The 259,461-nt window shown below is 34.1% G+C and overlaps 14 protein-coding genes and 1 pseudogene across 22 annotated transcripts; 6 read left to right on the top strand and 9 right to left on the bottom strand.

The window, feature by feature from the left end:
• Positions 1-26,752: 26,752 nt before the first annotated feature.
• On the bottom strand, positions 26,753-31,776 carry LOC144567488 (peroxisomal membrane protein 11-5-like). 2 transcript variants are annotated; one of them, XM_078317635.1, is made up of 8 exons: positions 31,265-31,776; positions 30,332-30,544; positions 29,802-29,876; positions 29,230-29,304; positions 29,051-29,131; positions 28,886-28,957; positions 27,795-27,959; positions 26,753-27,191 (listed from the first exon to the last, which is right to left on the bottom strand). In XM_078317635.1, exons 1-8 carry the CDS (start codon positions 31,430-31,432, stop codon positions 27,117-27,119), a joined length of 924 nt encoding a protein of 307 aa, XP_078173761.1. In that variant the 5' UTR covers positions 31,433-31,776; the 3' UTR covers positions 26,753-27,116. The 2 variants fall into 2 exon arrangements, with proteins under 2 accessions (XP_078173761.1, XP_078173760.1); XM_078317634.1 differs by having other exon boundaries at positions 28,835-28,957.
• Positions 31,777-35,049: 3,273 nt separating this feature from the next.
• Positions 35,050-41,469, bottom strand: LOC144567391 (F-box protein At5g39250 pseudogene; annotated as a pseudogene). Its single transcript, XR_013515407.1, has 3 exons — positions 41,264-41,469; positions 39,996-40,777; positions 35,050-35,320 (listed from the first exon to the last, which is right to left on the bottom strand). The product of XR_013515407.1 is annotated as an F-box protein At5g39250 pseudogene (transcript).
• Positions 38,079-39,825, top strand: LOC144567392 (two-component response regulator ORR5-like). The gene is made up of 3 exons (XM_078317517.1): positions 38,079-38,677; positions 39,185-39,388; positions 39,465-39,825. The coding sequence occupies exons 2-3, from the start codon at positions 39,194-39,196 to the stop codon at positions 39,633-39,635; spliced, it is 366 nt and encodes a 121-aa protein (XP_078173643.1). The 5' UTR covers positions 38,079-38,677; positions 39,185-39,193; the 3' UTR covers positions 39,636-39,825.
• Positions 41,470-52,398: 10,929 nt separating the features above from the next.
• Positions 52,399-55,104, bottom strand: BAG1 (BCL-2-associated athanogene 1). The gene is made up of 4 exons (XM_078317093.1): positions 54,388-55,104; positions 53,644-53,900; positions 53,053-53,199; positions 52,399-52,962 (listed from the first exon to the last, which is right to left on the bottom strand). The coding sequence occupies exons 1-4, from the start codon at positions 54,638-54,640 to the stop codon at positions 52,618-52,620; spliced, it is 1,002 nt and encodes a 333-aa protein (XP_078173219.1). The 5' UTR covers positions 54,641-55,104; the 3' UTR covers positions 52,399-52,617.
• Positions 55,105-80,341: 25,237 nt separating this feature from the next.
• LOC144567835 (rRNA biogenesis RRP36-like protein) lies at positions 80,342-148,596 on the top strand. Of its 2 annotated transcripts, XR_013515519.1 has the most exons (9): positions 80,342-80,659; positions 80,747-80,813; positions 81,400-81,452; positions 81,790-81,844; positions 81,987-82,061; positions 82,168-82,285; positions 83,395-83,441; positions 83,544-83,754; positions 148,586-148,596. XR_013515519.1 is itself a non-coding variant. In XM_078318013.1 (8 exons), exons 1-8 carry the CDS (start codon positions 80,394-80,396, stop codon positions 83,655-83,657), a joined length of 795 nt encoding a protein of 264 aa, XP_078174139.1. In that variant the 5' UTR covers positions 80,342-80,393; the 3' UTR covers positions 83,658-83,866. The 2 variants fall into 2 exon arrangements, 1 of the variants encoding a protein (XP_078174139.1); XM_078318013.1 differs by lacking the exon at positions 148,586-148,596 and having other exon boundaries at positions 83,544-83,866.
• On the bottom strand, positions 83,966-85,875 carry LOC144567834 (F-box protein PP2-A13-like). Its single transcript, XM_078318012.1, has 3 exons — positions 85,213-85,875; positions 84,811-84,929; positions 83,966-84,617 (listed from the first exon to the last, which is right to left on the bottom strand). Exons 1-3 carry the CDS (start codon positions 85,558-85,560, stop codon positions 84,194-84,196), a joined length of 891 nt encoding a protein of 296 aa, XP_078174138.1. The 5' UTR covers positions 85,561-85,875; the 3' UTR covers positions 83,966-84,193.
• On the bottom strand, positions 120,898-123,218 carry LOC144567836 (E3 ubiquitin-protein ligase BIG BROTHER-like). 3 transcript variants are annotated; one of them, XM_078318015.1, is made up of 7 exons: positions 123,027-123,218; positions 122,729-122,914; positions 122,519-122,637; positions 122,212-122,244; positions 122,004-122,125; positions 121,368-121,476; positions 120,898-121,173 (listed from the first exon to the last, which is right to left on the bottom strand). In XM_078318015.1, the coding sequence occupies exons 2-7, from the start codon at positions 122,901-122,903 to the stop codon at positions 121,135-121,137; spliced, it is 597 nt and encodes a 198-aa protein (XP_078174141.1). In that variant the 5' UTR covers positions 122,904-122,914; positions 123,027-123,218; the 3' UTR covers positions 120,898-121,134. The 3 variants fall into 3 exon arrangements, with proteins under 3 accessions (XP_078174141.1, XP_078174140.1, XP_078174142.1); XM_078318014.1 differs by having other exon boundaries at positions 122,212-122,247; XM_078318016.1 differs by lacking the exon at positions 122,212-122,244.
• LOC144567004 (uncharacterized) lies at positions 125,999-127,128 on the top strand. The gene has a single exon (XM_078317025.1). The coding sequence runs from the start codon at positions 126,172-126,174 to the stop codon at positions 127,126-127,128; it is 957 nt and encodes a 318-aa protein (XP_078173151.1). The 5' UTR covers positions 125,999-126,171.
• Positions 131,060-146,129, bottom strand: LOC144567833 (ABC transporter G family member 45-like). Of its 2 annotated transcripts, XM_078318010.1 has the most exons (22): positions 145,990-146,129; positions 145,694-145,814; positions 140,301-140,389; positions 140,074-140,158; positions 139,813-139,972; positions 138,697-138,773; positions 138,553-138,603; positions 138,385-138,475; positions 137,968-138,269; positions 137,177-137,766; positions 136,879-137,039; positions 136,395-136,498; positions 135,932-136,097; positions 135,587-135,747; positions 135,188-135,520; positions 134,467-134,757; positions 133,447-133,530; positions 133,201-133,334; positions 132,876-133,103; positions 132,242-132,413; positions 131,871-132,125; positions 131,060-131,488 (listed from the first exon to the last, which is right to left on the bottom strand). In XM_078318010.1, exons 1-22 carry the CDS (start codon positions 146,067-146,069, stop codon positions 131,219-131,221), a joined length of 4,005 nt encoding a protein of 1,334 aa, XP_078174136.1. In that variant the 5' UTR covers positions 146,070-146,129; the 3' UTR covers positions 131,060-131,218. The 2 variants fall into 2 exon arrangements, with proteins under 2 accessions (XP_078174136.1, XP_078174137.1); XM_078318011.1 differs by lacking the exons at positions 145,694-145,814; positions 145,990-146,129 and adding an exon at positions 141,832-141,972.
• A 21,701-nt stretch (positions 148,597-170,297) lies between the features above and the next one.
• On the bottom strand, positions 170,298-171,071 carry LOC144567686 (uncharacterized). Its single transcript, XM_078317851.1, has one exon. It carries the CDS (start codon positions 171,069-171,071, stop codon positions 170,298-170,300), a length of 774 nt encoding a protein of 257 aa, XP_078173977.1.
• Positions 171,072-179,687: 8,616 nt separating this feature from the next.
• Positions 179,688-181,713, bottom strand: LOC144567625 (uncharacterized). Of its 3 annotated transcripts, XM_078317802.1 has the most exons (4): positions 181,659-181,713; positions 181,401-181,496; positions 180,021-180,516; positions 179,688-179,812 (listed from the first exon to the last, which is right to left on the bottom strand). In XM_078317802.1, the coding sequence occupies exons 2-4, from the start codon at positions 181,483-181,485 to the stop codon at positions 179,722-179,724; spliced, it is 672 nt and encodes a 223-aa protein (XP_078173928.1). In that variant the 5' UTR covers positions 181,486-181,496; positions 181,659-181,713; the 3' UTR covers positions 179,688-179,721. The 3 variants fall into 3 exon arrangements, with proteins under 3 accessions (XP_078173928.1, XP_078173927.1, XP_078173929.1); XM_078317801.1 differs by lacking the exon at positions 181,659-181,713 and having other exon boundaries at positions 181,401-181,624; XM_078317803.1 differs by lacking the exon at positions 181,659-181,713 and having other exon boundaries at positions 179,735-180,516; positions 181,401-181,624.
• Positions 181,714-182,108: 395 nt separating this feature from the next.
• Positions 182,109-184,832, top strand: LOC144567448 (putative sodium/metabolite cotransporter BASS5, chloroplastic). The gene is made up of 9 exons (XM_078317588.1): positions 182,109-182,403; positions 182,481-182,519; positions 182,633-182,733; positions 182,847-182,968; positions 183,044-183,237; positions 183,509-183,761; positions 184,084-184,337; positions 184,448-184,530; positions 184,627-184,832. The coding sequence occupies exons 1-9, from the start codon at positions 182,283-182,285 to the stop codon at positions 184,690-184,692; spliced, it is 1,233 nt and encodes a 410-aa protein (XP_078173714.1). The 5' UTR covers positions 182,109-182,282; the 3' UTR covers positions 184,693-184,832.
• A 710-nt stretch (positions 184,833-185,542) lies between these two features.
• On the top strand, positions 185,543-187,157 carry LOC144567450 (YCF49-like protein). The gene is made up of 4 exons (XM_078317589.1): positions 185,543-185,927; positions 186,164-186,242; positions 186,614-186,682; positions 186,869-187,157. Exons 1-4 carry the CDS (start codon positions 185,635-185,637, stop codon positions 186,974-186,976), a joined length of 549 nt encoding a protein of 182 aa, XP_078173715.1. The 5' UTR covers positions 185,543-185,634; the 3' UTR covers positions 186,977-187,157.
• Positions 187,158-202,348: 15,191 nt separating this feature from the next.
• On the top strand, positions 202,349-205,200 carry LOC144567390 (bZIP transcription factor 29-like). Its single transcript, XM_078317516.1, has 4 exons — positions 202,349-203,323; positions 203,723-203,855; positions 204,169-204,253; positions 204,760-205,200. The coding sequence occupies exons 1-4, from the start codon at positions 202,461-202,463 to the stop codon at positions 204,987-204,989; spliced, it is 1,311 nt and encodes a 436-aa protein (XP_078173642.1). The 5' UTR covers positions 202,349-202,460; the 3' UTR covers positions 204,990-205,200.
• A 47,963-nt stretch (positions 205,201-253,163) lies between these two features.
• On the bottom strand, positions 253,164-257,778 carry LOC144567176 (putative 1-acylglycerol-3-phosphate O-acyltransferase). The gene is made up of 9 exons (XM_078317236.1): positions 257,484-257,778; positions 256,790-257,029; positions 256,338-256,384; positions 256,089-256,207; positions 255,556-255,716; positions 255,167-255,276; positions 254,205-254,304; positions 253,987-254,110; positions 253,164-253,444 (listed from the first exon to the last, which is right to left on the bottom strand). The coding sequence occupies exons 1-9, from the start codon at positions 257,672-257,674 to the stop codon at positions 253,313-253,315; spliced, it is 1,224 nt and encodes a 407-aa protein (XP_078173362.1). The 5' UTR covers positions 257,675-257,778; the 3' UTR covers positions 253,164-253,312.
• Between the last annotated feature and the right edge of the window lie 1,683 nt (positions 257,779-259,461).

Consider the following 259,461-nt stretch of genomic DNA (forward strand, 5'->3'; position numbering starts at 1 on the left):
CATATTTTCACGAATATGCACTCACTAAGAGGAAGTTACGCAATAAGGAAGTACAACTCCGAGTTGGAAACGGAGCACAAGTTGCAGCCATTACAGTCGGTATGATAGAATTGTACTTGCCTAGCGGGTTTATTCTGGAACTAGAAAATGTTTATTTTGTTCCTACCATTTCTAGAAATATCATATCAATCTCATGTTTAGAGATGAATGGTTTCTCGTTTGTTATAAAGGACAATAGATGTTCTATTTATAAAAATGAGACATATTATGGATCATCTTACTTGTTAAATGATCTTTATATGCTAGAAATGGAAAACCACGTGTTTAACATCAATAACAAAAGACTCAAAACGTTTCATGAAAGTATTGACTTACATGAGACATAAGTCTGAATCCTTTGACGAGTTCAAGGAATTTAAGACTAAAGTAGAAAATCAACTGAACAAAAGTATTAAGGCATTACGGTAGGACCGTGGAGGCGAATATTTGAGTTATGGTTTTCAAAACGTACTTAAAGGAATGTGAGATAGTCTCACAACTCACACCTCTAGGGACACCGCAATGATTACGGTGTTGCCAAGAAAATGAAACAAACTATGCTGGACATAATTCGTTCCATGATGAGTGACGCCACCCTTCCAAAATCATTTTGGGGACACGCACTAGATACTGCTGCACTAACGATAAATATGGTTCCATCCAAGTCAGTTGAAAAGACTCCATACGAGTTATGGTTTGGGAAATCCCAAATATGTCTTATCTTAAAAATAGGGTTGCGAAGTATTTGTCAAACGCCTGACGTCTGACAAACTTGGTCCCAAATCTGACAAGTGTTTTTTCGTAGGGTATCCTAAGGAAACGAAAGGATATTACTTCATTTACCAGTCCGAGAACAAATTAGTTGTTGCTCGTCATGGTATACTTTTGGAGAATGAGTTTCTTGCAAAAGGAAGTAGTGGGAGTAATGTAATACTTGAAGAAATTCAAGATACATCACACAATATAATATCTGAAACAGATCAGATAATCCCACCACTTGATACTTCGGCTGATAAGCATTTGGAAGAACCAAATCCACAAGTAGCTGTGGAAGAGGTTCTAGTCCCGAGCTCAAGTGCTTCAACGCAAGTTGAAGAACAACTAAATCCGCACACTGTTGTGGATGAAGTTCGACAGCCAGAAGAACAAGTGCTACGTAGGTCAGCAAGGATAGTCCATGCACCCGAGAGGTACATGGGACTACACGAGATCTCAGTTTTTGACACTGAAGATCCTCTGACCTATGCGGAAGCAATGGATAGGCCTGACTCTGATAAATGGCTGGAGGCCATGAGATCCGAAATACAGTCCATGTATGACAACACGGTCTGGAACCTAGTTGTACCACTTGATGGGGTGAAACCCATAGCTAACAAGTGGGTTTTCAAAAGGAAAACAGACATGGATGACAATATGACTATTTACAAAGCACGGCTAGTAGCGAAAAAGTTTCAAACAAATTCTGGGAATTGATGAAACTTTTTCACCCGTGGCTATGTTTAAGTCAATTCGGATACTCCTAGCAATTGCCGCATTTCATGATGATGAAATATGGCAAATGGATGTCAAAACCGCCTTCTTAAATGAAAATTTAAGAAGAGGATGTGTACATGACACAGCCGACGGGTTTTGAAGATCCAGAGAATGTTGGGAATGTATGCAAGCTTCTTGAATCCATTTATGGATTGAAGCATGCATCACGGAGTTGGAATCTTCGATTTGGCGAAGAAGTCAAAAAGCTTGACTTCGTCAGATGCGAAGAAGAATATTATGTGTACAGAAAAACTAGTGGGAGTGCCATCGCCTTTCTTAAATCTTATATGTAGATAACATACTTTTAATAGGAAACGATATTCCTCTTTTGCAATTAGCCAAGTCTTCATTAAAGAAAAGTTTTCTCGATGAAGGACTTGGGCGAGGATGTCTATATACTAGGCATAAAGATCTACTGAGGTAGATCAAAGAGACTTATAGGATTAAGTCAAAGCACGTACATTGACAAAGTGCTGAATCGGTTCAGCATGCAGGATTCTAAGAGAGAATTCCTGCCAATGAATCATGGTGCACTGCTTAGCAAGACTCAGTTTCCTTCGACAACTGATGAGCAAAGCACTATGAGTAGAGTACCATACGCTTCGGCTATTGGCTCTATCATATGCGCCATGTTGTGCACTCGCCCAGATGTCTCGTATGCTTTGAGTATAACGAGTAGATATCAGGCTAATCCAGGCATAAAGCACTGGAATGCTGTAAATAATATCCTTAAGTTCTTGAGGAGAACTAAGGATATGTTTCTCGTCTACAACGTTATCACCTAATACGAGAGATCGTAAACATCATAAGATGCTTATAATTAATTATAAAAGATATAATTAATATAAAGGTGATGTAAAGATAAGTAGAGTTGACACAGTCAGCAACACAGCTGATCCACTCACAAAATCTCTTCCTCAAGCCAAGCACGAGATGCTTAATGCTTCTATGGGTCTGGAACACATAGAAGATTGGCTGTGAGATTTTCTCAGGATCTGCGAGATCTTAGAGAATAAAGAGTTTTGTATATAAGTAGGGTCTACGATGATTGACTCCTAGCTTAAGTGGGAGATTGTTAGTTTGTAATAATCTAGAAGTCAATAATACGATAATTTATCATAAAGCTTTGTTCATGAATTGAATGTTTATTTATATAGCATTTTGTTGCTTATTGAATTTATGGATCATTTCGAGTTCATGACTGAAATTGTGAAACTCCATAATATAGATGATATATACTCTTAAAAGGTCACTGACCAAGGTAATTAGCAGGAACACTAATTACCGCGATAAGGTTAGTATGTGGATTAAAAGATGGTTAAGTTTTACAAACCACCTGACACGAGATGTCATTTTAATCACATAGATACATGTTTTAGAAACATGGTATTTGACAGACCTCGAATGAAACATTAAATAGAATTGTGTTCGTGTCATTTATGTTTTCATTCAGTGTCACGTTCTACAGTATGAGGTATTTATCGTTCCCACTGAGAAATATGTATGTGTGATTGTTATCCACCGCTGTCCGTAAAAAGCAGTCATAACGGTAGCTTTTCCATATGTATAGCTTAGCTGAGGAAGTGATAGTTTACCAAGAATACTATTTGTCCCTCGTATCTCTATACGAGCTATAGCATCACTGGGCCCCTTGATAGAGTAAGATTATCTGCTAGCGGTATAATTACAAGAGTAATTATATTTGATAATCTGCTCAAGATCAAGAAAAGATTAAGTTAGCAAGGATGACACACATCTACCTTGAAACTAATCTGATAGCTATGAGACAGAAGAACAGACACAAGTAAATTGTTTACTGGATCGTGATATTGTACAGTACAGCATCATCTGTGTAATTGGATGGTCATGATGTGTTGCCAGATGCCACCCATGACTAACAGAAGTTAAAACAGTTTTAACTCTGTTTACCAACATAACACAGATCCTATTGGGTCACACCATATAGGAGCTACTCGGAGAATCTTACTGATTAATTATAAATTGATTATAATTAATATTAAGATGGTTATAATTAATTATACGTGTTATAATTAAATTATAAATGTTATGTAAAAATAACAAGCAAAAACATTGGTTAATTTATAAACGTGTATGACACGTTGTATAAAAGTTAACCGGTTAATTTATAAATGTGCAGGACACATTGTATAAATTATCGAAACAACAAATAACCGCAAGAAAAATATATATAATTATTCAGAATAATTATACGAATATTATTTGTGTTCGGGCCGAGGGCATTCGAGTCTTTTCAGATTCGTCCTTATCCGCATGACACGTCATCGATCCTATCCAGATGACACGTCATCGATACCGAAACAAATAACCGAAAGAAAAATATATATATAATTGTTCAGAATAATTATACGAATATTATTTGTGTTCGGGCCGAGGGCATTCGGGTCTTTTCAGATTCGTGCTTATCCGCATGACACGTCATTGATCCTATCCAGATGACATGTCATCAATCCTATCCACAAGGGCAAAATGGTCATTTCACACCTATGCCACCTTGCATGTGTAGAAGCATGGAGAAGAATGTGGAAGGGTGTGGAAGGGGTATTTTGGTCATTTCACGTATAAAAGGATGAGGTGTCAATGGCATATCTTGTAAATAGGCCGAACTTGGAGGGCATTTTGGTCTTTTGCAACCGAATCTAAACACTATAAATAGGGGTGGAGGGGTAGAGAGAGAAAGACATATTCACATATATACATATGCACATTCACATGTATCTTTTCGTGCAGAAACGAATCGGTATTTTCTCTCTTTCTCGGTTTCTCTCCCAAATAGTGTTTCGGTTGAGAAAAGAAAGTTATACGTAGTTGACGTATAATCTTGCGGGTTGTTGTGGAGAATATTTACGGGATCGATGAATAGTGTTTTACCGAATTTAGCGGTATGTCAGTTTTGCATATTGATGAAACTGAGCAACCGAAAATTCGTGTTTACGGGTTTTCGTCTTTTCCTCGTGAATAGTGTTTTTGCAGAATTCCGCGGTTTACGGTATTTCTGGCAGAAGAAATAAACCGCTCTCCGGTTAGTCCTGGTGGACAACCGATAGAGGCATCAGACGTCTGATGCTCCGTTCCGAGTCGATTCCTTCCCTGGTGAGGCTCTACTCGCTCGGTCTGCATTCCAACTGTGATTTGGAAACAAGGTATAAATATGTTATATTAATCTATTTAATTTGTAAGTAGATTAAAGTTTTAGAAATCAATCATGGAGTAGATCTGTAAAAGGATTAAATTGGGTTTTGATGCCAAAGGAATACTGAAGGTGGACCGCCTTGGAAAGTTTCCTGACATACCCCGTTTAATCCTGAGCTTAAGTTGGCCATAGAAATTTTTGTTCTGCGGTCATTCCGCACCTTAAGCCTAAAAGGGGTTTTGGTTAGAACCGCGAAACCCCAACACAATCACACAAGTTCAACATTAGATCAAAACATCATTCAACTCAAAGAAAAGGTTTGGAGATTACATCTTAACCCTAAGAAACAGGGATCTACTCAAGCATAACAAAAGTAAACATGAAAGAGAGAGAGAATAAGCAAATCATGATGGAGCTCGAAGATCCAAAGTATATTGGAGAGGATCTTGAAATCTTCCCTTCTCTTCTTCTTCAATCAAGCTCCAATCTCCTTCTTCTCTCTTGATCTTCGCTCTTTTTGTGTTCTGGAATGTAGAGGGGGAAAAAGCTCCCCAATTTCTGGCTTAGGACCTCTTTATATAGGCATTAGATCTGACTTGGAGCTTATCAGGTCGAATTTGAATTGGGCGGCAACAGTTGATGTGACTCGCATCAACTGGATGCGACTCGCATCAGATGGTCTTCAAGAGAGAGCAGTGAGGGTCGCATCGCAGGTCGCTTTGGGCTTGGATGCGACTCGCACCAGGTGAATGCGACTCGCATCAGAGCTTCCTGAAGTCTGCCTTTTGCCTGATTTCACCTGATTCCTGCAAAGTAGGAACCAAAACATAGCAGTACCACATTCTAGGGATATTCAATGTAAAAGGTGCTATTTGTTGGTTCAAAATATCATTTTCTGTATGGAAACAAGTCAATATAATAGGTCTAATAATGTGACATCAACCATTAAGCATGATCTCTCATATAAAAATGTATTGCCAATCAAATTATATATTTTTTTAGAATCTTCTAACTATTTTTATTAGATAGGTACGTAGAAAATCATTGCTATCGGATGGTTTAGATTTTTAGATGAACTGATTTTCTACCAATCAAAAAGATAGTAAAATAATTAAAAATTATAAAATTTAGTCTCCAAATATATTTTCATATAGCAGTTCAGATTGACTATTTTAACATTTACTTCAAACCACACTCAAATTATAATTATAAACTACTTAAATGAATGTGAACTGTATAATGGGGTGAGGGGGACAGTTTGTACAAAAGAGAAAATTAAAGGAAAAAAAAAGAAAAATCTAGAAATGGTAAGAGCTAGCAGGCTGTGGAGAAGCAGTGGCGGAGCCACAGTGTTTCAGGGGTCCTGGAAATTTTTTTTCATCTTTTGACTAGATTTTTCAATGGGTTTTGTTTACTTCTGGATTTGATTTTGTCTATCTCTGAATTCAATTCGGAGTAGCAATTGTCAATTCAGACTTCAGAGATGGTTTGTGAGTCGTTTAATCTAACTAAAAAAGAAAGATATTTTTAAATCTTGGTTCAATTCGGTGTAGTGATTTCCCTCTGCTCAATTAATACCAATTGTTTTATAAATTACAAGTAATTGTTTTAGTAGTTTTGGTATCAATTAATAATTTATTAAAAACAACCGATTCGATAGGCAGAGATACAATTTGGTAGGCGGGCGGAGGCGGGAAGAGAATTATCGAGGCGATTCAAATTCGAACCCGTTAAGAAAAAATATCCGAACCCGATTGCTGCCCACCCCTGACTCAAATCCTGGCTACGCCACTGTGGAGAAGCAGCGGTGCACATCCAAATAAGGATAAAAGGGGAGATGGGGGGTCACGTAGAGAACATGGGAGCCAGTACATCAATATGACCAACTTGTTTTTCCAGAACGTACGGCCAACCTCTTCTTTTAAGATCACTTCAAATTCAAACCATAGATTAAACTTTTAAAGAAACAAAAAAATAAATGAAAGAAAATCTACTAAAGAAGGCTGTCACGATTTGGTGCAGGAAATACATGTGCTTATGGTAGATAGGATATGCACATTCTGACTTTTTGGGGGTGATGCGTTTGTTATTTTCCTCTGATCTCTGTGTCTCCATAATGTGTGCATGCGTGGTTCGTATCCAACCTTAAACAGAAACCGATCAGCCTCTGGCTTTTCGGATTTCGGATTGTCTAAGCTCCAGCTAAGAGACAGAGAGAAGCGAAGAAAGATATATATTGGTTCCCGAACAATTCCAGATAAATTAAGGCTCACAGCTTAATTTTGTTTACATCAAATTAAATTAAATATGTACTTTCGGTAAAGACTAAAGACTAAAGAGTTTTTTTTTATTATTATAATTATTATTAAGGATAGATGGATGTCAAACCTTTAAATTTCATACTTTATTTTTATAACAAGGATTTTTATTCTATTTGAATTTAGAACTCATGACTTCTCATTTTATCACTAAATTAAATGTTAATTCTCTAAAAGATTATAGAGTTTGTTATTCTGTCAATTTAAATTATTTTTTTGTTGTTTATAGAAGCGGTTTAAAAGCAGAGCCGAAATATATAGTAAGTTGCGACAAAATATCAGGATGAGATATCAATTATTTTGAATATTAAGTATATTCTTATAAATAAAAATTAGAAAAGTATCCAAATTGAAGCATTTTTCGAAAAAAAAAATTAGGGTGAAGTATAATTTTAAATATGTTTTTACAAATTAATCTGAGAAAAAGTATAAAAATAAAACATATTTTTGAAGCATTTCTAAGCAAAAAAGCAAGTGCCCCTGGCTTTATGTGGCTGCGCCCGATTTTTTTATTTTTATCCAAAAATTAAATTTAATTTCAAAACTTAACCGGTTTGATTGTTAATTTATATTTCTACCCAAACCGGTTCATGGTTAACCGAACCAATGGATCCGGTTAACGGTTAACCGAACCCATTTAAAAGGGTCCGGTTAACCGTTAACCGGAAATTATGTTTTGGTCCGGTTAACGGTTAACCGGATCCATTGGTTCGGTTAGCCATGAACCGGAAAGAGTGGTTCGGTTAGCGGTGCACCGGAAACGGTATTTTTTTTTTCCGCGTGTGGGTCTCGAACTGGGGTGTTGACACTTGGCATTTCGGGCCTTTTTTTTTTTCCGCGTGGGGGTCAGGAACTGGGCCGTTGACACCTGGCCCGAGTACTGTAGACCCGTGGTTATTTGAAGGTTATTTAAGTTGAGTTGAGTTGAGTTTCGGCAGAGGCAATTTTAGCAGAGGCAGAGGCAGAGGTGATTTTGGCAGAGGAGAAGAAGAGTTCTGATTTGAATCAGGTTTTTTTTTTTTAATTAAAAAATATTAGAATCGTTTATGATATTGATTAGATTGTTTAGTATTATTTGAAATATTGTTTAGATTGTTTATAATTATTTAGAATATTGTTTAAGATTATTTTAAATATTTTTTGAAAAATATTTATTTCGAAAATTATTAAAATAATTATTTGAAATAACACAAAATGTTAAATTTTTGTTAGAATAATTATTTTTCCTAAAAAAATCGACGAAGTAGACATGTCTAATGTGTATTGTTTGTGTGAAAAAGTTTTGTTACATGCATATAATTATCCCATTGATTTATTTTTATTAATTTGAATTTTCAATTTATTTTAAATATTTGTGTTATAATATTGTTTTGCAAAATGTTCCATCAGCTAGTACTTTGACTACGCACTCCCAATTTTTAAATATGATATCTACCATAAAATGTTACCCATGTCTAATTTTTAATTTTTCAAAAATAAGGCATATTGGCAAAATTAATTGTTTTGTTCTATAAACAAAAAGTATAGAAGTTGGAAAACATAAAATTTAATTTTGGAAAGGATTAATTTATAAATCACATTGAACGGTTGAATTGGTCAATCAAAACACTTATATTGAATTTCAGAACAACATGCGCAACACTGGATGATTGCTATATTATTATTTATAGGAAAAAAATTAAATTTGGGTCACCAAATAGTGTAGATTATTTTCAAAATAGTGTAGAATAATTTAGAAAGTTCCAAAATAGTGTAGATTAATTTAGAAAATTTTAAAGTGGTGCCCGAATAATTTAGAAACTTCCAAAATAGTGTAGAATAATTTAGAAAAGTTACAAAATAGCTTAGAGTAATTTAGAAAGTTCCAAAATAGAGTAATTTGTAAAATTCTAAAATGGTGAAAAATAATTTAGGAAGTTGTAAAATAGTGTAGAATAATTTATAAAATTTTAAAATCGTGACCGAATAATTTAGAAAGTTCCAAAATAGTCGATAATAATTTAGAAAAGTTCCAAAACGGTCTAGAATAATTTATAAAATTTTAAAATAGTGTAAAATAGTTTAGAAAAATGCAAATTCGTTTCGAAACATTTTAGAATGATTTAGGTAATCTGAATTGGTTTAGAAATAATTAGAAACATCCAAAACGGTTTAGATTAGTTTAAAAATTTCGAAAACAATGAATTGACTTTGAATGAATTTTGTAGCATGACAGACGAAATCAATGATGAAGTACCTATGGCGCGGGATACTTTTAGTGATCTGTTGTGGATACCGCATAGCAGTCACAGGGTGTGTCAGGCTTCTGAGGAGGTAAGCAATTACTTATTTATTTTTTTCTGACTTGTTCAGGAATATCATCCTGTTTTAATTTCTAGTGTTTATTTTCGGTATTGTAGAAAAAGGAGGTTATAAACGTGAAGCACTACCGTTGCATGACCGCGTACCACGCTGCATACGCGCCATTCTTGATTCGATTGGGTTTATACCAGATCGCAGTCATGCCTCAAGGAAAAATCGATGCGGCGCTGATACACGGACTTGTGGAGCGGTGGCGTCCTGAGACACACACCTTTCATCTTCCCTTCGGAGAGATGACCGGTATTAACTTCGAAACTATTTCAAATAAATCTGTTCTTTGTGATAATTTACTGACAATTCAAATGAATAAATTTATATTTTTTTATTTGATAAATTACAGTTACTTCGGAGGATGTGAGCTGTTTATGGGGTTTGCCCATTACGGGAGTCCCAGTGACGGGGAGTACAGACGGGAGGAATGCAAAAGGCAGGCTATTCGAATTGTTAGGAATCAAAGAGCATGAACAGAGTGAACTTTTCAAAAAACGGGGCACGGAGAGAAATGAAAGAAGCATGGAGTTGACTTTCCTGAAATCTAAGTTTCGTGAACGATTTGGGAAGCTACCGGCAGATCGCGACGAGCAGATGCTGAAGTGGTAAGTATATATATATATATATATATATATATATATATATCAATTTATTCGTTCTTTAGCCTATCAATAATGTACTCACCTTGTCTTGAATTTTGCTAGGTATGTCCGTGCATATATCTTAGACCTGATGTCGTCCAGTTTGTACCCAGACAGTGGCGGGGACGGGATACCGTTGTGGTATCTCGATCTAATTGTGGATTTGGACACGCCGGTACAGTACAATTGGGGTGGAGCAGTTCTTGCATATCTGTATCGGCATCTATGTCTCGCTACCGAGCCCGGGAGAGGATCTATGCATGGTCCGGTAATGCTTCTGCAGCACTGGTCGTGGACCCGCTTTCCAATTCTCCGGCCTGAGCCGCAAACTAAAAACTGGGAACCTATCTGGGGCGCTCCATCGCTTGATACATGTGCATCTTTTGCGTACAAATGGTGTTGTCCGCACAAATACGTGTCATCCTCCCACTTCAAGACCCAGGGTGCACGTATCCCGCGGGGCCAGTTTCAGAGTTTGACGGAGGATCATGTGAATTGGGAGCCGTACGGGGGGGTCTACAGCAAGCTCCCGACAGTGACCCAGCAGGGAAGGGTATGTTTCAATCTATTTATTTATTTAGTTATATGTTACCGTATTTATAAATTATAACTCACATTCTTGATAAATTTATCAGCCCTACTACTTGTATCGCGGTCCACTGATATTTTATTGGATCATTGAGCATACCTATCCGGATCGCTGCATGCGCCAATTCGGATTGTTTCAAGAGATTCCGGTGCCAGAACCACTGAATAGGCACACGCATGTTGAGTTGCACAAGTAAGGTTTACTCACCGTCATTTTCCTTATTTATGTTACTTACCTTTGGGCGTTAAGTTCTTATAAAATTATGAACAGGTTCATGTTGGGCTTAAAGAAGAACGAGTCCTGGGCCACAAGACACGTGGAATATGTTCAGTTGGCTACTGCATATGAGGCGCAAGTAATCAGAGAAGGTCGCTCGTTTGACCAAAACGACCTTCCGCGTTATCGCAAGTGGTACCAGAAGAGATGTATGGCATCTATCTATCTGTTTAGTCAGCACGTGGAAGGAATGGATCGTACAACGTGGCTCCCCAGAGCAGAGCACGGGCCGAGTGGATACATTCCCAGCGGACCACTTGTCACGCGAACTGTAAATAATTTTAATTGCTATCCTCGTTGATTCAGTTATTTAAGACTCCTAATTGCTAAAATTGAAACTGTTTGTGTATAGGCATCGACTGGGATTGGAGAGTTGGCACACGGCGTCAAGATGTTCTTTACCAAGGGGTGGCGAAGGCTTGGTAAAAAACTGATGAGAACCGGCTGGCGTCTCTGCTGTGATACAGGTTTCGGTCCACGTGCCCGGCAAATGATGGATGAGGCGGGGATTCCAGAAAACTGGGAAGCGGTCCCATCGGACGAGCCTACTCCTATTGGGGCGTATCCATATCCAGAACCGCCTATATTCGAAGGCCCAGATCCTTTTAAGGGATGGTTATACGACGGCACCGAATGGAGAAAGTACATCCCATCACAAGCATTTGCACCGGTAAATCCACCACATCCAGTCGCAGACCCTGGACAGGTAATTTGTAATTTTACTTAAAAAAATTGTTTGTAAACCACAAATTATCAAACTAAATTCTAATTATAGGTATCTCAGGATCAGGGGACGCAAGCTTGGAATCCGGACAGTCTTTTGCAGACGCATGGGCCGAGTTACGGCCTACATCAGGACGTTGATCTCGGACATGTATGTTTTTCGTTTTGAACAAGTATTTTTTTATGAATTACAATTATTTTTTTAGGAATTAAAGATGTGTATGAATTGCAGGTGAATCAGGATCAGAGTGGACGCAATCCGTCTTGGGAGGATTATCAGAGACAGGGAATAGGCACAGGCACCATAGAAGATTTGTTGGATTTGCAGGAGCAGGAGGATATCGAGGTTGCACGACGAGTATCTATGGAGACTTTGCGCCGTGAGCATCCGAGGACGAGTTGGTTATTTGAAGGGTCACCTTTTGATACTGGTGACGCAGGGGCATCCACATCTCATCCACGTCCATCTATCGATACTGGTGACGCAGGGGCATCCGCATCCCATGCACGTCCATCTGATGGTAGCGCAGGCGAGAGAAGCCCAGAAGAAGAACTAGGAAGGGGTCATAGGCGCCGCCGGGCGACACGGCGCTTCACGTATGCAGATTATCCCGGCCATATGCCCGGCCTTTGATCTATTTTCTTATCTTTTATCTATGTCTGTACAATTCATATATTTTAGTTGTATCTATGTCGATTTCAGTTTTATCTATGTCTATTTTATCTATGTCGGTTTTAATTATTTTTATTTCCTCCTGTCTTTAAACAATTCCATCGAAACCGTCTACATGCTTAAAAAATAACACTCGAAAAATAAATAGAATAACAATAATAAATGTATTAGAATTAAAAATGCAGAAATTTAACAACATAATTCTCAAATACAAACTAAACTAAAATAGTTCCCAACACATACAAAAAAAATAGTTCTTAGCACATACTTAATAACAATGCTAAACTTAATTTAACAACATACTTAATAACAATGCTAGCCAGACTTTTTTATCTCTCCCAGAGGACGTGCTAGCCAGGTTTTTTTATCTACGAAATCATCATCAGATATTTCAACTTGAAAATATTCTTTTATGTGCACACATCTCAAACAGTCCTTTTTAGGTCTTCCAGTGAATTGGCATTTGTTTTTATTTTCCTCGGTCTTTTCTCGATTGTTGCTGTCCATCTTGATCGTCTACAATTTCATAATCAGCAACATTAAAAAATTACAGAATAAAATAGTTCTCAACACATACAGAATAAGATAGTTCTCAACACATACAAATAAAATAACACACAAGTTAATTTCTACGACGCAGACTTAAATGTTGTCCGAAGGTGCGCCAAACAGTTGTACTTCCTCTTGCCGGTTGCTCTGCCGATGCTTGCGCCTGTCTTGCTACCTCCTCTACATGTAGTGCATACCATGTATTAATTTGTGAATTTAGTTAAAACAAGTATTTATAATTGATTGATCAGTTATACCTGCAGCATTCCGATCAATTGTCTCACGATGAGGCTGGTGTCCGAGTCTCCGACCACGCATTTTGTCCATTTCCATCGGTATGCGGTCGTGCTGTCTCCATCCTTTCTTGATCAGATTCGAATCAGGTTTAATTTTTGGGCCATTATATGCAGGCCATTCACATTGGTTGCCTTTCGGTTCCCAACGTCCGCTCCATGTTTGTAACACTATTGACATACGGTACAAGGGGTTGACGTATAAATTTTCATCATATCTCATTTCGCGGACAACTGCCATGAAATGAGAACATGGTATGCCGGTCAGTTGAGGCTTCTGACATTCACATTCAACCTTGTTGTTGTCCATAACAACAACCCTATAACCGAAATCCCTACGAGTATACTCAAGTCTCGGTTGATTACGCCTTGCTGTTATTTTTCGCCCTTAACCATTACCTCAAAAAGACCATGTCTTCCACGGTAAGGAATCACAGTCATGTCCCTTCCTTTTTCGATACGCTTTTGCAATAACTTAGTTACCCTGTCGGACCACACCTGACCGTCCTGAAATCTCATTTGAGCTTTGTTCCATCGGTCAAAAAACCACTTATTCAACTTATAAAACGTGTCCTCCACGACCGCTGCAACCGGTAATCGCCGACTAATTTTGAACACGGCGTTCAGTAACTCTGACCCATTTGTTGTCATTATCCCCCATCGGTGACCTCCGTCCTCTGCTTGATACAACTTCTCTGGACATGGAAGCTCGTCTTCATCATTAGGGTTCCTCTTACCCACCTTGTTAAGGTAGTCGATAGCCTTCGGACAACCAATTTCAAAGTCTTGTAACATCTCCTGCAACCTCCTAGGTTTGCATTTGTTCACTCCAGCTATGAACCTATCGCTAACCTCTCTCTTACGGCCCACGTGCTTGTAGAGATTTTCAGCAACATGTTGAGAGCAATACCGGTGCACACATTGATCGGTAGTCTCATCCCACCCGAGATTTGGATCCTGGAACACGGCTTTAATTCCCAAATGTCTATCAGATATGACACAAAAGAATCGATTATCTCCAATTACTTCCAGCCTCAACCATCTCATAAAAAAACCCCAGTTGTCAGCACTTTCTTTCTCCACAATTGCAAAAACTACTGGAAGTAATTGGTTTTCGGCATCGTACATACATGCCATCAGCAGCCTACCTTGGTACCGTCCCGACATGAAACATGCATCGATACTAATCACTGGTCTGAGGAACGGTATCGCTGCAATACAAGCTCCAAATGCCCATGCCGCTCTGTGGAAAAGCCTGTCAGTTTCTCCATCAATCGGGGTCGACATCACACAATACTTGGTTCCTGGATTGTTTCTTCTGATGGCTTCTAATAGTGGAGTAAGCAAGTTGTACGAGTTCTCCCAACTCCCAAACAGATTTGCAATAGCAAGCTCACGGCCTCTCCATAATTTATTGTACTTGGGGGTTACCTTATTATATCTCTGCATGACGATATCTCGGATATGATTTATAGGAGAGCACACATCCCTTCTAATAGTCTTATCAATTGCAAGGGCAATCATCTCTGCTGTCAGCTGACAATGATCAGTACGTGTTGCTGATACTCTGCACGTATGAGGATACGCTTGTTTGGTAATAATCCAAGATTCTGAAAGACTGTTTTGCTTGGCGCATAACTTAAATTTACAAAAAACATCTCTGCACACCACCTCGTAACATCTGGGTTCGCTTCTAAGAATCTTGCACTCAGAGTTCTTATCAAGATGGAACTCATTGATTGCTATCCTTAGAGCCGTTTTTGACTCATAAACTACACCCTTAGCCAACGGATTATCGAATGTTTTTTTTGAGCTGCCGAAAAAATCGACATCTGCAGGCTGAAAACCGGATATGTCATTGAAACTATCAACCGGATGTGTCATATTTTCTCGACCAGTTATCGGGTACTGTGATTGACGGGATTTTGTTTGACGAGACTTTGATTGTGACTGGCTGAGCGGTTCAATATCATCGTCGGAACCCAATGACTCATCTGAGAGCATCTCATCTCCACTTTCCAAACTGTCAGAATCAATTGCATCCACAGGTACATGCGAATAATCACGTACCTGTCTACGGACCCGACTGGTACTGGGTCGGGGTCTAACCGGTAAATCCACAGAGTTTCGACTGGTACTGAGTCGGGGTATAACTGGTTGATCCATAGAGTTGCTACCGATACTGGGTCGGTGTCTCATTGGTACATCCACAGAGTGTCGACCGGTACTGGGTCGGGATCTAACTGGTATTGGGTCGGGATCCACAGGATTTCGACTGGTACTGGGTCGGGATCGAGGTTCAGGAATCTGACTGGTACAGTTCAATTCCAATTCTACATATAACTCCAGAATTGGTAACCTTTGTGAAAAAGACGACACAACTCCTAACATGAATTCGAACGATTGTTGGTCCATTACCGGTACTAATTGATAGTCACGTTGTCCATCGGTGGACATATTAAACCTGGCTTGAATTTCCAGATTTGCTTGACTAGCATTGTACCCAACAAATTTATAAATCTCATTCTGAAGATAATCAAAATTGTGGTTCACGGTAAGCGGTATTGAGTATTTAGCTCGGATACTGTAAAGGACCCCGTCATCATTGTATTGGATTTCCCCTCCAATAAAAATTTTCGCACAAATGGTTGTCATTTTTAGTTTCGATTGGTCTGGCAATTTAAAAAATAACAACATATAAGTAATTAAAACTTCTCTGGACCTCTAAAAATTATTCTATATCATTTTACATTTTTCTAAATTATTCTAGACCATTTTGGATATTCCTAAATTATTCTACACTGTTTTGGAATGTTCTAAAAAATTCTAAATTATTTCGAAAATATTCTGAACCGTTTAAAATGAACTAATTAATTATATTATCAATTAAAATAAATAAAAAATAAAAAATACCTGAATCGAAGAGCAAATTGATCAGACAGTCAGAGCTCCGTAAGGATTCCTAAAACAATTCTAAATCATTTTAGAATTTTTTTGTCATATTCTAAACTATTTTGGAACCTTGGTAGCTACTACCAAGTTTTCAAAAAAATAGAATCCGTAATTTGTTATTAATTTTGATTATTTATAAAAATATCAGTATTATTTATCTGTTTTGAATATTTTCTGAATTAAATAAAATTGATTATAAAAAAATAATAAACTATAATTTATAAAAAAATTAAATAATAAGTAACATTCTTTCTCCATTACTTTTGATTTATATTTTTTATAACAATAATTAATAATTTGTCAATTTATTTTATTTATAACAAGTTGGTCAAAAAAAAAATTTGTGGTACATATTGAATAACAGTAATATATGCAAAAATCGATACTTAAAAAAATTTTAAAAATTTATAACAATTTATTTTATTTATAACAAGTTGGTCAATTTATTTTATTTTAACTTCTTCTTCTCCAACAAAAAAATTTCAAAAATCGATACTTAAAAAATTAACTTATATAATTTACAAATTAATTATAAAAAAATTACCTTCTTTTTTCTTCTTTTCTTCCGTTCGTATCTCAAACTAGTTTTTTATTTTTTTTCTTCCGTTCGTCTCTCAAACAACGCTCTGTCGGTTGATATATATAGAGCAAAATAATTTCGGCATACCATAAACCGAACCAAAATGTCCGGTTCACAGCTAACCGAACCCATATTTCCGCTACACAGCTAACCGAACCAATGGATCCGGTTAACTGTTAACCGGACCGAAACACAATTTCCTGTTAACAGTTAACCGAACCCATTTAAAAGGGTCCGGTTAACCGTTAACCGGATCCATTGGTTCGGTAAGCTGTGAACCGGTTTGGGTAGAAATATAAATTAACAATCAAACCGGTTAAGTTTTGAAATTAAATTTAATTTTTGGATAAAAATAAAAAAATCTGTGGCTGCGCTCTTGCTTAAAATTAAGAAGAGTAAATGAAATACATTAATCAAAAGCCAAATTTTTTTGTTAACTAAATTCTAAGATAAATCTAAATCTAAGATCAATTATCCAATAATAATAATAACAAGTATCACAAGCAATATAAATAATGAAATAACTAAGTGACACAAACTTATTAACAGAGTACCAAGTTTATAATCGATTTACACCTCACAGATGTCTTTCTATTCTTAAAAAAAGTCTTTAAAATTTAAAACCTGTGATCCATAATCACAAACTAATAGGTAGTAATTATTTTGTTGAAAAGAAAAAAATCACGATAACTTGTACAAAATACCATCTCTTGAGGCTACGGAAATATCAACAGGAACCGAAGGATAAGAGCTGTAAAAACCTATTGAGCAAGGTTAAAAAAATATATCACATGTTGGTAAGAATGCATATTTAATTTATAAATAATGTACAAGTGATCGAAGAGTTGCATTTTTAAAGAGTACTGATTGTTATAACAATCTCAACCATTATCTATGTTATTCTGATATTCCAAAATAGACTCCGTATTTGAATCAGGTACGTATCAGATACTAATACACATCTGATACAGTCACGATAAGTATCAGATATGTCAGTTGGTGCATCGGATAAGTTGGCATATCTTAACCTTCTGATATTGTTGTCGATACGTGTTGAAACGTATCGATACAGCTAGATACGTCTGAATCAAATCCAGAAAACACTCGTACCCATGAGCCGCGCATACACCGGCAGAAATATCCTTTTTTCTGCCGTCTGTGTGAATCAAATCTGAGAAGTCCGATTAAGCATCAAAACCTTTAACAACTACACTATAATATATATGATATATACTAATAATATTATTTAATTTATATTTAGGTTAAGCTTTTATTTTTTGTACAAATTTAATTTAAGTTATGATTATCTAAATATAATATATAAAATAATAAAATATATATATATATATAGGCTGTGGCTAATTTGCTGCCGGCAGCATTTCTGCCGGCGGTGCTGCCACTGTTTTTTCTATTTTTTGATATTCAAACGACAAATCTAAACCGTTAGATGTTTAATATATATTATAATATACTTGGAGACCAAATTTTACATTTTTTGGAATTTTTTTACTATATATTAAGCTGGTTTGAAAACCGCTGATTTCAATGCTGCAGAAATTTACTGAAATCAGCGGTTTTCAAACCAGCTTAATATATAGTAAAAAAATTCCAAAAAATGTAAAATTTGGTCTCCAAGTAGATTATAATATAGATTAAACATCTAATGGTTTGGATTTGTTGTTTGGACATCACACGGCTAAATATAGCCCCGGCAGCACCTCTGCCAAAATGCTGCCAGCAGCAATTTAGACAGACCCTATATATATATATATATATATATAAAAAAATAGACGAATTGTATTGTATTCTAGATTTTTTAAAATTAGCATATCACTGTATATATCCGATACAGTATCTGTATCCGTATCCATGCAACATAGACTACTGTATATAACAGTTCATGTATAAAACAGTTGCGCAACTAGCATGTATCACGTTAAGTGAGAGTGAATGGTTATTTAATTAAGATACCCACCTATAAAACAGTTCTAGTAGTACGTACAACAGACATATATATAATCTAACTATTGTAACGATCGACGGGATTAATTATCTGTAAAATTGTTGTTAATTGAAAATCAAAATGACGGTCGATCTCAGAACCAATTTTTCGGTATTAATTTATGTATTATACACTTATTTTTTAAGTCAATCGACCAAAATAAGCATGTAGCGGTCAGAACGATTAATTACCACGCATTCTAACCATTATACGGTCAGTTTCATCAAACAAAACTAGAGATCTAGCAACTTAATTAAGTAACGGTGGTAATCGTTGCTAACGGTATTTCACCATTAAGCATTAATTTTAATTATAATTACAAAATACTTTGAGGGATGACAATTAATGGCTGTAACTGTTGTAAAAGTTATTGATAGTTATACATTCATTTTTATGGAAAAATATACATATGTAATTTTTCTTACGTATTCTAACTTTCTTATGTGATCAATAAATTAAGTGCAATCGCCTCAAATATATCATCCAAAAGTGTTGTAAATTTAATCTAAAGGGATAATGGCATGGATAATACTTTACACAAATTAATTTGTTGGCACTTAATAATTAATAACATGTCGTAGTAGACACTTTAGACAAGTTCGGTAAACACTTATTAATGTAAGGACCTATATAAAACAACTTAATTAGCTAGGGCTGATGTTAAGCAAGGTTGACACTTAAACAATCTAAGGATTGATACTTAAGCAAGCTAATTAAGTCCTTAGTTGATCTGATTCGTAAGCATCAAAAAAAGCGAATAATGGCAACTAGCAGCAATGAGGAGCAAGGACGAGTCATTTTCTTACAACCAATTATCTTTTTTTTCTTCTTCTTTTTACCAATGCATGATCCACATGCAATATCAAACTTTATGCCATAACATCGAAACTTTAGCATGCAACTTTATGTCATTTTATTAAGAGTGAGTCTATGGTACTATGTATATTACGATTTGGCACTGTGTTACGGCTCTATATTCGAGTTTTCAAATCCTAACCGTCGATCCGAACCGTTCATTTTGTTCTCCATATTAATATTTTTGGAGACCAAATTTTACATTTTTTGAAATTTTTTTACTAATTTTTAAAATTTATTGAAAATCACTGTTTTTGGATGGTCCAGAATTTTCAAATCAAGTGATTTTCTAAATATCTAAACAAATAGTAAAAAAATTTAAAAAAATGTAAAATTTGGTCTCCAAACACATATTAATATGGAGAACAAGATGAACGGTTCGGATCGACCGTTAGAATTTGAAAACTCGAATATAAAGCCGTAGCACAGTGCCAAATCATAATATGCATAGTACCATAGACTCACTCTTTTATTAATATATATATAGATGTTTGATTGCGTAATCTTTGTATCAATTACACATTAGTGACACTGATGATGTGTGCACGTACTACCACTTATTTTGGATTTGAAGCGTTGAAACAATATATATAATGTGGGGTTTCCAATATCTTTGGATCAATAGCCAATAGGTGTCCCTAGCTAGCATGTTTTCGTTCCAAAACTCCTTGGTGCTGTTCGGCTAGACAAGATTAAGGCTTCTTAAGGTTCCTTTAGCTCTTAATTCATGTTAATCTTTTCGAACAACAACTCCTTTTGCAAGATTAAATCTCCTCCTTAGCTCAACACCTTAATCCAGGGGACCCCCTTCCTTAAGATTTTGGACTCCAAATTGCTTCCTTAAGGTCAAAAAGTGTATATTTATTTTACAACTATGCCCTCACCAGCTGATAATGACCTTTACTCTCTCCAAAAGGCACGTCAGTCATTCTAAGTCTTCCCAATATCAAGGAAAAGAGATATATAAAGAAGGCGGTAAATATTATTAAAGCCCTGTTCCTCCAGTTTGAGTGAGAAAGAGCAGTTTTTTTATGAAACACTCAATTAAAATTCGTGATACTTTGATTGCAAATTAGTGGGATGAGCAGTGCGGATATTCTAGGGGTGACTAAGTACCTTGATGATGTCTAGAATCTTTAATCATGTATATTATAATTTAATTGACCTTTCATTTTTTTTGCATGTAATAGCCCATATTTTGTTGGTATGCATTAGCCCCTATATTTTTGGTGAAAAAATAAATATTCTTTCAATTTATTTTCTGGTGCACCGACAGTAACAAATTTTCGTTATTGAAACCTTGATATTTAATTTAATGACATTAATGTAAAATTTATTATGACTCTTCAGTTTCCTCAAATATCTTCATTTTTATTTTCAAATTCAGAAAGCAACCAAGAAGAATCACTAATCAAAATAATATATATCTGAGGGATTCCATAGACTGCATGCTTAGAAACAAGATGGATCTCATAATTAATTAAGCTCAATACAAAGTAAAAAATATTTTTCATCATAGTAGGGGATCTCATTAAGCTCGTTAAAATTGTACTTCAAAACAAGATGGGTGACAAGTTTTTCAGATATTGCATGCATGCTTGCTTATATTGAGAAAAAAAAACAAAAACTAATAATGTTACTTCCAATTATATCATTGTTGAATTTGAAATTTGATTTTGTTAGGAATGACACTTTACTGATATTTGTCTGTTGTATTTCTTATAAAATCAAAAATTTGAAAACTCTTGTTATATATCTTGTGTTATCTAGAATTATTGATCGTGCAGAGAGTAAATTCAATGTTGTTAAAAGAGAATGCAAAAATGACTTAGGTTATATATTGACACACGCACACAGATACTGAGATTGTCTGAGATACATATATAATGGCGGCATTTCTATTTATAGGGTTGTATTGAATAAGTCCAATCATTCTTTTATAAATTGAATGAATTTATGCTGCAAATAGTTTAAAAAATATCTATATGGAAAATATGACTTAATCTATAAAATATAGATGTCAAAGCCTAGCATCACATAATGAAATTTCACTACAACAATGTAAATACTTTTTGCGAGAGAAAAAACAAATTTATGACGGTACTCCCTCGCGAAAAGTACCGTCGCAAAAAGAAAAAGCTGAAGAATGAGAGTAGTCCGTCGCAAAAAGTCACTTTTTTATCCTCGCGAAAGGTGTCTCATTCTTGTTGTGAATTTATTGATATCTTCCAACATAATTTTTTTTATTTATATCCGCAGAGCATTATTAAAAAAGTAAAAATAAATAAAGCATGATATATGAAATAAAGTAATCTTCTCTTTTACATTAACAGGGAGGATTTAATATGTAATTTTTTTAATTTAATAAGAAAAAAATACCTTAAGAATTCATGTGACGACTACTAAATTTGATATAAAATAATATTTTTTTTCTTTGAGTTGCGCATTTAGCTCTCAAAATAGCAATGCGAACTATAAAAAAAATTAAAAAGACAATAAACCAAGTCATTCTATTATTTTTTTTTCAATAGCATTTATTAGTTTCCTTTTATATATTCGATATAACCTTTAATTAAATTTATATCATAATTAGAAGAATCTATAGAATAATAAATTAAGTATATGAAGAAAGAGAAAAACAATTCTCTACGCTCAATAATTTAAGAATAATTATTTTAGTACCCGCGCTACAGTACTCGCAATACAGTTAACGCACTATAGTACCCGCACTTAGAGAAATAATGTATTATGGTCCCCACTAATTATATAGTTTCAACTAATTATTATTCTAAAATCTAGCAGCATCATTTCTCTGTGGTCTCCACTAATTATATAGTTTCTTTTTTACAATACCTGCACTCGTTCTCGCGTCAACATTTCTCTAACAAAAATAGTTGACTTCATAGAAATAAATACTTCAATGCATAGATATAAATACTTTCAGCACTTAGATATTAATACTTTCAGTGGCATATATAAAAAATACTTAGATATGTATACATTTGTAGTTATAAATACTTAGAAAATAATATATTAACACCTAAAAAAATATTAATACTTTGATGCGTGATTTGTTATGATTATCAATTTTTGAGTTCCCCAATCATTCCCGCGTTAGCCTTCGTCTAACAAAAATAGTTGATCTCATATGTATAAATACTTTAGTGTATACTTTCAATACTTAAATATTTATACTTTCAGTGTCATATGTAAAAGAATACTTGCAAGTATAGGTATAAATACTTGCATGACGACGAGTCTGAAAATACGTCATCATGGATCTCATTTAAAATAAAAAATTGCGTAGGTTTAAAAATATGGAAAAAAAAAATTGTAGAGATTTTGCAGTCCCTGTAGGAAGTTATCTTCCTGCATTTAATTTTCGGTGGTTCCCCCTCGGGTACAGTGTGGGTACAGTGCTGCGGGTACTATTATCTTCGCGCTACAGTACCTGCACAATAAATAATAATTGTTTACCTCATAGCTATAAATACTTTCATGCATAGATATAAATACTTCCATGCATAGATATTAATACTTTAGAAAAAAAATTCAAATTATGAAATTTTTGCGATCCCCACAAAAAAATTATTTTCCACATTTAATTTTCGGTGGTCCCCCTGCGAGTACTGTAGCACAGATACTGTTATCATCTTCCATAATTTAATTGTTGCTCTTAAAATAACACAATCTCTGCGCATAATCTAGTTCTGTTCTTTTTTTTTGTGACACCTTCAATGTGCACTTGCATTAATGTTTATTCATACTATCGTTCAAAAGTAGATATACCTGTTGACATGGATTTTCACCTGCTTCTTTTTAACAAATGAGTGTACGATCAATTTAGTGCAAGCTAAAGTTTTCATGAGGCTAAATCAAAAATCTAAAACTTTATGGACCAAAGCAGAAAAACGACAATATTTGCATCATATGTGTAGCATTATTTTATTCGACTGTAGCATGGGCCCAGATAGGCGAGGAGTGTATGTGGCATGGCATGGCATGGCTTGTGGATTTATTGAAAGGTACAAATGAGATGTTATAGGTTGTCTCCTCAGAGAGTGGAAGGTCTTTCTTGCTTTGATACATGGCACTAGCAAATTTATTAAGTGCTGGTACGCGGAAATTGGCATATCTGATATGATATGCAAACTTACCCAGCAAAAAAAAACTTGATATATTTTCTACTATATTAATTGACTAATTTCAATACCATTTTCACATTATTTGGGCTATTTATAATCCATTATAAGATTTTAACAATGAACTCAAAATTGGCAAATTCTAATAACACACTAATCTGAGATTATATGAAACAAAGGGCTAGCCTATAATCCAAGCGAAGTACTTCAAATATTACCCTTGGTAAGTACTGTTAAATACAATTGATTGAAATTCAAACCCGACCTGGTTTGAAGCATGATGGAGCGTTCCAAATAGGGGTGTCAATGGCACTCTTTTATCCGTTTACCCAATCCATAACGCATTCGATAAGACGGATATGATTAAAAAAAATTTCATTTAGCTTATCGGGTGCGGCAAGGATAAAGTTTTTTTTTAATAACAGGTAAGAATACAGGTAAAGACTATTCCTTACCGATTATCTTATACAGTAATAACTAAAAATAAAATTTATAAAATTATACTTATAGATATATATTTATATGAAGATGATAAATGATATGATATAGTTTTATTTATGGCTCATATAAATCTATTCAATGGTACATTTTTATCTGTTTTTCCAACCCGTAACGTATATATTCAATAAAACGGTTACAGATAAGGTTTTTTTTGTTAGCTTATCAGGTATGGTTAAAAATAAAGTTTTTATCGTTAACATAATGGGTAAGGGTATGAAATTGCTTCCAACCGATCCGTTTTGTACCCTTTGACACCCCCAGTTCCAAATGGGAAAATCCAAAAGAACCCTGGACACAGTTGACCTGTCTATTGGCCACCTCCAAGTGCCAAACGTACATTAGAAAAGAGAATCCAGATTTTAAGGGATTTTAGTATTTTTTATTTATAAGATTTTGATTCCTTTGAAATCTAATATATGGTGACAATTGTGTAAGAGCTGCAGCTCTGGGATTTCTCGGTACAATTTTCAATTATTTTTTCAGGTTATTTGTGCGCTCTGTTTCGGTTCAAGTTGGGAAATTCTGTTTTGGTTTTGACTTGTTTTTGGTTGCTTGACTTTAGATCTCATCAGATTCTAGATCATGGGTTGATCCCAGTTTTAAATAAATTTTATTTGGTCAAAATCTGGTTCCGGTGGATTAATCTCTTACGTGGCGCAGTTGGCCTCACGAAATGAGACAAGGAAATTTTGAAATTTTAAAACCTCAGATTTTGACCTGAAAGAAAAAACTAAACATATATATATGGTCCCTTGCTTCTTAATTTGTATGTTACAGCCAACTTGATACTAACATATGAAACTAGATTTCTGTTTGCATCTTGCCTTTTACTATATTACTATTTGACATTTAGAGGCTGCAAATAATATGGTTCAAGTTTCGATAAATTCATAAAAGTCGTCGCATCAAGCTTGATTAAAATAATTTTGACCTGATACTTATAGTGGCTTGATTGTGAGACAATATTAAATTGTTCAACTTATCTGAAGTCAACTTGAACTTGATGAACCGAAAACAGAGGTGATGTGAAACTGGAATCTTAATCTGATTTTAGAGCCCTGCAGATCAGATTAAAAAAAGAATTATATTTTGTTAGATATTTGAAGCCATTTTTAGAAAATTGGCTATATTTTGATTGGTTCATTCATTTGAAAAAGACATCAAAGCATTTCATTCATATTCACAAACTTGTGGTGGCGTTCAATAAGTCGAGATTCAATGATCTCAACCTCTCGTCCTATCATAGTTTGACACAATATCAAGATAGTCTGTTTCAACAAAAAAAATATTCCAAATTATCCATTTTTGTTTTTGAAAGTGCTACACCGATGATGAATTGTTGTTTTTTTCTGACTAAGTTGGCTTCTTGAAATGAGACAAGAAAAAGTTTTCACTACTTTCAAATCACATGATTCTGATCCAAAGAAAAAGATTTGATATGGTCCCTTAATTAGTACTCTTGCAAGTTGCATGTAACAACCAACTTTGATGCTAACATCTAAGGCTACATTTTCATTGGCAGCTCGCCTTTTACTGTTCTAAATGTTTGACAGTTGTAGGAAGATGAGGAAGCTTAACAAGTGGTACATGCTGGTTCAACGCTATTTTCTTTGGTTCTCTATAAATGAGGTTAGATAGAGGTTCTTATATATATCAGCATTCTCTGTGACATATATCATGGTAGTACTAATGGTCCCATATTGTAATTATTGTATATAATGTAACCGAACTTCTAGCTCTGATGGAGGACAAAGTACTAATAAATGAATGTGGCTAATAAAACCAAATGACTGATTTGCATAAAGTTCAAAAGGACAAAGTACTTGGATTCTAATTGATCCTCCCATCAAATGATTGTACAGGTATAATAACAAGGGGGGAAATATCTACTATATAGAGTTACCTCTCAAAAGATATCCACATCGTTTTCACATGTTTTTTTCACACTTAGTATTTGAATTACTTCAAGTGGAAAGGTTTGCATAGTAAGAACCAGATGGTGAAGCATACCAGACATACAGGTACTAGATATTACTGGCAAACTGCTAAAGATAACAAACATTTATTTTGTAAAGTCCATAGAAGTGGGAAAAAAATTATTATATGTGGATTACTGTACTAAAAAGGGAAAAGCCTGATAGAAAAGCATAAATCAAATGCATTATTATCACTTATGGATAAAGGGTTGGCACTGGTACAGTATTAATGTCAAATGCATTGTACCAACATAGAAATTGACTTTTTCACTGACAAGATATATATCATGACAATGGTATGACTTTTCCTCTGATACAACAGCTGTGCAAAGAAGTATGTGTTTGTCTCCTTTAAAAGTATGAGGAAAAATGTGACAAATTATCGGTACTGATTAACAGCCTAAGATCAATCCAGATCTCGATGTCAGCAAGAACCACCAGCACATTGCAAGTTATATGATGCCTAACATAACTTTTACTTCAAATGGTTGTTAGTAATCTAATATAATTATGGGACCATTACATGATTAAAATGCTAGCAGCCTACTTTAAAAGTACTCAATCAGGAGGTTATCATGTCACAATCTTCCAACAGAACTTAATTAATTGACCACAAAATTCAAATAAAGTAACACATTGTTTAGATTAGTAGAGGCAAGATAAGCAAGTTACTACTAGACCAGTATTGGACTCCTGACTTAGCATTAATCGATAGTTACTTGAGCAATTTAAACCACACAAACACACACAAAAAGTAACTTCTATGAGAGTTATTGAGACTTTGCAAGGTTGAAACTTCAGAATCTCTATAATGTAAAGGTCATTAAAGATAACAAAAATTCAAGAAGTTTATTCAAAATCAAAACTTGTATCCATATTGGGCCTTGATCCTTCAAGAGTATTTGAGCTACCCCTTATTATCACAGAAAAGGTCGCTGAAAAATTGGGTCTTATTGTGGCGATTCATATGCTTCGATACGATAAATGGGAGTCTTCTTCTTTGCCTCTTCAACCTTAGGGATTAACTGCAAAAACAAGAAAATGGATGTAATTACAAGAAAATTTATTTAAAATAAATGAATGTAATAGAAAGATTAAAACTAAAAACACCCAGAATGCCCAGTAGAAAGATTTTGAGGGTACACTTGGTTAACATCTAAATTAAATATGGAATTACAGAGAGGCAGTGAGAAGGCTCTCTCAAAATTTGCATTGCACCAGAGGCGAAACTGACAATTGCTTCCAAGGAGTTCCAATTAACAAACAAAATGGAATTAAATTAAAGGGGCAGTAGCAAAATAAATGCCAACAACGAGCATCAGGCTGCTGGTAGTTTGTTTAAACAAAAAATTTAATATTTTTAATGGATCATTCATTTGGTTTTGGGCTTGGCTCTAGGGGGGTCTCTTTACTGGCCTTTTTAGTTGAACTAGGTCCAAGGCCTTGCAACCAAATGGGCTGACTTCATAATTTTCTTTTTATGTCTAGCTTTTTACAAAACAAGAATAAATGAAAAATTAAACAGAACAAAACAAAGAAAATTTGATCAGTATCCTATTTTCCTCAAAGCAAAATGTGCCTACAATCTCTTGGTTTGTAAAAGGGACTAATGGAGAAAGATGACATACCTTGTAGCAGGAAATAAGTGAGCTAAGAAACCCTAAAACACCCATCACCCGAGGAGTGATAATTTTAGGTTTTAATTTCAGAAGTCCCACACCAACAGTGAGATCCATAAATGCCTTTATAAGGGTAATCATCTTATCCCTGTACGCCAATTCCAAGCGGCGGATCTGAAAAGAGAATGGAAATAGTTATTATAATTGTCTGGTAAAATAAATTTACATTTTTATACTACCAAGTGTTGTGGTTAAATCACTTAACATTTAATAACTAAATACTCTGCTTGCTCTAAGCTATCTTTAAAAAAGGACGATTTAACATGTTAGCTGCTTATACTGAGCCTGGATCACTAACAAAGTAGCACCTAATAACGTAAGAAAGATATCAAGAGAAGTACCAATAAAGTATCATCAGTGCATAGGATGTGCATTTACTAGTCTCTACCTAGCAATGACACTCACTCTGTTGGCATCGATTGACTATGATTACCGCTTGTTCAATATTATCAGTACCTATATCTACTGTAATTTTATTTGGTTTTTTTTTTCTTGATTTTGAAGGAATTTAGTGACATACATGTTTCTTGCCATACTGGCTATTTCTGATACTCATGCAAATTGGCTGAAATGTGATGTAGTGAAATGAAAATAAAAAATAAAATAATTCCACGAGCTCCTGCAAACTATTATGACGCGTTGAATCCTACAATAATAGATATTTGGCAAAAATCTTTCATTAAAGCACTGTGGATAGTGCATGGCTTAATGTAAGGTTGTAATTATCAGAAGGAACATTCAGGTCCCTCAACTATATTCAATTTCCAAAAACATGCAGAAGTTTGATAAATTCTCATTTGAAGAATATTATATTTTATTTCATATTTCCTAGAGAAAAGAATTAAAAAAATAGGTAGACAACTGAGGTTTGCAGTGCCAATTTCTCTGCAAGCCCACTGTATTGCTTTCTGCTTGGATTACATATCTATAGCTATCTTAAGGTGTTAGAATTAGGCATATCAAATAACCATGAAAGTAAGATAAATTACTTTTTTGAGTTTTTTCCTATGTTCCTTTTGAATAGGTAGAGTATGACGTACTTCGAACTTATCTATGCTTCTCATAGAGGGCAAATGAGAAATTTGGTTGTATTGCTTCCAAAATGCTGCACACTATATCACAAAATTTTGATCAGAAATATGGTAAAAAGTTATAAACAGGAAGACAAAATTTATTATGGTACAAAGAAGTCGAAAAATACAAACCTCCATAATGGTATTGGCTACACAAGAAACAAACCATGAATAAAGTGATATCTTGCCTATTTGCTCAGCCCGTTTCTTGTCCTACAAAGGGATACCAGGTTCACTTCAGTATTTGTATTTAAAAGTTCATGAAAATAGAATCATAAGTTGATAAAAATAGAGCCAGATAATGTTTAAACCTTATATAATCCCGTCTTTGCTGCCCAGGAAAATTGGTCTAGAAATAGAAAAGTGCCTTGAGTCAAATTTTTCACCTGTAAAACAAAATATGTATAAAATGACAAATAACACTATTTCACAATTGCAACAATATAATAGTATAAACAATTTCTGCATGAATCGCAAATTTGTTTCTTCACCATCCAATATTAATTTGACATTGGTACATGCTGGTGCATGCCAGCAGTGGTTTGTCTTTTGGTAAAACGATCATGCTTGACTTATTGTTATGCAAAGAAGCTTTTGTAACATCAAGGATCAAATTACAACTAAGAACAATTATATGAATTTCATTTTTATTCCTTTGTGGCCGGGTGATGAAGCGTTTTCCCACGTCTTCTTTTTGCCTAAAACCTCACTCAAGGTCCACAGAGGAACTGGGGATTCTACCAAATCTACCAAATTAATTGTTCAGTAGCATGCGCCAGTATACCAATTTTATGATATGTTGAATCCCTATGCTAATGATACTTTCAGATCAGATAATAAAATTAAGCTCAGAAAGTAGCATCACAGAGGAAAGTGTTCTGACCTTTCCAAGTATAATCATAAGGATACTGACTCTCTCTGGAGGAGGGGTGAGAAAGGCATATAGATCATTCACAAACTGCAAGTGTTCCCAAAAATTAAAAATTTATAATTACTGTATAATACTTGCGTATATAATAGTACTCTAGTACATAAACTAATATTACATAACAGTTCTGTACTGGTTTCAGTTAACTGATTCACATCATCTGGAGGTCAATACCGCTAAGGCACAAGTTTTAGTGCTCAGGTACTTGCATTATTTACTTCATTTTTTATTTTGATTACCAATAGGTAGGGGCAGAGCTAGACTTTCAAACTATGGTCAATCAAATAAAATTTTCATGCTAAGAATGGATGTCAATTCTACAATACCCATGACAATTTACTCTAAATTATACATAAAATCATACAAAAATACAAAAAAAAAATGTAAAAATTGGAGATCAATTGACCCTTATTCATTCTACTTGAATCTGCCCTTGACTACAGGTCTGATGGATGGATGGATAAAATAAAAGGAAAAGATATGACCTTAAAAATACGAAAAGCTTTTCTCGCAAGGCTGGATGATTTCTCGATATCGTATGCAATGCCAGGTTGTCCATTATTGATGAACTTGCAAAAATATTGGATGGCTCTGCAAAACTTATCGCGTGCTTCAGCCTTGTTGAAATAGAGTGCCAGAACGGCAACATCGAATCTTGCCACCTCTAGCGTGTGCATTGTGTGTTGCGCAAGCCGACCCTGATAAATACAGACAACTTACAATGAGTAAAGGAAATTTTCTCTCTCTTACTTTCTCTCTACTAATTAATGGAAGCATTTTTTTTCTCGCTCTTTTGAAATTTTGCTTGATGGATCAATTTTGTTTGCGCTACAACACGATATTGTTTCAAAAACCCAAAAAGGAACAATAGCGTGGATACATTTCCATCTCCTGTTAATCTGTCCTACTTGTAATTGAGGAATTTAAGTTCCTAAACATATTTGTTAATTGTTGGATTGTTGAGATGATTCTTCATTTAGTAATAATTAGTTTTTTTTTTTTTGTTGAATAAATATACCCAGTTCCGCAATTAAATGAAAATTACATAGCTCATGCATCATTATCCTGCAATTAACAGAGCTATGAGTGCTGGTGCTAACAATTTTTAAGAGAATATGGCAAAATGAATCCAATTCGATGGTAAGTGCTACAGAACTGTGTGATGCGCACAGAAAGGCTTTTATGGGAATTACAAGTTTGAAAGGTGTTATATGCATAAAACGCAGAAGCGGTTAACAACAAGGCATAGCGGACAAAATTGTAGCTTGGTAAATAAATAAAAAATTCATTCGAAGGGTCATATCCATATTAGCAGAAATTCTCTGGGTCATTCAAGCAAAAAAATAAAAGTAATACCAGGCAAACTAACAGATTTGCTATCAAAAAATTTACAAGATATTGAAATAAGACGAACATACCTTGTGGGTTGACCCATGGCTGTGGCCGTGGTGGCTATGGCTATGGCGTGTGCCATGGAGATGGAATACATGGTGGCCATGACCGCGTGTGCCATGGCCGTGTGTGCCGTGGCCATGGCCATGATGATGCTTGTGATGAAGGGATTCGCTCTTCTCGCTGTTCGGCATGAATTTTCACTCCTCCCTCTCTAGTTTGTAGGAATGGTTTGGAAAAGCAAAGGTATTACTGTTTAATTTGTCTTTCTGAGATCTCAGAGGGATTTACATGCTTCCATCTCTTTCTTGCTTCTCCTCTGCCTCACGCCGCTGGTTTTGGTTTGTTTGGTTTTTTGGCCTTGATTTTCTTCCCTTTGACTTGAGGTCCCATTGGTCAATGCGCTGGTATTCATTGTAGAAACGACGAGACGACACCAACGAAGATTTCTCTCTGGTTTTCCCCTCTTTTTTTTTCATTTGCTTCTTTCTGCATTCATTTACTTTTTCTTCCTATTATTAATATTCTTGTTTCTTTCCTCTGCTCCATGAAGAACGACGTGTTTCTCTTTATACTATTGTCACTGCTGGTGGGACCAGACCACCATAGAGATATTTGCACATTTGACCTTAAAACTTCGCCATTTGCACCAAGAAAAATAGATTTTTGAAAGAACTATGTTACTTTTGCTCTTCAATAAATTATGTGAATTGTGAACCAGCACTGGATATTTAAATTTGGAATTTTCTTTAGCCACAAAAACTGCACTCGTTGAAAAAGAAAATTAATAATTTGCCGTTAAATTATGATAATGAATTCAAAAGGTTAACGTTACAGGTTAATCCTATTTTACAATATTTATGTAGAAAAATTTCTTTGGTGGCTGCCTAGATATTTGTATGGTAGGTCACTAGGTCTGGTGAAGGTTTGCACTAAATTATTTTTTCTTCAGAATTTCCGAAGTAAGTTATCAGATTGATTTCGTTTACAAAACAGTGGTCTAGAATTGTGCTTTTTGCTGACGGTCAAGGAATGCAGTACAGGTAATATTTTGTTTTTTTTTTTTTAAATTAAAAATGAAGAGAAGGAATTGTAATAGTAGACCTCTATTATCAAGCCGTTTAAATTAGGAAAAGGTTATTTAATATTAATGTGAAAGACTCGGACAAAATTAAGCTTAATTTGATGTGGAAAAGAGATCTCATGTGCAATGTAATAATAAAATAAATATCAGTTGATAACATGCATTCAGAGCACTAGCTCGCCTGTAGAATGTGAATATCTTTTTAACCTCTAAATTAAAATATGGATTAGTTGATCTTACATTTTTTTTTCTTTACGGTGTATCTATTTAAAATTTTAAGTAATATAATCTAATTTAAAAAATGAAAATTACATAAGTGTTTTATTTATATATCTAGAGTAGCTATCAAAATGTAGACAATTCTGAAAGTTGTTAATCATCTAAAAAAATATTTTAAATGTTTTCTATTTAAATCTTCGCAGATGCTGCGAAGTCGTGAGCGGGGCTCGAACTCTCGACCTTTGGGTACTAAAGTCCTAGAACATTTTTTCTAGGCAGCTAAGCTATCGCCCCCATCTAATAATTTTAAATGTTAAATAAATGAAAAAAAAAAAAAAAGCTTTCAAATGAACAAATAAAGTACATCAAAATGGATGTTTAAATTAGAATCTTTGAGTAATGGATGTTTAAAGGATATTTTAGATAGAATTGAAAGAAGAAATTTCATAAAAATCATTTTCGTAGAGCATTTCACATTTTAATATATAGTCCTTGCATTCTTCAAGAGATTGAAATCACATGATTTCTTTTATCAGCTAACAAAATATGAAAGCGAAAAGGCTGCCGGAATAAATAGTGTGATTTTCACAATTTTTATCAGAAAATTGCAAGGCCTGTGTATTAAAATGCGATATACTCTACTGAATGATTTTAAATATTTACCCACCAGAAGTGTCATACAGAATTCTGAATTTTAATGCTTGCTTAATTAAAATAAAATAAATTTAAATTGGACTGGTGAGACTGTTCAAAGATTGCCTTTATTATTAATATAACATGATGAATGAGATAGGAAATCTAAAACAAAGCCCCAATTGGAAGCCAGAAGCCAGTATAACCCAGATGGAGATTTTAGCACCAGAAGTTGCACAAATTCTCTTTAAACAAATTTGGATCTTAAACAAAGGTCTCGACCACATATTTTGATTTTTGCTGTAAGAAATTTAGCGAGTTCTAGAGATCATCGGGGATAAAATTGTTGGGTTGGTCAAGATAAACAACTAGGATTTTTTTTGTTTGAGATTTAGATTTTGAAATAATAACTGTGAAAAAGAAAATTTATGGTCACTTAAAAAGTTAAAATGTTGGTTTCATTCAATTTGGATCAGGTCATGACTCGTTACTCGTATAAAATACGTCTAAGAGTTGTATAACATTTTTGTGTGCTGGTGGTGTATTTTAATGAAAAGAAGAAGAAATAAATCAAACAAAAGGAAAAAAATTAAGCAAAACATTGGGATTTGATTCAACACTCTCCCAATTGGATACCAAAACTTTTTAACTACTTTACTATTTTGTTTAGTAAAGATAGTAGAAATAAATTAAATTACTGGCACTCTAATTTATACAGATCGAGTTGAGTCCAAATGGCCTGTTACCTAACTCAGCCCAATCAGGGCCCACATTTTATGATATTGACCGAACCGATCAAACCATGCAGTAATTTATTATCAAATAATATTAACCTAACCATTGAGATTTCTATTTTAAGTTAGTAACCAATCGAGATAGAACTTTTTTTTCCTTTGGGGTGTTATTGAAACAAAAAAAACAAAAAAACAAAAAAATTGAGAGAAGTATCTTATTTATCTTGCTTCTCAGTTCGAATTACCGTAATTGAAATACTGCATCCTGAGAAATGAGAGGTAGCACAATTGGCTAGGAAAATGTCCTAGAGTTGTTATACCCAAAGGTCGAGAGTTTGATTCCCCCTCACGTACCTTGGTAGCTACTACCAAGTTTTCAAAAAGAAATACTGCATCTAAAGAATTTTGCAACAAAAGCGTGATTAATACTCTTCGAATTGGTACTCTTCCGTAACACTCCCCAGACAAATCAAACTAGCACTTTTGTTATACTATTCTTGCACACTGATCCTAAATAGCACTTTTGTTTGACGATCCAAACGCACCTGTAGAATCATGCCAAATCTGGCAGCTTTCATTAATTGTTGTGACTATAAAGCCTGATCCCGAGTAATTAATGCAATCTGTCTACGCTGCTTTAAGGCCAAACCAAGTAGGCCAACATGGTCAAAGAGATGATCTGTCCTTCCTGTGTAATGTAAATTATCTGACAGTTGTACTTAACAAATCACACACATTATATTCTCCATTTATCACAAAACTAGGAGAGCGTCTTTCCTTTGTGAAATTAGTTTTCATCATAGACAACATTACTGGTAGCACAGTGTTTATACTGTTACTGAACACCAATGACTGCGGTATTTTGCATCTCAATTTCAGTATCAACAAGCAATCTTTTTTGTATGTTACTGAGCACCGCAGACTGAAGTATCTTGCATCTGAATTTCAGTATGAATAATAAATCTTTTAGTAGAATTACTACAACCAAAAGATAAAAACATAAAAATGATGTATTTTATTCGTTAACAAAAACAATTAAAGTGGAAAGCAAGTCTCAGGTTTGGACTTTATTCCACATAAGCCAAAATAATTAAATCAAATACTAATGAACTAGGGGCTTTCTGTTTCCACGTAACGGAGATGATTCAAAACACTGGATAAAATAAATTTCGAAACAGGAACAGCACTATTTTACAGATCCAACTGCACGCCAAACAAAATGCATTAACTACACCATGTATTTAAAAATAAACTGTTGCTTTCCCCACAGATTAGACCCATACCAAGTCAAGCCAATGTTACCAGTTTTGTTTCTTCTGTGAAAATTATTGTATGGTACACTACAAATGTCATGCATTCTGACTTCTAGTCCAAGACTCCATGTACAAAGCATCCACCTCTCTCAAAAGAAACTGCAAAAACACAAAAATGATTACAAACAAAAGTTAATATCGCTACCCCAAAATAACAAGAGAAAAAAATTTAAGAACTTGGCATACTATTTCAATAGAAAAGAATTGATGAGAATGCCTATTTTAATCTTTCAAAGAAAATATGAGGGTCAAATTATCCATATTCATTTCAGCAAAAAGAAATGAAGTATAAGGATAAAAGAATCTGTAAATGACAGGAGCGTCACAGAAAAGAGCAACCCTATAACAGCCTAAAACAGCTACATAACTACAGTAGACAATAGTTATAGAAACAATTAGGTGGTAGAGTGTCATTCCTGTATTGCTTAGTTATAGAAACAACTAGGTGGTAGAGTGTCATTCCTGTATTGCTTCTTTCAGAAAGAAAATAGGTTTAAATTAGTAAATGTATGTTCTGATCATAAAATTTGATATTACACAACAAATAATCCAGTTGTTTCTGATCGTGAATGTGATTTAAGGATAGAGGATGGTGAAGGTTATACGTAAACTTGAACAAAATTACAATTATCAAGTTCACTATTGACATCCAAGTTAAAATGGTACATCAAAAAGAAAATTCTCTATGGAAGTACAAAAGATTATAACGTAACAACTATAGTGACTATGTCATTACCCAAAACAGCAATTTAGTATGGACATATTACATTATATTAATCCATGGGATCTTACGAAAAAGTATATATTAGTCTACTCTCATAAAAATTATCGAATTAGCACTTTAGTTGACTGGATCTGTGTACCGCAGCGGATCTGAAATAAAAGGAGTCGGATAGATACAGATTTCCGCTCCGTTTACGGTTCACAAATTTTATCCGAATCCGTATTCCAGGAACTATTCTCCATATGGGGTAATTATCCAAATCCGGATCCGGAAATTATCTGATCCGTTTATCTGGCTCGGATTCGGATCGGATTATCCGGATCCGTTTTCAGCGCTAGTACTGGTACATATGTAAATAGAGGCATTGTACAGAAACTTCTTTTATTATATTAATGAAATAGTTGGTGAGACTTCTCACTGACCATCAGAAAAAATAGATTGGACCAGTTTGGTATGCTCTGGTGACCTTAACACTGACAATAGTAAGTTGATTTGAAAGTGCTAATGCTAGATGTCAACATAAAAGATGTACTGCGCAAACTAAAGATCTAAGAATCAATATATATCCACCAGACAATTGAACTTTGATGCAAAAATTAATCTTCCGTGGCAATTAACAGACACAATGTTTAGTTCAAATTAAACATAGCTGGTCATGCATGAGTGCATAACATTAATTTTCTTTAATAAATGCGCATGTCAATCAAATTATATGCATTCAAAGAACCAACATTTGTGCTAGCTACATAAAGAGGTAATAGATCAAACAAATGTGTAGCAGATTAAAGAAATCAATAATACTAATTAGGCAGCTTTAATATATAATGGGTACATTGTGTAATCATAAACCAGCTTCTACTGGGTATATAAAATGCTTGCATTAAGTATAGAACCAACACGTGGAAAGGATGCATTTCAGATAACTATGACGGAAGTAATATTGAAAGATATGCTACGTAAATGAAAGAATCTAAGAATTAAAATCTATCCGAGATATAGTCAAACTTTGGATGAAAAATAAAAATAAAAAAAATCCTTCTCGACAAAACAGGGGCGGATTCACTTGTAGTGAATGGGGGGTCAACTGACCCCCATTAATTTTCAAATTTTTCTGTATTTAATTATTTATATATGATTTTCTATATTAGTTTATTGTAAAATGTGAAGGAAAATGTAAAATTGACCCCCATACCTTGAAAGTCTGGCTCCCTGATTATATCCAACAACCATTTTTCTTTAGAAGTTCTTCAATAATGGTATAACAATTTATTTAGAAGCGCATCTCTAGAATAATCTAGCTAACTGAAAATTGTACCTATACTTAAATATGGTATGTAGCATAGTCACAAGATTCGCAAATAATTCGTTTTTTTGGTGATGCCGAACGGAACACCGAATTATTCGGTTGTCCAAACTTTGACCGAAAATTTTACGATTTTTTCCCGAATTTTACAAATTATTCGCGAATTTTTCCCATAACTTTTTTTTTCCTTTTTTTTGCTCTCTTGCAGGACTGAGATCTCTGGTCTGGATAATTCTGAATCATTCCTGAATTATTCCCGAATTATTCCCGAATCACGAATTTTTGACCTCGCCGAACCAAACCCGAATAATTAATTTGTCACTATGGTATGTAGTAGAGTAGGATTGACCCACAAACGAAGATGCAACAAAAGTAACATATTATAAACAAGAAATATATTTAAATACTGTAGCCAAACAATACTAGAAGCAACACATTATGTGTGAAAAAGTATATACTTGTAGAATAGAACATTTTCATGTATCTTTCACTTTGAACTCTCAACCATCCAACATAGCATTTGTATTTTTCCTTGTTCAAGAAAAATAGTCAGAATTTGTATGTACTGAAGAAGTTAATTTCTTTATGGATAGTTATATAAGGATTTTAGAATGATAAAACAAAAACTTTAATTTGCAAAATTGATAACCAACCTACATATACTATTTGATATCCATAAATAGTTAACAAGTAAATAAAATACAAGATAATTTCAACAAAAGAAGAAACTTGAAATTCATTTAAGGGACTAAATTATCCATATCAACATCACTTAGATAATCCATTTAAGGGACTAAATTATCCATATCAACATCATTGCCCTGCGTAACAATTATCCATATGGATATAGGATATATATATACGGTACAAATAATTTATTTATGGATATTATGGATTCGGAGATGGATTTCCCAAATAATATCCATTCCGTTTACACCACTATCTGGCTTATCTTAACACTGACAACAACATAATCTGTACGTATTAAGTGTGTATAATTATGCATGGAATAAATATGCATGACACAACCATGAGTAGAGAGCTATTAGAAAATTCAATACACAAATGAAAGAATCCAAGAATTAATATCTATCCAAGATAAAAATGAATTACGAATGCACATAATAATATTCTACAGATATAAATAGGAAAAATAACCAAGTTGGTATTGAATGTAGTTGGATTTGTATAACGCAAGCTTATTCGATAAATGTCCATATCTTTGCTTTCTCAAAAAAAAAAAAAAAAAGAGCATATCTTTGATTTTCTCAAACAAATGAGCATATCTTTGAATAACGTAACGCTTAATGCAAATTATCATTGCATTAAATTCAACAAGCGCTTTTCCTTCTATAAATAACCACACCCAGTGAGGGAAAGAGTCATCAAAGTCAAGAGCAGTTCAGACTTATCTCCAAACTTTCCTCAGGTCTTTGCCCTCTTCATTCCTTTTTATTTCTTTTAAACTCTACTTACAATTTTTGCTTTCTCTTATATTTAATTGACAACCTTCTCAACTGTAAATATATTCAGGGGAGGATCTACATGGAGTGAATGGGGGGTCAATTTTGACCCCCATCCATTTTCAAAATTTCTGTGCTTATACATGATTTGTATATAGTTTAGAGTAAAATGCTATGAAACTGTAAAATTGACCCCCATGCTCAGCATGAAAATTTTATATGATTGACCCACTGTGTGTGTTTGACTGTATCTTGAAAGTATAGCTCTGCCCCCTGTATGTTCTACATCTACAAGTGTTTTTGAAGGATGTGATAATATATATGTATCAATTCATTTTTATTTCAACATGATGACGAATAAACATACAATATATTAGTTTTGGGAAATACTATCTAGATGGATAAAGTCTTCCTCTATTTGACATAATTTTATTGAAATAGACATTAGGATGTTACAATTTGATTATTTGCAGGTAAGGACAATGGCAGACAGAATCACAGCCTTGTTAGTTGAATGCAGTGTGCTAGTGAGATGCTTGTACTATCAGATCCTGACAAATCTCAATTTTGAGGTTGTTTCAGTTCAGTATGCACATGAAGCACTGGAGCTTCTCCAAACAGACAATGACTTTGATTTCATTATCATTGATGCTGGAAGACCTGACATCAATGGAGAAGTACTTCTCCCTTCTGTGTTTGTTAATAAGCCTACTTTCTAATAGATTATAATTCGATTCACTTTTGTTCTAACAGGTCATCATGAGTTTGAAGGACTTGGCACCTCACATGAAAATCATTGTCAGCACTTTCAACATAGGCCTTGCTGATGGCCTCCTGGCTGCTGGAGCAGATGCATTCATCATCAAGCCTGCCCAACCTGAAGACATCGTGGACACTCTGATAGAGCTCGGCATTATTGGCTGAACCTAAGTAACTCTATATCCCATGTTCAATTGTCTTAAATTGCTATCTTTGTAATTGAACTGAGGATTGTTATGTGAGTGTCTCAGCCTCCATTTCAGTAATGAAGAATAATTAATAATGTGTATTGTGTGGTTATTTGAGTTTGAATATTAGCTTGTCTTTTCATAATTATTGAAAGTTTCAAGGTCGTGATACTAGTTTAAAATAGGAACTCAACCTCCTCAAGTGTTGATAATATTAAGACTAAATTCTAGTACTGTTGAATACCTAATAACAACATGTTGATAATAAATGACTGAAGATTATCCAATATATAAGAAATAAGTATTATTTAAAAGTGACATAAATCAAACCACTTACTTGTTACGCCCCCGCTTTATTTCCAATCAAGCATGTCCAAGAGCCACAGAAACTCAACCTCTGTGGTTGCCGCATCACAAAAATCGATCTCAACCCCAAAAACCTCCAAAATTGCATGGCCCCCACCCGCCTGAAACAGCAACGACACCCACACCCTTATGTCAGATATGAATGGACGCCTCGGTGAAAACCTCAGATACTCATATGCCAATGCCCTTGATGCGGTGACATCCACGTAATCAAATATAGCTCTACTTGCAACACAAGCCATTTTGTTTGTATCCCTTCTGCTAACCAGAATGGACACAGTCGCTGTGTTCCCATATGCTATCGCCACACTAGGGTTCACCGGCATCATCATCTTACAATCCGGGCTGTCCAAATGGGTTCTAAGACTCTCCGCAATGCCATCTGGGACATTGGCCAAACCGGCACGAAGCACAGATCCCGAGGCGGCAGATGAGAGGAGAATTTTCTTTTCTTCAGTCCAAACATCAACGTAAAAGACCAGGTCTTCAAAGGAGAGACTAGGGAGGGGGAGAGGTTGCTGACGTGGCGGGGGTGGTTGGGAGAAAGTAGCGAAGAGACGGTGGTAGCTGGTGCCTGGAGGGGCATTTTTTGAAACTGAGGGCCACTTCCGGGTACAGATACATTTCCAGAAATAGTCATCTTTTACAACGTCTCTCCACTGACGGCACACGAGCATGCATGAAATAAGGTCTTTTCCATCTAGAAGGGGAAATACATCTTTGAGGGCTTCACCATGGAACCAGTTCTCCATTCTATTCAGAATTTTATTGGCAAAAAATCAATATTAGCAAATCTATGAAATTGCATTTCACATGGATATGGCAGTTTTGATTAACCCCGCAGTTTTGATTAAACACAAAGCAATACCAAAGCAATTTTATAGCTTCAGTCTCCAAATGTTCGAATTATGCATTTTTTTTCTATGAATTGAAACTTAAGAGGAACTAAAGTCCTAACAATTAATACCGAAAATGACTCCTGATGATCAGAAAAACGGACAAATATTACTAGATTACTGAAACATACAATCATCTATCCAATAATTCCGCTTCATTTTCTTTAATTTTCTCTATGAAGAACAAATCCTTATAAAGAATTTAATCCAAAAAATAATATTTATAAAGAAAACACCAATTTGCATTTTTTTTTTTTAATTTGATCTTGCACCCCAGAAGCGCCAGAGTAACCGACTATCCGGTCAAAACAGGGAGAGAGAGAGAGAGAGAGAGAGAGGGTACCTGAGCTTCCGGGAGGAGTAAAGAGAACCTCCGATCTGATTTCCTCAATTTTTAGGTCGTTACGGCACCTTCGGTGTAGGTGGGAGAGAGAGAGAGAGAGAGAGAGAGCAGAGGATATTTCGAGAGATTGGGAATTTGGGATACGGATCGATCGAGAAACGACGGGTGAGAGGCTGAGAGCCCCACAGAGGTCGAGATCGTAGTGAAACTGGAATCGGGTCGGGCCAAATTTCACAAGAAAAAAAAATATTACCCATCGCGGGATTGCGGGTCGAAGTATCCAACCAACAAACAGTACAGGAATTTCCCCAGCTGCCTCTGAGGTCCAATTGAAAATACCTGGGGGTGATACGGGATTCGCGAAAACTAGGTTCTAACGGTGGCTCGGGCACAACGTTTGGTTCAGGACGAACAGCGGTAAATATTGGGTGCAATATCGCTTGCAGGCTTGCAGCCCCAGAAGCAACACAAGTACAGAACCGTTCGTTTTTAATCTGACACGAAAAAGTGGATCGGTCTCGTTGAACGGTTGGATTGTCAAATACATTCACTGTCTAAAGGTCCGTGGCAAATTAGATCGTTTTCCGCTTGTGGTTCTCTTTTAATAGAAAATAAAATTCTCATATTTCTTTGACGTCTCTTTCGTTTTTAGGTTCTTGTAATTTTCCTGAAAATATAGTAATGTAAAAAAGACGATAATTCTGCTGAAAATGTTCGCATAATTGATGAAATGATATGTCAAATGCAAAAATATAGTTGTAAAGTTTAAAATATTGTTCTTATCACCCTGCAATGTCAAAACTAATTTGAATCTAGCTGAAAAAAGTTATAATTACTATTTTTATGATCCTACAATTCAATTATGATTAGAATATGTGATTCTATACTGTTAGCTTTGTCTCATGATTGTTTAAATTCGTGCATAATTTTTTTTGTTTATATATTTAGGCTTCTAATTTGATGAAAGGATACTAAAACTCATAAAATATCAGCTTTTGATGTTTTCCAACATCAAAAATTTTAATTTGTCAGGATTTTGCCACTCGTGTGTTACATTTTATTGTACAAGTTTCAATTTTGTGATGAAATAAAAATATGCTGGAATTACAAACTAAATCCTAGCAAAAATAAAGCATGAGTGCAGAAAGCTCTGTATTTTTGAAATTATTCTCCATATATAGTTTTTCGCTGAAAAAAAAAAACGATAGGATTAAATTATACTCATTGCTCTTGAAAAAATGCATTTATCATTTACTCGTGCTAGCTATATCTCAAGTGGACCGAAACGTAATTTTCAATGCCCAACCGACACTAATTTTATATGGCAGATTATAATTGAAATCTGCTTCATATAAAGAATGTATATTGCAGATAAAAGTGTTATTAAAGTACAACATATCAACAATACGATTTTTTTTTGTTTTGCATCAAATAATGATCCATATGCATATGATTAAAATGTAAAGTGCTCTAAGTTTAATTATTAACTTTGTGTGACCATTATTTTCGTTTTCAATATATATTGCACAATAAACATTATGTTTCATATGCAAGAATGGATATATTAGTTTATCACCGATTGAACATTTCAGTCATCTTTTTTTTCTCTACCTACATTATGTTTCCTCCTTTTTTAAAGATGGAGAACACTTTGAAATAAGACTCTCGTATATGTTAAATAGTACATTTTTTTTTTTTGCTTGTGCAGAGAGAAAATCCAAATATAATTCAAAGGTTAGAAACATTTTATAATGTAACCCATTTGTCCTGAAACTAAATGAAATAGCTAATCTCACCACTAGTTTTAAATATATTTAACTTAATTTTGAGAGAGGGTACATTAAAGGAATTTATTCTTATACTATTCTCGTTTTTAGTTTCAAGCACTAAATGCATTGTCGTAATTTATTCGTCTAAATTGAGTGTAAATCATTGATTTATTCCTGATGAGAAGTAGGGCTATCAAAAAAGCTCGTGGCTTGCCTCTAGCTCGCTCGCTAACAGCTCGCTCGATAGTGGACCGAGCTGTTAACGAGCCAGCTCGGCTTAGGCTCGAGCCAAAATAAACAAGCTGAGCCAAAAGTCAGCTCAAACCGAGCCAGCTCGGTCCATAACCAGCTCGGCCCATTAGCTGATTTTTGTGTTGATTTATATGTTGTATGAATTTAATTGTATGAATTGGCTTGGTTGTTGCATGAATTTATAATATTTAGTGAGTTGTTGCATGTATTTATAATATTTAGTGGACTTGGCTGTTGCATGTATGAATGAGTTTTCTTATTTTATATTTTTGAATTTGTATAATAGCAGTCCAATAAAGTCCAGTGAGCCAGCTCGCCAGCTCGTGAGCTAGTTCGAGCTGGCTTGTCACAAGCTGAGCCAGCTCATTTACAGCCCTATTGAGAAGTATGCAATGCTGAATTTTAAAAGTTATGTAGCTTATTAACGTAGAGATTGAGTATACATATTTTATTGTAATGGTTTGAAACACACAAACGAAACTTTTGGATGCAAGCTGATGGTTTCAAAATTATGCTTTTGCAAAATTGATAAAATGACGTATCTTTGTTAAATATTAATGTCCTTATAAGGATAAGCATATTTGATTGTGTCACATGATTTAATTTATATCTAAAGAATACCAGTAATTTTTTTTTTTTTTTTGAGTAAAGATTACATGTCAAGCCACTCAACTATTTAATATTTACAAAAGATTGTCTCTAACTCCCTTCCGAATTTCAAACCTACAATCTCCCACACGGAGAACATTCCCTTTGCCATTAGACTAAAGATTGGTTCTAAAGAATGCAAGTAAGTTTGATAAATGTCCCAATTAACAATATCTTGTTGTTTACCACATATTTTTAGTAGATATGTTATCTGATTATCGAGAATAAGTTTGGGGTTTAAAAGTGATCTAAATTAATGTTCTCTTCTTAAGATGGAAGGTCAAGAACATTATTTTTTGCCCACCACCTTGACAATTTTGTGTCATAATATTCGAACTTGGAAGTGACAATTAAGATGAGCTAATTTAATAAATTGGCCCTAACACTGCTCGAAATGCAGGGGATGGTATTCGGGCATGCATGTCAACACCGGTACCAGTGTTGGTCGATCTGATGGTTCATTGGACAGGTTTGAAAATGGGGGGGCCGCATACATTCTTCAATCAAAAGGAATTTTGATGAGGTACGAATTTGTGTCTTTTGTTGGTGCCGTGTCTCCTTTTCACATGGAAGTAGCTGCTCTGTTAATGGTTTTAGAGGTTGTATCGAAGTTTTGCATTACCAATTGCGTCTTTTATTCGGATTCACTGTTACTGCTACAAATGGTTAATCCAAGAGGAGCTGTTAATAACCTTCAAGCTAAAGATGCATTATTCAGAACTTGTCCGTATCTCTAATCTTCTAAAGATGCATCAGGGATATTGTTGTTCGTATATACCAAGAGAAGAGAATGAAAAAAACCCACATATTGGCCAATCTAGCATGATCAGGTGCTATACACTTTGTAATGTTGTAATAAATCCACCGAATAATGAAATGCCTAAGGCCCTTTTCAACCAAAAGAAAAGACACTGTTTTTGTACCATAATATTTTTGCTTGAAAGTGTGATGCTTGCTTTATGGAAGTAAATGAAACTCTGAATAATACGATGAAGCCAAAAATTTATTCAGAAAGAAAAACATGATTTAAAGATTGCGAAGATTATTTTGATGTGAAAAAATTGTTGCATATAAAGATGAGAGAACTTAATAATGATTGAATCTGTCACTATATGTGAAGGTAAAAGTATTTTTTTTGCCGAAGGTATCTTCGCTCTGTCACTATATGTGAAGGTAAAAGTATTTTTTTGCTGACAGTATCTTCGCTCACAAATAGCATGTTTATGTCGGTGTACTCTCGAAAATAGTCACTTTGTTACCCTCGCGGATAGATGATAGTGGTCAATTTTTATAGTTAACATTTTGTGATGCGATAATGATTGAAATCAGAACTTGGAACCCTTTCTTTTCGGCTCAATAAAATTCTCTCTGTCCTTGAGACAATTTCTTTTTTACAACAGTTATAATTTATACTGTGCTTTAGATATATTTTTCCAAATACAAAAATAAGTCATTTATAATTAATTGGATGATTTCTTTACTCAATTAAAACCATTTGGACAGAAACAAATTCTTCTTAAATGAACAATACATCGATCCGTTAGTTTTTACCATGAACAAATTCTTCTTTTGATATATATAAATGTATTATTTTTACCATGCATGAAGATATTTTTCCGGAATTAAAGAAAACTAAAGTGCATCTTAAAGCATAAATATTAACACTAGCAGAAAGATTAGGTTTTTGAAGCATACAGATTACATCTTTAATCCTTGAATATATATATATATATATATATATATATATATATATATATAGAGGTGGGCTACGGTGAGTTGCGAAGTAAAACGCGTTTCTACTTCACGCCGTATTTTTATTTTGAAAGTCCAAATGACCGATCCGAACCGTTAGATGTTTAATCCATATTGAAATGTGCTTGGAGACCAAATTTTACATTTTTTGGAATTTTTTTGCTATTTATTAAGCATTTTTTAAAATTGCTGTTTTGCTGTGAACAGTAAAAAACAGTAAAATTTTCTGGACCATCAGATCATTAACTTTCAAAATTGCTTAATAAATAGTAAAAAAATTCCAAAAAATGTAAAATTTGGTCTCCAAGCACATTTCAATATGGAGAACAAGATGAACGGTTCGGATCGACGTTTTGAACTTTAAAATCACAAAATATGAGCGTGAAGTAAAATAGTCGCTTTACTTCGCAACTCACCGTAGCCTAGCTCTATATATATATATTTGCGTTTGTGCAAATGCATAATTCATTACCAAGATTGTTCAATTTGAGTGTCTTCTAAAGAGTGAGAATTAAATAAATGAGACTCATAAAGATATAATTATTATTTTTATTCTTTTTCCCAACAAAAAATAACAAAACCTTTAGATTTGCAACAACTGCACTTGTAGGGCTCCAATATGGGTACCTGTCCCTCTTTCATCCAGCAACAGTGCATGATATGCAGCCTCCCAAATCCAGCTAATAACAGTTGAACCAAACCGGACCATGCATTTGGCTCACAAAAGACAAGTTAATTGCCTCTTGCCTAGCTAGCCTTGCTCCTTTCATTTGTATCACAAGCTCACTAGGAACAATCAGTGTTGGGTCCCCATGACCTAAAAGATTTGAGCATATAGTTGATTTAACTTCCAAGTCGTACGTATGATCCAATTGAATTTGAGAAATAATTTGGTAATTATTCTAAGATATGTCTATATCATAAAGTGATTGAGCAACATGCCCCTCCAATTATTCAACTATATAATTAGGTGCTGTTAACATAGGTGGAACTCAGCAAAAACACTAATGTGATATGAAATTTTTAAATATAATAGAATCTTACAATTATTTTGGGTTACATGCATACTATTTTGTATTTAAGAAAATCACAAAAAATAGAACATTTCTTTTTAGTGAGAGGAAAAGGGCAAATGATCTTTCCTATCATAAATTTGCTTCGTTCCTGAAAATTTATCAACATTTTCAGAAAATAAATTTTAGTTTTTTTTTTCCAATGAAAATAATATTAAAATTATTTTTAACAAAAGTTGATCCAAGAAGTATATTTAATTACAAATAAAAAATATTCTAATTCTTCAAAAGAGAAAATTTTAAGCAGATTTCATCACTCAAACAAACTTCGTTGCGTTGGATCAATAAAGGGAGCAAGAACAAAAAGATAAAATAAAATATAAAAGAACAATCAGAGAAAACAGAGGACTCGCTAATATGATTGGGGAACAAGGGACCACCAGTCCTGGATTGAAATTACACAGGCAGATTACTTTAAGGGTCTGTTCAGACGAATCACTGTTCACGTGGAAAAAAAAAATTCAGTTCAACTGAATTTTTTTTTCCACGTGAACAGTGTTTTTCAGTTCAATTCCCGTATCCATGCTCATTCCCATTTGTCGGCCGAACAGGGCCTAATATTTTTAAGTTACAAAAACCATTTATTATATTCTTTGATAAATAGATTAAATTAAACCATTGATTCGATCCACCGAAGACAAGATAATGGGACCCACCTAGTGATTCAATCCCATGATTTTCACAATTTATCACACAAAAACAACACAATGTAAAAAATTAATGAGATCTAACTAACGAGAGGAGAGGAGAGGGTCTAATAGTTTTCAGTATGTGACAAATACACATTGCAGCTTACATAAACAACTGAGATCGAATTATTGATTAGATCCAAACAAAAATACTCTGATAAAACAGAATCATTAGCTCAGTTTCATCTATGAGATCAAAAAAAATAATCAACCTTGTTTCTTATGATTTAATTTTATAATTCTAGAAATAAAAAAGTTAGACATACGAATTACGCCTGTGGTATTGGGGAACGCCACGTAGGCCTCTTCTCTTTTCTGTTCAATTTTCTGAATTCGTATCCTCTGAGATATCTCAAGCTTTGCGTGACTTTATGGAAAATTCCAACTGTTTAAATACGTTCTGCACGAATCTCAAAGCACACATAATACTGACCCCCTACATTATTCCCGAATAGGCACCGGACACGTCGGTCACGCAAAAGTTGAGATATCTCAGAGGAAACGCACTCCAATTTTCTCGACTAATATTTTGGGATTTATTGTGTCCCAGAATCTGCAAATGATGTTGTGACATGTTAAAAAGGAGGTTTGCACAGTTAAGGCCGTGATTTTTATAAAAAAATATCAAATTTACTCTCCAAATCAAAAAAAAAAAAAAAAATCGAAACTACACTAACCACCTCACAATTGGACGGTTTTTTTTTTATTACAGATTTTTTTTAACAAATCTTTAGCAGACTACCCTACAGTGGGGCAGTCTGCTATATTTTTTTTATTACAGAAGTATGCTATAAAAATTTTACTTTTTAGATATGTTTAGTGTGTATATAATGAATATATTAAACTAACCAATTTGAAACATTTCAATGTATTAAAGATACAGCAATTAACGAACACTGAGAAAAATACAAGAAAAAATAATATAACTGAACACTAAATGAACATTACAGTCAACCACAATAAAGCGGAGAGTTGGAACCCGCATCATAGTTTCTAACTGTTACAACATTAATTATCTACTTAATTATAATATAAAATACATAAAAATATAAGATTGGCCACACTTTATGCCCTTCTATCTATCCATATGCATATAGAGATCTTAAGGGCCTGTTCGGCCGACAAATGGGAATGGACATGGGCACGGGAATTGAACTGAAAAACACTGTTCCCGTGGGAAAAAAAAAATCAGTTCAACTGAATTTTTTTTTCCCACGTGAACAGTGATTTGTCCGAACAGGCCCTAAATGAAAAGATAGAAAGAAATAAAATTGGCCTTAAAGAGGTACATGCACATCCCTCCAATACATTACATTTTCCTACTATGTAAGTACTCAACGAGCTGATTTACCTCGTTAACAATAAAAAAAAAATAATTACCTGGATTCATGCAAAGTTTACTTGACATACCTTATTGGATCCAACAGAGATCCAACTGTAATTCTATACACACTAAACATATCTAAAAAAACATTATAACAAACCACCCCACTGTGAAGCAGTCTGCTAAACATCTGGAAAAAAAAAATTACAGCAAACATCTAAAATTTTTTATAGCAAACACATGTAAAAAATGACAAGAGGTCAGGCATATATATTTTATAGCAAACACATGTAAAACAAAAATTCTACGCATCTTATCTTTTTTAAGCATTTTCAAATTATCGAATACGAAAAATATTATATTTATATAATTATCTACTACAGTTGAAAGAGGTCAGGCATATATATTTTATTATTTTTTTACATTTGCAATTCACAAGAGATATCATTTTACTAAAGTACTGTATGGCATATATATCAAAGTAACATTAAGCTATTCCTAGTTTCTATGTCCTTGTCGATTGCAACAAAAGACAAATTTAAACAAACAAACTAATAAACGAATAAATTTATAGATAAATGGTACAAATACACATGGTTGATGAGTTCAATTAACTGGTAATTTAAATTGTGAGGTACAATATCTTTATCAATTCTATAGAAAGCCAGTTGTCTTGTCTTCCAGAGAGACCTTAGGTTACACTTCACTTCAAGAGGACAATTCTTTGATATAGTTTTTATGATTTTGATCTGTCACCTGCACATGTGCAAAACATATTCTTTTTTCCAATTTGGATGATTGGCATTTGGTCAGAAATATACATTTTTTTTTCCTCACACCATTTATTGCTGCATTCAAAATTTCAAATTATAAAAGACTGGAATTAAATTCTTTGATCAGGAGGTTGAAGCTCCCGGATAACTAATAAGCAAATATTATTTTATTTTCAGAATACTTGGTTATTGTATTTTTCTTGGTAAAACATTATTTGATTATTGACCAATTTGGAATGTAACTAATGGAATTTTTTTTTCCTTCAGTGAATCTCATTTTTAAACTTGATCACTTCATATTTTGGATAATTTACCAATTGGCTTTCGAAAATTGGCTTGATCGCTCACATAACGAAAAAATAATAATTTTTTTCTTCATATTTGCACCAAACACAAATTTCTTGCCTTTTAGTTTATAAATTAATTGAAGCTTAATTTTAATTACTTCTTTTCATACACATTGGTATGATAATTCCAAAACTCACTTACAATTACTCTAAATCTTAATTTTCTTCGATCAAATATAATTTAGAATAATTATACTAATCCCCCCACCCCTGTCCCCCCATTTATCTCCGCACTCTCTCTCTCCAAATTAACTTCCTTAATTGCATTTTATCCCCTCATTAATTCCGCTAAGAATTTCTATTTATCCCCGCATTAATTACTGTGAATTAATAACAATCCCCGCATTAATTATACTGTCCTTTTATTAACAATCCCCGCATTAATTATACTGTCATCTAATAACAATCCCCGCATTAATTATACTTTCCTTTAATAACAATCACTGCTAACAATTATTTATCTGTTTATTGATGTTCAAGAAAGTATTTATCATTGTTCTGACAAGTATTTATCCTTATATCTGAGAAGTATTTATCATTGTCTCTGACATATTAATACTTTGATTTGATTAAACATTACTTATTGACAAGTTCAAGAACAAAGTTCAAGAAAGTATTTATCATTGTTCTGACAAGTATTTATCATTATATCTTAGAAGTATTTATCATTGTCACAGACATTTTACTGTAAGTTACAATTATGTCTGAGAAGTATTTATCCATGTAACATAAAATATTTATCATTATGCCTGAAAAGTATTTATTATTGATGTTTTACTGAAAGTTACAATTATGTCTGAGAAGTTTTTATCCATGTAACATAAAGTATTTATCCATGTAACATAAAATATTTATCATTGGGTGAGAGGATTGTTTATTTAATGGTCCCTAGTTGTGTGGAGACAATCCAAAAAAATAAAGAAATTTTGTGCGGGGATAACTGATAAGTATTTATGAGATGATTGTTTATTTAATGGTCCCCAGTTGTGCGGGGACAATTCAAAAAAAAAAGAAATTTTGTGCGGGGATAATTGATGGATTGATTTGTTCAGTCATAAATAGAGATCATTGCATAGGGATTAATACTTTGCAAATCCAAAATAAATACTTTGATGCTTCAAGTTAAATACTAACAGTTTCTGCGGAGTATTAATGATTGAGCGGTCCCCCATGACTTTTTTGGCAGTTAGTGCAGAATTTTTTGCGGGGATAGACCTGCGGAGATTGTTAACATCATCCTATAATTTATATGAGTAACCTAACCTAGCTAGTAGGAAATATAAATGAATCTTTAAGCTTAATAACCTTACAAGAAAAGCACAAGGTGACAAGACAAAGAAAGCATAATTAATTATATATAATTGTTAGTTGAGAATAAAAGGCCAACTAGCTAATAAGAGTATTACACGTGGCACAAAATTCCCTTCCAATGAAAGCATGCACATACCACATACCACATACTATTTCTATAAATAAATAAACAAATTATTTATACCTGCTATAATTATAATACTGTTACCAGCATAAAAATATACATAAAAAGCATCCTCACTCTTTCATGTTTAACATGGCATGAAGCTTCTGAGGTCCACTGTGCAAATCATTGGCATCCACTGGCAGTGCCAGCTGGCCATCTTTGCATGTTGCTGTACCAGGTTTTCTGTGTATATCATCTCTGTGCCTTTTGTGCTAACAAATCATTCAAGTCAATTCAAAGACCTTGATTTCAACATAAAGATCTTTTAATAATTGAACATTCAAATGAGATTTTCTTTTCCTTATTTGTATTGAACAGATTGAAATTGCTAAAATATGTACGAAAGAGATTTCATGTAAAAATAATTCTTCTAATTGACATACAAAAATAAAATTCAACGAAAAATACCCATAGAGATAGAATATAAATTACATAATAAAAAAGGGCATAGAAGAACAGGAGACCGTTTTCCTAACCCCACTAATCAAAGAAGAAAAGCATCTTAGGTTTCTGTAGACAACCAATAGAAAGATCCCTCTAAACTCAAAGATTTATTATTTATTTATCAAGATAAAAGAAAATGATTAGCCTATAATACCTCCAACAAGAACTGTTATGCTTGAGTGATTGACCTCCAAAGTCCCACTACCTACCCTTCATCTCATCTCCATTATTAATAAAACTGGAGGTATCCATTTTATTTAAAGCGTTTGTGTTGATGTAAATTTGTAACCAGCTGTTGTCAAAAACTTTTTCTAAAGAACCTTTAAAAGTTGTCAGGCACACCATTATAGAAGCTGCACTTAATAAAATCCAGAAACAAGTTATGTCCCAGTTATGTTTGGCATCAAACCCACAGCCGGGACAGCTATTATAGCACATTTTCAAAAGCAAAAAGACCAACCAATTCCATTAGTCATCAAAGCCCTTTTAACCTTTCAGAAACTTTGGTAAAATGCATGTCCACCTTGTATGACCATCTATTATATTTTCCAACAAATTCTATATAGCAATGATGGTAACATATCATAGGACCACTTATTTCTTCACCATTTCATCTTAATGAAGAAAAGAACAGTAACTGAATACACACGCATACACATCCATCAAAGTTTGTAATATACACCCCCAGAATAAAACCAAAAATAAAATAGAAAAAAAGAAAGAAAGAAAGATGGAACAAAAAGAACCAACCAATCCCCATCAACTCCATTTTAACTTTTTTTTTTTCTTTTTCTTTTCATTTTCCCCTAGAATAACTCCCAATCAAATCTTGGTGCCACTGGTACAGCAGTATGAGAGGTGGTAGAGGAAGCCATGGTAGTAGTAATGGTAGAAGAGGAAGTAGAAGGCAACGAAGAAAGAAGATCAAATGGTTCCCAATTTGTGGTTACCGCTGTTGCGGGTTGGAATTCACGCCGCTGCTGTTGCGCACGCACCTGTGGGGAATGCGCGTGTGGGGATTGTGCTTGTGGTGAATACACTGGTGGTGATTGGGGTAGCGGCGGTTTTGGTGCACGATCATTTGCTCTAGGAGTTGCATTCTTAAGTCTTACCGCATCGAGCCGTTCCACATATTTCTGTATTCTCTTCTCCTACAAAATCAAAATCAACACAAATAAATAAATCTATATATAGAACAACCAAACTGAAATATATGTATACCAACCAAACAGAATAGGTACCTGAATTTTCTTTTGTTCCTTGACATCTCCATCAACTGCAATTGCATCCAATTTGATTAATTCATTCATCAAAGTTTCAGTAAGAGTAACTACATCCGCCCCCACCACATTCCCTCCTTTATTCACTATGTTCTCGAGTGCCGTCACCTACACAAAAACATACCATGAGAACAAATTATTCAATGTAATTATCTTACAGCTAATGCTATATTTTTTGTATATGAAAGAACTCTTGTTCAGAAATGATTACTTGGGAACTAAGCAAAAACCAAAAATGGACATCTCAGTTTCCATTTATGTTTAGATTGTTTTATGGAATCGACATGCAATGATTGTATGAAACTAAAATAATTAGTGCCATCTCACTCTAGAGAAAAAAGTAGGAATTAGTTGTTCGGGAAGGCTTATGTTGCTTAAATAGAAGATATTTCACTTTAATTTGTTCAGAATAGAAGCAAAGATATACCTTAAAACACATCTTCCTACCAATTATATTCCTACCTAATTCCACAACCAAAATTTTCACCAATCATACAAACAAGACAGTTAATCCTCAGAAAGAAGAAATTAAGAACTCATTTACAAATGTACCTTGGTGGCAAGTTTATCAACATCTAGGCTAATTCTTGAAATCGACTTGGCTGCCTTTTCTAATTTATCGGTACGACGCTGTTCGATGAGTCGTTTCGCCTTAGCAGTGGGGTCCTCTAACAAAACCATTTTTGACCGGTCTTTTACGCCCGATATATCCAAGAATGCTTTTGAATCCCTCTCTTTATCTTTGAAAACCAATTTCTGATCCTCTGGGTGTAGTCCGGTTTTTTCAGAGAGCATCTTCTTTAATTCACCTGTATTAAATTTAGATTGACTGGATTAATTTATTTGAATCTAGTTTTGACAATTTATCGGAGTTTGATCTTCCAAAAATTTGTTTCTTTTTAAATTCCATATGATTCAGTGTTACATGTCGAATCTCTAGATGCAATAAATTTGAGGATTTGAAAAACTGTGCTGAGTGCTGACAAAGCAGGTTATTATAAAATGCATCCACAATTCCACACAACTATATAAAAATACTATTTCCTCTTCCATCCTTTATAACAATACCAATTAACATATTGGCAAATTTTTATATTTGGAAAATTGAAATAGGAAAGAGGTCGGACAAAAATTCATGAATTATATTACCAACACTCCTCAATTCAGGCAATTTGACTTAATTTTACCCCAATCAAAAATCCAAGCCAAAAAAGTTCAAATCTTTTTCACCAAAAAGAACACTTTCAAAACTACCACAATGTAACTAATCTAATCAAAATCTGAGACAAGTCTTACCAAAGGAGGCCTGAGAGCTGATGTAAACCTCATGGTAGCCACCGGCATATTTAACCTTGACACGAATCGCCGGAACAGGCGCTCCGGCCGGTGCGTCTGAATCCGGGGTCCGCTTCTGTACCAGCATACCACCAGGCCGTACCTCCCATACCTCCTTCTCTGTGGCGCCGGCACGTGGAGAAGACTCCTTCATTGGCGAGAACTTCTCACCATTAATCGGCGACATCGTGTTGTTTACCTTTGTTCGCATCATCTCTCTTATATCATAACTCTTTTACAATCCTCTGTTTGTCCTCCGACAAAGTCCCCTCTGAACTGAAAGACTCGAGCTTTTCTGCAAAAATGGGGTGTGCTGGAGCCGTCTACTTTCTGCTTTGGAGAGAGAGAGAGAGAGAGAGAGAGAGAGAGATACAACTCAGGGACAGAGAAGCAGAATATATTTATATCGAAGAAACAAAAGGGCGTCCCCTCCAAAAGCAACTAATGGATGGTGTAGAGAGAAAATAAATACAAAAGAAGGGAATAGAAACAAGGATGTAATACAAGTATTTGTTACGTGACAAATGTATTAATTAATGAATTGATGGGGAGAGAAGAAATGGAGGGGGGGCTTTCGCAGTTCGCTCTCACGGTCTCACCTCGTTCTGACGCTCAAACTAAAATGAAAGCGGCGTAGTGAGAGGGGAGTGGGGCAAAGAAAGAAATGGAGGTGTCGTGGGGTAAAGTGAAAGGAGATGTTTTACCCAACTTAAAACGATCTCTCCAGTAAAACAGTCTCTTATCTTTAATTAAGGAATTATTGCCAGGATGGACCTAGATTAGAAGTCAGATCCAGTACAGTACCGGACCGTGTGGAATGTCATCTGACTGTCCGTTTTAACATTTAATTGACACAAGAATTTTAAAACGAACCCTCTCATATTTTAAATAGGTTTCGAATTTCTTTTTCTTTTTTTTGCTTGATGATAGGTTTCGAAATTACTTAGTTTATTTTATAAAAGTAATTTAAAGAAGATTTATTAGAAGAGGTTTTCTTAGTAAATATTAGAGGTCAAGTCACTTTAATTTTTAATATTGACAGGGAATTAATTCATTCAGATTTTAAACTTGCAACCTCCTACACCAAAGACATTGCCTTTACTATTAGATTAAATACTGGCTCTCAATTACAAGGTGTCTTCTAATAAGCGATTTGAAAATATTTTCATTAATTTTCTAAATTAATTCCTTCCCCTGAGAATTAGTTAATTCAAAGTTGTGATTTTAATTTTACTTTTTTTTTCCCCAGAGTTTGATGTTTCTAGATTTTTTTTTTGTTGGACTAACTTCACTTTTTTGTTGAACTAAAATAACAATTAGTAATAAAACAACACATCATTTTTCTAATTAAAAAAGATTTACGGTCTTTAAATAATTCTTAGGTATCTTGAAAAATTATAATTATCAGCACATTGATAGTGCATTACACATGTTTTCATGTTGCTACTCCACGTTATAAGTATTGAAATTTTGGCATGCTGTTAATTAACATCTGTATAGGTTTCTTCTGGAAAAGGACAATTCAGATAGCGGTGCTATTAAAGGAGTAATGTCATTAGCTTTGTTTATATGCATAGAAATATACAAAAAAAATATATATAATAAATATTTACTATAATCAACAGAAAAAGTTATTACCAAAAAACTATCATTTGAAGTGGTTTCAAATGGCTAAATAGTGAATTAGAATTTAATGTCAATTTGTAACAAGGACTTTGTATCAAACTTACCTAAAGCCTTACAATGTAAAAAAATATAGATGTAAAATTTTAATTGATGAAATGGTCCGTAAATTGTTAAGTTTATGGAAGCTGATAATTGTACCTCAAACAAAGTATTCGCCCGTGTTCTCCAACCTTCTAGAATGTGGACGAAAAAAAGATCAAGTTTTACTTCATACAGCGCAATAACAGTACCAATATTTCTTTATTATATAAAATTTCGCTGCATGAAGAGAAAAACACTTTGTTAAAAAAATTTAACAAAAGCACAACCAAATGCAACGAAACAATCGTATAATTTAAACATATAAAGGAAAGTGTTTAATCAACTGCATTCAAGTGTTTAACTTTCATTGTAAATGAGTTAAATTTTTATTTTTTAAAACAAAAATGAATCCCCGAATTCGTCCCCGAGCAAAAATTTACAGCTCTAAATTTGAACCAATCCCCAAGCGCGTCCCCGAGCACGAAATTTACAACTCTAAATTTGTACTAATCCCCGAGGGCATCCCCCAGCACATTTTTTTTTTCATTTGTGCAGAATGTGCCAGGAACAGTGCCTGTGAACAAGTAAAGCATGCAAACCAATATGTACTGGCAAGCAAACAACATAAACAAAGCATTGAAAATTCTCTGATTAATATCAATACCTGTGAATTGTTTCAGGTTCTAAGACATGCCTAACACCAAGACCAATACTTGTGAACAAGTATCAATAAGAAGTCTGCAATTTTTTATAGAAGTTTGCATCAAGAAGAATGTTATCGGGTTTTGACAATTCCATCTTCTATATATATATATCTAGAAATATGAACAAAAAAGAAAGAAAATTGGAATACAAAGGAAAAAGGAAATAATGTACCTCCAAATAATGGATTCGATATAAGAAATGTCGAAGGCACAAAGAGGATGGAGTCAGTTCTGTAAGCCAAAAAGAAATGCAGACTTGTATACGAATGTGTCAGGAACAATACCTATGAACAAGTAAAGCATGTAAACCAATATGTACTGGCAAGCAAACAACATAAACAAAAGTATTAAAAATTTGTGCATATAAACATGTGTTTACAAACATTGAAAAATCTGTATTTACAAACATATAAACATGTATTTACAAACACATTTTAAAGCTTATTCTTCAAACACATTTTAAAGCATATAAATCTGTGTTTACAAACATTGAAAAATCTTCATTTAATATATTAATTATTCAAAATGAAGACTATTTTTTTAGTTATTAAATATCAAAAGCTATTAATTTGCATAATTAAAATTAGAACAAATCCCCCACTGCTTCCCGAGCTAACTGGGTTTAAATTGTACTTTAAAGTACGTTCAAGTACTTATAACTAGTTTAACTAGTTAAAGTACTTAAGTAGTTAATTAATGATTACAGGACTATTAACAAGCTGGGGGACTAGCTCGGGGATTAGTGATTACAACTCCTCGTAACAGACTGTTCACGAAATTAAAATGTAGGACAAAACCATGCAAAGCTAACATTTAAAACAATCAACATAAAACAACAATTCGTTAATTAATAACAAATTAACAAATTTCCGTTATTAGCGGACGGTTAAACCCAGTTAAACCAGTTCGGGGACAAGCTCGGGTTTGATGGCTCAGGGTACCAGAACATTTCTCTAAATTTATTTATAAAGGATGATATTATTTTACTAGTGATGACTTCAATAATTAACATATGAGGTGTGTTTTATTTGATAAGTCGAATTTTTATATGAAGTTATTAGATATAATGAATCAATTAAGTCATCAAAAGAGTATGTAAGCTTGGTAAAAGATGAATCCTCAATCAATGCAACTGACGTGCTTCAATTATCCATTTGAACACTGTATCAAAGATTACACCTATAAGATCGCTAATGCGGATTAATTAATTGTATTTAATTAGTGTCATAAAATAGGAAAAGAGAACGGAAATTTCACGGAATGATATAAGAAGATGCATATTATCCATCAAATACGGCCATGACCTCTATTTTTTTTTTCAAAAAGAAAAATGCATATTTAAATGGCGGTGAATTGTCAAAAAATATAATTTTCCAAAAAAAAATGTAAGGAATGATATTTAGAAAAAGTTATATTCTCCTCGTGTTGAAATCTTGGCGAAGATTTTAGAAATAAAAAAATTTCCTGCACTATTAAAGAACAAACTTATTTTGTACCACATTGCATATATGTTCGTAATTTATTTTTTGAGTAAATTACATAGGTCCTGAAAATATCAATCGTTTATCATTTTCTTAAAAGTTGTAGAAATATCATTTTCATCTTTAATATTTTTAACATATAACAAATCAGTTCTATCCAGGGGCGGAACTAGGTACAAGCAAAGGGGGCCAGGCACCACCTATAAAATCGAAAGTTGCTCATTGGGGTGGTTATTTTCATATGATTTTTTACAAATGCATACCGATTGGCACCCTCCATGCGGTTATTCTTTCGTCTTTCGGGAGCTCGGCCCCTCCTAAATTCAAATCTTGATTCTACCCCTGATCCTATCCTTCTCACGATAGATGAAGATTCACATTTTAATTCATGTCATTTTTAATGATATTTACGACGAGATGTCTAGATGTATATGTATATATTAATTTTAATTAATATTGATGATAGCGTGAATGTTGACTTGATGGTAGTATCAATTTATTTGATAATTAATGTCATGAAAATTATAATACTTTTCACACTATTTTAAATTATTTGATGACTACATCCGCATTAATTTTGATGGTGAAAATTGATGTTACGATTGATTTAACTTAAATACTTTATAATCAAATTAATAATTCTCAAATTTAAGAGTCAAAATATTATATGAATAATATTTTAAAGATTATTTTCATGAAAAATGTTTTAATGATTATTTGCGTAAAAATCTTTAACATTGCATTTGACATCCTGTATAGAACCAGTTTACGTACAAAGTGGTGCAGAGTAGGTACAATAGATTTCAAGACCATTCGATCCGCTTTAAGATTTCTGTTTTAATATTTGTGCACCTTACTTTAATTTTTGTACGTACTTATTTTAAAGCGAATTAGACGGTTTTAGAGCTCATCAAATCTAAAAAGGTAGGTCTGCCCGGTCTATGCAAAGATTCTCTTCTCTATTACCAAATTTATTTATTTATTTTTTTTTTTCTTTTGATATAATATTACCGGAGGAGAACAATGAAATCTTGTGCAAGAAGAGGCACACTGGTCACCTTTGCCTCCAAGCAATCCTCTCCTGCTCTCCAACCAAACCACAAATCGTGGTGCATTGGTATTGCCTCCTCTTTGAGTATGGTACCAAACCAAACCTTTATTATTTTCACTTTTTCTTTTTCTGGGGCTTTCTTGTATCTTACTGTTCTGTGACTTACGCTAGGTGCAGTCGGCCCGTGAAATGGGTTGAATTGAACGAATGAATGTCCTCGATTTTTGTATAGATTTCTTCGATTTTACTAAGAAATTAGAGTGAGTCTATGGTACTATGCATATCACGGATTGTTACCGTGCTACGGCTCTACAGGCCCGGCCCTGGGGCTGTGCAGCCAGGGCGACCGCTCCGGGCCCCAAAATTCTAGGGGCCTCAAAAAAGAAAAATTAGTTTGTATATATATATTAAAAATAAATAAACTATTATAGCTCAATTTTTGTATATATAAATGGTTCAAATTTTTCTATAAATAAATATGATTTATTGGCATATCAATAAAAAATCTGACCGGCTAATTGCTTCTAGGGGTGTTTATTGGGTTCGGTTTAGTCGGTTTTGAACCAAATCAAATTAGTTTGGACTAAACAGTTTGATTTATTCAGTTTGCTTTTTAAAACCGAATTATAACTTCGGTTCGGTTTGATTTGGAAATTTTCAAAATCGAAAAAATCGAACCGGTCGAATTTTTATATATTATGAATTTGGTCCGGACTACCCCCCGTTTATTTCTTAATCAATTGCTTTAAATACTTTAGTTTATTTCTTAATACCCTAGTTTATTTCTTAATATACTTCGGTTTATTATAAATCAATTACTTTAAATAAAAAAAATTAATATCTTTCGATTTGAACCGAAGAAACTGAAGAAACCGAAATAAAACTTTAGTTCGGTTCGGTTCAGTTCGGTTGTATTTTTAAAACCAAATTATAACTTTGGTTTGCCTAGTTCGGTTCAATTGAAACCGAACCGAACCGATGAACACCCCTAATTGCTTCCATAAGTACTTCAGCACCATATGTTTATAAGTAGTTTTTGCGTTTTAAAAGTCCAAATAGTCGATCCAAACCATTCAACCTAATATCCATATTAAAACATGCTTGGAGACCTAATTTTACATTTTTTTTGAATTTTTTATTAGTTTTTAAGGTAAGAAGAATTTTTTTTATGAATCAGAATCTTCTAAATTAATGGATTTTCTACCTATCTTAAAAAAAGTAAAAAAGATTAAAAAAATGTAAAATTTGGTCTCCAAGCACGTTTTAATATGGATATCATATTGAACGGTTCGGATCGACTATTTGAATTTTATAAATACAAAAATGACTTAAAGCATATATATATTGTTGAAGTACTTATCGAAGTGTATTGGCTGGTCTCATAAAAATTTTGTATATATAAAAGAGTCCCAAATTTTCTTCCGCCCCGGGCCCCAAAATCTTCAGGACCGGCCTTGCGGCTCTATATTCGAGTTTTCAAATCCTAACGGTTGATCCGAACCGTTCATCTTGTTCTCCATATTAATATGTGTTTGGAGACCAAATTTTACATTTTTGAAAATTTTTTACTATTTTTTTAGATATTTAGAAAATCACTTGATCTGAAAATTCTGGACCATCCAAAAACAATGATTTTCAATAAATCTAAAAAAATAGTAAAAAAATTTCAAAAAATATAAAATTTGGTCTCCAAACACATTAATACGAAGAACAAGATGAACGGTTCGGATCGACCGTTAGAATTTGAAAACTTGAATATAGAGTTGTAGCACAGTAACAAATCAAAATATGCATAGTACCATAGACTCACTCAAGAAATTATACATTGCTTCTATTGGGCATTGGTTTGTGTTCCTCTGTGGTACTTCAAGTACCTAACATTGATTTTTTTAAAGATGTATGTGCGGAGAAAATATAAAATTGGATGAAATGGGTTGTGATGAATGAGTTGACTTTTCTCAGTATTAATGAATGTGCTTAATTGTCTAGGACCAGATTAAATTAATAAACTATGTTATGGAGATGTCATAATGGAATTGGGTGCAAATTTATTTTTTATTCATTGAGCTTTAGACAAATCAGGAGAAGAGGCCAGTTGATTGATTATGAATCCATGATAGGATGTACTAACTGGCGACTGATAAATGCATATTAGTATTTGTGAATTGCTTCTTATTATTTTATTTATTTATGGCAGGCACTAAGTATAGGAAACGGAAATGATAATATATAGACTATGATACTATATTTGAAGCAAATTGGTATGTATCATAAATTAATATTTTTATTTTTAAAAGTCAAACAATTGGTCAAAATTATTCAACGTGATATCTATATGTATATGAAAATGTATGTGTAAATCAAATTTTACAACTTTTACCAAAAAAAAAATCTTTTTTATTTTTTAGATGAGAAGGTTCAAATATCTTCATTTTTTGTACCTCTTTTTAAACTTTAATAATTTCAAATTTCAAATTAACTTAAATGACAAAATAAAATAGTTACATATGAGTCATATCATTTTTCTTATGCACATGTAAAATAAAGAATATAACATTTCAACATTATTTTGATTATTATCAAGAGTTTGCAAAAATAAACTTATACATAACATTTTTGGATGATAATTTTTCAACTTATTGATTCATATAAATATAAAATCGAAAGTAATAATTTATTATGTGCATGTAAAAAATAGTATAGATCACATCTGACTGTCTCATTTTAACATATAAGTTTTAGAATTTTTATTATTAGAAAATTTAAAAGTAGAAGTATGATGGAGGCACAAAAAATAAAGGCATTTGAATTCTCCTCTTTTTTTGATAGATAGAAAATCATTAGATCTAAAGATTATAGATTATTCAAAAATAGTGATTTTCTACATATCTAAAAAAAAAGATTTTAAAAAATATAAAATTTAATCTGCAAATTACATTATCATATGAAAATCATATTGAACAGTTTATATCAACTATTTAAACTTTGAAAATAGAAGTATATATTAATCTATAGTATAGACAAATCTACGCTATGCATAGTACCATAGCCTCACGCTATCAATGCTTGCTTAGTTTTATTAGTAACATGTATATTTCAAGGTAACATGCATCCTAGTTGGATAATAAAAAAGAATAACCAATTCTTCTGTTGTATCCTTTGTTAATCCACTCCGTTTACACCACTAAAAAGGAATTATTTTTCTATCATATTAGTACTAAAATGTCTTTTTTGAAAAACTTAACCGAGACTATCAAAATATTTTTAAATAAATGTGATTACAACTACAAGTCTAAAAAAATTCCAACAATAATTACAAACTCCTAAAATGTAAAATGCACTGTTACATCATTGTAACTTGCTTGCAGCCTCTACAACATCTCTTCCATAACGCACTGAGTACTAAACCGTTATTAAAAGAAAGCAGAACGAGAGGTTTCTTACTAATTGAACTGAGTTGATCAACTTCAACATGATTTTGTCATCCACTATTAGTCCATCTAATCATTGCACTAGCACGCAAGTCAATACAAATGATACGGGGTAACTCGGGTGAGTAGACCGTATGCTCGAAGAGGCTAGGGCTTCGAAGTTGCTCGAGGTCACAGGCTGCGATGAGAAAAAGATATTTGGACTTAGTTGTGATTTCGAAAATATCGTACTCTAACATGTGTGATATCTCTCCGTGTGTAAGCGTGAATAGCTTGAATTTTGCTCCTTTTCTGTCGAATGAGAGGCTTTATATATATAGTCTGACTTACATCCTATAAACCGCGCCACGTTGAGTGGTTTTACATGATGTAGTGAGATCGTGGGATCATGAGGTCGTCATAACCGACTTGTGAACGGTTATGTCGCATAAAGGCGGCATTTTGATACCCAGAGTCAAGTGGGCTGTTGGCTTGGCCCATATGTCTCGGGCTTTCTAATATTACGATTTGGGCTTCAACATAGATTTTTTTATTCTTATTCCATGTTGGCCTTTCAACGAGGTCCGAATTCCAGCCTTATTCATAGCCTATGCTAGCATTTAAAGGGTCTTGGGAACATGATCCTATCAAGTATACACTAGTGAAAAAACTGGAATTAGGATCGGTTATTTACGCACATTAGTATCAGATTTTAACCGATCCTGATTAAGGCGATACTAATACTACACTAATCTGGATCGGTTAAACAACCGATCCTAAAAGTTTGAATTAGGATCGGTTGTTTCAAATAACCGATCCTAATAGTACTAATTAGGATCAATTATTTGAAACAACCGAACATAATTCGAGTTTCTGTCGAAAAAAAGAAATTAGGATCGGTTGTTTCAAAAAACTGATCCTAATAGTACTATTAAGATCGGTTATTTGAAATAACCGATTCTAATACTTTTTTTTTGCAGAACCATTAAAAAAAAGAATTAGGATTGGTTGTTTCAAAAAACCGATCCTAATAGTACTATTAGGATCGGTTATTTGAAACAACTGAACCTAATTCTTTTTTTTCTTTTTTTGCAGAACCAACATTTTGTGAATCCAGATTATAATGCATTACATATTATAACAAGAAATTTAAATCTAAAAAAATTAATTAACAAACATACAAGTGACTGATTGAGCAATTTATGCAATATACACACATTTATGCAATTAATGTAAAGCACAACAATTAAAAAATAATAATAATTACCTCTTTTGCAATCACATCACTTGAGATTAGAAAAGACCCGAAAAAAAAAACAAATGAAACAATTAGATGGAAAAACATTTTCCAATGAAAAATACAAAAAAAAATGTGTTTTAAAAGTATAATAATGAGAAAATTAGATAAAGCTAATACCGTGATAGTTGATCGGCCGGATGATTAAGTAACTTGAGCGAGATGTCCTCAAGACTGTAAAACAATATACAAACACCATTAATTAATTTTTGAAGCAATAAAAAAAATTAAAAGACGGAGACAAACTTGAGCTGTGATGTAAAACAATATACAAACTTTAGCCAAGATGTCCTCAGCTTTGAGAGGGAGAGACGGAGACAGAGAGAGAGAGACACGGAGGAGAGGGAGAGACAGAGAGATGTTACACTTAGGGGCACCTCTAATTGCTCAAAAACTGAAATTAAATTGCAATTGAAAGTAAAGAGATGAGTTTAGAGAAATTTGACACGCGGGGTGATAACGGAGTTCGGCAAAACAAAGGCCTACGTCTCCGGGGTTTCGCAACCTTGTGAGGTGCGCCTTTCTATTACCCAATACGAAAGGATTACAACTTGTGAACCGTTGAGCCCTTACACACCAAGCGGGAAGTCAAACGGCCAACTCAAAGAGATGAGAACAAGGTCTCGATTGTCTAGAAACACAAGAGAAACACTCAATAGATCACTCTAACCTAATCTATATCAAGATTAGTGAAGTAGGTTTGAGGTTGCTTGAGGGATTTTGAAGTTTTAAGCTCTCACAACAATGGAGTAGGCTAAGCTCTCAGAAAATCGCTTTTGAATTAATTAGGGTCGGCTAAGATATTTGGGAAGAGATCCCATCACTCTATTTATAGTGTCAGCTCAAAAATGAGCTGTTTGACATAAAACGTTACCAACGTTTTATGAAACGTTACAACGTTTTATTCAAATGCGATTTTAGGGTTTTAATTCTCTGACAGCTTAGTAAAACGTTACCAACGTTTTATCAAACGTTACAACGTTTTAACCTGTAAAAACTTGATCAAAATAGAAGTTATTTGAAACTTTAAAACGTTACAACGTTTTATAAACGTTACAACGTTTCTAGTTGGTACTGAACAGTTGTGCTTCAGCAGTTCTGTAGTTGTTAAACGTTACAACGTTTGTATAACGTTATGACGTTTATAAAACGTCACAACGTTTGTATAACGTTATAACGCTGTAACATAGTTTCTTCTTTTGATCAGTTTATTGTTTCAGACCAATGTAAAACGTTACAACGTTTTGAAAACGTTACCAACGTTTTATCCCATTTTAATCAACCTCATACATACTTTACCAAGTTTCTGATTTTACAATTTGTATTCTTGATAAAAGTCTTCGTGATTTCTTCAGTCCAAGCACATTATACTGCAGTTCTTACTCTTCTTGGACCTACATATTCTCAAAATAGAAGAAATCGTAAAATTCAATAATTGTATGTTTTTGCAAATTAGTCAAATAGACGTAAAAGATTATTGTACGAACAACAAGAGAGAGAGATGCTAAGTTGAAAATGAGAGGTGCAGAATGAAAATAAGAACCCTAGGCAGGTTATATAGGGAGTTATCAGGATCGGTTATTTATTGAACCGATCCTAATAGTATTGAGACTCAAAAATTTTAGCTAAGTACAGAGGTGCGAAATGAAAATAAACCATAGCGCCAAATTAGAATTAGGATCAATTATTTCAAAAAACCCGATCCTAATTATTTTTTTTAATGTTGGTTCTGCAAAAAAAAGAAAAATAAAAAGAAAAAAGAATTATGATCGGTTGTTTCAAAAAATTGATCCTAATTTTTTTTTGTAGAACCAACATTAAAAAAAAAGAATTAGGATCGATTAATTCGAAAAAACAAAATGTAAATAAATAAATAAAAATAGAACCTTCTTTATGCTCAGTGTAACAAAGTAATCATTTTCATTATATGTGGAGAGTGGTGCAACCTTTCCACCTGGAACATGTGCCCCAGAAACATTTGAAACAATAAATCTTTGGCACAGGGGCTAAAGCAATCATCTCCATTATTTATGAAGTGATGTTGTAACTCTTTATAACTTTGATTTAATTTGTCAGTTGGATATCACAAGTCTAAAGATAACACTAATTAAGGGCTTGGCCTTGATTCTTAATAATTTGTTTTATTCAAATATACAAAAGAAAATATAGTTAGATTGCCTCAATGATGTCAACTTCTATTTTTTTTTAGAGAATAATTGGAGAGCGAGAGAGAGAATAATTGAATTATTTGATTATTGTCGACATATACCATTTGCTCGGAGATAGGCAAACAAACATAATAAATAGTAAATGCATTTTAAAATAATTATATGAATAATTCTTGAATAATCTCTTAGGCTTTTGACTAAACAAAATACCGATCATTGTACGTCTACCGTCAAATGAAAATTTAAACTGGATTTTTGAGGCCCTAAATGACGTTTTTTTGAAATTTTGATGCTTCAAGTATCCGTATATGATCCCCTTGGTGATATTCGGATCCATCTCGTCCCCCCCCTTTCCGAAAAGTGGTCATACGCGCAAATCCGACTTTCCTAGCAAAAGTTATGGCTGTTTAAAGTTTTTTCGACAGCTGAACTTTGGAAATTCATAACTAATTGTAAAAAAATCCAAATAAATTAAAATTTGTGTCAATTCTACGTATTTTTGAATGCTCTACATGCTGGTGTAATTATTTTTTCAGTTTGGTCCCTATATCAGTTCAGACTTGCTGATTTACCAGAAGAGGTCAAATTTGATGTTTTTAGTGAATTGCAATATACCAGTGGCCTGTGCTTAGTGCTTGGTTGCTGAGTTTGGACTTAGTACCATACCAGAGGTCAGTCTAGGGTGCTTTGCGCCGCTATAGCGCGCTATTTAGAACCTTGTTTTTGGCATACAAGAAAACTTTTTCTTCACAAAATTATTTAAATCAAAATATTAATATCTCTAAAAAAATAGTATTATGATCGGTTATTATAAAGAACTGATCCTTATTCTTCTTTTTTTTGCAGAATTAGGATTGGTTAATTAGAAAAAACCGATCCTAAAAGTATTAGGATCGGTTATTATAAAGAACCAATCCTAGTTCCTTTTTTTTTTGCAAAACCAACATTTTTTTTGCAGAATTAGGATCAGTTCTTGGTAAAAACCGATCCTAATAATGCATACATTAGGATCGATTATTTATCTAACTGATCCTAATAGTATTAGGATTGGTTTTTTCGAAGAACCGAACCTAATGAATGAACTATTAGGATCGGTTCTTTAAAATAACCGATCCTAATACTATTAGGATTGATTTTTACAAAGAACCGATCCTAATTAGTATAGTATTAGGATCGGTTCACTTAAAAGGCCGATCTGAATAGTTTTTAGGATTGATTTTTTTTTTAAAATCGATCCAGATAGGTATTAGTATCGGTTGTTTCATATAGCCGATCCAGATAGACCGATACTAATTCCAGTTTTTCCACTAGTGATAGTGTAACCTTATTTTAAAGATAACCGAAAGATATGTAAAAATTATAAAATTTAAATAAATGTTTAATTTATACATAGGAGGAGGTTAGTCACCTTTTCCCTCTCTTCTATTTCCCCGTAAACATATTTAGTACTTTAATAAGAGAACCACATCTAATTCACTAATTAATATATTACTTTTTATGTGAAGATCGTATGTTAAATTAAGATTCAGCATCTATAACACAAAGAAAATTTGAGAATTTTGATTCTTTGCTCAAACTAAAAAGGGTCCTCATCATATGATTAGGGGTGGCAACGAATCGAACCGAATCGAACTTACCCTAGGTTTGAGTTTGGTTTGAATAAAATTCGAACCGAATCTGGTTTGATTCGTTTCGAACTAAACTCATTTTGAATCGAATTAATTGCGAACTACACATTTTTTGAATCGAACCCGAATCGAATCACGAACTAAATTATTTTTTAGCAGCTCTAGTTATACAGGTAGTTTACACATTAATTTTTTCTTGCGGGACAATTCACATCGCTTCCTTTTACTGGTATGAAATGAGTGTTTTGAAGTTGAAAAATTGTTCATGAAAAAATACATTACAACAAATAATCGTAAAAAGAGGATTAAGTACAAGAACTGAAATATGCAGTAAAACAAGTAATCGTACCTTGAGTGCTCACTCGATCAAACCCTCGATTGAACCATCTAATGAAGTGAGAATCCGAAAGGTAGAGAAGGCGGAAGAGAGACGGCCGAAGAGAGAGGAGAGACAGCCGTCTAGGCCAGAGAGAGGAGTGACGGCCGAAGAGACAGCCAGTCGCCGAGAGCGTCGAGTAGGTTTTAGAGCGAGAGGGAGAGTGAGTTAGGGAGAGGCGAAGAGAGAACTAGATTATTGAGATTTGAGAGCGAGGTAGCGTCGACTAAGTTAAATTATGACTCTTTATCTTGAGTTTTAATTTTATCATGTAAATGAACGGCCGATGTTATTATGAGATTCGAACCATAAAAGTTTGCGAACCCATTTCGATCGAATCAGGCTAGGTTTGAGTTTGGTTTGAATTAATTTCAAACTGAACCCGGTTTGGTTTGTTTCAATTCGAATCCATTTCGAATCGAATTAAACTCAAATCAAACCCGAATCAAACCCGAATCAAATCACGAACTATGAATTTTTTTGCCAGCCCTATATGATTGTATTACTATTCTTCAGATATTTCTTAGAAATCATCATCATAATTTCATTACAAACGTACTTCTATTTCATAATACCATTCCTGGAACGGCTGGATGCCAGCGCACGCTATAGCAACAGGTGCGAACTCTAACAATGGAATTAGGATATGCTTCAAAGAATCCCAATACATTAATTTAAACATGTTACCAATAATGCTCACTTTGCACCAGACCATCACATGGTGCGACTTAATGTTTCTTTCGTTTGATCCAATGTTTCTTCCGATTTCAAGGAGTATTTTTATTTATAGAAAGTATTATAAAATAATAGAGAAAAATAGAAAGAATATCTGGGAAACTTCACGCATAGATGGACTCAGGAAATTTTTCAAGTTCCAAACTTTGAACCGGAAAAATTTCTGATCCAGAATGCTTTTTTTTTTTTCTTTTTCCGGTTGTCTCGGATCCTCTGTGGAATATGATAAGTGGATACCACTTCTCATTCTGTAATGTTGTTGTACAATTGTCCAAGGCCACAGAGAATCCAAGCATACCTTTTAGATCGGAAGAAATTTTTTCGATTCATCTATACATAAAATTCAAGGTATTATTTTTCTTTTTCTCTATTATTTTATAATATTTTCTATAAAGAAAAAATTCTCGATTTGAAGGACTCGTGTACTCGCCATTGAAACAAAAGAAATTAAAAACCAACTAAACTCGTATCAAATTAAGTACTTTTGTACTTTGTCGACAAATTTGCAACATTTTCGATACAGTATAAAGAATTATACAATCATCTGTCAGAGAGAAGTGTGTCGATTACGCAGTATATCTGCAGTCATGTCACGGGAAAGTATCCTCTGCGGAGTTTTTAATCTGGTCTGTTCGTTTTGATCAGACGGACCAGATCAGAGGGGCCCAAATTTTGAGATCTGATCTGGTTTGTCCGATCAAAATAAACGGACCAGATTAAAACAGTCACAAGAATAGCGTTCCGTCATGTCACACCGTGCCAGTTGTAAGATCAATTCTTGTGTTCAAATTTGATTGAGCAGTACTTATCAAGATCATATTACAAAAATAGAAAAAGTTGTTGTCACGCTGTACAAAAATGGAAAACCACAAAAACCGGTTGTTTTGATCCTTCTTTTACCTAAAAATGAATACAGGGAGAATCACTTCCAAAGGAAAAAATTACAAAAATAAGAAACAGTTGTATATTTGGTGAAGTAGCCGTAAATAATACTTTTGATAAAGAAACGTTATCTCCAGTACATCAATAAATGGAGAGAATACGAACAGGAATGACCCAATAATCCAATATCTTAACCAAGGAACAATGACATAATCCCAACAGAAGCGGCAGTGTCGGTCGTAAGACGCGGCCTGGCGGGCACTGAACCCGACCCGCTCGCAAGGCTGGATCTCTGACAAAGGGGGCCCGTACCGGTAGAATTTGTCGTTTTGAGGATATCGTCGCAGCAGCATGCGACGTTGTACCTGAAGAGGCACCGACAGTCTGGCGCACGCGGGCATCGGAGGTGGACACGTGGCACTTAAATGGCCGTCCATCATGATCGCTACGTGATTCGAAAAGGACGGTGTACCCTACGATTGCTTGTATGAAAGACTGGATGTGGGACCCCATCCGATGACTCAGTACCCACTCCTACCCACGGTGGAATATTTTAATTATTCATCTATTCCGTAATTTGATTTAAAACTCCAGATTTTTAACTAAAATGGAAGTCTTTTATAAAAAAAAAGAAGCTACCGCAGATGACACTGGTAGTGGGCGAAAACGATATATAAACTACAATGATTTTTTACTATTGTATAAAACAATACAAAAACAATAAAAAAGAAAAATATATTTACGCAAATTAATTTTCTTTCCAATAGGTATTTAATACCCATTATATACTCATATGACTAGAACAATTAGAATTTGAAAGTATACATGAGATATTAGAAGAGGAACACAAATTTTAACCTCAAAGAATTTTGACAATGCAACAACTGTAGAGAGACATTAAAATTTAATATATAATGATGGATACTTAAATATTAATAAGTTTCTGATTAATTAGAACAAAACTTTATCAGTATCTCTCCTCTTTTATGTTGGTCTATTATTAAAAAGAACTTTTATTATACTTTTTAGATTGTATAGAACAAAATTTCTAACACGGACCGAACATTAGAAATATTTTTTTTTTATTAAATTTATTATGTAAAAATAGTTGTCATGCAGCTATTACAGTTATGAGCTATTTATCATAAGGCAATATGATTTGTTATAATGGTTGTATGTGTTTGTACATAGCTTGACGTTTCAGACCTGAAAATATATAAAATTGCTACAATTAGTTTTATAATTAAAAACACTAAAAAAGATAACACTGTCGTCTTAGTTTCTAAAAGTTTGACAATAAAATATCTGAAGCACACACATATATATATATTTAGAATGCGAATATGCGACTACCATTTGCTAGTAAAAATAGTTCAAGTACAAAATAAATTATTGATTGGACCTGAAAGCATATGACTGTCTGAATGTATGTATTTAAGTAGAACTTTTAAAACTCACGATGTAATTAATTATGCGTTCAATTAATGTTCATCCTGAACACGTATATACGTACATCTGATTTAGGCAAATCTACTTTTTGATCTGATATTTATATAAAAATTATAAGCGTTAATTAGATGCTCGAGTAACAAACAGACAGTCAATCAGAAATGCTGTATTGAGAAACTAAACTAGTTTTGTGGAATTAATGTCTAATAATTAACATTGGTGTTAAGAGAAAGAAAAAGGTTTCCCACGGTTTTCCTCTTTTCTTTTGACTACCAGCCTATCATGTCAGGTCATCAATTTCTCTTGATTGTAAACAATATATATATATATATATATATATATTAAATGCTATATACATATGATGGGTTGTTTTGTTTGTTGCTATATATCATGACATTAGGTTTAGCCGGATTGCAACACACGACCAATAACGATACCAACTTTATAACTTTTGGCCAGAATTTTAATTTCATTAGACATAAGTTTGCTAATTATTTCAAAATAAATAAATATGTATGTATTTAACCAAATTAATAAAGGATTTGATAAAGAGAAGAAAAGAAAAAGAACAACACCATCAAATGAATAACATTAAAATCAGTATTTAATTAATTATGTTAAGCAGTGACATCAATGTGGAAATTTTATGCATAATGTGATAAAACAGTTAATAGTACTAAAAATGAATCTGTTAAGCAGGTCAATTCAATATCTAAGAAGAGAACAAAATTAAAGGTATAATCTGATAAACTATCATCTTTTGATGGGGACAGGATCGAGGCAAGGAATTCTAAATGACAAACCATGGTTAATTGGGGAGCACTGTGATGTATATATAATAAAATAATATCATTTTTTAAGTACCAGATAACATCTGACAAGAGCTGCAAAACATCCAATTAATTAGTTTGCAATATAAATGTTATATATAATGATCCGAACTGAATAAAATGGTACCTGCAAATTGATGTTTTAGAGAAATGAGAAAATATATATAAATAAATAAAATAATAATAATACAAAGAACAGTGTTTACGAAAGGAATATATCAATAAAAAAATGTTGGTTGCTCTTGTAATGCGGCAGGAACTTGGTCTTGGTGGCATGGGGTCGAAATAATTTGTCTTAGTCTTATGTTAAGGTAGGTAGAATTTAACACAAACTTTTCAATTGAGCACTCTATATGTATTTTTTAATTCTTGGAGTGGATCTGGCATTCAATGATTCAATGCTAATCCAACGGTTGGAAAATAGGAAAATATAAAAGAAACTTTCTATTCTTTTCAGGATATGAATCTGCTGCTTTTCCGAATTTAACTGTTCAAAATTTTATATTCACTTATCTCTATAAAGAAACTTTTTTATACACAAATCTCAACAAATTTGAACGGTTAGATTCAGAAAAGCAGCAGAGTTCATTCCTTCTTTTCAACAGACACATATTACATTGATTGGAAAATAAAACAGCCGCAAACGGGCTCAAAGGGAGAAAACAGATCCGATAAGGAGGTTGTCGCTAGTTTCCCCGCCAACCCTCCTAAGCTTTAAAATGTTTACTTTATCTTCTTTTTTTTCCTATTAACTTCTTTGCTTATGCCTTTTATTGAGTTATTTATCTCTTTCCTTCTTTTTCTCTCTTCTTAAAAAATGAATATTTCGTTGAAACACTACAATGGATGCTTTGAAAGTCCATCCGAATATCGGAAAATTGTCTAACTTGGAAGAGGTATATCTCTATCGCCATCTAATAGGTGACCGGACTCCCAATCTCTATCTCTAAATTGATCATCAGTTTCTAACTCCCGATTCGGTACCGTGTTAATGGCTTCATCACCAAGTTTCCCCCCTCCCACAAACAATGTAACACTGAGTGTATTTTTTTTTATCAACAAACTACATTTGTAAAATGATAAACTTTCATGAGTAATCTACTAATTATAAAAATAAATTACTAATTTAAAAAATCAATTAAAAAAATTACTTTTTTTTTCTTTCTTCCTCTTTTCTCTTTATATTTTCCTCTTCTATTTGAGTTGAGTGAATTGTGATTGGAAGGAGAGAGAAACCATAATATAGGCCAGAATTTGGGTTTCCTAAACAACCGTTCAGATTTTAGGCAGTAGACTTCCGAAGAGAACCGCTCAGGTTTTGAGCAGTAAGTAGGGTTGTTCATGAGCTGAGCTGAGGACAATTAGGATTCAACTCGTGAACTCATGAGCTGAGTTGAGTCTGAGTTGCTAATTAAGTTTCGAGTCAAAAACCCTAACTTTGATTTAACTCGCGAAAACTCAAGTCAATTCGAGTCGACTTGTGACTCATAGATAGTACATAGTTATATAATTAAAAATTACCAAAACAAAGTCTAACAAAATAAACAGTACATAGTTTATCAAAATAGTGCACAATTTGAAACTTTACATAATTAAACAGTGGTAAATACATAGTTAAATAATACAGAGTTTATCAAATTACTATAAGTACAAAATCTAACAAAACATTATGTAGTTTATCAAGTCAATAAGTCAACCGAGTTAATTTCGAACTGAATTGGGGGCAACTTAGATTCAACTCGTGAGACAACCGAGTCAATGAACTCGAGTCAGTTTGGACTCGAGAGTTATTAGCGAGTTAAATCCAAATTGATTTCAAACGAGTTATGAGTTGAATTTTTTTGTGCACCCCTAGAAGTAGGGGCAGTTTAGAAAAAAAAAATGGAGGAGACTTCTATAATTTTTTTTTAATTGAGAATATGAATAAAAATTTCGAAAGAAAGAGAGACTACATACAACAAAAAGTTTGTTCTGTTTTGAATCAAACAAGCACTTCTTGCTATGAGAATACAAATAAATTAAAAACCTTTCCTAGAAAACAAATTAAAAACGCCATAATGAACGCAAACAAAGGCGATTGCTTCGGTTAGAGCAAAGCCCAAAATGGCATAACCAAATTATTATTTAGCCAATGATGGATTTCGTACCTAGCATAATTAGGTAAATTACGGGATAATTCTAATTGATTTATAAATTCATTGTCAGGGATTTTAAAGTCATTTGAAAAATATTTGCAGAATCAGGATTAGGGGTGTTCAAACAGTTCGGTTTAATCGGTTTTGGACTGAATCGAATTAGTTCGGTTTAAACGGTTCGGTTATTTTGGTTTATTGGATCGGTTTGGTTGGCTTTTCAAAACCGAATTATAACTTCGGTTCGGTTCGGTTTGAAAATTTTCAAAACCGAAATAGCCGAACTGACCGAACTTTACATAATTAAACAGTGGTAAATACATAATTAAATAATACAAAGTTTACCATACAAAATCTAACAAAACATTACGTAGTTTACCAAGTCAATGAGTCAACCGAGTTAATTCCGAACTAAGTTGGGGACAACTTAGATTCAACTCGTGAGACAACTGAGTCAATGAACTCGAGTCAGTTTGGCCTTGAGAATTATTAGCGAGTTGAATCCAAATTGATTTCAAACGAATTATGAGTGTTTTTGTGCATCCCTAGAAGTAGGGGCAATTTAGAAAAAAATGGAGAACACTTCTATAAAAAAATTTTAATTGAGAATATGAATAAAAATTTCGGAAGAAAGAGAGACTGCATACAACAAAAAATTTGTTCTGTTTTGAAACAAACAAGCTCTTCTTGTTATGAGAATACAAATAAATTAAAAACCTTTCCTAAAAAACAAATTAAAAACGCCATAATGAGCGCAAAGAAAGGCGATTGCTTCGGTTAGAGCAAAGCCCAAAATGGCATAACCAAATTATTGTTTAGCCAATGATGGATTTCGTACCTAGAATTAATTAGGGAAATTACGGGATAATTCTAATTGATTTATAAATTCATTGTCAGGGATTTTAAAGTCATTTGAAAAATATTTGCATAATCAGGATTAGGGGTGTTCAGACGGTTCGGTTTAATCGGTTTTGGACTGAATCAAATTAGTTCGGTTTAAACGGTTCGGTTATTTTGGTTTATTAGATCAGTTTGGTTGGCTTTTCAAAACCGAATTATAACTTCGGTTCGGTTCGGTTTGAAAATTTTCAAAACCAAAATAGCCGAACTGACCGAACTTTACATAATTAAACAGTGGTAAATACATAATTAAATAATACAAAGTTTACCATACAAAATCTAACAAAACATTATGTAGTTTACCAAGTCAATGAGTCAACCGAGTTAATTCCGAACTAAGTTGGGGACAACTTAGATTCAACTCGTGAGACAACTGAGTCAATGAACTCGAGTCAGTTTGGCCTTGAGAGTTATTAGCGAGTTGAATCCAAATTGATTTCAAACGAATTATGAGTGTTTTTGTGCATCCCTAGAAGTAGGGGCAATTTAGAAAAAAATGGAGAACACTTCTATAAAAAAAATTTAATTGAGAATATGAATAAAAATTTCGGAAGAAAGAGAGACTGCATACAACAAAAAATTTGTTCTGTTTTGAAACAAACAAGCTCTTCTTGTTATGAGAATACAAATAAATTAAAAACCTTTCCTAAAAAACAAATTAAAAACGCCATAATGAGCGCAAAGAAAGGCGATTGCTTCGGTTAGAGCAAAGCCCAAAATGGCATAACCAAATTATTGTTTAGCCAATGATGGATTTCGTACCTAGAATTAATTAGGGAAATTACGGGATAATTCTAATTGATTTATAAATTCATTGTCAGGGATTTTAAAGTCATTTGAAAAATATTTGCATAATCAGGATTAGGGGTGTTTAGACGGTTTGGTTTAATCGGTTTTGGACTGAACCGAATTAGTTCGGTTTAAACGGTTCAGTTATTTCGGTTTATTGGATCGGTTCGGTTGGCTTTTCAAAACTGAAATAACCGAACTGACCGAACTTTCATATAATATGAATTTGATCGGAACCACCCCGGTTTATTACTTCGGTTTATTTCTTAATCAATTGCTTTAAATACTTGATTTATTTCTAAATATCTTAGTTTATTTCTTAATACTCCGGTTTATTTCTTAATATACTTGAGTTTATTATAAATCAATTATTTTAAATAAAAAAATTAATATATTTCGGTTTGAACCGAACAAACCGAAATAAAACTTCGGTTCGGTTCGGTTGCAATGCTAATTCGGTTCAGTTCGGTTCGATTCTATTTTTAAAACAGAATTATAACTTTAGTTTGCCAAGTTCAATTCGGTTTCAACCGAATCTAACCGATGAACACCCCTAATCAGGATAAGGCTAGGACATAAAGTAGGGTGAGGCGAAATTACAGAATGAGGCATAAATTTATATTATTTTATATGAGGTTGGCTACTCTATTTACATAAGCATATGATGGTATATGCTTATAAGTCATTTTTTCGTTTTCAAAATCCAAAAAGTTGATCTGAACCGTTAGATGTGATCTCTAAATTGAAATGTGCTTGGAGACCAAGTTTTACATTTTTCTGAATTTTTTTACTATTTATTAAGCCACTTTGAAAATCACTAATTCAACGGTGGCTTAACAAAACAGTAAAATTAGAAGCCACCGTTGGATCAGCGATTTTTAAAGTGGCTTAATAAATAGTAAAAAAATTCAGAAAAATGTAAAATTTGGTCCCCAACCACATTTCAATATAGAAATCACATCTAACGGTTCAGATCGACTTTTTAGATTTTGAAAACGAAAAAATGACTTATAAACATATATCATTATGAGGAGGGTTCCACTGCCTCAATTTTTCATGCCTCCACTATACCTCCAAATTTAAACCGCACGTTACAGTATTGATGAACGGCTCAAATTGAAAATCTGATCAGCGAAAAAAATCCATCCAACTCGTTCGTGTCATCTCCAGTTTGGCTCTTTCCTCCATCCCTCCTGATCTCTCTTCCCTCCCAACCTCACCTCCATTTTGCCCACCTTCCCCACCACGCCCCTCTCCTGACCTCCCATACCTTTTTCTTGCTCTCTCCTCCCATTATTTCGACCTTCATTCAACAATTGGCACCACCATGGAAAAAGTTGCTTCGTTGTTCTCTCTAATTCATTCCACAATAAATTATTGCTATTTCCTTTAGCACAAAAATTGCACATCTAAAGGTTGAATAATTAATATAGTTCATTTGAGTAGTCCCAAATTAGAGTTTCAACAAATCCTTTGGTTGGCTCAACAGAAACAGAGTAGTAATTTCACAGAATTTCTGTTACTGCACCAGCTTTTTGAATAATGCCCCTTTCATGTGCTTCTTTAATTTGGTGTGAAAATCCTAAAGGGGTGCTGGGGGGCTAGGTGTTGATTTAGAGGGGCGCGGAGGGGCGTCGGGAAGGGACGCAAAGAAGGGGCATGGTGGGGCGTTGGAAGGGCGCACGGACTAGGAGGCGGTGGAGAAGGAAAAGAACGATACATAGGAGAAAGAGTGAACTGGAGGGGAAACAAATACTTCTTTTCGCTGATTAGAATTTTAATCCAATCCGTTGATCAATACTGTGATGTACGTTTCAGATTTAGAGGCACATGGAGGCATGAAAAATTGAGGCAGTGGAACCCTCCTCTATCATTATATGCTTATGTAAATAGAGTAACCAACCTCTATTTTATATTATAAGCATAATTTTATAATTATTTTTATAAGTACAATATTTGAAGCATATTTGAAACTTGAAGCATAATTTTTGATAATTTAACAATGTCTGTATATTTTGACTATAATTTGTTATCATTAAAATTTACTCACGGTTTGTTATCTTTGCTCGGCAAATTTGATTGAAACTAGGGACCACATCATGTGGGACTGCATCTATGTAGCAAATTTTAGGATAGGTTTGATGGTGCAATACAACATCTCCATTCGTGATGGATGAATACAATCTGGATTAATAGAAAGAAACAAATTTCATGAGAGTCACGTTTGGACCTAGTATGTGTGATAGGAGTTTGAGCTCTCTGGCGGAAGAGAAATATAAGATTATTCTCAGCAAAGAAGAAGACAGTGCATTGATTTATCACCAATACAATACTGAAGATAGAGAACTATCAAGTAAATATTTAGCAAATTATTATGAGATCTCAACAGAGTTGAAATTGGAGTAAAAACAAACTCCTTTGTATAAGTGTGAGAATTTTTAACTTATATATTTAGAAACTATAAATAAACTTCTTAGCAATATATTTATCGTGGACAACCATAAAAAAAATGTTACAAAATTTATGTTAATATTTAATAATTATTTGCATATGAGGATAAGTGATCTTTGTCCTGAAATTTTTAAATGTATCATACTCCCAAAAAAGATAAATCAAACTATCACGTTTTCTGAAAACTTCGAATTTTGACACGGCTGCATCGTCTAGATACAGTCACTTTTCTCTAGGCCGCATCTAGAGGATGTGGTCCATTTTTTTTTTGTCTCCTTCTCATGTGGCAGTTCAATTTGAATGAAAAAAGGGGGTGGCCGCACCTTGGAGATGTGGCTGTGTCAAAATTCAAAATTTTCAAAAATCGTATTGTTTTGATTTATCTTTTTTGAAATTATGGTATATTTAAAAATTTCGGCTCTTTGTCGGCATATATATGTCGCCGCTCACAAAATATATGTTTGAAGATGAAATCCTCGAAATTAACAGTGAGCTGTGAGCATATGAATTTTCTATCAACTGTAAATATTAATAAAAAAATAATTCGTAATTAGATGGTTCGATTGAATTTAAAGTTCAATTGAGTTAGCAATTGAGGACGCAATTCGGACGAATCAAATAGAAAAAAGTAGCTGCTTGGTACTGTTTCTAACATAGGATGTAATACATTTAGACTCTGGGAACACTTATTTGACAAATTAAAGAATTAATACTTCATTAAAAAACATAAGATTTTAAATTATTTTTTATTTACGACACATCATCAACATTTTTATCCACTCTCTTTCCATTTTAGCGATAATATATGTTTCTATTTTTTGTTGGAACTTTCACATGATTAATTATGTTGTTTCTTATTATATTAATTTAAAAATATAAACATATTTATTTATGCTAAAATTGTACTTGACTACATTTTTTTTTAATTAGAAAGTATCCTTATAAATGACCAAATAATTAAAAAAATAGATATTATCCTTTTCGGAGCAAAGTTCGAGAGACAATGTAATGAAAACAATGCTATTTAAATAATAAAAATTATAATAAAAATGATAGTTTTAATAAATTAATAAATTAATAAAATAATAAAAATATTAATAATGATCATAGATAAAAAAAATATAAACGATAGTAAATGTTATTCTTTGCATCTTCAATATGCAATTCGACTATTTATTAGTAGAGCAAATTAGTATGCTTTATCATTATGATTATATTGAGTCCACTAATTCAATAATAACTTTTATTTAGAATAGTGTGCTGTTATATTATTTTACTATATAATAATGAGTTTGGCTATTATGACATCAGTGTCATTTCAGCCTATATAACACCAACTCTAAAACATATTAAATCGACTTCGAATGACTAATCCAAACCGTTCAAACCAATTCACATTATGAGTGATGCGTTTACATACAATTTTTTTATATATTTTCGAGTTATTTTAGTATCAAATCAAGCAGTAAAAATATTAAAAAATTAATGTATTAAAATTAACTTAAAAACTCACATATTTGACCGCTTGACTTAATACTAAATAAATCCGAAAAGTTATAAATTTTGCATGTAAACACACAACTAATGAAGTAGATCGGTTTGAACAGTTTGAATTCACCATTTGAAGTCGATTTGATAGGTTTTAGAGTTGGTGTTATATAATACTAGTCAAACTCTATAATAATTATTAAAATGTCGTATAAATAAGAAGAATTACTTTGTTTTTGTATAGCTCGATTCGAACTATTAACGAATCCAACGAGCCAGCTCTATTTTTACGAATCAAACTCCATAATCCAAATTCGAGTTGGGTCCGTTGAAATTTCATGCGTATATTTTTTTCTAATAGGGCCAGAAAGATTGCCAGAGTAGCCCAATTTCAGCCCATTTATTCTTTTGCTTCTAGACCTAAAACCCTGTTGCTTCTCTAACTTCTCTGAGTAACCCATCTCGCCGCTTGGAATTCACAAACAATTCATGGGAAACCACAAGCGATTCCTCGAAGAAGGGAAAGAAGAAGACCACGAGGAAGAGAGCGAATCCACCTCTTCACAGAATGACGAAGGTTCAGAATCAGAATCGGAATCGCTATCTGGGGATGAGTTGGAGATAGAAAGAGAGCTCGCGGATGTACCTTTCGAGGAGCTACAGAGAGCCCGCGCCGATGGGTCCCACTTGTTAGGTCCTCTCAAACATAAGCAGTCAGCAATTCAGAAGAAGCCCAGCCGAGCTAACAAGAACAGGTTCCACTTTTCAGCTGTTTCTTTTATGTGATTGATAATGGTGCTTTTTGCTAATTTTGAAATTTTGTGGGTTTAACTTAAATGTAGGCCAATGGAGGTGAGTAGTAAAATCCGGCCTAAGAAATTCAGAGAAGTCGTTCAGGTGCCCAAAAAGGTTAGTGTTTGCCTCTTAACTGTAATTGATTTAGTACCAGCTACAATCTTAACTTTTAACCTTAAAAAAAAAAAAATACTATCTTAAGTTTTATAACCATCCATGCCCTTACAAGTTAAAACTAAACACAACAAGGGAATTTATTACTATAAGACAGCAATTTAGGTAAAACAGTCCTTGAACATCTTATGTGTATGGCAAAATATGTAGCAGCATGTGTACAAAACATCACGCATACTGTGCATAACATAATAATATCTTATGAATGAATCCATTACTTTTCCGATTCAGTGAAAGCTGTCCTAACAATACCTTTCCCTTGGCATTAAATTTCTGGTTTATTAATATCATGTATGGCATTCTCTAGCTTTGTGGGGGAGGCTTACAACTTCCTGTAACAAAATATTAACCCAGAAATAAGGTGTGATCAGTACACCCATGCTGCTACTGATACCATGCCTGATCACTATGCATCAGACATGTGGTACAGTAGCCCTTGATTTGTTCATCTCAGATTTATTATCAAACATGAACCTTTTCTATAATTTACCTGTTGTGAACATTGGACTTGAATTCCTTTTCACAGATGGTGCGAGATCCTAGATTCGAGTCTCTGTGCGGAACTCTTGATACAGAAGGGTAAGCTGTTAAGAACCTTGTACGATTAAATTTGATATCAGTGGAGTGCATTTAGCGATTTTGTTTCCCAACTATGGTTTTCGCTTAGGAGTTGTTTCGCAACTCAAGGAATAGTAGCAGAATAGTGCTGACCAAAAGAATCATTGAATAGTGGTAGAAGAGTTATACCCAAGAATAGTGCCAGAAGAGTGCTCCTCTCTTATTTTTTTGTTGTTTTGTAAATCAGTTGGAAGAGGGGCCTCATATGTGTGAAATAATTTATCATGTTGATATAATATGCTATTATTGTTCTGCCTTCTTTGTTAATTTACTTATTATTTCTTATAATTGTGTGCAGGTTCAGGAAAAGATACAATTTTTTGTATGATGTCCAACTTCCTTCTGAAAGACAGGTACCTCTAAATCTAACTAATTTTTTTTTCAGCAGGCAGTCTTTAATATTCTCCATAACATTTTATTCTGGATCTCTAGGTTTACTTATATACTCCAAATGCGCATTTTTTTTACTTATACTCAATCTCATGACTATTGTAGAAACTTCAAAAGATGATTACAAAATCGAAGAATCCCGATGTTATTTCAGAATTGAAGAGCCACATCTCTTGGATTGTGAGTTGTGCTTCAAACAAATTTTTTTTTTTTGGCCTCACTATTTGCTTTTCCTTGCCTTTTCTGTTTTTAAAAAAAAATTGATCAACTCATCTTGGTATGTCAGGACAAACAACTGAAGTCCGATCATAACAAAACAACTGAGTCCAAAATTTTGTCTGAGCACATAAGGAAGGAAAAAGAAGCTGCTAAGCAAGGGAAAAAACCTTATTATCTCAAAAAATGTATAGTCTCTATCTCTCTCTTTCTCTTTCTCTATAACCCTAATCCAACTGAACCCAGCCTATATCAAAACATAATTCCCTAAATAGTGCTCAACCAGACTTGCAGTTCAGTTTGATATCTGAACCTGGCCTGACCTGGAAAATTAATCTTATTTGCAAATCTGCGTACAGATCGAAGTTAAATAATTGGCGAGCTATTAGGAAAGACCTTAATCCAAACCAGGATTCACTGAGGTGGTGAATGTTGTTGGTTGGATCTAATCTTTATGGCTGTGTTTATGGGTGCAGATGTGGTCTTGGGTTGTTCATGTTGGACCCTTTTGTGGCACAGTTCATTTTGAGTTTCTTTCTAACCTGTTTTGTGTCCCAGTCATTCAGGTTCAGATAGAGGGATCAGGTGTTTGGTTTAAGGATTTTGATCTTGAAAAAAAATAGTTTAGTGTTGTGATCGATTGGAAGTTAGGTTAGTTATCCTTCCAAGTTGATGTGCTGGATTTCAGGTTGCTCAATAGCTCGTAAGGTTTGAATACAATAACCGTCCGAATTCAATAGTAATATTTGCGTGTACATAATCATAACATTATATTACAACAAAATGGATATTTCCAGGTTTTTTTTCTTCTGATTTTTGAAAGATTCCTATTATATCTTTATAATAGGATGGTTTACTTTGTGTTAACTATTTAAATGACTTGATAACAAGATCCAAATCTGATCCAATAGGTTAAGAAAACTGGTATGGATCTGCATTTGGATCTTGTCACTTCTGTTAAATTAAGATCCTTTGCACTTTCAATAGATTCAGGTTTGCATCTTGCTGGATCTGATTTGAATCTGATCTCTTAACAGCCTCTACTAATGTCAGTGTTGATTAAGGTTTAGGTTCTGTTGGATTTGGGCTCTGATTTTATTGACAATCCTTAGTCTTACTCAACTGAACTCTGATGACTGTTGCAAAGTTGACATGAACCTGATCCAGTTCAATTTACACAAGACCTGAAATTGACCCAAAACTTTTATTGGCATGTGCTGTCTAGCTCACTTGTGGCTCAGTATCTGCTATATAGTTGCGTAAATTGTGAAGTCTAATTTTATTCTTTGTTGTGCAGCTGAAATCCGAAATAGAAAGCTGGTAGGGAAGTATAATGAGCTGAAGGTACAAACAATTGCTTCTTTCTTTCATATTTTCCAAAAAGTTTCTATAAATCCTTCTCTACAAACAATTTTCATCTCTAATTCATTTAACTTGCGTAAACAGGATACTGGTAAGCTGGATGCCTTCATTGAAAAGAGGCGAAAGAAGAATGCTTCCAAGGATCAGAGGTACATGCCATACCGACGACCTGGAGAGAGTAGTGGTACAAAGGAGTGAAGTCTAAAATCATCTGTTTTTATGCAGTGTTGGTTTCTTGTGATATTCGGCCATATTTTAGGCTTTCTTCAACATTGACATGGGTATGTAGAATAGTGTCTTTTAGAGGGTAGACTTGTATTACACAAACATATTCTTATATTTGATGTTTTATTTGCGGAGTATAGCCGTGTATTCTGATGATCTGTTGTTTTGAGCTGCATATTTACATAATGATCTCTTTCTGTTACATGCTGAAGTATAAATATTTACGAAGAATTAAGAAATTTGGTACTATGGCCGCAAACTATCACGCAAGTGAAAACTGATTCAACCTTATGGACTCCTAACAGTCCAAATAACTTAAAAATTATATACACCTTGTACAAACATAGAACTCTCATTATAACACTCCTGTTTGTTCAAGCCCTGCAAAGTTGTAATATAAAAGGCATACCCAATCAAAAGAAGTAAACAGAGCAAAAAATGATGAATTCCTAAAGATGCATGTTTCAAGAAGAATCTCTAACTCTCTAGATATGTTGTTCTAGATTGAGCTAAGCACAGTAGATATTATCTTGTCTGAGGCCCTTTGGTTCGATCAAAACTGAGTCGACACAAAGGCCACCTTTGGTATGTGTACAATCAATCTGGAGCAATGAAAACCTGACATGTGTCACTTCATCCGATGGCTTCACCACAAAATCTCCCACATGGTAGTAGGACCACACACCAGGCTCGCCCAAGTAAGCCTTAGACTGCATTTCTTGGCCGTCTAAGGTTGAAAGCTGGAACCGAACAGGCTTTAGATCCCAGCCGTGTATGTTGTCAGTGATGTAATTTCGACGGCCACGCCGCCTTGATGGTTTACCAAGATGAAGACGAAAATAAAGGCTGTAGGTTCCTTGGGGAAAGGAAAATTCAATTTCACCCCTCACCTCAAGCCACCAGATCTGTAGTAGATAGGCAAACACTCCAAAGCTGCAAGGAATGATTCAGGCAGCAGTCTTATTTTTTTTTGAGAAAGAACTTTGCAAATAATGCAAAAGAATGATCCAAATTAAACAAAATAGATGTTTACTTTGGAGAATATGCTGAAGAATATGAAATGAACCATTAACTGTTGTTAAAGAATATTATTATAGCTGAAGATTAAATTAGAGATCTATATTACCTGGATTCTTTGGTTGGAATATAATTCCAGTATCTTCTATCATCAATCCCCGTTATTGATAATGCCCTTGAAGAAATTCTCATGCAAATACCACCAGTGCTCTTCTCCAGCCAAAATTCCTTCATTACATGTTAAATTATATGAAATCACAATTGTTTTTTTTTTTCATATATGTCAATTTGGTATTGAGAAAAGTTATTAGAACTCTTGACTTGAATTAGGATATAATTTAGTAAAAGAACTGTTACTTAAATTATATCGCATTATTTGTAAGGCCATAAACCAATTAAGGAAAGTGAAATTATATTCACTAACTGGTGCTTGTGCTATGACTTAACATACAAGGAATTTTCAAATTGTCAATTGCCAGGAAAAAAAGAAAAGAAAACAACAAAAACTCACTTTATTTCCTCCATCAAATGAGTTCCGGCGACAGAGCAGTGCATAAACATCCTTTTTCAGAAAAGTCCCCAACTTTTCTATAATTGCACCTGAACCCTCCTCCGCCTTCTCTTCACCCTCCAACATCTTTTCCACCAAATACCCATAATTCGTCGGTAATTTCTCTTCCCATATAAAATTACTCGATCCTGCATCTAGAAAAGTTTTATTGAGTCGCACCAGCCGGCATATGTCCGGTGGGTCGAGCCGCCTCAGCACCTCTGCTATGCACCCCTCTGGTAAGTCCCCTAGACCCAGGCCCACTCCAGCTCCTTCTGATCCCACTACGCTAGACAACCCAGCACCCATTAAGATGAATAGATGAGAAACACGGATGGAGAAGAAATGAAGAAAAGAGGGTCTCTAATGGAAAAGTGTAAGGGATTTGGAGGTAAGGAGAAGGAATGAGACAAGAGAACGGCGGTAGAGGAGAGGAAGATTAAGGAAGAGGAGGAAAGAGGCCATGGCCAAGGCAAAGGAAGAAACGAATTGCCGTTGGAAATCGGAAAGGACGGTCTTGGCCTCTTGCCTGGTAAAGGGTTGAGAGAGGAGGTCGATGAAGGTAACAGGGGAAGATTTTATTGTGTGATTTTGAGTTCCTGTGATGAGACTTTGTGACTGTAGCCTGTAGATCCTCTAATCCTCTTGTTGACTGTTGAGGCAGGGAAATTTATATATATGATCCTTCAAGTTACCAAGTATTGTTTATTTGTCATTATGACCTCTACAGTTACAAAAAGATTATTTTAACTTCGGAAATTTTCATTTTGTATTAAATCAGTCATACCTTTAGTATTATAATATTTTCGTTTATTTCGACTGCTTTTTAGCATTTCAAATAATGCTAGTGTTAGTTCCACAAGAAATACAAATCATGCAAGTTTTAATACAAATCATGTAAGTATCAATATAAATTAATTAAAAGTAAAATGCATACATCATTACATCTCCATTTAGGATTTTCATCTAAGTTTTTGATTGGTGATAGTGACAGAACATATTTGGGACAAACAAAACTTTTAAGATTGGTATAAAATTTTCAAACTTTGAGGACCAAAATAAAAATAAAAATATTTTAAATACCAGTTATGTAATTAACACAATTTCTCTTGAAGCAACCCGCCATAAGTGTGAAAGTAGATATTTAATTGTTCTGTTACTTTTCTTGCTTTTCCTCATTTATATTTTTTCACCTATCCCTGATTTGTAAAAATACCATCAGGGTTTAAAATTATTCTGTGAAATGTTACTAGTTAGGAGTATTGGAGCAAATTGTTTGAAAAATAAGGTCAAAGGCAAAATTTCCTTTTCCTGGTGGGGAACAAAAGCAACTATGAGGTAGGGTTGGAGGATAAAAGGAAAAGTGCTTGAAGGTTAGTGGGCATCATTTTTGTTGGAATTTTGTCTATTTTTAGCTATTTAGGCCCATTTTTCAATTTATTAATAGCGACCTCACCCTGGTCGGCCGGTCCACTGTGGTATATGCATTATCCATTTATCATATATTTTCTCCACAAATATCCAATTACGCAAAAAATATTAAAAAAATCATACAAAAGGTTTCGTTGGATATAGCCAAATAGGCAATCATTGATGGGTCTAGAAGCACGTATACTATATAGAATGTTACACCTGTGAGAACGGTTATGCTTTGTCCAAAATAAAATCCGTGTAGAGGTTGGGTTCCTACTTCTTATGTGGTACCAGTAAATTTAAATATAAATCAGTGGATGTATTCACACTTTTATAAAAAAAAATTATACATGATTTAAATAGCTGTTTAGCTAAGTGCTATTTACAATTACACAATTCAGATATTTCTCCAATGCGAATAAATAGAGAATAATTTTGCAAAAATTACAGACCTATGAGCTAACCTAACAATTTTTTTCTAAAAATAAAAAGGGAACGACTAACAGTACCCCTCATTCAGTCCCTATCTGTCCCCCGCGCTAAAAGACTAAATTTTTTTTTACCATTTATTAAGTATTTTACAAAATTGTTGATCCAATGGTGGTTTAACAAAACGGTAAAATCAGCAGCCACCGTTGGATCAACAATTTTGTAAAATACTTAATAAATAGTAAAAAAATACAAAAAAAAATGTAAAATTTGGTCTCCAAGCACATATTAATATGGAGAACAAGATGAACAGTTCCGATAGACCGTTTGAATTTTGAAAAGTCAAATTTGGACCGTATGTATTTCGGCCCATATACATTCGAATGCACATTAGTCACTATATATATATATATATATATATATATATATATATATATATATATATATATATATATATATATATATATATATATAGGCTAATGTGCTTTCGGTAGCATATGGGCCGAAATATACACGGTCCAAATTTGAAATTTCAAAATCCAAACGGTCGATCCGAACCGTTCATCTTGTTTTCCATATTAATATGTGCTTGGAGACCAAATTTTACATTTTTCTGAATTTTTTTACTACTTATTAAGCCACTTTGAAAATCGCTAATCCAACGGTTTTACTGTTTTTTGCAGCCACCGTTGGATCAACAATTTTGTAAAATACTTAATAAATATTAAAAAAATTCAGAAAAATGTAAAATTTGGTCTCCAAGCACATATTAATATGGAAAACAAGATGAACGGTTCGGATCGACTTTCTGAATTTTGAAATTTCAAATTTGGACCGTGTGTATTTCGGCCCATATGCTACCGAAAGCACATTAGCCTATCTCTCTCTCTCTCTCTCTCTATAGAGAGATAGGCTAATGTGCTTTCGGTAGCATATGGGCCGAAATACACACGGTCCAAATTTGAAATTTCAAAATTCAGAAAGTCGATCCGAACCGTTCATCTTGTTTTCCATATTAATATGTGCTTGGAGACCAAATTTTACATTTTTCTGAATTTTTTTACTATTTATTAAGCCACTTTGAAAATCGCTAATCCAACGGTTTTACTGTTTTCTGCAGCCACCGTTGGATCAACAATTTTGTAAAATACTTAATAAATAGTAAAAAATTTCAAAAAAATGCAAAATTTGATCTACAAGCACATTTTAACATATCCAACAAGTTGAACGGTTTGGACTTTGTAAACTTTGAAAATGGAGAGTGTAATTCGGTGTCACCAAAAAAGATGTAATCGGATCCCTCCTCTCTCTCTCTCTCTCTATATATATATATTAATAAATTCTAAAAACACTGATTTTCAAAAATTCTTAAAAATAGTAATAAATTTCCAAAAAATATAAAATTTGGTCTCCAAGCAATATTTAATATGGATATCTACTTGAACGGTTCGGATCGATGTTTTGAACTTTGAAACTAGAGATATGAGCCCAAATTAAAACACCCACTTTAATTTGCAAAATATGGTAGCCTTTATATATATATATATATATACATATAGAATTGGGCTACGGTACTTCGCGAAGTAAAGAGAGTGTCTTACTTCACGTTTATATCTTCAATCAAAGTTCAAAACATCGATACGAACCGTTCAAGTTGATCTCCATATTAAATTGTGCTGCGAGACCAAATTTTAAATTTTTTTGGAAATTTTTTAATATTTCATTAGAATTTTTTTAAAATCGCTATTTTTTAGAAAATTCTGGATCATAAAAAACAACGATTTTAAAAAATTCTAAAGAAATAGTAAATAAATTCCAAAAAATGTAAAATATGGTCTCCAATCACAATTTAATATGGAGATCAACTTGAACGGTTCAGATCGACGTTTTGAACATTAAAATCACAAAATATGAGTGTGAAGTAAAACACTCGCTTTACTTCGCGAAGCACCATAGCCCAACTCTCTCTCTCTCTCTATATATAGTTGGTCGGTTGGAGGCGCTGGACGGGAAGAAAGGGATGACAAGGGCGAGTAAGAGATTAGGGTGGACGAGAAGAGAACCAGAAAGAGAGAGATTGTGTGTGGGGGTGGAGGGCGGGGCTGGGGAAAAGAAAGGTAGAGGCACACGGGAGAAGGGAAAACAAAATTAATGAAACTTTTAATCTTTCGTTCTGTCTCTTTTATTCATCAATGATCAATTGATCTAAAGGATTATTTAACGGTTCTGAACTTAGTTGGATAAATGTCTATATCCAAACGTTTTGACGCTAGTCAGACGATATATATATATATATATATACAGTGGCGTAACCAGGAATTTTGCCAGGGGTAGACGGATATTAAATTGTACAAATACCAATTTCTAGCCCCAATATTAAATCGGTGCAGGATGACATAGTTAATTAGGGTCTCAAATTTTTGACAGAAACAATGTAACATAATCACTGGTATAAACTGCGTCCTAACAACATACCAAAATTGAATTTCTCAGCTTTTTATTAAGTAGTCGGTGTTGTTCGTACAATAATCTTTTACGTCTATTTGACTAATTTGCAAAAACATACAATTATTGAATTTTACGATTTCTCCTATTTTAAGAACATATAGGTCCAAGAAGAGAAAGAACTGCGATGAAATATGCTTGGACTGAAGAAATCACGAAGACTTTTATCAAGAATATAAAATGTAAATTCAAAAGATTGATAAAGTATGTGTGAGGTTGATCAAAGTGGGATAAAACGTTATGAACGTTTACAAAACGTTGGTAACGTTTTATAATGATCAGAAGCTTCAATAATATCAAAAGAAAACCAAGTTATAACGTTAGAACGTTTTATAAAACGTTGTAACGTTTTACAAACGTTATAACGGTTATGAAACGTTGTAACGTTTAACAGGCTCAGAACAACTGAAGAACAGGTGTTCAGTATAAACTAGAAACGTTGGAACGTTTAGAAAACGTTATAACGTTTATAAAACGTTGTAACGTTTTATAAAACGTTGAGCAACGTTTTACTAAGCTGTCAGAGAATTAAAACCCTAAATCGCATTTGAATAAAACGTTGGTAACGTTTTATAAAACGTTGGTAACGTTTTATATCAAACAGCTCATTTTTGAGCTGCCACTATAAATAGATTGAGGGGATCACTTTCAAAAGCACCTTAGCCGACCCTAATTATTTAAAAAGTGATTTTCTGAGAGCTTAGAATCCACCATTGTTGTGAGAGCCTATAACTTCAAAATCCCTCAAGCAACCTCAACCTACTTCACCAATCTAGCTATAGATTAGGTTAGAGTAAGCTATTGAGTGTTTCTCTTGTGTTCCTAGATAATCGAGACCTTGTTCTCACCTCTTTGAGTTGGCCGTTTGACTTCCCGCTTGGTGTGTAAGGGCTCAACGGTTCACAAGTTGTAATCCTTTCGTATTGGGTAATAGGAAGGCGCACCTCACAAGGTTGCGAAGCCCCGGAGACGTAGGCCTTTGTTTTGCCGAACTCCGTTATCACCCCGCGTGTCAAATTTCTCTAAACTCATCTCTTTACTTTCAATTGCAATTTAATTTCAGTTTTTGAGCAATTAGAGGTGCCCCTAAGTGTAACAAAGTGGTATCAGAGCAAGTTACTCGAATTAAGACACACTTAATTGGAGATTAGATCAACTTGACAAATGGCACCTTATAGATCCGTGAAAGAACCCCTAATTTTTGGTACTACTACCAAAAATTTCATGCATTGGAAGAAAACCATGATCAATTACTTGAATATCCTTGAGGTATGGTATGTGGTTGAACAAGGGTATACACCAACATACACAAGTGTAGCTACCGAGGGTTCAACCGATGCCAAAATTGAGACCATCGTTTCCAAACAAACCAAGAAAGACAATGATCTAGCAACCAATGCCATATTCAATTTGGTTAGTGAATCGGTAGCCTCACTCTTTGGTAGTGCATCAAGTGCGAAAGAAATGTGGGATGCTCTTGTAAACCGGTATGAAGGGAATACCCAAATCAAACGAACCAAAATAACCGGTTTAGAAGCAAAATTTGAAACCTTTAAGGTTGAAGATGGTGAAAGCATTGAGGATATGTATAATAGACTTATGCATATCCAAAATGAGTTTACCGAATTGGGAGAACCACTTTCTAACAATAAACTTGTAGGTAAGCTATTAAGGGTGATGCTCATGAGGGATAAATGGTCCGGGTTGGTGAGTGCTCTAGAGGCAATCCAAGGCACGCACGACACATTCACACCGGATGACCTCTATGCTCATTTTAGGAGTTTTGAAGAAAAACTTCGACAATCCGGTGATTTGAAGCAAAGCTCAAAGTCCAAAACCGTAGCTTTTCCGGCACAAAACCGAAACTTTCCAAGCTCCTCAAACACCCGTCTCTCAAATGATCAATTTATCAACAAAATTGATCATGAAACATCCAAGGATGCTCTTCTCTTATCCAAGATGTTTCAAGGAATGCTTGATTTTGAAAGAAAATACAACAAGGAACGAGAAGAGAAGAACAAAAGGGTAATGTGTTTCGCATGCCATAGAGAAGGGCATTCAATTCAAACATGTTTCAAGCTATTTCCACAATTGAAGAACACGGATGGCGAAACACAACAAGATAGAAAACCAAGACAAAAGTATGACGGGTATAAGAAGAAGAAGGCCAAAGCTTTGCAAGCCTTGTTCTCGGATAGTGAGACGGAACAATCCGACACGGAATCGGATAATGAAGAGGAGATCAACCTTGCATTGATGGCAAGTGTAGATGAAGATTCCTCAAAGATTGACATAGACTCAATTATAGCTAGCAAGAACATCACCGATGAAACAACCATCAACTTTCTCATGGAGCTTGTTAAATCAAGGAATGCCAAGAAGGGAGATGAAGGAGTCAACACCTCAACAAACTTTGCTAGTGAGGTACATTTAACTCTTAGTCTGGATGGTTATGAGACCGAACTTGAATTTGTAAATGAAGGTGGTGAAGAATATAGTGGTGAAATTGATATTGAAAATTGTATCATCACAAATGAGACCAATAATGACTTGAATATGAATCGGTTAGATACCAATGATGCAAGCACTTTCAATAGTGAAATTCTAATGCACTATGATAATGAATCTAGGTTGAAATCACTCCTTGATGAGTCAAATAGAACCTTGGTTGAGAAGGAAGGTATTATCCAAAAATTAATTGCAAAAAATGACATGCTAGAACTTGAAAATAAAAAATTAAAAGTATCTCACTTAGGTGAAATAGGCATTTTAAAAGTTAAAGTTCAAACTTTGGAAACCGAAATTCGGGCATTGAAATCTCCTAGTGAATTATCAAAAGTCACTAGTCTAGATCCCTACTATGTGAGCAAATTGATAAATGATCAATCCTATTATAAAAATGATAGAGTTGGTCTTGGATTTGAGAAGGGTAAATCCTCACTTAAATCTAATCACATGCTAAGCCCTAAAGAAAAAGGGGAACATTCTCAAACTTCAAGTATTCCAAATGAAAAACTAAAGTTTAATTGTGAACAATATTCAAATTATCAATTCTTTACCAAAAATGGTTTGACTCCCTTGAACAAGGAGTCATCCAAATTGAAGTCCTCTCATGCCTCAAATGCTAATCAAGATAAAAAGTCACCTAATTATGCATTTAGATATAAGTATAATAAAAGAAATTTCAAGAACAAAAATACTTTTCAAAATAGTGATAAGAACATGTTTAATCCAAAGGGGTCAAACAAAACTTATTTCAAAGGACCCGATGGATGGTTTTATGAACTTAAAAATAAAAATGCTTTACAAAACCAAACTCAAAGAAATGGTGTAGCTAGAGATGTTCCCCAACATCACAATAGATTTAATTCTAACAAAATCAAAAGTGTTGCATTCAAAGTTGCAAATAGGTCACATGATAGTAATAAGAGTAGTGTATGTGAAGTGAAGTACCAATCCATTCTCAAACAAGGTTCTACTACACTTAAGCAATCGACTACAATATGCAACTATTGTTGTAAATTTGGCCACACTTCCTTAGAATGTGGATTTAGGAATGTAAACAACAAACATAATGTTGTTTGGGTTCCTAAATCTATTCTATCTTAGGTTCACACTTAATCTCCCCTAAAAGTTTTAAAATTGCCAAATACAAAGGGGGAGATTAAAAGCAAGGTATATGTTAGTTACTAACTCAATAATAACTAATATATACTTTGTAGGTGTGTTTGATTTCATCTCAAAAGGAAAGTGCTTGGATCATTGATAGTGGATGCTCACACCATATGACCGGTGACAAATCAAACTTTAAATTCTTAGAACCATATGATGGAGGTACGGTTACCTTTGGAAACAATCAAAGGAAGAGCTCTATTATTGGTATAGGCTCAATTGGTAACCAACACTTGACCATATCCAATGTATATCTAGTTGATGGATTAGACTATAACTTACTTAGTGTAAGTAAGTTATGTGATTCGGGATACTATGCCAAATTTGATGCTAATGCTTGTCACTTAGTTAGATCTTCGGATGATGCTCTAATCTATTCGGGTAAACGAAAGAAAAATGTGTATTACTTGTATTTTACTCATTTTGATTCCGGTGAAACTTGTCTAAGTGCCGTATCTAGTGGATCATGGTTATGGCATCGTAGGTTAGGTCATGTTTCAATAGATACCATTAAGAAATTGATAAAACTAGACCTTGTGCGTGGTTTACCAACACATAAATTAGAACTTGAAGGATTATGTGATGCATGTGTTCAAGGTAAACAAACCAAGAGTAGTTTTAAATCCAAAGACATGGTTTCAACCGATCAACCTTTGCAATTGTTACATATGGATTTATTCGGACCAATTAGTGTACCAAGTTTGGCCAAAAAGAAATATGCATATGTAATTGTAGATGACTATAGTCGCTTTACTTGGGTTTTATTCCTACAACACAAGGATGATGCAATTAGCAACTTCATTGAATTTTGCAAACGTGTTGAAAATGAAAAGGGGTCAAAAATCATTAGGATTAGAAGCGATCATGGGGGGGAATTTGAAAATGCAAAATTTGATCAACTTTGCTCTAAAAGGGGATACAAACATGAGTATTCGGCTCCTCGCACACCTCAACAAAATGGGGTAGTTGAGAGGAAGAACCGAACCTTAGTTGAGCTTGCCCGAACCATGCTAAATGAATACTCCTTACCCAAACACTTGTGGGCCGAAGCGGTAAATACGGCATGCTACGTGGTAAATCGCGTAAGCATAAGGACCATATTGAATAAAACACCTTATGAGCTATGGAAAGGGTACAAGCCTAAGATATCTCATTTTAGAGTATTTGGTTCAAAATGCTTTGTTCTTGATGAATCTCCTAAAGTAACTAAATTTGATTCTAAATCTATTGAGGGAATGTTTGTAGGATATTCAAATTCAAGTAAAGCCTATAGAATTTACATTCCATCTCAAAGAATTGTAATTGAATCCGTGCATGTTAAATTTGATGAAAATGCTAATCAAAAGGTCGAGAAAGGTATTGAGATTGTAGGTGTTGAAGTGCCAATTCTTGATCAAGATGAAATTGAGACAAGAACCGATACAATTGAGGATCAACCCGAGCAAACTCAACCCGAAATGGATGCAACCAACATTGTCGAGATGGATCCAATAGTTGAAGGAATGCAAACCGAAGAGATGCAATCTTCACGAATTGAGTATCAAATTCCTCAAGACCTAAGGGAAGTATCTTCTCATCCTCTTTCTAATGTAATTGGTGATCCTAGGGAAAGAGTTAAAACAAGATCCGAATTAAATCAAATGATTGGTCATTGTGCATTTGTATCTCATATAGAACCTAAAAATTTTAAAGATGCAAATATAGACCCAAATTGGATTTGTGCCATGCAAGATGAACTTGCTCAATTTGAAAGGAACAAAGTTTGGGAACTTGTACCTAAGCCAAATGATAGAATGATTATTGGAACCAAATGGGTCTTTAGAAATAAAAAGGATGAAGATGGAAATGTAATTCGCAACAAAGCTAGGTTGGTAGCTCAAGGGTACAAACAACAAGAGGGTATTGACTTTGAAGAAACCTTTGCACCTGTAGCTCGTCTTGAATCCATTAGAATGCTTTTAGCATATGCCTCAAACAAAAATTTCAAACTATTTCAAATGGATGTTAAAAGTGCATTTTTGAATGGATTCATAGATGAGGAGGTGTATGTTAATCAACCTCAAGGCTTTGTTGATCCAACATTTCCTAATCATGTATATAGACTCACCAAAGCTCTCTATGGACTCAAACAAGCCCCTAGGGCATGGTATGGTAGATTAAGTTCCTTTCTAATTGACAATGAATTCATTAGAGGCAATAATGATACAACTCTTTTCACTAAGAAAAGAGATGGATCACTTTTGGTGGTGCAAATCTATGTAGATGACATAATTTTTGGTTCACCTAATGCGGCACTTGCCGAGGAATTTTCTTCTCTTATGAGTAGTGAATTTGAGATGAGCATGATGGGTGAATTGAACTTCTTCTTGGGACTTCAAATCAAGCAACTCATGGATGGCACATTTGTGAGCCAAACCAAGTATGCGAAGGAATTGATCAAGAAATTTGGGATGACCGAAAGCAATACAAGCAAAACTCCAATGGCTACGAATGCAAATCTTGACTCGGATCCAAATGGCACATCGGTGGACATCACTCAATACCGAGCTATGATAGGTAGCCTACTCTATTTAACTGCTAGTAGACCCGATATAATGTTTGCGGTATGTCTATGTGCTAGGTATCAAGCAAATCCCAAAGAATTGCACTTGAAAGCCGTTAAAAGAATTCTTAAATATGTCAAGGGTAGTTTAAATTTGGGATTATGGTATGGTAAACAATCGGATTTAGACTTGATAGGATATGCCGATGCCGATTTTGCCGGAGACCGTATGGATAGAAAAAGCACAAGTGGTACATGCCAATTTCTTGGTGGTTCACTTGTATCTTGGTCAAGTCGCAAACAAGCCTCGGTTGCCCTTTCCACAACGGAAGCCGAGTATGTAGCGGCCGGTAGTTGTTGCACACAAATTCTTTGGATGATTCAATCCCTAAATGATTATGAAATTCGCTTCCGCAACGTACCAATTATGTGTGACAATACTAGTGCCATTATGATATCCAAAAATCCGGTCCTTCATTCTAGAACCAAGCACATAGAGATAAGGCATCATTTTATTAGGGATCATATAGAAAAAGGTGAAATTGAACTCATACATATCGACACCAAAGAACAAATTGCCGATATATTCACAAAACCCCTAAATACACAACAACACAATGAATTGAGATTTAAATTAGGCATGCTTGAACTTAGAGAATAGTCATATTCATAACTTATTTCAAAATTATTATTTGCAATCAAAATAGGTCATTTAAGGAGTGTTTTAAAGAAACAAAACGTTATAACGTTTCTGAAAACGTTCCTAACGTTTTGTGAAACTTCAAAAAGTCCGAAAGCATTATAAAAACGTTACATAACGTTTTATAAACGTTATAAACGTTTTCACTTCCAATACTTAGCCAAAATATTGACAAATTACAATATAAACGTTGTAAACGTTTTGAAAACGTTGGTAACGTTTTATTAGACTTCAAAAAGTCCGAAAGCTTCACAAAAACGTTGGACAAACGTTGCACAAACGTTCCAACGTTTTCAAAACGTCACAACGTTTATACAAACGTTGCAACGTTTGTCTGACAAGGGACCAAAAGTGCAAAAATTACAAGTGAAAACGTTGTAACGTTTTCCAAACGTTGGTAACGTTTTATGAGACTTCAAAAAGTCCGAAAGCTTCACAAAAACGTTGGACAAACGTTACACAAACGTTATAACGTTTTAGGTAAAAACAATGTATTTTAAACAAACGTTGGTAACGTTTTATAAACGTTGGTAACGTTTTATAGCGAAAAATGGTTTTAAAGCCTCCAAACCCGTCCCTTCCTCTCTATTCTTTCTTTCTTCCTTCAAACCTCTCCTTCTTCCTCTACTCCGACTCTCTCTCTCTCTCTCTACCCATTCTAGCCATCTACTTCACCAAATCAAGAAATTCTTCTTGATTTCTCTTCTCCTCTCTTCTCACTACTCAATTCTCTTCTCCAAATCTCCTTTCCCTCTCTCAATCTCTCTCTCTCCAAAACCCTAGCCAAAACCCTAGGAGCAAATCCGGCGATCCGACCGTTGGATTGACGATCCGGCTTCACCACTGCACTTCTAGGGCTCTCCTCTTCTCGGTTTAGCACTTCACCTCTCAATCGGTAAACTTTCTCTTTAACCCTAATCTAATGGCTCCAAAGAAAGATGCAGTGCCTAAGGGTAGTAAGAAAAGACGTGTGGACTCGGAGGTTGGTCAAGGAAGTGGGGGAAATTTGGAACCAAATTGGAACATTCACCGGTCAAATAGATACCTATTCCGGGATATTGTGGCCTATGAGAATTATGTGGGTTCTTTTATGAATAGGAAAATAACCGATTGCTACTGGTTTAACTAAGCCGCGGTTACCTTCTCCCAACCCGAGGATGACAAGATAATTGCTTATGTGAATCATTGGGGATGGGAACCTATTGTCACTTGTTATGAACCCTACAATGACCTTCTTACCCGCACGTTCTATGCAAACATCCAAACTAGTGATGAACCCTTCAGGATCATCTCTTGGGTAGGCGGGAAAGAAATTGTCCTATCTCTGGATACTGTGGCACAATGGCTTGGGGTTGAGAATGACGGGGAGGAAACCTACCCCTTGAGAAGTTGGCCTCTTTATGCCGATGGAACTTCACTTGACTATAAGAAATGGTTTGACCGCAACTACATATCCGGGGCTAAAATCTATGCTTCTCACCTTCCATCTCTACATCGATTGCTCTTTCTCTTCATCAACAACATCCTTATGCCCAAAGCCACAATCAAAACCAATCTTGAGTGGGGACCTATGTACTTCCTTCGTCATCTCATTCAAATGGATGAAAAGAGGATTAATATACCCTACTTCTTTCTTCGTCACATTAATGGTGCATTTACAACCTCGGTCCACTCTCTGCCTTATGCCCACCTCATTCACAAAATCATCCGTCTCAACGGTATCCAACTACCTGAAGATGCAGAAGTATCCTTCCCGACAAATTTGGTTGACCACCTGACAAGAATCGGGTGGGTCTATGGTCATTCAGAATCGGGTCTGAGGCGCTATGAACCCGATGCAAGAGCCATCAACCAATGGATAAACCATCAAGAGGCACTACCCAATCAATACTGGGATCCGGAAGAACAAGTTGCACCGGCTCAACCTCCACCTCAACCACAATTTGTGCCACAAGCTGGTGCGTTTGTCCCTCCAGAAGGTCAAGAAGCACAAATGATGTGGCTTTGTCAACAAATGCACAACCAACGTCTTGAGATTCAACAGAATCATCAAGCCATGAATAGGAGGTTCGACAAGCTTGAAAAGGGGCAAATGAAGATAAGGCAACAACTGCGAGCACATGCTCGAGCTCTCAATACGCTTGATGAAGCACAATCAAGCCTCTCCAATCGCTTTATCAAGCAATATGGTCCCTCTGGAAGCCCGGCACGAGCACGTGAGCGTCTGGTTGAGGAAGAAGACCTGGATGATGAGGAAGAAGACATCCCAGTTGAAAGTCAAGAAGAAATGGCCGAAGAACCAAACGACCCCATGAATGACGAATAGATCGTAATTTTTTCATAACTTAAATTGTGTGTTATTTGCATGAATTGTTTGTTGATTGCATGTTTAATTTGAATTGTTTGAATTGCTTTGATTTAGGTTATGTTAGTTGAATTGTTGTTTTGTTATGTTAGTTCAATTGTTGTTTTGAAATGTTTTGAATTGTTAAATTGGTGAATTTCAACTAGTTTAAATTGATTGAATTGCATGATTTGATTGAATTGTGGTATTTGAAATTTAGTGTAGATATGTATGAGATATTGATATCTTAAAAATGGTGTATGAATTGCTAACTTGTAAGGGGCTACATTGCAAAATTGCAAAAATTGGATATCTTGGCGCCTTGACAAGTTTTATTGAATTACTTGGATTGCATGAGTTGAAATGTTGTATATGCATGAGCTATGCACATGGATATATACAACTTGATATGGTGAATTGAAATTGAATTGTTTTGCATGTAAAAGTTATGCCCTCAACTTTATTTTTGTTTGTAAATTATTGTTGCTATATTACTAAATTGAGGGGGAGTGCATAATTTGAGGGGGAGCACTTTAAATTAGTGCTAATTTTCAACCCTTTCGTCGATTTCCAAAAGGGGGAGAAATTGGTACAAATGGATTGAAATGCAAAATCAAAACTGGATTAACTAATTTCTGAAAATTTTCGATTTATGCACTTACTCACATTGTATGTTTTTGCAAATCGCCAAAAGGGGGAGATTGTTGTTCGTACAATAATCTTTTACGTCTATTTGACTAATTTGCAAAAACATACAATTATTGAATTTTACGATTTCTCCTATTTTAAGAAAATATAGGTCCAAGAAGAGAAAGAACTGCGATGAAATATGCTTGGACTGAAGAAATCACGAAGACTTTTATCAAGAATATAAAATGTAAATTCAAAAGATTGATAAAGTATGTGTGAGGTTGATCAAAGTGGGATAAAACGTTATGAACGTTTACAAAACGTTGGTAACGTTTTATAATGATCAGAAGCTTCAATAATATCAAAAGAAAACCAAGTTATAACGTTAGAACGTTTTATAAAACGTTGTAACGTTTTACAAACGTTATAACGGTTATGAAACGTTGTAACGTTTAACAGGCTCAGAACAACTGAAGAACAGGTGTTCAGTATAAACTAGAAACGTTGGAACGTTTAGAAAACGTTATAACGTTTATAAAACGTTGTAACGTTTTATAAAACGTTGAGCAACGTTTTACTAAGCTGTCAGAGAATTAAAACCCTAAATCGCATTTGAATAAAACGTTGGTAACGTTTTATAAAACGTTGGTAACGTTTTATATCAAACAGCTCATTTTTGAGCTGCCACTATAAATAGATTGAGGGGATCACTTTCAAAAGCACCTTAGCCGACCCTAATTATTTAAAAAGTGATTTTCTGAGAGCTTAGAATCCACCATTGTTGTGAGAGCCTATAACTTCAAAATCCCTCAAGCAACCTCAACCTACTTCACCAATCTAGCTATAGATTAGGTTAGAGTAAGCTATTGAGTGTTTCTCTTGTGTTCCTAGATAATCGAGACCTTGTTCTCACCTCTTTGAGTTGGCCGTTTGACTTCCCGCTTGGTATGTAAGGGCTCAACGGTTCACAAGTTGTAATCCTTTCGTATTGGGTAATAGGAAGGCGCACCTCACAAGGTTGCGAAGCCCCGGAGACGTAGGCCTTTGTTTTGCCGAACTCCGTTATCACCCCGCGTGTCAAATTTCTCTAAACTCATCTCTTTACTTTCAATTGCAATTTAATTTCAGTTTTTGAGCAATTAGAGGTGCCCCTAAGTGTAACAGTCGGCACCTCAGTTTCCAGATTAAAGAAAAAATAATCTGACATTTAGGCCAACTAGGATTTTCACCTCATGAGCCCAAAAAAAAAAAATTCACATGCACTCAACCCAAGTATAAATCAAATTAATTACAAGCATCGGACCTAATTAATTACCCCCACTATTCAAATCTCTGCAATCATTGTTCATGGTTTTCATGATCCTTGGTCCTACAAACCAATCAAACACTTTCTCCACCAAGAACTTGACAGCCCGACTAGTAACTAACCTGACCAGTAGAGAACGGCAAGGAGCGGAGGTCAAAGAGGCGTGGTCAGAGATTTCACTGACAGTCACGGAGAGGCGCGATTTCACTGACAGCACGGTCTCAGGGAGAGCGGAGAGGCATGATTTCGCGGAGAGGATGAGGTGTGGTCAGAAGCTTAGAGCTAGGAGCGGAGCGGAGGCAGTCGCGCGGTTTAGGGTTAGGCGGAGGCAGTCGCGTCATCGTGTGGTTGTTTCTGTTCCCCTAACGGAGCGGAGCCAGGAGCGGGAGGGATGAAGATTGAAGCGTTCTTCACTTCTTCTCCTAACGGGCTGTGAAACAATTGGGCCAGGGGTAGGCATAATTTAATCCAGGGGTAGGCAAACTTTTCAAGGCCCATTAGAAAACCTGGTCCAAATTTTTTTTTTTTTTCCAGGGGTAGGCAGCTGCCTACCCCTGATACACAGTAGCTCCGCCCCTATATATATATATATATATTTTAATACTTTGCATAAATTGCGATGAACAATAAAAGTTGCATAAAGTTCTTTCATTTTTGAGGTGGAGGTCTAACATACTAAGTTTCATTTAATGAGCTGCCCTTTGTCACTAAATTGCTCTTTATCATTGGATCAAAGAATGATTCTAAAGGATGAATTTTAAAATTACGAATTTGTATCATTGTCAAAATTGCCAAGTTAATATATTGTCAATGGATCTCCACCTTTTTAATTATGTTAAGTCATTTATGCTTTCATCTGTTTAACTTTTTGTTTTTTCCTTCTTCATTTTTTTAATCAGATGATTCATATGGCATTCTTCTTTCTCCTTGTTTAGATAAGATGCGCAAGATGTGTTTAATGTGTAATATTAACTCTAAAACTATATAACTTTTTTTTTTGTGTATCTATGTGTAAATTATTGTGCGGTTAATCATGTTATTTATATTTTATTTGCCTTCAAAATTTCAATTTTTCATTTATGTCCAAATATTGCCCAAAATTAATTCTATATAAATAATTTCATTTTATGAACTTAATATTTTTTCCAATATATATATATTTTTTTAATGAAGGGAACAACCTTAATTTATCATAACTGCTATGGATAATATTGATGCAACTTCTAATTTTTTTATGAGTAAAGATGTTGTCCCCCTAACAACCTTCCTTTTTTGTTCCCTCACGTGGTCAAAACCCACCCTCTTTAATCTTCTCTTAGAAAGAAAAAAAAAATTCAACACAACTCAAAACTCACCCTGTTCTTCTCCTCTACTGCTCGCCACCATCTACCCACGCCGACAGTTGTGATGGCGGTCGAGATCCGGCGAGGCGAGCGTGGTGCACCGTCGAGATCCGGCGAGGAGAGCGTGGTGCACCGTCAAGATCCGGCGAGGAGAGCGTGGTGCACCGTCAAGATTCGGCGGGGAGAGCGTGGTGCACCATTGGAGGGGATTCATGCTAGCCCAGCGAAGGTTGTCACAGTGCAACATATGAATACTTCATTAGTTAGATATGAATACTTCAGTTGTTAGATATGCATACTTCATGTTACATATGAATACTTCTTGGAAGAGGTGGGATGAGAGAGATGAATCTGACTTTGAATTTTGAATTGTATAAATTATTTCGAAAATGTATGAATACTTTGTAATCGTCAGTATGAATAATTCTTTAGTTAGATATGAATACTTCATTGTTTTAGATATGCATACTAGTCTGTTGAGAATATTTCTTGGTCCCAATCTGGGCAGGTGTGAATATTGTTAGTGTCATGTGTGAATACTTCATTAGTTAGATATGAATAATTATATATATGAATATTTTATTTGTTAGATATTGAGTACTTCATTAGTTAGATATGAATACTTCATTTGTTAGATATAAATACTTCATTTGTTAGATATGCATACTTCATGTTAGATATAAATACTTCTTTGAAGAGGTGGGTGAGAGAGATGAATTTGACAATGAATTTTGAATTGTATAAATTATTTTGAACATGTATGAATACTTCGTAATCGTCAGTATGAATACTTCTCGGAAGAGGTGGGGGTGAGAGATGAATCTGACTTTGAATTTTGAATTGTATAAATTATTTCAAACATGTATGAATACTTCGTAATCGTAAGTATGAATACTTCATTTGTTTAGATATGAATACTTCTTTATTTAAATATGAATAATATATAGTTTCGCTGTAGTGGTCCCCAATCTTGGCAAATGTCGCTTTCAGACGATTGCGGTCCCCAATCCAGGCTGTCACAAGACGTCAGTGGTCCCCTTGGTCGTTACTGGTCCCCTCCAGCTTGTGTTTACATATGACGAATGGTTCTGATAATAAGTATGAATACTATAAATTCGTAGGTATGAATACAATACGTTTTGACTATTAATAAAATAACATTAATCTTGATCTTTGGTGATAGTTAGCACGTTTTAACTATTTTTTTTGTCTTTTAGTGCGGGAGACAGATAGAGGACTGAAGTAGGGGGACTGTTAGTCGATCCCTTTTTTTATTTCAATAAAAAAAATGTCAAATTCGATATTGTGGTATTTGCTTTTAAGATTTTTAGTTGAATTTTATTGCCTATGAACTCCGCCCCCCCCCCCCCCCCCCCCCCCCCCCTCCCCCCTCCCCCCCGGTCATCTCCGTTATCCGTTTTCATGATAGGATTGGATAAGAACCTCGTACTTCATCATATAAAATGTAATTATTTGATATATAAATGCTCAATTATTGAACCTGGACTGGCGCCTCTCAACTAGTTTCTTCCTTACACGTTGATAAGCCATATGGATTACACTTGTGCTTACAAATTAGATTTCTTTGCCTTGACGCGACACTTCTTGATTAGGGGAATTTCACATATGCCCTAAAAAACGTTGAAATTACGTATTTTTCTACTAAAATTTATAATATCATATTTACCTTCTAATTTAAAAAACTCGCAAATTACCAATTTATTGGTTTTTTATTAGGTCTTCTAGATATACTACATATTTTTTATTTATTTTTATTAAAGGATAGAGTGGTAACTTTATAAATTTAAAATAAGTTTTAATATAAAGACAATAAACTAGGTAAATTTGTGAGTTTTTAAAATTTCGAAGAGTATATGAAATTATGAAGTTTAAAAGAATATGTAATTTTGAATTTTTTTTGAGGATATACATGAAATTCTCCCTTTTGATGATGTAGATTCTTCCTTCCCCAGTCGGCCAGTCCTTCAAGCAAAAAAAAAAAAAAAAAGTCGGCCAGTCCTCAAATTCTTTTCCCATCATTTACGTTATTACCGAGAGAAGTCGCCAGTCCATCTTATTTCCTCAAATGAATATTTTAACAATCAATATTTAACGAATATTGTGCTTAATTTATTATTACTATTATTATTTTATTACTATTACTATTATTAATTGCCGTTATGGTTATTGCTTTTATTATTACTATTTTGTTTAACCCCCTCTAATTTCTTTTGGTAGCAATTATCTCTGATAAAAAAGTTAGTATTTTTAACACCATGATTGTTTTCATTGCAATCGAAAAAAGTGATCTTTTATCAACAGATGAATAATTTTGAAGCTTTTTTTTTTTGATTAAAAAGCCGAAGCTCATTTTCTATTAAAGAAAAACAGTTAAGTTACAGCTTTGAGTTCAGTTCACCTAAAACATGTAACCATTCAACAACAAAAACATCAGCATAAAAGCTGGAAACCGTCACCATGCAGCATAGTCACTGAGAACAGAATGACTAAAATCAACCAAAAACAGTAGACTAAAATATAATTAACTTCTAACATGTTTATCATTAAGCCACACATTGGGGTTGAGGCTAAAGAGGATACACACAAAACTTGGCTGAACAGCCATAGACCAAACTTTGACACTACTCATCACAATTTGCAGCCCCTGATCTTCATCTCTTGTATTGTCAGCACTTTCTTCATCTGGATGCCAGCTGGCAAGAGGAAGGACATCCATGTCCTCTGGAAGCCACATAACAGTGGAAGAAGCAACATTTGGTTTCACCTTGCCTTCCCAATAATGCACAAGAGAAATGGTTAGCAGTATGATTTGTGTAACTGTCCTTTTCTTATTTTTTTCAAAGCAAAGCTCATTTCTATATTTTCACAAAGTCCATGCTACTGCGCTGAACACTAACAAGAAGGTTGTTTTATGAGTGTTTGGCAGTTGATTGGCAAAATTAATAACATCTGAAAATTTAGTCCAAAAAATACTGGTATTTTGACATTCTCCTAAATAGAACCATACTTGTTTGGGAAACTGACATGTAATGAAGAGGTGATTAATGGTGTCAGGTTGTTGGCAAAACTAGCATTGTTCAGGTCCTACCAACCCTTTCTTTTTGAGGTTATCAGTGATTAAAATCCTATTTCTATGGATAAGCCACATAAAAATTCTAATCTTAATGGGTATGGGAACTGTCCACCATAGCATGGCATTTTTTGGGTATGATTCCTCTGAAATTGAGAAATTTATTGATGGATCTAACTGAAAATTTGTCATTTTCTTTTCATCTCCAACTGAGCTTATCTTGTAAATTTTAGCTATGATAGAATCTGGAATTTTATAGACAGATAGAAAATATAATGGTACTGAAGATAATACTGAATTTATTAAAGTGAATCTTCCCCCAATAGAAAGGAGACTACCCTTCCAATTTTGTAATTTCTTTTCTACTTTACCAATAAGGAAGACCCATTCTAAAGATGTCAATTGAAGCTTATTTTCGAAATGACAAAACTATAATCGTAACATATCAGAACAAATCCTACTTTTTTTTTAATAAATTGAAAGTTATTGGTCACTAGTGATTTAAAATCTTTTAAGTCAATACTATAAAACACAATATGGAAGTTCAATATAATTTTGAGAATCAGTTTTTGATCGAGTGATAAAGACAATATCTTTCGTATAAGTGGTCTCATGTTTCAAATCCGAATGAAAAAATTCTGCCGATATTAAATAGTTTGGTGACTTACTGACTTAACCTCCAGCATTAAGTTTAAAAAAAAATGTTCAATACAATTTTAATTCGGAGTTTTTTACTTCCCAAAAAATTTTGAGCCTCCACTTGTATCATGGGTAAAAAAAATTCTATAGTTTTTCATCAAAATTAATTATTTGACCGTGACGGCAACAAACAAAGTAGGTTATATTTGCCGAAACTAAAAACATTGAAATTGGTCGTTATAAAACTAAATTTCTAGATGTTTGCCCGTGCTCATATATTATTATTATTATTATTATTTTTTTCATTTCGTTTGTTTTTTATTATTTTATGCTATTATTTTATAGCAAAGGCTTATATGGACATAAGAACCTATTTGTAAAAATGAACATATTTTTATTTTCAAAGTTCAAACAGTTGATCCGAACCGTTCATCTTGTTCTCCATATTAATATGTGCTTGGAGACCAAATTATACATTTTTCTGAATTTTTTTACTATTTATTAATATGGATACAAAAATATCAAATTCAGAACATTGAATTTTGTACCCATCTTAATAAATAGTAAAAAAATTCAGAAAAATGTAAAATTTGGTCTCCAAGCACATATTAATATGGAGAACAAGATGAACGGTTCGGATCGACTGTTTGAACTTTGAAAATAAAAATATATTCATTTTACAAATAGGTCCTTATGTTCATAGAAGCATCACTCTTTTTCCCAAAATATTTTGGGAGACAAAAATGTCCTCCCAAAACATCCTCTCTAATTTTCATTGGTAGAAAACAATACAGATTTAGGAGGGTGTTTCCGTAAATTTTCCTCAAATTTTGTTGAATTGGCAAGCAAAATAGAGTGGTACAAACAAATCGCTCTTCGGGAAAAAAGAATAAGGAAAAGGGATCTGGTTGCTCTTTTTAAATCCCATATTAGGTATCATGGGAATGGTTAGGGACAATCTATAATATCAAGGTATTATTATTGATAAAAATGCTTTATTGCAAATTTTACTTATGGGAAACAATTGACTAATTATTGCAAATTTTATTTACCATTTCATGCTACAAAAACAACTGATTTATTGTTTGACAACCTGTTTCAATCTAGTTGTCAAAATATAATCGGCCATTTTTATTAATATCCCTAAAACAAATCAAAATGTTAAAAATGCCCCTGCTCCCAATTTTTTTTTAAAAATGCCCTGACCGCCTGGGCTTCGGGCGGCCCACAACACCAGTAAGGCGCCCCCCCATCTGGCGCCCCATAAGCCAAGTGAGGTGCCCCCCCATCTGGCGCCCCACTGCCCATCTATAATCACCCGTGAGCCGCCCCTCCTCTCTGCCTCTTCTCCCCCATCGTTTCTGCCAAAAAAAAGAGGAAAAAAAGAGAAAAAAAGAGAAAAAAGAAGAAGAAAGAAGCCGTTCCGAGCCGACCCCTCTCTGCCTCGCACCACGCTCGTCACTGCCTCGCGCCTCGAATCGCTTCTCTCTCGATCGAACAAGTGAGTTTTCTTTTTTTCGATTTGATTAGGGTTTAGGGTTTAGGGTTTCGGTTAAATGTGATTAAATGATGTAATGTGATTCGGTTTGGTTCGATTCGATGTTTAGGGTGAAATGTTAGTAATTAGTTGAATTGATTGAATTGGTCGAATTGGTTCGATTGGATGCTTGAATTAGATGATTGAATTGCTTGATTGCTTGAATTAGATGGTTGAATTGCTTGATTGCTTGAATTAGATGGTTGAATTGCTTGATTGCTTGAATTGGATGCTTGAATTGCTTGAATTGGTTCAATTGCTCGAATTTAGGATTATGATTTATGGTAAAATTGCTTGAATGACATATGGTTGAATTTAGGGTTTGTAGTTGTGAATTGTGAATTTTTTTAAAATTTAGGGTTTATAGTTAAATTTAGGGTTTATGTTTGTCAATTGTGAATTACTTACAAATTTAGGGTTTACAGTTCAATTTAGGGTTGGAATTTATGGTTCAAATGGTTGAACGGCTTAAGAACTTATTTTTTGGGTTTATGATTTAAAAATATGCATATTTATTTTTTGAAAATTATTTTTGTGATAGTTCATGAAAAACATGTATATATATCAATACAAAATAATTTGAAGTAAAAGTAATTATTTTGAAGTATATCAATATTTGTTTAAAAATGACATATATTTTTTTTTATTGTAAGTAAATTGCATGTATATCTCATTTTTTTATTTTTAAAATTTAGGTCTGCAAAAATTTTGTGCGGTTTAAAATTTCAAAGAATTGCATGTATATCAAAATTGTGGACCATGCAAAAACAGTGATTTTCAATAAATCTAAAAAAAGTAAACCCAAAATAATTGCATGTAAATATTTTTTGGTAAATGTAGTATGCCTAGAGTTCGACGGTGGGGAGTACGAGCTGAGCCTGCAGCAGGTGCAGATGCTGTGGATCCGAGTGGAGCGGGCACGTCCTCGGTGGATCCGACTGGAGAGGGCCCGTCGTCGTATGATGATACGACTGGCAGGGTTTTGAGGATCCGACTGGAGCGGATCCGTCGTCTCAGGCCGATTTTTCAGATGGTGCTCCTCGTCTCGTAAGGCTTAGACCCCAATTGTATGTTGTTGTAGTATTTTATGTTTTAACTGTAACGGTTTGTATAATTGATATTTGAACTGGTTGTTGCTGTATGAATTTTATGTTACCTTATTCTATGGACTCGACGGTACTGTATTATTTAGTAATGTATTTGAATTTTAAATTCCTGAATTTTTTATGAATTTTAATCCGTTTTTCTTCACAAAATTCTTCAAATCAAAATACTAAGATCTATATAAAAAAAAAAAAAACCATGGGGCGCCCTGGGGGCTGGCGCCTCACTTGCCTTATGGGGCGCCCCAGGGCCTGGCGCCTCACAGGGTTTTTGGGCTGCCCGAAGTCCAGGCGGTCAGGGCATATTTAAAAAAAAGTTGCACACAGGGGCATTTTTAAAATTAAGTTTTTTTTTAGGGATATTAATAAAAATGGCCGAAATATAATTAAAGTTGAATAGAATTAGGGTGTTTTTAAGTTCATCAAATCTCTTTGTAAATTCAATTCTAAAACCTATTAGCTTTATACGATGAATCTGAACTGTTGAAACTTATCTACCTTACTTTACGAGTGACGTGTCTACACGTGAAAATTTTAAATTTTCGAATTATTTTAGTATAAAGTTAAGCGGTCAAAATTAGAAGGTTCATAAATTAATTTTAATGTATTCATTTTTTGAACGTTTTTTGACCACTTGACTCTATATATAATTAATTCAAAAGTTTAAATTTTTTGTATATAAACACATCACTTGTAAGGTAGATGTGTTTTAACGGTTCAAATTCGTCGTTTGAAGCTAATCCAATAAATTTTAGAGTTAAGTTCACAAAGAAACTTGGTGAACTTAAGAACACCCTAGTTCTACTCATTACATTTGTGTTTTTATAAAATTCTAACAAACGTGATTAAACCAATCAAATAGTTTTTAGACCTCTTGACACTTAAATTCTTCCTCACAAGGGTGAAAACGAATTGAAAACGGAGCATATAGCGGTAAAACCATATCCATATTTATTTTTATTTTTTGAATATAGATACGGATTGGATATTATTAAAAAAAATATATATATATATATAGAGAGAGAGAGAGATGGGCTATGGTGCATTGCAATGCATAGGCCATGGTGTGCATTGGACCATAAATCACCGATTCAAAGTCCAAATGACCGATCCAAACCGTTCATCTTGTTCTCCATATTAATATGTGCTTGGAGACCAAATTTTATATTTTTTGGAATTTTTTTACTATTTATTAAGCCACTTTGAAAATCGCTGATCCAACGGTGGCTTCTGATTTTACTGTTCCAAACAGTCACCGTTGGATCAGCGATTTTCAAAGTGGCTTAATAAATAGTAAAAAAATTCCAAAAAATATAAAATTTGGTCTCCAAGCACATATTAATATGGAGAACAAGATGAACGGTTTGGATCGGTCATTTGGACTTTGAATCGGTGATTTATGGTCCAATGCAGACCATGGCCTATGCATTGCAATGCACCATAGCCCATCTCTCTCTCTCTCTCTCTCTCTATATATATATATTTTGTTAAAAAAATATCACTATTCATAATATTTATCTAATTATAATTATAATGACAAATAACATAATTTTTTATTAGTATATATTCAACTATATGGTATATAGAGTATGGCTAAATTGCTACCGGTAGCACTTCGACCTAAGTACTTACGGAGTCAAATTTTAGTATTTGATGTTCAAACAACAAATCCAAATCATTAGATGTTCAATATATATTAAAATGTGCTTGAAGACCAAATTTTATATTTTTTGATTTTTTTTACTATTTATTAAGCTGGTTTAAAAACCATTATTTTTCAATGCTGCAAAAATTTAATAAAAACAACGGTTTTCAAACCAGCTTATAAATAAGCCAAATTATCTGTTTCATTTTACTGAAACAACGATCTTTTGCTCAGATCTATGTGTTAGTTTGTAATAATCTAGAAGTCAATAATACGATAATTTATCATAAAGCTTTGTTCATGAATTGAATGTTTATTTATATATCATTTTGTTGCCTTGAGTATTATTGAATTTATGGATCATTTCGAGTTCATGACTGAAATTGTGAAACTTCATAATATAGATGATATATACTCTTAAAAGGTCACTGACCAAGGTAATTAGCAGGAACACTAATTACCGCGATAAGGTTAGTATGTGGATTAAAATATGGTTAAGTTTTACAAACCACCTGACACGAGATGTCATTTTAATCACATAGATACATGTTCTAGGAACATGGTATTTGACAGACCCCGAATGAAACATTAAATAGAATTGTGTTCGTGTCATTTATGTTTTATTCAGTGTCACGTTCTACAGTATGAGGTATTTATCGTTCCCACTGAGAAATATGTATGTGTAATTGTTATCTATCGATGTCCGTAAAAAGCAGTCATAACGGTGGCTTTTCCATATGTATAGCTTAGCTGAGGAAGTGATAGTTTACCAAGAATACTATTTGTCCCTCGTATTTTATACGAGCTATAGCATCACTGGGCCCCTTGATAGAGTAAGATTATCTGCTAGCGGTATTGTTACGTTCAAAAAAAAAAAAAAAAAAAATTGTAAAACGTTATAACGTTTTTAAAACGTTATGTAACGTTTTTAAAACGTTATGTAACGTTTTTAAAACGTTATGTAACGTTTTTAAAACGTTATGTAACGTTTTTAAAACGTTATGTAACGTTTTTAAAACGTTATGTAACGTTTTTCACTGTAAAACTTGATGAAAAATGACGATTTTATGAAGGCTGGATTCAATTAAAACGTCATAACGTTTTCAGAAAACGTTATAACGTTTTATACACTAACTTATGCGTTTTATGCACTATTTCCTGCGTTTTTCACTAGCTGAATCGTTATAACGATTTACCAAAACGTTATAACGTTTTATACCCCAAATTATGCGTTTTATACGCTATTTCTTGTGTTTTTCACCAGCTGAATCGTTATAACGATTTACTAAAACGTTGTAACGTTTTATCCGACAGTATGAGGGTCTATTTAGCAAAATTCCTGTTGTCTCTCCTTCTTTCTCTCCATCTTTTTCCCCCTTCCTTGTGTGCTCCGCCCAAAAGAAAGAAAAAGAGAGAGAGACCCTCTTCTCCCTCTAAAATCCATCAAAAGCTCGGAGAAATTGAAGAAGGAAGTTGGAAATTGTTGATTCTCTCCCTAGTAACCATCTATTGCTTCAATTGGTACTTCATTTTTCTCCTCTCTTCTCAAAATCCGAAATTCTCACCATTGTTAGGGTTTTTGCTTGACCCCGAATATTGTGTATAAATTGTGAGTAACCCATCTCTATTGAGCTTCTATATTGTGAATTTGGTAATTTCTTTCTCAATTCCATCTAAACCTTGATTCTTCCATCTAGGGTTTGGTCCAAATCCGAAACTTTGCGAAAAGTTGTGATTTATCTAGTTTGATCCAACAATTAGAGGTGTTAACCAAAAAGTTTGTCTCCCTTCTAAAATATGAAATTATTTTGGGTTAAATCGAATTAGGGTTTGTGGAGTTAGAGAAATGAATAATTAAATGGGTATTTGTGCAATTGTTCCGATGTGTGGAAAATGTATATGGGTTGTAGGACCAAATGGTAAATTGTATGAGATTATAAGGATTTGTCAAGGAAAGTATGATTTAAACTAATATGACTCGAGTAAACATAGTGATAGTCGAACAAATATTAAATCACGTATGTATATGTTAATATAGGCGTAGGCTCGATTGAGCACGATTTCGCGGGACCTCTCGAGACGTCTGAACCTTAAGTGCGCGATACGCTCTTCGTAATCAGGTGCGGGATTCTTGGACTTGTTTGATACTTTATTTTCAGGAATTAAACTGTTTATTCGTTTGTCATATTGAATGCTTAATTGTTGCATACTTTGAAATTCATGCTGCATATTGATTCTCGCATAAATGAGAATGATTGAATTGTTCGGTTAAGGTAAATTGGCATGTTGGTATGGTTATTATGTGATTAGTTCTATTAATTGTTCTATACGTGAATGGATCTGCCAGGCCAACCTGTTTAGGTGGCTGGATCAGGTGACGGTGACCTATCCGTTGATCTGTTTCTGAATTTGCCAGGCCGACCTGTTTAGGTGGCTGGATTAGGTGACGGTGACCTATCCGTTGATCTGTTTCTGAATTTGCCAGGCCGACCTGTTTAGGTGGCTGGATCAGGTGACGGTGACCTATCCGTTGATCTGTTTCTGAATTTGCCAGGCCGACCTGTTTAGGTGGCTGGATTCAGGTGACGGTGACCTATCCGTTGATCTGTTTACTGAATTTTGCAAGGCTGATAGCCGACTTTGGTTCTATTTGAATGAAATTGCAAAGTTGAGCAGTATGGCTGACTTTGATTCCGCGTGATTGCATTTTTGTCAAGTTGACCTGTATAGGTGACTTGTAACCAGACCTTAGGAAATGGTTAAGCCAAACAGCTACAGATGGGTGTCAGATAAAGGGTCCAGCTTGGTTGGCCATCTGTAGGCGCCTGTAACCCTACAGATGTGGGTTTGATAACGGTCCAGCTCGAAAGAACATCTGTAGTTGTTACAAGCCCTAATGAGTCGAGTTAAGCCAACTATGTGTTTATTTTGAAATTCATCTTGGAAATTTCGTGAACCGTGATCCGGTTTTATTATTTGTTGTCGAGCATATGCATTCCTTTTTATTATGAATATGTATTTGTTTGAATTGCTATTGAATGGGTTTCATTTTTGAATATGGAGTTTGATTGCAAGTCCAATAATCTAATTGTGGCAAATTCGCACTGAGAATTTATTCTCACCCCCACCCTTCGGGTTATTTTACAGGTTCTGGTGCGACTGATCACGGGGAGGCACACGAGTAGTAGGCCTTTGGTAGTATACCCTTATATGACCTAGTTATATATATGTTTTGTTGTAGAGCTTTAGGGTAGGCCTTATGGGTAGTATCCGGATGAGATACTTTTGATGTATTATATTCTGACCAGACTATGTACTCCGATTTACATCTATACACTCTGTTTTATATTATTAGTTGTGAATGCTTGAATGTAAATTGAATTGCCTTGTAAGTATACACGGAGTTGTATGCTTACGGCGGGGTACTGTCGCATCCCGTGGCCGCGGGGTGTGACAGGTATAATTACAAGAGTAATTATATTTGATAATCTGCTCAAGATCAAGAAAAGATTCAGTTAGCAAGGATGACACACATCTACCTTGAAACTAATCTGATAGCTATAAGACAGAAGAACAGACACAAGTAAATTGTTTACTGGATCGTGATATTGTACTGTACAGCATCATCTGTGTAATTGGATGGTCATGATGTGTTGCCAGATGCCGCTCATGATTATAGAAGTTAAAACAGTTTTAACTCTATTTACCAACATAACACAGATCCTATTGAGTCACACCATATAGGAGCTACTTGGAGAATCTTATTGTGATTGATTATAAATTGGTTATGATCAATAGTAAGATGGTTATAATTAATTATACGTGTTATAATTAAATTATAAATGTTATGTAAAAATAACAAGCAAAAACATTGGTTAATTTATAAACGCGTGTGACACGTTGTATAAAAGTTAACCGGTTAATTTATAAATGTGCAGGACACGTTGTATAAATTACCGAAACAACAACCGCAAGAAATATAATTGTTCAGAATAATTATACGAATATTATTTGTATTCGGGCCGAGGGCATTCGAGTCTTTTCAGATTCGTCCTTATCCGCATGACGTGTCATCGATCCTATCCAGATGACACGTCATCGATCTTATCCACATGTCATCATCCTTATCCATTCAATGGCATATCTTGTAAATAGGCCGAACTTGGAGGGCATTTTGGTCTTTTGGCAACCTACCCTAAACCCTATAAATAGGGGTGGAGGGGTAGAGAGAAAAACTCACTAATTCACACGTATCGTTTCGTGCAGAATCGAATCGGTATTTTCTCTCTTTCTCAGTTTCTCTCCCAAACAGTGTTTCGGTTGAGAAAAGAAAGTTATACGTAGTTGACGTATAATCTTGCGGGTTGTTGTGAAGTATATTTACGGGATCGATGAATAGTGTTTTACCGAATTTCGCGGTATGTCAGTTTTGCTCATTGATGAAACTGAGTAACCGAAAATTCGTGTTTACAAGTTTTCATCTTTTCCCTGTGAATAGTGTTTTTGCAGAATTCTGCGGTTTATGGTATTTCTGGCAAAAGAAATAAACCGCTCTCCAGTTAGTCCTGGTGGATAACCGATAGAGGCACCATACGTTTGGTGCTCCGAGGAGAATCATTCCCGTGATGTAGCTCTACTCGCTCGGTCTGCATTCCAACTGTGATTTGGAAACAAGGTATAAATATGTTATATTAATCTATCTAATTGGTAAGTAGATTAAAGTTTTAGAAATCAATCATGGAGTAGATCTGTAAAATGATTAAATTGGATTTTGATGCCAAAGGAATACTGAAGGTGGACCGCCTTGGAAAGTTTCCTGACATACCCCGTTTAATCCTGAGCTTAAGTTGGCCGTAGAAATTTTTGTTCTACGGTCATTCCGCAGCTTAAGCCTAAACGGGTTTTGGTTACCCCGAAACCCAACACTATGTTACCCCGATACGCGAGTTTAGGCCCTGTACCCGTATCACACGCGTATCGGATGGCGTATCCTTATTATCTTGATACGGTCTCCGATACGGGTTGACTCGCTGGGATACGCCTCTGACACACCTGGATACGTCTGGGATACGCTTGGTTCACGGTGCACCGCGCATACAACTCTCACAGCCAATGGTCCATCATGCACCACGCAAAACCAAATCTTTTTTGTTTCTGAGAAGAATCGAACCAGGACCTATTGCCGCATATTAATAGCACATTACCACTGCGCCACTTTGTGTTTGTTGTCATATTGCAATATACATTGTATTTAATGTATATTAAGCTATAATTTTGTATTTTAATATGTAATTATATAAACAGAATTAATAATAAAATATATATATATAATAGACTTATCGTATCCTTGATTTTTAAAAATTGCCGTATCACCGTATCCGTATCGTATCCGATACGATACCAGTATCCGTATCGTATCCGATACGATACCCGTATCCGTATCCATGCAACATAGGCTCAGATCTAGCTAAACATCGCGATTCAAAAACAGTGATTCTGTACAAAATCACTGTTCCTGAAGCCGAGAGGCCAAGAATTTGATAGTAGAAAATTATAAAACTTTTTCTCAGAATGGAAAGTCGGGGCAAAAAGAATATTGGAACAAGATAAATAGGAATAGGATAAAGAAGTTTTTCCTTTTAGAAAAGGTATGAACATGGCACATATCTTAATGCATTATTGTTGTTAGTCCATGTCAAGTTGTACAAGCGAAAGAGAAATCTTTTGCTTTAGTCATGCTCATTTAAGATTTGATGAGTTGTCTTTTTTCTTCTTTTTTTTCACTTTTTAATATCGATACTAAAAAATATACTCACAAGATTGGTGTAATTTTTTTTTTTTTTTGAATAAAAGATTGGTGTAAACTAATTTATTTTAATTTTCTTTTTGGATGGATGCCACGAAGAACTTCCAATTTCAAAATTAATTCAGACCCTTCTCCCTTAACAACGTTCTTGCACACTTTCTAATTTAAGTTATTGATGGACAAACTCGCGAATTTGAACTATGCACAGAATTTTGGTTTAGCTGCTAAGTTTATATTGATTGGTACTTAAATTTTAATAAGAATTAAATCGTTTACTTCATTTTACCTTTTTGTTTTACATCTCATTTGATTAAATTATGCTTAACTTATTCTATATGAAGAAGTAATTAAATTGTTAGAAAATAAATATTTGTACAAGACAATATGCTTCAAAACTAAAATTATGAAAAAAAAAAAAAATTGAACTTACTGTGTCGGTTCCATCATCTCTTACTTCAGAATTAAGTATGACCAGATAAGGGAATTCATGCGCCACCTGTAACCTGTTATTCCGATTTCAACTGTTAATTTTTATTGAAATTCGTGCATGAAAAAAGTTATTTATTTTTTTGGGTAGAAGCCCGTAGGCAGATTTATTTTATTTTGAAAGAAATTGTTGTAAAGTATAACAGAGCATTGGATTCACTAATTCATTGTGCCCCATCAGTAATGGCCTAATGGGCCCCAAGCGACGCTTTTTACCAAAAAATATTAATTTATTTTCGTGGGCCTGGAAACTAGACGAAGAATCCCCAACCACAAGAGCAAAAGGATCTAATCATCTAATCCTTTTACGTGTATCTGACTCAGCAACGAATAATCTAAAATTACACAAACGAAGAAATGATAGTTAGAACTTAGAAGGAAAGTGCCATTAATTTAATTATACTAAGTGCTCGGTTGGTCCTAGGTTGAGTCGTAAACCATTAATTTGTCCAATTCCAATACCATTTCATTTAATTTAATTAAAGTACACTATTTGAGAAAAGTTCATACCAACTATCTTCATATTTTATGAAGATATTTAACAGTCATCGGATGATAAAACTTCTTAAATTTACCAGCAAATACTGATTCACGCGTTACAAACATATAATAGAAGTAGAAGCATGCCATGTCATCCTCAATATTAAATTTAAATAAGGATGATAATTAGAAAATGCCTCTCAGCCTCTGTGTATCCACACAAGAGCATGCAATGATGAAATGGATATATTTTAGAAATAACTTCGAATTTTCTTCCAACTACATGATTTACCTTTCAATTTTTTTTTTTTTTTTTATATACTCTTTACATGTGCCAACCTATGAAGATTAACATGGCAGTCTATTCCTTTTTTGGGTCATAATTGTATAATCTTTTCTGTTGTATTATTATTTAGAGAAATTTAGATATATATACCCATCATAACTTCATCAATTAGATATTTCCCCATCAAAATTTTAAAATTAGTTATTTCCCCATCTAAATTCATCAATATTATTAATATACCCATTGATCAATTAATCCATTAAAAAACACTGATTAGTATTAGTAAAAATAAATAAAATTACAATTCTACCCTCCATTTCATCTCCTCCAACTCAAGGAATAAAGATATGTTTCTTCTAGTTAATTTTGTATATGTTCCACATTTCTATAAAATCAAGAATAGAGGAAAAAGGTGGGATGACATGAGAACGAAAAAATCATTCTCTGAAACAGAGGATTACATAGTTTAAGGAAGCTCTTCGAGTGTTTCATAAAACCAGTGTTCTAAATAGCGTGCTACAGTGTTTTTTGACCATAAACGCTAAGTTATGGCATAAAAACGTGCTATTTGAGCTATGGATGCTATAGAAGTAATAGCGGTCCGCTATAGCGCATAGCTTGTAGCGCAAATAGCGCGCGCTATGTAACATGAGCTATTTTTTTTTCTTTTAAATTTATATGGGCTTTAAATAAATGCTCAAATTGGATTTTAACCATGATTTTTTTTTTGCAATTAACGTACTAAGCTTTATATTATATTATTAATTATTAAATGAGAGATCCATCAAATGAAATCAAATAAGGAAGCTACAACGAGCTAGAAATAGGAAAGTTTTCAATGAACAACCATCCCAACGAGCAACCTAGGTAATTTTAAGTTTTAACATTTAATTGAAATCTTATATCACTTTGATTTCGACTTTTGTTCATATTTCTTAATTAATTATGGTACGAAGAACAATTTGTTAGAGAGGGATGAAAAGTTACAAGAGACCCCCTAATTTGTTTTCTATTTTGTGAACTGGGAGGGGGCGGGTAAAATTAGGACCTTTATTTTTTAATTTGGATAATTTGTCTTTACTTTAAAATGTGAGGTTAATTTTACTTTTTATTAAATTAGCGAGTGGTTCTGTTTTAGTGCAATTTATGTTACTGGTTTTCTTTTTCCTTTCTTGAAGTAACAAAATGATACTTACTATAAGTAGTTAGAATATTTTGAATAGATTAAGATAGTTAATTATGTCATGATGTCTATAATATAGTACAAATATATAATATAATTTTTATAAAAATAAAAAAAGCTATGTAGCATAGTTTTCGCTATAGCTTTTTTTGTAGGCTTCCCGCTATGACGCGATAAACGCTATTTAGAACCTTGGATAAAATTGAAGTTGAAATGGGTAGTTACCCAGGTGATCCAATTCATTTCATCCATAATGTAATGGTTATTAATGTAAACTTTAATGAGTGCCTACCTGGATGGCTGGATGTCGCCTACATTTATTTCGCCTACCTCTCTATAAAATCAAGAATAAAGGTGGGATGAAATGAAAACGAAAAAATCATTCTTTGAAAAATATGGAGAAGGTGAAACATATATAGAGTGTGAAGATGGACATGGAGAAGTAGAGTTTTTATTTACAAGAAGTCCAGAAAACAAAAACCGAAATAACTAAACTTTCGAAAGAATGAAAGCTTTATCTTAGGAGAATGAGAAATTTGTCGGAGAAATGAAGAAGACGAAAAAAGCACAAAATTGTTGTTTGAATCTGTAAACTGAAGAACAGATATATAATCAACTAGAGATAATAATCATATTTTTATTCTCTCAGTTGGAGGAGATGAGAAGGAAGGCAGAATTGTAATTTTATTAATAATAATCAGTGTTTGTAATGGATTAATCAACAAATGGGTATATTAATAATATAAGTGAATTTAGATGGGGAAATAACTAATTGATGAAAGGGTATATATCTAAATTTCGCTATTATTTATTTTGATTTAATTCATAATAAAAATAGTTTTACAATAAAATAATAAAATTTGTACTAAGGTCATACTTGACTAAGCACAACTTACCTAGGCTTTAAGTTTAATTTGCACATAGTTTCTACTTGACAGAAAAAAAATGTACTGAATTCACACTTCACATGACACATGAATCTTATAGAAAATTCTTTGTCAGATGTAAACAATGTACAAATAATTACATTCGTCAAGCATCAATCTGAATTAACGATCAAACATGTACATCCTGGTTTATTTAATATTTTGGATTCCATGCATGTTTGAAAGGATTTTTGGTATTCTATTTTTTATAGGGAGTCAGAATCAACAATTTTTACAACCTGCTATGTCATTGAAAAATTTAAGTAGCTTTGAAAATAACTCTGTAAATTTGTTTAATCTTTTCCATGTTTCATATCGCCTATTTTAAATTGACAAACATAATTTTGCCAATAATTTATTCTAAAAATTTGCACCGTTAAAATCTACATTATTTGTTAAATTTTGAGTCAACGTCGAAGACGCGGCACATGTCTCAAACCTCGAAGACAGAATAGAGAGTTAGGCTAATATGACACTAGTGTTATATCAAACTAAATAACACCACATCTTAAATCCTTAGATCTGTTTTAAGATTCGTACTATTCGCCTTTACTGTTCAAGCACTTCATTTTGTACGAATCTTAAAACAGATCTAAGAGTTTAAGATGTAGTGTTATTTAGTTTGATATAACACTAGTGTCATATTAGCCTAACTCCAGAATAGGAGCTAGAATATTAAGATTGAGGAAGCTGAACAAATAACTGTCGTAACTTTATTTTATAAGGAAGAAAAAGAGAAAGAAATTCAATTTTTTGTTTTTTTTAAAAGGTTCATGCATTATGCAAACGTAGAGCTGGATATTTTGAAATTAAAAGGATCTGTGCCTTTGGTCACTGGCCTTTCACTATTTTATGAATAGTATTGAATATGACACATGTTAGCTTTTGGATTACAACAGGCCCACCTAGTACTAAATTGACAAACATGATTTTGCCAATAATTCATTCTGAAAATTTGCTCTTGTGAAAATTTACATTATTTTTTAAATGCTGAGCCAACCTCAAAGAAGTGGCAGATGTCTCAAACCACCTGTAGATGGACCGGGTTGGTTCAAGTTGGATCGGACTGGATCAGGTCCGTCGGTGGTTATTTCTTAACCCACCAATTAATAAGTAAATGAGATCCCTTAATTTTTTTTTTTTTTTATCAAGGTTTTATGCATTGCATTATGCAAATGTGGAGCCGGATTTTTTTTTTCAAAATTAAAAGGAACTGGGTCCTTTGGTAATGGGCCTTTCACTATTTATTTATAAAATGGTATATTAAAGGTTTTAGCTTTTGGATTACATCTGACTTTTTTAATATTTTTTGGATTGGTGTAATGATTATACTGTAATCTTAAAAAATTTAACCTATAGAATAGCAACTAGTCTTATTTTAATCTCAAACAACATTTGAGATATAGTCCTGTTTTAACTTCCACACAGTCATGGCTCTTCTTTTTGATAATAACAGCGGAAAAATCATTTAGGCACATTGTATGGTCTTTTAGTCCCATCTCATATATCATATATAATTTACTTTAGGCTCCGTCCGGTACTGATAGTAGCAATAACATTAAAAATCCACGATCTGAAATAAATCATACAAAATCACAAACCATATACTTCGTTCTCCTCTTGTATAACATTACAAAATAAACACGAGTTTATAAATCTTCTAATACATGCATATTACTTCATTATACATGATCTCTAGCACTAGCATGCAGTAAATTTACCAAATATGTAAGGGGGAAATAAACATATCTGACATGTCTAAGAAAAACATACTAAAATTAATTTAGGGGCAATTTGGAGATTTCACAAGCTCCTGACTAAGAACCAAAAACCTCTTCATTGCAAACCGGGCATACCTGTCTCAGATAATAAGTAAATAAATCAATAAATGGATAAATAAAAAAAGAAGTCCAATTAGAAGTAAGTTCGAAAAAAAAGTCCTAGGTTCGAAATTCAGCAACTACACCGGAGCAATTTTTGACCTTTAACTCTCATATTATGCTAAAAAAAAATTAACTTTTAGAAAGAAATCATGAAATAAAAAGAGTACTTTGTTGAGCTGTAGCCATTGGGTAATACAATCAGCATGGTAGCGATGTTGGCATGGCAATGTAATCAATTTTTGTCCATTCTTGTAATATGTTTTGCATACGACGCATCTGCATATAAAAATATTATTAAACAAATTTTCAAGAATCAAATCTATATGTGCATATATAGCAAAATAACTTGTGATACTAGCTTTCTTGTGCTTGCCTCAACAGTCAACAGAGTACATTTAGTGTACTGATAAACTTGTATCAGTAACAACCACAAACAATGCTTTCAATTTTCTGGGTGATAGTCGTTTTCTCATTTGTTGATTGAAACAAAAGCATGAAAGCATACATCAGTTAAGATATAGTTGTAATTGTACAGATCACTCATGATACAGCTGCATCAGATGCAGACCCTATGTAAAATAAAGCATATATTCCATTATTAGGAGAAGAATATCTTATTATGACCTGTAGCTTTTGCATAGCCTGTGGACTTTTATTTTCTAAAAAGAATAAATAGTTCCACTGATAAAAAATTAACGTGTGTTACGCAAGAGCTATGACACCTGTTTAACTAATTATATTCATTTATAGCACTAAAAATTAAATTAGTTATCATCAGTGTACAAATAAAAATAGGAACTTACTCCTCAGTTACATTTCTAGAGAAGAAACCAGTTCTGTACTTCGAGGTTGGTAAATAGGAGATAAGCTCGTCAGATAATCCTTTATTTTCTGTACCTATTTGTTCACCTAATGATTGCAATTCCTATAAATTAAGAAAATAACAGAAATTTAAAATTAGATAGTGCAAAATAATTGTACAAAATGCTGAGCTGAAATTAAAAAAGCCACCTCATATGTCATGTTGTCTGGATTGATATTATCCTGCCAGATTCAGAAATATATATGTAAGCGCAGTGCATGAAAAAATAAATCTGAAAAGTGGAAAGTACATATCAGCCAACTGGTACGATCCATGGGTCAATCTTATCCCTAAATTTTTTGCTGTACCGTTCGATGTCTGAATTTGCATACATTATAGAGGCTCAAGTTCGAAGTTTTTATCAGTAACAGTTAGAATTGGCCAGCATGTACCACCTTGTTATATGTAATTAATCCAATGAAATTAAATTACATAAAAGCATAAAATATATCATACCTCTCGTGGAACATTTTCCGAATTTAATCCGACATCTGACAAGGGTGCTTCTAGCGGAACCGGTACTGATATTGGGTTTGGTTCAATAAATTGTGATGGTGGTTCCAGGGAGATTATGTCTAAAAGCAACCAATGACATTAATTAATGACAATTCTGAACTGCAATTAGACAGAATTAACAACATACACCATAAGGAACAGAATTTGTACCATGAAATTCGCTGTCGGAAGTACCGATAAGTATGTTTTCAAATGCTTGGAGCTGTCTTGCCAAATGTTCATCAGATGTTATATGCACCTCATGGATCTTTTCTTGCGAAGAACTGACAACCGCTACTTCACTGCTCGACACCTCCCCTCCAATTTGCTCTGAAATTCCCATCATCTGTGATTGTACTTCAAATAAATATCAAATTAAAACCTATGGCTCCGATGCTTTCGTAGTAAGTCTTAATCAAAATTAGGGATAAATCACTAAATAAGTAAACTATAGAGAGAATGAACATACATCTTGCGTGCTCGGTCGTGTTTTATGTGTAAATATTTGTGTGTGTGTGTGTGTGTGTCTGTGTGTGTGTGAGTCTGTGTGTGTGTGAGTGAGTGTTATAAGGAGAAAGAGGCAAAATATAAGTGTGGAACTGGTAAGTTGGTAAGCATAAGTCCAAATCCAGCAGACAGGGATGGGTACATGGCAACTGCCATCTTGTTTCCTCCTTTTCTCCATTTCAAATATCACAGCTGACTTTGATTATTGGTCATTTCACATCCTCTTGAAATAACTTTTAATAGAACCATGAGTTTGGGATAAAATGGGTCAATTACTAGCCACAGTTGGATCTGAGTTAGGACTATGGATACTGTATGATCATACTTGCGAGCTTAAAAGCGTATTAATACTTATCCTAAAAAGAAAGCGTATTAATACATCCAAACTACCGGTAAAATTTTTGAATAAGAAAATCCCTCTATTTGCTAATTTGTAGTAATTTGGAGAATAGATTTCATAGGTATATATACAAGCAAATGGGTGAAAATTTTGACAGAGCAGTTTTTAATTCATACAACACACCAACAATAAAGTCAAACAACACTATATGGCATTTATAAAGCTTCTAATTAGGATAGCAAATTCTGAAAATATGGCAAGAACCAATATAACCTTTGTCTGTCCAAATCAGACGGTTGAGATTGTGAGGCACGCCTCCAGTTTTACTTAAAAAGGAAAAGAACTGGAGAGGGAACAGAGTGAATCTTTTTAATTGGGTGGTGGTTACACGGAATGGGCCTAGCAAATAATTCTTGCAGATTATTGGGTCAACATTTTGGTAATACAAATTATAAAAGTTACTCAAAACTTTATGCACCTTTCATTCATTTCTTTTTTCTTAGACAAAGCCACGGTTTTGTTTTTGTAAGTAAGAAAGTTACGTCCATTGGACAATTTTGGTTGAACACAATTTGAACTCTTCAGGAAATGAAAAGAACTCTCAGCTACTTTGATATTTTTTTTTGACATCATACAGTATACAACTGTTAATCGAATGGGAAATACAGAAGGAAAAAACTATAACTTTTTTTGGCCTTTAATTTTATTTCCATTGTTGACAGCACCTTGTATTTTGACACAAGGCAAACATAATAAAGTTGAGGATTGAGAGATGATGCAATTTATATCAGCATTTTATTTATTTATTTGTATTGTATCGTGCGAGTCTCGTTTTACTTTCACAAAATTTGTAGGGCTCGTTTTACTTTTGTAATATCATTCTGCAAATCTTTCTTGCTGGTAATGTTCCACTACAATGCATTTTTTATTGATGCGCAAAAATATCTATATAGTATATATAGATCTTACATAAATATAAATTTACATGATTCACACTTACATAAATTTTTAGTCATGTTTAAATCTGTTCTAATAGATGTCAATCTCACAAATCCAATCTTATATGAAATCACATACAAATATACTCAATGAAGTATAAATCTTGCACAAATTTTAATATGTATAGAGAAGTGTACACAATTCACGTTTAACAGTAAAGTATATAGGGTTCACGTCTAACAACATCATATCATATAAAAAAACAATATTCATAAAACTCACCTAAAATACATACACAATGCGTTTGTGCATATTTGATTATACTTTTAATTAATTTGACCACGTCGAATGATCAGAGAAATTCCAGCTTCTATTGAATTTACATAAATTTATCCATGCAAAATAAATAGATGATAAAACATAAATTATGCATAACAGTATGCATTTATTGTGTGTTTATACGTGTTGACGTTTGTTTATTAATTTAGACCATATTTTATAATCACAAGTCACCAAAATGAATTGGTAAAATGCAGAACATAATTCGGAATAGCTTGCTAAACCTACAAGATCCCGTGACGTGCAATCCGACATAGTAGACTGGTAACGTTATTTTTTTATTTGCGTTGGATTGCATATCCGGGATTTTATATGTTTTATTTTGTTTGTGTCAGGAGCGGAAGGTGAATTGGGAGTTTTAGCTGCTAATTTTGACTTGGTCAAGGACCAGAATAAAGAGAAAAGGGAGTTAGGCAGCAAGGGCAGCAAGGAGGGCAGTGATTTAAAGAAATATGAGTTGCTGTTGTTGGACCCCAGCCCAAATATTGGTCAGGAAGACACCTGTGAGGAATTATCCTGCGCAAAAGGGCCTAGTAATGAAGAAAAAAAAGGCAAAGGAGCGTGTCTCAAATGGAGAGGAGGTAGAACAAACCGTTGAGGAGTTTGTTGGATCACCGATCGCGCGAGAGAGGTCCCTAGCTGATGTGGCCGTCTCAGAGTGATTAGTATCTTTCTTCAGCAAATTAAATAATTTCTTTTCTAACTGCATCGCCTATAAAAAGGGATTGCATCTGTCATTTTGTTTTTTCATGTTTTGGAACCTTCTATTGTAATTTCTCTTATTTCCCAAATAGGCGATAGCCATAGTATCTTTCTTAATAACTCAAAATTGAGCTAAGTTCTTCAAATCTATATGTTCTTTTCTATTTCTATTGATCTAAGATTGCTTGTAAGCTTGAGGTCGTGACAATTTGGTATCAGAGCGTCTCGGTTGTATCTGGGAGAGCAAGTTATCGAGATGGCAGCAAGCACTAGAAGTAAATCTCAAGTTGAAGTAGCTCTAGAGTTAGAGGCAATGAACGATCGGGTCACCCGATCTGAATCGTCACACCTTGAGATTGGCAGTAAGGCGAGCCTGGTGGAGAATCACTTGGGTGTGCTAGCTCAACAGCAGGCTAACACCTCTATGCAGGTGGATGAGGTGTATCACCAGTCGCTGGCTCATGGCCACACAATTAATAACATAACTCAGCAACTGGGTGAACTTCAGCTGATGATGAAGAGGTATTTTGTAAGACCTGAAACTGGGGACACGAGTCAAGTCAGGCCTGGTGCAGTACCGGTTGTTAGAGACCGGGGTGAAGTTCCAGTTGTGCAGGAGACACCGAATAAAGGTACTGGTACAGATCAGGATGATCAGAGAAGAGGAATAGAGCAAAGGCACCTCGAAAATCAGAACCCAAGGTATAATCTGCCTCGATATGATTTTCCTACCTTTGATGGTACTGAACCCACAGAATGGAAGGAAGAATGTGAACTCTATTTTGACATGTTCCAAACCCCAAATGAGTTCAAATCAAGATTGGCTACCATGCATTTTAGAGGTGAAGCCAAAGACTGGTTTAGATGTTATAAATTGGCAAATCCTCAGCCTCCTTGGCCAGATTTAGTGGAATTGGTGAGAGAGATATTTTCTGGTAAGACTGATAAACCAGTTGATGAGTTTAAAAGGGTGCATCAGATAGGGAAGGTGGAAGAATATGTCAAGAGGTTTTTACAAGCAAGATCCAGGTTGACTTATATGAGAAATATTGTGAATGAGGAGTTTTATGTGGAGGGGTTTATTTCTGGATTAAGGGATGAGATTAGGCATAATATAGAGATGTTCAACCTAGTTACTGTGAATGAAGCCATTAAGTGTGCTAAGCAGATTGAGTTGTTTCTGGATAGTGCACTAAAGAGACCCACCTATACTGTTAAACCTTCTTACAACCCCAATCCTAAATTGCCTCAAATTGGAGATGGAAGATGGAAGGAAAAACCCCCACTTATGATTAAAGCAGCACCAAATCACAATACCATGTCTGTAGATCAAAAGAGGGCTTTGGGACTGTGTTTTAAATGCAATGAGAAATGGGGCCAAGGGCATAAATGTCAAAACAAAAGGGTGATGATGATGGCAGATGAAAATGAAGAGGAAGAGGCACAAGCTTGGCAAGATGAAGTGATGAAAGAGTTGCAAATTATGCAAGAAGGAGATTCAGGAGGTGAAGAACAAGGGGAGATGGCAGAGGTGAACCTGTGCACCTTACACAACAATCCTAACAGCAAGACTTTGATATTTAAGGGAGAAATCAACCAAGTCCCAGTGTGTGCTTTTATTGACAGTGGAAGTACACATTCTTTCATAAACCCTTACTTGGTGGATAATCTGGAGCTAACCACTAAACAGACCCCAACTTTAAGAGTGAATATTGCAAACGGTTCCAAAATGAGCACTGATTAGATGTGTCCAGGTCTGAATTTTAAGTTGCAACAACATGAGTTTGAATCAGACTTGAGGGTGCTGGATATTAATGGGTTTGATTTGTTGTTGGGTATAGATTGGTTGTCTAGTATGAGTCCTATGTTTTTAGATTGGAAGAAGGGAATTATGAAAATGAGAAGCAAGGGTAAACCCGTCAAACTAGAAGTAGAAGAGGTAAATGCAGCTGTACACATATGCAAGGGAGTTGCTCATTTGACTAGGGAAAAAGACCTAGGTAGTGAGGTACTGATGGCACATTTGTTCAAAATTGATGGAGAGGAAGAGAAGAAAGAACAGGAAGAGAATCTGTTGTTGCAGCCAGTGCTAAACAAATTTAAAAACCTATTTGTTAAACCTAAAACCCTGCCACCAAAAAGAGACATTGACCATCAAATTCACCTGAAACCTGACTCAAAACCCATCAGCCTCAGACCTTACAGATTCTCATATTACCAAAAGCTGGAGATTGAGAAGATAGTTGAGGAGTTACTCAAACAAGGTTTCATACAACCTTCCACCAGCAATTACTCCTCACCCATCCTTTTGGTAAAGAAGAAAGACCAATCCTGGAGAATGTGTGTAGACTACAGGAGGCTCAACAATGAGACAGTAAAAAACAAGTACCCCATACCCATTATAGAAGACCTACTAGATGAGTTGAAGGGAGCCACTGTGTTTACCAAGTTGGACTTGAGATCTGGTTATCACCAGATAAGAATGCATGAGAGGGATGTAGCCAAAACTGCTTTTCACACCCATGAAGGATTGTATGAGTTTAGGGTAATGCCCTTTGGACTCACAAATGCCCCAGCAACCTTCCAATCATTGATGAACACCATATTTAAACCTTTTTTGAGAAAATTTATTTTGGTTTTCTTTGATGATATCCTCATCTACAGCAAAGATAATGAGTCTCATGTAGGTCATGTGCAGAAGGCCTTTGAGATTCTTAAGCAGCATCAGTTGTACTTAAAAAAGAGTAAATGTGAATTTGGGGTTTCTAGAATTGAGTACTTGGGACATATCATATCTGAAGAAGGAGTGGCAACTGATCTAAGCAAGATTGAAGCTATGAGAACCTGGCCTATTCCTAGAGATGTGAAAGCACTAAGGGGATTCCTGGAGTTGACAGGTTACTATAGGAAATTTGTGAAAGGCTATGGCTTGATCTCAAAACCTTTGACAGATCTGTTGAAAAAGGGAGCTTTTAAGTGGAATGAAGCAGCTCAATTGACCTTTGATACATTGAAGGAGGCTATGGTGCGGGCACCAGTGTTAACATTGCCAGATTTCAGCCAACAGTTCACCATTGAAACTGATGCCAGTAAGGAGGGTATAGGAGCTGTGCTGATGCAAAATAAGAAACCTTTGGCTTATCTGAGCAAGAAATTGGGTCCAAAGAATCAATTGTTATCCACTTATGAGAAGGAATTCTTAGCTCTTTTGACAGCTATTACCAAGTGGAGACATTATTTGCTTGGGGGCAAATTTGTCATTAAAACTGATCATATTAGTTTGAAGTACCTTTTGGAGCAAAAGATTAACACTGCAAGTCAGCATAAAGGGCTGAGTAGATTAATGGGGCTAGACTATGTGATTGAGTATAAAAAGGGAGTTGAAAATAGGGTGGCTGATGCCTTGTCAAGGAGAGAAGGAGTAGAAGAAGTTGAGACTATGGAGCTAATGGCAATCACTGAATTGATACCACAGTGGGTCCAGGATGTACACAGTAGCTATGAGGGTGATGAATGGGTGCAAGGTCTGAAAAGCAAACTTGAGGAAGCAAGCAGCAACAATGAAGATCACAACCACCTTACTCAACATCAGCAGATTATGTAATTATCAAAGAATTACATGCTTCCAATTTGGGGGGACACTCGGGAATAACAGCCACTTACCAAAGGGTAAAAAAGTCTTTTTATTGGCCAAACTTAAAAGGTGACATACACCACTTTGTCAGTCACTGTGAAGTATGTCAAATAAACAAAACAGAAAAGATTGCAAGTCCAGGGTTACTCAAACCTCTACCCATACCCAATGAAGCTTGGAGTAGTGTTGGAATGGATTTTATAACGGGTTTACCAAAGTCAGAAGGGAAGGAGGTCATTTTGGTGATTGTTGATAGATTTACCAAATATGCACACTTTATACCCTTGTCACACCCATTTAAGTCCTCAGATGTTGCTCAAGTATTCTTGGATAATGTGTACAAATTACATGGGTTGCCTAAAGATGTGGTGTCAGACCGAGACCCAGTTTTTACCAGCAAATTCTGGCAAGAGTTAATGGAGAAGTTGGAGGTGAAACTCAACACGAGCACTGCCTATCATCCACAATCAGATGGGCAGACTGAACGTGTGAACCAATGCTTGGAAACATATCTAAGATGCATGGTATACGAGAAGCAAAAGAGCTGGATGAAGTATTTGACACTAGCTGAGTGGTGGTACAACACAACCTATCACAGTGCCCTGAAAATGTCCCCTTTTCAAGCCTTGTATGGGTATGAACCACCTCAGCTGGGTTTAGGGAGTATTCCTAAGAGTCAAGTGGAGGCAGTTAACTCAATATTGAAGGATAGGCAGGAAACTTTGAGACAATTGAAGGCTAATTTGCAAAAAGCTCAAGCCAGAACCAAGCAGTTCGCTGACAAGAATAGGAGTGAACGAAAATTCCGAGAAAGGGATTGGGTTTATCTGAAATTACAGCCTTACCGACAGGTATCGGTGTCTGGAGTGAGGAATCAGAAGCTCAGTGCTAGGTATTGTGGCCCATATGAAGTATTGCAGAGAGTCGGTACAATGTCGTACCGCTTGAATTTACCAACAGGTTCCCTAATCCATCTCGTCTTTCATGTATCACAACTCAAAGCACGAGTAGGTGATAAGCAAGCAATCTCTCCAACACTCCCATTAATCAGCCCAACAGGGGTGATACAGTTGAAACCACTAGCTATCCTTGCTCGGAGAATGGTTAAGAAAAAGAATGCAGCGGAGGTTCAACTTCTTGTCCATTGGATGAACCAAAGCGTGGAGGAAGCGACGTGGGAGGATTATAAAGAGATTGAGATGAGATTTCCAGAGTTTATTCTCGAGGTCGAGAAAAGTTTGAAGGGGGAATGTCAGGAGCGGAAGGTGAATTGGGAGTTTTAGCTGCTAATTTTGACTTGGTCAAGGACCAGAATAAAGAGAAAGGGGAGTTGGGCAGCAAGGGCAGCAAGGAGGGCAGTGATTTAAAGAAAGATGAGTTGCTGTTGTTGGACCCCAACCCAAATATTGGTCAGGAAGACACCTGTGAGGAATTATCCTGCGCAAAAGGGCCTAGTAATGAAGAAAAAAAAGGCAAAGGAGCGTGTCTCAAATGGAGAGGAGGTAGAACAAACCGTTGAGGAGTTTGTTGGATCACCGATTGCACGAGAGAGGTCCCTAGCTGATGTGGCCGTCTCAGAGTGATTAGTATCTTTCTTCAACAAATTAAATAATTTCTTTTCTAACTGCATCGCCTATAAAAAGGGATTGCATCTGTCATTTTGTTTTTTCATGTTTTGGAACCTTCTATTGTAATTTCTCTTATTTCCCAAATAGGCGATAGCCATAGTATCTTGCTTAATAACTCAAAATTGAGCTAAGTTCTTCAAATCTATATGTTCTTCTCTATTTCTATTGATCTAAGATTGCTTGTAAGCTTGAGGTCGTGACAGTTTGGAAGTGCTAACTTTCTTACTTCCAAACAACAGTTGCATCACAGTTTTCTCAGGGAATGGACTAATTTGTGATTATGCTCAAATTATCTCGCTACTAAACGGTGCTATTAAAGCATATCGATAGGCATTTTAGGTTGCGACTTCTTGAAACCCTACTGCAATTTGAAGATAAGATTAGAATTTAAGTTGTAACATCGAATCAGAATGAATGTTCTGGCAAAAATCATATCTTCTTAAAATAAAATTAAAATCTTCAACAAACTCTACTTACATATTCATAATCCATGTGCAAGTGATTTGTAGACCAGTATAGAAAACAAATACAAATTTACATCAGTTTACTATTTTCAAACTGTTTTAGAACACTCACCGCCTTTGGAAATTCAGATACTTGATGCAAAGACAATAAATAAATCCGAAGAGCAGAATTGCTACAACGTGAAGGGCTATGATTAGATTGAAGTAGTTATCTTGTAACCCAAGATAATCCCTAATGAACTCTTTTACTGGTTTGTCGGGCCCTGGAGGCACTTTTATTAATTCTGCTCTATCACCTAACTGAGAAAATATGAGGCCGTATACTGTCCATGCACCAGGATCTGCCCAATATAGCCACCTCCACCAAATTGGCATCATCTGTACAGGCAAAATTTTGATCATATCTTTTATCTAATTAAGGGCTTATTTTTCAAATAAATTCAGATGTAGTTTCTAGATTCATATCTCATTACTTCATAATCAAGCTAATCAATTATACCAAATTGAACATAATCCTAAACCGTAAATCCTAAATACGCTCAATTTTTGGAACAATGAGTTTGCTTCCCATAGCTTGCTAGTTCATTTGCTAAGAGGATCTGGGAAAAGAGAAAGTTTGGAAAATATATTGTTCAGGTATTTTGGAAATTTAACAAGGATATTGATCTACAAACAATTCATTTTTCTGGAAAGACCCATCAGATCATTATCTGACGAACTCGCTATTATCATTATACACTAAAAATGGTCAGAAGTTTACCTTTATGGAAATGATAAATCCAGAGAAGACATTCCACAAAATGAAAACAAAAAATGCTAGACCTCCTGCTATTTCTATGTTTGGCGTCAGACCAACACACATCATTCCATAAAGCGTGTAGTACATGAAACTCAGGGTTGTGAAAAGTATGAACCAGAGAAATTTCACCACTGTGAATTGAAAACCGACCATTGGATAAATTATAGGACAGAAAATAAACACTGTGACCATCATGTATGGTACTTCTATCACCATCTGTTTAAGGAAATAAAATAAAAGAAGAACTGTTAATTCATCCATGTTAAGATGTTTCAAAATGAGAAAAAAAATCTTTTTTTTATATTGCCAAACTTCATCGGAATATTTGATACCTGAGCAATAGCATATGGCATGGAAGAGTACATGCCAGCTGATCTCTCTCTATAAAAAACAGCTCTCTCCATTGCAATAACAGGCTGCATGATGGCAGCATTTGCAAACCCCATAAATAATGATGATCCATAGGCAACTCCCACTATGTTAAACACGTCTTGCTCAGTTGTTCTGTTTCTCAGATTTATTAAAATATATTAGTTTAACTAAGACAAATAAATTAGTAAACCAGGTGTTGGCATTCACTTGGCAGAACAACATATTAGTGAAGATGGGTTGCACTGAGATTCGATTGCACAACTAAGAGCATATTGATGGTAAAAGAAGTTTGTTGAGGCCTAAATTGTGGAATAGTTGATTAGCTGAGGGTTGATCTAGACAAAGTTTTGATTACAAATAAGGCCTGTCACATATATAGTTAGCAGAAAAGCAAAATAATCTAGATATACATTACCAATCAGACGTACCATTCAATATTAGACTGGCTTCTCTTTGCTTATTTTGATAAAATGTGCATAATTGATGGACAATGATTGTTTTTGGGTTCAATTAGGATTACTTAGGTGTGGAAAACTGTGGTTATATTAAGGCAGAATTGCAGATTAATTGGGATCAATTAGAATTTCAACTTACATGTTGGAGCCAATTTGCCAGAATACAGTGCCAAGCATAAGTGCCATAATAAAGACATTAAAAAATCGAACAACATTATGATCTGGATTCTTCCAATATGTACAATGTTGCTTCCATAGACATGCAAGGCATTGAGATCTGAAACCCTGCCAATATCCCTTTGGAAAATGGAGATCTACATTACCTGGCTTTGGTTGGTCCAATTCTTCAATTAAAGACATGTTGTCCCTGTCCAAATATTATAACATTAAATGCTATAGTAGTCTTTTAGGTTTAAGTTTTTTAAATGAAAGTTCTATGCTCTGTAAAAAAAATAGAAGTGTACTTGAAGAGTGAGGAATTTCGAAAAATCTCAGCATAATCGACTCCCATCATGTATTCCATTGTTTGTGAAGAAACATTAAGCATCCAACCAGCCGGGTTCTGGTCTTCTTTTATTTTTGGGACTCCTGGTATAGACTACATGCCAAATCTTGATTTTAAGTTTATACTCAGCATAAACTGTCAATTTCCATCTAAGGAATATTTAAATGTAAATATCAATTAAAAGTTATTCAATCAAACATATTACCTCAAAGTATTGTATCATGTTGCTTGAAAATGGGCCCAAAGAGCCGCTGTAGATAAGCTGACCTCCCCTTTTCATCAACATCAACTGCATAAATGTAAAATTAGAAATTTAGTTTGGTTGCTGTGTTGCATACTGAAGGAAATTAGTAGCATTGTTTCATGGCAATATTTTGATAATAAAACTAGAAATATTTTGATTTGGTGAGTTGTCCTAGATCCTTTTGATGACCTATATGGAACCAGGGAAAGTCTAATGAATAGGAGAAATCATCAATTGAGTTATAGGTTATTTTGTTATATGGAATGTCCAATTCCAAGTCAATTGTTGAACCTTGGTGGTATTCATTGTCCTTATCAAATTGATTCTAATAAAAAAGTTTTTGATTATCTTGAAAGTCAGGAATATAATCAAGATAATAAAAAATCAGCGATAAAAAATTTTGAATTGAAAATTTATATGAAATCTAGATTTCCAATTAAAAAAAAATGAAACGCCATGCGTGTTGGACGTGACTCGCGTGTCGCGTGATGCGTCTCCTTTGATAACAAATGGCACGACACATGAACTGATCCGGTCACATCAAGCCACGCGGCCAATTTTTCCAACATTGTTTATTTATTTAAATTTATTTTGATAGTTTCTTATTTTTTAGTATCTTTTTTGTTTTTTCCTATGACTAATTTAGAACCTGAAAAAATAATTAAACGTAATCAGTCACGTCACGAGTGGCATGACATGACTAAGTCACGTCAAGTGAAAAAAATAAATTTGGTCACGTGTCATGACATGACATGACTATGTCACGACATGTTAGTCATATCACGTTTTTCCTTCACTAGTCTTGCAGAATAAACAATTGCACCAATTCTTGTGCTCCTTGGTACAATACACGCATTGTATGGGATACCTGCACTGCAATCCTCAGGTCTCATACCAGAATCAACTTCATAGGCACTGGTGAACTCGTAAACCCCAAATTTAAAAAAAAAAAAAAAAAAAGACATTTTGAAAACTTCTTACCTCATCAAAAGCTTCAAAAATCTCTATGCTGGGCTGATGAATGGTACAGACAACAGTTCGGCCTGTGTCAACAGTCTTTCTTACCGCTCTCATGACAATGGCTGCAGCACGTGCATCAAGGCCGGATGTCGGCTCATCCATGAATATAATTGAAGGGCTAGATATCAATTCAACTGCTATAGTTAGCCTTTTTCTCTGTTCAGCTGAAAGGCCATTTTGTCCTGGCACACCCACCATTGCGTTTCTCAGGTTTGATAGCTCTACTAACACCATCACTTCTTCTATAATTATCTGCAAGAGAGAGATGCAGATTAAATGACATTATTATTGTCAAATAGAGTAAGTTAATGATAAGATTCAGCCCCCACCTCAACTGTTGCATTTTATATCAGATAGGCTTTTGGCCTACCTTATCTTATTGGGTCAAAAGAACTCCCTAAGAAGAGGAGAAATAAGTATTAATGATTGAAGGCAGTAAATAAAAAAGCTGCCATGATGCATAAAATGTACATAAAGTAAACTAGATCAGGAATGAGCTACAATGCATAATAAGCTGGCATGCTATATCACATCAATATTGTAGCTTTATTAAGACACACATATAAAGCAGGAAATGGTTAATTAAACTCCAATATTAATTGGATGAACAAGTATCATCTTTCCCTGTTTCTATGAGTCTAATAGTCCCACAAATGTCATTTCACTATCAGAAGTCACTTACATATCTTTCTTGAGGCTTGACATTAGATGGGAGCCGAAGCCATGCAGAATACTGCAAACTCTCATAGACGGTTACAAACGGGGAATGGATATCCGTTTGTTCACAATAACCCGAAACCCGTGAGAAAGTCTCTTGCTTCTTCAGGAAGCCTTCTATGCTAATGGTACCTTCAATATAGCCTCCGGTTTTCCTTCCAGCCAAAACATCTAATAGTGTGGTTTTACCAGCCCCAGTGACTCCCATTAATGCAGTTAACACACCAGGCCGAAATGCACCACTGATATCTTGCAAGAGTTGAAGTCTTTTCTCAGTCACTCCATATTTTTCCATTTCCTATAGAAAATAGATTTTAAAATGCATATCTTGGCTGGCACTGAAAAGCAGCAATTAATTCTTTACCTTAGGCATATCGACAAAATAACTAATATGCTTGAACACGATCGTTAGGGGTTGAAATGGGAAAACAACTTGCTGATGTGGAGCCAACCCATTTTTACAAGAAGCAAGTTCGATCTCCTGCATTTCGTTCTTTCGTTTAATGGCTTGTCTCTTGTATGGGGCTGCATACAACAAATCACTAAGATTAGAATAAGAAATGGCAGTAGATCAAAATTAAATGATAAAATGGCACCATGCCTTGTTTTCTTCACAGCATTCCACATTTCATTAATCCAATTCTAATTAAACAAAACAAATAGGTAAATAAAACTATACAAGGAGAAAATCAAGAACAAAGAGACATACGATTGAAAATTTCCAATGCAAAGATGCTGAGAATATTGAAAACGAGAGAGAAACCGAACAAGGCAATGACAGAAATCCAAAACCAGTGCCATTCTGTAAACAAGCCTCTAAATTCAAGCACAGCCTTGCCTACTGTGTCAGCTTTCATATTTCCATAATGAAATTCCTGTCAAAGCATAAGATACATTAAATAAAAAATTTCGTACACACAAGTTTTTCTGGAATATGAACTGGTACATACAATTACCGAACTGTTACAAGTATAATTTGGTTAGTGCTTATGCTCCTTATGATCAAGTATAGGTTATTTGATAGTACATCTGTTGGTCATAATATAGACATATTCTTTTTCAACAGAACATCTTTCATGACTAGGCCAAGTTTGTGAATTTTTTTACATAAAATGCTATCAGCCCCCTAATTTTAGCAAATTATTCAGAATTCACAATTAAGTTTGGCTTACTGTAGACCATCGGTTGTCGAGAAATTCATTAAGTGCAATGGCATTCAGTGAGTATGAAAATGGAGATATCCAGTAAGCCCATCGCAACCATGGTTGCAAGTCGTCTGAATGAAAGAAAAGGACATTAAGAAAATATAAAAACTCCTCTAAGTTCCGAAATTGCAAAAAGAACTCTTTGATTTTTATAATAAAAGTGAAAGTGGTGTGCTCATTCTGTAGGAAACTCCAAAATGAGTCTACTGTTAGCTCCATCATATAACTGTTGCCTTCTTTGTTTTACAAGTAATTACTAATATTGTCCTTGGTTACAGTAATAATTTGTATATTAAGTGCAGTGCCACTATCTTGATACTTATTTTCCTGAAAAGGTGATCAAACTGCATTTCTACAACTTAATTATTACAAGTTGACATTTTGTGCATATCTTTAGGTTCTGTTACAAGTCATTTAAAATGTATGTGGCTTTAGAGATAACTTCTAGTACCTCTTCCAATTAAGAAACCTCCAAGTATGACAATGAGAACAAGAGAAGAAGTGCTGATTACATTGGTCACAACTTGGGTTCTTCCAACTGTGGCAATGAACCGGTATAGACTCAGTGACATTTGATGCATTGCAATAAGAACCACCAAGTGACAAAAAAACCTAAAGGAAATAATTAAAAATAACAAATTATTTATCATCAGTAATAGGATTTGTATGTGATTTTTAATGAGTTATCATACATATAATTACTACTAGTATGCATTATGATGGTACCAAGTGGAGCAAAAATAATATACCTGGTGGGTGAAGGCGCAAAACCAATACCATAATGGGTCAAGCCAGTCCATATACTCGTCTCAAGTAGCGAAATTGGTATGCTCAAAATAGAGATTGAAGAAAGGACCGCCCAACTAGGTAAGTTCAACAAATCCCTTTGCTTGTAGATAATTGGCAGTCGTTTTATTGTCATGGCCATTTCAGTCATTCCATTAAAATTCACAACCATAATGCCTATGAACAAAGCCCCAAGATATATGTTTCCATCCATCACAGTTTGATGCTTCATCCTTGTTCGCAGAAACAGTGTTGTTATCACAAATGCAACAAAAGAAATTTGTATTGTTTTGAAAATATGCAAAGGTGAGTTTCGCTTTAGTAGTAGTAGTTCTCTTGAAAAACATGCCTTGAAGATTTCCCATTTTGAGATTCGCCCAGTTTTGATTGATTTGGTTGAAGAATTGGTGGTCTTTCTGTTGTTGCTTTGGTTTTGGATCATTCGGCCAATATGGAAGGATTGGAAAGATTCAGCCAACTTTTTGGTTGAATGATAGTGGTACTCGCTGGGGTTCCTGGCCCAATATTGTTCTTGATCCATTTTTGAAGTAACCTATCAATTGTTAGAGCATGTTACTCAAGTTCAAGAGAACAATATCCTAGGCTCAAAAAGGATTTCAGTTATAGGGACAACAATTGTACCAGTTCAAGTTGTAATGTTATTTAAGTTGGAGCTTATACTGAGACAAGATGGCAATAAACCTTTCCTTAATCTTTAAATAAATTGTATTGATGCAGTTATTTGATAAAGTACCTCTTGAAGAAAATCAGCTACATTTTTTCTCTTTGGACATTTAAGACCAATGGAATAAAAAAATTCTGTGGCATTTTCACGAGGACCTTGATATATAATTTGACCCTCACATAGCAGTATAATATCATCAAACAATTCAAATGTCTCCGGAGGTGGTTGAAGCAAGGAGACAACCATAGTTAAATCCATCAATTGTGCCATTTGTTTTAAAAAATTTATTATTTCAAATGTCGTTGAGCTGTCTAGGCCAGTTGATATGTCGTCCATAAAGAAACACCTTGCCAGACCAACAAGCATCTCACCTACAACTCACACAAAAAAAAAATGAATAAGAAAATAATCATATATCATGCAATTAAAAAGAAATTGCTTCCATTTTTAACTCAAATAGGAAATAACAATTATGGTTGTGCATACCAATTGTGAGTCTCTTCTTTTGACCTCCTGAAATTCCTCTTCTAAGTTCATCTCCTACTATTATATCAGCACATTCGCTTAATCCAAGGATCTGCACATGAAAGTCTCCTCTGATTTTTAAAAGAAAATGTTGAAGTATCCAAAGTACTATGTGGCAAAAGATAAAACCTTGATGATATAGTTTGTGGTAAGGTTGCTTCCATCTCCACATGTGGTTGCCTAGAGACCACAAAAGTTCAGATTTGAAGCAAACTAATAATGTGAAGCAACAAAATTTGAATGAATATAGAAACCGTTGAAGTTTAACTTTACCTTCACAAAAGTATCAAATTCTAAGTCCATTTTGTTGATCGCAGCCTTGTTCCTTCCAATTCTTTCTCCCAACATTTCTACAATTTTGCAAATCATGCCATGTTCTTGAAGATGAGAAAAATGATATCAAGCAGTTGCTTTAGCATATTATACTGTACTTTTTGCTTTAGGACACACAACCAAATTGAAATACTAACTTGGTCACTTTTAAATTATAGTGAAATCTAAAAAAATCATTATTTAACATAAATTTTGAACAGAACAAGGTGTCCAGATGGTCAGTGCCACTGTCGTTCTCAGGGAACGGGTTCAAATCACGCAAGGCACAAGGGGCAAGGAGAATTATAGAGAATTCCAGAGATTAGAGAGTAGTTAGGAAGCATTAGGGTGTAGAATAAGGGGAATTCTAACATCTTTGGATGCCGGACCTTGCCCTTCTGAAAGGACTTAGATCAAGAAAAAGGAAACTTTTAAAATTTTGAACAAATTAATAATTGCCATTTACTGCATAAAAAACCTACAGAAGGATTGCAAAGCTATGCTCATTGGAATGAAAGTAATTGAAAGTGGGTCAAACAAAGGTATTGTGCCAAACAAAAGAATGCAGTATTGAAAAATGTTATATTAGAAACAAAAGGGTATGCTGAGTTAAGAAAAGTTAGTTTTGCATTGTTATGTTGTAGGCAAAAGCAATTTTATTAACATATAAAGAAAGCAGACTTAAAATCTGATCTTCCAAAACCCAATCAGGGGAATAGTGACAGTATGGATGCACTGGCAAATTGTGCAGAAATTAAGGGCAGAAAAATAAAGAGAGTGTTCCTTGATACTTCTATTTTATTGGGTTATATTGGAGGAACAAGTAAGAAGCAGGTGACATAATGGACTGAAATCTAGGATTTTGTATGGTTTTGTACTGTTATGGACTGAAACTTAGGGTTTGGACTGATTTTCTTGGGTTTGCTTTCAGAAATTTTGTTTGAGTTACTGTAGGACAATACCATGTCATGATCGATATGCTTATTTAGTATATGATGTAATGATTTCCAAAACTAAAGAAAGGAACCAGTGGCATAAGTGCCTCAAAAGTAAAAGAAACAAAGAAAGGAAACTTACCAAATGCATTATTTGTTTCCAATAAATGACAAGAGAAATTAAGAGTCTCTCTAACAGTTATCTCAGGATGATGCAAATCAAACTGACTGACATAAGCTTTCATGTGTTGAGGCATTGATGAATCGAGCTCTTCTCCATTGTACATGATCTTTCCTTTTGACTAATTTCGTCAATAAAGAAAATAAATGTTCAACTATCAACTAAAAGTAAAACTTGTTAATTAAAAAAGATAAAAGAAACAAAAACTTGTTTACTGCATACTTTCAGAGTAGAGCAGAGGTTTCCTGACAACGCTCGTAGAAATGTTGACTTTCCCGACCCTGGAGGTCCAAGCACAAGTGTCAACCTAATTTAAAAATAGTTTTGAAATTAATTACATTAGAGAATTGTTGGTTATGATGTGCCTCCTTCTATAAGTCGAGAGAAATGTGCTTTGACATAACAATTTGCAATTAAAGAATTTACAGAATAGTCTGATTGAACATTACCTCGATGGTCTTATTATTCCGCTTAATTCATTCAAAATTCTGATGGGCTTTTTCTTTTTGGCACACAAACAAGACAACTTTACTATCTCCTGTGAACATAATTGCAAAGCATCTTTTGAGTTTTGACTTTGATAATATGAAAACTAAAGTTTTATGAATGCACCAAAGCAGATAAAACCGATCCATCTAAACATTAGTAAATTTCAACAAATTATTTCCATTTATGCTACTTTTTAAAAAATTTGCACAGTGTCTTAAGAGGCATCTGCTTGTTTAATCTAGAAGGGATATCAGTTAAACATACAACATTTTCAGTAACTAGTACCAACTCCAGATATATGCTTCATACTTTTCTCTGATTTAAGGTATTATTTTGTCATGGTGTCTTTTGGTAATCAATACAGTTGCAACAATGTCTAGCTTCTTTAATAGCAGTCTTTGACGAAGGCTTTTGCTTTATTTTCTCTTTTGAAGAAAGGAAGGCTCTCTAGTACTAACACCTATTCTATTTGTTATAAAGCTCCAAAAAAATTGAAGCCATTTCTTTAATAATGAACAGGTAAAGATCTCCTTAGTATTAACTTAGACAATTCCTTTTCCTCTTAAATTCTCATTTTTCTAAAGCAGACTTCAGAATGGATTCAGCCCGGGACAAATTAAAGGATCTTTGTTCTCTGTCTTTTATATCATGTTGGGACAAAGCATGCAGACCATCTGCTTGATAAAGTGTCTTCCACTTTATGTTACAATTTCTTTCTTTTTCTCATGTATTTGCACATTGTCAGGTCTACATCTCAAGAGGTAGTTAGAGATAGGAAAAAGGAAAGTATCTTTGCCAGGGGCAAGTGCCAGACTTTAGAATTATGGGGGTTCAAACATGAATGGGGTCAATCATATAAAATTTTCATGCTGAGAATTGGGGGGGGGGGGGGGGGGGGGGGGTCAATTGACAAATTTGACCCCCATTCATTGCACGGAAGCGTATCCTCTGCAGAGTTTTTCCGTGCGGAGCTTTTAATCTGGTCCGTTCGTTTCGGATCGGACGGACCAGATCAGATCTTGCCCGAATTTAAAAAAAAAAAATTTGCGGAACTTTTTATCCGGTCCGTCCGATCCGAAACGAACGGGCCAGATTAAAAGCTCCGCACGGAAAAACTCCACAGAGGATATCATTTCTTCATTGCACATGCATCCAACCCTGATTTTCGCAAACAATAGATGTCTAAGAAAGTCTTACCAGTTATATTTCGTTGTTTTTCCTTTTTCATCTTTTTCCAAAAAGAAAAAGTTCCCATTTTCACAATAGATTATTTGTTTCTGAAGGTGACAATTATCAGAACTTAGAAGCACCAAAAACAAGATACCATTAACAATTACCGCCCTATTTCCCCCTATGATCCCACCCCCAACCCCAGTCCACAGTTTGGTCGCAATAAATATATAAAACCATGAGCCGGGCATTCCACCGAACACCTTGTGTGCGTTAAACATGACACGCCTACTGACATTTAAAGTTAACGTACACCCATACCGTGAGATAGGAGAAGGTTATCACGACCCTTGCCAAGTAATAACAATCTACAATATTGGAGTTCAATAATCCAGCCCTCTCTCTTAATCCCTTTTCTTGGCTTCATCTCTCTCTCTCTCTCTCTCTCTCTCTCTCTTCCTCACACGGTCGCGCCTGCTATGTAAACAGAACCACCTTTTATTCAACTTATGTAGTTGGGCCGGCCCATCCAGATTGGATGGGCTGGGTTAAGAAGCTGTTTCGATATATTTGTACAATCACCATATGGTATAATTAATTTCTTTCAATGGTTCTTTTTTAGGTGGTTTCTTTTACTGTTAAGAATTGTGATTGTACGCTCTTCTTTAATGTAATAGGGTCGTGTTTGATCAATAAGATGACGTTATGAAATTTGCCAGGAATTTGGGCATCCTAATCACGTGCAACACGGGATTAAGGGTCGTTTATGGCTTAATGAGAAGATGATGTGCAAAAACAAAGAATTTTGGTAAAAAAAACTGTATATTCCTCCTGTTGCCAGAAACCTTTTTCTCACGCAGCTGCATTTTCACAATATGGAGATTTCTTTTCCCCTCATATGATATAGCTAAGAACTTCTTTTCTCAAAAAAAAAATCATTTCTTATACAGCAATATAATATTTGACTTGAAATAAATTTAATGTGTTAGAAGAATTAAGTCGAAATATAAGTTTTAGTATATCAAATAGTTGAATTAATTATATGTAACAATGTCAACGTACCTTTTCAGTCGTAGCATAGAGTTTATTTTCTTTTTTCTTTTTTTTTTAAAGAAAGATGAAGATTGAGCCTTCAAATTTTATACTTTTGTTACTACAATAAATGATTTTTCTCATTTAGATTTCGAACTCATGACTTTCCACACAAAGATCATATGCCCTTACCACTAAATCAAAAGCTAGTTATTGATAGTAGCATAGAGTTAAAATGCAGAAACTTGTATTAATCAAAGCTCATCAAAATCCGAGATGCTCATGCATAAGCAACATATATATATAGATCTTTGTACTTGTGTGTGTGTGTGTGTGTTCCATGTGATCAAATATATATATAGAGTTGAGCTACGGTGCTTTGTGAAGTAAAACGAGTGTTTTACTTCACTCTCATATTTTGTGATTTTAAAGTTCAAAATGTCAATTCGAACTGTTCAAGTTGATATCCATATATATATATATATAGGATTTGGCTAATATGCTATGGGTTGCATAGAGGCCTCCCGTGCTACGGCTCAATATTCAACTTTTTAAAATCCTAATGGTCGATCCGAGTCGTTAATCTTGTTCTCCATATTAATATGTGTTTGGAGACCAAATTTTACATTTTTTGGAAATTTTTTACTATTTTTTTAGATTTATTGAATATCACTGTTTTTTATGGTTCAGATTTGTCTGAAAAACAACAATTTTCAATAAATCTAAAAAAATAGTAAATTTTTTTCAAAAAATGTAAAATTTGATCTCCAAACACATATTAATATGGAGAACAAGATGAACGGTTCGGATCGACCGTTTTGATTTTGAAAAGTCGAATATTGAGCCGTAGCACGGGAGCCCTCTATGCAACCCATAGCACCGTAGCCAAGTCCTATATATATCTCCATTCTTATAATATGCACATAGTTGTCCTGATCCGTCAATGGCTGAGATTGAAAGAATAACTTTCAAATTAAATATCAGCCCTTCAATCACATAATATATCTTCTTTTGATTAAATTCATCTATTTTATGTGTAGAAGTCTAAATTTAGTTAAAAATAAACTCGCCACAGAAATTGCTACATAGTTTGTCACTATTAAAATTGAATAAATCCCTAGCGATTCGTTTCCTTATTTCTCTTTACAGCTATCACCAATTCCTTCAATTGAATAAGGAGCAAATTATGTACTACTATATATACTAGTAATCGTGCCCGTGCACAGCAACGGGAGCAAATTATGTAGTAGAAAATATTAAGCTCCTTAATAAGGAGGAGAGATAATTTAAATCAAATTTGTAGAGAAAAATAGTTAAATACTATATTTATCTACAATATAACACATGTGAACTCTAGTGTAGTGGTAAGGCTTGGGTGCTATGGATAGCATATATATATATATATATATAGAGAGTAAGGCTTGGGTGCTATGGATAGCATAGAGGGCTATGGTGCTACGGCTCAATATTCGAGTTTTCAAAATTCTAACGGTCGATCCGAACCGTTCATCTTGTTCTCCATATTAATATGTGTTTGGAGACCAAATTTTATAATTTTTGGAAATTTTTTACTATTTTTTTAGATTGGTAGAAAATCAAATATCTGAATGGTGCATAATTTTTTAGATAAAGTGATTTTCTACCTAGCTAAAAAAATAGTAAAAAATTTCCAAAAAATGTAAAATTTGATCTCCAAACACATATTAATATGAAGAACAAGATGAACGGTTCGGATTGACCGTTAAGATTTTGAAAACTCAAATATTGAGTCATAGCACCGTAGCCCTCTATGCTATCCATAGCACCCAAGCCTTACTCATATATATATATATATATATATATGAGTAAGGCTTGGGTGCTATGGATAGGGGTGATTAATGAGCGAGCATGAGCGAGTTAGGGTATGCTCATGCTCGCTCATTAAGTAAATGAGCGAGTTGTTAATGAGCGAGTTTAAATGAGCGGATAAATGAGCGAGTTGTAAATGAGCGAGCTTTTAATGAGCGAGTTATGAGCGGCTCACGAGTTATGACTTATGACTCATAACAAAATTATATAGTGTGTCCACGCATAACAAAATTTGTTAAAAGTCATTGTAATAAAATCCAACAGATTGTTATAATTCATTTAAATGAGTGAGTTGTTATGACTATTACTTGTTTTGGGCTTTTGGCGGAGGTTTTGATTCTGCCGATTTACAAAAAAAATGAATATGAAACTATGAATATTAGTATATTACACAGGATTAAATGTTACATTGTACTCATTATATTACACATAATTAAATATGAAACTATGCTCACTATCTATCAATTTTAATGAGGCAAGGTTGATGTTATACAGAATTACATAGGATTAAATGTGACAGGGATTAGGTGTGGCAAATTCTTAATGAGCGAGTTATGAGCGAGTTGGGTCATGCTCATGCTCGCTCATTAAATAAATGAGCGAGTTGTTAATGAGCGAGTTTAAATGAGCGGATAAATGAGCGAGTTTAGATGAGCTTTTAATGAGCGAGTTATGAGCGGCTCACGAGTTATGAGCGATTTACTCACCCCTAGCTATGGATAGCATAGGGACATCCGTGCTACGACCTCAAAAACATATCGTATAAACTTTGAACTTCGATTTAAGTAGCTCAATAAATTAGTTATATAATAAGCTTGTAGAATACTATTTTTTACTATTTTTGGAATTTTTTTACTATTTTTTATGATTTATGAAAGATGGCCTAAAAATAAATAAAAAAATTATCAATATTTTAGGCTATGTTTTGTCATCTTTCATAAATCATAAAAAATAGTAAAAATTAGTATTCTACAATATTATTATATAAAAAATTTATTAAGCTACTTAAATCGAAGTTTGGAGTTTATTTGATATGTTTTTAAGACCGTAGCACGGATGTCCTTATGCTATCCATAGCACCCAAGCCTTACTCTTTTTTTTTTTTTGAAAACCTTCGTAGAAGCTGCGAAGTCGTGAGAGGGAATCGAACTCTCGACCTTTGGGTACAATAATTCTAGAACTTTTTCCCAAGCCTTACTCTCTCTCTCTCTCTGTATATATATATATATATATATATTATAGAAAGAAAAGAACAAATTTGTGAAGAACAAGAAACAAAATACAAAATATAATTTACACCTACCTCAACACCATTAAGAGTAGCATTTAGCAAAGTCGGAAGATCTTGTCGACCAGTTTGCATTTCTGCCTCGACTGTCAAATTCTCAAACAGAAGTTCCACTTGTGTTGCTCCAACACCCATCCTATATCCATTTTCAAAAATAATTAAAAATATACGATATATTGTCATCGTTATCGCCATTTTAGCGAGTGCTAATAAATATGAATATGTACATTATTATGTAAGTAACAATATATTTTGATTAGTATCATTAAAAAACCCTGCAAAATATCTGAATTGAAAGGCTAATCATTAACCTTTCTTTTCTCTCCCTGAGCATCCTAAGGAATTCTTCATTGTCAGCATGAGTTAAAGGTGGCTCCTCTATCCTCTTCATATATATACTCTCTCTCTCTCACACACGCACAATCTTTCCTTTTTATTTGTTATACACTTAGCAGCAGCTTTAAAGTTCTCTCTCTCTCTTTTTGAAAGCCTGGCAGAGGCTGCTTAGGTCTCTCTCTCTCTCTCTCTCTCTCTCTCTCTCTCTCTCTCTCTCTCTAACTCTAAGCTAAGCTAAGCTAGCTTGGAAAAGTTCATATTTTGATTCCTATAGCTAGTTGCGAGGTTGATATATATATAAAATGGTTGAGGGGACACTGACAATTGTTGTTGTCTATAAAATATAAATTTACTTTATCTTTTCATTTATTATTTTCTTTCTTCCAAGCTACCTTGTTTGGTTAATGAAAAGAGAATATGCAGGTCCCTACCATATTTAAATCTCATTATAGAAAGAAAATTTTGTCTATCTAGAATTTTGTAAAATATAAAATGGATAATTTTGTGATCACACATTCAATTATCAGTTTATCACGGTACAATGAACTTTTATGATATATACAAAATATTTGAAAAATATTATTGAAATTAAAAATAATAATTGTAGATATATTCCAATTAATTAGATAGAGCATGTATCAAACATAATTTATTTGGAATACATTTAGCTTCCATCAAACAATTTAAATTTGTTAACGGTAAATTTAAACATTTTTATGAGGAATTACTGATTAATTGACTAAATTTCGATTTGACTCAATTCACAACAAGAATGAGACACTTTTCGCGAGGATAAAAAAATGACTTTTTTGCGACGGATTACTCTCATTGTTCAGCTTTTTATTTTTGCGACGAACGACCGTCATAAATGCGTTTTTTCCCTCGCAAAAAGTGTCTAATTTGTTGCAGTGAAATTTGATATACATGTCATATCTAAATAATTTAGAACACGTCTATAATTTCTCTTTTCAAATTTAAATAATATTTTTCAAATATATATATGTACCATGACCGTTGAATGTATGGAAATTATTAGAGATATACTTAAAAGATCCATAAAAATGTATTACGTATTTTTCCAAACAAAAATATTAGAACTATATATGCATGCAATAATTAATACACATGCAATTAGAATTGTTTATTGTCCAAAACCATTCCTAGTAATTTGTCAATTAATAGACATCTAATTCATGAACTTAACATGTAAAAAGTAATCAACAAAAAATAACATTTAGAATACAAAAGTAATATGCCTAAGCAAACCTGTAAAATCACACTGGCGAACTGTCGGCAACAAGCACTATACATGAAGAAATTTCAATATATCATTAAGCTTGGAACGTTAGGATATATAGTACATGCTTGTAATATTATGTCATAATGGTGTTAGAACTTTTTAAGGATACGATCAAGCTCACTGAAAGGCACATTCTGCAAGTTCTAGAAAGCAAAATGCATACACAAAATTTGCAGTGACATGATAAAATAGTCTATGACTGCTCAAATTCTTTATAGCACGATCATTTGAGGTGTGAACCCGATTGAATCAATTAAATTGCTAGACTACTAGTTCACGGCTTTAATAGGAAAACTTCATGCATCAGCCCAAGCAAAATAGATATCAAACAGTGAGATTGAGATATGTACCAAATTAATTAGTAGAACCAAATAGCAAAAATATATACCAATTGGCGCGCTCCTATTCACCCTAGTAATTAATCTCCTACACACTTTAAAAATAGCTTAACAATATTATAAACCACAACATGAGTACAACAAAAAAAGGTCATGTAGGACCAACATTTAAAATCTTCGTACGAATAGGATGTCTTAACATTTTTAAATAAAAAATATATACAGTCTGAATGTGAACTATTTTTTTTTAATTTCCAACATCTTCTCTTCTTGAACTTGGAAGTTTCTAAAACCACCAAATCAATAAGTTTATTCGCTGCCACGCATTTTTCATTTATTCAATTTCTTTACCAGGCATATATATATATATATATATATATATATATTTCAAGCGGTGAGTTTGTACTTGCCATTTTATATATATTACCGTCGTTGTTATTAATTAGTTTATGTGATTTGCTTCTTGACTAATCTAGCTAGATTTTCGTTCCTTAATTAATTGTTTGTCCAGCCAATGTGCATGCCTCTTGTTGGGTACAATCTCATGGCCCCACAAGCCACACCATCTTAATTCACACTTCTGATTTGTGTCTATCATCTCACTTATGTTTTGAGAATTCATACAATTTTAATATATTTAGAAAATAAAATTATTATTTTCATAGCTTTGCAAAAAAAGTGTGATAGACACAAACAAAAATAGTCTATCATTTTAATTTAGATTGATTGATAATTAATTTGTCATGTCTTCATTTTTTATTTTTTATATCATTAAAAGAAATGTTATTTGTCGTTCAATATGTTATTTTGTATGATTTTTTTTATAATTTTTTTAAAAAAAATTAAAAAATAAATATGTCATTTAAAAAATATTATTTATGTGTAGATGTCATTAATTTATTTAATATGTCATTTAAATAATGTTATTTGTCATTTAGTCTTTTTTTTAATAAAAATATGTCATTTTGTATGAGATCTTTTTTGTTCTCTTGCAGTATGTCTCCGTTACAATATTAATGCACAGACACGTTACAATATTAATGCACAGACACGATACTAGTTACAATTAAGCATGGACGGAGTTCATACGTACACAAGTTCTAAAATAATTAAAAGTTACTAATTTCATCTCCAGAAATAAATCGAGAACAACGCTGACATAATATCTCGTCAAATATATATAGGTATTCCATTATCCCAGTAGTGGAAAAACATGAATCAGGATCGGCCTATCTGGATCAGTTATATGAAACAACCGATACTAATACCTATCTGGATCGGTTTTCTAAACAAAACCGATCCTAAAAACTAGTTAGATCGGATTTTTTAGTCAACCAATCCTAATTTGTGAACTATTAGGATCGATTGTTTAAAATAACTGATCCTAATTCGAAAAAAAAAAAAAATTTTAGGATCGGTTTTTAAATAAAAACTGATCCTAAAAGTTTTTTTTTTTTATCAGATCATAATTCCAAAAAAAAAAAAAACTTTTAGGATCGGTTTTTAAATAAAAACCGATCCAAAATTTTTTTTTTTTTTTTTTTTGGAATTATGATCCGAAATACTATCAAGATCGGTTTTATATAAAAACCGATCTTGATAGTACGTATCAGGATCGGTTGTTATGTAATTTAAAAAAAAAATTCGAAAATACTATCAAGATCGGTTCTTATATAAAAGCCGATCTTGATAGTACGTATCGGGATCGGTTCTTAGTCAAAAACCGATCTAGATAACAACTATTAAGATCGGTTTTATTAAAAAACCGATCCTAATAGTTTCTATTTGAATCGGTTCTTTAAAAATATAAAACCGATCCTGATAGTATCAGTATCGCTTTCATTAGAATCGGTTGGATTCCGATACTAATATGTGTATATAACCGATCCTGATTCATGTTTTTCCACTAGTGTCCCTTGTTGACTCCAGATCTGGATGCACACTTGAACGCACTTTGGAATACGTTATAAATACCGGACATGGTGGTTGAAATTTGATGCTACTAGTACTTATTCCAAAACTAGAAAGGAATCAACCATGCACTAAAGTGACAGTATACACACACACACACCCCACAAATATGTATATGGACTCATTTAGATGATGAAGTGGAATGTATTCCACTGCATGCTTGGTGATCAAGAGCAGAAATGTCAGTTATCCAAATTGACCCCAGTGCGCGCAAGTGATTATTAACATTAGAAGAAGAAGCTGGAAGAAGAAGCATTTTAACTATACTATAGCCTCTATATATATATACTTTATGGGTTAATATTAAACTTGGGTGTATGCTATTGCTGGTTATGGTTTTTGTGCTAGCAGTTTAGGAATAATATGTTAGGTTTCAACTGTGAATTACTGAATTGTAGGGCCGAGGAAGCAAAATTTTATCTGAGTGTTTGGGATAGATAACACCTACCTAATAGGTGATTGTCTGTAGGAAGCAATTAGGGAGAAAAAGGCAGTCCGATAGGAATTCTGACCAATCCATCCTGAGAACGCACAGGGTCGTTTCAATAGTCGTGCAGATTCTGATTGGACGGTTCAAACCCAAACAAAAATATTCTGTTACCTTTGGTGATATGAATTATGAATTCGAAAAAGGCCGGGGCCATTTTGATGAAAGATAGATATATAGGGTAAGTACGGATATGTTTTGTTTTCAGATGTTAATGCTAGATGTTATTGTCAGGTATGAATGTCTTTTCTTAAAAAAGAAAAGAAAAAACAATTAATGCTCAACACTCAACAGGATAGAAAATGCAAAGAGGCATAATTTTGACATCTTACAAGCAGGGGCGGACTCAGTGTAGTCTTTCAGTTTTGTCCCCCCCCTGAAAATTAGATTGCCCCTCCCTGTAACTAATAAACCAATTTTGTGACTCTCTTCTCTCTCAGTCATTTATATTTGACTTTTTTTTGTTGAGTTGTGTTTGGGAGTTCTGCCATTTCTGTTTCTGTTTTAATTTTTTGGTTGAGTTGTGTTAGGAAAGAAAGCTTTCTTTGCCTAGATAGACTTGGTGTACATATTATTAAAGAAATATATAAAGAGGCTTTTGTGGGCCAGCTTCAATTAAAATTATATTGAAGAGATGAGCTACTCAAATTTAATAAGAGCAGCGGCTCTAATTGTTTCTTCTCTCTCAATTTAGTGTCTAATGGAACTATCCATGCATTTTCACAAATTTTTGCATTTTTGTATTTGCTTTTGAATTGTTTTTCCATATTTTCTACTTCTTTTTTGTTTCTTTTTTGATTCTTTATATTTCTTCTATATATAATATATTTTTAGAGATCAACATTATAGTCCTCTCTGTGGCTCTGTTTATGTTAAGATCTTGTTATTAATAAAATGGATGTCTTCAATTTTTACCTATTCGTGTGAAGTAATTTTTTATCATTTAGGGCATATATATTTATATTTAATTATTTTTCAGAAAGATATTTTGAAATTTAAAAACTAATAACTAATTTTGCTAGCAAAAGAAGTATATTATTTAAAAATGTTAATAATATTTTGGTTTGTCTCTACAATCTTTTTTTTTTTTGGGACGAGAACGAGATAATCCAGCAATTTCAACATAATATCTAGCATTAAAAATGTGTATATAGGTTTTAATGTGTATTATATTACTATATTATTTGAGTGTAACATTGTCTTAATTTATTTTTTTAATTAATTTTTATTATTTTTTCATTTTTTATAACAAAATATGCTTCAAGCAAAAAAATTCGGATTTAAGGTTTACGGTTTACGGTATATGGTATACGATATACGGTTTGAACCCGATAAGCTATTTGAATCCGATTTCTGCCCCCCCTGGCAGAAATCTTGGATCCGCCCTTGCTTACAAGTGTATGTGGTAGGGTGGCAAACAGATCGGATAGTGGTATATCCATATCTCTTTTCATTTTTTGGATACAGATACCGATATGGATTAGATATTATACGGATATAGATACAGATTAAATATTAAACATATACAGATACACAGTTATCTGCTTTTTTATAATAGTGAATAATATAAAATATTTCATAATATATATATATAGAGATAGGCTAATGTGCTTTCGGTAGCATATGGGCCGAAATACACACGGTCCAAATTTGAAATTTCAAAATTCAAAAAGTCGATCTGAACCGTTCATCTTGTTCTCCATATTAATATGTGCTTGGAGACCAAATTTTACATTTTTCTAAATTTTTTTACTATTTACTAAGCCACTTTGAAAATTGCTGATCCAACGGTGGCTTAACAAAACAGTAAAACCGTTGGATTAGCGATTTTCAAAGTGGCTTAATAAATAGTAAAAAAATTCAGAAAAATGTAAAATTTGGTCTCCAAGCACATATTAATATGGAGAACTAGATGAACGGTTCAGATCGACTTTTTGAATTTTGAAATTTCAAATTTGGACCGTGTGTATTTCGACCGATATGCTACTGAAAGCACATTACCCTATCTCTATATATATATGAGATGAGCTACGGTGAGTTGCGAAGTAAAGCGACTATTTTACTTCACACTAATATTTTGTGATTTTAAAGTTCAAAACGTCAATCCGAACCGCTCAACATGATCTCCATATTGCAATGTGCTTGGAAACCAAATTTTACATTTTTTGCAATTTTTTTACTATTTATTAAGCTACTTTGAAAATTGCCGATCCGGTGGTCCAGAAATTTTTACTTCGCAAAATATGAGTGTGAAGTAAAATAGTCGCTTTCCCAAAAATGTATCATTCTACTTCGCGAAGTAAAGCGAGTGTTTTACTTCACGTCTATATCTTCAATTTCAAAACTCAAAATGTCGATCCGAACCATTCAAGTCGATCTCCATATTAAATTGTGCTTGGAGACAAAATTTTACATTTTTTGAAATTTTTTTACTATTTCTTTTGAATTTTTAAAAATCGCTGTTTTTCAAGTATATGGGCCGATATGCATTCGGTAGCATATGGGCCGATATGCATACAGTCCAAATTTGAAATTTTAAAATCCAAAAAGTCGATCTGAACCGTTCATCTTGTTCTCCATATTAATATGTGCTTAGATACCAAATTTTACATTTTTCTAAATTTTTTACTATTTATTAAGCCACTTTGAAAATTATTGATCCAACGGTGGCTTAACAAAACAGTAAAATCAGCAGCCATCGTTGGATCAACAATTTTCAAAGTGGCTTAATAAATAGTAAAAAAATTCAGAAAAATGTAAAATTTGGTCTCCAAGCACATATTAATATGGAGAACAAGATGAACGGTTCAGATCGACTTTTTGGATTTTGAAATTTCAAATTTGGACTGTATGCATATCGGCCCATATGCTACCGAATGCATATTAGTCACTCTATATATATATATATATGTATAGTATGGCTAAATTGCTACCGGTAGCACTTCAACCTAAGTGCTTACGGGGTCATATCTTCGTATTTGATGCTCAAACAATAAATCCAAACCGTTAGATGTTCAATCTATATTAAAATGTGATTGGAAGCCAAATTTTACATTTTTTGGAATTTTTTTACTATTTATTAAGATGGTTTGAAATCGCTGTTTTTTAATGGTGTAGAATTTTAATAAAAACAACGATTTTCAAACCATCTTAATAAATAGTAAAAAAATTCAAAAATGTAAAATTTGGTCTCCAATCACATTTTAATATAGATTGAACATCTAACGGTTTTGATTTGTTGTTTGAACATCAAATACAAAGATATGACCCCGTAAGCACTTAGGTCGAAGTGCTACCGTTAGCAATTTAGCCATACTATATATATATATATATATATAGAGAGAGAGAAGGGTTGGCTACTCTACTTATATAAGCATATGATGGTATATGCTTATAACTCATTTTTTCATTTTCAAAATCCAAGAAGTCGATCTAAACTGTTAGATGTGATCTCTATATTGAAATGTGCTTGGAGACCAAATTTTATATTTTTTTGAATTTTTTTACTATTTATTAAGCCACTTTGAAAATCGCTGATCCAACGGTGGCTTAACAAAACAGTAAAATCAGAAGCCACCGTTGGATCAGTGATTTTCAAAGTGGCTTAATAAATAGTAAAAAAAAATTCAGAAAAATGTAAAATTTGGTCTCCAAGCACATTTCAATATAGAGATCACATCTAACAGTTCAGATCGACTTTTTGGATTTTGAAAACGAAAAAATGACTTATAAGCATATAACCTCATATGCTTATGTAAGTAGAGTAGCCAACCTCTATATATATATATATATATAGAGAGAGAGAGAGAGAGAGAGAGAGAGAGATGAGCTATGGTGAGTTGCGAAGTAAAATGTATTTCTACTTCACGCCGTATTTTCATTTTGAAAGTCCAAACGACCGATTCGAACCGTTAGATGTGATCTCCATATTGAAATGTGCTTGGAGACCAAAATTTACATGTTTTGGAATTTTTTTATTATTTATTAAGCAATTTTGAAAACTGTTGTTTTGCTGTGAACAGTAAAAAACATTACAAATTTATGGACTATCGGATCAGCGATTTTCAAAATTACTTAATAAATAGTAAAAAAATTCCAAAAAATATAAAATTTGGTCTCCAAGCACATTTCAATATGGAGATCATGTTGAGCAGTTCAGATTGGTCATTTGGATTTTCAAATCGCAAAATATGAGTGTGAAGTAAAATATTCACTTTACTTCGCAATTCACCGTAGCCCATCTCTATGAGAGAGAGAGTATGACTAAATTGCTACCGGTAGCACTTCGACCTAAGTGCTTACGAGGTCATATCTTAGTATTTGATGTTCAAATAACAAATTCAAACCGTTAGATATTCAATATGTATTAAAATGTGCTTGGAGACCAAATTTTACATTTTTTGAATTTTTTTTTACTATTTATTAAGCTGATTTGAAAACCGCTGTTTTTCAATGCTGCAGAAATTTAATAAAAACAACGGTTTTCAAACCAGCTTAATAAATAACAAAAAAAATTCAAAAAAATGTAAAATTTGGTCTCCAAGCACATTTTAATATAGATTGAATATCTAACGGTTTGAATTTATTGTTTGAACATCAAATACTAAGATATGACCCCGTAAACACTTAGGTCGAAGTGCTACCGGTAGCAATTTAGCCACTCTCTCTCTCTCTCTCTCTCTATATATATATATATATGGTATGATATATATCTACTTTCCGGATACAAATAATTAAAATTTAAAACCATATCCGTATCTAATTTTCAGATACGGATTCAGATGCAAACAAATAATATCCAACCTGTTTGCATCCCTAGTATGTAGTTGCACAAAGTCGCATCCTTTGAGATATCTCATATTTTGCGTGACTGTTTGAAAAATCTCAACCATTTTTTTTTTTTGAAAATAAGGCTGCTTAGGCCTGTTTCATTGCAGAAACTTAATTACAGTAACCAGTTTCAACTACCAGGTAGTCCTAATAGTTGCACGACCGTTCTCTTAAGTAACGATACCACATTTAAGGTGGTAACCAGCAATGAGTTTAGTAATAAAACAGCACAGCAAAATTCCTAATAGTGCAGCTGATCACAGTCAGCAAAATATTTCATGTAAAATCAAAAACAAAATTAGCCATAGGTCTTCATGCAGCATCAGCCGAGTCCCCTACTTGAGCTTCTGCCACCAGTTCAAGGCCATCTTCACCAGAGTAGGCGCGAAGAGGGATGTGCTTCATATGCTGCGGCAGCCAGTTCTTCACCGCCTCATCAATGTCTCCTACTTCATTGCCTGTCCAATACAAAACAAGAGAGGAGATAAGGATGATTGTATTACGCCCTGTAGGTATAGCTGCAAGATTAAAACAAATGTCATTGCGAATTTTCCAAATAGTCCATGTGAGGGCACTAAACACAGTAAGGAAAGCATGTTGTTTTGAGCGTGGTAAAGAGTATGCAAAGTTGATGATATCTTGTATTGAATTCCATTGGCTAAATTCCTCTTGGCATTGACCAAACCAGAACCAAATTTGCCTAACCCATGGATATTGAATAAACAGGTGATTGACAGTTTCATATGCTTGGCAAAAGTGGCAGTGTGTAGGTCCAGTCCAACCTCGTTTAACGAGTTGTGATTTAGTGAGAATCTTCCTTTTTTGAACTAACCACATAAAAACTTTAATTTTTGGTGGGATTTTCAAATTCCACCATAGCATGGGCTAAGTGGGAGTAATGCCTCGAAAATTTAGAAATCGGTACAAAGATTTGACCGTAAACAACCCAGAAGCAGACCATCTCCATTTAAGAGGAGGGAGGTTTTGGGTTTCATCAATTACTAAAGTGAAAAAGATATCTTGGAGATCTGCCCAATCTCTCAAATCTACCCCGTTCAGCTGTCTATTAAATCTCAAGTTCCCTCCCTGTTCCTCAAGAACTTCACGCAAAGATAAGTCAGTAGTTATGCATTTGTTGTACAAGTGAGAAAACATTGTGGCAAGACTACACTCCCCATACCAAATGTCATGCCAAAACGAGATAGTAGTATTGCAATTGGGGGAAAAGGAGATACTGTTTTGTATTAAAGGATCAATATCTAAAATAGCCTTCCAAAAAGCAGACGGGGGTAGGTTTTCTACATCATATTTGTGAGTGATTAAAATTTTCCAAGGATTGGTATATGTAGGGTCTTTAAATTTCCACACCCATTTGGCAAGTAAGGCCCTGTTCATTATATCTAAATCCAAAACCCCCATCCCTCCATTTTGTTTGGTTAAACATACACTAGGCCAATTTAAAAGAGAGTGTTTTTTGGTAGTGGCCCCATACCCTTGCCATAAGAACTTGCGTCTATATCTATCTAATTTGGTAAGGACTCCTTTGGGAATGCGAAAAATGGACAAAGCATAAAGAGGAATGGATGTAAGGACAACATTTACAAGAGTCAACCTTCCACCAAGGGACAGTAATCTACCTTTCCAACTTTGCAGCTTTTTATCAAATTTATCAAGGAGGAACTGCCAATCTTTGATTAAAAGCTGAGAATTGTGTAGGGGGACACCTAAATATTTAAAAGGAAATTGAGAAACATGACAATGGAATACAGAAGCTAATTCAAATGCTAGTTGTTCATCTATATTAAGAGGAAAGAGTTCAGTTTTTTGTTCATTTATCCGAATCCCTGACAATGCCTCAAAGGCTCGAAGAGTCCACCAAGCTTTTTCAACATTTTGATGTGTAGCTTGTAGAAACAAGATCGTGTCGTCCGCGTAATGACAGTTTGTCATGGCTGATCGGTGGTCAAAACAAGAAGGGCCAAGGCCGTGTAGAAGTTGTTGGTGTTTACCGGCATTAAACAATCTACTTAAAGTATCAGCTGCAAGGATGTACAAAAAAGGAGACAATGGGTCTCCTTGACGTACTCCACGTTGACATCTAAAATAATTTGTTAAAGAGCCATTAACATTGACACATGAGGAGGAGCTGTACAGCCACCTTTGAATCCATTGAATCCACCAAGGACCAAAGGATCGCCCCTGCATAACCTCAAGCAAATAATCCCAATGAATTTTGTCGTACGCTTTTTCGAAATCAATTTTTATCACTACCCTTTTTTTATCAGTTTTAGTGGCATAGTGAATGATTTCTTGACTAAGAACAACGTTATCAATGATATATCGTTCCTTGAGAAAGGCGGACTGACTAGGGTCAATAAGTTTTTGCATGATAGGTTCTACCCGAAAGGTAAGCAATTTGGAAAGGATTTTGAAGCTACAGTTTACAAGGCTAATCGGTCGATATTGTTTGAGTTGGGAAGCATTAGAGTCCTTAGGGATTAAACAGATAACCGATTTGTTCAAATGGTGGAGGTCAAGGGAATTGTCAAAGAATTTCTGGCAGAGTAGAAGGAGTTCAGATTTGAGTAAATCTCAAAAATGTTGGTAGAAGAGGAAAGAAAACCCGTCAGGCCCTGGTGTCCCTGTGGGATCAAAAAGGAAAATAGCTCTATGGATTTCTTCTTCAGAAAAGGGTGTTTCAAATAAACGTCTATCTTGATCTGTTAATTGTAATCCTTCAGACCAGAAATCTGGACCTAATGAGGCGAATTTTGAACCTGATGTACCTAAAAGGTCTTTGTAAAAGAGGTAAGCTTCTCGTTGAATTTCAGAAGGTTGTGTAATTATTTGGGAGCCATTATCAAGACTATGTATGATATTCTTTTTCCTACGGTGAGAAGCAATACTATGAAAGTATTTTGTGTTTCGGTCTCCTTCTTGGAGCTATTTCTGTTTGGACCTAAGTTTCCAAGCTAATTCCTCATCATGATAAAAATCTCAACCATTCAAATACGTTATGCACGAATCTCAAAATTCAAATAATATTGCCCCTGCACTATTCTCGAATAGGCACCGGACACGTAGGTCACGCAAAATATAAGATATCTCAGAGGATACACACTAGTGGTTGCACCTATAATATTTATCACGGTCAGGTATATATCCATATTAGTATATATATGGAGCTGTTCGATCTAGAAATTCTTAAATTTTTTATGGGCAAGGGAGTTGGGTCGTAGCTAGCTAAGTCAGATGTAGCAATAAATGCATGTTCAATGCAATCCACTTTTATAAAAAAAAAAATGTACAAACACTTAGCCCAAGAATATCTTTTTTTTTGTACTTTTACACAAACATTTGTCTATACCATTAAGAATATTCATCATGCATGTGTTCTCGTGAAAAATAAATTCAATTTCATTTCATTTTTTTAATGCGTCTAATCGTCCTCCAACTCCAATTTTTCAGATCCGTTAATTTCTCTAATTATTTATGTGAGAGTTATAGAAAATAAGCCTCCGCACTCTAAAAAATAGAAGAAAAAAAAACTACATCAGCCCCATACTTCACGTGGTATGGGATCCACATACTCAATCCACACCCAACAATCTTCCTATTAGTTAGTTTTATATATATATATATACACGGGTTTTATATCTATATAATTGCCAATTACTAGCTAGCTAGTATCGTATTGTCAGGTACTTATACCTTTGCTGTTAGGTATTTATATTTTCTATATATCATACAAAAACTTAACAATACAAACTAAATTAAAGCCACTGACCTTCCAAAAAAAAAAAAAAAGCAATACAAACTAAATATATATATATACTTACATACACATTTATTGTCAGGTGTTTGTACTTCAAATAATTGGAGATTAAACTTAATTGAATTGTTCGACGTGCGTGAAAAGTTAAGTATTTAATTTTTTTTTGGTGTTTACATATGTGTTACAAATTGTTACTATATGTATTGTTATGTATTTATACTTGAATGATATATGTTTATATTTATAAAATCAATTATTCAAAATTTTAATGTTTATACTTACGTTATCAGTTATTAATATTTATATCTGATCTGTTATTTGCTATGTATTTGTACCTATTATAATGTTGCGATGTTGTTCAAAATCCAATTTAAAACAAATTACATCTATATATATTTGAAAAATATTCTATGTTATATTAATAGTTAGGTTCTTTACATTGAATAACGTAATTGTATATTGTGCTATTTATAATTAATTTGAGTTGGAGCAAATCAATTAAAATGAATGAGAGTACGAATATAAGTTCAAGCTAGTCAAAAGTTTAATGAAATAAATTAAACTTTAATTAAATTTGATTCAAATATGAGCAAATACGGTTTGCTAAATAAATTTACAGTTAATTAGTTTAATATTATGTTAACTTTCTTCTATGTTTTGTCACCTGAAAAAAATTATAAGAAAAAGAAAATATTTCAAGTGTAAAGTACATGATTAGTATCATCAAGTTAATTATTTCTATATAAGAAGTCACAAGATTAAAATCTAATGAAATAATTCATGTGAGATATATCACTATATTAAGGACTTGGTATTTAAAAAAAAATATATAGCATCATAAAAATTTTCAGAATTCTTTTTTTTTTTTTTATTAAAGCCCGTAGGCACATATAACACTCACAATACACACTCTACTCATGTATTCTGGAGATTCGAACCTAAGATCTCTAGCTCGTAGAAGAACATTCGCCTTAGCCAGCTCAACTATGCAGCGCTAGGCAAATTTTCATTTCAGAATTCTACCACTGCATGGTGAGATCTAGACGAAGTTATTAATACATTAATTATATATCATCCAAACGAAAGGCAATGCAACGTGCTGACTAGCTAAGAGAAATTATCATATTATGGGCTTCTCATCAACCCAACTGCAACCCAGATTCTCTAAATGCACTAATGGAAACTTTTTTCATATTTATTGCTACTAAATACTAATGCGATATAATATATGATATATAAAGGCGATTTTTAGACCCCATCCATTGACTTGATATAAATTAAACCAAATTAATTAAGGGCCTGCAGGATGGACATTCTTAATTTTTATTCGTAGCATTTAACAACAAAAAAATGTACAAACAATTAATGGAATTTGCTTAGATACTATTTAGAACAATGTATGGCTTGCTCATCAATTATCAGTTCAACACGTAGCAAAAAGTAAGACAAAGTTGGCTCGATATATCGTCCGACTCAATTAATAACAAGAATGTTAATTAACACTTGTCATTCCTTAATTAAGTTGTCAAGAGCTTTTACATTGTTCTAGTTATTTAAACGATCAAACAAGATAAAAACAATACCACAATATGGTTTTCTTATAATATTACCAATTAAACTGCTGTTTGTTTTCTACTTCTACAGTACAAGCAAATTAAACATTAATTGCAAAAATAGACCCATAATGCATGTCAAGGCAATGCATCTATTGATGCATGTATGTACCCTATGTTAGATGTTGTATGCTTAATTTGGAGATAATGCTGAAGCCCAGAATGAACTTAATGAGTTAAACGCGTTTGATTGGATATGGAATAATTAATGGCTAGATCCGCCTCCCATGTGAAACGTGCATGTGCCACATGTCCAGAAAGAAGAAAGCAAATTAACTGTTGGCTGGCTTCTTCTAGCAAAGTACGTAGCCTGATTGAGGGTTCCGTGCTTCTTTGAAGTGAGATGCATTTAATTTGTTAACTGACGAAGCTTCTCGGTACGCATATATATATATATATATATAGTGAATTAATAGCGGCCAGGTGTACTATTTGACCGTGCTACGTTTATGCAACGTCATGTGTCGTGATGGTGCGTTTGATATTGGGTTAATCTAAAGTCAAGGAATCCTTGGTCATTTTCGTGATAGTTAATTAATTATGTATTATGAAATTTAATTGAATTTTCATTTTTACAAAAATATATATATAATATATAAAAATGTCAAATGTGTATTTATATTTTAGTGGAGATTTGAAATCAAATTATAGTTGATCACATATAACACGGACAATTATATTTTGATATATAAATTGTTCAGTTTAAAGTAGAAGCATGATAAAGGCACAATAAATAGAAGTATGAGAATCAACTTTTGATCTAGTAGCAAAGATAATATTCTTTGTGTGAGAGGTTGCATGTTTGAAACTAAAAAAAGACAATTATTTATAGATAATAAATAGTTGAGTGGTTTGATCTCCAATATTTATTTAAAAAAATAAATAGAAGGCATTTGAACTCCTTCATAGACAGATCTATATCCTCCTAAGTACCTGATTGAGTACAATGAGCTCTAATTAATGAACTCCCAATCGAGTAATTGGATATCAGTTCCTATATAGCCTATAGGGGATCCATTTTGAGATTCGTATATATCAAGTTTTTTTTTGAAAAATAGTGGTATTTTACCACCGATTTCATTGAAATCAAGAATCATAGCATATTTGACATAGTACCTAAAATTGATACCAAAATCAAATATGTCAAGTCTTTACAGTTGTTCAAAACATAAGCAAAAACAATAGAAAAAACCAAAACATTTTACCATGTCTACAACACAAGAAAGCAACAATCATAGAAAAATACAAAAACATCATAACATGCATAAAACTAAGTACTACAAATCTAATAAGTCTTCATCCTCTTTCTCGACGCCAAACATTGTTAAAACTAATGATCGAGTCAAATCTAATTGCATGTACTGAGTAAGGTATTGCAGTACTGGATATAACTAATTAGTGGGTGTTAAGTAGCAACGGTCCCTTCCATGATATGGGGACGTTTTTTTAGTGGTCCCATTCCACATGCTTAACACTGTGCTGGAGCTAGGGCCTTATGGGTCTATGGTTATAGCTAGCGTGACTTATTTCAATAATTTTTTTTTTCCTCAAAATATTAAAAAAAAAAAAATCTCGTAAGCTCATGGGCAATTTGAATAATTGTATTTAATTAGAGAAAGGGAAGTGCCTAATGATACGGTCGGGTTTGTCTATTTAATAATTTCTCTTGACACCTAAAATACTGTTTTGACAACTAAGATAAAAAATTATTGAATCGAACTAATTAAATTTATGTATACCTATGCTCCATCAATAAATATGGGTGAAAAAGGATCGGATACAGAGTAGACACTTTTCGCGAGGGGAAAAACGCATTTATAACAGTACTCCGTCGCGAATAGAAAAAACAGAACAATGACAATACTCCATCGCGAAAAGTCACTTTTTTATCCTCGCAAAAAGTGTCTCATTCTTATTGTGGATATAGTGAAAAAATAATATTTATATTTTTTTTTCGGATACAGATACGGAGTGAATATTAGATGGATCCGGATACGAATATGGATCAGATCGGATATTTATTAAAATAATAGAAAATTTATTAAAAATATTAAAGTTCATAATATTTATCTAATTATAATAATGAATAATATAATTTTTTTCATAATATATATTAAAATATATGTTATATATCAACTATTTGGATACATATAATTGAAATGTAAAACCATATCAGTATTCATATCCACACGAATATTAAGATATCGGATATCCACATCTAATTTTTCGAATACGGATCAGATATTATCCATACCATTTTCACCCATATCAATCATTTAAATAGGCACAATATAAAATTTAGTACCAACTTGATACTAATTTGAATACATTCGGAATTCATGAAATGTGAGTATTAAAATTATTTGATGTACTGTGACTAATTAAACAACTGCAATTGCATGAATTTTATGTGTTCATGAAATGAAAATAAATCGTAATTTAAATATGTTAAATATGTTAAATTTCAACATATGCAAAAGAAGACTTTTGATTTTTGTTCTGGTAATTACTATTTTACCTTCACAAGAAAATAGTTTCAACTATCATTACTTTATTGTGAGGTAGATTCTCTATGTCTACATTCTTCAGGTAATACCTTAGGAGTTGGGAGCTCTTAATTACATTTTAAAAAAAAATTCCTCCTCTATATCGACTATATATTTTACAACAACAACAACAGAAATAATAATAATATAACTTTAAGATCTTCGACGAATAATTTACAAAATTATTAAAATATATGTAAGCAATAATGCAAAATAAGGTGCCACCTTTTCGGCTTAATTCTGCAATTAGTTGCTGATATCTCGCAAACTTATCTATATTCCGACCTATATTTTGTACCAAAATATGTGTTTAAACCATTAAATCGGTCGTATTTCATTGAAATATCTATAGAATGTGGTACTGCTACAAGTTTGTTCTTATTTTGTAGGAATTAGATGAAATCGATGAGAATCTGGAATTTGAGAAGTTTTTACACTACCCGTACAACATCTTGTCCGGCCCATATCAACCTCGACTCGACCACAGACTCGACCGCTGACTCGACCACAGAAGAAACACAGGCACGCGGCCCGGATAGGATCTTGTACAGGCCGTGTCAGGCAAATCCGGAAACAGATCCAGAATATGGAAACAAGGCCTATTGAAGGAAGGTCGGCCAGAAAAACATATAAGCAAGATTTCTTGCACCAGAGAGCTCATTCTGGAGCAGAGAAGTATTTTCTAGGGTTTGGATTGGCGGCTATTGCTTGGAGGCGAAGTTGAGAAGCAAAAGACGCGAGTTTTGTTGTGGATCTTCTTCTTCTTTGGGTTTTATCATGATTTTGTTAGCCCTTTGGTCAGGTTTTTCTAATTTACTTAAAACCTTAACCTAGATCTATGTAAGAATTAAATAAGCATAGCGGAAACTACTTACTTTCCATCTTTATGGCATTCCGTCTATTGCCTCTCAAGCAATATCAAAGGAATCGATGAAGATGGCTTGATTAACTTGCTCGCACGCTCAACCGACAAATTACTTGGCTAGCGAGTCCTTCCACAACTCTTGAACTCTCTCTTACTTGTTTCTGTCTCACGAATTGAAGGCATAATATCTGGTCTTTTATGGAGCAAGACAGTGGAGAATGATCATGATGAGTTCAAGGTTGTGGAGACCCAGCCCTTTTATAGTAGTGCAAAACTTGTGAGACAAGTTTGCCTAGCTAAAACTTGTGAGACAAGTTTGCCTAGCTAAAACTTGTGAGACAAGTTTGCCTAGCTAAAACTTGTGAGACAAGTTTGCCTAAATTTATTACTGCTATTATTTTAATCAACTATAATCGGTCCATTAACAATTATAATTGATTAACATTATTCTATATGTATTCGTATCCAAAACCTTATTTAAATACGTATAATGCCATGACTTAATTAATCACATTGTTTGGCATATTTTAATCATTACATAAATGTAATCTTGTGACAGTATTTGATATCATAATCATAATGCACGTATGTCCAACTTAATTATTGTAATTAGACGTCTCTAAATCCAACAATCTCCCACATGGACAAGTGCAACCTTTTGATTATATATCCTTAACTTTATTGCATGCAACTTTTCTGTCTTTACTTATAGTATTTCTTAAACAATTCCGTCCATCAATTATGCTAACAAAGAACTTAAGCGGCATTCGTCACATTTATTCGCAACTAAACCGACATAAATCACGCTGCCAACATAACTGAATGACATGAATTTGATTTGGACATATAGTTTAGAAATTACACGCAAGTGTGATTAGACGTGCCTATTTCTAATTGAGTTACCTTAACTTTACTGTATGAGGTCAACAAACTTAAGCTTTAAAGAGAGAAATAATGAAACTGAATGCAACTTGTATATATTTCATCAAAACTGTTTACAATTACATTACATAGAACATCAGAAAACAAAACTTAACACATATTCAGACTCCCACATTTTCTATATATCCTAAACAGATATTACACCCATACGAGTAACATGTTCGTGAAACTGCTTGGGTGGTAATCCTTTAGTAAGAGGATCCGCAATCATGGAGTCTGTACCTATGTGTTATATACATAATTCATTATTCTGCACTCTCTCTTTTACAACCAAAAACTTAATGTCGATGTACTTCGACTTTGACGAACTTCGGTTGTTGGTTGCGTATAACACTGCTGAATTGTTGTCACATAATAATTTGAGTGGTTTCTGAATAGAATCCACAATTTTCAGCCTTGTGACGAAGTTCTTCAGCCATACGCTATGATTAGATGCTTCATAGCATCCGACAAATTCGGCTGCCATAGTGGAGGAGGCTACCAATGACTGTTTAGCGCTCTTCCATGACACGGCACCGCCTGCCATCATAAAGATGTATCCTGATGTCGATTTCATGCTGTCGACACATCCACCAAAATCAGAATCGGTATATCCAATGACCTTGAGCTGTTCCGATCTCCGATACGTGAGCATATAGTCCCTAGTTCTCTTTAGGTATCTCAACACTCGCTTGGCTGCCTTCCAGTGTTCCATACCTGGGTTACTTAAATATCTCCCTAGCATACCAGTAATTAACGCAATATCCGGACGCGTGCATACTTGTGCATACATGATGCTACCTACGGCTGAGGCATAGGGAATATCTTTCATGATGTTTTTATCTAAGTCAGTTTGGGAACATTGTTTTAGACTAAACTTATCTCCTTTTGATACAGGGGTATCTCCTGGTTTACTATTTTGCATGCCAAATCTTGCAACATGTCATTATCGTTACTGACAAGCAATATGTCATCTACATATAAAACCAAAAAAATAAATTTACTCCCACAGAACTTAAGGTATATACATTCATCTACTATGTTAGACTCAAAACCAAATGAGCTAACAACTTTGTGAAACTTATGATACCAGTGTCGAGATGCTTGTTTTAGCCCATAGATAGATTTCTTAAGTCTGCAAACCATAGACCCTGCATCACCTGATACAAAGTTTTCTGGCTGCTTCATATAGATCGTTTCATCAATGTCACCATTGAGAAATGCCGTCTTTACATCCATCTGATGAAGTTCTAAATCATAATGTGCTACAAGTGCCAATATAATCCTTAAAGAGTCTTTTGATGAAACCGGAGAGAAAGTCTTTTTATAATCAATGCCTTCTTTCTGTGTGAAACCTTTCGCAACAAGACGTGCCTTGTATTTTTCAACATTGCCTTTAGAATCCCGTTTAGTTTTAAATATCCATTTGCAACCAACGGGTTTCTTGCCTTTAGGTAATGGAACGATATCCCAAACGCCATTGTCATACATAGATTTCATCTCTTCATTCATGGCATTAATCCACATTTGAGAGTTAAAGCTTTCCACAGCTTGTTTGATATTAACAGGGTTATTTTCAAACATGCCAATGTCAAACTCATGTTCTTGAAGATATGCATAATCCTTCGATTGTGTAGATCTTTTCTCTCTAGTAGATCTCCTAATTGGCACAGGCTTTATATTTTCTTGAGGTTCATTTACAACTTGATCTTCAACAGGAGGAGGAACATCATTTACAACTTCTGAATCTCCCACAGGCCCTAGGCCATCAACATTGGTCATGGCAATGTCAGGGTTTGGGTTGGATTCAGGTCCATTTGTGTTCTCTATTCCATGTTGAGTTTCTAATTGAGCTGTTTGGGATGATGATGTTTGCACATTGTCAAAAGATGTATTTCTAAACGCAATCGAAATTTGAACAAAACCAGGACTTTGGTCCATAGTCTCATTCTCATTCGTCTCTTCTTCTTCAAAAATATTATCTTTTGTCATATCTCCCCCCACAAACTCATTATCCTCAAAAAATTTCGCACTTCTTGACTCGAAAACTATATGTTCTGTTGGATTATAGAATTTATATCCCCTAAATCTTTCAGAATAGCCTATAAAGTAACAACTAACGGTCATTTCGTCCAGTTTCTTTTCACTTGGCTTATAAGGCCTAGCTTCACATGGACATCCCCAAACTCTCAAATGATTCAAGCTAGGCTTGCGCCCAACCCATAACTCGTAAGGGGTCTTGTTAGTTGCTTTAGTAGGCACTCTATTAAGTATGTATGCTGCAGTCTTTAAGGCTTCTCCCCACAGATTCTCAGGTAGAGTTGTACGAGCAATCATACTTCTCACCATGTCTTTAAGGGTGCGATTTCGCCGTTCAGCAACACCATTCATTGCAGGTGAACCTGGCAACGTATACTGAGGCACAATTCTGCATTCCTCTAAGTATTTTGCAAAGGAAACCTTGACGCTGTTCTCCTGATCCATCATATCTGCCGTAGTATTCACCACCACGATCAGATCTGACAGCTTTTATGCGTTTGTTAAGTTGTAACTCAACTTCCGCTTTAAAATTTTGAAACACGTCTAACGCTTCAGCCTTTTCCTTTATCAAGTAAATATAGCCATACCTAGAATAATCATCTATGAATGTGATAAAATACCGATGACCATTTCTTGTAGCCTTTGGAAAATGACCACATATATCGGTATGAATCAATTCTAAAACGTCATTACACCTTTTGGCATTATATTTACGTTTATTAGTTTGTTTTCCCTTTATACAATTTACACAATCACTTAAGTTTGTAAAATCTAAAGGTTGGAGAATATCATTAGACACAAGACGTTCTATCCTTTTCATAGAGATATGTCCTAATCGCTTGTGCCATAATGTTGCTGATTTCTCGCAAGTTAATTTACGTTTTCTATTATCTATATGCAGTGCCTCTGAATGTGAAGTGTCTATATCTAAAAAATAAAGATTATCATAAGAAGACAAGATACCAGAAGCAAGAAGCTTAGAATTTTGACACAAACTGAAATTTCCATTACTAAATGAACATACATAACTATTTTTTTCCAAATAAGATACAGAAATTAGGTTCCTTCTGAAGGATGAAACCACTAAAGCATCAAAACTTAAATAAAATCCTGTCCTACATAATAATCTAAATTTTCCTATGCTTTTCACTTCTACTTTGCTGCCATTTCCTACGTAAACGTAGCGCTCCGCCTCACTTGGCTTGCGATGGCTTAGGCAACCCTGCATCGATATACTGATGTTAGACGTTGCACCTGAATCTATCCACCAAGTATATCTTGATACAGAACTTAAATTAACTTCAGAACAAACTAAAGCAAGAGACATACCTTTCTTTGCCAACCATGCATGATAGTTGTTGGGGTTTCGGGGTGCTAATCCAAAACCCCTTTTAGGCTTAAGGTGCGGAATGACCGTAGAACAAAAATTTCTACGGCCAACTTAAGCTCAGGATTAAACGGGGTATGTCGGGAAACTTTCCAAGGCGGTCCACCTTCAGAATTCCTTTGGCATCAAAACCCAATTTAATCCTTTTACAGATCTACTCCATAATTGATTTCTAAAACTTTAATCTACTTACAAATTAAATAGATTAATATAACATATTTATACCTTGTTTCCAAATCACAGTTGGAATGCAGACCGAGCGAGTAGAGCCTCACCAGGGAAGGAATCGACTCGGAGTATCACACGTGTGATACCTCTATCGGTTATCCACCAGGACTAACCGGAGAGCGGTTTATTTCTTCTGCCAGAAATACCGTAAACCGCGGAATTATGCAAAAACACTATTCATGGGGAAAAAGACGAAAACCCGTAAACACGAATTTTCGGTTGCTCAGTTTCATCAATATGCAAAACTGACATACCGCTAAATTCGGTAAAACACTATTCATCAATCCCGTAAATATACTCCACAACAACCCGCAAGATTATACGTCAAGTACGTATAACTTTCTTTTCTCAACCGAAACACTATTTGGGAGAGAAACCGAGAAAGAGAGAAAATACCGATCCGTTTCGACACGAAACGGTATGAGTGAATTAGCGATTTTTCTCTCTACCCCTCCACCCCTATTTATAGGGTTTAGGATTGGTTGCCAAATGACCAAAATGCCCTCCAAGTTCGGCCTATTTACAAGATATGCCATCGAATGGAAAATGATGATGACATGTAGATAAGATCGATGACGTGTCATCTGGATAGGATCGATGACACGTCATGCGGATAAGCACGAATCTGAAAAGACCCGAATGCCCTCGGCCCGAACACAAATAATGTTTGTATAATTATTCTGAACAATTATATATATTTTTCTGCGGTTGTTTGTTTCGGTATCGATGACGTGTCATCTGGATAGGATCGATGACATGTCATGCGGATAAGACGAATCTGAAAAGACCCGAATGCCCTCGGCCCGAATACAAATAATATTCGTATAATTATTCTGAACAATTATATATATTTTTCTTGCGGTTTGTTGTTTCGGTAATTTATACAACGTGTCCTGCACATTTATAAATTAACCGGTTAACTTTTATACAACGTGTCACACACGTTTATAAATTAACCAATATTTTTGCTTGTTATTTTTACATAACATTTATAATTTAATTATAACACGTATAATTAATTATAACCATCTTACTATTGATCATAACCAATTTATAATCAATCACAATAAGATTCTCCGATTAACTCCTATATGGTGTGACCCAATAGGATCTGTGTTATGTTGGTAAATAGAGTTAAAACTGTTTTAACTTCTATAATCATGGGTGACATCTGGCAACACATCATGACCATCCAATTACACAGATGATGCTGTACTGTACAATATCACGATCCAGTAAATAATTTACTTGTGTCTGTTCTTCTGTCTCATAGCTATCAGATCAGTTTCAAGGTAGATTGTGTGTCATCCTTGCTAACTGAATCTTTTCTTGATCTTGAGCAGATTATCAAATATAATTACTCTTGTAATTATACCGCTAGCAGATAATCTAACTCTACCAAGGGGCCCAGTGATGCTATAGCTCGTATAGAGATACGAGGGACAAATAGTATTCTTGGTAAACTATCACTTCCTCAGCTAAGCTATACATATGGAAAAGCTACCGTTATGACTGCTTTTTACGGACAGCGGTAGATAACAATCACACATACATATTTCTCAGTGGGAACGATAAATACCTCATACTGTAGAACCTGACACTGAATGAAAACATAAATGACACGAACACAATTCTATTTAATGTTTCATTCGGGGTCTGTCAAATACCATGTTCCTAGAACATGTATCTATGTGATTAAAATGACATCTCGTGTCAGGTGGTTTGTAAAACTTAACCATCTTTTAATCCACATACTAACCTTATCGCGGTAATTAGTGTTCCTGCTAATTACCTTGGTCAGTGACCTTTTAAGAGTATATATCATCTATATTATGGAGTTTCACAATTTCAGTCATGAACTCGAAATGATCCATAAATTCAATAATACTCAAGGCAACAAAATGATATATAAATAAACATTCAATTCATGAACAAAGCTTTATAATAATTTATCGTATTATTGACTTCTAGATTATTACAAACTAACAATAGTTGGTGCAGAATTTCTTTGTATGCCCAGGTGCTTTACAGAAGAAGCATGTCCTTTCTTCTGAATTATCAGAAGTATCATTTTTGTTCTTCTTTGCATCTTTGTCTGCAGCTGCCTTGGTGGGTTCCTTTTCCTTGGCAGTAAACTTGCGCTTCTTGCCTTTACCCTTAGGATTAGATGTTACTACATGAGCACTTTCTCCCTTAGTCATTTTCTGTCTCTCTTCCTCCTGCACCAACTGAGCCTCAAACTCAGATAGTGTCCACGTCTCTCTTTGACAATTATAAGTCAACTTGAATTGACTAAAGTTAGACGGGAGAGACAGAAAAATGAACTCAATGAGAACCTCATCAGAGATGTCATAATTATGCCCTTTCAAGGCACGTTGCAGTCTTGTCATCTCAATAACATGCTCTCTAACCCCTTTTTTTCCCTTGTATTTTATTGTTGCCAACTTCACAAAAAGTGTACTAACTTCAGTCTTTTTACTCTTTGTGAATTTCTCTTCAAGGGCCTTAAGGTAATTTTTAGCGCCGGTTTCTGTATCAGGTATTATGCCTCGAAAAGTCTCATGGATTGTTTGCTTCATCACCATTATGCACATGTGATCTGAATGCTCCCATTTTTCAATATCAGCCTTCTTTTGGGGAGTTTCCTCACCCTCTTTATCAGGCTTGGGGCAATCAAATCTCAGTGCAGTGTCCAATTGCATGATCCCTAAGACTAATTTCAGCTTTTCCTCCCACTGTTTGAAATTGTTCCCCATGAGGGGCTTAATCTGACTTAGATTTGACATTATGTTTAGATCTGAAAATTTTAGAACAAGGAAATAATTTAGATACGATGCGTCACGATTTGATCCTTAATCATAATTCTAAAATCTATCTAAAGGCCTATGTAAAACTATTTGCTCCATTAAATCTTTAGCCAAAACACCATTCAGTAATGAAACACCTTTGGGTGCAATCATTACCTTCAGGCACTCTGGCGTAGTGAATAAAGTACAAACATATAACCTTTTTGACAATCAACCTTTGGGTCAAATTAACATATCCATGAACTAACGACCAGGCCAGTCAACGGGGGGAGGAGGATCACAGACGGATCGCTTATGTTCCAAGCCCCCGATGCTTTTCTAGACATCGCTAGTCCATGTGTGTTGCAACTTATTTTTATACACTACCCTTATGCACCAAACAACTTAGCAGGCGCCAACCCTCCTTTGGAAAAGCTAACACCCACGTCCATTGTCAGTACGTCATTTCAACTTGTCATGAGTCATCCTTGCAATTGTCTTACACAGAATGGTTCGTTTGCGAACATCAATGCTTGACTCATGCAAAAACAACACATGTATACCTAAACGCCTTTAGTTAGGTTCCAAAATTATGTCTAAAACCTAATCTAGGACGTACGTATAGAATCTACTCATCCTAAATAGAATACAGGATCTTATAGCATTTTTAAATTAGAATATACTAATTTTATATGTCAACTATATTCATCAAAATAATTATTAGGTTTTAGTAGAACTTTAGCAATTTCTACAATGATTACCTTTTAGAAATGCTTCAATAATTTATTTAGAAAATACTAAATAATTTTATGCCATAATTAGCATTAATTGTGATCAAATTCAGAATTTAGAATTATACCCTTAATTAGCGTTAATACCAATTTTAAATAATATCTAAATCCTAATAATTAAGCTAATTGTAGCATAATACATAGTAATTATAGTAATTATAATTATTACAACCTAAATTACAATTACTTACAACTACTCCTAAGGTCTGGTAACCGGAAAAAATAATCTAGAGTTAACAAATTTTTCAGATCTGGAATCGAGAGAAAACAAAATTTGAGAGTTAACAAAAACAACATTTTTTTTATTGGTTCTGTCCGTTTCAAGATAACTTCCTCAAATTAATTCTTTATAACCAGATCCGAAAATTCAAACCTAAATTACTTTCTCTAATTCGAATTTAAAACCTTAAATTGTTGCATAATTAATCCTTTTGAAAGCAGATCAAGGCACTTTCGTATTTATTCACTCAAATCAATAAATTATGCAAATTAAAAATTAAAATCTCAAAAAACTTCTCCAAGATCGCACGAAGCGTAAGGATGGGTTCAAATTCAAGATTTTAATTCAAAACCGCATGAAAAATCGATTAAAGCAAAATTTTAACAATTCCTTTTGCAACAATTAAATTCGATATGAAAAATAGAAAGCAATTAAAAAATGAAATTAAAAGAAGACAAAGCTTTCTCTAGATCAATTAATAAAAACTGCAATTCTTACATAAGTGGCTCTGATACCACATGTTAGCCCTTTGGTCAGGTTTTTCTAATTTACTTAAAACCTTAACCTAGATCTATGTAAGAATTAAATAAGCACAGCGGAAACTACTTACTTTCTATCTTTATGGCCTTCCGTCTATTGCCTCTCAAGCAATATCAAAGGAATCGATGAAGATGGCTTGATTAACTTGCTCGCACGCTCAACCGACAAATTACTTGGCTAGCGAGTCCTTCCACAACTCTTGAACTCTCTCTTACTTGTTTCCGTCTCACGAATTGAAGGCATAATATCTGGTCTTTTATGGAGCAAGATAGTGGAGAATGATCATGATGAGTTCAAGGTTGTGGAGACCCAGCCCTTTTATAGCAGTGCAAAACTTGTGAGACAAGTTTGCCTAAATTTATTAATGCTATTATTTTAATCAACTATAATCGGTCCATTAACAATTATAATTGATTAACATTATTCTATATGTATTCGTATCCAAAACCTTATTTAAATACGTATAATGCCATGACTTAATTAATCACATTGTTTGGCATATTTTAATCATTACATAAATGTAATCTTGTGACAGTATTTGATATCATAATCATAATGCACGTATGTCCAACTTAATTATTGTAATTAGACGTCTCTAAATCCAACAGATTTCTCATACTCTTATCTATTTTATTTGTTTTAGAACTATGCTTGAGTAGATATCTTTGTTTCTAGGGTTAAGATGTAATCGAATGTTTTGTTTTGTATGATAGTTATTGGATTTTTGTATTGGATTTTTGTGTTGGAATTTGTGTTTGCTTGATTGTGTTTGATTTTAATTGCTTAGATTAAATTGTTTGATTTTTATTGGTTTGTCACTAGATGCATGATCGCATCTAAAGCGTATTTCACCCTTTTATAATCTCTCAACCAAAACTAAGTACATGATGTAAGTTTAGTGATCCGAAAGGTGAAACCAAATAGTAACCGAAGGGTGAACATTTTCTCTTATCGATAGATAAGAGGTTACCTTTAGAATACCAAACAAACAACTAGGTAATTCGGACCAATACGAAAGTTGAGGTCTAGAATCCGACGAGGGTAAATATTGCAACTCCATACCAAGTTTTATGAATCAACATACGAGAGTTGAGGTTTAGGAACGTTACGTCTGATCAGTAGAACCCTACACAAAGGAACAATACAGAGAAACAGTAACTGGTGCATTAACTCAAAGTCCACACGGACCGTGTATGACAGTAGACACGACCCGTGTAGGAAACTACACAGCCCGTGTCAAGAACTGAGAGGCAGAACTGAGATGAGTCTGAAACCCTGGAAACATCTTTTTATTATTGATTTAAACCAAGTTGATTTATTTTCTTACATTTAATTATTGTCATTGAACTGATTAGGAACTTAAATACCAAAAATTAATATTTTTTTCACTTCTAATCGTTTATAAATTTAAGTAGAATCTGGTTAAGACTTGAACCGTCCCTTGGATCGATACCCGATAACATACTATGCGATAGGATTGTATACTTGCGATCTGATTCGAAAATGTATTTAAGGTTTAAAAGGTATAGCTTGCTATACTAAAATTTTGTGCATACACTTTTGTGTGAACAGTTGCTAAAATAAATTAAATAAATGGAGATATGATGCATCACTGTCATATGGCTAAATAACGCAAAAAAATAAATGTCATGAATTTCGTAACTTGATTCCTGTATCTAGAAAGTATAAATGTCTTTATGCAAACAGTTTTCTGTTTCTCTAAAGCATTAAGGTCTTAATTTATGCAAAATAAGACCTCAAATCTGATATATTATTTTAGATCTGTGGTCTTTTTCCATCAAAACATCAAAATGTCGTATTTTCCAATTAAAACTAAGCATCATTTTATATACATTCATTTTTCAACATTTTTTACAGCTTGATTTTTCACGCAAAATTTATAATTTTTTGAATTTCTCTAGTATCAAGTCAAGCGGTCAAATGTGTGAGTTTTTAAGTTAATTTTAATACATTCATTTTTCAACATTTTTTACAGCTTGATTTGATACTAAAATAACTCAAAAATATAAAATATTTGCATGTAAACGCATCACTCATAAAGTAAATTAGTTTGAACGATTTGAATTAGTCGTTTGAAGTCTATTTAATCAATTTTGGAGTTAGTATCATATGACACCGATATCATATATACTAGCTAGCTAGGCTCTATATTAATCTTATAGTCTAAACTAATCTATTTATCCTTTCCTTCAAATAAAGACATCTAGATGGCTATTATCCCTTCTTTTCTTGTCTTTTTTAGAAACAATAAGGGTATAACCTCTATTATTATTAACCGTAATTAATTACGGAGTGTAGGGTTTATTACAAAAAAATTATAATAGAGAACAAAAGTGAGAAAAAAAGATGAAAAAAAAAACAACAAAGAAAAAAAGGATGAAAGTAAAGAAAAAGAAAATTCCACACTGCTGCCTTAATTATATCAAGGACAATGTTATGCATATCCCTACTCTAAGTGTATCAGGTGATGTGGATGTGCTGAATTGGAGATGGAGTAGTAGTGGTCAATACACATCTGCATCTATTTACAGTATTCTCCTTATAGGAGGCCGTGAGCAATGGAAACATGCACACTTATGGTGTGCTTATGCTCCCTCTAAGGTAAAATTTTTTACTTGCCTATTGTTACATGATAGGATTCTCACACACGAGGTTATGGTCAAAAGGGAATTCACTTGTGACCTAGCGTGTGTAATGTGCTCTTCGAATTTGGTGGAATCTGCATTTCATCTGTTCTTTCGTTGCAATTATGCTAGACAAGTGTGGGGATGCATGGGACAATTGGTACAATTAGATGTATCGAAGGAAGAGTTGTGGGAGGCCTCTTGGACCCGGTACAAGGTACTGGTTAGAGAATCTAAGAGGGTTTGGATGACCCGAATTATGTGTGTTCTTTGGGGAGTGTGGAAACAGCGAAATGCTAGAATATTCAGCCGTCAGCTCAAACCACCATGGCTGTTGGCGCGGGATATCAAGGAGGAGACTTCAATGCATGTGGTTGAAATGTTGTAGAGGTTCAGTTATAAAATTCTGAGAGAAAGGGGGTTTAATTTTAGATTTTTGAAGTTGTAAACACATCTATTTTTGTACACCTGGTAGTCGCTACCGGGATTTCAAAAAAAAAAAAAAGGACAATGTTATGCATTAACCATGTACTGGTCATATAATTAAGTAGGGACAATATGTAGCGGAGTTTGTTTGGGATATATATATATATATCCATTCCATTATTATGCACATAGGATGTCCGATCCGCCAACGGCTGCGATTGAAAGATGAAATTTAAGATTTAATCTCAGCCCTTTAATTACATAATTTGTTTTCTTTTGATTAAATGCATCTGAATTATGTGTATAAGTCTAAATTCAACTAAAAACATACTCAATGGATAATTAATGGATAAATAAGATATTCTGATTTCTTTTTTTTTATGAGTAAATTGGAAATTTCGAATAATTTAATAGATAAGATACACAAGCAACTATCTCTCAATTAAAATTATTTACATTGCTAAAAAATTCGGTCAACATTATTAATTTCCACATACGTATAAGGTAAGAGTATACATATATAATTATATATACATCCCGTCCATTTCCATTTCATTCTTCTTTGACTTGTATATTTTGAGCAATTAAACTCTTTTTACTTGCGTGAAGGACTGCATTTCTTTGTGCAATTTGTGTTTGAGTAAAGGGTGCTTTTAATGAAAGCAGTTGGAAGTTGTTTATTATTGCATGAGTGGCCCCAAAAACGATCTCAGGGATTAAATTTGTCGGCAGCAAAATATTTTAAGAGAAATTTAGATACATGTCCATCATAATTTCATCATTTAAAGATTTATTTTTCATCAAATTTTTTAACTTTTCCATCTAAATTTATTTATTTTATTAATATCTTCATTGTTAAATTTAATCACTTCATTAATATCAATAAAAATTAAAAGAACATTTGACTTGAAGAGAATGGCGTAGTTTTGAATTCGAAGTTGAAGGCAATGGAAATTTGTTCTAAAAAAGGTACTTTAAATCCGAAAATTTGACAAAGCTTTAAGCACACGAATGGAACCAGCAAACTCAGATTTTGCCTGTTACAAAATACATCAGAAAAAAAACAGCAACAACCTTATTCTCTGTTCTGAAGAGAAGTTTTAGCATCCCTTTGCATATTTGAAACTTGAGTTTACAGTTGAAGTTTTACTGCACGAAATTTCTTTTTCTTTTGCATAATTGAAATCGGGTATGTGGGTAGTAAACGAGAGATGATTCTACATGATTTGAGAAGCAAGTCACATGCAGTTATTCAGTTCTTAATTTGGATTTTTTAGATTATTTTTTCAATTTCTGAAAAAAAAAAATCCATATATGTACAGAGAAAAATATGTTACGAGCATTTAGTGTACAGTACCAGTTTGGTATTAGGTGTACTACATGGTTTGGTACAGTATTAATTTATCAGTTGCAACTTCTGGTACTGTAACGTTGCACTTGTATGAAAGTGTACAGCTGTGTTACTATTGTTGGCCCTAATTTCCTGCACTCTCATCTTATTTTGGCCATTTCGATACTGTTATGTGGTGCCAATATGAAAATCATGGTACTATTCTACTATTATGTTGTCTTTAACACTTTACCTAGCTAATAAATTATGTGCTTGTGAGATATATGTAAGACAAAACACTTTCTCCCCTTGGCAATACTTTCCAGCACTCTCCTCTTATTTTGATACTGCTTTGGTACCAATAAGAAAGTGATGATACTATTCTATACTATTATGATGTGATTAATTAATCAATTCTGCGTACTTAATATATATATATATATATATATATATAGAGAGAGAGAGAGAGAGATATAGAGGAGGGATCAAGTAGTTACAACATTTTTTGAGTTACAACAAGTTACAACAAGCATTATTTACATTTTCAAAGTCCAAATCGTCGATCCAAACCGTTAGATGTGATCTCTATAATAAAATGTGCTTGGAGACCAAATTTTACATTTTTTGAAATTTTTTTACTATTTATTAAGGTGGGTACAAAAACTAGTCAAATTCATACCATTGAATTTTGTACCCATCTTAATAAATAGTAAAAAAATGTAAAATTTGGTCTCCAAGCACATTTTATTGTAGAGATCACATCTAACGGTTTGGATCGACGATTTGGACTTTGAAAATGTAAATAATGCTTGTTGTAACTTGTTGTAACTCAAAAAATGTTGTAACTTGATCCCTCCTCATATATATATATAGAGAGAGAGAGAGTTAGGCTGGGTGCTATGGATAGCATAGTGGCCTCCCGTGCTACGGCTTAATATTCAAGTTTTCAAAATCCAAACGGTCGATCCGAACCGTTCATCTTATTCTCCATATTAATATCTGTTTGGAGACCAAATTTTATAATTTTCTGAATTTTTTTACTATTTATTAAGCCACTTTGAAAATCGCTAATCCAACGGTTTTACTGTTTTGTGCAGCCACCGTTGGATCAACAATTTTGTAAAATACTTAATAAATAGTAAACAAATTCAGAAAAATATAAAATTTGGTCTCCAAGCAGATATTAATATGGAGAATAAGATGAACGGTTCGGATCGACCGTTTGGATTTTGAAAACTCGAATATTGAGCCGTAGCATAGAGGCCTCTATGCTATCCATAGCACCCCAGCCTAACTCTATATATATATATATATATATATATATATATGTCGGACAAAACACTTTCCAGCACTCCATATTTATTTTGGCTCTTTTGGTACTGTTTATGTGGTACCAATGTGAAAGTGGTGGCACTATTCTACTCTTATAATGTGTTAGCTAGTCAATTATGTGTGCTTAAGATATATGTTGGACAAAACACTCTCTTTTTGGCAATAATTTTCAGCACTCCTCTTATTTTGGCTCCTTTGGTACTGCTACCTGATACCAATACGAAAGTGAAGGTACTGTTTAACTAACTAATTCTGTGTATTCAAAGATATATGTTAGACAAATACTTTCTCATCTTGCTTACTCATCCGAACGAGCACAGTGCCTCTCTAGCATGTTGTTAATTGTGGTTAATTTCTACCCAACTCCTTTTGATTTATTAATCTTATACAAAATGAAATTAAATTTTTTTTTTATTAACATGAATATATAACTTTACTAGCAAAACAAAATAGCTGTTTATATTTTGTTAAAAAAAATGACATGCGTTGAGTCCGTTCTTTTGTCAAAATAATGAAATATTAATACCCCGCTGTACCCATCTTTGGAAGAAAAACAAATTGAAGTTCATGAATGCAACCACATAAAATATTCAGTATCAGACTCATTAAATTCAAATAAAAAAGATAAACCAACCACAACAAAACAAAAGAAATTTAATTGAATAAAACAAATGACCATTCTTAAAATTAATTACAAGTACCCATTGTTTTGAACGCATAATTACAAATTGTTTGGCCGAAGAAATTCAGGAAATAAAATTCGTGTTTCTAAAAATTTTGCCAAGCACACTCGAAAGAATTTTCTTGGATGCTGCAAGAATATCTTGTAGGGCACAATTGTTCTCTGGAGGCTTCTGTTTCGGCCGCAAGAATTTTCTGCTGGGTGCAAATACTTTCTGCAGCTTGTGTGGCCCGCAAGAATTTTTGCAGGTCAAAACGAAAAACTTTCACGGAACAAATTTTATCCGTAGAAATTCTTTTGAGTGTGCTTGAGAAAATGATTATTCTCGCTACTTGCTACATCGCTATGTAACAAAAAACTCAAATCAATTTGTTGCGACAACATAACTAAGCAACATTTAAAGCAGAGTTCAAGGAAAACACAAGCAATATAAAAGTTGAGTAAAATAACTATAAAAGTATAAGTGTAAAATGTGCAAAAAAAAAACTGCTGGAATGAAAAGATAATGATAGGATGTACTGCCGATTAAATGAGACTCTTCCTCAAGATTTCATCAACTAAGACTCCAGGGGTTTTTGACTATAAGAAAATTTGAAAAAATTAGAAAAAACCTACAGAAAACAAATTAAAAGAGGATGAGTTGAAGTAATTTGATTACACAGCGAGAAACCAAGACTGAACTCCTAAACTGCATGGTGAGAAGTTCAACATTTTAGTTTTGCTGCCTGAAAATCCTTGTGCGCCTCTACCAACATAAGACAAAGCAGTAAACCAGCAAATCAGAAAATTATACAAGTGTTTGTAAACCAACAGTCATCATTTAACAAAGCAATCCTAATTTAGTGCTTGCATTTACCAGCAAGTCTTAGAAAGTCTCAAAAATGATGGCATCCATCATGCAACCCTGATATAGTTATCAATACATCAATTAAACCAGCAAATTCATATCTCACTGTTTAGCCTTGTGTAGATCAATCATTCCCTTGATCCATGCTGCCCTATGTTCTTCATAATAAGACAGAAATGCTTCACACACTCCAGCGTTATCAATAAACATAGTGCTTGCATAAACAAAATCTGCTATGCTAAAACCTTGCAACTGTTGAAAGGCCTCCATAGCTGCACTAACAGAAAATTTCTCGTTACGCGTTGCAATTCTCTCAGATTTCTTCTCTAGTGCAGTACAAATAAGTTTCATCTCCTCTCTCTTGAATGCTAGGTAATCATCATGAAATTTAGACATAGCTGTTCTTTTCTGAACATTTCTAGATTTTCTAGGTATTGGATCTGGAATAGAGATAGAAGACTGAATTGGCGGTGGTACTTGAATTTGTCCTTGAGTGTTTAGAAAATCATCCTCAACATCAAATTGGGGCTGTTCTCCTTGAATGTGTATTGTATTTGCATAGTAATTACTTCCCCTCCGACACTTACCGGTGGCAATGGAACCTAAAATGAAAAACTATGTTATATAACATATTAAACACTAAATAAGGAAAAAGATAGATTGAATTTTATGTCAACTTGTATCCTTGTCACTGCCTACACATCAATAATATTCATTTTAATACAATAATCTGATCCATAGATAAATTTTATTCAAACTGTACCAGAATTATACCAGAAGAATAGAATGCACTAAACAGCATAACAAAACCAGCCAAGCACTTTACAACATAGTTTAGAACTGGTATTGAAAAGTATTGTTATGATTTTATTTTATTTTTAACCCAAAACTGAATCTGAGATGGAAAAGAGAGATAAAGAGATATACCAAGAGATTCATCATAAAACAGCATAGCTGAATCAAAAAGTTTATTACTCAATTGCTCAAGCATGTACCAATTAAGATTACAATTATCCACACATTGATTAACACAAGGTGGTTGCAGGTGGTACTAGTAAGAATTAGGGGTATACCTCCCATTCAATTTGAGTCAGAATATCAAGTTATGTCAGGTCATGAATCAGGAAACAAAGCAAGGCAACAACCTTGCCCTAGTAAAGAAATTAACACATATACACACATGATATTTCGATTGACTAAGCAATACAATAGCATCTTAAGAGAACCACATTCATCATTAGAAAAAGAGAATGAACCATAATCGAATTCAAGGTGAAATAAAGTAACTAAGGTCTCACATAGTCCTCAGTTTGAAAAACAACACCACCAAGATCATTAGCATAATCATATAACAGCTGCTAAGAACTTTGATTAAAAAGCATATTCATTAGTAACAAACGAACAATCGTACAATCTTCACATTAAACCTTGAATTTTCCTTGTAATAAACATAGCAACAGAGAGAGAGAGAGAGAGAGAGAGAGACCTGTAACACGGCTTTGAGCATCTCGATTGCCTCCTCCAACCATGACTACAATTGATTCGCACCCACTCCGTAATCTGCATAGCATTGAACACTTTACTGAACATTCACGTTGAAATCGGAGATAATAGCAACATTATAAAAAATACGACAGAGAGGATATAATGACGACTAATGAGATCAACGGGTATGCAAAGGGAGAAGGTACGCATAAAATAGAAAGAATATGAAATATGAAAACATAAAGAGGAGAATGATAACCTGCTCGGAGTTATGCGGGGTGTTGTTGATTCAAGCCTGGCAACCACCTTCACGCTCATTCGCGCCCAATTTTTGCTCTCCCGCGTTTTTAGACAAAACGACAAGTTCGGCCCATATATTAAAATATTGTTCACTAACTGATATCGGTGAATTCAAGAATTCTGTTTAATTTTATGGTTACTAACAATATCTGGTTGGGTCTAAGCCGGATCATTAGAAGCCCGGCCCATTAACTGTCCTACTGTATATAACTAGCCTCCCTTCTCTAATTAAACTGAGTTGAGTCTAAGTACAGAGTATGAAAACGCAACATGCATGTAAACAGATCTAAGGTATACAAAATGTTATTTATCATGTAATCCATACTGCGGGTCACTGTCTAGTGTCTAGTAATTCGGCCGCCCACTTTTAGAATACCATCATAGAAGCCTAGAAGGGCGCAACAAAAATATTTCCAGGCGTGATTATCTAAATCCCAACAAACATTAAGCAACAAATAATCCCCGATTCCTACCAGAACAATCTCGAAAAAAATTTATAGTGAAATTCCAAAAGAACTTTCCGAAGTCAAAGCCTCAGAGTGTATGGCTGTATGCGTTCCAGCTTAATACTGATCCGGCGGCGATGGCTCCCAACGCTGTTCCCCTGAACCGGCCGGTTCAAGTCAGCCGCACGGTTCGGTTACTCCGTTCTGTTACTCCTGCTTCTTCTCTTTCGCCCTCTTCCTTTCTTCTCCGGCGATCAGGTTATTTTTGTACTATTTTCTCCGTCAAGTCTTTTTAACAATAGTCGCGTCTCAATTTTTTTTTTTTTTTTTTCCAGAAACAGCTTTTCCTAGACTGAGTTCCAGTGACTTATGGAGTGAGTCCCTTTTTTGAAATTTGCATCCTTTTCTTAATGCAGATGATTAAGCTAAGTTTTATCTTCTTTTGTTAAAGGATTAATTGCTCTGTCTTTTCTTCTGATGTAATTAGTAAGTGGAACTGGAATCTCAGCAAAGAGAAACATTTTGGTTAGTACAAGCCGATCATTTGAGCAAGCTAGTACTGGAGAAGATCAGTCCACACGAATTCAGGTTTTTTAAGTTGCCGTCATATCAATCCATTGGTGATATGCCCTCTTTAATCTGATCAAGTGATTTTTTTGAACTGAAACAATGGCATTGCATCTCATGTCTTTTTGATCCAGGAAAAAAGGTTCGATCTTTTGAAGATTCTAAGAGGGGCAAACTCCGTAATTCCTCATATAGTACTTGGCAGCACTGTACTGGCTCTGGTTTACCCACCTTCCTTCACCTGGTTCACAACAAGGTATTTTTCTGACTTTCACTTTTCTCATATATAATTTTTCATGTTAGAGCTCATAATGGTGTTTTCTTATGTCAGGTATTATGCCCCAGCATTGGGTTTTTTAATGTTTGCAGTTGGAGTTAATTCGAGCCCAAAAGATTTTATTGAGGCTATAAAGAGACCAGATGTCATTGCTGCTGGGTATTTGGGACAGTTTTTCATTAAGCCCCTTCTTGGATTTTTATTTGGCACAATTACTGTTTCAGTGTTTAAGCTCCCTACCTCATTAGGTAAATCAAAATCTTTATTGCAATATTTCTGATATATATGCCCCTTGTTTCTGTTTTAAATAGCTCATAGGATTAGTGGTCATCTCTTCTTTGTGAATTAGATTGGTAAATAGGAACACCATAATTTGAAAATAGATTGCAATGCATTGATGAATATATTTAAAAATTAATTCAAATTATTATTGGTATGGCGCAATGTGTTTTTTGCAAGTTTGCCAATATCATATTGAAAATTAAAAATCTCATATTTTTTCCAAAATGCTCAAGCTAGGTGCTGGTATAATGCTGGTATCTTGTGTCAGTGGTGCACAGCTCTCGAACTATGCAACATTTCTGACAGATCCATCCATGGCCCCGCTTAGCATAGTCATGACCTCAATTTCTACTGCAACTGCTGTATTAGTGACCCCAACCTTGTCTTACTTGCTAATTGGAAAGAAGCTACCAGTCGATGTCAAAGGCATGATGTCAAGTATTACACAAATTGTAGTAGCACCAATTGCTGCTGGTCTCCTATTAAATAGGTATGAAAATTGGTGTGGTATTTTAGCTAAAGCAATGTTTCAATTTTGTAGCAGCAGTTATTTATTTTTCCTTTTTATCACCAAAGCTATGTTTTCTTTCGGGATCTTAGCTGATACGGATGTTGGGTTTAATTCATATTGAACTATGTTTGTTTGCATGTGTGCATAAAATTGGTTGGGATAAAGTTTATTGTTATGCCAGATTTCTGTATGATTAGCCGATCCATCCAGTGCCAATACTTGTATGAGTTAATATTTGACTATACTTACTAGATTTAAATTTTTGTACTTATATATATTTAAATTTTTGTACAATTTAAAGGTTCCTACCAAAGGTATGCTCAGCTCTTCAGCCATTTCTACCGCCTCTCTCAGTTTTTGTGACAGCACTATGTGTCGGCTCACCATTGGCAATTAACATAAAGGCTGTATTGTCTCCATTTGGTGTCAGCATTGTTCTTCTCCTCTTTGGATTCCATTTATTGGCATTTATTTTGGGGTTTGGTCTTGCTGGTGTTTGGTTTAGTAAATCGGCTGATGTGAAAGCACTTCAGAGAACTGTATCATATGAAACTGGTTAGCTTCTCTCTATAACACATTAAGTAAGCTGGTATAACTTGTGAGCAAATACCACAAAAGGAAATGAGTATGTTTGATACATCATTTTGTTTATTTTTGTTTTGTAGGAATGCAAAGCAGTCTCTTAGCACTTGCATTAGCAAATAGGTTTTTTCAAGATCCTCTTGTTGGTGTGCCACCAGCTATTTCTGTAAGTTACTTATCAGACTTGTTTCAGTCACATTGAATTCACAAGTAAAATCGAGGCTAACATGCTAATGCCATTTATAAACGCCATTGCTTGTAGGTTGTATTGATGTCTCTGATGGGATTTGCACTAGTAATGATTTGGTCAAAGAAGAGAGAAGAGTAAAGCTGATTAATTCGTATCCCCTCAGGTTACCTGACTGAGTAGAATTGAATCGGACGGTCCGAAAATGGATTGGCACGCATCTCAAAGCACAAATAATCCTGCCCCCTCTGTCTTCCCGAATCCCGACCGGCTGAGAGTAAATCTGAGCCGTCCGTTTCAATTGTGTTGAGTCAGGTACCTGGGAGGATACGGATCCAAAGCTGATGGGTTCACATAACGACATAAAATTATCATTAATCCTGAACTCCCTAGCTTTTCTGTTTTTTATCATTTTATCTTTCCTGTCTTGCTTTTAAATTTTTGTGTTGAATGTAAGAAATTGTTTTCATAAACTTGTTAGAATAGTTTATTTCCTTTTAGCAAATAAATCTTCAGCATACCTGGTATTTATTTTTACAAATGATCATACAAACTTGAGCATATTCGGGAGGGCTCTTATGTCAACCAACCGGGACCCGCCATGAAATTTGTGTCAATTCTTAAAATGGGCCGTCAGATTGGATTATCTTAGACATTCTTAAACTTTATAGCATGGTGTCTTCAGCATACTTGCCGCGCGTTTCATCAGAAATATATTATATAGAAATAAAAAAAATTCATACAAAATAATATATTTTTATAAAAAATATTAGATTAAATAGCAAATAATATTTTTAAATAATATATTAAATAATATCTAAAAGTAAATAACATATTAAATATTAAATGACATTTTTTTTTTGTCTCATAAAAAAAATCTCAAATTAAAAATTCTTAAATGACATATTAAATTGCTATTTAATTCTGGATCAAATTAACACAAAAAAATAGAGATACCGATCGGACAACTCTGATCTCGGTAGAATAGGATCCGTCCAGTTCCAATGAAACTGGAGAGAAGTTAACAGCAACTCTAGTGTTATCGCTTTGCGAAGTTAAACAGTTGCCGTGCCTTCAATCGCCATGGCGTCAATTATGCCACCCCCACCCCTCTCCCTCTCCCTCCCTTCTCTTTCAGTCCACGCCTCTTCACTTCCTCTCCTTTCCAAGCGAGAAAACCATGGTAGTAACATCCACTTCCCCTCCATAGCGCTTGTAAGCGCCACCGCCAGCATCGCTTTGGCCACGGCAGCGCTTCCCCCAGCTGCCGCGGCCGCCGCTTCGTCTTTTCCATTGGCGCTCTCTGCTCTTCAGGAGCCCTCCAACGCGCTTTCACTGCCCACCTGGGCCATCCACGTGTCCAGTGTTGTCGAATGGTATGTACTAACGTACAGTAGGTGCTCTTAAGTCTAAACCCGGGTCAAAAATCGAAATGTAAATTTTGTGATCAGGAAATCATTAACTGCATAGAGGAGAATCTTAAAAAGGTATTTCAATACGAGTTATACTGAATCTAGAAGAGAACAATGAATTGAAAGGAGGTTAAAGTTTGTTGAGCATTTAGCTTTTGTTTTTTTATAATTGCCCTTATAACCTTTCTAATTGGGGATAGGATCGCAGCAATGGCATTAGTTTGGCAATATGGAGAGAAATCGGGGCACACTGCTTGGAAAGGCCTTTCATGGGGCATGGTGAGTTCCATAGATTTTACAAATTTTAAAAAATTTAAAATGTTTATGCAAATAATAGGAGAAATTGTATCTCTGCTATTTAACGTCATACTGAATTACTACTAATAAATGTTATTTTAGTTATTTACCATTTTTCCTATGCTAACTTGAACATTCATGTGCTATTTACTTATTTTCCATTAGACTTCACTGGAACTCCTTACTTCGAACATAATTTTAAATATTGAAAACATGGGCTGCAACAAGTCATTAATTAAAGTCAGTTATACAATCGATATATCAATACGTACAACAGTTTAAGGTTGTTATAGCTGAAATTCTTTTGTTTTTAATCACATGATTGGTTGAATAATTTGGTTTCTCTACCCTAGGTTCCACTTCTTGGGGGAGCGTTATGCGCATGCACCTGGCATTTCTTTTATAATTCAGAGTCACTAGAGGTAAATTTATACCTTTTTCTTAGTTAAGGTGTGTCTATTAAACTTATTCTGTGAAACTTCTATTTTTTTTTAATAAGGGATTCTCCAACCGGGTTTTGATATTCGCTGTAACTTATTTGGAACTGAAATTCCATTTGAAGAAGGATAAAATCAATCTACTTATATAGTTAGTGACATTTCATTCAGATACTGGTAGCAATTCAAGGCGCACTAACAACCATCGGCAACGTAACAATGCTGATTGCCGCTTTTCGTATATTTAAGGCATCCCAGGAAAGTTCTAACAGCTCTTAGCTCCTATTTCTTGAGAACCTATGTTCTCAACTTTATTAAGAAACCCAAGGTGCTAATTTCTTATAGTATCTCAGTTGTAATTATCTCAAGATGGATCTGTACCAGTGCATCTTCATTGGTATATTTACCTCGTTATTTGTTTTCTTTTAATTTTCAATTCATTGAGAAGTTGGTCTGACAAGGGTTATAACTCTGAAATTTTCTGGGGTATTTACAAGCTTGGAAGCTATTTCTGAACAAGAAATTTTGCCAGAAATTGTTTGTTTATATTCTTTTGACGGTATTTAACAGGTTTCGTTTCTGTGTGATTTGCTACTGAAACTCGCTTGTTAATTAATAGTTTTGTAAGTTCATTTTTTTTATTTTCTAAATAAGTATCTCCTTTGACTCAACTCCAAAACTAAACCATTAACCTTGTTTGGATGGAAAGTAGAGGAAGGGAGGGAATGGAAAGAACAAAAAACTTTTCGTCGAATTGTGATTGGTTGACAAAATTATATTAAAGGTGAAGGGTGGAGGTTAAATGTTTAACATTGTATCATTGTAGTAAATAGAATAGGTTTTTCTCCCAATTTGAGGTGTAACGGATGGAAATAAATTTTGTTGTAAATATTTTTAGAAAAGATAATTTAAATGTCCAATTTTATATCTTATTTATATAACTCTCATACAAATGTTTTGTCACAGTCCTACTACAGTTATCAAATTTCTCATTAATTTTCTAAATTTTAATCAACTAAATAAGAAATAAGATAGAAAAGAAAGTTAAATTTATTTTCTCTCATTAATCATCAAACATGAAAAGGTTAAATATGTTAATCTTCATTTCTATTCCATTCCATTCTCTTCTATTCTTCACCTCCCCTTCCTCTACTCTCCATCCAAATAGGTGTAAAGGGAAGGGAAGGAACGAGAGGTGAAATGCGCTCAAACCGAAGCTGCCCGTGACGTTCACTTGCTCGAGAAGCGAAGAAATTAGAGAAGAGAGAAAGGGAAGCAATACTATGCTAAGAGAAACTCCACGTACAAAATTCTGAAATCTGTCCCTCTTTATTCGGGGTGTAAGAGGGAGTAAACCAAATCCTTCTTCTTCCGTCCCCTTCTATTCACAATCGTTTCTGGAACACACCATTAATTTCAGCATTCAATTTTTAAAATATTTCTAATATTTTCTTGGTGAAATAACTTTGTAAGTACTGGGATAACATAAAAAGCATGGTGTTCGTCCCAAGACCATTTGTTCTGTACCAGGCCCGTCCTCGGGACCGGGCCCAAACCCAAACTTAAGTTGCTGGTCCGGGCCTCAAGCCTAAGCCCAAGACCAAACTTAAGTTGCTAGATATTCAAACCGGCAATACTGCACCAAGAATAAAATAATTGCAATCGATCCGAGGTGGTTTTTCCAAAGGGATTCCTTTCCAAAGATGAAATTGGTGCAGAAGTTGACATAAATGAACAGTAAAATAAATATTATCTTGCACAACAAAATACATCTTCATTTTTATATTTGTAAAAATTAATTTTTTTTATCACGTCAATAAGATATATTATTTTAAATTTTAATTTTATGATCAACTCATATGATAATAAGAATAATCTTTTAAAGTTTTTTTTTTTCTGAAGATTAGTTTAATCTTTTACAGTTGTGACTTGTGGTGATTAAGATGTTCTTATTATTTGTAAAGTACTTGTTAAAGTATATATGACATTTTTAGATAAATTGTTTACATTTCTGCTAAATTAGTAAATGCATTACAATTTTGCAATAAATATTACAAATGTCACTTCAATATTTGTAATGACAGAAAAAAAGTTTACAGGTTAATTTATAAGGAAATAGAAAAAAAATTTAATAACTATATACTTGTAATTTTATTTTGGTAAAACTGAGCTGAGTCAATAGTCAATTGAATCCACTATGTTTATGTGGTTCCATCACTGAATAATTATAACTTTTATGTATTGTAATTTTTAAGTGAGATGGAGACGCTCTAACTATGAAATTCAGTCGGTTAATGAGCGAATCAAATAAGTATAAATGAAATGATTATTTACCAGATTGGAATCTTTGAAATCAACTGTTTCTGAAGGTGTGTGTACTTGTAATGATGGAAGTTCATGCAAGACGCTATTGAAATGGCTATTAATCGAATAATAATTGCAATTAAATATGGTCATGATGTGGAATTGACGAATTGTAGACGGTAAACAAAAGGTAGAGAAAGGTTAAATAAGAACAGCGGTCACTCTCAGCTGGTCAAGACACGTTGCATGAGAACGTGCAAAGTGGGACCCACTTCAATTGTTCTTTGATGGAAGCTCAACTGGTTTGATTTATTGTTGCTATTTCATTAAAAAAGAAGACACTAGGGAGGAAAAATGAAAAGCAAGAAAGAAGCAACAAATACCAAGAGAAAATGAAAAGCAACAAATACCAAGAGACAATACCTCAGTAACTACACTAGATAATACATTAAAAAAATGTCATTTTTTATGAACCGTATGGCGGTGCATTTGGAAAAAGGAAAATTGACATTCTAAAATTTTGGTAGGAAAAAAATCGAGGATGTCATTTTCTAGATACCACGTGTTGGTACTTGGTAGAGAAAACAGAGTCAAACAGTGAAAGAGTAGTACCTACTAGGAAAAGGTAATCATGATAGCATAGAAATCGTTGAATTTAATCTACATCGATTATCCTTTCATTTTAGTGTTAATTTTGATGAGCACCGGAAGAATAAATTATGGTGTTTACAAACTGGTTGAAGTATTTCAATTTTAAAATATCAAAGTTTGAAACTAAATTAGAAATTTTGATAGGTATTTGAAGTTAAATTTGTTTGCATTTTTGTCTTATCTAGAAAAAAAATATTTCAGCTTTTGATAAAAATGGCGGAAATTTTTATTAATATCCTAAATTTTTTTTTTTTTTTTTACGAATTTACCATCAATTTTTTTTTTTTTTCAAAACTGCCCCAACCGCCTTCTAGTGGACGGTCCACTCTTAGCACTTGACCGCCATCATCCTATTTTTTTTTTTTAGAGATCTTAGTATTTTCATTTAAATAATTTTGTGGAGTTTTAGTTTTCTTGTTTATGGTATATGTCAAAAAATAAGACATTTAATATATTGATGAGTGGTGTCATAACTCTTTATAACTTTTATTTGATTTGTCAGTTGGATATCACAAGTATAAAGATAACACTAATTAAGGATTTGGCCTTAATTCTTAATAATTTATTTTATTCAAATATACACAAGGAAATATAGTTAGATTGCCTCAATGATGTCAACTTTTTTTAGAGAATAATTGGAGAGCGAGAGAGAGAATAATTTGATTATTTGATTATTGTCAACATATACCATTTGCTTGAATAAGCAAACACACACAATAAATAGTAAATACATTTTAAAATAATTATATAGATAATTCTTGAATAATCTCTTAGGCTTTTGACTAAATAAAATATCGATCATTGCATGTCTACCGTTGATAGAAAACTTAAACTGAATTTTTTAGGCACTAAACGATGTTTTTTTGCAATTCTGATTCTTCGAATGCTCGGGGATTTTTCTCAGGCAAAATTCAGATTTGTCTCTCCCCCCCCCCCCTTCTGAATTGTGGTCATACGCGCAAATCCCGACTTTTCTAGCCAAAGTTATAGTTATTTAAAGTTTTTTTCAAAAAACAACGATGCTTCCATGCAAAAATACCAATAACGCACTGATGCTTTATGCCCGGCTTAATGACAAAAGAAGTGGATCGATGTTTCATTGCCAAAACATCGATGACGCACCCATGTTCTCTAAATGGTCATACTTTATTATTGTCAAAACATTGATGACGCACCAATGCTATCTCAACAACCATAACTTTAAAATGCATTTACTATTTATTTTATGCATCTGCTTCTTTTTTTAATGGATTACGGTTTTATTTATTATTCAAGGATCCTTGAAATTATCTATGATTGTTCAATATTTCTCCTTTACACGGTAATTATTATTCTATTTTCAAAATTCAAAACTGTCTCCTCTTATATTTAACAATCTTGTTCTAAACATTTTTGTTGATATTTTTCATGAATTATGGTTATATTTATAATTCAAAAATGATCGAAAGCATGAATTATGGTTATATTTATGATTAAAAAATCATCGAAAGCATCTTGTTTGGGATAAAAAAAAATGGTTATATTTATGTAGTTGAAGGTCATTGAGGCAATCTAACCATATTTCCTTATGTATATTTGAATAAAATAAATTATTAAGAATAAAGGCTAAATTCTTAATTAGTGTTATCTAGACTTGTGATATCAAACTCACAAATCAAGTCAAAGTTATAAAGAGTTACGACATCACTCATCAATATATCAAATGTCTTATTTTTTTGGCATACACCATAAACAAGAAAACTAAAACTCTACAAAATTATTTAAATGAAAATACTAAAATCCCTAAAAAAATAAGGTTGACCGCCCCATTGGGGGGGTGGTCAGGTGTGTTGTTCTAGCAATAATCTTTTTCGTCTATTTGACTAATTTGCAAAAACATACAATTATTGAATTTTACGATTTCTTCTATTTTCTGAAATATATGTAGGTTCAAGTCAAATGAAATTGCATTATGAAATATTTGGACTGAATAAATCATGAAGACATTTATCAAGAATACAAATTGTAAAATCAAAAGCTTGGTAAAGTAAGTTTGAGGCTATTTAAACAGGGATCAAACGTTGGTAACGTTTGTAAAACATTGTCACATTGTAGGCCTGTCAGAAACGCTGAAGTGACAGATTGATCAAACTTAGAAATAACTTAAAACGTTGTAACTGTTCGCACAAAAGTATGTTATACACAAAGTTTCAAGTATAGCTAGATGTACCCTTTTAAACCGTGATTTAGCTTTCGAATTAAGTTGCAAGTGCACAACTTTCGTTCAAGAGTATAATCAGGTATCGATCCTCAGGGACGGTACAGTTCAACTCTAAACCTTTGCTTGTCTCAATTAGGTACTAGGTTTCGAGAAAAGATTGGTTTGATTTGTTTAAATTCCTAAATTCAATAACAGAAAAGGAAAGCAATTAAACGTTTGGTTTTACTTTGATTTTTAAAACGAAGTTTCTAGGGTTTCAGATTTCATCCTCAACTCTGCCTCTCTGGACCTTCACACGACCCTTGTGACGCGACCCGCGTGGTCTCCCACGCGACTCGCGTGGTCCTTGAGTGAATGTAGCATTTGACCTGTTTTTGAGTTATTGACTTGTGTAAGGATCTGTTGACCGTACCTATTGTTCCTAAACCTCAACTCTCGTTTATTGACTTAATGAACCTGGTAAGGATGTGCAACTTCACCTTCTTAGTGAAGGATTTCATGATGCGGTAAGGCGATAAATTCAAAAATTTTGACCCTCTTACAAGCATCTACGGATCTACTTTATTATGCTAATTCTATTAAAGCAATTCAAATGTATGCAAATGGATATCTACTCATTCATTCATCACAAATCTATTTACTAAAGGTGATTTGGATATACCTCTACCAAATATCAATTTGGTAAATAGAGAGAAGTCGAATTCTCTTCTAGATCTCTTGGATACCTTCGTTTGTCGAAACGGCCTCCTAGTGTTCACCTTGAACTAAACAAGGATTAGAAAGACCTTGCTAGAGATCCTAATCTAATAATAACCAAGTTTGTGAACATTTTAGATATTTATGTTTGTCATCATATAGAGTTCTATGGTTCAAGACCAAGAGCATCTTCTTGAACACTTCTATAGATAAACATAAATTTCATGGAACAAAATGCATGTAGCATCCAATTCATAAACATAACATGTAAAAGTGATCAACATAAGATAACTTTCAGAACACATATCTAACACTTAGATCTACAACCTCAAACTCTCGTTTACTGGTGTTCAACCTAAGTCAATTGTCTGGTTTGCTAAAGGTATCCACTATATCTCAATAGATGGAAATTTCACCTCTCAGTTACTATTGATCTCACCTCTCGGATCTAAGATCTACCTCAAATACTTGATCTAATTGCAAGAAACATCAAGGTCAAAGTACTAGAAGAGATGCAAGAAACATTCAACAGTAAACATCAAGATTCATTCAAACAATCACAATCAAGCAATGAAAGAGTAATACTCAGGCAATCAAACACAAGAAAAGCTCAAATTCAAGTTCAATGCATACAAACAGAATCTCAGACTACATCAACCCTAGAAACAAGATAGATCTACTCAAGCATCATAAAGAAATAGATAAGAGAACAAATCATGATAAAACCGAATGAGGAATTGGATCTAAGAAGAATCTTCCAATCTTCACTCAGCTCCTCCTCTTTCTTGAACGACACTCCAAAGACCTTGAGATTTGAATTCTTAAATTTCTGAACTCCCTTCTCCAGTGGCAGAGGGTGGTCTATTTATAGCTTTCCCAAAACGAATACTTCAAATTTGGGCCTTTACTGGGCTTCATTGGGCTTCGCTGTCTGCTCTGGAAACTCTGGACGCGAGTCGCGTCACCAGTGATGCGACCCGCGTTGGAACCTGTCTGATGCGCCTCGCGTCTGTGGTAGAGTCAGGGCATGATGCTACCAGCGTCAGGTTTGATGCTACCAGCACCAGGTCTGATGCTACCCGCGTCGACTCTGATGCTACCCGCATCAGAGTCTCAAAATGTCAGTAACTTCCCTGATTTCGCCAGTTTCCTGCAAAATAAGAATGAAAGCGCAGCAGTACCACATTCTATAGATATTCAATGTAATAGACGCTATTTGATGCTTTAAAATGCAGATTTTGGTACGGGAATTGGTTAGAACAATAGATCAAATATGGTGATATCAGTAACATTTTAGGATTGTCAGAACTACTGAAGCACAGCTGTACAGAATCAACTTGAAATGTTGTAACGTTTTAGGAATGTCAGAACGTTAAGTAGAGCTATATCAAATTCAAAATTCAAGTTACAAACGTAGTAACGTTTGTTAATAGTTACAACGATTTAGTTAAATCAGCGTTGTAACGTTTGACAAAAGTTGTAACGTTTTAATTAAATCTGAGCTTCAGAAATTCTTATTTTTATCAAGATTTTACAATGCAAAACGTTATAGAAACGTTATACAATCGTTGGTAACGTTTTGATCGATTAGCTGAGCTGTCAGAAAATTAAAATCCTAAATTGCATTTTGAACTAAAACGTTGTAACGTTTTAACTCAATTAGCTCATTTTTTAGTTGTTTCTATAAATAGGGCTTTGAGCTTTCTTCCCAAAGTATATAAGTTGACCTTAATCTTCTAAAAAATGATTTTCTTAGAGCTTTAGTCACTTCATTGTTGTGAGAGCTTAAAACTTCAAAATCCCTCAAATAACCTCAAACCCACTTCACTAATCTTGATCTAGATTAGGTTAGAGTGATCTATTGAGTGTTTCTCTTGAGTTTCTAAACATTGAGATCTTGTTCTCATCTCTTTGAGTTGTTCGTGTGACTTCCCTTGGTTGTAAGGGCCCACCGACTCTCATCTCTAGTTGGTTGCGTGACTTTCCGCTTGGTGTGTAAGGGCTCAACGGTTCACAAGTTGTAATTATTTCATATTGGGTAATAGAAAGGCGCACCCATAAGAGGTTGCGAAGCCCCGGAGACGTAGGCCTTTGTTTTGCCGAACTCCGTTAATATCCCGCGTGTCAAATTTCTCTAAACTCATCTATTTACTTTCAATTGCACTTATTTTCAGTTTTCGAGCAATTAGTGGTGCAATTAATATAACAAAATGGTATTAGAGCAGGTTAATCAAATTAAGACACCCTTAATTTCGAGTTAGATCAACTTGACAAATGACACCCTATAGATTTGTGAAGGAACTCCTTATTTTTGGTAATGCCACCAAAAATTTCATGCATTGGAAGAAAAACGTGAATAATTACTTGAACATTCTTGAGATATGGTATGTGGTTGACAAATGGTATACACTAACTTTCACTACCGTTACGACCGATACTTCAAATGACGTTAAAATCGAGACCCCCGATTCCAAACAAACCAAGAAAAACAATGATATTGCAACCAATGTCATATTTAACTTGGTTAGTGAATCAGTTGCCTCAATTTTTGGTAGCTCCTCAACCGCAAAATAAATGTGGGACGCCCTTATAAACTAGTATGAGGAAAATACCCAAATTAAAACGAACCAAGATAACCGGTTTAGAAGTCAAATTTGAAACCTTTAAGGTTGAAGATGGTGAAAGCATTGAGGATATGTATAATAGACTTATGCTTATCCAAAATGAATTTACCAAATTGGGAGAACCGTTTTCTAACAATAAAATTATAGGGAAGCTATTGAGGGTGATGCTCATGAGGGATAGATTGTCCGGATTGGTGAGTGCTCTTGAAGCAATCCAAGGCACACATGACTCATTCACACCGAATGACCTCTACGCACATTTCCAGAGTTTTGAAGAGAAACTTCAACAATCCGGAGAGATAAAGCAAAATTCAAAATAAAAAACGTAGTTTTTTCGGCTCAAAACCATAACTTTCCTAGCTCCTCAAATATCCATCTTTCAAATGACAAATTCATCAACAATATTGACCATGAACCATCCAAAAATGCTCTCCTTTTATTCAAAAGGTTTCAAGACATGCTTGATTTTAAAAGAAAATACAACAAGGATCGTGAGAGGAAGAGTAAAAGGGTCATGTGCTTTGCATGTCATAGAGAGGGTCACACTATCCAAACATGCTTCAAGCTATTTTCTCAATTGAAGAATATGGATGGTGAAGGGCAACAAGACCTAAAGCCAAGGAAAAAGTATGATGAGTACAAAAAGAAAAAGGCCAAAGCAATGCAAGCCTTGTTTTCCGATGGGAGCGAGGAGGAGCAATCCGACATGGAGTCGGAAAGTGAACAAGAGACCAACCTTGCATTTATGACAAGTCTAGATGAAGGTCCCTCAATCATTGATGTTGACTCAATCATCTCAAGCAAGAACATCACCGGTGAGACCACCATCGAATTCCTTAAGGACATCATCAAATCAAGGAACAACAACAAGGAAAGTGCTGAAATCGAAGCCTCAACTAGCTCCGCTAATGAGGTACATTCAAATCTTAGTCTTAATGGTTATGAGACTGAACTTGAATTGACAAATGAAGATGGTGAGGAATGTAGTGGAATAATTGATATTGAAAATTGTATAATCACCAATGAGACAAGCAATTTCACAAATGAGGTTCTAACACGGTATGGTAATGAACCTAGGTGGCAATCTCTCTTTGATGAGTCCAATAAAACCTTGGTTGAAAATGAATGTGTTATTCAAAAATTAATTGCTAAAAATGACATGTTAGAACTTGAAAATAAAACTTTAAAGACATCACACATAGGTGAAATAGGCATTTTAAAAGTTAAAATTCAAACTTTAGAGACCGAAAATCAGGCATTGAGATCTCTTAGTGAGTTTTCAAATGTTACTAGTCTAGATCCTTACTATGTGAATAATTTGATCAATGATAAATCTTATCGCAAAATGGATAGAACTGGTCTTGGATTTGAGAAGGATAAAATCATCATTTGAATCCAACCACATACAAGGCCCAAAAGAAAAAAGGGAGGCATACCCAAACTTCAAGCATCACAAATGCCAAACTTAAGTTTAATTGTGAACAATATTCAACTTATCAATTTTTTACCAAAAATGGTAAAACTCCCTTAAACAAGGAGTCACCCGAATTGAAGTCTTCTCATACCTCAAATGATAAACAAGATCAAAAGTCACCAAATTATGCATTTATGTACAAGTACAACAAGAGAAATTACAAGAACAAAAATAATTTTCAAAATAGTGATATGAACACTTTTAATCCAAAAGGGTCAAACAAAACTTATTTCAAAGGATCCAATGGATGGTTTTATGAACTCAAAAATAAAAATATTTTACAAAATCAAACTCAAAGAAATGGTTTAGCTAGAGATGTTCCCCAACATCACAATAGATTTGATTCAAGCAAAACCAAAAGTGTTATATCTAGAGTTGCAAATAAGCCATGTGGTAGTTATAAGAGTAGTTTGCATGAAGTGAAGCACCAATACCAATCTATTTTTAAACAAGGTTCTACTACTCAAAAACAATCAACTAGATTGTGCAACTATTGTTGTAAACTTGGATACTTCTCTAGAGTGTAGATTTAGGAATATAAACAACAAACAAAATGTTGTTTGGGTTCCTAAAGCTAAACTAGCTTAGGTTCACGCTTAATCTCTCCTAAGTTATTATAATTGTCAAAAATTAAGATGGAGATTAAAACAAGGTATATGTTAGTTACTAACTCAACAATAACTAATATGTACTTTGTAGGTGTTGTTTGATTACAACTCAAAAAGAAAGTGCTTGAATCATTAATAGTGTACCCTATATATTTTGTTTGTGATATGTCTATGTGTTAGATTACAAGTAAACTTCAAAGAATTATTATGGCCGGTAGTTGTTGAACACAAATTCTTTAGATGATCCAAATTTTAAATAATTATGAAATTCGCTTCTGCAACGTACCAATTATGTGTGACAATACTAGTGTCATAATGATATCCAAAAATCTAGTTCTCCATTCTAGAACCAAACACATAGAAATAAGGCATCATTTTATTAGGGATCATATTAAGAAAGGTGAAATAGAACTCATATATATCGACACCAAAAACCAAATTGCTGATATTTTCACAAAACCCTTAAATACTCAAGAACACAATAAATTAAGGTTGAATTAGCCATGCTTGAACTTAGAAAATAAGACATACTCAACTTCATTTCAAAACAACTCATAGTAATCAAAATAGTGCATTTTGGAACAGATTTACAGAAGCCAAACGTTCAAAACGTTGGCACCATTTTTCAGCTTATTTAGTTCTTAAGTAAGAATTCACCTAAATCATTGGTAACGTTTCCAAATTGTTGTAACGATTCATGCCTGTAATTCTTGTGCAAATTCAAAATTTCTAAGTCTGTCTACTTGGGGAACAAAACGTTATAACGTTTCTAAAAACTATTGTAACATTTCACCCTCAAACATGTACAAATAACTGTGAAAATTCGAAGTTTACAACTATATCATTCATGAATAAAACATTGTAACGTTCCTGAAAACGCTGTAACGTTTCAGAATTATATAGAAGAAAATACTTGTGAAAATTCAAAATTTCTTAAAGTCTATCTCTGTACAAAACGTTATAACGATCCTGGAAAACGTCGTAACGCTTCAGACTTATATACATGCAAATTCTTGTGAAAATTCGAAATTTCTAAGTTTGTTATTTCTGTACAAAACGTTACAACATTTTCAGTAAACGTTGTAACGATTTAAAGCCTATTGAGACACCTGAAACTAGCAATTTTCTCATTATCACTCCAAACTAAACCATTGAACGTTTGTACAAAACGTTGGAACATTTGTTGACCTTCAAAAATTGGAAAATGCTAAGTTTTCGGCTCAGTAAAGGTGATTTAAATGTTGAAACGTTTGTAAAACACTGGTAACGATTTAAATAAATTCACAGCATTCTAAAAATTCGAATTTCCACAAAATGTCACTTTGAAGTCAGAGGGAAAACCTTGGAAACGTTTGGGAAACGTTGGTAATGATTTAGGACGAAAAATGTTAAATACGGATCCGACCCATCCCTTCTCTCTTCTTTCACTCACGCCTCTTCATCTCCTTCCTTCTCCTCTTCTCCACTACTCCGTCATCTCTCTCCCTCATCTCTCAAAACCAAGCAAAAACTCCATGAAATCAAGAAATTTTTCTTGATCTCTTCTCTCCTCTTTTCCCTCTTCTCATCTCTCCTCTCAAAGCCACCGTATTGCTTCTTCTCCTCCTCTCCAAGGAACCCTAGCTGAGTCTCCCTCTCCAAATTCGACAAATCCAACCGTCTGATCAACGATCCGTCATCATCACTGAGTTTCTCTCGTCCTTCTCTTCTCTGATTTGTGTTTCCTTCGTCAATCGATAAACCTTTAACTTTCTTAGGGACCTATTAGGATATGGTTTACAGTCGAATGTCATATTCCATGACTAATAGTGGGGTAATCTTAATTGTTGCTATTACCAAAGGCTAGATGAAGGACCGACTAAGTGAACTTGATCCTTTTGTAATATTAGTAATTATGACTTATCATTAATCTACATGAAATTATGCTAAGTACCCAACAAGTACTTACTCAGTTAGGGTGTTGTGAGACTGACCGGAGATCAACATTAGAATAGGATTAACAGCTCTCAGATTGCATTGATACCAGTATTGTGCAACTTTGATCAAACCGTATGCGATTCCGACTGGAGTAGATACCAGATTTTGTACGGTTTACCCAGCCGTGTGCGGGTGGTGATAGAGCCGCATGCTACTGAGTAACTCTACAACTGACAGGTATTAGTAGTAGTATGCGGTTGGTGACAGACCGTGCGCAATTGTTATGACTACCAGAACTTAGACTAAATAAGTTTGAATGATAGAATGTCTGATTCCCTAGAAGCACATATTTTAAATACTTAATTTACTACTACTACTCCTTTGTTGTAATCCAACATTACAACCGAGCAACCAACAATCAACCAAACAAAACACAATCAGCTAACATAAAGGAACCGATAACCTAGACCTTAGTTTACATCTTAGATCTCTTAATACACTATCTTTGCTGATCGACACCCCAATCTATACTATACAATATATTCATATGTTTGTGAATCGACAGTAGAATAGGCATTAGAGTTATTATTAGCATTGGTTTCCACCCTATCACATAGAGCTGCTAATGATTAAGGCTCGGCTCAAACTCGGCTCGGCTCAATGAGAGAAGCAAATGATTCGGCTCTTAACTCGGCTCGATTTTGAAAGAAAAAGCTCGGCTCGACTCGGCTCATATAAACACTTGGATCGATTCAGCTCGGCTTGCGAGCTCGTGAGTCAGCTCAGAGCCGACTCATTATTGAATCTGAGATAGCAAGGCGGCGATGTTGTCGAAGGTGTAACGGCCAATGGCTCTTTATAAGTGGTAGCAGGACACGATTCCTCTGTTATTCTTATCCCTAACATTATTATTGCACGAGTAAATTAGTGTAAAGTATCTGAAAGGCTCTGATTGGCTTTACTGTATACTATGGTCATGTCAAAGTAATGACACTTTCATGAAAATTTTTATTGTAATAAAAAAAGTTAATATGTGGCATGGTATAATTGGTCCAACATTTTTTATTTTCCTTGGTTTCCAAAAAAAATATAGCTTCATTTAAAAAAAAAAAAATAGAGAATGGGACAGTGAACCAAGGAATTTTTATTTTTATTTTTTATTTTTGTGAACGGAAAACAGACGATTGATCAGATAAATCAGCCAATTAGTTGGTTTCATATAACATTCTGACAAGTCTATTCGTGACAGTTTGATCACCGTCAAAGGTTAATCGGCTGATTAATCGGCTAAACGGCCGTTATTTACAACACTGATTGAGTTAATTAACTAGATGGGAGTATATATAAAAAAAAATATTTGGACTCCATATTTTTATATATATTGTTTAATATTTCATTATTATTTTAGATAGGTAAAATATTAATATTTTAAAATTATCCAGACACTTTAGATTAATAAATTTTATATCTATGTAAAAAAATATTAATTAAGGTTATATGTATCTAAAAAGAATTGCACGTGAGAGTGAACCAAGGATTTTTTTTTTTTTTTATTTTTGTGAACCAGGAACAAGTGAAAGCCTCTGAAAAGAGAACATAGGGGTACGTGGCAATCAACCAGAGCCTCTGAAAAGAATATCCCAAATGGAACTAAACACCAAGTCTTAAAAAAAACAAAACAAATAGAGAACCACCATGCAGAGAATCTGAACCATTAGTGATGATGAGTTACCCGGAAATGTTCAATTTTATAGAAGCTGAGTAAATTAAAGACAAATTCACTGGGTTAAAAATAAACTGCTATGTTTTTATATGTAGCGGGTTAGAATGCAGTTAATATGACCCGCATCAAGAATACTTCGCAACATAATCTATAAGTGGACTGGAATAAGGGGCTCATGGGTCTCTCCTGAATGGTTACTTTTCCTGAATAGCGAGTTAGGTCGCGAACTCACGATGGCCGAGCCGAGCGGATTTGATAAAAATTAGTTAATAGTTTAAAAACATGGGCCGGCTCATGAGCTCACGAGCCGAATCGAGTCGAGTCAAGTGTTTACATGAGTCGAGTCCAGTTGAGTTTTTTTTTTCAAAATCGAGCCGAGTCGAGTTTGAGTTTTTTTCAATTTTGAGTTCGATTCACTGTGAAATATTGAGCCGCTCAACTCATTGATTCGCGAACCGGCTCAACTCATTAGCATCCCTACTATCACATGGTGTAAGTACTTCTTGAATCATGTTTTACCTCCTAATGTCTGAATTGAAACTTGAACAATTTTTGCTACAATGTGATGTAAATTTTTGTGATAATTGAGAACAACAGTTATTACTATACTTATATGTTGTACATTTTGTTTAACCAGTGATTACAATTTTTTGTTACGAAATTTCTGTTACGAAATCTAATAAAATCAACTTTTTTTTTAACGGCCCAAAATTCAAACCAAGTTCATCTGCCAGGATAATTTAAATCAGTCATCCTGATTATTCCTTGCTTTAAAAAATAGCGCTCAAATTGAGAAGGTCAATGCGAAATCACGCCTTCCTATGTGCGCAAAATCCTAATACACACGTAATTTCAATTGCTAAGTGTACCCGTTCTATCACTCCCTTTTCTATCCCCCGCCCAAGACGCCCGCCGCTCAGAGCCGGTGCACCGCTTAGCTTGATTTTCTATGGCGTTTATAGTCAATCAAACATGTTGACTACTACTTTTTAATTAGACTCTCAATAACGAATGGTCAAACTAAAGAAGGATACACACACACTCTTTTGATACAATATGAGTAGTTATCAGATGATCAATTTTTACAAATATGAAAAATTAAGAATTAATCATACATTAGACTTTACTGACATCTAATGTAAATTACACATCCAAAATGTATGTACAATGTATATGAATTTCAAAACAGATATGGTATTAATTATGTCCATAAATTTTATCTATCTATTCATTTGTACAATATATTCAACTAAATTAAAATTTGTACAATATATAACTAGATATGGTATTAATTACTGATTCCGTAAAATTAAATACAATTGAATGTAAATACATTCCCCATGAAATTAAAAAATGCCCCATCCCCAATTTTCAAACCGTGTCAATCCAAATCAAGGCAACTTTCAAGCGCCACACTATATCCAAATTATTACACCCAGCCGTCTCTCCCTCTCTTTCTCTCACTAACCAAAGACCAAGACAAAACTCACAACAAAACAATCTCCCTCTCCTCAGCCGACCGACCAAACCCCTCCCCTCCTCTCTCTCTCTGTCACTTATTCTCTCATGGAACAACTAGATCTACCCCGTACCAGTCCTGGTACGTACCGCCACCCTTCTCCCGGCGACAGCACCGCCACTAATACCTCCTTCAAGCGCCCGGCCGGTTTCCCACCTGCCCACCCTCACTACTCCTCTCAGATCCCGCCTTCAACTCCCGTTTCGGTACAACCGGTACAAACCCACTCCCGCTCTCTCTCTCAACCCACTTTCTTCTCTCTCGACTCGCTTCCTCCTCTCAACCCTACTTCAATTTCCCCCAATCCTTCGCCACGTGCCTCCCTCCCGCCCCGAAAAGCACACCGCAGGTCCCACAGCGATGTCCCTCTTGGCTTTACGGCCCCGCCTCCAGTCAAGCAAGAGACACCACAAGAGGTACTAAGCACTGACGATTTGGTGAGCGCGTACATGAATTTAGATAATTTGGAAATGTTGAATTCGTCAGAGGCGAGCGGCACCAAAGACAGCAGCGAAAATGAGGCAGAGAGTAGCAGTGTCAACGAGACTGGAGCGTCCAGTGGGATGAACGACCACAAGAGGGAAGGGAGTGGTAACAAGAGAGGAGCAAGTGTTGAACTGGTGGATCAAGTTAATCCCAGGCACTGTAGGAGCTTGTCTATGGATAGCTTTATGGGAAGGTTGAATTTTGGTGAGGATTCACCAAAATTGGGGCCCGTTTCACCGGGTATCCCATCACCGGGTAACCAGAGCAGCGGGGGGCTTTCCCGGAGTGGGTCAATGGACGGGTCTCTTAACCCTTTTGGGATGGAGCTTGGTGCCGGAGAGTTTAACGAGGTTGAGATTAAGAAGATCAAGGCAAATGAGAAGTTGGCTGAGATGGCTGTAACTGATCCTAAGAGGGTAAAGAGGTTAGTAATTAAGATTTTTTCCAATTAATTGGGAAATATTAGGGCTTCAAAGATTAATTCAGAAAAATGTGATAATTGAACAAGTTGAAGATATTTTTCTGTTGCCAATGCCAATGTTTGGTTCATGACTAAATCAAGAAATGAGAGATATAGTCCTCACTTGAGCTGCCATACGCAGAATAGTGAGACTGGTCTTAATTTAGGGTGGCCTTTACTGTTTTAACTTAGGCCTTCTTAATTTTAAGCCTCCATGAAAAAAAAAAGGTTTAGGCCGACCTAGTTTGGAATAACCAAGTTAGGTCTTCTTAACTTTAAAAGCCTCATCCAAACATGCCAAATTCTATTTAAAGATTGATTGATCTTGGTAACAAGTAATAACTGAAATTTTTAAGCTTGTAGAATTTTGGCGAATCGGCTATCAGCGGCTCGATCAAAGGAGAGAAAGATGCGGTACATTTCTGAGCTGGAACACAAAGTTCAAACTTTGCAAACAGAGGCTACCACCTTGTCTGCTCAACTCACATTATTACAGGTTTAATATAAACTTCAAGTACTTTCTTATTTATCTTACTGATGTGCTTGAATTAATTTCTGATGATATAGTATGTATTTGAATTAATACTTTATGGTGTACTTCGTTAAATTAATCTGATTGAACATACCTTGTTATATTTATATCATTGAACATATCATTAATTTCACATGATTTCCATCCATTTTGTGTTGAAACTTTGATGGACAATAATCCAATTAGTATAATTTCAAAATTATATCTGTACGTCACAAAGAAGAATTTCATTTTCTTGGTTATGTTGTACTTAATGCTGCAATATGCTGTTTTATAGCGAGATTCGGCCGGCTTAGTGAGCCAGAACAATGAATTGAAGATCCGTTTACAAGCCATGGAGCAACAAGCTCAGCTAAGAGATGGTACGAATTTCATTTTTTTCATATATAAAAGGTAGTATGCTTGTCCTGTTTCGGTACCCTAAACAGTCTTTGGCATCACTGGTACAGCAGCCGGAGTATGGCCTGGTTTTTAAAAAAAAAATATTTACCAAGAGAATAACCTATTGTTAAAAAAAATTGAAATATGCGTATGCTTTCCTATTAAGTACAATGGTATCCATGTCCTAGTTGTGGTAGCGTAACAACTTATTCAGATATTTTGATAAGTAAATTATATTAATCATATGTTCTTTTGTAAACGAGCTTAAAAATATAATTGTGATAATGAATCTGGCAAGCTGTATTATTATATGATTCATACAGTACCATACTTAATTTGTAACTTGTAAATTTTATTTTATTATTATTATTATTATTATTATTATTATCATTTTTTCTTGAGAAAGGTCCCAGAGCATGGAAGACATAAATTTTACATCTGTTGCAATTAATAATGACGGACAATATTATGTATTGAAAATGTGCAGCACTGAATGAGGCGTTGAGTGCTGAGGTGAAGAGGCTAAAACTTGCAACTGGAGAGATCAGTGATTCTCACCACCAAAAGGCAACTGGAGGCATGAATAACCACCATCAGTACTCTCTCAGCTCTCAGATGCTCCAACAGATGCAGCAAATGCAATTGCAGCAGCGTCAGCAGCAGCAAGTTCCGTTACAGCAGAAGCCACAAGGCCCTCAACAACAACAAGAAGTATAAATAGATAAAAGAAATAGCCATCATATATCTCATATTATATGGATAAGATATAATTTTCTAAGTGTAGGTTAAGTATATGTTTGTCATTTTGTTGTAATTTCAGTATTATGGGTTGGGTTAAATTCTTTTTTTGTTGTTTGAAATAATAGGAGACTATTAATTGTTAAGTAGGGGATATTGATATAAAGGTTATAAATCAAAATTGTCTAAGGTCATATTTGGTTGTGGAGTAAGTGCTGGAGTAAAGATAAGTGCTGGAGTAAAGAGTTTACTTCACCTTTAAGTAGCTAATCGTTTAAGTAGTCACCTTTGAGTAGTTAAACGAGGATTAAATTTGAAGGAGTAATATTTGAGCTAATTCGGAGTAAGTTGTTTCACTTGTAGTCAGAGTAATATTCATTTTATAATTTTGTTTCTTCATCAATTCACTTCAAGTTTTAATCAAACATGATTAATATAATTTATCTTAATTTGAAATAAACAATTTAATCTGAAGCAATTTTACTCTACAACCAAATCTATGCATGATATATGAGCTTTGACTGCGTTTATTTTCAATATTCTCTCTTAATATATACAAAATTTACTCAAATACCTACAAGCTTGTCTTCACCTAATTTGTCATACTCGGAAAAATTAAAAGTCATTATGGTTCAAAGAGATGTGAAAACTGATCCTAATCGTTTTTCGATCTCAACTTTAAAAAAGACTGCTTCAATATGCCTAATCGGCAAAGCTCCACAAAAGGACCATGCTAACTGCACGGGGCCGTAAATCGTGTGATTGCATGCGTTTTTCTTCATCGCTACAATCACACAAACTGGCCGCATGCGCCGCGTCAGTTCGGTTGACATGCATGGCTATGAGCCTATAACTGTAAATAGAAAATTTAGATGTACTGAAAAGAATAAAGAATATTGATACACTTTTACAATTTATTTGGAGATTAGGCATTTATAGTACAAATATGTACGGCAAATTACATGATGCAATGCAGGTCTTGCAACTTGCAACGCCAGGTCTTTGACCCAGTAACAGAAAACGGTGGGGTTTTGCGTCTTTGGATGGACGACGGGACCCTGGCTTGGATACAAATGTGAATAAAGTAATGCAAGGGGGATATGATTGTGTGCGGATTTATAATGTATTCTTCTGTAAAACGAGTCGGTAAGTGCATAGTAAAATAAAATAACATTACCCTCAACATGTATTACTTCTAAAATTTACTAGTATCATTTTGTATATTTTTATTTTAATTAAATCCTCTAAAAAAATCTATTTGATTCGTAAGTCCGTATTTTTTTTAAAAGAAATACACATTTTGCATGCAATATCTACATTGCTTATCTACTATGCAAGTGCTAGTTACATATATATTAAAACCATATTTTAATATATTTAATATAATTTAAAATCTTTTGATTCAGAGTAGATGACTTTATAAAATGACAAGAGTTCTCTACTAGAAAAAAAAATGACAAGCCTTTGCAGAGGAGCTTAAACATAACACCTTTAACAATAATTGGAACGAACGATTTGAGTATCCCCTGTGGTAATCTCAACCAAGTCAAAATTAATAGGATATTTATTTAGATTATAGATTAAAATTATTAAATCGAACGACTCAGAATCTCATTCTACACGGTCAGATATTATCTTGGATCTGAATTAGAATAATTTGGGGGGTGAGGGTGGTACGGACGTGTTTGTAGGCTTGTAGCATTGAACTCAAAATAACTAAAGAAGTGTGGTGGCATGTGATTTGGTGCATGGAAGGAGCATAGGGGTGGAGTTAGGCCGAATGTCTTTTTCCGCAATTGCATGGGTCATTTTAAGTACGTGGTCGGGGATCAATCGAAGCCTTATCTTCTTCCTAAATCCATGGGGTTTTCTGGGCCCCACCTGCGAAACCCCAACTTCCCTTTTGCTTACCGAGATTTACGGAATTTGACGCAAACTAAGGTGAACCACGCCTAATAACAAAGATCCTCTGTTACTGATATTCTATAACATGGGATGTTGTGAAGTCGCTGCAGAGGGATCCTACCCCAAGGGGATCTTACCAATTTCAGATCGAGCGGTCTTAATCAATTCTGATGGTAATATCTATCGTTTCAGGAAAATACATTAGGGTTTGTATTTGGAATTTGAAGCAGAGAATCCAGATTTTTATGCGTAAGACAATTAACTTCTACTGCAAAAATTATGTTCTACGATACTACGACCACAAAATTTTTATTTTATGTTTACTTGGGACAGCGTAAATTTTGTTTTGGACGGTACATATTAATTTCACAACTTGTCTGTTCTCGTGAATATACCTTTGGGTTTTTTTTTTTTTTTTTTCTTCATGTACAGTCTTGGGCACAATAATGATTATAAACAGATATTTCTAAGAAGGTCAACGAATATGCTCTTTCGTTGAACAGTGAGGATACTGGATATGTTTTTATATTGTCATTTATTTCAACATATTTTCTGTAGAAAGAGTCAACATCTGCCTATAAAATATAAAACGTATGTTACTTTGTGGCCATTTTATCCGGACTAAAGAATTAATCTTTAGGTTAGTGACAGACAGGGGCGAATCAGGATTTTGATCAGAGATAAGTACAAAATATACATATTTTTCAAAATTTGAATATTTGAAATTAACACATGAAAAAATAGCAGTCATGAAAAAATAGAAAAAAAATTATACAATCACAACTTTTAAGAAATTTTTAATAAGACAAAAAACAAGTCTCAATTATTCACAAAAAACAAGTCTCAATTATTCACTAATATAATATAATATAAAATTAATAATAAACTACAGTAATTAAAGTTGCTTAAATTATATGATTAGAAACTTATCCTAATATAATATTAACATGGCCTCATGTCAAAATTTGAAACAAAAAACTTAAAACTAATCACTAAATTAAAAAGAAAAAAAAACTGATTCCAATATATTTTAATGCGGCCCAACATGAAAACCAAAATCTGGCCCATTCAATTAAATAGAAAATAATGGTCCCACATGTCACATTCTCCTTTTTATTCCCATCTCCTTTATTTCTATGGAGAAAACAATTTTTCCTTCTTCTTTTCAACGATTTTTCATTTTCTTTAATATAAGCGAGATTATAAACATGCCATGGATCTCTAACTGAACCATATTTTCTTATTTTTTGTTGAATTAGGAGTAGACACTAATATTGTTTAGGGGTAGACAGGGCGGACTCATGTGGAACCAGAGGGGGCAGGTGCCCCCCCTGGATTTTGAGTTTTAGTGGTAATTTGTCGATTTCGATCAACTCTGCTCCTCCCTGAAATATTTTTTTTCCATTTCTGGATGTTTAATTTCTAATTCGGGTTAAATATATGGTTAAAATAAAAATAAATTTCTTGAATTATGATTGGTAATTAGAATTATAAGTTAGAGGATTAGAAATTACAAGTCAGACTATTAGAAAATATAAGTCCAAGTATTATTTTTTTATCAACTATCCAATTAGTTAATGAATTTAAACCCGATTAGCTATTTAAATCCGATTCGATAATTTTTTGCCCCCCGCTGATGAAAATCCTGGATCCGCCCCTGGGGGTAGACACTAACGTATAATACTAGTTCTACTTCAAAAAAATCATAATCCAAAGGTAGATACTTGCCGCCTACTTGCCTACCCCTGGAGCTCTTTAGATCCGTCCCTGGTGGCAGGAATTATGAATTTGAAATTCAAATGAGATAATTCTTTATTGTAATAATATGAGTATAAATTTGAAAGACCTTCATCTTTTTCTCTACATTCTTTTTATCTAGACCTTTTCTTTTATCCTTTTGTTTTAAAATATTTTTTTATCATTTCTTTCGTAAATAACAATTCTATATTCGTTTCGGAAGGTATGACATCTATTTTAACTGAAAAAAGTCAGCTGCGTAGTACAAAAACATTGACCTTCTAATATAGAAAAAAAAAACTTATTATATAGCTTTATTTGTCATTTTTGTCAAAACATGAAACAGTCAGGAGGCAATATATAAGGTAATGTTTCTCACATAAAATATAACTGTCATTTCTTAGAATATATAAGGTAATTTTATATTGCCTTTTGATGTTAAGAATCTTTCAGATCTCCTTCTGCTGGAAGAGAAAAGAAGCTCAGACACGACTCAAACTTTGGACCTCCTGGTGCAGGATTCTGGGGTTGGCAACCCCCCATTTCCAATGTTTGGCGTCGAGGAAGATGATGAAGATTTATTAGATTTGTAATACTTAGTTTTATGCATGTTATGATGTTTTTGTGTTTTCCTAGGATTGTTGCCTTCTTGTGTTGTGGACATGGTAAGATGTTTTGATTTTTTCTATTGTTTTTGCTTATGTTTTGAACAGCTGTAAAGACTTGACATATTTGATTTTGGTACCAATTTTAGGTACTAGATCAAATATGCTATAATTCTTGATTTCAATGAAATCGGTAGTAAAATACCACTATTTTAAAAAAAAATCATATATGATGTCACTCTTTTTTTCTCTTTTGAGATGAAAAATATAATAATGTCACTTTTATATGTATATGGCCTAGGATTACTGTCCGTCCGTTTCCCGGCTTAAGAACCGGGTTTTGACTTTTGACATTGTATAATAGTTCAACTTCAATAAAAATATTTTCTTAGGACGTAGGATAATTTTATCTAACCGATTTTCTTTACTCACTGAATTTTTAATGGGTCTTTTAATAAATTATTTAAAAAATTTCTGCTGATGATTCTTTGAGCCCAATAAGTTTCCAACTGGGCCCAAATAGCCCATGATCAATATATTCCAATTTTTACACATCATAGCCCAAAACCTTAAACAATGCACTCAATTTATAGAAAGAGCTTAAATCACCGGTTACCAGTACCAGAAAGAGAAACTGAGGAATAGCATAAGAAAGCTTTTTCCCTGGATGCAAGTATTAAATAAATCATCACCAATCAGGAGGGAATGTGCGGCGAGGGCTGTGCTTTTGATTCGAGACGCGCTAGCAAGATTTTTTTCTCTTGGAGAAGCTCAAGAGCTCTCTCTCTTAGTTTTCTGTTCGCTCGTATGATGCAACTGTTTTCTCTGTACAGTTTTATGGCTTTTGTCAGCTCAGTCTCGAATCTAATGTCTTGCTTCTCTTTCGATCTCCTTCGGGTCCTACTAGAGAAGTGTATTTGCATTAGACATAAATCTACTGAGCATCTTATCTCTTTCTCTCTGTTTTCTTTTTTCTCCTTTTCACTGCTCTTCTCTTTCCTTTTTTATTTTTTATTTTTGTTTCCTTTTGTTGGTTCTCTTTTACTGTGCAACTTAGGAAGCTAGATTAAAAAGAAGGCTTCTAGTGATTACAAAAAACCAAACAACACACCAACAAAAAGTTGGTATCAAGTAAGAAAAATTTACAAGCTCAAATTTTTACAGTGGAAAATGTACACCTGTTTTTAATTATGAAGAATATTATAGTACCTTGTAAGTCTTCTTATTCTTCTTCTTAGAACCACAGCATAGTTTGATCTCTGCTTCTTGAACCGAGAATGAAAAGGGGAAGATGGCTTCGTTTCAAAAAAATAATAACAGCTTAAAGACATTTGGAGCGTTGAAATACAACTAGAGTGGGTTAAAAATTAAATGAAGAAAGCAACACGCTAAGTTTTATAGATTGATCGGTGAACGACTTTACAGTTCAAATTTATGCATGAATAACCCCACAAAAGCAAGAAATAACATGTATTCCCCTAGAAAATGAGAAAATCACATAAAAGGACCTAAAAAATTGTATTTTCTGCGTCATCGTTCATACTCCTCATTTTCTAACCGTACGCACTCGTTAATATTTGAACGCAGAATTAGTTCATGTCTAATTGAAGGGTAACAGCTGCTGGCTGCAGTATAAGTCCGTAAACAATTCCAAAGTATGGATAAATTAAATTAAGAACTGCGAGCTTAGTATAATGACACAAGGCCTCATTTCTCTATGGAGAGATACATGTTCAATTCTCGAAAATTTTAGATGCTGGAGTGTTTCAGAACCCTTTAATAAATAAAGTAAATGTATAGATAAATTAAGTACAATTAGTTAATTTAATTGATCAATTATTATATATATTTTTTTAAAAGAGGCTATTCAGCCCATTCCATTGATTGGAATATAGATAATTACATCAAAAAGCTGTCTGTTTGGACTATATTAATCATAGCCATAACCAGCCCAGTTCTTAGAATCCATAGAAATCAACAAAACGCCACTAAGCATGGCATACAATAACCAAAGTCTAATACTAGCAATACTCCAAAAGTATATTAATGTAGCTAATATTAGGTCACTAAGTAATGGGCTAAGGCTACTTATATCTAAATGACAAAATTGGAGGTTGTGCTTCATGATCCACTAGGGCAACTCTGGTGCCTCCCCACCAAAGCCATCAAGGGGCTGATAAGCAACTATTTCCATGGGTATGAATTGAGTTAAGGGTATGACATCTTCTATTACGGGAAGCCACTCTCCAATTGCATTCTTGATTTTCTTCTTCATGTTACCTGCTATTGATCAATTATTATAAAACCATTAAAACATAAAATGTATGGAGGGTGGTGGCCTGATGTTAAAAAAATAAAATTGATTAATTAATTATGTTAGAACTATCTTAAATTTTAGATCTTTGTTGGTTGCTTACCAATTTGTGAAGTTGTATTTGCATAACTTGTAACAAAGTACTAGGTAGAATTCGTATCATCACCTACGGCCGGTACTTAATGAATCCAGTCTATTTGTTATATTCTAAAACAAATCTTAAAGGTTTCGTGCATTACAAACTTGGACCGGATTTGTCCAAATTCTGATCGAACGGTTGAGATTGGAACTCAAACGCGGCATTACCTAATAGGATCCAAACTCTAGCGATGTACTGGATAATTTTTAAGGTTTAAAGAACAAAGAGTAGTAAATCTTGTACCCACTCTCTCTCTCTCTCTCTCATATGGATAATTAAGACTTACTATTGTTAGTTGGTTACGTAATCGATTTGTCCTTCTTTCCAGTTCAGCGCGGAGAAAATGATATCGTTTTGAAATTTGAATTCAGAGGTGAACGTGCAATTATTTGTAAAGAGTCAAAGAAACTGTTGCTTAAAGTCTCTTTTGTGAAAACAAGTCTACATGGAATCTCGAAGTATTCCTTTTTTTTTCCCTCGAACTAAGTACAAACACTTATTTTAAAAGGTTGCTTTAGGGCTGTCAAAAAAGCTCGCGGCTCTGGCTCGCCTCTAGCCCGCTCGCTAACAGCTCGCTCGGTAGTGGACCGAGCTGTTAACGAGCCAGCTCGGCTCAGGTTCGGGCCAAAATAAACGAGCTGAGCCAGGAGTCAGCTCGGATCGGGCCAGCTCGGCTCGTTAAGCTACAGTGAATTTATGATTTAGTCCCGTATAATTTTAAGTCCAGTCCCATTTTTAAAGGCGCAATTATGCAAAATTAATGTATTTTCGGTTTGGGAAGAAATGATATGGCTTTAGTTGCTTGAAGATGTGCATGCTAGACAATTTCTTAAATGTTTTGAATGAGATTTTTTATTTTTTTATTTTTGAATTTGTATAATAGCAGTCCAATAAAGCCCAGCGAGCCAGCTTGTCAGCTCGCGAGCTAGCTCGGACTGGCTTGTCACAAGCTGAGCCAAGAATTTTGGCTCGGGTGACCTAGGTCCAGCTCGCTCGGTCCAGACTCGGACCAAAATAAACGAGCTGAGCTAAGGCCCAGCTCGTTTACAGCCTAATGTCCAATGATTTAATAATTCCCAGCCTAGATATATAAATAAAAGGTTGCAATCCTTCATTCCAGAAGATAAAAAAGTCGTCGTCTTCTTCTTCTTCCCTTTATTTTTTTTAAATTATAAAACCAGAAGAAAAAGGTAGGAAAATAATAGTAGATAACATCATGAGAACTGTCATATGAGGTGAACCTCATATATTGTACTTCCTTGTTTTGACATATGGTGAAAGTCATGCATGCAATGATGTATTGCTATCAATGCTTTTCATGAGGTCTACTGCCACTCCATGATCAATCAATGACTTTGAAGAAAAACTGGAATTTTGCCATCAATTCCACCTTTGAGTCTGAAAGGGCACTTTCTTGTTTATGCAGCACTCATAGTTGCCAATAAAGCAAGGCCACAGTCATGCCCCAAAACCATTCTAAAAGTTTGCGCATAATTTTCCCTTTTTTGTTTCTTCTTAGTATCGAATTAGCACATTTTAGGACAAAAAGTTTAAATAATTAAGCATATAGTGCATTACAATGCATATTAGAGTTCCATGAACTAATTAAATATACATAACACTTCAAATGGATCTACTCTAACATATCGGTTGTACATGAGTAGAGACGAATAATTTCTATTAAATTTTAACATATCGACGGTTCAAATTAAAGTAAATATATAAACAATGGTTCAGATCAACTTGTTAGCAGACCGAGCCAGAGCGAACCAACTCAGGTCAAATCGAGTGAGCTATTTACGAGCTGATCTCGAGCAAACTAAGAATTAATGAGTTATTTTGCCAGTCCTACAATTAGATTGACTCGAGACTATGAGTCTGAGCTGCGATTGTGAGCAAACAATAAATAAAAAATTGTCTGAATTTTTTTTTACCTCTCTTTTGTTTATAATTATGAATTCAAAACGAATAGAAAAATGAACACAACAAGATAAGTTTCTCAATCCGTGTTATTCAAATGCTCCATCATGTACAAAAAGGACTAATAAATTATCAAATTTACAAAAATCTAAAGTACATGATTAAGTCATAACATTGATTTTAATCAAAATTTTAAAATCGTGTTTGAAATTGATCAACGAGACTTAAAATATCTCAAGCTTTAGGTCATCCTAACTAGCTTAACTAAAAAAATTATATAAATTCAGAAGTCTAGTCATGGTCCAGTACGTATATACAAGGATGTCAATGATACCCATTTACCTGTTTATTTTACCTGTACCGCATTCGATAAGACGGATATATGTACATTTTTTTTTTTGTGAGTTTATTGAATATATGGATACGAATTTTTGTTTGGTAGATAAACGGGTATGGGTATAGGTAAATGCTATTTCGTACTCATTGGATAACGGATAATTATATAAAATAAATTACATCATGACAAAATGTATGCATGTTATTGTAAGAAAAATATTATGTAAACATGTTATTTTTTATTTGAATGTTTTGTGAGTGAGTCTATGGTACTATGCATATCACGGGTTGTTACCGTACTACGGCTCTATATTTTAATTTTCAAATCCTAACGGTCGATCCGAACCGTTCATCTTGTTCTCCATATTAATATGTATTTGGAGACCAAATTTTACATTTTTTGCAAATTTTTTACTATTTTTTTTACATATTTAGAAAATCACTTGATCTGAAAATTCTAGACCATCCAAAAACAGTGATTTTCAATAAATCTAAAAAAATAGTAAAAAAATTACAAAAAATATAAAATTTGGTCTCCAAACACATATTAATATGGAGAACAAGATGAACAGTTCGGATTGACCGTTAGGATTTGAAAACTCGAATATAGAGCCATAGCACGGTAACAAATCGTAATATGCATAGTACCATAGACTCACTCATGTTTTGTTATTTAGTTAACAAATTGAATTTATTAGAAGAGTTATTTATGATTTTGATTTGTTTTACTTCATAAAAAAATTATTAGTTAGAATTTATTGTATATTTATATTTGTATTTGTAATTTATATATTAGTATCTGTGATTGCATATGTATGACATGATAAGTTTTGATAGTTTATTTGTAAAAATAATAGAAGTATTATATTTGTATTATTTGTTATTCGCTCACTACCGTTCTGTTATTAGCTAATCTTAATGCGTATGGATAGGGTAGAGTCAAACAAATTCTTAACAAATATGAGTAAAATATGAGTAAGATCAATTCTTAGTGGGTATGTATGAAAATAGTTCCACTTTACCTATTGACACTCCTATGTATATATATAATTGGTGACTCATGATCTCTTTTTTGGTCTAAAAGTTGCAAATTAATCAGACATTGTGAACTAGGTATGATGAATTTGAAGGGGTACCTCTTTATCTCCTTAAAATTAAAGATGGACAATATTAATAATATGAAACACTTTGTAAAAGTCGCTTCATTATTTTGAATCTAAAAGGCCGAACAAAAACCAGATTTCTTTTTATTTTTTAAGTAGCAAGCATATCTACTATAAATTTAATTATATAAATAATAAATTACAAGAAAAAGAAAGGATAAACTAAATGACGAAAGCAGCTTCTGATAGATGGTTTCACCCATAACTCGTAAATAAGATCACATCATTTTCAAACACGAGCAACTATTACAACGCTGGGCAGCAGAGGGTGGTGGCCTGGTGGGAGTCATATCCTCTGAGGTAACAAAATATTTTTGTTTAGACCTGAATCGTCCGATCACAATTCGGATCAATCTAGTCGGAAGTGAAATGTACGCGGTTGCCCCTTCAAGTAGAAAGTGAAATACGACTAATAAAACATGAAAGATAACCAGTAGAACGTGATATACGACCAGTAAAAAAAAGAATGATAACCAGACGAACATGCAAAATAATTAGTAAAGGTGAAATATAACTAGAAGAAGATGAAAAACAATTAGAAGAACGTGAAAGACAATTAGTAGTACATGAAATACAACTTGAAGAATATGATATATGACTAAAAAGACGATGAAATATAACCTATAGTAGACGAAAGACAACAAGAAGAAAACTAGTAGAATATGAAAGACAACTAGTACAAGGTGAACAACAACAAGAACAAAACGAAATACAACTAGAAGAATATATGAAATACAACTAAAAGAAGATGAAATACATTATGTAGTAGACAAAAGACAACAAGTAGACAACTAGTATAAGATGAAAGACAACTAGAAGATGATTAAAGACAACAAGTAGGGTATGAATGACAACAAGTTGAATATGAAAGATAACCAGTACAAGGTGAACTACAACTAGATTTAAATGAAATACAACTAGAATAATATGAAATACAATAAGAATAAGATGAGTTACAACCAATAGTAGACAAAAAATAATTAGTAGAATATGAAAAATAACTGGTAGAGCATGACATACAACCAATAAAACATAAAATACAAGCAGTAGAACATGAAAGACAACTGGAACAAGATGAGAAACAACTAGTATAAGGTGCAAAACAACTAGAAGAGAATGAAAGACAACCAGTAGATGAAATAAAATAAGTAAAATGTGAAAGACAACTAGAAAAAAAATATGAAATACAATGAGAAAAATATAAAATACTACTAGGATAAGAAACAAATATAACATCTATTCGACGAAAGACAAATAGTAGACAACAAGTAGAAGATGAAAGACAAATAAAAAAAAAATAAAAGACAACCAGTAGAATATGAGAGACAACTAGTACAAGGTGGAGAAAAACTAGAAGAATATGAAATACAATTAGAAGAAGATGGAATATTACTTCTAGTAGACGAAAGACAGTAGACAATTTAGTAGTTGATGAAAGACAACTAGTAAAAGATAAAATACAACCAATACAACATGAATGACAAAAAGAAGAAGATGAAATACAACTAGAAGAACACGAGATACAACATGTAGTCGAAGAAAGACAAACATTTGAACATGAAATACAACCAGTAGAACATGAAAGACAACCAGTAGAATGTAAAAGACAACAAGTAGACAACTGGTTTAAGATTGAATATAACTAGAAAAAAAAATGAAAGACTATAGCAGAACATGAATGATAACCAGTATATGGTGAAAGACAATTAGAAGAAGATGAAATACAACTAGAAGCATCTGAAATTCAACCTGTAGTAGAAGAAAGATAACCAGTAGAAAACTAGTAGAAGATGAAAAACAAATAAAAGAATATGAAAAATAACCAGTATAATATGAATGACAAACAGTAAATGGTGAAAGACAACTAGAAGAAGATGAAATACTACTTGTATTAGACGAAAGACAACTAGTAGTAGATGAAAGACAATTAGAACATGAAATAAAACTAGTAAAAGATGACATAAAACCAGTACAAGTTGAACAACAACAAGAAGAAGATTAAATATAACTAGAAGAAGATGAGATACAACCCATAGTAGACGAAAGATGACAAGTAGAAAATTAGTAGAAGATAAAAGACAACTAGTAAACAACCAGTAGTAAATGAAAGACAACTAGCATTCTGCGAGGTGCCTCTTATGATTTGTAGAAGTTAAAACTGTTTTAATTATATTTACCAATATAACACAGATCCTATCGGGTCACACTGTATAGGATGTAATCGGAGAATTTTATTGATTAATTATAAATTGATTATGATTAATAATAAGATGATTATAATTAATTATACGTTATATAATTAAATTATAAATGTCATATAAGATGACAAGAAAAAAACAATGGTTAATTTATAAATATGCACGACACATTGTATAAAAGTTACCGAAACAACAACAGCAAGAAATATAATTATTCATAATGATTATATATTTGATTTGAATTTTTAATGTTAATTATGGATTAATATTTTTGGCTTAAATCACATTAGAATTAAAGCCTTAATTTAGATTAAAAGCCCAAAGTCAAAGCCTAAAACAATTCAAAGCATATTGGGCCAAGGGGCATTTTGGTCTTTTCACCCATAACCGACCCTATGGAGGGCAATTCGGTCATTTGCCAAACCGCCACAATATGCCAATATATGGGCATGGGGTGTAGAGAGAGAAAGTACTAATTCCGTGATAGTTCGTATCGAATCAATTCAGATATCTATTTTCTCTCTTTCTCGGTTTCTCTCCCAAATAGTGTTTTGGTTAGGAAAAGAAAGTTATACGTAATTCACGTATAATTTTACGGGTTGTTGAATAGTGTTTGCAGGATCGGTGAATAGTATTTTTGCACATTGTTGTGAATTAGTTTTTTTGTGGGTCATGAATAGTGTTATTACGTCTCTCGTGAATAGTATTTTTACAGAATTTTCCAGTTTACGGTATTTCTGGCAAAATAAATAAACCGCTCTCTAGTTAGTCCTGGTGGATAACTGATAGAGGCATCAGACGTCTGGTGCTCCGAGACGAGTCGGTCTTCATTCCAATTGAAATTTGAAAACGAGGTATAAATGTTATATTAATTTATTTAATTGTTAAATAAATTTAATTTTTAGAAATCAATTAAGGAGTAGATCTTTAAAGGACTAAAAATGTTTGTCAAGGAAAGACTGAAAAAGAAACTTTCGGTGGTCTTTTCGACATACCGCTTTTAATCCTCGGTTTGAGTTAGAAGTAAAATTTTTATTTTACAGTTTTTTTTGTAGCTTAAGCATAATGGAAAAGGGTTGACTCAAAACCCTACAAGAACGTGATATACGACCAAGAAAAAAAATGAAAGACAACTAGAAGAATATGAAAGACAACTAGTAGAAGGTGAAAGACAGCTAGAAGAAGATGAAACACAACCAGAATAACACAAAAGACAACTAGTAGAGCATGAAATACAACTAGAAGAAAATGAAATACGACTAAAAAGAAGGTGAAATACAACCTATAGTAGATGAAAAACAACAAAAAAAACTAGTAGAAGATAAAAGACAACAACTAAACATGAAAGATAACCAATACAAGGTGAACGGCAACTAGAGTAAGAGGAAATATAACTAGAAGAATATGAAATACAACTAGAAGAAGATGAGATACAACCAGTGGTAGATGATACTGGTCGTACACCTGATACTGGTCGTACACCTTCTTGTACGGGTCGTATCAGGTAATACAGGCCGTACAACTTCCTGTCCGACCCGTACTGACTTTGAGTTAATGCACCAGATACAGTTTCTTTGTGTAGGGTTCTACTGACCAGACCTAATGTTCCTAAACCTCAACCGTCGTATATTGGTTCATTAACTTGGTATGGATTTGCAATATCTGCCCTCGTCGGGTTCTAGACCGCAACTGTCGTATATTGGTCTGAATTACCTAGTTGCTTGTTTGGTATACTAAAGGTAACCTCTTATCCGTCGATAAGAGGAAATGTTCACCTTTTCGGCTACTACTTGGTTTCACCTTTCGGGTCACTAAACATACCTCATGTACTTAGTTTGGTCGAGAGATTATAAGAGTTGTAATGCGCTACAGACGTGGCCATTCTTCTATTGGCAAACCAATAATAATCAGATAATTTCTGCTAAGCAATTAAAATCAAATACAATCAAGCAAACACAAATTTCAACACAAAAATTCCAATATAAAAAATGCAAAACAAAATATTCGATTACATCTTAACCCTAGAAACAAAGAAATCTACTCAAACATGGTTCTAAAGCAAATAAAACAGATGAGATAAAGAAAAGTCATGATAAAATCCAAAGAAGAAGAAGATCCACAACAAAAATCGCATCATTTGCTTCTCAACTTCGTCTCCAAGCAATAACTGCCAATCCAAAACCCTAGGAATGCTTCTCTGCTCCAGAATGAGCTCTCAGGTGCAAGAAATCCCGTATAATCAATCTCTGGCCGACCTTCCTTCATTAGACCTTGTTTCTAGATTTTGGATCTGTTTTCGGATTTGTCTGGTATGGCCCGGATAGGATCCCGTCTGACCCGTACAACTGTGTTTCTTCTGAGGTTGAGTCAGCGGTCGGACTGGTGATCGGATCGAGGTTGATATGACTCGGACAACTTCTTGTATGGGTCGTGTAGAAATTTCCTAAATCTAGATTTCTCCTTGATTTCGCCTGAATCCTACAAAATAAGAACTAACTTGCAGCAGTACCATATTCTATAGATATTCAATGAATTATGACCGATTTAATGGTTCTAAACACATGTTTTGGTATAAAATATGGGTCGGAAAGTAGATAGGATTACGAGATATCAAAATGCTTCATGTATTAGATAAAAGACAACCAGTAGACAACTAGTAGTAGATGAAAGACAATTAGAACAAGATGAAAGAAAATTAGTAAAAGATGAAATACAACCATCACAAGGTGATCGACAACAAGAAAAAAATTAAATACAACTAGAAGAATATGAAATATAACTAGAAGAAGATGAGATACAACCTGTAGTAGACGAAATATAACTAGTCGAAAATTAGTAGAAGATGGATGAAAGACAACTAGTAGAAGATAAAAGAGAACTAGATGAATATGAAAGACAACCAATAAAATAAGAAAGACAACTAGTACAAAGTGAACGACAACTAGAGTAATATGAAATACAATTAGAAGAATATGAAAGATAATCAGTAGAACGTGAAATACGATTAATATAACATGAAAGATAACAAATAGAATGTGATATATAATTAGTAGAAAATAAAAGACAACTAGTAGAATATGAAAGACAACTAGAAGAATATGAAAAACAACTAGTAGAAGGTGAAATACAACAAGAAAAAGATGAAAGACAACCATAAGAACATGAAAGACAACTAGTAGTACATGAAATATAACTTGAAGAAGAAAGACAATTAGAAGTAGATGGACAACCAGAAGAACAAACAACAAGTAAAATGTGAAAGACAACTAGAGATGATGAAATACGACTAAAAGAATACGAAATACGACTTGTAGTAGACGAAAGACAACTAGTAAATTTTGAAAAACCACCAGAAGAAAATGAAATACTATAAGTAGAACAAAAAATGACAAATAGAGGTGAAAGACAACTAGAAGAATATGAAATATAACCTGTTGTAAACGAAAGACAACTAGTAGAACATAAAAGACAACTAGAAGACAAAAAAAATAACAAGTAGAATATGAAATACAATTAGAAGAAGAAGAAAAAAGACAAGTAAACGGTGAAAGACAACAATAAGAAGATGAAATACAGCAAGAAGAAGATGAAATATAACCTATTGTAGACAAAAGACGACTAGTAGACAACTGAAAGAAGATGAAAGACAAATAGAAGAAGAAGAAAGACAACTATAAGAAATGAAATATAACAAGAAGAATATCAAATACAACCTGTAGTAGACAAAAGACAACTAATAGATAACTAGTACAAGATGATAGACAACTAGAACAATGAAGATAACAAGTAAAATGTGAAATACACAACATATAGAAGAAAGATAACAAGTAGACATCTAGTAAAAGATGAAACACAACTAGAAGAAGGTGAAACACAACCAATAGACTAATAGAAGATGAAAGACAACTAGAAGAACATAAAAGATAACCAGTAGACAACTAGTAGAAGATGATGAAATATAAGTTGAAAAAGATGAAACATAACTAGACGAATATGAAATTCAACATGTAGTCGAAGAAAGATAACCAGTAGACAACTAGTAGTAGATGAAAGACAAATAGAAGAAGATGAAATACATGTAGTAAAATATTAACGACAACCAGTACATGGTGAAAGACAACTAGAAAAAGATGAAATACAACTAGAATAATATGAAATACAACTAGAAAAATATCAAATACAATCTATAGTAGACAACTAGTAGTAGATGAAAGACAATTAGAAGAAAATAAAATACAACTAGTAAAAGATGAAATACATTTAGTACAAAGTGAACGACAATAAGAAAAAAATGAAATATAAGTAGAAGAATATGAAATACAACTAGAACAAGATAAAATACTATATGTAGTAGATGATAGACAACCAGTAGACAACTAGTAGTATATGATAGACAATTAGAAGAAAATAAAAAACAACTAATAAAACATGAAATACAACAAGTACAAAGTGAACGACAAATATAAGAAAATTAAATACAACTAGAAGAATATGAAATACAACTAGAAGAAGATAAGATATAACCCATAGTAGACGGAAGATAACCAATAAACAACTAGAAGAAGATGAAAGACTATAAGAAGAAGATGAAAGACAACTAGTAGAACATGAAAGACAACCAGCACATAATGAAAGACAACTGGAAGATGATGAAATACAATTAAAAAAAAATTAAATACAACTAAAAGAAGATGAAATACAATATGTTGTTGACGAAAGATAATGCATAGACAACTAGTAGAATATGAAAAACAACTAAAATAAGATGAAAGGCAACTAGTAAAACATAACAAACAACCAGTACAAGGTAAGTGACAACCAGAGTAAGATGAAATATAACTAGAATAATATGAAAGACAAATATAAGAAAATGAAAGACAACAAGTAGAACGTGATATACGACCAGTAGAAAATGAAAGACAGCCTGTAGAACATGAAATACTACTCGAAGAAGATGAGATATAACTTGTAGAAAATGAAAGACAACTAGAAGAAGATGGGAGACAACTTGTAAAAGATGAAAGACAACTAAAAGAAGATGAAAGACAAAAAGTAAAATGTGAAAGACAACTAGAGAAGATGAAATACAACTAAAAAAATATGAAATACAGCCTGTACTAGGCGAAAGATAACCAGTAGACAACTAATAGATTTTGAAAAATCACTATAGGAAGATGAAAGACTACAAGTAGAACAAAAAATAACAACCAGTATAAGGTAAAAAATAGTTAGAAGAATATCAAATAGAATATGTTGTAGATGAAAGATAACTACTAGAATAAGAAAGATAACTAGTGGAACATGAAAGACAACTAGAAGATGAAAAAATATAATTAGTAGAAGATGAAAGACAATTAGAAGAATAAGAAAAACAACAAGTAAAAGGTGAAAGACAACTATGAAAAGATGAAATACAACAAGAAGAAGATGAAATACAACTTGTAGTAGACAAAAGACAATCAGTAGACAACTAGTACAAGATGATAGATAACTGGAAGAAGATAAAGACACCCAGTAGAACAATCAAGACAACAAGTAAAAGATTAAATACAACTATAAGAAGATAAAATACACAACCTATATAACAAAAACAATAAGTAGACAACTAGTAGAAGATAAAACACAATTAGAAGAAGATAAAACACAACCAATAGACAACTAGTAGAAGATGAAAGATAATTAGAATGAAGACAACCAGAAGAACATAAGGTAACCAGTTTAATGGTGAAAGACAATAAGAAAAAAAATGAAATACAACTAGTATGAAATTCAACCTGTAGTAGAAGAAAGATAACCAGTGGATAATTAGTAGAAAATGAAAAACAAATAAAAATAGATGAAATACAACCAATAAAATATTAATGACAACCAATATATGGTGAAAGACAACTAGAAAAAAATAAAATATAACTAGAAGAATATGAAATACAATTAGAAGAAGATCAAATACTACCTGTAGTAGATGAAAGACAACCAGTAGACAACTAATAGTAGATGAAAGACAATTATAAGAAAAAGAAAGACAACTAGTAAAAGATGAAATACAACAAGTACAAAGTGAATGACTACAAAAAGAAAATTAAATAGAACTCCAAGAATATGAAATACAACTAGAAGAAGATAAGATACAACCCGTAGTAGAAGAAAGATAATAAGTAGACAACTAGTAGAAGATGAAAGATAACTAGTAGAAGATGAATGACAACTATAAAAATATGAAACACAACTTGAAGAATGTGAAATATTAGTTTCACATGAAGGACAACCAACAGAATGTGATATACGACCAGTAGAACAAGAAAGACAACCAGTACAAGGTGAACGACAACTAGAATAAGATGAAATACAACTGGAATAATATGAAAGACATTAGAAGAAGATGAAAGACAACCAGTAGAACGTGATATATGACCCGTAGAAAATGAAAGGTAACTAGTAGAACATGAAAGACAGCTATAAGATGATGAAAGACAACCAGTAGAAGCTGAAATACAATTAGAAGAAGATGAAAGACAATCAGAAGAACATAAAAGACAACAAGTAAATGTGAAAGACGACTAGAATAAAAGGAAATACAACTAAAATAATATGAAATACAACTAGAAGAACATGAAATACTACCTACAGTTGTTGATGAAAGACAACCAGTAGACAACCTATAGTTGACTGCAAATATAACAAAAAATGACAAAAAGTACATGGTAAAAGACAACTAAAAGAAGATAAAATACAACCTTGTAGATGAAAGACAACCAGTAGAACAAGAAATGTAACAAGTAGATTTGAAGACAAAAAAAGACAGCTAGTTGAACAGTAAAGACAACAAGTAAAAGGTGATTGCTCGCTCCTCTTGAGGAAAAATAATTGGATGATCCCCGGAAGGCTATCTATTGTAGAGCCTCCGTTTAGACCTGTACAGACTCATGGGAGGAATAAGTGATTGATAGCAGGAGGAAGAAGGACTTGCATCTCCATGACCAGTAAATGTTGTGTTTGACCCAAGGCGTGCTTTTTAAGGCACACTCCTACTACTTTGGTTGTTGGGCACTCACCCGAGGCAAATGCAAAGTAGGACTTTTATCGATAGGCTGGCCTACTTTTTTCATATTAGAGGGAAATAATTGGAAGAAGATGAAATGCACAACCTATAGAAGAAAGACAACAAGTAAACAAATAGTAGAAGATGAAATACAACTAGAAAAAGATGAAATTCAACCAATAGACAACTACTAGAAGAGGAAAGATAATTAGAAAAAGATAAAAAATAACCAGAAGAACATGAAAAATAACTAGTACATGGTGAAAGACAACTAGAAGAAGATGAAATATAACTAGAAGAAGATGAAATATAACTAGAAGAATATGAAATACTTCTAGAAGAAAATGAAAGACAACCAATAGAACATGTAAAGAACCAGTATAAGATGAACAAACAAAGAAAAACATGAAATTATAGAAGAATATGAAATACAACTAGAAGAAGATGAGAGGTAACCAGTAATAGAACATGAATGACAATAAGTAAAATGTTAATGACAAGAAGAAGAAGATGAAATACAACTAGAATATGAAAGACAACTAGAAAAAAAATGAAAGACAACAAGTAGAACATGAAAAATAACAAATGAAACGTGATATATGACCAATAGAAAATAAAATATAACCAGTAGAACATGAAAGACAACTAGAAGAAGATGAGAGATAACTTGTAGAAGATGAAATACAACTAGAAGTAGATGAACACTAGAAGAACATGAAAGACAACAAGTAAAATGTGAAAGACAACTAGAGAAGATGAAATACGACTAAAAGAATATGAAATACGACCTGTAGTAGACGAAAGATAAACTAGTAAATTTAAAAAACCACTAGAAGAAGATGAAATACTATAAGTAGAACAAGAAATGATAACTAGTATAAGGTGAAAGATAACTAGAAAAATATCAAATACAACTATTGTAGACGAAAGACAACTACTAGAACAAGAAAGACAACTAGTAGAACATAAAAGACAACTAGAAGATTAAAAAAAATCAGTAGAAGATGAAAGACAATTAGAATAAGAAGAAGAAAGACAACAAGTAAAAGGTTTAAGACAACTATAAGAAAATGAAATACAACCTGTAGTAGACAAAAGACAACCAGTAGACAACTAGTACAAGATGATAGACAACTAGAAGAAGAAGAAGAAGAAGAAGAAGAAAGACAATTAGAAGAAGAAGAAAAAGAAAGACAATTATAAGAAAATGAAATACAACAAAAAGAATATCAAATACAACATGTAGTAGACAAAATAAAACCAATAGACAACTAGTAGAAGATAAAGACAACTAGTTGAACAATGAAGATAATAAGTAAAATGTGAAATACAATTAGAAGAAGATGAAATACACAACATATAGAAGAAAGACAACAAGTAGACATCTAATAAAAGATAAAACACAACTAATAGACAACTAGTAAAAGATGAAAAACAACCAAAAGAACATGAAAGATAACCAGTAGACAACTAGTAGAAGATAATGAAATATAACTTGAAGAAGATGAAATATAACTAGACAAATATGAAATTCAACATGTAGTAGAAGAAAGACAACCAGTAGACAACTAATAGTAGATGAAAGACAAATAGAAAAAGATGAAAGACAACTAGTTAAACATGAAAAATAACCAGTACAAAGTGAATAACAACTAGAATAAGATGAAATACAACTAGAATAATATAAAAGACAACTAGAAGCAGTGGCGTAGCCAGGATTTGAGTTAGGGGTAGGCAAAAAACGGGTTCGGATTTTTTTTAAAGATGGGCTGGGTTCAAATCGTCTCCATAACTCCCTTTTCGCCTTTGTCCGAGCCGCATCTAAAAATCGGAATTGTAATGGGGTGAATAGGTAGGAATCAGACGAATTAGATCGGAAACACGGATCTTTTTAGCATAAGCTTGTTTTGTAATAAAAATTTTGAAAATTGAAAAAAAGGATAAATATATCAAAAAATTATATTTCATATGCATGTATAGTTTTTTTATTAGCTAAAGTAATGATTAGTTTTTAATTTTCAGAATCCATATTAAAAAAATAACTAAAACTAAGTGAAATAGAAAAATTGCTTCACAGATAATAAAAATTAAAAATATACCATTGAACCCTAAAATATATATATATATTGAAGAAAAAAAAAGTAGAAATTATGGAAAAATAGTAAAGCAAATGTAAAAATTGCAAGAAATTGTCAAAATGGATGAGTCCAATTAGAGGCAAAATGGAGAGGAGATGAAATGTTGGATGTAGCTGTCATCCAAATTTACAAGTTAGATCCGCCAATATCTCTCATATTTTGTTATTTGGACCCAAATCCAAAAACCCATGTACAATATTCTTCAATGGTGCACAACACCAAGTCTAAATGGACAAAGAAGAGCTTTCTTCTCCATCCGACTCAATCAAAAATTCGAAAGAACAAAAAAAAACCTCACCTCCAACAAAGGAAGAAAGAAAATGACGGACAGAGAAAAAGAGAGACTGAAATTAGCTGCAGGTTCGAACTCCAGGGGTAGGCATCTACACTACCTCCGCCTCTGACTAGAAGAAGGTGAAAGAAAACAAGTAGAACATGAGAGACAACAAGTGGAATGTGATATACGACCAGTAGAAAATGAAATGTACTAGTACAACATGAAAGACAACTAAAAGAAGATGAGAGACAACTTCTAGAAGATTAAAGACAACTAGAAGAAGATTAAAGACAACTAGAAGAACATGAAAGACAACAAGTAAAATGTCAAAGACAACTAGAGAAGATGAAATACGACTAAAAAGAATATGAAATACAACTAGAAAAAGATGAAATACAACCTGTAGTGCAAGAATGACAACCAGTAGACAACTAGTATATATTGAAAAACTACTTGAAGAAGATAAAAGACAGACAGTAGAACAAAAAATGACTAGTATAAGGTGAAAAACAACTAGAAGAATATAAAATACAACCTGTTATAGACGAAAGGCAACTAGTAGAATATGAAAGACAACCAGAAGAACATGAAAGATAACAGTAGACAACTAGTAGAAGATGATGAAATATAACTAGACGGATATGAAATTCAACATATAGTAGAAGAAAGAGAACCAATAGACAACAAGTAGTAGATGAAAGACAAATAGAAGAAGATGAAATACAACCAGTAAAATATTAATGACAACAACTACATGGTGAAAGACAACTATAAAAAAAGGAAATACAACTAGAATAATATTAAATAGAAGTAGAACAAGATCAAATAGTTGATGTAGTAGATGATAGATAACCAGTAGACAACTAGTAGTAGATGAAAGACAATCAGAAAAAAAAAATAAAAGACAAGTAGTAAAGATGAAATACAACCAGTACAAAGTGAATGACAACAAGAAGAAAATTAAATACAACTAGAAGAATATGAAATATAACTAGAAGAAGATAAGATACAACCCGTAGTAGACAAAAGCTAACCAGTAGACAAATAGTGAAAGATTAAAGAGAACTAAAAGAAGATGTAGACAACTAGTAGAAGATGAATGACAACTGGAAGAATATGAAACACAACATGAAAAATATATGAAAGACAACCAGCAGAACGTGAAATACGACTAGTAAAATATGAAAGACAACCGGTAGGAGATGAAACATTCAATTGGGTTGTAAATGTCATATTATCTTGCAATATAGAGATACAACTAGAGTACTCCGAACACCTTCAATTGGAGTGTTGTACTAGAGTTGTAAATGCTCCATTATATTGTCATATAAAGACACTACTAGGGTGCTCCAAACACATTCAATTGGAGTGTTGTATTAGGGATGTAAATTCCTATTATCTTGCCATCTAGAGACACTAATAGAGTACTCCAAACACCTTCAATTGGAGTATTGTATTAGGGTTGTAAATGCCCTAATATCTTGCCATCTGGAGACACTACTAGAGTGCTTGAAACACCTTCAATTGGAGTGTTGTAATAGGGTTGTAAATGCCCAATTATCTTGCAATCTAGAGACACCCATAAAGTGCTACAAATGGATTAAATTGGAGTGTTGTATTAGGATTGTAATTGCCCTATTATCTTGCTATCTAGAGTCACTACTAGAGTGCTCGAAACACCTTCGATTGGAGTGTTGAATTGGGGTTGCAAGTATTAGGGTTGTAAATGCCCCATTATCTTGCCATATAGAACACTAGTAGAGTGCTCCAAACACATTTAATTGAAGTGTTGTATTAGGGTCGTAAATTCCCTATTATCTTGCCATTTAGAGACACTACTAGAGTGCCCCGAACACCTTCAATTGGAGTGTTGTATTAGGGTTGTAAATTCCCTATTATCTTCCCATTTAGAGACGCTACTAGAGTGCTCCGAACACCTTAAATTGGAGTGTTGTATTAGGGTTATAAATACCCTATTATGTTCCTATATAGAGACACTACTAGAGTCCTCCAAACATCTTCAATTGGAGTGTTGCATTAGGATTGTAAATTCCTATTATATTGCATTCTAGAGACACTCCTAGACTGCTTCAAACACTTTCAATTGAAATGTTGCATTAGGGTAGTAAATGCCCTACTATCTTGCAATCTAGAGAAACTAGTAGAGTATTCCAAACTCCTTTAATTAGAGTGTCGACCCTAATACAACTCTAAACACCTTCAATTGGAGTGTTGTATTAGGGTGGTAAATGCCCTATAATCTTGACACTACTTAAAGTGGTACACACCTTCAATTAGAGTGTTGTATTAGGGTTGTAAATGTCATATTATCTTGCCATTTAGAAACACTGCTAGAGTACTCCAAACACCTTCACTTGGAGTGTTGTATTAGAGTTGTAAATGCCCCATTATCATGCCATATAGAGCCACTACTCGGGTGCACCAAACACCTCCAATTGGAGTATTGTATTAGGGTTGTAAATGCCCGATTATCTTGCCATCTGGAGACACTACTAGAGTGCTTCAAACACCTTCAATTGGAGTGTTGTAATAGGGTGTAAATGCCCAATTATCTCTTGCAATTTAGAGACGCTCCTAGAGTGCTCCAAACACATTAAATTGGAGTGTTGTATTAAGGTTGTAAATGCCCGATTATCTTGCCATCTGGAAACACTACTAGAGTGCTTCAAACACCTTCAATTGGAGTGTTGTAATAGGGTTGTACATGCCCAATTATCTCTTGTAATTTAGAGACGCTCCTAGAACGCTCCAAACACATTAAATTGGAGTGTTGTATTAGGGTTGTAAATGCCCTATTATCTTGCCATCTAGAGTCACTACTAGAGTACTACAAACACCTTCGATTGGAGTGTTGTATTGGGTTGCAAACACCCTATTACGATGCCATATAGAGAGACTACAAGAGTGCTCCAAACAACTTCAATTGGAGTGTCGTATTAGAATTGTAAATGCCCCATTATCTTGCCATATAGAGACAATTGTAGAGTGCTCCAAACACATTCAATTGGAGTGTTGTATTAGTGCTGTAAATCTCTATTACTTTGCCATCTGGAGACACTCGTAATACCTTCAATTGGATTGTTGTATTAGGGTTGTAAATGCCCCACTATATTACAATATGAAGATACTACTTGGAGTGCTGCGCACACCTTGAATTGGAGTGTTGTATTAGGGTTGTAAATGCCATATCATCTGGCCATCTGGAGACACTACTAGAGTGCTTCAAACACTTTCAATTGGAGTGTTGTAATAGGGTTGTAAATGCCCAATTATCTTGCAATCTAGAAAGGCCCTAGAGTCACTACTAGAGTACTCCAAACACCTTCAATTGGAGTGTTGTATGGGGTTGTATATCGTGATTACTTTGCCATCTGCAGACACTACAAGAGTGCACCAAACAACTTCAATTGGAGTGTTGTATTAGGGTTTTAAATGCCCGATTATCTTGCCATTTAGAGACACTACTGGAGTGCTCCAAACACATTCAATTGGAGTGTTGTATGAAGGTTGTAAATCCCGATTACTTTGCCATCAGGAGACACTACTGGGGTGTTCCAAACACTACTAATTGGAGTGTTGCATTAGGGATGTAAATTCCTATTATCTTGCAATCTAGAGACACTAATAGAGTGCTCCAAACACCTTCAATTGGAGTGTTGTATTAGGGTTGTAAATGCCCTAATATCTTGTCATCTGGAGACACCACTAGAGTGCTTGAAACACCTTCAAGTGGAGTGTTGTAATAGGGTTGTAAATGCCCAATTATCTTGCAATCTAGAGACACCCCTAGAGCGTTCCAAATGAATTAAATTGGAGTGTTGTATTAGGGTTGTAATTGCCCTATAATCTTGCTATCTATAGTCACTACTAGAGTGCTCAAAACGCCTTCGATTGGAGTGTTGAATTGGGGTTGCAAATGCCCTATTACGATGCCATATAGAGACACTACAAGAGTGCTCCAAACAACTTCAATTGGAGTATCGTATTAGGGTTGTAAATGCCCCATTATCTTGCCATATAGAACAATAGTAGAGTGCTCCAAACACATTTAATTGGAGTGTTGTATTAGGGTTGTAAATTCCCTATTATCTTGCCATTTAGAGACCCTACTAGAGTGCTCTAAACACCTTCAATTGGAGTGTTGTATTAGGGTGGTAAATGTCTTATTATCTTGCAATCTGGAGACACTCCTAGGGTGCTCCAAACACCTTCAATTCGAGTGTTGTATTAGGGTGGAAAATGCCCTATAATCTTGACACTACATAGGGTGGTGCACACACCTTCAATTGGAGTGTTGTATCAGGGTTATAAATGTCATATTATCTTGCCATATAGAGACACAACTAGAGTACTCCAAACACCTTCAATTTGAGTGTTATATTAGAGATGTAAATGCCCCATTATCATGCCATATAGAGACACTACTCGGGTGCACCAAACACCTCCAATTGGAGTGTTGTGTTAGGGTTGTAAATGCCCGATTATCTTGCCATCTAGAGACACTACTAGAGTGCTTCAAACACCTTCAATTGGAGTGTTATAATAGGGTTGTAAATGCCCAATTATCTCTTGCAATCTAGAGACGCTCCTAGAATGCTCCAAACACAATAAATTGGAGTGTTGTATTAGGGTTCTAAATATCCTATTAAGTTGCCATCTAGAGTCACTACTAGAGTACTCCAGACACCTTCGATTGGAGTGTTGTATTGGGTTGCAAATACCCTATTATGATGCCATATAGAGACACAACAATAGTGCTCCAAACAACTTCCATTGGAGTGTCGTATTAGGATTGTAAATGCTCCATTATCTTGCCATATAGACACACTTGTAGAGTGCTCCAAACACATTCAATTGGAGTATTGTATTAGTGCTGTAAATCTCTATTACTTTGCCATCTGGAGACGCTCGTAATACCTTCAATTGGATTGTTGTATTCGGGTTGTAAATGCCCCATTATATTGCAATATGTAGACACTACATGGAGTGCTGCGCACACCTTCAACTGTAGTGTTGTATTAGGGTTGTAAATGCTATATTATCTGGCCATCTGGAAACACTATTAGAGTGCTTCAAACACCTTCAATTAGAGTGTTGTAATAAGGTTGTAAATACCCAATTATCTTGCAATCTAGAAAGGCTCCTAGAGTGCTCCAAACACAATAAATTGGAGTGTTGTATTAGAGTTGTAAATGCCCTATTATCTTGCCATCTGGAGACACTACTAGAGTACTCCAAACACCTTCCCAATTGTCTTGCAATCTAGGGACGCTCGTAGAGTGGCCCAAACACATTAAATTGGAGTGTCGTATTAGGGTTGTAAATGCCCAATTATCTTGCCATTTGGAGACACTACAAGTGTGCACCAAACAAATTCAATTGGAGTGTTGTACGAAGGTTGTAAATCCCAATTACTTTGCCATCTTGGAGACACTACTAGAGTGTTCCAAACACTATTAATTGGAGTGTTCTATTAGGGTTGCAAATACCCGATTATCTTGCCAGTTAGAGACACTGCTCCAAACACCTTCAATTGAAGTGTTGTATTAGAGTTGTAAATGCCCCATTATTATGCTATATAGAGACACTACTCAGGTGCTCCAAACACCTTCAATTGAATTGTTGTATTAGGGTTGCAAATGCCCTATTATCTTGCATTCTGAAGACACTACTTAGAGTGCTTCGCACACGTTCAATTGGAGTGTTGTATTAGGGTTCTAAATGCCATATTATCTTGCCATTTAGAGACACTGCTAGAGTACTCCAAACACCTTCAATTGAAGTGTTGTATTAGAGTTGTAAGTGCCCCATTATCATGCCATATAGAGACACTACTCGGGTGTCCAAACACATTCAATTGGAGTGTTGTATTAGGGTTGTAAATGCCCTATTATCTTGCCATCTGAAGACACTATTAGAGTGCTGCAAACACATTCAATTGGAGTGTTGTAATAGGGTTGTAAATGCCCAATTATCTCTTGTAATCTAGAGACGCTCCTAAAGTGCACCAAACACCTTCGATTGGAGTGTCGTATTTGGTTGCAAATACCCTATTACGATGCCATATAGAGACACTACAAGAGTGCTCCAAACAACTTCCATTGGAGTGTCGTATTAGGATTGTAAATGCCTATTATCTTGCCATATAGAGACACTTGTAGAGTGCTCCAAACATTCAATTGGAGTGTTGTATTAGTGCTGTAAATCCCTATTACATTGCCTTCTAGAGACACTAGTAATACCTTCAATTGGATTGTTGTCCATTATCTTGCAATCTGGAGACTACTTAGAGTGCTGCACACACCTTCAATTGAATTGTTGTATTAGGGTTGTAAATGTCATATTATCTTACCATCTGGAGACACTACTAGAGTGCTTTAAACACCTTCAATTGGAGTGTTGTAATAGGATTGTAAATGCCCAATTATCTTGGAATCTAGAAAGGCTCCTAGAGTGCTCCAAACACATTAAATTGGAATGTTGTATTAGAGTTGTAAATGCCCTATTATCTTGCCATCTGGAGACACTACTAGAGTACTCGAAACACCCTCCTAATTATCTTGCAATTTAGAGACGCTCGTAGGGTGCTCCAAATAACTTCAATTGGAGTGTTGTATTTGGGTTGTAAATGCCCGATTATCTTGTCATTTAGAGACACTACTAGAGTGCTCCAAACACATTGAATTGAAGTGTTGTACGAAGGTTGTAAATCCCGATTACTTTGCCATCTGGAGACACTACTAGAGTGTTCCAAACACTATTAATTGGAGTGTTATATTAGGGTTGTAAATGCCCTATTGTTATGTCTAGAGAGAATTCTAGAGTGCTCCAAACACGTTCAATTGGAGTGTTGTACTAGGGTTGTAAATCTCTATTATCTTGCCATTTGGAGACACTACTAGAATCCTCTAAACACCATCAATTGGAGTGTTGTATTAGGGTTGTAAATGTCCTATTACCATGCAATCCGGAGACAATACAACAGTGTTCCAAACACCTTTAATTGGAGTGTCGTATTAGTGTTGTAAATGCCCTATTATATTGCCCTATTATTTACAATACAAGACTGTTCCAAATACAAGAGTGCTCCAGACACATTCAATCGGAGTGTTGCATTAGGATTGTGAATCTCTATTATCTGGGTATTTGGAGACACTACTAGAGTGCTATAAACACATTCAATTGGAGTGGTGTATTAGGGTTGCAAATGCCCTATTATATTGCAATCTGGAGACACTACTAGGGTGCTCCAAACACCTTCAATTGAACTGTTGTATTAGGGTGGTAAATGCCCTATTATATTGCAATCCGGAGACACTACATAGAGTGCTGCGCAAACCTGCAATTGGAGTGTTGTATTAGGGTTCTAAATGCCATATTATCTTGTCATTTAGAGACACTGCTAGAGTACTCTAAACACCTTAAATTGGAGTGTAGTATTAGAGTTTTAATGCCCCATTATCATGCCATATAACACTACTCGGGTGCTCTAAACACATTCAATTGGAGTGTTGTATGAGGGTTGTAAATACCCTATTATCTTGCCATCTGGAAACACTACTAGAGTGCTTCAACAACCTTCAATTGGAATGTGGTAATAGGGTTGTAAATGCCCAATTATCTTGCAATCTGGAGACGCTCCTAGAGTGCTCCAAACAGATGAAATTGGAGTGTTGTATTAGGGTTGTAAATGCCCTATTATCTTGCCATCTAAACTCACTACAAGAGTACTCCAAACACCTTCAATTGGAGTGTTGTATTGGGGTTGCAAATACCCGATTACCAAGCCATATAGAGAGTCTACAAGAGTGCTCCAAACCACTACAATTGGAGTGTCGTATTAGGATAGTAAATGCCCCATTATCTTGCCATATAGAGATATTACTAGTGTGCTCCAAACACATTCAATTGGAGAGTAGTATGAAGGATGTAAATCTCGATTACTTTGCCACCTGCAGACACTACTAGAGTACTCCAAATACCTTCAATTGGAGTGTTGTATTGGGGTTGTAAATGCAGTATTACCTTGCCATTTAGAGACACTATTAGAGTACTCCAAACACCGTCAATTGGAGTGTTGCATTAGGGCTGTAAATGCCTATTATATTACAATTTAGAGACACTCCTAGAGTGCTACAAACACCTTTAATTGGAGTGCTGTATTAAGGTCGTAAATGCCCTACTATTGTCTTGCAATCCGGAGACACTACAAGTGTTTTCCAAACACCTTTAATTGGAGTGTTTTATTTGGGTTGTAAATGCCATATTATCGTGCCATTTAGAGACACAACTGGAGTACTCCAAACACCTTCAATTGGAGTGTTGTATTAGTGTTGTAAACGCCCCATTACCTAGCCATATAGAGACACTACTAAGGTGCGCCAAGCACAATCAATTGGGGTGTTGTATTAGGTTTGTCAATCCCGATTATCTTGTCATCTGGAGACACTTCTAGAGTGTTTCAAACACATTCAATTGGAGTGTTACAATAGGGTTATAAATGCCCCATTATCTTGCAATCCTAGAGTGTTGCAGACACATTAAATTGGAGTGTTGTATTAGGCTTGTAAATACCCTATTCTCTTGCCATCTAGAGTCACTAATAGAGTACTCGAAACACCTTCGATTGAAGTGTTGTATTGGGGTTGCAACTACCATATTACGAGGCCATATAGAGACACTAAAAGAGTGTTCCAAACAACTTTAATTGGAGTGTCGTGTTAGGATTGTAAATGCGCCATTATCTTGCCATATAAAGACACTTGTAGATTGCTCCAAACACATTAAATTAGAGTGTTGTATTAGGGTTGTAAATCCCTATTACTTTGTCATCTGGAGACACTACTAGAGTGCTATAAACACCTTAAATATGAGTGTTGTATTAGATTTGTAAATACCCTATTATGTTCGCATATAGAAACACTACTAGAGTCCTCCAAACATGTTGAATTGCAGTGTTGCATTAGGGTTGTAAATGCCTATTATATTGCATTTTAGGGATACTGCTAGAGTACTTCAAACACCTTTAATTGGAATATTGCATTAGGGTAGTAAATGCACAATTATCTTGCAATCTAGAGACACTACTAGAGTGTGCCAAACTCCTTTAATTGGAGTGTCGTATTAGGGTTGTAAATGCTCTATTGTCATGTCTAGAGACACTACTGGAGTGCTCCAGACACATTCAATCGGAGTGTTGCATTAGGGTTGTGAATCTCTATTATCTGGGTATTTGGAGACACTACTAGAGTGCTATAAACACATTCAATTGGAGTGGTGTATTAGGGTTGCAAATGCCCTATTATATTGCAATCTGGAGACACTACGAGGGTGCTCCAAACACCTTCAATTGAACTGTTGTATTAGGGTGGTAAATGCCCTATTATATTGCAATCCGGAGACACTACATAGAGTGCTGCGCAAACCTGCAATTGGAGTGTTGTATTAGGGTTCTAAATGTCATATTATCTTGTCATTTAGAGACACTGCTAGAGTACTCCAAACACCTTAAATTGGAGTGTAGTATTAGAGTTTTAAATGCCCCATTATCATGCCATATAGAGACACTACTCGGGTGCTCCAAATAAATGCCATATTGGAGTATTGTATTAGAGTTGTAAATGCCCTATTATCTTGCATCTGAAGACACTACTAGAGTACTTCAAACACCTTCAATTAGAGTGTTGTAATAGGGTTGTAGATGCCCAATTATCATGCATTCTGAAGAAACTACTTAGAGTGCTGCGCACACCTTGAATTGGAGTGTTGTATTAGGGTTCTAAATGTCATATTATCTTGCCATTTAGACACTCCAAGAGTACACTAAACACCTTCAGTTGGAGTGTTGTATTAGAGTTGTAAATGCCCCATTATGATGCCATATAGAGACACTACTCGGGTACCCCAAACACATTCAATTGGAGTGTTCTATTAGGGTTGTAAATGCCCTATTATCTTGCCATCTGGAGATACTACTAGAGTGCTTCAAACACCTTCAATTGGAGTGTTGTAATAGGGTTGTAAATGACCAATTATCTCTTGCAATCTAGAGACGCTCCTAGAGTGCTCCAAACACATTAAATTGGAGTGTTGTATTAGGGTTGTAAATGCCCTATTATCTTGCCATCTGGAGACACTACTAGAGTACTCCAAACACCCTCCCAATTATCTTGCAATCTAGAGACGCTCGTAGAGTGCTCCAAACACATTAAATTGGAGTGTTGTATTAGGCTTGTAAATGACATATTATCTTACCATCTGGAGACACTACTAGAGTGCTTTAAACACCTTCAATTGGAGTGTTGTAATAGGATTGTAAATGCCCAATTATCTTGCAATCTCGAAAGGCTCCTAGAGTGCTCCAACCACATTAAATTGGAGTGTTGTATTAGGGTTGTAAATGCCCTATTATCTTGCCATCTGGAGACACTACTAGAGTACTCCAAACACCCTCCCATTTGTCTTGCAATCTAGAGACGCTCGTAGCGTTCTCCAAACACATTAAATTGGAGTGTCGTATTAGGGTTGTAATTGCCCAATTATCTTGCCATCTAGAGTCACTACTAGAGTACTCCAAACACCTTAAATTGGAGTGTTGTATTTGGGTTGTAAATGCCCGATTATCTTGTCATTTAGAGACACTTGTAGAGTGCTCCAAACACATTGAATTGGAGTGTTGTACGAAGGTTGTAAATCCCGATTACTTTGCCATCTGGAGACACTACTAGAGTGTTCCAAACACTATTAATTGGAGTGTTATATTAGGGTTGTAAATGCCCTATTGTTATGTCTAGAGAGAATTCTAGAGTTCTCCAAACACGTTCAATTGGAGTGTTATAATAGGGTTGTAAATCTCTATTATCTTGCCATTTGGTGACACTACTAGAATGCTCTAAACACCATCAACTGGAGTGTTGTATTAGGGTTGTAAATGCCCTATTACCTTGCAATCCGGAGACAATACAAGAGTGTTCCAAACACATTTAATTGGAGTGTCGTATAAGTGTTGTAAATGCCCTATTATCTTGCCATCTGGAGACACTGCTAGAGTGCTACAAACACATTCAATTAAATATTGTATTAGGGTGGGAAATGCCCTATTATCTTGCAATCTAGAGACACTACTTAGAGTGCTGCGCACACCTTCAATTGGAGGGTTGTATTAGGGTTCTAAATACCATATTTTCTTGCCATTTAGAGACACTGCTAAAGTACTCCAATCACCTTAAATTGGAGTGTTGTATTAGAGTTGTAAGTGCCCCATTATCATGCCATATAGAGACATTACTCGGGTGCTCCAAACACATTCAACTGGAGTGTTGTATGAGGGTTGTAAATGTCATATTATCTTGCCATCTGGAGACACTACTAGAGTGTTTCAAGCACCTTCAATTGGAATGTGGTAATAGGGTTGTAAATGCCCAATTTTCTTGCAATCTAGAGACGCTCCTAGAGTGCTCCAAACAGATGAAATTGGAGTGTTGTATTAGAGTTGTAAATGTCATATTATCTTGCCATCTGGAGTCACTACAAGAGTACTCCAAACACCTTCAATTGGAGTTAGGGGTGTTCATCGGTTCGGTTTGGTTGAAACCGAACCGAACTAAGCAAACCAAAGTTTTATTTCGGTTTCAAAAATTGAACCGAACCGAACCGAACCGTTTTAGCCTATCAACCGAATCGAACCGAACTGGAATTTTATTTCGGTTGGTTCGATTCAGACCGGAGTATATAAATTTCCAGCGAAAGGATCAAAGTTTTGGTCACAAATCAGTAATAAAATTAAAATTAAAATACCCACTTAATATATCAAGGAAATGAAAAATGCAAAAATTAATGATCTGTTTCCTAATGAACGAAAATCACTATTATTCTTCTTTTTACAAAAAAAATCTAATGAATATATACAAAATAAGTCTAGCAAGATTTCAGTTTTCCAAAAGGAAAAAGTCAAAAAACAAAACAAAACAAAAAAGACAACCCAGAAAACAAAGAAAAACAAAAATCAAACTGAAGTAACAAAAACAAGAGAGATCGTTTAGTTGAATATAATAAATTTAGAATTGAGATGGGTTTTGTACTTTTGTTGGATCCTCTTAGTGTCTTTATGCCTTCTCTTGAGATCAAAGAGAATAAATAAATAGGTATTGGTAAAAACAGGAGAAGAAAAGAGAAATAGGTAGAAAAATTGATAAGTTGGGTTGAATACTTGAATGGGTTTTGGGGGAACGGATGGAGGAAGAGAGAGAAATGGATAAAAGACAAGACAGCTGCACTTAGAAGCGTGAAATCCTAGATAGGCTTGGAGTTGGGTTGGACTAGTTTGAAGTGCTTCGTTTGAAATTCAAAAATGAACCGAATCAAATCTGGTTCAAGCAGATTTAATAAAGACTAGTTCGGTCAGTTCAATATAATCGGTTTTTAAATTTTTTAAACCGAACTGAACCGAACCAAAGTATAAATTCGGTTTTAAGAAGTAAACCGAACCGATCCATTAAACTGAAAAAACCGAACCGTTTAATCCGATCTAAATCGGTTCGGTTTAAAACTGATTAAACCGGACCTAATGAACACCCCTAATTGGAGTGTTGTATTAGAGTTGCAAATACCCTATTACCATGCCATATAGAGAGTCTACAAGAGTGCTTCAAACAACTACAATTAAAGTGTCGTATTAGAATAGTAAATGCCATATTATCTTGCCATATAGAAATATTACTAGTGTGCTCCAAACACATTCAATTGGAGTGTTGTATGAATGATGTAAATCTCGATTACTTTGCCACCTGCAGACACTACTAGAGTTCTCCAAATACCTTCAATTAGAGTGTTGTATTGGGGTTGTAAATGCAGTATTACCTTGCCATTTATAGACACAGCTGGAGTGCTCCAAACACCATAAATTGGAGTGTTACATTAGGGTTGTAAATGTCCTATTATCCTGCCATATAGAGACTTTGCTCCCAAGCCCTATTATACCCTCGTAAGCTGCAAGTCAAGGTTGGTCTTGAAGGGGGAGGGGGGGGGGGGGGGGGGGGGAGGAATGGATGTGGTCCTTCTTCTCAGTAAATGTCTGCCTCTGTGAGAGCCTATAAAGATATTGATTGAACAGAGGAAGAAGTCAGGCATCCATGCGGTTATGCACTCTTGAAAAGGAATCAACTTTTTGAAAGATCCTGGCTTTTGTGCTTTGGTGAGTTGTGCTAGATCCTTTCAATGACCTATGTTGTGTTGATCGTGGTTCAAACCAAAATGAGTAAAATAAAAAATAGAACAAAAAGATTCCATAAATCGAATAGAAAAGAACATAAAAAGCTCGTTTTTTTAGCTTTATTACCTTTTATTGAAAATGAACTACATTTAAAGAAAAAATGGCGCGATATCTTAGCCTGTCGTAAAAAAAAAGACAAAAAGAAAAACCGAAATAAAAGAAGATCAATTCCGAGAGTTCCGAAAGGAGGAATCAAACCAGGGACTAGTCCTTTTAAAAACGAAGGATTCAAAACGAATCCTTTTATTAGAGTACTCCAAACACTGTCAATTGGAGTGTTGCATTAGGGCTGTAAATGCCTATTATATTACAATTTAGAGACACTCATAGAGTGCTCCAAACACCTTTAATTAGAGTGTTGTATTAAGGTCGTAAATGCCCTATTATTGTCTTGCAATCCGGAGACACTACAAGAGTGTTCCAAACACCTTTAATTGGAGTGCTTTATTTGGGTTGTAAATGTCATATTATCGTGTCATTTAGAGACACAACTGGAGTACTCCAAACACCTTCAATTGAAGTATTGTATTAGTGTTGTAAATGTCTCATTATCTAGCCATATAGAGACACTACTAGGGTGCGCCAAACACAATCAATTGGGGTGTTGTATTAGGTTTGTCAATCCCGATTATCTTGCCATCTGGAGACACTTCTAGAGTGCTTCAAACACCTTCAATTGGAGTGTTGCAATAGGGTTGTAAATGCCCAATTATCTTGCAATCTAGAGACACTCCTAGAGTGCTGCAGACACATTAAATTGGAGTGTTGTATTAGGCTTGTAAATACCCTATTTTCTTTCCATCTAGAGTCACTAATAGAGTACTCGAAACACCTTCGATTGAAGTGTTGTATTGGGGTTGTAACTACCCTATTACGATGCCATATAGAGACACTAAAAGAGTGCTTCAAACAACTTTAATTGGAGTGTCGTGTTAGGATTGTAAATGCCCCATTATCTTGCCATATAGAGACACTTGTAGAGTACTTCAAACACATTAAATTAGAGTGTTGTATTAGGGCTGTAAATCCCTATTACTTTGCCATCTGGAGACACTACTAGAGTGTTGTATTAGGGTTATAAATGCCCTATTATCCTGCCATTTAGAGGCACTACTGGAGTGCACCAAACACCGTAAATTAGAGTGTTGTATTAGGGTTAAAAATACTCTATTATCTTGCCATATAGAGACATTACTAGAGTACTCCAAACATCTTCAATTGAAGTGTTGTATTCGTGTTGTAAATCTCGTATGTTGCGAATTAGCATCCTCTGAGATATCTCAAACTTTGCATGACTTTATGGAAAATCTCCAACCGTTTAAATACGTTCTGCACGAATCTTAAAGCACACATAATACTGACCTCCTACATCACCCCCGAATATGCACCGGACACGTCGGTCAAGCAAAAGTTGAGATATCTCAGAGGATACGCACTCATACGTTGCCTGGTTTATTATAAAATCTCAACCGTTCAAATACGTTCTACATGAATCTCAAAGCTCAAATAATAATGGCCCTGTGTTATCTCATATGTTGCGTGATTCGTCGTTGGGGTGAGTCCAAATCTTCTGAAATACTGCACATTTTGATTTTAGATCCGGGTCATCCAATCAGAATCCAGACTAATCCATCTGCTTTAATATTCATGCCAAAGCAAATATGATGGTTCAGATCTAAACTCAAATTTTAAGTTAATTTAGGGGATCCAAATTCGGGGTTTAAGCTTGAAACCGTTCTTATTCATTAATCAAGGTTTAATCTGAAATATGTATATTTTGATTTTAGATCCGGGCCGTCTAATCTGAATCCGGACTAATGCATCTCCTTTAATATTCGTGCCAAAGCAGATTTGACTGTTTGGGTCCAAAATCAAAATTTGAGTAAGTTAGGGGATCCGAATTCAGAGTTTAAGCTTGAAACCAGTGTTATCAAAATCAGACCGGACTGGCAGTTTAACCAAAAAAGGGGACCCGGATGTCTTTCCGATTTGGTTCGTTTAGAAGACCGATTATGCAGTTGAACCAGTGAAATCTGATTTAATTGATTGATTTTTCAGAACCAATAGTGTTAGGTAATGGTATAAGCTAGCAGGTACATTTCAAAATTTTCATTAGCGATCTAAACATGATTTTACCATAAACATGCAATCAATCACACACAGTTTATGGATCATGTCACACATATGATCTAGCAGAGTGTTATAAGTCATACCTCTCCAATTAGGTAGAGTAAGATACGGTTGCCTCCCTCCCTTGTTACAGCTTTCAAAACAAGAAACTGCAAGCTTTGCACACCAAGGTGTTGATCGAGAACAAGAAGAGATCAATGCTAGTTGTTCAGATCTTCTCGCCCTTGCGAATCTGAAAGTTAGCTCACTACTTCAAAACACTTTGAATAAAACTCGCTGAGCTAATCAACACAATCTTGTAATATTCTTTACAAACTCAATTATCAACTTGAATTAAGGAGATCAAGATCTAGATATAAGAGCATCTACATTCCAACAACTCAAATGAGTTTTTAAATAACTGTTAACTACTTTTTATAAATTAAGGTCTCTAAAGTTTTTACCTCTCACATCCCTGAAATTAATTTTAGAGTTTGTATTAAGCCAATCAGTAATAAAATTAAAAGGAGAAATAATTTCAGCTAATCATTTGACCAGTATAGAGTTTATAAATAGTTTCTTAGAGCATCTACATCCCTGAAACTCAACTGAGTTTCTAAATAACTGTTAACCACTTTTTAGAAACTAAAGTCTCTAAAGCTTCTAACTCTCACATCCCTAAAATTAATTTTAGAATTTATATTAAGCCACATTAGCAACAAATTAGAAAAGAGAAATAATTAGAGCCAATTATTTAGCCATCATGGAGTTTATAAATAGTTTCTTAATAAGAAACTTTATTGTGTATTTTCTAAATAAGAAATTCTCTCACATCTCTCAAACTGGATTAGAAACTGCCACATCAAATTAGAAACTCTCATAATTTCAGAGATATACATGCTCTTAATAATAAACTCTCATGCATAGTTTCTAAATAAGAAACTCTCCCACATCTCTAAAACTAGATTAGAAACTATCACATCATATTAGAAACTCTCATAGTACTAGGGTTTTAGATGCTTTAAGATTTAGATCAATCTTGAAAAAGAATAAGATGAGAGAGAGAGATCTAGTCGATCGACTAGATGAGAAAGGCAACGACTGGTGGTGCCCACATGGCTGCGGAGAGCTCGACCACGACGAGGGTGGCGCAACTCGACCTCAAGCCAACCCAATCAGCTCCAACTCGATTGGCCAAAGGGAGGCACAAGGAGGGTGGAGCAAACTAGCAGCAGCGGTGACGGTCGATGGGGCTCCACGGCGACGTGGGTGGTGCGGCAGGGGAGATGGCGGCTCAGCTTGGGCTTGCCCCGCTTGCTCCCTTGCTTTGATTCAGCCAATAGAAGAAAAAGAGATAGAGAGGCAATGAAAGAGAGATATCTAGATCTAGATCTACTTTTCAAACTTGTGAAATGAATTTGCGTAGAATGAAAGTGGAGGAATGGCTCTCTTATATAGACTTTCATAATTACTTTAATGCCCTCACTTAATATCAAGACGAGATGACATCATCTCGAGACATATTAGTAATATAATATAATAATGATTCATTAGACCGTTGGTCCATCCAACTTTCATTCCAAAGGTTGCTTACTCCATAAGCAATTTCCCTCTCCATTTTTTGACCAAGTCAACAACTCTCTCCATTTGGTCAAATTGTTGGACCAACGTTTGACACATTTGACCTTAGTCAAACCTCTATTCAAATAGCTATAACTTTTGAACCGTAAATCTAAATTGCTTATACCACATATCTATGCGCTCGTGTAATAATCCTCTATAATTTGGTATAATATAATTAACGAAAATAGTAGGTTATCTATTATTTTTATATAGATGATCGTAATGGTACAAGAAAATCAAGAAATAGTGAATGGATTGCTTGAATACATTTCCGTGCACCATCTGTCTTGCCATGTCAGCAACATATCAATGGATCGCCCTAATATGTTTGAATGGTTCACTCAATAAACTCCACTCCTTGCCCCTAGTTCTTCCAGCACTGCTCATCTCTGTTCCTGGCGTGCAGGTTCCTTTTTCAGCCTTAGAACGCTCCAAAAAGCTCTGCTCTTTTTAATTCCAAGAACCCAATTGTCAGCGAAATAACTCTTAATAAAATGCCTGATCGAAGCTCTTTCTCTACTGACCGTCTGGATCGAGCTTTTGTCTCCTTCTGTTTGACTCCCAAATGGGTCTAAATTGACCCGTTCTCGCTTGAATCGTGACATTATCGTAGAGGGAATTAATTCAATAGAATCACACATTCACACCAACAGGTGCAGCAGCTACTAGGTATTTCAATACCAGTAAATTCATACCAATGTTTCGTGGATGGCTCATGGGCTGAGACGGGGAAGCTGGTATCGTGTTATACCTGAAAAAAGATGGAGTGTTGATCACATGGGTTTCAAGGGCTGTTGATGCTACTAATCCCAATCAGGTAGAAGCAAAGACATTTTTTGGAAGATGCGAATTGCTGACAATTCCATGCAAATTGAGTGGTTTTTGTATTCTCTAATTCAAAAGAAACTTTGCATTCAATTTATACATTCTGTCCTGACACAAAGGCTTAGAGATCATATAATGGAAGGTGGGATTGCAAATCAGAGACGGTTGTACTAATTTTTTTGATAACTTTACATCACTAGATAATTTATGTTCCAAATTATTTGATAACTTCACATCACTAGATAATTATCAAAGTACGAAAGGTGGGGTTTCTCTTGGAACGAAGAGAGGAGAAAAAGAAAAGAGGAAGGATAAAATGGTAATTTATAAATCTAAAATCAGTATTATTAGAAAAAAAAATCAATAATTTGAGTAAATTTGTGAGTTTTTGAACTTTAGAAGGGTAAATATGATATTAAGAATTTTAGAGGGGGGAATGATTTTTGAGGAGAATAAAACTCCTTCGGAGAAGGGCCACAAAGCAACATATCAAATTTGCTCAGATAATAATATACATCGTATGATTTGAAATTTCAGTGATTTTTCTTATGGATGATGAAATCGGTTTTAAATTATACTATATATATTACGATATGTATATTTCAAATATAAAAATAAAATAAAATCATTGGTATGTAAGCCGTCTAATATTTTTGGGTAGGTTGGAAAATATGTAAATTGCACTAATTCAAGACTAGTGTCGTTATTTTTACTTGAAATACAATCCAAACACTTCTCTCCTGGAAAATAGTTTTATCTTATTAAGTTAATTCAATATTTTGTAGGAATAATGAGTATATGAAGGTCCGGTACATATCGCTAAAGGAATAGATCCACCATTTTAGCTGCCATTGAATCAATTAAGCTTACCTTTTTGTCAAACCGCGTTCAGTGACAAAAACAGCTGCCTATTCCTGAAAAAGAAAATTTAATTGGACCTGGTTCTAAAATAGATCTTGCCTATCCCTAAATATAAGTTTGCCTACTCCTGATCCAAATTAAATCTCAACCCACCATTTTAATTTCTAAATCCCAGCTCGTTGTTCATTTTTGGTTTGGAAAAAAATTATCGCAGAGAAATAGAGAAAAACCTAAGCGGTTTGACAGAAGAAAAAAAGAGTGCACTATGCACAGAGAGAGGAGAAGGAGATCGCAGAGGAAGAAAGGAGCAGGTAGAAGAGAAGGAGATCGCTGAAGAGAGGAAAAAAGTCACTAGATTCAGCTTTGGTTTTGTTGGAATTTCCTTTTTGTGAGTTAATTGTTTCTCCTGAAAATTTAACCAAAAACTATATATTTCTTTTTTGTAATTGATGTAATTGTATATTGGTGCCAGTGTGATTTTACGGTGTTTGGAGAGTTCTCATCTGCTGGCGTACATGCAAATGGTACCGGTATGATTTGATCCTTGTACATATCTCGAAAAATATGTTGGAAAGGTATGAATTATATGTTTTCTTTAATCAATTTCTACAAGCCGCTTTGAACCGATTTTTTTATTTATATCCAAAAAAATATATAAATTTTAAAAACTAACCAAACCGTTTGTCTTTTTCCAAAACTACCCAAACCGGAAAAAAAATTTCCTGTTTCAATACCAATTTCCGGAAAAAAAATTGGATCCTAAATCCGGAATAATTTTTTCCGGAGTTAGGATTTTTTTTTTTTTTTTTTTTTAGGAAATTTTTTTTTTCCGAAATTTTTTTTATAGGAATTTTTTTTTCAGTTTTTATTTATAATTTATTTATTTTTTGTATTGAAGTATTACAAATATTTAATATATTTAAAAAAAATAGATGTAATACTATATAATTTGATTTATTCGAAAGACTGCTACAAATAATCCGGATCAACATTTTTCATGCCGAATTTTTTATGACCGTAAGAAAAATTAATATAATATAATATATGTATATGTATATGGAGATGGGCTACGGTGAGTTGCGAAGTAAAGCAACTATTTTACTTCACGCTCATATTTTGCGATTTCAAAGTTCAAAACGTCGATCCGAACCGTTCATCCTGTTCTCCATATTGAAATGTGCTCGGAGACCAAATTTTACATTTTTTGGAATTTTTTTACTATTTATTAAGCAATTTTGAAAGTCGCTGATCTGATGGTCCAGAAAATTTTACTGTTTTTACTGTTCACAGCAAAACAGCAATTTTCAAAAATGCTTAATAAATAGTAAAAAAATTCCAAAAAATGTAAAATTTGGTCTCTAAGAACATTTCAATATGGATTAAACATCTAACGGTTCGGATCGGTCGTTTGGACTTTGAAAATAAAAATACGGCGTGAAGTAGAAACGCATTTTACTTTTCAACTCACCGTAGCCCATCTCTATGTATATGTATAGTTATATATAATATAATATATGTATATGTATTTATAATATAATATATGTATATGTATTTATAATATAATATATGTATATATATGTATATATAATATAATATATATGTTAAAATGTGCTTGCATATCAAATTTTATATTTTTTTTGAATTTTTTTACTATTTATTAAGTATTTAACAAAATCGCTATCTATATACAGACCATTGAATTTTTGTACCCATCTTAATAAATAGTAAAAATATTTAGAAAAATATAAAATTTGATCTGCAAGCACATTTTAAAATATCCATCATGTTGAACGGTTTGGATCGACTGTTTGGACTTTGAAAACTTTGAAAATACCGATCGTTGAATGCCTACCGTTGAACGAAAACTTAAACTGAATTTTTGAGGCACTAAACGAGGGTTCCAATACCTCATACTTTTTATACCTCATCATACCTCATATTTTTTATACCTCATCATACCTCATATTTTATATCTTCATTTTCATATATATTATATTATATATACATATATATACATATATTATATTATATATACATATACATATATTATATTATATATACATATACATATATTATATTATACTAGTATCGTGCCCGTGCGTTGCAACGGGGACATATTACAAAAAGACATATTATAAAATTAAATAAAATATGATGAGTTTACTAATTTCATGCACATGTTTCCAAGTTTTTGCAAATGTTCAATTTGTTTAAATATTGCATTGTCAGAAGAAAAAAATTATTCCAATTTTCTGCATAATTTCAGAGTTTTCGATTCATATTCCAAATAGAGTATTTATTTGTTAAAAATAAGCAATTATACCAAGTTCCTTTCCATCTACAAATCAACTTGTGGCCTTAATAATTATGATTATAATAACACCTGCTGAGATGAAAATAAAACAAAATTGGAAAGAAAAGATATAGAATATGATTATAATTATATTACCTTGTCATCTCATATCTTACTGTAGCAAGACCACTTACAACAAACAAACATCAACTTTTTCAATATTAAAAAAAATAAATCCCAAAACCCATTATATTAGATCTTTCATAAAAAACTTTGAAATTTGTCAGTTGAGGTAAGGGCCTTTCGGCAAAATGCAGCCGGGGCCTTCTCCTTCCACCTATAATCCAAACCCAAATTTCAATGTTTTAGAAAAAGAGAGGGACTTTTAGAATATATATATTTTAGAAACAGGAAACTTGTAATGACAACTGTAAAATATGCATGAAATACTGAATTTACCTTTCCATATGCCGAACAGGCTGTAAATGTTATTGAAATGATCGACACGGCATTCAATGCCGAAATCCTTAGTGTAGTGCTTGCACATGCAATTCCTCGGTTGCCAGTTTCTCCAATCCACATGCATCTTGAGGCTACATTGCAACAAACAGAAAACCATATATACTGAGTTATCATCAAAGATAAGTGAAGAACTACTAACAATAACAAAAATTAAGAAATAAATAAAAAACCACATGTTTTCTAAGCACGGATCTCATGATGTTTGTAGATTTTGAAAAATAAGCATTGTAGGACTATTTCTGCCCAGAAAAGTTACCTCCAACAAAAAGAGCCACAAATTCAGAAGTATATACTGCATTGAAAAAATGAGATTTAGATAGAGCAACAAAACAAATATATCAAAGAAATGTGCAACACCCATAGATTTACCATAAAAGATGCTACATAAGTTATTTCGAAGCATGTAGTACAATTCGCAAAATGAATTCTCCCAATCCTGTTGGAAGCATAATAAACTAACCACTTTGTTTACAGTTCGCAAAATGAATTCTCCCAATCCTGCCTTCCTTTTTCTAAAATAATCCACATCTACATAAACAGAAGCACAAAGAAAGAAGCTCAGAATTTCATGTACAAATTTTTTTTTACTAAAGCCAAATTAAAAAAAATTAAAATGTAAACCTAAGATCAAGGAAAATTTACTCATTTACCAGTAGAAGGTTAGTCTAGCACTAATAAAGCTGGTATATCACATTAAATTGCGAGCAGGTGGATAGCATGTATGTTACTGTGTTGCTTTACTCGCAAACTACAAATGAACGATTTCTTACCTACATGTGTACTAAATTCAAGTGAAATACATTAATAGCAAGTTCTTAAAAAGCCCTTTGCACTATTGTTCAATACAAATTGATTAGAATAAATAATAATTCATTTGTTAAATTAAAAATGTAAAAGGATCAAAGAAACAATTGATATAATTCGATTACTCGATTTGTTTATCAAAATTCCCTTTTTTTTCAAAATTCCAGTAAAAATAAACAAAAGCAAAATTAGACAATTCAAGTCTAACCCAAGCAAAGCCATGATATATTAGTCATTTTATTTTGAATGTACTTAATTCTATATAAACAAATTTTGAATTTAGATTTAAGACTTACCACCACATCTTCCAAATGTTGCCATACCAATACCAGTACACTCTTAAAAGAAAAGTCAAACAAAAAACTACATAATGCTCCAAATACAAAGCAGGATAAATAAAGGAAACAAAACAAAATGGCCATTTCTCAGTAGCTTCTTACTAGTTTGAGAATTATTGATATTATGTATGATATGATTGCTATCATAATACTGAAAGAGTAAACAAAATGGAAATACAAAGTTACATTAGTGTTTCTTCCCAAGACATAAATAAAGAAAGAAGAGAAAACAAAAGACATGCTGTTGTTGGGATGGTAAAGACCAATATGTGCCAGGCATCTATCCTGACTTAACATGTAGATGTGGTTAATGAACAGGTACCATAAAAAATCCTGACTTAACATGCCTTTTGGGATTTTTGACTTCTGTTATTTTCAGTTTAATATATTTCTAATATGATTCATCAAGAGAAAAACAACAATGATATGTTGCTAAGAATATGTAAAATAAAGAAACCTGCATGTTGTGCCAGTAATAATGTCACATACTCCAATATAGCTGGATTCAAATTACAAAAAGTGACCAAAAGTATATACAGATATGATTGAGATGCCTTACCAGCAGGTCTTTTGAGCTGCTAGGAGAAGAGCATTGATCAAGTCGGTCTTTACTCTACGATTTAGATTGTATCCTTCACTTCTGATCTAAAAAACAAACAAAAAGCAAAATTGGTCAGAAAAAACAACTATAAACTGAATTTCGTTTAACATTGAAGTCGATAGAAAAGAGGTTGATGAGAGAACCTTGCAACGAAGGATCAATGCTTGTGCTGATGCTGAGGGGTGCGGATCTGAGGCGAGAGCGAGAGAGAGATGGTGGAGAGCTTTTAGGGATGGGAGAGAGAGAGATAGGTAGTCGTGGGTCTGAGGCGAGAGAGCGAGAGAGAGATGGCAGAGAAGGCTGAGAGCGAGGGTCTGTGCGAAACGACGGGGCACATCTGTGGTAGGTCGGGTTCTGAGGCGAGAAAGATGGTGCGAGAGACAGTGTCGGAGAGGGGTGGCGCGGGTCTGAGGAGGCGATTAGGTTTTTTTTCTTTTTTTCTTTGGAAGAAGGGATCGGGGTGAGGGACTGAGGGAGACGGACAAAAACGTAATTTGCTGGAGAGAGGCGCAGCGCTTGAGCGTTCAGCAAAGAAATTTAATCTGCACGATCTTTGATTCAAATCCAACGGTGCAGAGCGAAAATAAGTGTGGTAATACGTATGGCTATCCATGTAGCGGGTTCAATTAGAACTAAATGTAGACTTCTACATATATAAATGATGTATTTAATCAAAGTTGGCAAATTATTTAACTGGAGGGTTCAGATCTGATGCGATTTTACATAAATCAATCCCGATCGTTGGAGTTTCAGGACAGCCTACTCAATTTAAGATGCATAATATAAAGAAGAAGATATACATATACATATACATATATTATATTATATTATTTTTTTTTACGGCCGTAAATAATCCGGCATGAAAAATATTGATCCGGATTATTTGTAGCAGTCTTTCGAATAAATCAAATTATATAGTATTCCATCTATTTTTTAAAAAAATATATTAAATATTTGTAATACTTCAATACAAAAAATAAATAAATTATAAATAAAAACTGAAAAAAAAATTTCCTAAAAAAAAAAAGAAAGAAATCCTAAATCCGGAAAAAATTATTCCGGATTTAGGATTCAATTTCCGGAAATTGGTATTGAAACCGGAAAAAAAAATTTCCGGTTTGGGTAGTTTTGGAAAATAACAAACGGTTTGGTTAGTTTTATAAATTTATATATTATTTTGGATATAAATAAAAAAATCGACGCTTTGAATTTGCTATATGATTTTCCCATGATAAATTCTCCTTTTTTTTTTCTTGTTGTCGTTGCAGTTTTAGGACAGCCTACTCAATTTAAGATGCATAATATAGAGAAGATATACATATACATATACATATATTATATTATATTATTTTTTTTTATGGCCGTAAATAATCCGGCATGAAAAATATTGATCCGGATTATTTGTAGCAGTCTTTCGAATAAATCAAATTATATACTATTCCATCTATTTTTTTTAAAAATATATTAAATATTTGTAATACTTCAATACAAAAAATAAATAAATTATAAATAAAAACTGAAAAAAAAATTTCCTAAAAAAAAAAAGAAAGAAATCCTAAATCCGGAAAAAATTATTCCGGATTTAGGATTCAATTTCCGGAAATTGGTATTGAAACCGGAAATTTTTTTTCCGGTTTGGGTAGTTTTGGAAAATAACAAACGGTTTGGTTAGTTTTATAAATTTATATATTATTTTGGATATAAATAAAAAAATCGGCGCTTTGAATTTGCTATATGATCTTCCCATGATAAATTCTCCTTTTTTTTCTTGTTGATACAAGTACAACATTATATAACCTATTATTTATGAGTTTGGCTAGTGTAAATCAGTGTCATTTCAATTTATATAACACCAACTCTTAAACTTATCAAATTGACTTCAAATAGTGAATCTAAACCGTTCAAACCGATCTACTTCATTAGTTGTGCATTTACATCCAAAATTTATAACTTTTCGAATTTATCTAGTATTAAGTCAAGCGGTCAAATGTGTAAGTTTTTAAGTTAATTTTAATACATTTATTTTTCAATATTTTTACCGCTTGATTTGATATTAAAATAACTCGAAATATAAAAAAAATTGTTTGTAAACGCATTACTCACAATGTAAATTGGTTTGAACAGTTTTGATTAGTTGTTCGAAATCAATTTGATAGTTTTTAGAATTGGTGTTATATAGGCTAAAATGACACTGATGTTATATTACCCAAACTCATTATTTATTGCATGCTCTTTTCGGTGTTTGTTTTGACTCAGCATTATATAACCTGTTGTTTAATGGGAAAATGATATTCAGCTTGGATCTCTTTCACTACCACTGATACAGTATCAAAATCAAACTCTAAATTAGCCTTGTGCACTTCTTGCTTATATTGTTGATAAAATATTTGTGATTTTGTGAGAAATTAACCGTGCGCGACTCTAATCGGCCTTATGCATTTTTAGATTTTAAATTGTCTGTTAAGAATTGTATGAATGTGGGATTGTGAATTCATATGAAGTAACCCTCTCAGAGGCTGTTAGGACTTGTGCATTATTTATTAATGCATTTTCAAATTGGGCTTTGCGCATTTTCTCTGCATTTTTATCAAGAGATTTAATTGAAAAAATATACTACTTTCAGTACACGATTCGGTAGGCAGCTCGGGCGTAGGTGGTTAGAGAGTTATGGAGGCAATTTGAATACGAACCTGTTTAGAAAAAAAATCCGACCTCAATTTCTATCTATCTCTGACTTAAATCTTGACTTTGCCACTGGCTGCATTGGTTGCCCTAATTAATAATAATAATCAGGCTAATGCCTTGGGTTTGCTTCCATGACGAACATAATTTACCAAATTGAAGCTTTAACAAATTTTTGAATTATTACTTGGCAGCTACTGTCAAGATTTCAAAAATAAAAAATTGAATTAGTGCTATTAAAAGAAATGATAGATAGGATTATAGGAACTTTCCAATTCTCGTAAACCAACTTATCAGATCTACTTAATTGGTAGTTGCCCGGATAATCCTCATTGCCGTTGGATTGTGTGCGCGTGCACAACTAATAGATTAGATAGTTCTTTATTGAACTGGAATGAATATAAAACAGGTGACAAATTGTCTACAGAGCATAAGTACCATAGAGCCGGAGGCCAATTTTATTTATAGACATGTTCCAACACAATCATGCATATATATCATGAAAATACAGAAAAATTATCTCATTACATAAATATACAATTTACAAACAAATGCCAGCATCCAAGACACAAAACAATTATATTACGCAGATAATAGGCTCTCAGGGAGAGGTAAATTCTCTGAATTATTATCTGGAGACAGAATTCTACGGCATGCGTGGAATACCGCCGAATGGAATCCTGATGGATTGTCTATGAACACAAAGTGACCTGCCTGTATTCAAACAAAAAGAAAGAAAATTTACTTCTCCAATTATTTTCCAGATTTCTTTTGTTGTTTTGGGCCCTTGTAAAACACCAAACTACAGTTCTGCAAGCTCAAATTTTGTTTTTAACTAATGCTACGTGTAGTTTTTGGGCAAAATATCTTCAAGTTCCATCCTCTCAAAGGTCTTTTTTGCAAATAACGCACCAGTACCCAGAATTTGCGATAATTGAATGTCAGACCCACACTGTTTGAGATATTTCTAACAAGCAGAACTTGCACAGCTCAAGAGTTCTTTTCTTAACACCACTTTTGTTGACAACCAGGCCAAGTCAGATTTGTTGTTGGGTTCAAACTTCAAAGTTTATGTAAACTATTTATAAGCAGAATTGCTGCAATTGATATAAACAACAATTATGAGGATATTTAACAGGTGGTTTTAAGTGCGGTTTATAAATGTTGAAAGTGTCAGGCATTCTTTACTTTGACTAGTTCTTGTGCTTTCTGTTAAGAGAGAGAGAGAGACACAGACACAGACAGAGAGGAGAGACCTGTGGAACCCGTATAATATCACAAGGCACTTTCATGTCTTCTCGAGCTTGTTGTGCGCCTTGGTAATTCATCCAATCATGGTATCCATATATGAACGTAGTTGGTGCCTTCCATAGTGATGCACTGCACCAAAAGTTTATAAGACTTTACATGATATTGACGCAACTTTTTGTGTACTCATATTCTAATTGAATTGAAAGATCAGCTACAACACTACCTTTGTAGAAGAGGCTTCCTAGCAAATGCCCCAAAGGAAAAAATGTACTTCAAACATAGCTCTCCACTAGCCTTAGCCGCTAGAGTATGGTATATATAATCTTGAATATGCAGGAAAATGGGTTAGCCTATTTGCTAATTAATAGGAACATATAAAATAGTAACGTTTACCAAACACTATGTAGCCCATTTTATTTAAATAAAAAACTACCCACCCTTTTCAATCTTTCATGAGAAGAGGAAAACTGACGGAAGTTTATCAGAAAAAAGGTACAAGGCCGACAACTGTATCAACAGGTAGTGAAACCTGCAGGGGAGGGGGGGGCGGGGACTGTTTGAGGTTCAGGCACGACCCATTTTAGTGCTTAACTTATTTACAACAACAACAACAGCCAAGCCTTTAGTTCCAAACAAGTTGGGGTAGGCTAGAAATGAAACCCAATAATAATCATAAAGTCAAGGCAGATAATAATAAAATTAGTACACATAATAGTGCAGGAATTAAGTATTGGAATATCATATTAGCAGTAATAAACTAATCATTATCTCTGGTTAAGACCAAAATATGAATTTCAGTATGGATAAAGGTAGTGGTACAATATCAGCCCAGTAATGCTGATAGTAATTGAAGTCTAACCAACGATCAATTGCATATTATTGAGAAATGGAAATAAAAGTTTCAAAAATATAAATAAGAAAAACACAATATTTTTGGACAAATTCTCCGGTGGATTTTTACAAAACAAAAATGAAACCGAGCAAACCCTTTGTTTCTAATTTGGACAAATTATCTGACAGATTATAAGAAACTTCATAAGGATGTACCATAAGAATGAATGTACACTTTACATACCCTTTATATAAAAAAATAGCTCCCTAATGTTACCTGATCCACTACTCCTAAATTCACCCCAATAAAAAAAAAAGGGACGTATATAAATAAAAGTAAAGCAAGAATGACACCTGTAAACAGTGTGGATTCTTCTTCTGACAACACATCACCAGTTGAATGAGAACCAAATCTAGCACTAGTGTATCTACGCACCAGATCCGGACCCCATGGTCCCAGCCCTCTGAAAATCAACAAAAACAAAGATCATATCAAACTGAATCCGCACGCACAGGAGCACGTTGCATACAAACCCCTTCTGTTCTCTGCAAACCAGACAGATTTTTTATAGACGAGCATTCATAGAAAGGTTGCCAATCTCAGTAGGTTTCACCAGGAGATTTATTTTAATTTTTTTTTTTTTTAATTTTAATGGTAACGCTGGACTGTTATAATCCTTTCCTGACGTTCATTTAAAAAATTCAACCTAATAAAAATATCAAATTAAAAATGCACAACTTACCTGATAATTTTTTGAGGTGTGAAACCGGATTCCCATAAATGATTAAAAATCATGCCTTTCCAAGTAGCTCGAAATTTGGTTACCCGTTCTGAGCTCTGGTCAGTCTCTGGTGTAAAACCGACCGGACTCACCAATATCAAGTGCTGAATGTGCTCAGGATGCTGCACCCAAGGTCAAATTGTTATTAATGAACCATGCATGAGGAAAAAGATATATAGTTCATAAGTATTCTGAAAAGAATTCCGTCGACTGGATTTGCAAAGGGGTCCTTGTGACTGAACTAATTTCAAAACAACATTGATTGCTTTGCCAACTTTATGTTTTCAAAATGAATGGACCATTCAGATATAGAAATTAAAGCCCAAGCCGTATTTACAACATTAAGGAATATTTGAAAATATTAATAAAATTGAGGCTAAGGGGCTTCCTAGCAAACAATACCTTGATCTTTTGTAACATATTGCAACTACGGGGCTTCCTAGCAAAAATTTAGCTAAGTATGAGATTAATTAAACTAAGATTAAAGAGTATACTTTCAGTGCATATTTGGCTGCAACGTATCCACCAAAAGAATGACCAAGCAGAACAAAATTACTTAAATTTTTAGCCTTGCGCCACTCCTCTAACGAATCAATAAACCATTCTTCGGTTTCTATATGAACAAATAACACAAATAAGCACTTTGAAAATATGTATCTACTTATTTTTAAGATGACTTGTACAACTTACACAAAAACATTAAAACGATTCTAATTAAAAGTTTTAAACATAATGAAACTGACCTTCGGTGCTTTTACAAGTAAAGTCTGGTCTACTAGATCCACCCCATCTGTAAAAAAAAGTCAAAATGTTAAAAACTTAAATAAAAAAAAGGTACTTTCACCAACCAGTAAACTAGATTGCTGAAAATGATGTAGCCTTTCCAGTATTAAAAATGTTGCCCTGACTCTAATGATTTGTGTTTTATTAGTCCATTGACCAAAAATAAGCCAACTGGCTCTAGATCTTAAAGTTCTTATGGAATATGAGAAAAAAAAAAAGGTTCAAGAAATGCACGCAAGGCAGTAATTTTCTTGTTGACATACTTGTTGTAACTGCCAGTGGCCTTAAGCAATAACTGAAAAAATATTGGGTGATACTTTGAAACAAAAAAGGGCCAAGCTATATTAGAATATACAGTAAATTGTGAAATTTTGGATATAATTGGAAACTATGCCCTGAAAAAGAAACTAACCCTAGCTGATCTATAGCAACAATTCTAAATCGATCTGCAAGCACATCAAAGTTTCTGTAGAAGAAACCCTGAGAGGCACCATAACCATGCACCATGACAAGTGTCGGTGAATTACTCTCTTTGCTATCAAATGTCACCGTGTTAATGAATCTAGGTTCTTTGCTAGTGGATCTGAACCAGGAGATCTTTGACCCAGGCGGACCTGACCCAATATTCACCTGCTCTTGTACATATCCAGTTCTGCACAATAGAAACAAAGAAATCATCTTACTTCAAATCTATTGGGTATAAAGCTAATAAAACTAGGAAAAAATCATATGATTGTGATAGTATACACTAATTAAGAGCTCTTCTTGTCTCTATTCATCCCCTTGTTTTTTGTTTAATACCTCAGGATTATTAACATTTTAATTGAACACCAAAAACTAATTCAAGTTTTTTAAAAAATATAAGGGCTAATTACATTGGTACTGAATAAATTGACACACCTATTGGATTGGTACTCATCAGCTGGAATATTAATAAAAATAAATGGATGAGTAATTTTCTCATCTGTCTCCATAATTACAACTATAGGTGCTAGTGTTTAATATCAAATTACTTGTCAATTAACATTTATCTCAAAAGAGAATTGTTATCTAAAAAAAAATATCACCACCGACACAAGAAAACCAAGAAGAATGATAGGTTATACTTTACAAGAGAGAGGAGACGCTTTTCGGCGGCGATGATGCGCTCGGTAGAGGTGGGGATCCAACGGAGCACAGAAGGCCACGCCCACCTGGACTGAGAGACGGACGGCGACGACGACGACGATGGGGTCTCGCCAGCGACTCTCCTAATCTCCTCAGCCATCTTAATCCTCCTCGCCAAGACTCGACTCATCACCTGGTGCACCGCACGGCTCAGTTCCTCTCCCGTATTTCTTTCTATCTTCTTCTCCAATCCAAGCTGAATGCCTGTGTCAGTCCCTTGGACTCCCGAATGGCAGATTGAGAAAGGGGATTTCAAGAGTAATTGTTATTTGGAATGATTCACTGATATATGGGTCCCGCTTCTTATTTCTGAACTAATTGTTTCTTGGGGAGGAGCGTATATTTGACTATTCGTACCCAGCGGGAAGCCGCCGCGTAACGGCACCGTCTTGGAAGACAAGTCACAACTGGTTCTATAGGGTTCAGATTGTCTCCATTCCAATTTATACGGAGTCCTGAAATTAATTTTAGAGTTTGTATTAAGTCAGTCAGTAATAAAATTAAAAGAAGTAATAATTTCAGCTAATTATTTGACCAGTATAGAGTTTATAAATAGTTTCATAGAGCATCTACATTTCTGAAACTCAACTGAGTTTCTAAATAATTGTTAACTACTTTTTAGAAACTAAAATCTCTAAAGCTTCTAACTCTCACATTCCTAAAATTAATTTTAGAATTTCTATTAAGCCACATTAGCAACAAATTAGAAAAGAGAAATAATTTGAGCCAATTATTTAGCTATTATGGAATTTATAAATAGTTTCTTAATAAGAAACTTTACTGTATAATTTCTAAATAAAAAATTATCTCACATCTCTGAAACTGGATTAGAAACTCTCATAATTTCAGAGATATAGATGCTCTTAATAATAAACTCTCATGCATAGTTTCTAAATAAAAAACTCTTGCACATCTCTAAAACTGAATTATAAACTGCCACGTCATATTCTTTTTCAGCCTAAGAACGCACTGCTCATATCTGTTCCTGGCATGCAGGTTCCTTTTTCAGCCTAAGAACGCTCCAAAAAGCTCCGCTCTTTTTAATTCCCAGAACCCAATTGTTAGCGAAATAACTCTTAATAAAATGCCTGGTCGAAGCTCTTTCTCTGCTGACCGCCTGGATCGAGCTTTTGTCTCCCTCTGCGCGACTCCCAAATGGGTCTAAATTGACCCATTCTCGCTCAAATCGTGACATTATCGTAGAGGGAATTAATTCAATAGAATCACATATTCACACCAACAGGTGCAGCAGCTACTAGGTATTTCAATACTAGTAAATTCATACCAATGTTTCGTGGATGGCTCATGGGCTGAGACGGGGGAAGCTGGTATCGTGTTATACCTGGAAAAAGATGGAGTGTTGATCAAATGGGTTTCAAGGGCTATTGATGCTACTAATCCCAGTCAGGTAGAAGCAAAGACATTTTTTGGAAGATGCAAATTGCTAACAATTCCATGCAAATGGAGTGGTTTTTGTATTCTCTGATTCAAAAGAAACTTCGCATTCAATTAATACATTCTGTCCTGACACAAAGGATTAGAGATCATATAATGGAAGGTGGGATTGCAAATCAGAGACGGCTATACTAATTTTTTTGATAACTTTACATCACTAGATAATTTATGTTCCAAATTATTTGATAACTTCACATCACTAGATAATTATTAAAGTACGAAAGGTGGGATTTCTCTTGGAACGAAGAGAGGAGAAAAAGAAAAAGAGGAAGGATAAAATGGTAATTTATAAATCTAAAATCAGTATTATTAGAAAAAAAAATCAATAATTTGAGTAAATTTGTGAGTTTTTGAACTTTAGAAGGGTAAATATGATATTAAGAATTTTAGAGGGGGAAATGATTTTTGAGGAAAATAAAATTCCTCCTTCGGAGAAGGGCCACAAGGCAACATATCAAATTT

The sequence above is a fragment of the Carex rostrata genome, chromosome 16 (genome assembly GCF_964058835.1).
Source record: "Carex rostrata chromosome 16, lpCarRost1.2, whole genome shotgun sequence".
NCBI classification, from domain to species: Eukaryota; Viridiplantae; Streptophyta; class Magnoliopsida; order Poales; family Cyperaceae; genus Carex; species Carex rostrata.

Excerpts from the sequence above, each read along its gene's own strand:
- LOC144567392 (XM_078317517.1), top strand. The coding sequence starts at position 39,194 with ATGGCAGACAGAATCACAGCCTTGTTAGTTGAATGCAGTGTGCTAGTG. Across the intron at positions 39,389-39,464 it reads GACCTGACATCAATGGAGAA|GTCATCATGAGTTTGAAGGA; the intron begins GTACTTCTCCCT and ends TTGTTCTAACAG.
- LOC144567835 (XM_078318013.1), top strand. The coding sequence starts at position 80,394 with ATGGGAAACCACAAGCGATTCCTCGAAGAAGGGAAAGAAGAAGACCAC. Across the intron at positions 81,453-81,789 it reads GGAACTCTTGATACAGAAGG|GTTCAGGAAAAGATACAATT; the intron begins GTAAGCTGTTAA and ends AATTGTGTGCAG. Across the intron at positions 82,062-82,167 it reads AGAGCCACATCTCTTGGATT|GACAAACAACTGAAGTCCGA; the intron begins GTGAGTTGTGCT and ends TTGGTATGTCAG.
- LOC144567834 (XM_078318012.1), bottom strand. The coding sequence starts at position 85,560 with ATGGGTGCTGGGTTGTCTAGCGTAGTGGGATCAGAAGGAGCTGGAGTG. Across the intron at positions 84,930-85,212 it reads CATTTGATGGAGGAAATAAA|GAATTTTGGCTGGAGAAGAG; the intron begins GTGAGTTTTTGT and ends CATGTAATGAAG. Across the intron at positions 84,618-84,810 it reads ATTCCAACCAAAGAATCCAG|CTTTGGAGTGTTTGCCTATC; the intron begins GTAATATAGATC and ends CATTCCTTGCAG.
- LOC144567448 (XM_078317588.1), top strand. The coding sequence starts at position 182,283 with ATGGCTCCCAACGCTGTTCCCCTGAACCGGCCGGTTCAAGTCAGCCGC. Across the intron at positions 183,238-183,508 it reads TAAGCTCCCTACCTCATTAG|GTGCTGGTATAATGCTGGTA; the intron begins GTAAATCAAAAT and ends TGCTCAAGCTAG. Across the intron at positions 184,338-184,447 it reads AACTGTATCATATGAAACTG|GAATGCAAAGCAGTCTCTTA; the intron begins GTTAGCTTCTCT and ends TTTGTTTTGTAG.
- LOC144567488 (XM_078317634.1), bottom strand. The coding sequence starts at position 31,432 with ATGCCGAACAGCGAGAAGAGCGAATCCCTTCATCACAAGCATCATCAT. Across the intron at positions 29,877-30,331 it reads AAGCTTTTCGTATTTTTAAG|TTTGTGAATGATCTATATGC; the intron begins GTCATATCTTTT and ends GAACACTTGCAG. Across the intron at positions 29,305-29,801 it reads TTATGATTATACTTGGAAAG|GTGAAAAATTTGACTCAAGG; the intron begins GTCAGAACACTT and ends TTTGTTTTACAG.
- LOC144567686 (XM_078317851.1), bottom strand. The coding sequence starts at position 171,071 with ATGGGGAACAATTTCAAACAGTGGGAGGAAAAGCTGAAATTAGTCTTA.
- LOC144567450 (XM_078317589.1), top strand. The coding sequence starts at position 185,635 with ATGGCGTCAATTATGCCACCCCCACCCCTCTCCCTCTCCCTCCCTTCT. Across the intron at positions 186,243-186,613 it reads AAGGCCTTTCATGGGGCATG|GTTCCACTTCTTGGGGGAGC; the intron begins GTGAGTTCCATA and ends TCTCTACCCTAG. Across the intron at positions 186,683-186,868 it reads ATAATTCAGAGTCACTAGAG|ATACTGGTAGCAATTCAAGG; the intron begins GTAAATTTATAC and ends CATTTCATTCAG.
- LOC144567176 (XM_078317236.1), bottom strand. The coding sequence starts at position 257,674 with ATGAGTCGAGTCTTGGCGAGGAGGATTAAGATGGCTGAGGAGATTAGG. Across the intron at positions 256,385-256,789 it reads GTTGCTATAGATCAGCTAGG|ATGGGGTGGATCTAGTAGAC; the intron begins GTTAGTTTCTTT and ends TTTTTTTTACAG. Across the intron at positions 254,111-254,204 it reads AGGAAGCCTCTTCTACAAAG|TGCATCACTATGGAAGGCAC; the intron begins GTAGTGTTGTAG and ends CTTTTGGTGCAG.
- LOC144567004 (XM_078317025.1), top strand. The coding sequence starts at position 126,172 with ATGTTCCAAACCCCAAATGAGTTCAAATCAAGATTGGCTACCATGCAT.
- LOC144567625 (XM_078317802.1), bottom strand. The coding sequence starts at position 181,485 with ATGCTATGCAGATTACGGAGTGGGTGCGAATCAATTGTAGTCATGGTT. Across the intron at positions 180,517-181,400 it reads TGCTCAAAGCCGTGTTACAG|GTTCCATTGCCACCGGTAAG; the intron begins GTCTCTCTCTCT and ends TTTTCATTTTAG. Across the intron at positions 179,813-180,020 it reads GATCTACACAAGGCTAAACA|AGGCGCACAAGGATTTTCAG; the intron begins GTGAGATATGAA and ends TTATGTTGGTAG.
- LOC144567836 (XM_078318014.1), bottom strand. The coding sequence starts at position 122,903 with ATGATGGGAATTTCAGAGCAAATTGGAGGGGAGGTGTCGAGCAGTGAA. Across the intron at positions 121,477-122,003 it reads TCTAGAAATGTAACTGAGGA|ATGCGTCGTATGCAAAACAT; the intron begins GTAAGTTCCTAT and ends TTTTATATGCAG. Across the intron at positions 121,174-121,367 it reads AATGGCTACAGCTCAACAAA|GTATGCCCGGTTTGCAATGA; the intron begins GTACTCTTTTTA and ends TATCTGAGACAG.
- BAG1 (XM_078317093.1), bottom strand. The coding sequence starts at position 54,640 with ATGATGCGAACAAAGGTAAACAACACGATGTCGCCGATTAATGGTGAG. Across the intron at positions 53,901-54,387 it reads CAGCTCTCAGGCCTCCTTTG|GTGAATTAAAGAAGATGCTC; the intron begins GTAAGACTTGTC and ends AATTTAATACAG. Across the intron at positions 52,963-53,052 it reads AGGAACAAAAGAAAATTCAG|GAGAAGAGAATACAGAAATA; the intron begins GTACCTATTCTG and ends TTGATTTTGTAG.
- LOC144567833 (XM_078318010.1), bottom strand. The coding sequence starts at position 146,069 with ATGAAGAGGATAGAGGAGCCACCTTTAACTCATGCTGACAATGAAGAA. Across the intron at positions 137,040-137,176 it reads TTTGCGCCTTCACCCACCAG|GTTTTTTTGTCACTTGGTGG; the intron begins GTATATTATTTT and ends TATTTCCTTTAG. Across the intron at positions 135,521-135,586 it reads ATTTTGTCGATATGCCTAAG|GAAATGGAAAAATATGGAGT; the intron begins GTAAAGAATTAA and ends TATTTTCTATAG.
- LOC144567390 (XM_078317516.1), top strand. The coding sequence starts at position 202,461 with ATGGAACAACTAGATCTACCCCGTACCAGTCCTGGTACGTACCGCCAC. Across the intron at positions 203,324-203,722 it reads GATCCTAAGAGGGTAAAGAG|AATTTTGGCGAATCGGCTAT; the intron begins GTTAGTAATTAA and ends TTAAGCTTGTAG. Across the intron at positions 204,254-204,759 it reads ACAAGCTCAGCTAAGAGATG|CACTGAATGAGGCGTTGAGT; the intron begins GTACGAATTTCA and ends GAAAATGTGCAG.